The following is a 284,030-nucleotide window of genomic DNA, read 5'->3' on the forward strand; positions in this document are numbered from 1 at the left end:
ATTATTGGAAATATCTGTGACATTTTCTGCACGAACTTTGAGAGCAGTGAATGGATTGGGTTATAGAAAGCCTACTATGTTACTAATACGAATGTATTCAAAAACAAAAGATCTATAAAATAAATCATATGTGATTGATAAACTATTTCAATGATGTTGAATATTATATCATATCATTTCTATCATACATAAAGTAGCTGTAGTTCAAAGATCTTCTTTTTCTATTTAATGTGTATATACTAAAGTTTGTGATACGCTCTAAAAACCACTCTTCGTTCACGAAGGCACGATCTATTCTCTATAAGTATATCCGCAATGTCTCAAGAACTACTTCAGAATCTTTACGCTACACATCTTATTCAGATACCGTTTAAATGGGCTACCTATAAAGATATATTTAATATTTCCTCTCTATTACTTCTATTACCATCTATTCAATCGATTTTCTCGATAAAACAAAATAAATGCTCTCTATAAAAACACTATCCACACTTATCTATTAAAAAGAATTAATTTTTTATAAAAAGTTTACTCTATGAGATAAATTATATAAAGAAATACTTTAACATATACTTCCCAACACACCCTATGTAAAGTGAGACGACTCATACTATTTACAAGCTTTTCTTTAATACTCTGAACCAATACCTTCGCTAAACACGTATCGTATAAGCTACCCTCTATAATGAAGGTATACAAGGAAACATACCCAGCAAGCACTTTCCGTAAATTCTGAACATTATTTACCCACGACAAAAAAAAAAAAAGAAATACTTACAATGAGATGCCCTCCTCTGCAGAGAAATGTTGCTTATAGCTTCTATTAAAAGTTACGCTTTATTAAAAAATATCATCTTCAAAAAAATTCTTTAAGGAAAACCCCCTTAAGAAGACACCTCTCATAAAGAAAATTACCACGTAATGGAAAAAAGTCTCTAGAATGAAATTCCCTATACAAATACCATCTTTAATGAACTACCCCCTCCGAATAGCTCCTATGAAGCTAAGCCCCCTGCAAATAGCCACTCGAAAAATTAACTCTTATAAGAGTTTTCCGCAGACTATTGCACTTTATTTGCAATTCATAAATCTTGAAGCTGCCGCGCTCAAACTGTGAGCGAATTCATTCATGGAGTCAACAAATGTCTGGCTACGTATTTATCTTTGGGATAAAATGTAATTCAGAATTAAATGTGGCATGCACTCTCTTCACAAGGCCAATTAAAATTACAGCTGCGAGTGGATGGGACTTTATTTAAATTAAGAATTAAGTGAATAAATTGTGGAAATTTAGTTTGGAGCTCGTATGCTCCATTAAAAGTCGCTTTGTCGAGGCTCGTAAAGGGCCGCGCATGTAAATGCCACAATAAAATTAAGAAATGAAGTGGTCCGTCCATAAAAGTGCAGATATGCTCTCTCTCTCTCTCTCTCTCTCTCTCTCCGTCTACCCCGTAACTCCACGGCAGGGATTTTCGCGGGTGTTTTTGGTTGGCTGGGTTTGACTGCGTTGCAGCTTGTTTTCGAGTGCGATATCAAGCCAAAAACTTTTTGCACACAAAACGAACAGAAATTGTCGCCGTCTGCAGCGAAAAGACAAAACTGTGAAAATAACCAGAAAAAAATAGAATAGCACAAAAAATAAAAGTGGAAAAGTAATCATAAAACAACGGCATAAAATGTAGCTAATCAAAAAAATTAAATTAAAAAAGTACCAGAAGCACAACCAGAAGAAGACGAAGAAGCAGAAGCAGAAGCTGAAGCAGAAGAAAAAGTAAACTTCGTGAAGCTGCCGCCATAAAAGCAACACTTGATGCAGGAAGCTGGTTGGGCAGCGGAAGGAGACGGAATATTGGTTTGCCGGATAGTCAAAGCCAAGACTTTGCCCAATGCCTGGCTCCAGTTCTAATGAAAAACTAATCAAAGTTGCCACACATGATGAGCACTGAGATACCCTACGAATAGTTGTGGCGGCAGCAGAACTACTTTGGTAGTTCAAGGCTCAGAGTTTAGGAAGAACTGGAATGCCGATAGTCCGTGGATAGCTCTCGGCCTCTACCAGGGTATTTAAAGAAAAGCCATGCTCAAATAGCAACTTGGCAAAGTGCTAAAAGCGTCTTTTGAGCTTAGCGCCAGCCGAGGCACGCTGGACAGCCGGACAGCCGGACAGCCGGATGGCTACATGGAGTAGTTAAAATTATCAATGAAAGTTTACAATCACGGCACGGGGCACAAAAAGAATTGAAACTCCGAGTGCGAACCAAAACTAAGTGGCAAGTGACGACGGAAGAGGAGAGAAGAGAGCGAGAGGGAGAGAGAGTGACTGCTCAAATGATTCAGCGCCAATGAGCTGAACAAAGTTAACAAAGTTGCAAAGATGCAGTTGCTGTAGTAGTTGTAGTTTGTTAACTTTGCCCCCTATTAAAGCCAGCGCCAAACTAAAGCTAAATACACACACACACACACACACACACACACACACACACACACACACACACACGCACACACACACACATGCATTAAGAGTTTGGCGTAGAATGACATGAGCTAACGAGCAGCTGAACGAACTTGAACTTTGGGCACACAATTAAGAACTTGGACCCGGCCTTTTGTAAATATGCCTGATCTGGTGCCATGGGCCTGGCCACTATTCTCATTAAATGTCCATCAGCTGGCATCGGGCAGGTGTAGAAGGCACACGGTTAAAAATATCTTTAAAAAATAAAAAAAAAAATAAACTACAACAAGAAGAAACAACAAAACAATCTTGAATATTTTAAATTTTGCTTTTCGCTTGTATAATCAAAACGCAATAAATATTGCAAATGCGACAAAGTAGCCAAAAGTTGACCCCCAACTCGAACGTGGCCAAAGCCCATGAAAGTGAAACAGAACCCCGAAACCAAATCCACAAAAAAAAAAATTAAAATGAACGCCAGGAAATGGCTGCAAAATGTTTGCATGCTGCGGTAACACGACAGCTAAAAAAGCAAAACAAAAAAAAAAATGGAAAAATAAAGAAGAAAAAAATGTTGAAACCAGTGCCAAAGGATAAAGAATAAACAAGGCGCGCAAAAATGCGAGGCGCGTGGCACTGGGCGCTGGGTGGGTGGCTGGTCGACTGTTAGGTGTTTGACAGTGGGTGCGAATACACACATACATACAGCTAGACATACACACACACACACACACATACATCTATATATATAGAAAAAAAAATTAAATATAAAATGCAAAAATGGCTTTTAAGCAGCGAAAGCCGCGTTTACTGCTGTCTGCCCATAGCTCCACATTTTTTTATTTTATTTTTTTTTTTTGGGCAACTGGAGAGGGCTGTCTCTGGTCTCCTGTGTTTGGGGGCGTGCCCCCGCAAACGCGACAGAATGTGCTAAAAGGACATCGCTGTTGCCACTGTGACGGCATGCCTGAACCACTTTGGTTGACTCTGTGTGTGTGTGTGTGTTGGTGTGTGTTTGTGTATACACTTCATCAGCGACCGCAGCAAAAGGCAACGGCTATAAAATAAAATACCGAACGCAAAAGTATGAAAGCAAACTGAGCAGTAACCATCAAAAAAATAGCAGGGCTGCGAGCATAGACGAAAGACTTTTCAGCTCAGGCATCATATATTCTATAAATTTCCAAATGCTTTGACTTGCCAAGTAGAGGCATGTAATGTAAATATATATGGCTATATAAAACTATAAAATTATATGAAAAGTATATAACAATGATACTGGGGTTGAATATGAAATAAATTAAAAATCAAACAGTAAAGTTACAACAACAAAAATCAAATGAAAAAAAAAATAATATTATTATTAATGATTGAAAATTTAAAAGTACTCATCTAAAATTAAAAAAATAAATAAATAAATAAAAATAATAAAAAAGATTTATGAAGAGTTATAAAAATAAACAATTAGCTATTTTTAATATGAATATAATAAATAATAAATAATAAATAATAAATAATAAATAATAAATAATAAATAATAAATAATAAATAATAAATAATAAATAATAAATAATAAATAATAAATGAAAAATACATTTTAGTGCACAAAATTAGTTAAGTATGTATAATATATGATATATATGTATGTATTATATATTTTATACTTTTGTATTCCGCTTTAGGTCTTATTTATTCTCACTCTCACTCTCTCTTTTTACCGAAGGCAGTGGCATATGAGACATAGAGTCCATGCGAACTCCCACTCTCTCAACATGTTTTATGCACCTCACTCACTCACTCAGTCGCAATTCGAGTGGACTCTAGTATGTATATAATAAGATCAAACTCAGCTCTCAGAGTCTTTGCTGCTGCTGCCGATTAGCTGATTTTTTCTTTTCCACGAAATGTAAACAATAATTAAAATAATTGGGATTGCCTTTGTAAGCCACTTCCACTCAGAGCAGTCTCTGCTCCTAGCTCTGTGTTGATATTGCGCCAGCCCTGGAAAAATCAGTGTACGCTCCGCGCGAAAGCAAGGCGCGACTAACACGTGCCTCTACAATAAGAGTTGCCCGGCCGAGAGTTCCGTCAAGCCGCAGCCGCATAGGAAACGGGCCCGGCTGAGCCACAAGCTGTGCTGGCATTGCGTTAGCCCCGTTGCCCCGTCGCCCCGCCCCATTGCCCTTTTGGCCCATGCAACTGACAACTTGTAATGAAATTTGCAATCCAAAGTTGCCCTAAGTCGCAGCTAAGCTGCGCTTCCCAAAAGCGGCTCGCTGCCACAGAAACCAGCCTCCCCCCTCCCAGGCTGGCCTGGCGAGCTGCTTGACAGTTGGCAGTCCAAAGCTGAAAGCATCGGAGCTGGCGACATCTACTCCAAAAACTAAAGAGGCCAACTCCGGTCTAACTCCGGCTAACTAACAGAGTAACTCACTTTGTTTACGGAAGCGGAAATTAATTATTTTACGTGAGCTGCGCAAATTATGCAATGCATTTCCAGCATTGCTGCACATAAAGATAGTGTGAGCGAGAGAGAGAGAGGGGGGGGGAGGTGGGGCCTGCTTGGCACACACTAACAATTTAGCTAATAAATTGATAATGAACCTAATGAATAGCCAGCTTTATATAGACTCTTTAGAGTTTATTTAATTCAGCTTATGATTCAACTTCAACTTTCCGCTTAAAGAGCCATCAAAAATCACAATTTTAATTTGTAATTGAATCGAAATGACTGCATATAAATATTTTGGCACTTTAGTGAATTTCGGAGCCTGTTGGCAAATATCCTTATTTAACTAGCAGCAGCGCAGCGCTTGATTTTTATTATTCATAAGGCAATTTCTTGTTACGAGAGCTCGCCGCTTAAATAATATATAAATACATACTTGATAAGCTCCAAAAAATTCAAAGCTCACCTGCACACACACACACACCTGCTTTGATAGGTAAATGTCCATGGCTTACAGCAGCTAATTGAATCTCTGTTGCCAGTGTTTGTTAGCCATAAATGGTTCTAAAGCAGAGCCACTAAATCGCTTAAACCAAAACAAAAATAAACAAAAATTTAATATGGTTTATTGAGCAAAACAAATTTCGACTTTAAGCTGACTTTACACATTGATGGGGGCAGGCTGCCCGTGGAGCTTTTTATACCCTGAACCCATTTTCAATGGGAAATCAGGGTATAATAGTTTTGTTGAAATGTATGTAACAGGCAGAAGGAGGCGTGGCAGACCCCACAAAGTATATATATTCTTGATCAGGGCGACGAGCTGAGTTTTGATTTGGCCCTGTCCGTCTGTCTGTCTGTCCGTCTGTCCGTCTGTCCGTCCGTCCGTCTGTCCGTATGTTTGAAAGCGTCGATTTCCGAAGATATAAGAGCTAGAGACTTCAATTTTTTTTTTTTTAAATGACCGTATATACAGCGCGGACGTCGAGTTTGCTTTTAAAATTCGAAAAATCATCCCGTTATGTTTTTATCGAGTAAAGACATTCAAGTTCAAATCAGATGCCACTATAGGTAATTGTGAATGATTTTTCTTTTTTTTTTAATTTCTCAAATATTCAATATAATATGTAGATCATATGCTGAAAGTTTCATTAAATTCCGTTCAGTCAAAAATTACTAAAAAGCAGCAGTGAATCTATTTGAGTTTTGCCAGCGCCACTAGCAGAAGTGAGGTGGCGTAGTGTGTTAGCTGCATGACGCTCGATCGAGAAGTCGCGGTTCGAATCCCGATCTCCCGATCGATGCAACTGATGTTAACTTTTTTAATTGTTTCGAAATATTTGTATATTTTATTAAATGAGTTTGGTATTTTATTTATATTTTTATTTTCGGGCAATAATTAAAGCCAATTTAAACAATATTACATCGTAGGCTTCTCATTATGTGGATAACGTAGATTGGTTACGTAATATTGAGTTAGCAGTCTTATGTCAAGCACCTTCAGCTGCTGGGCAGTTATCAACTCTGGCAGCTTACGATTCTTAAATTTTACGGCAAACATAAGATCATTTTCGTAGGGAAATGCGGCTAAGATCATTTCTGGCTTGAGACCGCGTTCGAAGCCATTATTGACAGTGGGAACAAGCTTCTTGTGTTTCTTTATCGAACGCAGCATTACTTTTGTTGTGACACTCGTGTTATTGACGCTGTCTTCTCCCATAACCACCGAGTTCAACTGACTGTTGCGTGGACGTCCCTGCAATAAGAATCAATGGTAGCTGGCGCATTGACACAAAAAGGAAAACTTACCCGCCGACGCGGTAGAGTACGTTCTGGTGGTTCGGAAACTGCTCCTGCAGTAGATGGAGCCGAAGCAGCGCTAGTAGCACTGGCAGCAGAAACCGCTGTTGGAAGCCAAAATATGTAAAATGTATCCATATGTTATATAAATGTATACATATGAATTAAATATCCAAATTTAACACTTACGTTGCATATTCTTGTCGGGAGAAACCCTTCCGCCGAGTATCTAAATTAATTCACATTTAAATTAATTAATTAATTTACATTTAGTTAATATTCGAAAATGTAAAAATGTAAAAAATATAAAAAATTACCGATTGAGCTTTTAAACTTCGTTTTCCCATTTTATTGTAAGACGGTTAACTTTTACAATATATTTGAAGCTATATCAGCATATTTGAGTTGACATACAAGTGTGACATCAACCACGCAGACTACTAGATTGTTTGATGCTGAGCAAGGCACGAACATATTTCAGAGGTGCGCAAGCGAACTTTCGTTATCGGATTTTAAAAGAACTAGTTCTTTTTTTATACCCTGAACCCATTGAAAATGGGAAGTCAGGGTATAATGGTTTTGTGAAAAGTATGTAACAGGCAGAAGGAATCATCGCAGACCCCATTAAGTATATATATTCTTGATCAGGATTACGAGCGGAGTCGATATAGCCCTGTCCGTCTGTCCGTCCGTCCGTCCGTCCGTCCGTATGAGCAAAAGGATCTCAGAAGATATAAGAGCTAGAGAGCTGAAATTTGGCATGCATACTCGTGTATGCCATAGGCAGTACAAGTTTATCTTATTTTTTCGAAAACTCATCCAATAACTTTTTTATCGAGAATAATCGAAAAATCGACATTGTTTTTTCAGCCTAATTTGAACACTTTTAGACCTGGAGACTTCAAATTTGCGTTGTATATAAAGTTAATGGATACAAAGATTTTGCAATCTACAGAGTTTATATACCACGCCCCCTTCGCCACCTATTTGTAAAAAATGCATTTCAAGAGACTTGTGCTTTGGAATGTGCACACATTTTAACCATATGATTACGCTCTGAGTTTCTGAGTTTCAATAAGATTGTATGTCTATAAAAGAAATTATTCAAGAAATAAATTCTCATAATATTCCTCACATTGCAGCGCAGCCCAAGCGCAGCCGCTGCTAACTGCGCAGTCAGCAGAGCGCGTGCTTATAAGTGCATGTGTATGCATAAAAGAAGTCCAGAATGATTAGAATATTAGCTTGGAGGGTTCAGGGTATCTCCTAGTCGAGCAGTCTCGACTGGAGCTTTCTGACTTGTTTTGTTTAGAGTCCGGTAAAAAACTAGTATATGCTCGACTTCAGTTTGTCATTCATGTATTTGGCACAGCGGGTAAATAATAAATCAAAATTGCGCGAGTCTTTGGCTTTGGCTCTCTCTTTGTCAAATATTTCATATTTGGAGTGTTAGAGTTTTAGCCCCGGCTAACTTATTGTCTGTCTGATGCACTTTGACGCGCTTTTTGGTGGACAACTAATAAAAGTAAAAAAAAGCGCGAGTTAAAAGTGACGGACTAGCAGATACTCTAAATGCCATTGAAGCGAGGAAGGGAGAAGGAATCTTGAACTGGAAGTACTTGTATATATTGCCGTATATACATATATACAATATGTATATAGTTTATAAAACCTGCCAGATATGCTATAAAACTCTAACTTAATATCCATCAGCTGCGCTTGCCTTAGCAGTTCCAGATCTCAGATCTCAGAAGAAAAAACTAAAGATTTCTTAACATTAACATTTCTGCTATTGCTACACAATCCCCGCAACTTATGGCCTTATCCACGCCTCCAACTCACTGTTACATACATTCCAACAAAACCTGTATACCCTGCATGCGTTTCACGTAGCTTTGATGTTTACCAAAAGGACATCTACGTACAACTTCACCGCCTGCTGACTTCAATTGAAATATAAAACCTTGATTGATATTTTTATTAATATTTATTCATTTTCTTGTTTTGCAATATTCATATTGCTTTACAGTTTGACTTCACAGTCAATCAATATTCAACTTAAAAAAAAAAATAAAAATAAAAAATAAAAAAAATTGTAGCAAAAACTAAATTGATTTCTGGCTGAAAAGTAGAAAAACACTGAAATGGTGCTCATATGAAATCCATAAGATTTTTGGCCTTAATATATGTGAAATATTAATTTGTGGGTGAAGCATATTTTCCTAGTTTGAAGGTAAATAAAAACGGTACTAATAACAACAACTCTTGAAGGACTTTGCACTAGCAAAATCGAAGGCTTATTAAGGATTTGCTGAGTAAAAACTAGGAGAAATAAGAGTGGAGTAGAAGGCAAAGAGTGGATGGCCCAAAGAGGATGATGAAAATATCGACAAAATAATTTTATATGAGTGCAAAGTGAAATAGCTGAGACTAAATATATCAAAAGAATGCGCTGGCTAAATTGTGCTTGCATTTCCGGAGTATGTGAAGTAAATACAGGAATGAAATTATATTCTGAACAAAGATTTCGGCTATTGCTAATAAATGATAAATATGCCCAGGCTCTACTCGTATTAATTCGGAGGTTAGAAATATTATGAAAATTAAAACTAATTAAAATGTAATTTGCAGTCTTTATATGATATTTTATATACTAAACCAGCAATCAAATATATTGTGCTTTAAGCATTATAGGAATAACAAATGAGGCTAAGAAGTACATGCATAGTTAAATAGAAGAAAATTAAAATTTTCTCTTAAGCTTCAATAATTCCAAACTAGATTTTAAATATGGAGATTTACTTAATTTTAGAGATTTTAGCTTTTGCCAGAGAGAACGGATTTTGCGCCTAGAGTGCAGTTATTGCATCATGCCTAAGTGGATGACTTCATTATGTCATAACACAATCAAAATGATCATCTGAGCAGTCAGGTTTATGGCATCAGTTGACCAACTTGACAAGGAAAAATGCAGGAAATCGCCTACGAGCTTTTTAGGCCAACTGTGTTACCGCGAGAGTCTTAGCGCCTTGCCTATAACAAAACTATATCAATGTATATGTACGTAATATATGCCAGCTATACAACATCGTCGTCATCTCGTATTTTCAGTAGTGCCCTTTTTTATGGCCCTGGTAATTATCACTTTAATGAACTTTGCTATTTTAATGGCGCCCAACAAGGCCCACAATGGCAGCGGGACGAGACGACACGAGACGAGAAGAGGCGTGGCGAGACACTGGCAGCCCGTTCGATCCGAGCAGTCCGGTGTGTTGTCCCTGCGGATGCGAGTCCTGTGGCACCCCCCGCCCCCATATCGCTCACCCTTTCCCACTGCAACTACCCCACCCCCGCTGAGCTGCTACGTGCGCCAACTATTACTTCGTCGTTGCTGCTGACGGTGCCTGGGTTTTTATTAAGGAATAAAATTAGTGAGCACGTGCCGAGCACACCAAGTGGCAGGTTGCACGTTGCAAGTTGCAGCTCGAAGGCAGCAACCTGCACCTCCCTGCACCACCCTGCACCACCCTGCACCACCCTGCACCACCCTGCACCACCGCGCACCACCAAGACAGCAAGTAATGTGATACGAATGTGCACAAAACCAGCGCAAGATAAACGCGCAAATTTTCAACAACACAAAGCAAACAAAAAAAAAAAAAAACGACAGCTAAATAGCTCAAGAGCTGAATTTGGTTGCCGGAAGGAGAGAAATACAAATGAGAATCTTGTGATGGGTGATGATGATGATACCTATTAAGCTTAAATAAAACACAACTAAATTTAATTAAATATATTAAGATGCTCAAAAAATATAAATAAATCTAATATCTATAAATAATTGTATAGAGAGATCAAATAGCTCACATGTATATCTAAAATATGAATTATATATATTGGGTATTTGTTAGGGAACACTTATAAATTACCAATTTCAAAACCAATATGCCTCACTCACTCACTCACTTTTCTAGTCCGAGTATTACAACAACAAACATTACTTTACCATGAAAGTAGAGAAGGAGCAGTAAAGTGTTTCATCGTTAAGTCGAACAAAAAACCGTTTAGAAGTCCAAATCTATTATGTTTCATCGCCCAACATAATTAGCTGGGCACATTAAGCAGTTAACGAACATCTAAAGTAATAAGTTGGAAAACCACAAATAATTTCGATAATTCTATAAAATATTAATTTATTTTTTTAAGACTTCAAATTCAGTATTTATAAATGATATATCAATCTACTCACATATATTTTCTGGGAGCTAAGACTAATTTAAAGTTATAGCCAAGACCAAGACTGGCTGAGAGTCAGATTGTTTGATTGATTGACTGAGTCACTAGTTTACGCATAGACCGGCTAACTCTGCCTGATAGAATGATTGACTGACAATAATTTTGGAGTAGACTGAGTAATCAGTCAGACTTTTGCTTGACTGATTGGCTGACTTTGACAGGATCGTTTGAGTCATTGACTAACTAACTGACTACTTGACTGGCTGACCATCTGACAGATGGTTTGACTGATTGACGCTGACTGACTGACAGACTCATTGATTGATTTACTAACTGACCGAATGATTGACTGACTAACTGACAAAGAGATTGACCGGCAGTTTGGCAGATTATGTATCATGTATTGAGTGATTGACAATAATTAACTAACTGACTCTGACTGACGGATTCACATGATTGACTGACTCACTAGCTGATTGACTTATTCACTGACTGATTGATTGACTGACAAACAGCAATATTGACTCATTGATTAACTGACTGACTGACGGTTTGACTAGCTCAGTATTATTCCAACTGATTGACTGACTCACTAACTGACAGATAGATTGATACATTGTCTGACAGCTTGAATGAATTTGATTGACTAGCTCACTAGCTGATGGGTAGGTAAAACTGCCTGAATGGAAAACCGAATAGTAGATTAATTGACTGTGATTGACTGACTAGCTGATCAGCTGAATTAACAATTCTGAGTGAGTGACTTATTAAGTGACTCACTGAATGATAGATCGACTGGCTGCCAGATTGACTGATTGATTGACGTTGAGTGTATGACTGACTATTCAAGTGATTGCCAGATGAGCTGATTGACCGACTCGTTAACTAACTGACAGATTGTCGAACTGATTGACTTTGTAACTGCCTGACTAACTAAATACTTACTCACTTATTGAAAATAGTTACTGCAGTTAAGCTGACTATCGGATTTATACAGACAGCTTTTTATTGAATGATTGACTAAGTTGCTAATAAATAGCAGAATATATTCACGCCACATAGTACATACACATAGACATACATAACATTATTCAATTTGCATTTTATGCTCTGACACAACTCTCCGATAAGCATTTCGCTCGCCATTTTCACCGTGTGAGTTTTTGTGATATTTTTATACCCTGAACCCATTTTCAATGGGAAATCAGGGTGTAATGGTTTTGTTGAAATGTATGTAACAGGCAGAAGGAGGCGTGGCAGACCCCACAAAGTATATATATTCTTGATCAGGGCGACGAGCTGAGTCGATATAGCCCTGTCCGTCTGTCTGCCTGTCCGTCTGTCCGTCCGTCCGTATGTTTGAACGCGTCGATTTCCGAAGATATTAGAGCTAGAGACTTCAATTTTTTTTTTTTAAATGACCGTATATACAGCGCGGACGTCGAGTTTGCTTTTAAAATTCGATAAATCATCCCGTTATGTTTTTATCGAGTAAAAACATGCAAGTTCAAATCAGATGCCACTATAGGTAATTGTGAATGATTTTTCTTTTTTTTAATTTCTCAAATATTCAATATAATATGTAGATCATATGCTGAAAGTTTCATTAAATTCCGTTCAGTCAAAAATTAATAAAAAGCAGCAGTGAATCTATTTGAGTTTTGCCAGCGCCACTAGCAGAAGTGAGGTGGCGTAGTGTGTTAGCTGCATGACGCTCGATCGAGAGATCGAGAAGTCGCGGTTCGAATCCCGATCTCCCGATCGATGCAACTGATGTTAACTTTTTTAATTGTTTCGAAATATTTTCATATTTTATTAAATGAGTTTGGTATTTTATTTATATTTTTATTTTCGGGCAATAATTAAAGCCAATTTAAACAATATTACATGGTAGGATTCTCATTATGTGGATAACGTAGATTGTTTGCGTAATATTGAATTAGCATTCTTATGTCAAGCACCTTCAACTGCTGGGCAGTTATCAACTCTGGCAGCTTACGATTCTTAAATTTTACGGCAAACATAAGATCATTTTCGTAGGGAAATGCGGCTAAGATCATTTCTGGCTTGAGACCGCGTTCGAAGCCATTATTGACAGTGGGAACAAGCTTCTTGTGTTTCTTTATAGAACGCAGCATTACTTTTGTTGTGACATTCATGTTATCGACGCTGTCTTCTCCCATAACCACCGAGTTCAACTGACTGTTGCGTGGACGTCCCTGCAATAAGAATCAATGGTAGCTGGCGCATTGACACAAAAAGGAAAACTTACCCGCCGACGCGGTAGAGTACGTTCTGGTGGTTCTGGTGGTACTGCTCCTGCAATAGATGGAGCCGCAGCAGCGCTAGTAGCACTGGCAGCAGAAACCGCTGTTGGAAGACAAAATATGTAAAATGTATCCATATATTATATAAATGTATACATATTAATTAAATATCTAAATTTAACACTTACGTTGCATATTCTTGTCGGGAGAAACCCTTCCGCCGGGTATCTAAATTAATTCACATTTAAATTAATTAATTAATTTACATTTAGTTAATATTCGCAAATGTAAAAATATAAAAAATTACCAATTGAGCTTCTAAATTTCGTTTTTCCATTTTATTGTAAGACGGTTAATTTTTACAATATATTTGAAGCTATATCAGCATATTTGAGTTGACATACAAGTGTGACATCAACCACGCAGACTACTAGATTGTTTGATGCTGAGCAAGGCACGAACATATTTCAGAGGTGCGCAAGCGAACTTTCGTTATCGGATTTTAAAAGAACTAGTTCGATTTTTATACCCTGAACCCATTGAAAATGGGAAGTCAGAGAATAATCGAAAAATCGACATTGTTTTTTCAGCCTAATTTGAACAGTTTTAGACCTGGAGACTTCAAATTTGCGCTGTATATAAAGTTAATGAATACAAAGATTTTGCAATCTACAGAGTTTATATACCACGTCCCCTTCGCCACCTATTTGTAAAAAACGCATTTCAAGTACTAGAGACTTGTGCTTTGGAATGTGCACACATTTTAACCATATGATTACGCTCTGAAAGTTTCAATAAGATTGTATGTCTATAAAAGAAATTATTCAAGAAATAAATTCTCATAATATTCCTCACATTGCAGCGCAGCCCAAGCGCAGCCGCTGCTAACTGCGCAGTCAGCAAAGCGCGTGCTTATAAGTGCATGTGTATGCATAAAAGAAGTCCAGAATGATTAGAATATTAGCTTGGAGGGTTCAGGGTATCTCCTAGTCGAGCAGTCTCGACTGGAGCCTTCTTACTTGTTGTGTTTGTTTTTTGGAGCTGACAGCTTGAATATCCCATAAAGTGAATGAGCGTAAGGTCGGAGTCAAGCCTGATTATTTAACCTACCCCGAATGACAGTCATTCGAAATGCTCTTCAAATGAAATTTACCGGCATTTTGACAAAACAAAAGCAAAAGCAAAGTAGTGCCATCGGCATTTTATTCATTTCTCTTCCTTGTTTTTATTTTTATTTTATTTTTTTTTTTTGCGCCACGGGTCGATTAATCATAAAAACAGATTTTAACAATGGCCCCTCCCCCGAAAGGGGGCGGCTACAACATGCATGTGCCCATACATGTGCGTGCATGTGTGTACATGCATGTTGCCTGTTGTCTCTGTACACCTCGGTGCGACATTGTTCAATTTGGTTCGATTCGCCTGGGCCACGGCACATAAAATATGCAAAATATCTTGTAATGTGTTTATCACTGCGCATATGTATTTAGCATACTCAAACAAACAGCCAGTGCACACAGTTGGCCACCGCGAAACATTGGCTCGTAATGTTCAATGTGGCTTACAGACACATGTATGTATGTATGTATGTATGTGTATATGTAAATACATATGTGCATATGTATGACTGTCAAAAAGGAGCCAACTGCAAGCGGTGTCCATGTGTGTGGCTGTGTGTGTGGGGCTGGCTGTGGCTGCCGCGCTGAAATGAAATTCATTGCCCCAGCTTTATGCCGATTTTATAAAAATTTGCCTGACGCTTTGCGGATTTCATTACATGTGCCAGTACCAACGCGCCACGCCCACACACACCGCCACCGCCCCCACTGTTTGACTTAACCAGGCTGGCAAACAAACGGACATCGGCAAAGTTCGCTCCAAAATGGGCCAATGGCTGCTAAAGCTCTTAGTGGATTTACGTTAAAAATTTATAGAGAGACCCCCACAAGCACGCACACAGATAGACAGACACACACACACACACACACACACACGCACACACACACACGCACACACACACACACACGTACACTGATGTAAATTACATTTTTGCCAACATTACTTATGCTTTCATCTACATATTATATAAAAATATATATGTATATATATAAATGTATATATTTGTATTCACATATATCAACTATTTTTATGAACTGATCGCTGCGGCATTTTGTGCACGGATTAATAAATAATAAATGTACAACACATACATAAGAGTTTAAGTGTTTTCTCACTCAATGATTTCTGAATGAATATATTTAAATAAAGCGTAAAATTTTCTATGCAAGCTAAGTGGCAGAGCTTTAATAGGTCAACTCAATATGGAGTTGGCTTTGAACTAGCATAGAATATACCAAAAAGAATGAATAAACAGGAGCACTGGGATATAAAACTGCAAAAATAGTTTATCTTGAGGAATGGAGTAGATGCCAGATAGAGCTAGATCTTAGCTTTTGCTGCTAGTACATACTTAATTTGGTATAGCAATACTATCAATACATACATATATTGATACACTCATCTGTGGATATACATAGGCGCTTCATTGATATCAACAGGTGAGGGACTTGATGGATGATATCAAATCGCTGATTATTTTAATTGTATAGCCAAACCAGAGTCTTTTCTTTGCTAGTTACATTTCAGCAGCTGTTGAATTACTAATTATATTTAGCTGTTCACATATCTAATCCGATTCGCAATTTTCTAATAAATCGTAAACGAAAGCCCAGGACAGTATTTTAGAGGACAGTATTAGTTGAGCAAAATGGGAGTTGCACAAAACCCATATACTCATTTCACTGCAATAACGAGTATAATTGTATAAAATATATATACAGGGTCATTTAGGATACATATGATTTCATAGAAATCTTGACTTATTTCAGGCACTTCAGAGTTTTACTAATTTATGTCAAACAAGAATAATTTATGATACCTATAAAAAAAATATATGAAAAATCTTTATAGCTATAAATATAGACATATTTAATAATATTTTTTATGTTCCTCAATTCGAGATCTATATTAAAAGTTGATTTAAATTAATTCTATGAGCAAAAATGTTTCTCTTTAAGAAATCTTGCTCAACTTTCACATTGCCAATCAATATACTAGCATTGTTTGACAATGGATTAGATAATAGATTAGATACATATCATTTCGAGTTGATGTCGTAAAGCTTGAGGGTAATGCGCGTATGCTTAGCTTTGACGACAAATCGCATCAAAAAGCACTTTAACAAGGCCAATAGAAATATTATCTATACAATATCTGGCAAGCGAAATGCCTTAAATAATCATAATACCAGGACGAAACTTTCGATTGGTGCCAGCTGCCACAGGCTGACGAGCAAGCCAAACTTTCCGGCTCTGGCACGAGCAACAACAGGCCAGAGGACCCTAAGATTTACTTCCAGCATGGCAGCTGACGGGGGAGGGGTTGGTGGTGCAGGGTAGGTCAGAAGCCATAAACTACAATCGAAGAAGCCTGGAGTGGAATCCTTAAAAAAACAAAAAATAAGGAAATAGAGAATAGAAAATGGCAAACACAGAAACAGAAACAGAAACAAAATATAAATAAATAAATGTGTACAATACATTCATACATATGCAAAAATGGCGAAAGGATTGGCCAAAAGTGAAACACTTTGATATGCATCTAAATGGCATCATCAGCATTGACTGGGGGCGCCAAATGCGGCGACAGGGAACATCAGGAAGCCGACGAAGAAGAAGCTGGACTACAACAACAACAACAACAACCACAACAACAACAGCAGCAACAGCAGAGACAACAACAAGGATCCGAAACTAGGAAAGCAATCAAGAAGCGTGCGATTGAGAGACAAACAAAGGCGCAATCCGGAATCGTCGTAGTCCGTAGTTCGTAGTCACAAGCGTAGCTGGCAAACAACAAATAAAATAAAATAAAAATACAAACAAAAAAAAAAACACAGAAAAAAATCAACAAAGAAAAAACTTAAACAAAAACAACAACACACTGAAAGAAAAAACACCACAAAAAGTGCAAATCATTTTGCGGGCGTTACATTTTATTTGGCATCCAGGCCAAACGTTGAAGCCGGAAGTCCAAAATGGTTGCCACGCGTTGCACAGTGGCTAACGGTTGTTGATCAGAGTATAGAGTCAGAAAATAGCAAAGCAAATTATAAAGCTTATAAGAAAACACTCTACTGGAAATATTAAAAAAAAAATAGTCGACTGTGCAATAGGTATAAAACATTTTATTTACCAGCCGATTAGTAATTCTTTATTTGATTAATTATTATAGATTAGAATTGACTTAAAATTAAAACTAACTTAAGCACTAGGTCTTATATCTTCAGAGATCGACGCGTTCAAACAGACGGACAGCCAAACACATAAGAATATTATTTACATATTTAAATTTGTGAATGAAATGTTATTTTTAATTTTTGTTTGAGGACATTTTAGGAATTTTGTTTGCAATCGTGTTGATAATAGAAATAGAAATATGTAGTTTGCTGTTTTTAAGTGATCCTAATTTTAGTTGACTTAAAACCTCTACTTTACTTGACCGAAATTCGACTCTTAAAGCTTTATACATGTATTGAGTATTACAATTCATTCATACAATTCATAGTGCATAAATCTATTTTACTAACACTACGACAAAGAACTCAGAGAGCATCGGTCTTCCGACGAGTTCGTTCCTCATTGGCTAGAAACCGTTTTCTTGTTGCCTTGCTTATGCTCTAGTTGTTTCCCGATCGTTTGGTTGAGTCGAATGTATCAACAAACTGTTTGTATTGGTATGTATATGAGTGCTTTGCTTGCTACGTACAACAGTGTGTGTGCATTGCATTCAGTTATTTGCATACTTACTGAGTCTAATTGTGCGAACGCTCCCTCCCTAAAGAACGTTCGTTAAAAGAGCGTCCCACGAATAGTTCAACCGAAATCCAAGACGAAACATACCAAAAGCTTGGGCTCAGAGCGGGAGCGATTTAATATTATTTTTCGGTTCGTTGGCTTCGCGAACTAAGGGCAAAGAATAGCAAGCATGCCTTACATTAATGTCGCAAACTAACTTAATATGGAAGGGAACAAGTCGCGACTTAAACTACAAGTAATTGGTTTGCTTGAACACTTTTCATATTGAAAAAATTAGTGTTATATATTTTTTCAAATTTTGGGTAGACTTTTATTTGTGATATGCATGGAAAATGGATAAATAATGATTCGAAGGCACGATATGTAATACTTATTTGCTTGATATAACGATTACTTTAAAAATCTTGTACTTAAAGATTAAATTTGATGAAAATAATATTTCAATAAAAATTTAAAATAAATAATAAAAAATAATAAAAGGTAATACATAAATTTTCCCAAATATATAGAATCATATCATAGTTGTGATAAAATACCTTTAAATGCTTTAAATATATTTTTAATAAAGTAATTATCATTTTTTTTTTTTAAAGATCATAATTTTTTAATTTTTTTTTTTTTATTAATAATTTATAAATATATATATTTTTTTATATTGTTTCATTTACAATCATATTTTTTTAATTAAACAATTTTTTAAATCATTGAAATAGTTTAATATCTCTATGAGTAAAAAAAAAAAATTGTACTTAAAAAAAATTGTTTAGCAGCTGCGTCCCACTGTGCAACGCAATGATATCTGCACACTCTCACATATTTGGCTTAGGCTTCGGTGGTTTCGTGGCCATCTGACGCACCGTCGATTGGGGGCCTTGTTCAACTGTTGGGGCGAAGATATTGACCATGAGAATGATGATGATGATGATGAGGATAAGGATAATGACGATTTAAGTAGCAAACTAAAAACTCGACTCACTTTTGTAGATGTTGTAGCCGCGCTCATCGGCAATGTAGTAAATCGTCTGGATCTGCGGCTTCTGCCCAGCGACTGGAGTCGAGTGATAGCCCTCCTGCACATTGATCAGCCGGTCGCCAACGGTTTTCCTATAGAGCTTGATGTAGTTGGCCAGCCCATTGCTGAGCACCAATCTATGAATGCGAAAATTGAGAATTAAGGTGGGCACATGGGGAGGGGGTGGAACGACTGAGGGCTTGGCCCTGACCGGCCTTACTTGTGCTCCTCGGTGCCATTGGCGTGCTTGATGCGATAGTTTTCCAACACATAAACCTGCTGCGACGGGTCGGGTCTTGGGGTGGACTTTGCCGTTGTTGCGGATGAGGATGGAGATGGGGATGTGGATGTAGTTGGGGATGCAGCTCCTGGCTGCTGCTCATCAAAGAAATAATCAAAATTTTCCTCATCAAATTCCATTTGCGGAAATACGACCAATTGATCCTCATATAAAGGCAACATTGTAGGTGTTGATGCTGTTGTTGTTTTTGTTCCCATTGTGGTGCTTCCTGGTGCTGCCTCTGTGGTTGTTGTTGTTGTTGTGCTCTTCGTTGTTGCTGCTGTTGTTCCCATTGTTGTTGTGGCAATGTCATCAACAGCCCCAACATCAGCTGGCCAAACAACCACTTGTAATTCATAAAGGGGCTGACTGCCCGACATTGAGTGTCGCAGGACATTCGCCGACTCCGGTTCGCCATCCTGCGCCTGTTCGTGGTCGTCCTCGTGGTCGCTGCCCGCATCCGCTGGCTTATTAGTGCTGCTGCCTGTTGGCTGCAGCACGTTGCAGTCATTGTGCTGCTGCTGCTGCTGCTGCTCTAACGAGTCCATTGTCGCATCGAAAGTCAATTTGCAGTCAATGCGATGCGACGACTGCTGCTGCTGCTGCTGGACCTCAAGTGCCGTTTCAATGCTGGCGGTCGGCTCCGCTATTCCAGCAGCTACAGCTGCTCCTGCTGCAGCTTCTGCTCCTGCTGGTGCTCCTGGCAGTGGCGTTGCCCGTGCACAAATCACGACCAGCAGGAGGATTAGCGACAGCGGCCCAGTGCCACATCGCCACATACTATACGTTGTCATTTCGGGCTGAAATTGCGTTGGGGACAGGCTGCCTGGCTTCGACTGGCACGAGGAATTGGGCACAGTTCGATTCACGCTCTGTTGTTGTTCCTCGGCCCGTGCGGCTTCTTATATTTATACTCAGAGCTTCGATTCGCTGCTATTGACAATGGCAGCGACGGCCCTGACGACGCCGGCGCCGACGTCGACGTCAGCATCGACTTAATCAACGGCCAAACACTCTTTACCGTTATGCCTTAAAAGCAACAGCAACAACCAGCAATCAGTTAAATGAAAATATGATAAAGCTGGCAGAGAAAAGGCGCCGCAGCCAGCCATAAATGCAAATCTCGCAAAAGGGCGACGCCAACAAAGGCCAAAGCTGAAGATGCTAAAGAATGCGACAGGCAGCAGCAGCCGAGCCGAACCAAAGCAATTTTGTTTAACCCAATTAAAGTCAATTGAATCAGAAGCTAAAGAGACTCAGCCCAAAGGGGAATCGAACTCAAAGTGATTGCACTTAAAGATGTCAAATATTTTATTTAAATTTGATAAAGAATAATTATAATAAATAAAATTACATATACATATATGTATGTAGTATGATTCAAGTCTGAATTGGCATTTTTAAATTTTAATATATTCATTGTTTAGATATTGTAATTTACATTGTATATATTATTATTCTTATTCCATATTTAATATAATTTTTCTACTTTTTTTTTTGTTATTTACCTTGGCTTTTTTTTTTTTTTTTAAATTTATTTATTTATTTATTTTTTTTTTTTTTTTTGGGTCTTCTTTTGCAGTTGACTTCAATGTGATTCAGATTCCACCATTTCACCGGCTTAGAGAATTAAATATACCTTGTCTAATCTACTTTCTGCATCATGACATGACTTTTAAATATTTTCCATTTTACTGCTATATTTCAATTTTGCATATGATTTCTGTAAGGACACATATTTTTTTTTAATTGAAATATTTATAATCGGCTTTTAATATACATATGTATAATTACTTTTTTATTATTTAAATAAAATCTTGTACACTCTTGCCAATTTGTCTAACAACTCGTTTAAAAAACGAGCTCATAAAAGCATTCAAAAATAATCCACAATTTAAGACTGCTTACAAGTAAAAAATGTAAAAAAAAAAAAAAAAACAGCTTTGACCCTAGTCTCTTTTATATATTGTACATATATAGTTGTTTATAACGGAGACAAAAGCTGCCAAAACACAGACACAAACAAGCATTGCTCTAAGCCTTAGTAAAATATTTGTTAAGCCACTTTAATGGCTTGTAAGTCATTAATTATGCCAGGTAAACCATATTGGACTTTACACAAGAGATATACATACATACTTATATACTGAGATAGTCTCTTATATAACTAGCAAGTCATGCTGCGGCAACCCCAACACTGGCCAAGGCTAAGGCTTGGCTTTGGGGCTATGCAGCGCCAGTTGGTTTAGCTGTCATTCATTTGAGTGATCTCAATATTAAAATATAGCTCTTTCTCTCACTCTCACTCCCCCACTTTCGCCCTCTCAGTCACTCCCAGTCTTCCACTCTCTCTCGCTCTCTCTCTTTCCTCATATTTCTGTTGGCTTGCACTTGTCATTCTTGAACATTCTTTGGGTCATTTGGACAACATCATTTATAATAAGATTTTCATGCCGGACGGCCAGCTCAAAAACAGCGCTGGCAATGGCAACGGCAACGCCGACGCCAACTGCGACAGAGACTGCGGCAGTGGGAAGTGGCGTCGACCGCTTAACGAAGCGCTGCTGTCGTCGACAATGCTGGCTGCGTCGCTTAGCTTTTGTTATTGTTATTGCATTTCTTTTTGCACTTTTTTAATGAAGCTCCTGCTGCCGCCGACAATAGACCGTGGGACCAAGACATCGAAAACTCGAATGCAATGAATGATGTTCAAAGAAATTGCAACCGATACAAATTATTCAAAATTTTAATTAAATCTGGAAATAAAATTTAATTAAATACTTATTGAAACTAAATATAAAATTAAACAAAAATAATAATAATAATAAAATAAATAAAATTATATATTGAAAAAAATTAATTCGAAATAATTAAAATAGCATTAATGAAGTATTTTTATTAAATTGAACTAAATTTATTTTTCATTCAAATTAAAAAACTTATAGTAAATTAAATGAAAACAATTAAATTAAAAATAGTAATGACCTAATTTAATGCGCCTATCAATAATAATAAAATAAATAAAATAAAACTATACTATATCATTATTAAAATTAGAAAAAAAAAAAAAAAAAACAAAAATAAATAAATAATAATCCACAACGAATTTGCTACTTGTATTATTCTTTTTACGTTTGTGTACTCATTGTTTTCATTATATTTTTTTTATTATGATTACAATTATTATTTTATTTTTATTTATATATTTATTTTTTTATTATTTATTTATTTATTTATTTTATTTTTTTTAATTTTATTTATTTTTATTTTATTTTTTTTTTTTTTTTTTTTGAATACATTTACAATATATTTCCACTATCAAACAATTTCAATTGTAACTTCAACTTATTGCCAACCCTGCTCATTGCAAGCAGAGCAGTGTTTTGGTACCACTGTGCAACGTCGCTACCAGCAGACCACGTCGCTAAGCATCTTTTTTTTATTGTTATTGCATTTCTCAGTGAATGTTGTGGTTGTTGTTGTTGTTGATGTTGTTGTTGCTGCAGTATTGCCTCCGTTGTTGTCATATGCCATAAAATATATTTTATGTAGAAAATTATTTTTAAACTCAAGTTTTGTGCCAATTTAGGTAGGTGCACACATTTCTTATATGCGTGTGCATTTGTGTGTGTGTGTGTGTGTGTGAATAACGTTCTTAACTTTGCATTCATATATGCACACATATATATACACACATATATATAAATAATTGTATCTGCTTCGATTCACATAGTACACATTGAATTGGAGCCAATGTTGGGGCAGCATCTGTTACACATAATATTTGTGCATACAAATTCAATTTGCAGCACAAACAACAAAACACACAAAATGCGCCTTTAATGTGCAATTTGTCAAAACTTATTTGATTTATGAGCCGAACAACAACAGCAACAACAACAACAGTCGCCAAAACTGTCAAACAAACCAGGAACAACAACAGGAACATGCTTAACAAACTTGCGCCCAGTCCGAATTCAACGTGCCGTGGAAGGTTCCCCGTGGTGCAGCCGCTACCCGAATCATGGCCACGCCCACTGGTGCCCACAGTGCTCCCCTGCTAATCGTTCAAAGCGAACTTTAAAGCACAACAAATTGAAACCTCACACACAAAAATTGCTCATGTTTACGGCCACAACGATGGGATTTTCGATTTTTCACGATTTTTCGTCGTTTTTTTTCCTTCTTTTATTTTTTGAGGGGAACTCAAAACCGCTGACAATTTTCTCGCCGTGGCCATTTGGCTCTTTAGACTGTGTGTGTGTGTGTGTTTTTTTTTTCTATTTTTTGTTTTTGGTGCTGGGCAGTCACACGATTTTTGCTTAATCTAATTTGAAGCTTTGCAGCCGGGCACTCCCATCGTGCGACCACTGAAGACGTGCCACAGCTGCCGAACTACCCAAACATGAAAATCATTGAACACTTAATTCCATTTACATATTTCCATTTAATTGAAATTAAATTCAATTAAATTTCACCTAAAGTCTCGGCACTTGTTACAGTCTCATGGAAATGCTGTTCAATATAAGATATCTAGCGAATAGACATATAAAGATGTTGAGCTACCAATAAATCAGGTGTTTAGCTGCTTAAAAGGCTGATGCAGGATGTTAAATGGAAAACTAATTTAAATGGATATACATATATATCAGCTGTTGTTGATTTGAGTGTTGAAATAATTGTTAAGTCTTACCAATTTGCTTAGATTTAACAAATCAGATAAGCTATTTAGACATGAGATGCTATAAGCTGTATTCTATGAAAGTCTGAGAGAATTATAGAGGCAGCCCAGTTAAGTGTAAGGCTGATTTAATCATATTTAAATGTTGAAACCATATACGAATTATGTCATTTTGCTGACTTGCGCTATATAATATGAACAGCTAAGGAATCAGAAATGCAGCTCTGTTATTATACAGCATGATACATTAGGTGTGTCACCCTTTTAAATAACAAAATTTTAGTAGCTGTTTAAGATACAAATCTTATTTGACTGTAGAGTGTGCCTTTTATGTTACGTTTAAAGTATATATAAACTTTATCAAGATGCTCAATTGTCATTAAGGAACTCGAGTTCCGTCAATCGGAAGTCGTTTATAATGGCCTCATGACAGGGGTGAGTAGGAGGAAGTCTCTACATTATAGCAGATTCTCTTGTAGGAGTGATGTTGTTAATAATAAAATAAATAATTAAATAAAATAAGAAATAAATAATTAAATAAACAATTCAGAAAGAGACTGTTAGGAAAATGCTAAAATTGAGACAGTAACATTCCAGAGCTTAATGCCCAAATCATCCACGACTACTTCATAAGAATTATTAACCTTCATATTGCCCCCTCATAAAAAGCCAGAATGTAGTTTTAAAATAATCTCTTAAATGATATAATATCGAATATCGCAATAATCTTCTGTTACATTGAAATATTCTTTATTTGCCCAGCCAGTACAACATGAAATCCAGATCAGATCTGATAAATATATGTATATATTATAAATATTTTTATATAATATATCATTATACCAGATAACAACCAAAAAGCTTACCTGTTCGATTTGACACACTTTGCGCTCCATAAAAATATTATGGCAACTGGTTCCAGGCCCATAAAATGCTGAAAATAAGAATGCTTAAGGCCTGGACAGAGCCAGAAACAATTTACTGAGCATATAAAAGACCTGGCCAATTGGGCAACCAGACAGAACAGAACCGAACTGTACGAGCATCAAACATGAGAAGCTATCTGGGTTTCATACTGCTAATCAGCGCTGCGGCTGCTGCAGAAGTCACCGATAAGACGATGACAACAACAACAACAACAGCAGCAGCAGTAACTCCAACAGCAACTCCAACAATAACTCCAACAGCAACTCCAACAACAACTAAACCAGATCAAAGGAACAAACGTCAGTTGGTAAGCACCGAAACGAAGCGAATTCAAGATTACCCAACTTGACCCTCCTATATAACTACTTGAAACAGAGCATACCCGTTTATTACGACAACTTCAATGCGAATCCCACAGTGGAGCCTTCGAAGCCGTTGCCGCCGCTGCAGCCACTGCACCCACTGCAACCGCTGCAGCCGGTTGGAGTCGTCACGCCCGTTGTGGGCAATCCAGGGGGTCTGCAGACGCAGAATTGGCCCATTATGGGCGCGCTGTTGCCACTGCAAAATCTGCTAACCGGCCTCAATCTGGGCAACTTTGGTGGCTTCGGCCAGCTGGGCAATCTGCCAGGATTTGGGCCAACTGGCAAGCCACCAGCAGGTGGTGCGCCCGCACAGACCTGCTCGATCGGCCAAAAGCTCAGCTGTCGCTGTGAGCCGCTGGTCTCGCTGCGACAGCCGGAAGCCCAGAGTCTCGTGCAGATCCTCAGGCAGAACGCCCGCCACAACGAGGACGGCAGCCAGGAGCTGCGTCTGGTGCTGAGCAACGGGCAGGTGATCTACCAGCGCACCGACAAGGACTCCAGCAGCCAGCAGGGCTACTATGCGGTGCCCTTCCAGGCGGGAAACTATCTGAACATTCGCTACAGCATCAACGAAGCCAACTATACGATCAAGGCCGAGGTGGACAGCCTGGCACCCAACACAGACTTTGAGCTGTAGGAGGAGTACCTAGAGGAATCTAGGGTATCCATATGCCTACCTATTCATATATATGTATAACAATACCTAGAGGAATCTAGGCTGCCCTTACACCAATTTATATGAATTGAATGTACAACAATTTTGTAGGAGAAATACCTAGAGGAATCTGGAGTATCCATATACCTATGCATATATATAAACAACTTTTTTTTCATATTTTTAAATATTTGGAAATAAACTCACAAATATATACATACATACACACTCCACCAATTTGAAGACATTTCCAGCTGTCTCAGAGTTGGGAAACTCTAAAAGAATTCCCTACTCGAGCTAACTTGAATTTCGAGCAAGTTTCGCCGCACTGATTAGAAGTCGCTGTTGGAATCTAATTGGAAATTCTTATTGCTGCCGCGCAGCAGAGCTGACTGCAATTTAATTTCAATAATTGAACTTCCTAATTTGCTGTTTTCTCCGCAGGAAGAAGCACAAATTTTCGGATTGTGCAACAAGTTGGCTTCGGTGGCTTCGGTGGCTGCGGCGGCTGCGGCGGCTGTGGAGGCGGCGGCATGCCAAAAGTGCCACAGGAAAAACATTTTCCCAATGCGCTCAATGTGCGGATGGCAAATGGAAATCAAGCTGCAATTGCAATTGCCAACTTCGCTTCGACTCAAGCGGAAGCAACGAGGCGCCGACGAGCACGACAAGGATGACAGCTTTCGCAGCAAACAATTTGACAGGATGCCTCTCGGAATGCAAATTGCCAACCGTTGCGCAACAGTTGACTAAATGACGATTCGCTCTCGGGGCCGACTTCACAATTCCGCTTTAAAGTGTTCAGTCAAAAGATGGAGAGAAAGTGAGAAAGTGAGAAAGAGAGAGAGAGAGAGGGGGGGGGGGGGATCACAACATATGTAAAAGAAAATATGTGGCTAATCTCTTACCTCTATGATTCTCTTGCTCATATTGATTGAGCTACTAGTAGATACTCTTTTCTATATAGTTTGGACTGTTGGCAGATACTCTTTAGCATGACGCTAAACGGATACTCTTCCTATATAGTTCAAACTGTTGAGGCGAAATTTTTTCCTATTAGGTTATATATGTGTATGTATGTAGCTGACATTCCTATGCGGTGCTGTAGAGTTCATACTCTATTCTTTCCTATATCGCTCACACTCTTGGCATATGCTCTACCCTATCTAATACTAATATTCGTTTCTCTTGACATATAGTTTTTCCCATAAAAGTCTGATTATTTACTAATAGTCGATTCTTTACTTTTAGACTTGCCTCTTGTTAGATACTCTATCCTATATAAGTCTTGGCTGACACCCTTCAATATATAGTTCAGACTCTAAGGTAATAATTTTTATACCCTGAACCCATTTTCAATGGGAAATCAGGGTATAATGGTTTTGTTGAAATGTATGTAACAGGCAGAGGGAGGCGTGGCAGACCCCACAAAGTATATATATTCTTGATCAGGGCGACGAGCTGAGTCGATTTGGCCCTGTCCGTCTGTCTGTCTGTCCGTCTGTCCGTCTGTCCGTCCGTCCGTCTGTTCGTCTGTCCGTATGTTTGAACGCGTCGATTTCCGAAGATATAAGAGCTAGAGACTTTAATTTTTTTTTAAATGACCGTATATACAGCGCGGACGTCGAGTTTGCTTTTAAAATTCGATAAATCATCCCGTTATGTTTTTATCGAGTAAAAACATTCAAGTTCAAATCAGATGCCACTATAGGTAATTGTGAATGATTTTTATTTTCTTTTAATTTCTCAAATATTCAATCTAATATGTAGATCATATGCTGAAAGTTTCATTAAATTCCGTTCAGTCAAAAATTAATAAAAAGCAGCAGTGAATCTATTTGAGTTTTGCCAGCGCCACTAGCAGAAGTGAGGTGGCGTAGTGTGTTAGCTGCATGACGCTCGATCGAGAAGTCGCGGTTCGAATCCCGATCTCCCGATCGATGCAACTGATGTTAACTTTTTTAATTGTTTCGAAATATTTTTATATTTTATTAAATGAGTTTGGTATTTTATTTATATTTTTATTTTCGGGCAGTAATTAAAGCCAATTTAAACAATATTACATCGTAGGCTTCTCATTATGTGGATAACGTAGATTGTTTGCGTAATATTGAATTAGCAGTCTTATGTCAAGCAGCTTCAACTGCTGGGCAGTTATCAACTCCGGCAGCTTACGATTCTTAAATTTTACGGCAAACATAAGATCATTTTCGTAGGGAAATGCGGCTAAGATCATTTCTGGCTTGAGACCGCGTTCGAAGCCATTATTGACAGTGGGAACAAGCTTCTTGTGTTTCTTTAAAGAACGCCGCATTACTTTTGTTGTGACATTCGTGTTATTGACGCTGTCTTCTCCCATAACCACCGAGTTCAACTGGCTGTTGCGTGGACGTCCCTGCAATAAGAATCAATGGTAGCTGGCGCATTGACACAAAAAGGAAAACTTACCCGCCGACGCGGTAGAGTACGTTCTGGTGGTTCGGAGTCTGCTCCTGCAATAGATGGAGCCGCAGCAGCGCTAGTAGCACTGGCAGCAGAAACCGCTGTTGGAAGACAAAATATGTAAAATGTATCCATATATTATATATATGTATACATATTAATTAAATATCTAAATTTAACACTTACGTTGCATATTCTTGTCGGGAGAATCCCTTCCGCCGGGTATCTAAATTAATTCACATTTAAATTAATTAATTAATTTACATTTAGTTAATATTCGCAAATGTAAAAATGTAAAAAATATAAAAAATTACCAATTGAGCTTCTAAATTTCGTTTTTCCATTTTATTGTAAGACGGTTAACTTTTAGAATATATTTGAAGCTATATCAGCATATTTGAGTTGACATACAAGTGTGACATCAACCACGCAGACTACTAGATTGTTTGATGCTGAGCAAGGCACGAACATATTTCAGAAGTGCTCAAGCGAACTTTCGTTATAGGATTTTAAAAGAACTAGTTCGATTTTTATACCCTGAACCCATTGAAAATGGGAAGTCAGAGAATAATCGAAAAATCGACATTGTTTTTTCAGCCTAATTTGAACAGTTTTAGACCTGGAGACTTCAAATTTGCGCTGTATATAAAGTTAATGGATACAAAGATTATGCAATCTACAGAGTTTATATACCACGCCCCCTTCGCCTCCAATTTGTAAAAAACGCATTTCAAGTACTAGAGACTTGTGCTTTGGAATGTACACACATATTCCCCATATGATTACGCTCTGAATTTTCAATAAGATTGTCTTTTGTCTATAAAAGAAATTATTCAAGAAATAAATTCTCATAATATTCCTCACATTGCAGCGCAGCCCAAGCGCAGCCGCTGCTAACTGCGCAGTCAGCAGAGAGCGTGCTTATAAGTGCATGTGTATGCATAAAAGAAGTCCAGAATGATTAGAATATTAGCTTGGAGGGTTCAGGGTATCTCCTAGTCGAGCAGTCTCGACTGGAGCCTTCTTACTTGTTTGCTTATGAGTTTGACTCTTTGCAGGTACCTTCCCCATGTAAGTAATATGGATAGCATAGACAAACCACCTAGCTTTCCCATACTCCCAGGTGAAACTGTTTTATATATGGCTCACGCTTTGAACGAATACTCTTTTGTACATTTTCCTGACTCACACTCGACAGATGCTCTCTCCTATATAGTGCAGTGTCTTCTCTCTCTCTTGATTTTTCTTATATAGATAAATACCTTTGCCACAACTCTTTAATATAAGCTCATACTCTAGAAATATACGCTTTGTATCAATTATTAATATTCCCATACCGCTCCACCTCTAGTTTATGCTCTTCCCTATATAGTAGAGCAGGACTCTTACATTTATACTCTTACCGCATATACTCTTCCCTCAAACTCATAGCAGTCACTTATGACTCTGAGCTTATGCTGTTTCATACTCTCGTTCCTCTTAACATCATATTCCCTTCACCATGTGAAGCAAACTCAAAGCTGATACTCATCCTATATAACTACATGATATGAGGTATGTCATACTCTTACCAGAGGCCCTTAGCTAAAGCTGGCACCTCTTGTCTCATTCACTTCGCAGTGTGGGTCAAGTTCTTAGCTGTATCACTCACACACTTGCAGCTACTCTCTCCTATATTGTTCAGGTCCTTATCCAGTACTCTTCCCACTATGGCTCAGGTTCTTAGCTGCTACTATGACCTACACAACCTGTACACTCACCAGCAACCACTCTACTCAATGTAGTCTATGTATATACTCTTAGCTACTACTGTTTCACATGCAGGCGAGTTGATAACCTCTTGACATATGGATCAAACTCTAAGCTGATGCTCTTTCCTGTACGTAAACTCTAATAAAAAGGTATAATATTTCAAAGCCTCAATTAGCGTATATACATATATATACGTATTATATATACTCTTTACTAAAATGAGAACGATTGAAAGGTTGTTAAGAGCTAAAGAACTTAAACTCTTTCTATTTATGATACAGAAAATATACTTTCGATGGAAACTTTGACTCTATCTATATATGCATATACAAATACATATATTTAACAAATAGTACAAAGTAGTACATAAAACACAGGTGTCAATGAATGTAATTGTGCCGCATTAGAGAAGATGCCATCGAGTGCCAGCTGACAGCTGTTGACGTGAGTGGCGCTCAGCTGGCTGACGGATGGCTGAGCTGCATTATTCGTAAGTCGACGTAAGACGCTTAAACCAATTAGCCTGGTTATGGGAATGAGCTAGCTGAAGCCGCTTAACAATATCATTGAAAGTGCTTACATACCAGCGATGCACTTGCCGTTTGCCAGTTTGCCAGGTTGCCAAGCAATGGCATGGAATGCCCGTACTTGCAACAAATTGTGGCAGCGACAACAATTGAACTCGCATTAAAGAGAATAGCCAAGGCAGCCGAGGCAGTCCTTGGCAGTCGTGGCAGCTGGGGGCGCACTGCACACGACCATGAGGCATAATTACGCTGCAAGCGCTGACTGGCACTTAATAGGAAGCCACCCATGCCACCCAATCAGATTTTAAAGCTGCCCAACAGCGGCGTCTTTAAGTGCTGCCGATTCGCTGAACGCGTCATTAATTCGTTCGAATGCTCTTGGCTGGCTGACTGGCTGCCCGACTGCCCGACTGCCCGACTGCCTGCCAGCTGCATTTGTTTGTAGTACTGCTGGAGAAGGAGCTGCAATGCATCCATTAGCAGCTATGCCATACGGCTGGGCCAGCCACAGAGCAATGTGACTGACCCCGTAAATGGCAGTGTTGCTAGATTGACTGCGCGCTAGTCCTTGCCAACTGGAAAAACAATAGTCACTTACCACGCTTACCACCCTCACAGCCAGCAGCCCACTCACCAACACACACATATATATACATCTATAGAGCTGACCATGCCACAGGCACCGCCAAAACTGCCGCATTGTGTGGCCAAAGGGTAACCGCGGCTCGCCCCAAACAGTCGACGGATGTGAATTGGGAGCGGAAAGCGTCACAGGTAGCCCAGCTACACACACAGACACACCTCTCTCTCTCTCTCTCTCTCTCTCTCTCTGTTTGTGTGACAGTGGAATATTTTCTAAAATAAAAAACTGAATAACTGAACTCTAAGCTCAGCTAAGAAAACTTGGATTTGCTCAACAGTATTTTTCTTCTTTTCTCATCTGCTATGTGGAGATGCTAACGGTATGCACTCTCGCCTGCATCTGCTGGCCACAGTGCACACCACATGCAGATGCACAACATGTGCTCCACTGTATTGGATAGCCACCCCTGACCCAGGGGAAGCCCAAGTTGGCCCCAAATAGTAGTAAATTGTCGAAATCGCAAACAAAAACTGCGATTGTTAAAAGCAAAAAACAAATAAAGTGAATAGGAAAGACCTGAAAAGGAGAAAAATAACAAATTGAATTACTTGACTGAGTACCCTGTATACCCTGTATACACATAGTATATATATACTATGTGTATTTTTATATACTAAATTATGTACATATATAAACAAAAAATATATATATATATACATATATATGTTAAAAATTTATACATATATATAAAATATAATAAAATAAAAAAAATATACTTGATTATATGAGCATAAATTAAAAAAGTGCTCATGTACTAAAAAAAAAAAATATATATATATATATCATTACTTTTATATAACGCAAATACTATATTGCAGAAAAATTAATTAAAAATAAAATTAATTTAAAAATTAAAAAAAAGCAATATTCTCCTAGTTTATATAATTTTATACATTGATAAAAAAAAAAAAAAAAAATTATAATTATTTATAATGCAAATAATTTTTGGAAAAAAAAGCGGATCTTTGTATTTTATACAAAAAAAAATTAAATAATAAGTATAACTTTCACTTTTATTTAACACATCTAACATATCTAAATACATATAAATATAGTTAATATTTTTATAAGGCAGTCAAGCATTATGAATCTCTGCATATCATCTTCAGTAATGCCTATAAAATAAGCTCAGTTACGTATCACACATAAAAAACGAAACTCTTTTCGATTTCGATGCGTACAGGGTATCGAAAATCAATGGACTGCCAGCGCAGTCAACGCATACGCAGCGACCACTAAATAAGTGGAGCACGTGCACAGAGGATACAAGAATAAGCCCCATGGCCGAAGAGCTGCAAACAAATAAAGGATCAACATAGCTCCAAGTGTAGCCCATTCCAAATTGTAAATTGCCAAAAAAAAATATCAGGGCATATCAGACTATGTAATAGGAATGCAATATGTAGTCAAAAATAAAAAATGATTCGAACTCACTTTTTATACCCTGAACCCATTTTCAATGGGAAATCAGGGTATAATGGTTTTGTTGAAATGTATGTAACAGGCAGAAGGAGGCGTGGCAGACCCCACAAAGTATATACATATATTCTTGATCAGGGCGACGAGCTGAGTCGATTTGGCCCTGTCCGTCTGTCTGTCTGTCCGTCTGTCTGTCCGTCCGTCTGTCCGGCTGTCCGTCTGTCCGTATGTTTGAACGCGTCGATTTCCGAAGATATAAGAGCTAGAGACTTCAATTTTTTTTTTTAAATGACCGTATATACAGCGCGGACGTCGAGTTTGCTTTTAAAATTCGATAAATCATCCCGTTATTTTTTTATCGAGTAAAAACATTCAAGTTCAAATCAGATGCCACTATAGGTAATTGTGAATGATTTTTCTTATTTTTTAATTTCTCAAATATTCAATATAATATGTAGATCATATGCTGAAAGTTTCATTAAATTCCGTTCAGTCAAAAATTAATAAAAAGCAGCAGTGAATCTATTTGAGTTTTGCCAGCGCCACTAGCAGAAGTGAGGTGGCGTAGTGTGTTAGCTGCATGACGCTCGATCGAGAAGTCGCGGTTCGAATCCCGATCTCCCGATCGATGCAACTGATGTTAACTTTCTTAATTGTTTCGAAATATTTGTATATTTTATTAAATGAGTTTGGTATTTTATTTATATTTTTATTTTCGGGCAATAATTAAACAATATTACATCGTAGGCTTCTCATTATGTGGATAACGTAGATTGTTTACGTAATATTGAATTAGTAGATTTTTGTCAAGCACCTTCAACTGCTGGGCAGTTATCAACTCTGGCAGCTTACGATTCTTAAATTTTACGGCAAACATAAGATCATTTTCGTAGGGAAATGCGGCTAAGATCATTTCTGGCTTGAGACCGCGTTCGAAGCCATTATTGACAGTGGCAACAAGCTTCTTGTGTTTCTTTATCGAACGCTGCATTACTTTTGTTGTGACATTCGTGTTATCGACGCTGTCTTCTCCCATAACCACCGAGTTCAACTGGCTGTTACGTGGACGTCCCTGCAATAAGAATCAATGGTAGCTGGCGCATTGACACAAAAAGGAAAACTTACCCGCCGACGCGGTAGAGTACGTTCTGGTGGTTCGGAGTCTGCTCCTGCAATAGATGGAGCCGCAGCAGCGCTAGTAGCACTGGCAGCAGAAACCGCTGTTGGAAGACAAAATATGTAAAATGTATCCATATATTATATATATGTATACATATTAATTAAATATCTAAATTTAACACTTACGTTGCATATTCTTGTCGGGAGAAACCCTTCCGTCGAGTATCTAAATTAATTCACATTTAAATTAATTAATTAATTTACATTTAGTTAATATTCGAAAATGTAAAAATGTAAAAAATATAAAAAATTACCAATTGAGCTTCTAAATTTCGTTTTTCCATTTTATTGTAAGACGGTTAATTTTTACAATATATTTGAAGCTATATCAGCATATTTGAGTTGACATACAAGTGTGACATCAACCACGCAGACTACTAGATTGTTTGATGCTGAGCAAGGCACGAACATATTTCAGAAGTGCTCAAGCGAACTTTCGTTATCGGATTTTAAAAGAACTAGTTCGATTTTTATACCCTGAACCCATTGAAAATGGGAAGTCAGGGTATAATGGTTTTGTGAGTCAGTCAGTCAGCAGAGCGCGTGCTTATAAGTGCATGTGTATGTATGTGTGCATAAAAGAAGTCCAGAATGATTAGAATATTAGCTTGGAGGGTTCAGGGTATCTCCTAGTCGAGCAGTCTCGACTGGAGCTTTCTTACTTGTTATATATTAAATATATTGAAAAATATGTAAAATATTCTGGAAAATATGAAATATTACTTATTGTTAATAAGTTATACATATATAAGACATTTTTTTATGAAATTGTAAACTGTGTGAGCTTTTTATATCCTGATCCCATTGAAAATTGAAGATCAGGTTATAGTGAATTATTTTTTTTAATTATTATATTTAATATAATTTATTATATATAATATATATTTTATTGCCTTTAAAATAATCCCTATCTTATAATCCATATATTATAAATAAGAGCTGGCTTATAAATTTATATATGAATTAATATGCCACACGAAAATTCTGCACCAATTTTATCTTAAAAGCGAAAATTAGATTTATTTTTTTTGGCAAAATTAAAATTTTTTTTTTTTTTTTTTTTTGTAAATTAAAGGGTAATAGCAAGTCGCATATGCAAGAAAAAGTTCTTAATTTCTGCAAACTGTTACGTAAGCAGAGAAAAGAACCTACAGCTTCCGCATCTAATTTTCTAAATCATTTCACTGCAATCAAGCGAGTTTTCCTTCCTCTCTATCACTCCCACTCTCCCTCCCTCTACCACACTCTCCAAAGATATATGTTTCTATAGCAGTTTGCACTCAATTATAACATAGTCATAATACGCTTCGCCATCAAATGCTTTGCCAAGCTGGAGCCGTGCAGGGGATTCGAGTGTCTGCAAAGCCGCATCACGACATTTCCCTAGCCGCTGCAATGCTCTTAGCGTGCTTAGGCGACTTTAGCCCACTTTTCGCGTTAGGCAAAATAAACAGCAGCTTACTTTATATATTTTTTAAACGGATTGCAAAGAGCTTCAGCAGGCACTAGACCGAACTGGAGCTGATGGCGCTGGAGAAGGAGCTGCACTCGGCCTCGGAGCTGCTCGCGTCGGCCTTATCTCTGCAGTATTCCGTGATAAGAGCGCGCCCAAGTTACGGCAATTGCCTTGGCTGACTGTTCTTGGTTAGTCTTGGCTGTACGACGACAGAGCTTGCACAAAATGTCGGGTGAGTGAGTGGAAAGAGGACATCATCAGATATCAAACTGAACACAGATGGCTTCACTACAGCCAGGTCAGCGTGTCGCCAAATGCCGTTCTGGCTGGCCATTATCTCTATGGCCGGTCATGGCTTTCATGCGGGCAACCTGACCATGGACAGGGTGCTTGCTCGCTTGCACGGCTGCCTCTATATACCCTATGCTTTAAGGGAAGTAAGAATATCTTCTCTTAGGAGGGGTTCTCGCAGCCGAGGGCAATGCTGTCGGCGGTTACGACTCCAACGGTGATGTAATCTGTTTGGTAAGAGTCTTTGGCATCGCCATACGGCCGAGCACGAGGTGACCTCCGCTCCCAATGTGAAATGCTCTATGGCAGATCCAACTACTTTGAGAGTTTGACTGCCATCCGTGCATGGCTGCATCTATATACCCCTTGGCGGTGAGGCAGTCAGGCTGGAGCACTACGTGGCTCTAGTAAAAATCTCCTTGAGATATCTAAATACATACATACATATGTATGTACATAGTATGTGCATATATTATCGTCGTCTAGACACATTGCGTGACATGCATATAACCTCGGGGTGAAATATAATTTTGTTTATTGTCACCTATTTATCTGGAGTTCCACGGAAAGTATTAGCTGACTGCAGCTAATTGCCAATATTGATAAGGTCTATTGGCTGTCTGGTTTTATGAGCGTGTATGCAATTGGATATGTCTAACGATCTGGCGTAAAAACTAAGTACTGCTCTGATAATTTGAGCTCACTGACTCATATATCGGTGTATCGTATGATGCTCATAAATTGATTTTTTAAACACAAAAAAACAGAAAAGAAATTTGTTCGTCATAAATTTCTTTTGAATTTAACAGCGACATCTGCTGGCAGAATTAAGAACTGTCAATGTAGCGCCATCTATGCTATTAATGTTGCAGGGTCGCCACCATGTGGTAGTGGCAACGCTGTGCTTTCACTTTATTCGATAGTTTTCATGCTCTCAGCTGATTTCACATTTTTAGCGCGCAAGGCTTTTAAAGCCGCGAATTCAAAATAAACTGCTTATACAAAACACAGCAACTATTGGCCAAGCATATTAGCAACATATAAATTAAAAATCATTGTAAATTGCTGAGCCATAGAGCAAAGTAAATAGCAAAGTGCTGCCACCTGATGTAGCAAAAATCAGCTGTTGGTGCTAACAAGTAGTCGATAGTTGATCGACTGCCGCCAGACATTTGGCATGCTATCGATAGAGTGCGTATTTATTCAGTAGATTTTTTGCGGCTCCAAAAGTCGGACGTGTTCGTGGTTATTTATTTTATTTTTTTTTTTTGGAAATGCACACTTGCCAACATTAAATACGTGTACTGCATTTGTTTATAAGTGAGCGTGTAGTGAATGCGAATGCAACAATGTTCGCTGTAACCAAGTGTGATTGACTACCAATTGTAGGGACCGACAGTAACAAATACAAATGATCAAGCACACAAACAACAACCACAATAATAATAAAAGCTGAAATAGAAACAACAACAACAACCACAACAACAAGCAACGCTACTGCGTTAGCGCAACTGATTGAACACCTCTCTCCTCTCGCCGCCTGTGACACGACAACACAGCGCCAACCAAAACACAGCAGCGCAACGGCCTGCTCAAGAAAAGAAGATCTCCACAGCGAACGTACAATTAAAACCATCTCAAATGATTGAGAATCCCGCACGAGTAAATATTAATTTGATATCAATTTGTAGCATTTAGACAATGTTCTATTCCGCTTATCTGTAGTCCATTGGCAATAACATTAATAACAAGCGCGGCAGATGTCGCAGCGCTCTCAGCATTACCATAAATATTAACATGCAAATGAAATTTAGCTTAAAGTCGCCCAACATACGCCAATATTTCTAAACATCTCCAACGCTCTCTCTATCCTCTCTGTCTCTCTCTTTCTCTTTGGCTCTGTCACATGCAGAGCTGGACATACCACATAGACCCATAGACCGAGCAACAACCACTACTCGCGGCGTCAACGGCAACGGCGGCGTCGGCGGCTATTCGCAAGGCAAACGAATTCTAATCAAGAAGTTCTCTTTACCGCTGCCGCTGTTGCTGTTGTTGTTGTTGTTGCTGTTGCTGTTGTTATTGATGTCGTCTTCAGCTGCGGCTTTTTATACTCTTCGCCCATTAGCCATGTGTGAAGTGGGTATATTGATTATATGCACATGCCTGTAACAGTCAGAAATGCCATTTCATTGACCCCATCTGTGTATGCGAGGGTGGTTCAATATGTTATTCTTGTATATTTGCCATGCATTATATCGTTTCATATATCGTTTAACTGCAAGTTTCGACTATAAAAAATATGAAATATGAATCGATTTGATTTGAATTTATCGATATATGTATACTACTTTCATACCAATCGATAAAAATTATGATTAATTTATTTAGCTATAAACACTAGGAATACACTAGGAATATCAAATTGGATTCATTGCATTGACATACTCCTACGTACTCAAACATTTAAATATCATCCATTTGCATACCCTGTAAATTAATCAAATAGAAGCTACAATATTTATTTATGTATTTAATTAGGGTGTTTCCAGGTCAAGCACTCCCCATAAGTTCACTTTTACTCATTTTTTTCATACACAACCTGCAATGTGTGTATGTGTGGCAATTTGAAGAGTTTACTGGCGCTCCATTTGTTCCTATGCCTCCACCTCCGCCTCCGCCTCCGCCTCGCTCACCCTCTCCCCTCCCTCCGTACCGGCCGTAGCCCGCGGTAATAGTTTCGCCTTATTTTGTCAAAGTTTATTGCACTTTTAGCTGGCGCGCAATATACATACATACATAGCCAGATGGGTCGCATCAGCGCGGCTACTGCTGTTACTCAGGCGACGCAGCCTGTCAACGTCAGTGAGCTCCAGCGGAGCTCTTCAATAGCAACATAGCTGCCTCGGCCTGTCAGCGTGCAGCAACAATTAGTCGCACCGAAAACAGACAAAAGCTTTCCTTGTTGCACCGCCAGCTCTATGCGACGTGAACTTCAAGCTTTAGCGCCAACTCGCAAGTGAATTTGCCACAACATCTACATGCCGCGCCTTCATGTCCGACCGCCTGCGCCCCAGTGTTTCGTTGTGTGTGCCACTCTGTTGGCAAGCGGGGCCAAACGGGTATATCAGTCCATTACATTGCTTTTATCATTCAGCTCAAATTCTATTCTGCCCGACCCAGAAATCTTTTCCCCATACAGTTGAAGGTTCACTGCTGCCCTTCGATTACAGTTTGAGAGTCACAACAGAGTATTTCGACGGTCGGCAGAATCGAGGCAAAGCTGTTTTATTTATGTACATAATTCACTCGGCACTTGTTATATTTATACTCGGTAGCATGTGGCATGTAGCATGTGGCATGTGGCATGCGGCATATGCAACGTCACTTCATCTTCAACTTTGAATAGCCGAACGAACGAACATTCGCCATTTCCCAAATGAAATTAGACTGCAGCTCTCAGTTGACAGCTGAGAGTTGCTTCGCACTGAATAACTGAATAACTCAATAAGTTAGCTCATTGCCATGCAAATTGAATGTCCAACTGCACGACACAGTGTTACAACCACATACAGTGTGCACTGGCCCATAGTGGACACTCGACAAATCTCAGCGTGTACTATTCTCTTAGATATTGCTCAATGAGAATCATTAAAAAAAAAACTCTCTGAATGCATCAATAATAGAGTAGATTCCCATGCCATAAACTGGTTTAGTTGCCCATAATAAGCCGCTCGCAATTCCCTTAGATTTTCATGGCATGCAAGCAGTACTGTAGAAGGGGCAATCAGCATGTGGAGGCTTCACTGTTCAGCCTTGCGTGCTATGCAGCAACTGTTTAGAAATGGATTTTCATTTAAGTATGCGCTTAAATCGTAATCGTAATTACTTTTCTTTCGACTCGAGAATACGAATATTGTGAAAAACACGTTCTAAACGCCACAACTTCGAGAAATTTTCACAGGTATTACGTATAGATTATGACTCAACTTTCTGAAATGCTCTATTTAGCTTATGAATTATAAATATGTATATATAAAATTGATTATATGTATATGAATATATGGCAGGTGTATAGGTATTAATCAGCACTTTCTATGACCTCACTCCACCTCTACAACAAATTTATTTTATAGAAAGCAACTAAATGTTGCAATCAGCCTGAAGGCGTGACGGATGCCATAATGACCGTATTATAGTTATAGTATACGATCGACAGCCGGACCGAACTAATGCGTCTAATCAGTAAGCCTCGACAAGGTCGCAGATCCATTTTGGTTTTTCACTGAAAAATATACGAAAAGCTGATATCGACCTTCCGATCAAATAGATCCGGTGGAATACATGCAGATTATTTTGATTTATACATATATCATTTCCGTTTATATACATATACATTGAGAATACTATATCCTTCATAATATGTGTATATGATTAATTAATAAAATCTGATTGCCTTGGCCTCTATAATCCTTTCCAGAGATATATTCCTAATTGCTAATTCTACCTATTAAATTTATAATTATTCAAAACATAATCATGCCTTTTTGGCTTGGCTAAATTCGTAAACTTTTGCAACAAATAGTTTATCAATTTTTATTTCGAAACTTTGCTCTTTTAGAAGTTTAATTAAAAATGTGCATCCATCCTGGGTGATACAATGTATTTTCTATCGCATCGATTCAAAGTCAAATTCGCTTCGCTGAGCATTTAAAATAGTATTTGCTGCATTTTACCCTTTCTGGAATAGAGAAAGGAACATTTAGCAGGGAAGCATAACAAAGCATTTCAAATATTTACGCTTTGGCAAATGGAAAATTTAAATTAGAAATTAACAAAGTCGCGGCGAGAGCTCACAGGAAATTTTATTCTTTCTTTCCTTTCATTAAAACAAACGCAAGGCTAAGATTAATGAAATTGGGATTGCTTAACTGATTGCTAAACCAATTAAAAATGTCAAAGACTTAATGCTGTCTACCCAGCATACATATAAAGCTGACTTGACAAAGCTCTTGAATTGCATTCTTATTTCTTTTCCATTTATTTGTGTAACTTTTTTTTTATGCATATCACTCAATAAAAAAATATATATATTCATAAAAAATATAAAGTTTACATACAAAAAATATGTCATGTTGTAGGTCAGAGCGTCAAATGCATTTTTAAATTTGCTGACACAAAAAAAAAAAAAAAAAAAAGAAATAAAATAAAAAACACGAAGGCAATGGACAATAAATAAAAAATCCAATAAAAAAGTGAATAGCTGTTAACATTAATAATTGGAATATTGCCAGCACTTTCATTATATTGTTGGCAGATATATAATTATTATTGAACTTTGAATATAACAAGAACAACAACAAAAACAAAGTAAGAATCGTTGCAATCGAGCGTATTGACAGCTTAATACTCTTTCACGCGCTATTGGACTGACCATATAATTTATAGCTCTAGCTGTAGAGTAAATCAGCTTAGAGAGTTTAGCTTTTTAAATATTGACATGTCACGCCCTTCAAACGGGGCTTGGCGCAAAGACTTCATACAGATAGATATAGTTCTTGCCAATTTACCCCACCCACTGGGTATATTCAAAAACTCATAGCATGTTATCAGATGAGACACCTAATATATGCTAAATGTCAAGTCTCTGGTAATATATCAAAACGAGGTCTGTTCAACAAGTTTTTTTTATTATGAAAAGCTCTTTATGTGCTTCTGGTATTCAATTTGTTGCCTTCAACCTAATCCGCATCAGATATTTCACAAATTCACGAAGCACTTTAGAAAATCTTTCTTTATAATCGATATAATCGAATACGATTGAGTAGATAAAGGCGGATGGAAATAAAAACTGAAACAGAAGCCAGTTTTTATTTCCATCCGCCTTTATCTACTCAATCGTAGCATAGCTTCCTCCTTTCATGGGCCTCTTCATGGGGGCAGTTCCAGGGATGCGGCATGTCAAGTGGCCAAATCTGTGATCCACTTTGGAATTGGCCAACATCGAAGGCAGGGCAATGCACGTCCAGGCACAGCAGCTGTCGGACATCATCATAAGTGGAATCAACTGAATAACAACATGAACATATCAAAATAATCCATTCACGATACAATTCGAACCGCCCTCTTCTATACACCGATGCACCCTTTTTACTAGGCGAACGTGTGTTCAGTTGAAACTGGGTCAACCTACTGACAGCTGGGTAAAGACAGCTACGGAATTGATGGTGTTTTGCATTTCCATTCATTGACACTTGTCAGACATATATTCCAGATATGCTCAAATACATATGTGATATTTTTTTAATTTTTTTTTTTTTTTTTTTTTTTTTGTTTATATATATTTATATGTAGTACACCATCAGCACATTTCCATCAAGGGTCTTAAGCGTGGTTCTTCCCGCAAAAAAGTACTAATTAAGACAACTTTGCAAAAGCCATCGGCCTTAACCGTGCTTATGGCTCAATCGGCCAGCTGTAGCCTAATTTGTTGTTGCCGCTGGCCCGGCTAACTTCAATTGGGCGCCGGACAAATTGCTTCTTAGTGGAAATACGTGATACGCGGCGAGTGCGTCAAAGAACTGGCCAGCAATTTCGTTGACTACATGAGCAGCAGTGCTGTGCATCGATTTGGCCAAAATTGTTGAAATTCATTTCGACCTGGCTAGCTAGCTGGCTGGCTGGCTGGCTGGCTGGCTGGCCGGTTGATAACTTTCAGCCGCAGGTCCTGTGCCTGCCCCAAACTTTTAATGGAGCTACCATAGTGACGCGCAATTGCCATTAAAATGGGACACGTAGGCCCTCAGCATGTTGATGCCATTAAAGCTGGCTGTCAGGGCCCCAAAGCAGGCAATGATGGCAATAATAATAGCTGGCGATGGCGACGATGGCGATGATGTTTTCAATGGGTTGCTCTATGATAAGGGGGCGCGGGAGCGATTCAAACGGCGCACATACGCGAAAATTCAAATTAAATCAAAATCTAGCACGCTTATCAATTTAAGCCGCTCACTCCCCATTGACCCCTCATCCGTACGCATGCCACACTCTCTCTCTCTCTCTCTCTCTAGCTCGCTGTCTCCTTTTTTCGCGCTCCCACTCTCTCCCATCCATGCCGATGATTGCCAGCGAAAAGTTTGCTCCCAATTTGCATACAATGCAGTTTGCAGATTGGCTTCGGCATTTTGTATAGCGACACTTAAGTGATTGCGAGCATATTGGCTTGCAGGGTCCATAAGCCACTTGCCGCAGAAGAGACATGCATATACTCTTATATATATACACACATATACATACATATATATATAGTCTCTTATTCATTTCAAACAAAGCTTTAAGCAGGATGGAGCTAATCGTATAAGCATAGTTGAGTAAGCGTGAAGCGTGGCTGAGCCACGTGACAGCTCAAGGTCTATGCTTAAGATAACGCTAAAGACACGTCACAAAACTATTTCATACACCTATTTAATATGTCAAGCAAATATGGAAAAATGTGTCTGATTATTATTACAGTCAAGTTTCGATCATTTTCGATAAATCGAACAAAGAAAGAAATTCGCTCTCAATAATTCTCGATAATTTGCCATCTCGAATTATCGGGATTCTACTGTATTATATGTATATATTTTTCATTTACAGGGTATCAGCGCATGCTAGTCCACTCGCCCGCCCATAGAGTTTTGTTATACATTTTGCACTTGCGATCTATATTTACACTTTGTTGCTATCTTTTTCATTTGTTTATTTGGTTTTATTGCACAATTTGAAAGTCATGTTTTTCTGCTGTATTGTATTGTTGCGGCTCCATGCATTTATGTCCAATGAAATGGTTGGCGCTGACGTTGGCGCTGGCGTTGGCACTGACATCGACGCCGCCAATCGTTTTGATCGATACACATCCAACAGTTGTGCCATCCCGGCGGTTCTTTGTTTCTCTTGTTACTGTTGCTGTTGTTGCTGTTGTTGTTGTTGTTGCTGTTGTTGTTATAATGCCAGTCGCCGGGGTTCATTGACTTTGTACATTTGTTTTTTCATGTTATTGCCAACGCTTTGGTGCTGCCACCGTCGCTGGTGTCTCTGGCAGTTGCTACAGGCTGTGCCCGCTGCCAGAGCCAGAGTGTTAATTACTTTTTGTTTTAATTGTCAATTTATCGATGAATCGCAAACACAAACAAAAACCAACAGCAACAACAATTACAATAACTTTCTGGGCATAATGTAATATCAACTTTTAGCCGTTGGCTTTGCAAATTTTATTTGCCTTTTTAATGCCCATCGAATCCTTTCGGTGAACGCATTAAAAACTGCAAATATGTTGCATTTCTTTGTTCAGTCGGTTTGTAAGCAACGGTACTTTCTGAGTGCAGCACTGCTGCCTACCTTTCTGAGCGGGTATATTAGTTAAGCTTGATGAGTAGACCAACTTAATAGAAAAGACCAATTCGACTTATGGACTCTCTCTCTCTATCTATCTTTCTCGCTCTCTGTCTTTGTTGTATATCACTCAATAAACCACTTCGTTTCTTCACATATCTGTATCCCTCACTTTCGCTGAACATTAGGGTATCTAGCTGTCTTTCTCTATAGCTCCACATTTGAGTCCTCTCTCTCCTTCTCTGTGTCTTTCTTCATCCATATTTGTATTCTTTCGCCATCTCTTTTTCTCTATCAGTCACATTCTCTCTGGCTCGCTTACTCTTTATATTTATCTCTATCACTCAGTCTATTTCTTTAAATAAATCTCTATCTCTATATCTTTTATTTTGTTGATCTCTCTTTCGACCTAACTCCCTAACTCTATCTCTCTCTTTCTCTCACTATATCTCTATCGACCTAGTTCTATCTTCGTATAGATCTCTATACATCTCTCTTTTTCACCTCCTTTACAACTCCATATCTATTTAATTTAACCTCCTTTCTCTCTCTCTCTCTCTCTCTCTGTCTGTTTCTCTCTCTCTCTCTTACACTGTCTTTCACTCTCCCTCAAAGCCACTTCCTCCATCTCCATACCTTTCTACCTTACTGAAATCCTGTTCTCTTTTTCCGTTTTTCTAAATCTCATATATTGCTCTATATTTTCAACTGTTTCTCCCCTGCCCCTATCACTCCCCGCCTCAATCTCTATCCCATTCACAGCCGTCTCTCGCTCTTACCTGATCGAGTTCAATGCACTGTCTAATTTGATAGCTTAATCAATATGGAGCGTCGAACCCACGATGAATGAAGCCTTAATTTTAACCATGGTTGACATAACCAATTGAATTGGAGTCTAGCATTTTACTGGCAAGCTGGTATTGGTCGTGCTCTCATGTTCTTGTTGAATGCGCTGAAACGTTCAGTTTTAATTAACACATTGCTGCCTCGAACTTTCGACTCAATTACTTGAAAAACACGGCACGCTTCACTGTGCAAGCGGAGCCGTAGCTGAAGCTGAAGCTGAAGCTGGAGTTGGAGCTGGTGCTGCTGCTGCTGCTGGTGCTGGAGCTGGGGGCAGAGTGCGCTCTGCGGATTCATAGCAATGTGAGCTGGGAGCACTCTCTGCGCTCCACTGCGTATCGATGGGCGACTCCCCAGTGGCCTGGCCACACCAGATAGCACTCGGAGTCAGGCAGCAGCTGCTGCACGTCGTGCATACTGTCCAAGTAATTTATAATATGAGCGACGTGCTGATAAATGAGCTGTCGTTGCGCCAGTTGCTAAATATTAACCAGCCAGTCAGTCGCGTTTAGTTACAGTCTCCTAACTGGCAAAGCAAACAATTCGGGCTTTGGTGGGTGGTGCCCAACAACAAGATACCCTGTAGCTGTCGCCATGCGTCATAGATCCCATGAAAATGGGCGAGAGAAAGGGAGATATTGGGGGAAACCAAAAAACAAAATGAGAACAAAACTTGCCTGACTGACTTATGATGTACGGCCGTGTATTTGTCAAATTTGAAGTTTTAGCGGAGTGCGGGGCAGAGTGCGAACGGAGGGGAGCCCCATGACGACCCAGATCGTCGTCCCGATTCGCTTCGCTGCGTCGCTGGAAGCCTTCAAAGCGCTCTAACTGCAATTTAGAACAAGGTCTTTAGACTGCCATTAAGGCACTTTACGTTCCGGCTCAGCATTCCGTATTCGCCATCAAATCATCAACACTTCCCGGCTGCAGCAGCCCCCAAGCGTAGCGCAACATTATTTATGCAGAATTTTTTTTGTGAGTTTTTTTGTTGCTTTTTGTTGTTTTTGTTTTTTGAAACAAAAGCTTCCAACTTAAACTGTCGCAAACGTCCCCGTCAACGCACCGAGCGCAACAAGCGTGAGAACTAGCGCCAGCCATTGATGCCACAGTGGTGCAAGAGACGCTAGAAAACCCATTAAAGCAATCTCAACGAAATCTCTAAAGCAAATCTCGACCATTAACAGCCAAAAATCAAAAGCATAAATCTGCTTAATTGGAGCTACATTGAATGAATATTTTTTAGCTGGAATTCAACTCGGGAACAGCTGCGAACACTCTGAAGACCACAATTGTATATCTCTCAAAAAATATTTTCACATCTATTTTTATATCTCTCTATTTAACTCTATCTCTCTCTATACTTATATATCTCTCAATATCTGTATCTCTATTTTCTCTCTCTTTTTCTATCTCTCTCACTCTATCCATCTCTCTAGTTCTCTATATAACTCTCCATATCTATCCTTCCCTCTCTTATTGCTTTTTTGTCTCTCTTTCTCTCTCTCTCTATGTCACTTCATCCCGATCTCTAGAGAGATACTCTACCGCTCGTTCGATTTATCTCTGTACCTCTAGCTCTCTCCCTCTCTCTTTCAATCTCAATCTCGCTTTGTGCATCTCTCCATCCTTTTCTCTTAGTGCCTTCAGCATATATATTTCTCTCTCTCTCTCTCTCTCTCTCTGCATTTTGCAATTTTGTAGCTATATCTAAAGCTCTGCTAGCATCTAGTATTATATACTCTTAAGAGCTTATTATTTTTTACTGCGTGCGCATTTGTGGACACTGTTCAAAGAGCCAAACAAAATGCGATGCCATTAAGCTTAAGTTGGGAAAAAAATAAAATATAAAAAAATGAGAAAGGAAAACTGCTAGACGAAAAACCATCAAATAAAGCAAAAGTCTTCACATGCACAAAACTTAATGTCTGGGTGTATATATGTGTGTGTGTGTGTGTGTGTGTGTGTGTGTGTGAATGTACTATGCTGTTTGGTGGCCCATATGTGGCAGTGTGTGAGTGAGACTGGACTGCTATTTGGCAATACAATAAAATTTACACGCTTATTAATTTTTACAAGACTTTGTCCGACACTTGAGCAAACCGCCAGCAACATGAGCGATGAACAACAGCAGCGAAAAACAATAGCAACAACAACAACAACAACAGCAGCACTTGGCGGTGCGTTTTCTGAGGTTCCAGCATGTTTACCATTCACCCACAACACCAACACACACTGAATAGTAGTGGTGCTTGGCGATCATGAAAAGGCGTATGAGCAGTGGGGCGGCGGGGCGGTTGGGGTGGGTATGCGGCTGGGCACCTCTCCAAACAAAATTTCCAACTTATATTTTGTTGTTGGTTTATAATTTTTTTTCCCATTCTGTTCTTTTTTTTTGCTTTTGTTTTTGTTTTTCTTTGCGCTGGCAGCTAGAGCGGACACAAAGGCGAGCGCTGCAATGGGATGAGGAGCGAGAGGCTCGGTTGGGGCGTCATTTTACTCTAAAAAGTTTCGGGGCCTTTGGGCGCTGCTCTCAACGGCGGAATGAGCAAAGAGTGAGAAGTAGGCGGAGGTAGAGCAGGAGCCGTGGGAGGGCGAACTGTGTGCGAATAGCCTCAGCTCGGTTAGTAAAGCTATTGCAGCATTTTTGGTTTACATGTAAATATATAAGCTCAGTCAGTTTCACTATGCAAAATATGGCAAGAGCAACATTTTTCTCTATTTTCCAACGTATTTCAGGCATAGTCAGGGAAGGCCAGCGAGAAAGTATATAAACAACGGTCCTGCCTGTCATGTGTATGTGTAAGCACACACACACTCATATACGCCCACACAGTTGCTTCATAACATCAAAAAGGCGGTGCACGGCTCGCCGCATACTTGAGGTTTGTCCGGGAGTTCTTATCCGCTTCCAGTTGGCATCCTGACCGGCCGAGAGCTGCTTAGGAACTGTCCAACAAGTAGACGGAACTCGTAGCCAGTGCACATGTATGCGGAGTCGAATTTAGTGGGCGGGGAAGTAGTAGAAGAGAAGCAAAGGGGCAACAAAACGATAAGGTGAATAGAATAAAAGAAGGTGGCAGAAGAAAACTAAGCAATTTGCTTGCTTTTCAAATACGTTTAGTTTGAAAAACAGTTTTCCCAGAAAAAACCCGAAAGAGACAGAGAGAGGGAGAGGGAAAATGGCAGACTAAAGGAAACTAAAAGTGATTCGTCGACCGCAGGTGGAAGTTGTCGAAAGTGTTTATAAGATGAAAATTACGAAAGTTGCTCAGCCAAACATCCAGTGAAACACTCGAGCACTTAAATGCTAATTAAAAGATAATACGGACAAGCTGACTAAGCCTGCGGTCGCCAGATAAAAACTGCATGCCCTAAATTAAAGGCAGATGCCCAGTCAAAGCGTTAGAAAAACAACAAATTATATAATAATCAAGTAGTTAAATATAAATAATAAAAATAAACATATAATTTCAAATGCAATACAAAGAAAATAAAATACATAATATCTAACAGTATTAAAGAGAAAAAGTATTTTATAAAATATATAAAAAATATAAAAATAATAAATAATAATAAAATAAACATATGTTGAGTATAATAAATATAAACTGGAGAAATAAATATAGATTACAAAAATAATATATACCTAAAATTATATAAAAATATTTAAAAGTAATAAAAATACAGAAAACGTAAATATAAATATATAATTAAAAAATAATAAAAAGGAAATTAAATAAAACTATTAAAAATTTGTGAAAAGTTATATGAGAATACATATAGAAAGAATTTATTTAGTTCCCAACTCACATCATAAATCATAAAGCTGTGACTCTATTTGTATGGCTCTCAACGTTCCAGCGGGAAATCAATCAAAAAATTTGTCAGAATCAATTCAGAACTCATTTGCGGTTCGCATTTTGCGAAAATTGATAAGATATGGATTTAAGTGCTCTTCACTCTCTAATTCGAACTTGTTAAATAAGAGCTACTTAGGCGCTCTATAGCAGCTGAGCTGAGCTGTGCGACTTTTGCAGCTGTGAAGCCGCAGGCAATGCCAAAGGCGACTGGGTCTGGGTCTGGGTCTGAGTCTGGGTTTGGTTAGCTTGAAGTGCCAGCCATTGCCCTGGCGAATGTCGCCGGACGGGCGAGTAGATGCTGTGACGGATGTCAAGCTGGCATCATGTACTCAACTAAGTATATGACCACTATAAGGTCGACACTTGAGCACTAGAATTGCAAGCAACTGCTCGACTGCTCGACTGCCCGACTGCTCATCAGTTGGCAGCGCGCTAGCTGTGGGGATTGGAATGGGAATTGGAAGTGGATGTGGATGTGGATGTGGAATCGGGCTTGGTATCGAAGGTTGGCCGTTGTGGCAGTAAGCGGCTTAGGTGCTCCACTGCATGCATGTCACAAGTCACGCTCATGTCTGCTATATGACATATTGCATTGTATATACATATGTACGTATGTATGTGGCAGGGAATTTATAAATGTTTCTAATCAAATATACCCAGCAGATAGATAGACACAACATACATATTTATATGCATGCATACATGCGTTGCTGTTATTTACACACGTTGCTGTCTTTGCTTACGGATAGTTCTATATATGCATGTGAATATCCACATGCATGTATATGTATATAAATATGTTGTACAATATATCATTGTTGTTTGGCTTTGTTTGCAGTCCCATCGAACTGTTTGTTTGAGCCGTTTGGCTGCTTTGGTGTTGTGTATCTTGTGTGGCTGTCGTCGAAGTATCTCTTCTATTTAGTTTGTTTGTATTTTGACAATTGTTTTAATCGAGGCTCGCATACTTTTACCTTACTTTTTCTCTCTATTGACAGCTATGACGGAGGAGATAACCGGCAATTGGAGCTACTATGTGTATATATCACTAACGTTGGTTCCAGTCTATTTGGCATTTCAGCTCATTAAGTTTTTGGGCTGGCAGCTATTTGTGAACAACTGAGCAAATAGCCAACGCACAGCCAACATCCCAGCCATCAACAGCATCAACAATAACAACACCAACAACAACACTTGCCAGACAACACCAAGCAGTGAGCAGCCAACACAGCGGAGTCATAATCACAATTGAAATTGGAATTGCAGTTGAGAGTTTGGAGCTGAAGCCGAAGTTGGAAACTGCTGTTCTAAAAGGTGCGTAGTCACTTGAAGGCAGTCGCCGCTGTCAGTCGAAAGTCGTTGAGTGCGCGTAAAGGACCGAAGTGTAGAACTCTGAGCACTGCAGGCTCAGCCCAATTTTTCAGCTCCAGGCAGACAGTCAGTCAGACAGTCAGCCAGACAGCCAGACAGCTAGGCAGTCAGGCCAGGCAGTCGTTGCATCCATACACAAAGTCGGTTGCAAATAATTTGAAAACTATTTAAATATGCTTATGACTGAAGTTTTTCACTTGCAGCAACGCTCTCACTGACAAGGACCCATCCGGACGACACGCTGGGAATACAACAAAAAAAAAAAAAAAAACAAAAAATAATAATAATAATAAAAAAATAAAAAATAAAAATTGAAGCGAGAGGCAAATACAAATAAAAAGAGATAGCGATAGAGATAGGAATAGATATAGAGTTAAAAAGTGTACGAAACGAGAAGCTGAAGAGATCGTTAAGCGCATGTCCTTTGCCCAAGCCGTGCATAACGGAGTATATAAAACATAATTTGCCTAAGTAAATATGTTTAAATTCAATAAAAATAGCGCAGTTAGCGCAGAGAACAGAGTATGAAAGCAACGTAAGCGATATAAATAACAAAATTAACCGGAAAATAAGAAAAGAGAAAACGGAAGAGCGCAGAGAGAGAGAGAGAGAGAGGAAAAAACACACGCACACACACAACACAAAGCTCAGGCGGCAGCTGTTAGGAATTTTTGTAGTTGCCTGCAGAATATTGAAATCACATAGTTAGTTGATGCCACTGCTGGTCCACGCTGACCGCACGGAGCTCGTGAGACGCCGAGGACAAGTCAAGGAAATGCAAAGCAATCAACATCATAAACAGAAGCAGCAGCAGCACCAGCACCGGATAAAGGAGCCAAAACAGGAGCTGAAGCAGCAGCAGCAGCAGCAGCTGAAGCAGTTGAAGCAGAAGCAAAGCGAATGCCAAAGACGCAATCATAGCCGTGGTATCTAAAGCCAGCAGCAACAACGCTAAGCACAACAAACGGCAGTAATTTTAACCGGAACAACAACAAGAGCAACAGCAGCTGAAAGGCATCCAAGTGCAAATAGAAGCAGCAGCAGCAGCAACTGTTGAAGAAAGCAAACGAAAACTTGTAGGCAACAGCTAAAGAAACCAATTTACATATTTAAGCTCGTAGCGTCCGGCAACCAGAAGCCAACTGCTGACAATCGGGCAGACAGTGAGTCAGTCAGTTAGTGAATCAGTGAGGCAGTGAGTCAGTCATTTGAATCAATAAGGCAATACAAATAGACGGCTCAAGTGCAGTCAGTCAGCTGCCCGTTGGATTGGGATTGAAATCAAAAAGCAGTTAGTTTCACACCTCAGTTGGCCGCCGCCAGCAGCTGGAAAGGATGCGTCTGCCATATCGTAATAAGAAAATCACCCTTTGGGTGCTTTTTGGCATAATTGTCGTCACAATGTTCCTATTCAAATTCACCGAGCTGCGCCCCACCTGTCTCTTCAAGCTGGACCCCACAAACGATTTGCCATCACAAATGGTGCGTATACAGGTAAGCATATATATGTATATATTCCACAAATATATATATGTATATATAAAAATATGTATATAGGCTATACATAGACACACTCACACATACATCGAGCTCAAGTTTATTTACACTTTAGGTTATATAGATAGGGTTAGGTATTAGGGGCGAATGATAAATCAAATTGCGGCCAGCATAGTGAGAGAGCATCGATAGATATAGATGTGTCGCTCGCATCTGGGAGCCCAAAGGACTGTATAACTAATTTCATGTTGACTGCACACGCTGACCCTAACCGCAAGCGATGCAAAGTCATTGGGGGATTTGCTGCTTATCGCTTGGTCGAACACCATTTTGTAAACATTAGTTGACCGAATGGCAACAAGAGCTGCAATTTTCTTCTTCTTCTTCTTCTTTTTTTTTTTTTTTGTGTTTGTTTGTTGGCCAATCGTGCCCACTGTGGTTGATTCACTGTACACACACACACACTTCAGCTGGAAGCCGATCAGGTGGAAAGCAAGCACAGACCCATTCACAACACACGACATACCCATTCACAATATATATTCACTCGATATACTCGAGCAGTGGACTTGTCCACAATGCCGACTGCAGTTTCGACCAATTTTTCAATTTTAAACTTAGATTAGTTCACTGCAGTCGGAGCGCTTTCGAATGCCGAGAGATGTGAGACTTCCCTTTGTTGTTGCTTGTTAATTGAATTTAAGTTGCATCATTATTGAGGCAGTTAAGCCTTTTGACCCAACTTAGTGTGTGTGTGTGCGTGTGTGTTTGGCCCCAATTCAATCAAATTGCTCTGATCAATAATTCATTATTGGGGAACATTCTGTTTGCGCTTGTCGCATTCTTATCTCATCAAAGCAGTCAGCCGATAAGGACGGACGGACGAACAAATAACAGCCAGCTAGAATTTCGCCTTATCGGATCGATTAAAAGTGCTGACTAACAGCCACGGAATTGGATGGGCGGTGGGCGGAGGTGGAGTTTGAGTTGGAGAAACCACAGTGTTAACCAATTGCCGAATCTCTCAGCAAACAACAAAATATGTTGTTATACACTCTCGATAGGGGAGGAGTCTCTACATTTCTCATAAATGGTGTAACAGCTGTGATAGAATACACAGAGCCAGAATACCACAGAAAGTAAATGCGATGGTAAAGCTTCCCAGCTCTGAGTTTTATTATTTATGGCGTTGACTTATGTTAGTTGTTACATTGCTAAGTAGTGTATTCGTGCTATATAAAAGCCAAATGCGATGTGCGATGTATCGGTCAGGCTTTTATCAGACTGCTCTAACTTCCATGCGAAATATTTTTCAAATTAAATTCAATCCGATATAATTGTCGGATATTTTTCTTAAAAGGCCCCATTGAGGTCTCTGGGATACATTTGCCAGATATTTACATTAAGTTATTATCGATACCAATACGATATATTTCCGATATATTTATGCGATATATCCAAAAACTTCATATGTTTATTAACAGAGCTCCATAACTTCTATACGATAGCTTCGATATTTCCATGCGACATTCCAACCAAATTTTTCCATACTATTCCATATTCCATATTAATTTTTATGCGATATATTAGTATTAGTATATCTGGCAGTCATCCATAATTTCTATGTATAAATCAGATATTTCCATTTTCAGCCCACTATAACTTCTATGCGATATATGTATGTATTTGCCATATGATACTATGCACTCCTAACATATTCCTATAACTATTATCCGATACTTGAATCATAAGACTTTCTAATAACTCAAAAATCTCTTTGCATAGAGTAGTTAGATTTCGATAATTTTCTCAAATATATTGTCTTCTTCTTAACACAATTTCACGCATATTTTGTTCGCATTGAGTAAGTTGTTAAAGCGGCTCGTATTAGAGGCTTAGATTCTAGAGTAGAACGCCTGGGCCTAAGCATTTTTTAGCTGAGCACGAAAATCCTTTAAATTGACATTAATGCGACAGGCACGCCAAAGGTTAACGGGCTGCTGTTACCAATACCCACACACGTAGATAAACTTAGATGTATGTGTGTCTGTGTGTGTGTGTGTGTGTGTGTCTGTGTATATGTGAGTGTGGGGCCACGCAAATTCAGTTGACAGCTGCCTGGGGCACCTTGGCGACATCGTCGCTATGCTTCAGGCTCGCCGCCAGCAGCTGCTCATTCTCATAATTATCATCATTATCGTCGTGGAGACACACGTAATTTTTGCCTGCAACTTTTCTCTAATTTAATTTTTTCCTTTCCCCCCTCTTGCTGCCTTTTTTCTATTTTTTTTATTATATTTGCTCGGCTCTCCATCGTTCACCATCTAGAAATACGTCACAGATGACAATCAACGCTCCTATTCATACAACCGTGAGATGCCATTAATATTCATAGGTGGCGTGCCCAGGTCTGGCACGACATTAATGCGCGCCATGTTGGATGCTCATCCCGATGTGCGGTAAGTTTACACCCAAAAACAACCAACCAACATTGCTCCCTGGCTGCCTAGTGCCCCCCGCCTCCCCAAATTCCCCAACTCCCTAACTCCCCAGCGCCCTGCATCATCAACACACACTTGAAAGCCGGCCCACAATCGGCACTCAGCACTCAGCTCACTTGTGTCCACGCAACCCCATACGAATGGCTGAATGGCTTGCCTGGCTCACAATGTGGGGCTAACAAAGGCAACAGGTCAAGCTTTACATGACAGCCACAAGAAACTGTTTTATGTTGCATGTTCATACACTTTTCAAATATGTCCGACTGGCTAAGGCACATTATTATTAGGTTCCTCTAACTAGCAGCGATGAGTAATTCAATATTATTCTGAATATAATACAGTTATATATAGTCTTTTTTGAACCGAAGAGTTTGTAGGTTAACGTAGGAAGAAATAATATACTTTACTTATTAAAATTGGAGCAATATTACGATTATAGCGAGTACAGTTTGTTTTTAGTTAGCCCACCGAGCATAGTCTTGAGGTCTGAGAACAGAAAATAGTTCCTGGGCGTCAGGCCAAAATCAGAAAGTAAATTACAGTAAATTTTATTCAACTTTATCACCATTTTTAACTGATTTATGATACGGTGCATTTGATAGATTGTGACAATCAGCGGTTGAGTTTCTTAGTCCGAATAATGTTTATCAAACCAAGCCTTGGCATAGCCAGTTTATCGACAGTGCCTTAGATTAGTTTAAGCACGAAATTCCCTTTGTATGCATAGGTTACTATATAAGAACATAATTATTTCATACCAATATAGATTGAATACTACCAAAGCTATACTTGTGATATGCCGACAACTATTGATTGAGAGAGAGTATTCAAGTATTCCTTAGAGTGAACCTAGCTGATTAAGAGACAGTTCTTACCATAGATGGGCAAGGTTCAGAGCAGTTCGAGAGACCAGATAAATGACCTACAGCAATCTATGCTATACCTATATGAATGCACAATCATCAATAATCAAACTACGCCTTTTATTCCAAAATCTATAAACCCGCTTCTGACTACTGTCAAGTATTTTCTTATGTATGTACTCGATAGTTTTTATATATACCATATGCATGCTTAAATATTTGTCTGATATGCTGCTGGAGTCTCCTTTCATGGAAAGCAATTTCATACACTTATGCCCGAAGAACTATTTTATCAAATGACTCAGAGTCACTTGAAGAGTAATTAAAATGATTTACTACTAAGTGCTAGTCAAACAATTAACGTGAAGTTAATCCTCTTAATTGTATTGCTAAATAATTAGCTTGTAGGCAAACAGGAATTATGTAAATGATAATAGCTGCTAAAGCGCTGCACAAAATAACTGTACAGCACGTAATCATCGTAGCAGGTGTTTGTTTATTTTGCAGCTATATCAAAATGTTATCGTTTATATATGTATTACACGATAGATAGCCGGCGACGCGTCGTGGCACCGGGGACTTGTCTGAAATGATGGATGGCTAAAACCTGCTGTCCAGTTGGTGCTTTTGCTTCGCCTTTTTCAATTGAATGAGCGCAGGGGGAGGTGAGGGGAAACCAAACCAACCAAAGAGCGGGTAACTTTGGATTTATTTCCGTGGCTCTGGCGTCACAGCATGAATTAGTTTATTAAGTTTATGCTACGCATGAGTAATTAGCCACGAATTTTTGCGCTGCTGACGTCTCCTTTGTGCCGTTAGCCAGTGAAACAGCGAGCCAGGTTGAGGGCGTGCCACAGCACAGAGAGACTGCATTACGGCGATACAAAGGACATCAAAAGGCTATGGGGTCCGTTAGGTGTCGACTTTTGCTTGCTTATTTTATTAACAATTTGCATTTTACGCCACTTCTCTCTATCTCTCTCTCTCTCACTCTGTGCACTGAATTCCGACTGCTGACTCCTCGACTTCTGGGTCTGCTGGAGCTGCTGGGTCTGCTGGGCTGCCGGCTGCTGACAGCAGTCAGCGCCACTTTTTCTGATGGCTGCACAGCACAATTTCCGCTATTTAAAAACTTACTTCCGCCCCGCAAGAGCCAGGGACGCCTTTAGTTAAATTTGTGCCAGCGCAGATACAGATACGCCTGCACAGCACAGATACAGATACGAGCAGCCATGTGTGCGTGCGTGTGTCTGTGTGTGTGTGTGTCTGTAGGGATGAATCCAATGTTTTTGCGCTGGCCTCGTTAGCTTTTGTTCGTCCGATTTGCATATAAGCCACGCGCATGTAATTGCTCCAAGATTATATATATTTGTTGAGCTTTGCCGCCGGCTTTGTCTAACTCGAGTTAGAAAATTGTGGAATTTGCCAGCGACTCGTGGCATCCGAAGCCCAATGCCTGGCCAACAAATGTCCACAGTTGGCAGTTTGCTTGCGCAACACGCTCAAATGGCCCTCAGTGAATAACGAGCAAATGGATTCCGCAGAGCAATAAAGCCATTTGAAATACTAGCAGGAATGCGATAGAAGAGTCCCTGGCACGGCATGCAAGCGGCGAAAAGTGAGCATTCAACAAGCAACTTGATATGCATGAGCATGGAGCTATGATATGATAGGGAGAGAATACTATTTGGATAGATGATATAAAGTCTGTGCGAAAGTTTAGAAGGAAGCTGGAGTTTTAGGCTGACTTTGTGAACAGATCACATAGGTGGATATCAAGGAAGATAGATAGATATTGATTAGACAACAGTCAAACGATTTTTCGAACTCGTTCTTTATATGCTCGATTATAAGATGGAAATAGTAATACAGTTCATCTTAATTGGAAAAATGAAAGCAGGAGTTTTGGGCTAACTTTAAGAACAGATCTTGCAAAGCTAATGCAGAAATCACATAGGTGGAGGTGGATATGAAGGAAGACATATAGATTCTGATATAGACAAGAGCCAACAGATTCTCAGATTCTTTCTTTATAATGTCGATCATAAGATGAAAGGAGTATATTAACTCTATATAATGCAGTTCATCTTAATTGGAACAACAACATTTATTCTGTTTACTTAAAGCTTGAAATTTGTAAAATGGCAATTAAGATATGTAAATACAATATATAATAAATGTATAAATATAAAAGCCGAGTATCAAAACGTTAACTGTTTAAAATCTTAAAATTTTTTACAAATTTGAAAAATATATTTGTATAAATATTTATGTATGTATATATAAATATTTATAAACTTTATTTCAAATGCTGAATGTGCCTAGCATTCTAAGCAATAAAAATGAAATCTATAAAATTAAAATTTCAATTATTTACACATACATATGTATATGCACATATCTACATTAATTTATTGCCTAAAATATTTCTGTGAAAATCTTAAATAAATAATATGATTTTGTTTATTAAATTTCTAGCTTAGATTTGCAGCCAAAATTTGTCACTTTAAATTGGTTTTTCAGGAATTCCACTTGAAATTTTCAATCCCAATTTTTGTCTGTCAACAAAATTTGATTTTTGTATTTCACAAAAAAGAAAAAAACACATCTTGGTCAAAATAATTTTGTCGTTGCTCTACCTTGTTTGCTTGCACCCAATATTGATTTAAATGGCCTTTCGTCGGTCTCTCAGTAAAGTATGCAACATTTATTAGCCAGTCCGGCTTTTATATTAAATATCGGGCCTAATTGCTTTAACTGAAATTCAGTTCAGTTCACTCTCGCATGCACAGAGAGTTGTGCATGCCGGCACGCCTCTCACCTCTCACCTCTCGCCTCTGGCATTTCGTGCGCCACAAGAATTCATAATTATTGCATTCAGGGAATGTAATTAAAATATTTCAGCATCAACTGACCTGGACGTACGTAGCCTAATTGATTTTGCTTAAATTCTGGGGGCTGTGGCTAGACAAAGTCCTTTACAGCTCCGGCACTTGCCTTAAATTGTAGTCCAACGGCATCTGCTCAATTGCCGAGTGGATGCTGTTAATTCGCGAATTACGCAAAGAACTGCCGGCCGGGCCAAGAGTGGGTCGGGGTGGGGCGAGGGAGGGCGAGGTAGGGCGAGCTTGTTGTTTGCTCGAAATTTTCGCAATTTAACGCTTCAATGTTGAGCGTTGTTGAGTGCAACAGAGGCAAGTCGAGGCGAGTGGCGAGTGGCGAGAGGCGAGTCAAGTGAGCGCTAACCATTTAGTCGATTGCATTAGCAAAAGCCCAAAGCTGAATTGTTTTGAGGCGTGATGCGGGCATGGAGCACGCTGCGTTTCAAAACCCGGCGATATCAAACATCATTGTTGTTTCGCTGTTTTGCAACATGGTCGAATACCATGATTCCACTGCAGCCCAACCCTCACACACACACACACTCTCACACACATACACATGCACATATTTTACCTTCCATTTATCCTTCCGGTCTGCTGGTGCAGCTGCTCCTGCTGTGCTGCATTGCTGCATTGCCCGGCCTTTGCTTATTCGCTTTTGTATGTCTCATCCATTTAGCTGCGGGCAGGAGACGCGCGTCATTCCGCGCATTCTGCAGCTGCGCTCGCACTGGCTGAAGTCCGAAAAGGAATCGCTGCGCCTGCAGGAGGCGGGCATCACCAAGGAGGTCATGAACAGTGCCATCGCGCAATTCTGCTTGGAAATCATTGCGAAGCATGGTGAACCGGCGCCGCGCTTATGTAACAAGGATCCGCTGACTCTCAAAATGGGCTCCTATGTAATCGAGCTATTTCCCAATGTAAGCACATGCCACACCCCCTCACATATACACACACACAGAGAGAGAGAGAGAGCTGTAACTTGATTTACAGTATTTGTTTGTATTTCCCTCTAATTGACGTAGGCTAAATTCCTATTCATGGTGCGGGACGGACGTGCAACGGTTCATTCGATTATATCCCGCAAGGTGACAATCACCGGATTCGATTTGAGCAGCTATCGCCAGTGCATGCAGAAATGGAATCACGCCATCGAGCTAATGCACGAACAGTGCCGCGACATTGGCAAGGATCGATGCATGATGGTGAGTAGAGAAAGAGATAAGGAGAGAGGAAGAAGGAGAGCAGTAGTAGTAGTAGCCAGGTGAGGGCGGATGCTTGACAGACGACAGTTGACAGTGGACAGTTGACAGTTGTCAGCTGGACATGTGGCACACAGACACACACACAAACAGAGAGAGTAAAAGTTAGTTAATTTTTAATGGATGCTAGAATGCTAGGATGCTAGCTCATTTTATTTTTATTTAATTTATTTACAATTGAAATTATTTTAAACTGCACGAATTTCAAAGCATAAATAAATAATAATAATAGTAATATGCCAGTATAAATTATATATTAATTATATTTTGATTATATCCTTATATTTATATTTTGATAAGCTTCTTTTTATGTATTAACTTTAAGACTTAAGCTTAGACTTAGACTTAGTCTTAGCATACTCTGCTTCATCTTCATTGCCCTTGAGTTCTACTTAAGTCTCATTAGCTTAAGCACAGGCTTTAACTAGACAGCGCAAGCAATAGAGAAATAGTTAAAGGCAACAACTGCTGATAATTCTTAACTTCATTCAATATTAATATAATAAACTGACTGAATGACAAAGCTATTTGTCAAATGGCAAATCCTTTCAAATTAATTAAAACTAATTCCGTAGACGATATTAAATCATTTGAATGCATTACATAGTAATAATTAATTTTAAGTGAATTGTAAGAGCTCTCCCTGTGTTTCTCTGTCTATGCTTATGCTATGCCCTCTCTATGTTCCTTTGCCCATGTTTCTCTCCGTATGTTCCTCTATCTCTGTTCGCTGACTACATCTGAGCGAATGCAGAACTAAATCATTCTTAAATTGAAACTCATGACACTCAAACGTGTTGTGATGTTTATGAATCCTTCCTATCAAAGGGAGCAAAGCCAAGTATACTTGAATATCGGAAACGATGATGAGAAACTCCTCTGAATATCCAACAAATCTCTAGTAATTCGCTTTGTCCAACTTGAAATTTACTTAACGTGAATTTACTGCCCAAAAGTTAATTGTAAATTTCAATAATATTTTATTTTGTTTATTTTTAATATTAATGACATAATTTAATTATAATAATCATTAATCATTAGCACGATCAAAATGTTTGCAGCCCTGACGTTGAGCCTCGTATTGATTTGTGTTTGTAATTGTTGGTTATTCAAGTCATAATTGCAAATCCCATAAAGCAGAGCAATTTGAGTAATTATATTGAAATTTATGGCATTGTGTGTATTATAAAATATATTTAAATGCCATTAAAATTGAAATTTATTGCCATGGTCCATTGTTATTAAGGCAGTCAACAGATTAATGTAAAACATGTTTTTTTTTTTTAATTTTTAAAACACATTTCAGTGTCAATTAGAAATTGGCGAGGCATTAAATATAATTAAAGTGCTGAACAAAATGAAATTAATTTATTTTAGCTTGAATTATCAAAAATAAATATTATTCATTAGCAATTAGTAATTTAACTAATTTATTAATTTAGAAAATGTACAAATAATTTTGTATGTAACGCTAAAAACAATAATAAATATTAAATATAAATTATATATTTAATTTATATTTAATAATTAGTGACTACTATTTAGGAATTAAATAAAATATATATTCCGAATATTTTGTTTAATAATAAACTTATTATAATAGTGCTATAATTAGTATTATTCATTTAACCTTAGCTAATTTTATTTATTTATCAGTATATGTTGATTTATTATTATTTATTTATTTAAACACCTTTTTAAAATTATTTCCATGTTTTATTCTCATGTTATTGCAATTACTAAATGCATTTGATCCTCTTTGCCTTCTCTTAGGTCTACTATGAGCAGCTGGTGCTGCATCCGGAGGAGTGGATGCGCAAGATCTTGAAGTTCTTGGACGTGCCGTGGAACAGTGCGGTGCTGCACCACGAGGAGTTCATCAACAAGCCCAACGGTGTGCCGCTGTCCAAGTGAGTAGCAGCTGCAGCATTTGGTTGCCCCATCAGCTAATTGCGAAACTCTGCGACATTCTCAAACGTTTTCTCTTACTTTGTTGTTGATGCACCCTTTGTTAGAGTGGAGCGGTCATCGGACCAGGTCATCAAGCCGGTCAATCTTGAGGCGCTGTCCAAGTGGGTGGGCCATATACCCGGCGATGTGGTGCGCGACATGGCCGACATTGCGCCCATGCTCTCCGTGCTGGGCTACGATCCGTATGCGAATCCGCCGGACTACGGTAAGCCAGATGCATGGGTGCAGGACAATACATCTAAGGTATGTGCAACAAACAATCAGACAGGCAGACAGCGTCGCAGCGTCAGTCAGATGTGTTCAGTCAGTCAATCGGTCCGGCATGGAATGGCACACACACACACACACACACACACAGAGACACAGACACACCAACCTCTCGACCATTACCCAATTCCATTTCCATTTTCATTTCCATTTCCATTCACGCTCTCGCCTGCCACCCCGATCAGCCATGTCCGGATCCGGATATCCCCAAAGCATTCAACATGGCGGCCATCCTTTTTGTTGTCGTTCCAGTTAACATTTTGTGTTGCCATCTTCATTGTCATCCTCACTTACATTTTTTTTCGCTCTGCACGATTCTATTTTTTTTTTGTTCACTTTTTGCCGCCACAGTAGTTGTTGCCGTTGTCGTTGTTGCTGCAGTTGCTCGGCTCTTTGTCGCTCCCGTTGGCTTCTGTCATTGCCATATTTTGCACTTTTGCTTTGTGACCACGATTGTTGGCCATATTCGCAGATAACGTGCTGTTGAGCTCTCCTTATTCTTTTGCACAAAAAGCTGGAACACACAGCTAAAGCGGGCTGACTACGATGCAACCAGCTGCTGTGGCTGCTGTTGCCTGTTGGTCTATCAAGTCAACTGGCTTTGTCTCTAGTCCGATTGTACACAAAGAGAAAGAGAGAGAGAGAGAGAGAGAGGAAAAGAGAGTTGACTTTGGCAGCGCTTTAAACGGAAATGACTTCAAGTCCTTAAATTGATTAAAACATTTTAAAAACTTGACTAATTCGGCATTTGCATTGAAAACTTTTCAAAAATCTCTCCAAGAATTTCAGACAGCAACAATTTAATCTGCAAATCCTGCGCTTTATAGAGTATCTGTTGAGCTGGTCAACTCGAGCGATTGAGAGAGCTTTTCTAACTTGTTACACGCGACTTTATATATATTTTTTGTTCTGTTTTGTTTTGTGTTTGTTTGTTTGTTTCTTGCACTCGCCTTTTTTGCACTTGTTCTATTTTTATTTTTATATTTATATATATATATCTTTTATTTTTTGTTGTTTTTTTTTTTTTTTTGTATTTTTATTTATTCCAGGCACTTAAACATGCATTGCTGCTGCTATTGTCGCCATTGTTGTTGTTGCTGTGGTTTTTGAAGCTCTGCTTCCTGAGGGCACACACACACACACACACACACACAGAGACACAACACGACACATGCCTGGTGCATATGCATGTTGTGCTGCCATATCGATAGCCAGGATAATAATGACGTTTGGCCACCCATTGTTGAATCAGATACATGACTTTAGGGCACACTTAGGCTATTTATATGCATGTACATACATATACAATATATATATACACATATACGCTTTTTCATGCATATACATATATTTCATATAGACTATGCCCACATATAAATATATTCTGCATTCATTTGTGGGTTTGCATTTTTTATGCCCCGAGCCCATTGTCAATGGGCATTCAGGGTATTATGGCTTTAATAATTAAAGGAGCTCCGTCATGGCATATCTCCGTAGAGTATATACATATATTCCAAGCCCCGTCTGTCTGTCTCACCTGTCTGTCCGTGTTTTTTCCAAGGTGCTAAATGTATAAATGACGTGACAAATATTCAATTGAATATGTAGATCATATGCTAAAGAGGCCAGCTTGTTAACCACACACAGGACGGTGCTGGTAGAGGCACATGAGCTGATTGCTCGGCTCTCAGGGTATCTGTCCGCCGGATACGCTCGACTGGAGCCATCGGACTTGTTCATTAATGCAGCTAATGCTGCAAGCACTGACTTTTCCAGATTTGCATAAGCATATATAAATGTATATATACCATAAGCATATACATGTATATATATAGATATATATGTGTGTGTGTGTGTGTGCTTGCATATAAAATATATGAATATAAATTACAATATTTATGGCTCCATACGCGCAGCGCATTAAATAGCTCTTGTTGCAATTTAGTCGTCGAGCCCGGGAAGCCAAACGAATTTTCCATTATGAGGCAAATAATAAATTACATGCAACTGCTACAGTTGCTGTTGCTGCTGCTGCTGCTGTTGCTGCTGCTGCTGTTGTTGCTGCTGCTGCTGCTGTTGCTGCTGTGTGGCAACCTAGAGGCATATCCTGTTCAGTTGAGAGTCCTGCGCAGCTGCTTGCCACAGACGCGTTAAATTAGCGGCTAATTAATTAGAGCAGCTTTGTTGAGTCGCTGAGTGCCATCCCCCACGCCCCCGGCCACCCGCCAGCGAGCTGGCTGGCGATGCACTTGAAGCTTGACAACTGCAACTGGAAAGCTGAAAGCTGAAAGCTGAAAACGGTCGACATTTGCTCGAGGACTGCTCATAAATTAAAATTTGCAAGCATCTGACAGACAAGGAGCAGCAGCAGCAGCAGCAGCAGCAGCGGCTGCTGTGGCATGAATTGCCTCTTACGCTTGGCCGCTTGAATTTGCCTGCCAGCTGCAATGTGTTGCACGTGTCGCAGTTGCTGCACCTGCTGCAGTTGCAGTTGCACTTGCAGTTGCAGTTGGCGTTGCGGTTGAAAACGTTGCATTTGAAATGATTTCGACTGCAGCTTTGATTTTTACGCTGCTCCTGCTGTTGCTGCTTCTGCTGTTGCTGCTTCTGCTGTTGCTGCTCCTGCTGTTGCTGTTGTTGCTCCCGCTGTTGCTGCTGCAGCTGTCACAACACGAAATTCAGCATTTTCACAGATGAAATGTTCGGCGGTGGCTGAGTGGTTCCGATGGGGCTGGGGTGGCTCGACATAACTGCCAATTTAAGCTGCAGCCAGCTCGATACCTGTGCGGTCGACGCATTTACTAGCAATTGAAATGCCAGCAGCAGCAGAGATGCCAGCAATAAATGTTACCAGTTCAATACCCACACACACACACAAATACATATATACACACACACATACACATATATATATATGTGAAGGGCGTCAACTGCAATTATAATCAATTGAAAGGCCGCCAATTATATTTTATGTGCGTAATTTATGTTAATTGCAAAATTTTAAAATAAATTGCATTTTTATCGCCCTGCCGCCATGGCCCTGGGCTGTACATTATCAAAATTTTTGTCACAAAAAAAAAAAAAGAAATGAAATGAGTTAATAAATAAATAAAGAGAGAAATTAAATTAAAAATTAATGGAACAAGCGTGTTAAATGACAGCAGCCAACGTGCGACGTGCCGGAGCATGAAAGCATTTGCCATGCTCAATTAATTTTGCCAACTCCAATCAATGTACACTGAAATATATGTATGTATGTATGCATAAATCTAGCTGGATTGCGTAGAGAGCGTATTGATTTAATAAGTGAAATATGCTTGTGGCTCTGCTCTGATTGACGATTAATTTGCTTGTCAAGACTGAAGCACTTACCTTGGGGCTGCCTGCATAATCCTTTGAGCATAGATGGGGCCAGCTCTAGACTAAGCCCCCATTAATGTGCAATACAGTAACAACAATTACAAAAACAAAAACAATAGCAACAGCAGCAGCAGCAGCAGCAACAACAATGCATAAATAACAGACTATAAATAATCCGAGCAGCTGCAGCTCGCTCGACATTCATATGAAGCTGAAATGATGTTTAAATAAAAATATGCACATTTCCGTATATATTTGCATATGTGTGCATAAGTGTGCATGGGTGTCTAGTAGCATATATGTATGTAAGTGGGGGCAGAGGGGGACTTTGTGTGTCTATAAATCGTATTCATATTCATGTTTAATCTCATATGTCTCATGTTCTTATTCTTTCGTCTTATTCTTTTGCTGTAGCTAAAAGCCAATCGAATGCTCTGGGAAAGTAAGGCGAAACAAGTGCTGCAGATGGACACGGATGATAATAATAACAACAATAATAACAACAACAACAACAACAACAATAACAATAATAATGAGAATAATAATAATAAAATAATGACAGAGCAACAGCAGGCGGATCAGGAACTGCAACAGGAGCAGGAACAGCAGAGGCCAAAGGATGTCATCACGATAAAGCAGCTGCCGTCAAACTTCAACAGCAACAGCAACAGCCACAACAACAAGAACAGTAACAACAACAACAACAATAATAATAACAATGGCAAGCAATATGTCGGCGCACTTGAGGACACATGATATCCGCATATACCCATAAGATTACCACGCGGCAAGCATTGAGCTGACGACAACACACAGTAACAACATCAACAACAACTAAAACAACAACAACATCAACAGCGACAACATCAGCAACATCAGCAACAGCAACAATGCGCATGGCAACAGACAAGCATCAAATGTTGGCAAACCAATTTCAAATTGTATTATACCAAGTAAACGCATATGCATATGCAGATATATATACCTAAATATACATGCATACATATATGCTACATCTTTGCCACAGTTGTGCACGAGTGTGCGTGTGTGTGTAATGCGTTCAAGCGATTTAAAGACACATTTGCCGCATCGAAGACACAATTTTATACATATATACATAATATTGATGTAAACATAATTTAAACATGTTTAGCGAATACCACCAAAAAAAAACATTTAATAATAGTAATAAATAATAACAAATAAAAATAGAATTCGTTGCAGGGCGCGCTCACTGCAAAGCTCCTCTTTTAAGTACTATTCCCACAATATTGTTAAAGGAACGCGAGTAAATTGTAAATTTAAATATATAATATATATATTTAATTTTTATATGGCCCTTGGCCAATTTTTAAGAGGAATTTTATGAACGTTTTTTGCAAGAACTGTAACATTTGATTTTTATTGATTTTTTTTTTTTTTTTAATTTAATTAATTCTGTACAGTTTTCATGAATAACATTTTTTTTTTTTTAAGTTTAAATACCTTTTTTCTGAATCTCAAGCTCTCAAACAATATAAAAATATATACATATTTTTTTTATACACATTTATAATGTTGAACACTTATAATAACAAAGAACAACAACAAAAAAGCAAGAAAAAACATTTGAAAGAGCTTTTAATAACGATATTTCAAATACATTAACAACAACAACAAAATCAAGTGTGCATATATTTATACAAAATTATAGTTAAAAACAAAATCAAAGCAAATGAAATGAAGAAGCTTAAACAGTTTTTAGCATAGCATAATATAATTATATATATAAATACTTTTTTTTTTAAATAAACTTTTTTTGTTGCAATAAATTGACTGAATGTTGTAGCATCATATGCATACTACACATACACTTATACACATACACATATAAATGTCTAAAGTTAATTAAAGTTAAAGTTACAAGTGTCGTACAGTGTGTGCATGTATATGTGTGACTTTGAAACTAAATAATTAAATAAATGTATTTATAATTAAAATTGAAAAAAAAAAAATGAAAAACACAAAGAGGACTACAAATGCGCCTAGGCCTTATAACTAAGAGCTGTTGATGTTTATAGGGCTTAATTCTAATTAAAATAAACTCGGGGGAATGTTTTTTTTTCTCTTTTTGTCTTCCTTTTGTATGTTTATTTAGAGCAGCCACTGTAGCACGCACGCACGCACACACACACACACAGCTGATGCATTGCTCTCCGTCCCCACGCTCGTGTGCGTGGTGTATGCGTGTGTCGCTGTGTGTGTGTGTATATGTGCAAAAGGGATAGCAAGCTTGTACTTATCGTTAGCTTAAGTCTATGGCAATTTGATTAATTTTTAGTCAAAACTATTTAATTTTTGCACCGTGTTAAAAAAAATTTAAAAAAAAAAATAAAATTGCTGACAATAAATGGAAAAATATGAATTAAATAAAACAAACAACTTAGCACAGCAAAAAAACTATAGAAGAAATGAAAGAAAAAATCTGTCAAATATATTTGCTGTCTGCCTCACTCTCGTGGCACACGCGTTTGTGTTTGTGTGCGTAAATAAATTGTGAATCTAAATGTAAACTATTTTTGTTAGCTTCTTAAGGGGGAAACTATGTTTTAAATAATTACCCAATATCCAATATGATATATCTAAGCATTGAATAGCTACGACTACGTATGTACATACATATATAAGTGAATGTCATAACAAACAACTACAACAACAAATTGTGGGTGTGAAGGGAAGCAGCGTGCATGCAGCTGACAGACAATCAAAGCTCAAATACACTTAAAAAGGGAAAAGTTTAAAAAAAATAAATATTTAACAAAAATATAAAAAAAAAAATGAATCTTAATGAATGTTTAGCAAATTTCAATTGATGTATGTATTTATCTCAAAATTGTAACTAAGCTGTTCGCGTGCACACGCTGCCGGATCCAATGGGAATTCATGAAAAATAGTATAAATATTAATGCAATATACCGAGAACTGTCATTAAACCAATAAGAAACACATAAGCCACATAGCATATACAAAACACACGCAAAATAATAGATTAAGCTAAGCGAATTGTACAATATTTATTAAAGACAACAACAACAACAAGAACAAGAGCAGCAGGCAAAAGGAGAAGGATGAAAGCGTTAAGAAACCATAAAATAAAATAAAAATATATTAAATATATTCTAAACTGAAAAAATACAAATAATAAATAATAACAGTTAAAAATTATATTAAACATTGTGTATTTATTTTGCTTTTGTTTATTCCGGCTATTACGTTAGTTGCCTCTTTTGTTAGCCAACAATTAAGTAAATAATCCACGCTCAGCTACAAATATAAATAGAGAATTCAGTACAGTCAAGTTTTATCTATGTATATAAGGCAAATACATACTGAAATACATTAGAAGGAGTCTCACGCATTAAATGTATACCAAAGTCTTAAGAATCTTAAAAATCAAAAATCTAATATAGTCGACTCTCTTTGAATAATTAAGGTTTGAAATATTACAGAGATTCTGTAGGGGACCTGTGTTAGCTTTTAATTAATGAGAGGTTCTAAAAATCGCAGGTTTGCCATAAGGAGAGTCGACTGCACATATACTCCTTATTCCAATACTAACCTTGCGCAATAATCCATAAAACTAAACTTGATGCATTTAGCTCTTAGAGTCTTCCAGCAATGCTCAAGTACAATCAAGTCTCAAAAGTTAACGCTAAGTACAGCTACAGCATACTCTATCTATAGTAAAAAATATTGCCGCATATGACATATAAGGCTAAAGCTACTCGCATATGAACCAGAAGAAGGAGCTTGAGCTGGCATCTTATTCATGGGCTTTAGGAGTATATCAAAGCAATACCAAGCCAAAATCCCACTGACTGCTTGCCCACTCAATTGTCTCTGAAGATCATCCAACCACAGCCACAGCCCCATCATTAAATTGGAAAAAAATGGTTCATAGATATGATGGTATAACACTTTAATTTCTTCTTTTTTTTACTTTTTCTTTTAATTGGTGTTGATGATGTTTTATTTGGAAGAAATGTACATTTCTTGATCAATAAAAAAAAGTGGTATTTCTCATGTTTTGCTTGTTCTGGAGTAGTGTGAATAAGCTAATAATGAGTATTTAGTTCATTCTTTTACTTTTATTAAAATTGTTGGCATTGGTTTCTTTTCTTCTTTGGTTTTTGTTTAAATGTAGTTTTACGAAAAAATTTTATTTATTTATTTATTCCTCTTCCTCCTCTTCTTCCTCCTCCTCTTCTTCCTCCTCTTCTTCCTCTTCTTCCTCCTCCTCTTCCTCTTCATCTTCCTCGGCCTCCTCGTCCTCCTCCTCGACGACCTCCTCCTCGACCTCATCCTCATCCTCAACGATGTCCTCATCGGCCTTGGCGTCCTCCTCACCCTCGGGTGTCTCGGGCTCACCGGCCTTCTTGCCTGGTCGTTCGCCGAACCACTTTGGCAGTTTGGCTATATTGGGATAGAGGGGTGAAATATGGAAATCAGTATCAGTATCACGATATCTAAGCACATGGGCACATAGAGACATGGAAAACATGGCACGACAATGAACAAAATTGGTGAAACGATTGGAGTGTTCTCCCTGCGGTACAGTAATACCAGACTAAATAGTACCAGCTACAGTACAGTGCCAAGTGTTCTTTGGGCTGGGCAATAGAGGCAGTGTGTACATACATTTTTGACGGCCGGTGTATTGTTCCTTCTTCTCGTTCCAGATCTTCTCGTTCACATCCTTGCTGATCTCATCCCAGCCCTGTGCCGCCCCAAAGTGTGTGTTTAGCGTATGTTTGTGTTTATATAGTATGCGTGTGTGGCGAACGTGTACGAAACACACACAAGTACAGTTGACAACAATTACAGAATATAGTGAACAGAACATAGAAAGAGATAAAAGAGAGAGAGAGAGAGAGAGAGAACAGACGTTAAGTGTGATTTCGTTAACCGCATGTCGTGTGCCTGGCAACCCCATCTATATATCTGGCTACCTGTCTAGCTGACTGATTGACTGACTGATTGACTGATTGATTGATTGACTGTCTAATGATTGTATTGTGGACGCAATGGGTTCGATTTCGAATTCGATGTCAGGTCACTTTGGCGGTGCCCTTGGCAGAACATTGAACACATCATGTATGCAGGTACGAATAGTACAGAACAGTACAAAGGACAAAGACATACAAAAGTATTAATAATAATGATAAGTAAATAAAAAAATACAAATATATATAAACATTGAGATATTGAACAGACAGAGAGAGAGAGAGAGTGAGAGAGAGCGAGACAGTTCGCAACATTTTGCACTTTTGCGCTCTTACATTTTGTGCGCTGAGTGAATCTTTCCTGTTTCTCTTGCCATGACTTTTCTAAGTTTTCCGCATACACCGTATTATAGCCCTATATTGGATAATAACGCAGAGTGGGAGAGAGAGAGAAGAGTACAAAAAAAAGAGAACCCATTGTTGTGGTTGTACTAGAAGTTCTTCGTAAGAAAACCCACGGCCAACGCGAAATCTCAGCAAAGGCCAACCGAATACTTACACCCTCGAAGAGCTTCTTCTTGTCGTCATATGAGCGGGTATCCACACGTCTCTCATATTTGGAGGCGACTTGAATCTTGGGCTATATAAACAGAATGAATAGTGAAATAGTCAATAACTGATCGACCTGAAATATATGAAAGTAATGCCACTTACCGGGTATTTGCCAGTCAAAGCTTCTGGGTCGAGACCCTTCTTCAAGGCTTTGTGCCTGAGCTGTTGCTTCTGTCTTTCCTTCAGCTCTTTCAACTGCGGGCATATATGAACTTATTGTAGGCACTGTCTACAGTCATATATAGAGAGAGATTTCTAGCTACTCACATCGTAGTCCTGACGTTTCTGCCTTTCTTCCAAGTCATACTTCTCAGTTTCCAATTTGACGATGAGCTCCCACAGTTCCTGGGCCTTCTCACGCAGCTTCTGCTCGCCAAAGCCTTCGATAGCGAGGGGCTTGATGCGGAACGACAACGAGATCTTCTTCTCCTCCTCCAACTGTTCCTTAGTCTTGTTACGTTCCATGGCAGCGGACGACAGTCCCAACTATATGCGTGCAATTTTCGATTTTTGTTCCATTTTATAATTGACACATTTCGTTGTGTGTTTTAAGTGGATGTATCGAGTTTTGTTTTTGGATGTATCGGATATTTTTTTTTTTTTTTTTTTTTTTTTTTTTTTGTGACAACAACAGATTGGGGGGATTTGGTTGCAGGTTACGGTGGTACGTGTGGAACAGGTACGGTTTAGAGTGAAAGACATGGATTTCAAATGATAGATTAGCAAAATTGGGTGTGTGTGTGTGTGTGTGTGTTTGGGTTTGGTGTGCATTAGATGAGATTATATAATTTAAATATGGCAACGAACGGATACGGATACGAGTCGGAATATGACAACAAATGTACAACAATGAAAAAAAAAAAAAACAAAAACAAAAAAAAGGTACACGAAATATACAAGAGAAGGTGTGTAGAAGGTAGAAACGACAAAATACGAGAATGGTGTGGGAAGGTGTATCAGTAAGCTGTATTAATGGAATTTCATATAATTACCACGCCTGTCTCCTTCTTGGCAATGGTGAAGTTGGGGCCCTTCTTGTCCTTGTCCTTCATGGCCTGCAACATGGCTTGGCGCTTCTTTTCGGCCTCCTCGAGACGCATGCGCTTCTCTTCGATTTCGCGCTGCTTCTTCTCTTCGGCCTCGCGGACGCGACGCTCCTCCTCCTCCTTCTTGCGCTGGGCCATCTTTTGCTCCTCCTCGGCGCGCGAGATCTTGCGCTTGGCCTGCTTCTCCTTCAGTTTCTTCAGCTCATCCTCCTCCTTGGCTCTCTGTTTGCGCCATTCGCTGATGTATTCTTTCAGCTGTTCATCGAGATCGGAGCGCTTCTGATCCTGACGCTTGATGAACTCTGGATCGCCCTCACCTCTGCACGGCGCGGCACGGCACACATACATCAAACATAATTGACAATTAGTAATTGAAATCGATCAAATGCTAAATCGCATCGTTTACTAGCTAGCATAACTAACTAAGCCGGTAACTAAACTATTGTAAATATGTGTATATTGATTTAGGCCTACAATTAATATTACATTGAAGTCCAAATTTATATAATTTTTGGTTTTCATGAATATTATTTTGAAAATGTCTGCTTAAGTCGAGTATGTGCATAGTAGAAGAAGAAGATGGACTTGTTAACAAATTAGTGACTATCTCATAAAGCATTAGATCCACAAAATTGTCAGTAGTATCAGCTACAAGGCGGCCATATAGCCGTCAATAGTAATCGTATCTAAACTAGATAAAAATGAAGGCAAAACCATGCCAAAAATATTATATATATATATAAGATATTATCTAGATAATGATGTTATGTATAGATATTGCACATATTGTGTGAATGAGTTAACTATATACAGAAATTACACCAACTATAACTAGTGGGGGGGGTGGGTTGGAGTGGGGGGCATGGGTTTCTTATGCATACTGCGGCTATGGTGAGTTTTGTGAGTTGCTGTCGTTGTTTTAGCCAGGCAGAGAGTTTGAACATTTCGTTAAGATTACATAAAGTATAGAGCAAATGGCTCAGCTTAAGATATCACTAAGAATTTAGTATGGATTAGACATTTTTTTACAAAGTATTTCGTTTTTGTACACATTTCGTATGGCATCAACTTACTCGGCTGGTGTCTGAGGTGGTTTTCTATACGTGAGGCAAACATGGAGGTGGTTTTGATATAGATTTGGTGGTTTTGTGTTTCAAAAAATTGGTTGGTATTTTTTTTTTTTTTTTTTTTTTTGTATTTTTTTTACATTTATAGTTTGGCACAAATTCACGATGAAGTACACAAAAACACGTGTTGGGTTGAGAGATTTGTTTTGATTTTGTTTTGTTTTGTTTTTTTTTTTCATATATAACAAAAATATTTATAGTTTTTTTTTTTGTATTTTACAAACAAAAAAGTCGTTGAAAAGAAAGAGAAAAACATTTTTTGTTTAAAAAAAAGTTATTGGAAAAAAATTATTGTTTGTTGCAACGAAACGAAAATAATTGAAAAACAAGAAATTAAATGTAAGTACGTATTTGTTGTTTGTTTGTTTGTTGATGTTGTTGTTGTTGTTGTTGTTGTTTTCTGTTGTTTAAATTCTTAAATTCTAAAACTTAATTCCAAGCAACGAACTGTAAGCTATTTTGTACAAACTTTCAAAAACTCAAAACTCAAAAAGAACTGAAACTGGAACTGGAGCTGGAGCTGGAACTGGATCTGGAACTGGTCTTGTATGATCAAAAATAAACGAATTTTGCTTGTGCTTTGTACAAAATCAATGTGAAGAGGTTGAATATTTTTTTTTTTTTTTTTTTTTTTTTTGGAAATGAAATTCGAGCAACGAATTGAACTAAATTTTGACCAGGCAAATTTTTTGAATTTTTTAGAACATTCCCAATTTGTATTTCATATATTCTATTATATAAATTCTTTGTCGAGTCGGCACACATTTCCATCGCTATATGTATATATTTCAGATATTTTCGACATTATGCAAACACGAAATTTCCAACTGTTTCATTGTTTACTTTTTTTTTTTTGAGAGAGAAAGAACTATAAACACCGAGATGAATCTGTATCGTAGCGGCAGCCACCGAACTGCTCTAATTGCATATTGAGTGAATATATACATATATACATACATATATATACATACATACATATATATACACATATATATTTCATACTAAAAATATTTGCTTGCAATTGTTTCGTTTCGAGTACAAATGCGAATATTGATTTAATTACTTTGGTAACGCAATTACTTACTTCCTGTAATAAGAAAGAAACGGAGAGAAAGAGAGAGAGGGAGAGAGAAAACAAATGTGATTTAGAATTTTCCATGTCTTAAAGTCTTAATTGATTGAACAGAAAGAAGCCAGGCCAGCGATAGGCGAAATTTACTTTTGCGTTATTTTTGATTTTAATTTTTTTGTTGGTTTTTTTTTTTTTTTTAATTATTTTTCAGAAGTTTCAAATGGTTTTATTCATTTTTCCAAATTTTGGCGGGGTAAAAGGTAGAAAGACATGTTACGAACTACGATTACAGATACGAAAACATTTATGTATAACTATATATATACATATGCATGGATTACTATATATATAGATATATTGAATTTGAACTGGGTTGGATTACTGGAAATGGTGGTGGGCGGGGTAGGTAGGTATAGCTGGGGAAATACACATATAGCTAGCTCGATAAATAGATATATATATTTACATAACGTTTGCCAATTTTGTTGTTTGGAATTTGGAATTTACTCAGATTCGGGGTGCGGTTCGGGAAAATATGTGGGAATGTGTGTGTGTGTGTGTGTGTGTGCTTTTTTTTAACGTTTTCTAGACAAAGATGATTTCATTGCTTGTGTGTGGATGTGGATATATGTTTACAGATAGATAGATAGATGAGTTAGTACATTTTGTACAAAATTTGTGCTCGAATTGATCAGATTGTATTTCGGATATTTATGGATATATATAGGGTATAAGACATACAACAACATTGAGAAGAATAAAGAATAAGAAACAAACAAAAAATTAACAAATTTACAAAATTATAATAAAGAAATGAGAAATAAATTATATTAATTAGATGACAAAGACACAAAACAGAAAAAAAATTGCTTTGGGATAATTTCGGCGTTTGCACATTGAATTTTGTTTTTGTTTTTTGGTTTGTTTTTTTCGCATAACAAAGACAAATACAAATACAAAGGACATATACAAATACAAAACACATATAGAAAATTTTGGTTTTGTTTTGTTTTTGTTTTTTTTTTTTTCTTTTTTTAGGTATGAAAATAAAATCAAAATGTAATTTGATAAAAAAAAAAAAAGAAAAACAAAACAAAGAGAAAACACCAATCGAGTTGTTAGCTGCTCAGTTTTGGCCACAAAAACTACTTACGTCTCCTCTCTGGTCTCCTCGACAACCTCCTCCTCTTCGGAACTGCTGGCGAGTTCGTAATTAAACGAGGTGTGTTTTATGGTTTTGTGCAAAAAACAATATCACAGGTGCATTTTGGTTGGATTGTGTATGCAAAATAGTTGTTGTTGTTGTTGATGTTGTAGTAGTAGTAGTTTTTGTTGTTGTTGATGATGTTGATATTTGTTGATTTGGTTGTCAAGTTGTTTGTTATTGATTTCGAGAGAAACAACGAAACGACAACATTAGCAGTTGATTGATTAAGACGGTTTTGTTGGATGGGGGCCGTGGGGAGTGGTGGTGGTGGTGGTTGGACGTAGAGGATTTTGATTATGATGAGGTCACAAGTTGCCGGCATGTGGACAGATTGGTGGGATCCAAAATGGGGATTGTGATGAAAGTAGAAAGTGTGTAAAAGGAATACAAATCAAACATGTGCCATAAAAAAGAGGACAAAAACCCAGTGATTGAAACACACGACTGACAAAAAATACACCTTATATATAAAGGTGTCTGTGTGTGTGTGTGTACAAACTGTTAATTAATAGACGGAGTTCATTAAGAATGATAAACAAAAGACTTTAAAGACTTATATGTACATAGTAAGTAGATCTATTGTGATCTGTGTTCAAGTTAGTTAATTACGATCACCCTATGCGATATTCATCGTAAACCCATTCTCATTCATTTTCACTTACGACTGAGCTGACTCTGATTTGAACTGAACTCAAGTATGATTTCATATTGTTTAATAATAGATACGAGTCGCGGCATACTTAATATTGTTGCTGTTGCCTGCTTTGTGTGGGTCACTGTACTTACGTGTATTCCTCATCGTCGGACATGGTTACGGTTTAGGGTTGAAAAAACCTACAAGAGAAGGCAAAAACAGAAATGGGCATTATTAGTTAAGGCCATATTTGAACGCAGTTAACGTTACTCTCACAGTCACAGTCACAGTTGCAGTCACAGTCGCAGTCGCAGTCACTAGCTGGTTCACACTTCACTGTTATTGTCGCTTACTGCCAACTGTCAAATGCTGCAGCAGCAACAGTGGCGGCAACAGCAGCAGCGGCAGCCACAACAACAACAATGGCTAAAACTAAAATAGCAACAGCCTCCTCCTGCTATTGTTGTTGCTATTCTGATTGTTGCTGTTGTTGTTGTTGTCATTGTTGTCTTCGCCTTGATATCGCTCTATATTTAGACACCAAATGTTTATGCGGGCCAGTATCTGTGTCTGTATCCACATATGTATGCGTAGATATATACATACGTACATACATATATGTATATATGCACATATATAATATATCTATGTGTCTATGCTGTCATAAGACTCACACACACACACACACATGCACACATTCAGCCATCTTTATTTTTATACAGCCGGCGACAATATTATATCCGATCATAATTTCTACGCCTCTTACAAAATTGTTGGTTATTTAATTTTATATACTCGCCAAAGTCTATATATTTCTATAGTACATATGTGCCTACATAGATATTGCTCTCTCTTTCTCGCACTCTCTCGCTTTCTCTGTGTGTGTGTGTGTGTGTGTGTGAGTGTGTGTGTATGAGTGTGAAATGCTTTTAGCTAACTGTTAAAAATAGCCGCACGTATTGAATTTCTGTGCCGAAACGGCACGAAGCTCTCAAAGAGCTTTCACGAGCTGACTTTCGATCGGGAAACGTTCTGATTTTTACCTTGGCACTAAATCAAAGGCAAAAAGTAGCAAATCAAAAGAAACCCCCAAGCGAAACTCTGACTGACAATCAAATGCCAAAAAATGTAAATGCAATTGTCAAAATGCTCAGCTGAAATATGTAAAATATGCAATCTGCTGCTTGACAGAGTGTGTAATGGAGGTGTGTGTGGGGGTGTGTGTGGGGGTGTGTGTGTGGGTGTGTGTGTGTGGGTGTGTGTGTGGGGGTATGTGTGAAGTGTATGTGTGTGACTCTCCTGTCAGCGATTTCATAATTACAAAATTAGGTCGCAAAATATGAATGCATGAATGCATTCAAATATATATTTATATATATACATATATATATATATATGAATAAAAAAGAGCTTATATATTTGCATAGAAATATATATATGTAATTCTGCTTGTGTATATACATATATTTACTATACAGCTAAGCAACAGTGCGTATACTTAATGTGCAGTAGAAACCTAGTAAAATGCAATTCTCAGATTTCGCAACTATTCCAAATATATAAAAATATGCAAATTTATATGTAAATAATATGTGAAAAATATATTCATGTATTTCATTAATTAATATCTACCTATCTATCTTCCTATCCACCCAGCTATCAATCTATTTACCTATTTATCTATCTATCTTTCTATCCATCTGTCTAGCTATCTGTTTATTTATCTATTTATTTATATGTCATCTATCTGATTGTCTATCTGTCACCCATCTATATATCTATCTGTCTTCCTATCCATCTAGCTATCTATCTATTTATATGTCTATTTATCTATCATCTATCTGTCTGTCTACCTATTTGTCTATATATCATCCATCTATCTATCTATGCATCTAATCATCTTTCCATCTTTCTGTCTTACTGTCTATCTGCTTGCCCACCTATATATCTATCCATATATTCATCTATCCATCTAACCATCTATCTATATATCCATCTATCCATTTATCTATCTATCTGTTTCCATCTATCCATCTACTTATCTATCGATCCATCTATCCTATTACCTATCCATCTATCTGCATATCTATCCATCTATCTATCAACCTGTTACAACGAATTTGCTTACCTTCATCTAAAATCTTATCTAAACCTCAGTTTCATCTGCAATTCTTTGACAGCTTTAGCTTGATCTGTAAGCTTCCAAGTTTTTGCATTCATCTCTACTACATTCACACACACACGCATATATTGAAAAGATGTTGAAACTAGAGCACAGCAATTGGCTAAGTTTGAGATGAAGAAAATAAATAGAATATTACGTTGTCGTGTCCGTTGCGCACGCTAAATATAGAAATATTTTCCAGCACCGATTTGGATATGCCAGATATCAGTGCGAGAGCAGAAGTGTATATATGTGTGGGCGTCTATGTGTGCGTGTGTGTGGGTGTATGTATGCTCGTCTATTGGCGCCTGCGCCCAAGCAACGAACTCTGTCTGTGTGTGTGTGTGTGAATCTATCTCTGTTGGCCATTTTGCCAAGGTAAATAGACAAGCTACCAGGCACACGCACGCACACACACACGCACTCACTCACACACACATAAGCACGAAGCTTATTTTTAAAAATTTTTAGCAAAAAACAAAAAAAAAAAAGAAAAGAAAAGAAAAGAGAGAAGAAATCCCAATAAGAAAAAAGAATTGAATTCTTTCTGTGAGATCATATAACACTTGGCTCTCAAGGCGCTCTCAATCGTAAAATCTGTCGCATTTGTTCGTATTCCTGCTTGATGTTGTTGCTGCTTTTGTTGCTGTTGTTGCTGCTGGCTGTTGCTGGTTGCTGTTGCTGCTGCTGCTGTTAAAGTTGTCGTTGTCGTTGTTATTGTTGCTGTTGTTGTTATGCGCCCTAGGGCAATTATTTATAGTCTTTGTCAGGCATTGAACAAAAAAAAAAAAGGAAATACGAAAAAAAATTGCAGAACAGAAAAAAAATTTCGTCTGATACAATTCGAAAGTTTTTGTTGTTTTTTTCTTTAGTAGTATATTTTTTTTTTTTACTTTATTTAGTTTTTTAATTGAATTGTTTAACACACGTAAATTGTTTCTGTGCTTTTCACTTGCAAAAAAAATTATTGGAAAAAAAATTGGAAAAAAATATATAGTTTTCAGCAAATATGCGCACACAGGATTATGTAAGAGCAATCTTTATGCATTCTTATTTAATTTTTTATTCATTTCTTGGGCGTTATTATTATTTTTTTTTTTTACAAGTTCAACGCGCAAGGATTTCTGCTTAAGTTCGTTAGAGATTTTCAGAAACTTTTGTTTGCTTTCATTTTGTCTTGTTCGATAACTTTGTGAATATTTTGTATTTGATTTTTTGTTCTTTGTGGCTTTTGGTCCAAACACTTGGCCAACTTACTTAGGGAAAAAGAAACAAATTGAACTCTCAACTAAAGTCCGAGCAGCTGACGTCGTAGGAGCGAATGCTGCGGTTCGACTAAACAGACTGACGATCCAAAGCGATGCTACACGTTATGTTAAAGAATTTTTGTTCAGCTTGCGGAAAATGAAAAGCATTTCCCACCACTACAGAGATAGCGGCGCGCTCGCTATATACACACGGCGCAGCGACACGCTCGCCTATAGATATTGGGCAGCGTCGAGCCGAGCGAACGGGTGCGAAAAGGCGCGCTATATGCCGGCACGTCGGTTGGCCAACAAGTGGCGATGGGCGGTGTGCAGAGGCGCACACCAATACATGGACAGTGAGACGAACGGCGACGGCGACTACGCAATGCTTGGCAGCCAAGGCGCAGGAGCGCATAGCTCATAGCATGGATCGGGGACGTGGCGGCAGAGCGTGGGCGTGCAGCGGCAGTTGGCTCTGTGTGTGAGTGTGTGTGTGTGTGTGTGTGTGTGTGGCAGGCTGATAGCAGTAACAATTTCAGGTGGGCTGCGAGCTGCTGCTGCTGCTGCTGCTGCTGCTGCTGCTGCTGCTGCTGCTGCTGCTGCTGCTGCCAACACCCACCCGCCCACATCCCACATCGACTGAAACATAAACTTGTTGAATAAACAAATCGCACACACACATACACACAGAGAAGACAAGCGAAGCAGAAATTTCCAAAACGAATACTTCCAATTGGCTATGATCCATATACATATACATACTTATATATATACACATATATGTGTGTATGCGGATCGGGCATGTATATAGCGAATATAGACTGGCATCTAGCGCATTTATGCGTTGGCGTTCAAGTTGTTTTTGGAATCAAATATCGTTGAACATAAATTTCACACCCATTTAATTGTGTATGTATGTAAATGTATTTAGGCAACGCACACACATACACCGACATAAACTCAGGCATAACTAGCGCAGAGTCTCTTAGATCAAATCCAAATATATATGTATATATATATATGACTTTTCATATATGTACTTTATGCATATGTAAACTGATTTCAAAAGTGGCCAAGAATGAAATGAAAACAACGTTGCAACATCTTGCGAGCGCGCTATGCAGGCTGCCCTTAAAGCCCACATATCTTAACTATTTAGCAGCTATTCCTTGAGACAATCATGAAATATAGATATTTCGTTCGGATATATATAAATATAGATATGTATGTATGTATGTATGTATATGTAGTGTATATGCTGACGTTGATGCTGTCTGCCAAACAGCCGGCCTTAGTTCACAGCGACCGTTAGTCTGTCCATCCGTCCGTCCGTCCGTCCGTCTGTCTATTTATCTATACCTTCGATCTATTCGTCATTGTTCTGCTTTCGATTCTTCGTCTAAATTGCCCGCACAGCATACCCTGCTGGTATAGCTGCTTAGCTCATTTAGACTGTGAGAATCGTGAATGAGCATATAATATAACACATTCATTTATCAAATAGTATATATACATGACATAATATATTTCGTATACATATGTTTTTAATTTTAGGAAATTCCATTAGACTTAAAAAAAAAAAAATAAATAAATTATTGAATGCCCCAAGTCCTAGCGCAGCCAAACGTCCAACAAAATCTAGTATATACTTTTCCTTATTCTTATTGTAAACTAAATACCAACTGTATAATACCCGCTCAGGACTCAAAAGCACGGAAAGCGTATTCAAAACTCTATCTTCTCCAAATTTAAATTGGAAAATTTCCATCTGCAGAGATGACCTAAAGTGATCTAACTGCAAGACTTGTTGACTCCAGCTATGAAAATATCAAATATATATCATATGACTCGCACCCAAAGGTCACTTATACTCGACCGATCAGATTTAATTGATCTATAAAGAAAATAAATATTCTTGAAAATAAAAATAAAAATAACAAGCTCATTTGAGAGCACCGATAATAATTAATGACTATAAGAAAATAATAAATAAATATTGTTCAAAATTTAAATGATAAAAACAATTGATAATTATGAAAACAAAATATAATGTAAATAAAAATTTGAAAATTATAAATAAAATGTGAATAAAATATGTAAAAATAATAATAAAAATAAAAATAAAATAAACAAATTTAAATAATAAAAGAGTATTCATTTGAAAATAAATATATCAAAAATTATTTACAAAATTAAACTTATTAAAAACAGCTAAAGAAATTTAATAAAAACAAAACTATTTTGTAAATTTTTTAAAATTAGAAACTATTTAAATTTATCTATATATATATATATATATATATATATATATATATATATATATATATATATATATATATATATAAGTTACATATTTTGTAAAAAAAAAAATAATACTTAAAAAAAAGTGTTATATTTAATTATAAAACTATTAAAACAAACAAACACTAGAAACTATAATCTTCAATATTTTCAAGGAATTTTTAGCATACAAAATATATGTCATTTTCTAAATAAATAATATAATATTCAAAAAAATTATTATTTTAAAAATATGAATAAATATGTATAATATATAAAATAAAATATACAAACTTTCCAAAGCTTAAAATAACTTGAATCAAATAATTGTGAATAATTATTCTCATCATTCGCTTATTCGAATCTGTTTCAAATTTTTGTTCTTTTATTTTATTTTATTTTATTTGGGTGTGTGTTTTTTTTTTTCATTTTTGTTGTTTTGTTTCGCATTTCGTGGCACTGGGTAAAAGTATATGCTTGTTTCTTAAATATAGAACTGTTTCTATATATATGTATGGGTGGCTGTAGCTGAACGCGTATAATCTACACACACAGCCAGATATTGGTGTTGGATTTATAAATACATATGTAGCATAGTATGCAAGTCGCATAGATATATATACATATATATATACATATGCATAGACGACACACGGGACTCTGATACAATTTAGAAAGGGATTTTCATACGAAAAGTCTGTCAAATCAGAATCAAAACAGTCAAAAGGCTTAAAACAAATTCAGAATTAAAACTTTCATCGGCTTTAAATTGACCTACTAAACTGAGAGTTGCATAATCAATAATGAATCGAATATCATACAGTTGCAATTTGAGTTCTCGGTTGACCTATTTAGGTATGCCCTAGGACGTAAGCTCCATTTACCCATATGCATATATCAATTTCAAATATGTAAACGAACATTTGCCATCTGCCAATATTTCTAACTTTGAACTTAGTCAAATATTTCAACAATCTGTTTTTCATATACTATGTATGTCAGCTATAATATGTATATGGCATATATATATGTATATACGTTATATATATATTTATCTTAGTTGCCTTCAACTAAATTTCAATTCGCATCATCTTCAACATCAACAAAAATCAAGGAAAACAAATAGCAATGTTTTCGGGTATTTGGTCTATTTTTGGGTCTCTTGTGTGGGCGAAGATGTGCTTCGGCTAGCTTTCGGCTTTGCTCGTTTCTTTTCGCTCTATATATCTACACAGTTATGCCTACATATCTACATTTCGGATCATGCATATGCATATGTATGTGCGTAGCTTATATGGATTCTACGACAAACTGTTTCAATTTCTATCTTTGGTCGCCGCTTTCTACTGCAAGCCGAAACGGATGCACCAAACTCTAAGCAGAAACATTCCAATACGTACTATATATCTCATTTACATACATTTCAAATATTCAATGAATTTCAAATTACAATTGAATCACACAAAACCAGATGAAATATTTTGATTTGCATTTGCGTGGCCATGAAAAAACGTTTCATTATTTAAAGAATAGGCTGTGAAAGCTACGTTCATTAAATATAACTGATATAAAATAATAAAAACTCACAAAGGAGAATCTCAAAAAGGGATCTGCTTTGCCTATATCAAAAATATATATATTATCAATCGATACTTTCAGCAGAGCTGATATTTAGATCATTGTCTTTTCTAATGGCTATTTGTCGTGAGCTCTATACTGATCTTCAAAGCATCGGCATATCAAAGCTTTAACCTCAAAGACAAACCGCTTGAATTTGAAATACCTATAATGTTATATTAAACTTTTGTTTCTTCTAGAAATTTCAATGTTTTTAAACATCTATTTTTCATGCAGTTTAATATGCAAATGAGATGAATCCTGTATAGAAAGGAATACCGGCAAAAATATGGATATCATAACTATAAATAATGTAATATAAAATAGTAAACCAAATTTCTAAAAATAATTTCCAAAATTAATCAGTTCAATTATTAAATATTAGTAGACATAATATTGTAAATCTTTCTTTATATTTAATGACTTCACGCATTTCGAACACTATACAGTTCAATTGCTGAATTAAAAATTTTGCTAGGATTGTGGTAAATCATATGAATGAATTCAGAGTAAACAAAGAATTCTTAATTTTAAAGACGATTCGCAAATTTAAATTTCTTTTGTTGCTCAATTTATGTATAGGGATAGCTGTATAATACTTAAACGGTAGATAAAACATACAATTAAAAGAGTCTATAACTCTTATTGAACTATGTAGCTCTGATTATCTTATATTCATTATATGTAATATCCACCTATTAACACTTCATAGATATTTCATATCGAATCCATTCTGTTTCATAGATTTGAATGGGCTTTCAGAATAGCAAACATATTTTGTAACGAACAACAATCCGTTGGGTGCCAAAATTAGAATATATACGTGCGACGTTTGTTTTAAAAATAAATGAAATTCAAAAACAAAAAACAAGTAAAATGCTTGAGAATTAAATTATAGAAATCAAGCAGAAGGTGAAAAATGTTAGAAAGTACCTTTCTGTTGTTCCAATATTATAAATTTAAAATTTATTCTTAATCCTCTACAACCTAATGAAACTTGTTATTCCTAAGCTCTGTCCGTCTCATTTATTAAAAACATTGGCTAAGTCCGAAAATACTAGAAGCAAATATACTTATATCAATACTAATATATTACTTATTGTAATATTAATGGCATTAGAAAAGAGTATTAGTATTAACATAGTTTATAAAAAAAAGTAGTAAACGGTATTATGAAAAGTAGCAAACGCTTTACTTGACCCACATGTTTAACAATTACAATAAAAGTAAGCCTTAATTATATCATACATAAAATGCTTCGCTGTGTATTTAAGCATTTGTAAACATGTCTGCACATTTGTGCAATTTAATCTCGACACAAACATAACGTAAGCTGAACAGCATATAGTACAGCATTTGTAACGGCTTGCCATCATTGTTATTAGGCTTATTCGATAATTGGCACTTAAATATCGGCTAATCATTGTTTATGTAGATATCGCAGTCAATGCTTCAATTACGATTGTGTTCATCTATCGACCAGCCACCACAACCTTTTTGTCGATATCTCCGCAGTTCTATTTGCAAATTTTGAAGAACAACGAAATAAGATATCTAAATACAAGCATATTGACACATATGTACGTGTAATTTGAGGTTTTTTGTTTGGTTCAGTGTCATAATTGTGACTTTTGTTTTCTGTTATATTTTCGCAGTGACGCTGCAAGGCGTATCTTCGTTTCCCCCACCCATCAGCATCCGTTTTTGTTGTTGTTGTTCTTCCTGTCTGATTGACGCATCTGTCGCAAAAATTGTACGAAGTTTGCGTCGAGTCCACGGGTAAAGATGGCCAGCGAGCCAGAAAACAAACCGCCCATACTACACATCTTGGTTGTTGGCTTCCATCACAAGCTCGGCTGTCAGGTGGAGTTCTCGCATCCGCCGCTTGTCGCCGGCTCAAGTGGGCGCAACGAATGTCCCTCCGGCTGGAAATACTTACCCACGCTGGCCCTGCCAGATGGCTCGCACAATTTCATGGAGGACACCGTATTCTTCAATTTGCCCAGCCTATTTGAGCCAGCCGCCAGCATTTACGGTGTATCGTGCTACCGTCAAATTCCCGTAGAGAAACTCAAGATACGCACCGCAGACGTGACCCGCAGCACCGTACAAAAGTCAGTGTGCATACTGGCACGTCTGCCCATCTATGGCTACATTGAGGTCAAACTGGCGCTCATCGCCGACGCCTTCTTCGACCAGGGTGATTTTAGCTGCACTGAGCTTCTGGTCAAGGCATATCAACAGCTGAATGCCTGCCTGCTAGACGAGGAGACGCACCGTCCGCTGCGCCACTTCCATGTGGGCCTCTCGCTGCGCGAGATTGTGCTGCACTGGCGCCACAAGAGCCTGATGCTCTTCAAGCTCTTGCTGTTGCAGAGGCGTGTCGTCTGCTTCGGTTCACCCGTGCGCGGCATGTGTGTACTCATACTGGGCATGGCCTCGCTGATACCACGCTTGCTGGAGAAGGGATTCCAGGAGGTGGCCTGTGTGCGCACTTCGCGCCCGCTCTCGCCCATGCCCGACTTTACCGACTCGCTCCAGCGTGAGGCTGAAGCCGTTGCCGAAGCCGAGATTGAAGCTGATGTCGTCGCAGAGGCCGAAGATCTAACGGTGGTCTCGTCGGCAGCCTCGGCTGGCTCTCAGTGCTGCAACAGCAGCGGCAACACCTCGCCGCACACAACTCCCAACTCACAGTCCCACGACTCCAGCTGCCCGACCACAACACCAACGCACAACGAGCTGCAGCGCGTCGACTCGACGGAGAGTGGCACCAGCGCAGGCGGAGCCAGTAAACGGAGTGGACGCAGCAGCTCATTGACTCGCGAGGCAAGCGTCGACACATTGGCCTGTAAGTGCAATCGATGTGTTTCTAGAAAGCCTCCCTTAATCCAGATCTTCCTTCTTGTTAGCTAATCTTGCCGCGCTGTGCGCCATAAATCCTGACGAATATCGTGCACCTGTCAGCATCTTTGCCAGCGGCAACCTCTGCCTGCCCTACTTGTCGCTACCGTACATGGACCTGCTCAGCGATCCCATGGTGCTCTCCTATATTATTGGCACCTCCAATGTGCTGTTTCAGCAGAAGCGCCAGCTGGCCGATGTGCTCGTCGACATCGAAGCCGCTAATTTGGATGTCCATGATCCGGAGCTGCGGCGGCAGCTGGTGCTCAGCACAGAGGACCTGCGCTTCATGGACTACATACTGAAGCATGTACAAACGCCCAAAGAGGATGCCGAAGGCAGCGAGTATTGGATACGTGAACAGTTCCAGGGCTACATACTGGCACTGCTACGCGCCACGGTGGCACCTGGTGAGCATCAATAACAGTTTATGTAAAAATAAATGTTAAATTACATTGGCTAATCCTTCATGTTTGCCGTAGATATCAAGGACAATGACCACTTTAATCCGCACTTCATGAGCGCCTTCAAGCGCACACAATGCTACCAGGAGTGGTACGATGTGCGACCCGATCCCGAATTTTTTGAAGCGCTGCCCACTGGCCATCCATTTTCGGGCACGCTGTCCGTGGCGGACATGAAGCTGAAGCTGGCGCAGTAAGCAATAACCGAACTGTTTAAAGAAGCGAATTTAGAAATATAATCTTGACTCTTACTTGCGCAGAACCATGCAGAATAGCGAAAGTGGACGTAAGATTAATCAGGCTGTTAACAACACGAGCCGAGCTGTGGGCGGCGCCATCTCGCAGGCCAAGGGGGCCCTCTCCAGCTGGTGGTCCTCCATTACGACTGCGCCGGCTAATAGCACGGGCGCCATAGCCTCCGGCTCTGGCGCTGGCAGCGACAGCAATCAAAATCACAGTCCCAGTCATATGGAAGACAGCATCGATGGCGGCGCTGGACCGTCGCAGCAGCCGCAGGAGATCTCAGTTACATTCCAAAACCACAAGGACGAGGCGGAGCTAGACGTGGCTGGCGTGAGCATACACATGGCCAGCCAGCTAAGCGAGGATAGTCTGGAGGAGGCACAGGAATCGCCGCAAAAGTCCCAGGGCATTGTCGAAATTGGCAGAGAGGCCGAACTGCTGGACAAGGTCAGCCAAGGGGAGCCAGCGACGACAGCAATGCCTGCCCAGGCGCAAACTCAATCTCAGTCACTGCGATCTGGGTGTGGCAGCGACCTAGCTCTCTCGAACGTAGCATCATCCACTGTCGACCACAATAATGGTGATGTCTTTATTGTTTGAGCTGAGCCATCATCGGCATAAGCGACTCACACACACACACATACACCCCTGTATAAATTTACCTAAGCTATATACATACTTATTTATTACAAGATGATATTGATTCAGTGCGTTCTTTCCGATTCCCATTACTCAAATTGGCCAAAAATTATGTTATATTATGTATGTATGTCTATTCGCATGTATGTATGTAAGCCCCACCCTCACACCCACACACAAAAGACGACGACGAGCTCGTATATATATATATATATATTATATATATAAATGTAACACAGTACAATGTAAAGCTAAACCTAAACCTAAACCGTACCAAGTGCAATTTAAAACAATGTAATCCAAATGATGAATATGCATGGCAATAACTAGGCGAGAATCCAAAGCAAGCGAATGTAGCTCCTCACCTTATCTCTATCTCTATCTCTTGCATATTCATACACTTTGTAGAGTATTTCGCAGTCGACATTGCAATCAGCACAACTATAAATAAATGTACCTGCGTGTACTGTAAATCAAATGATAGCCGTTGAGACAAGCCTCTTGACTTGAAATTAATCTAAACAAGAATTTAAACATTCATCTATCAATAATAAATATACTCGATATGTAATTACTTCATTTGTACGTTTTCTCATGCAAATTAAAAAGTTATTGAATTGAATAAATTATGAAAAATTCCTACATGTGTCATACCATAACTATCATCAATATATTCATATATTTTTTGCTATTACTATTTGTCTATAATTATTTATTTATTACTAATTCCATGCATGAATTCTATGTACCACTGATTTTATTTATTTGTAAAATTTATTTTATCACTACGTTTACATCAATAATCAAAAAATTCATTAATAATATTATACAATCAAAAAAAGTATATATAGGCATATACTATAAATTAATTATTTATCAGATTTTTGAACACCTTGTCCAGCACGTCTTCAAACGGTGTCAGCTTGCTGTCTTGCAGTTGCTTTTCGATGCTGGCTATTCTGATGTCGTTCTGCGCAATTATTGCATCAATCTTCTTGAGGTGTTCTTCGCCATCGTCCAGCTGCTGTCTGTACTGCCTGCAGAATTCTTCGCGCTCGCTTATGATCTCGGCGTGTCGCTGCTCGGCATTGCTGAGGAGGGCTTCGTTCTCCTTGCGCATGTTATCCAATTGCTGGGTTAGGTCGTGCTGCTCCAGCTGCAGTTGCTCGAGCTTTGCGTTGAGCTCAACCTTGCGCTCATCATGCTGATGTTGATGCTGCGTCCACATGGCCTCCTTCTCCTGATGGCTGTGATGCAGTTGCTCCATTTGCTGCTCATATGACTGAATCTGGTTATTCAATTGTTTGTTGACCCCATCGATATTTCTGATTTGCTTCGTCAGCTCGGTGATGTACTGCTCCAGGCACCGCAGGCGCTCCTTGTGCTGCTCCCCACGCTGCTCGAGCATTGTGCTCAGCTTGGTGAGGCGACGGTTGCGCGCCTGGATGTCACCGAGCTGCAGCGGCAGCGACAACACCAAATCCAACTTATCCTTCTCGCTGGCACTGCATATGTCCGAGTCGAGGCCAATGTTCTGCGCATGCGTATTGAACTTCTCCACCTTGTCCAGCAGCTGTTTCTTGGCACGCGAGAATCGCACCTGCTGATCGTAGCCGCGCTCGGTGAACTCGCGCAGTTGCCGATTGTAGAACTTTTCCTTGGTCTCCAGATCACCGAGCACACCCTTCTTGGCCTGAAACTGTTCAGCGCTGCACTTCTGCTGACCCAATTCCCGGTGCAGTTGCTGTCGCTGCTTGCGCAGTGCTTTCATGGTGTCCACATTCTGGGCAGCGGTTGCTTTGAGCCGTTCGATCTTCTCGCGATACTCCTCCGTATTGGCTTGCATTGTATGCAGCTTATGCTCCAATTGCTGATGCTGGGCGGTTAGCTGCTCCAGATGTTCGTTGTTGCCGCTGCGGGGTTTTTGGAGCTGCTCCTCCAGCTGCTGTAGCTCGCTCTGCTGTCGCACAATGTCCGCGTCCAGACTCGCAGTGTCGGGCAAGTCACAAATGCTTTTCACAATTTGATCGCTGACGTTGCGTTTCAGCACCACATACTCGTCCACCTTCTGCTTGTCCCAAACGGCAAAGCACTCGGCGGATTTCGTAAACAGCAGCTGAGTGGTCTCCTCGTTGAGTATCACGCTGCCCATTTGTGTGTTAGACAGAGCCATCGAATCCTGTGTGTTCTGCACATAGCTGGCCTGCTCGCTGGTCTCCATAAAGGGAAACTCCTCGTATTGGCCGAATGCCTGTTGCTTTTGCGACGACGGCGCGAAGTCCTTAAGGAAGTCAAGCATGACAATGACATGGCCAAACGAGTGCTGTGTGGTGGGTGTCATTAGCCAGGACTTATTCACCTGATATGGATAGTTGAGCTTGTGCAATGCGTTTGTTATATCCTCAACGTGATTGCTGCCCACGGTGGTGCGATTCGGCCAAATGAAGTGCAAAAGGAAGTTCACAATGCCCACAAACTGTTTCATTGTCATTTGACGCAATGTCGCGGCGCCTCGACTAAAGAAATCGCTTGGGAAATTAGACAGCGCATAAGTTTGCACCATCTCATCCAGATATTCGGCTATCATCTGTGCCTGCTCCTGCACCCACTTTTTGTCAGTGTGAAATACAACCGGCCGCTCTGACGACGAAGCCTGCCGATGCCGCATCGGCGTCACCGCATTCCCATTGGCCAGGCTCCGTTTCATCGTGGGCGGCGGACCCGTGCGGAGGGGCGTGCCACGTTCGCGATCCTGGTTATACTGGGTAAGCCGAGACTGCGGCTGCCAATCTCTGTGGTTTGGCTTACTAATGGAGGATGATGTCGTATTTCGCAATAGCGACCTAAGGACAGCAACAAAAGAAACGGGAAAAATAACTACTCAAATTCACTTCACATTATTCCACCTTGGACTTGCCTCGTTTGGCGTTTGTTAACGACGCCACCATCATCCCGGCCGTCATCGTGAAACTCTGAGGTACGTCGTGGGCGATACATTCTATAATACCAATGTTAAATGGCATATGCAATTGATAAAATAAAAACTTGTAAAACTATAAACAAACTGGCTTCCAACAGTTTAGCGCGTTAGTTGAAATGACGCGAAAATAGCTTCCACAGAACTGCGCGTTATCGAAACATCGATATCATGTCTTCGATTGCGTTGATCTACAGGGCTGCAGTGCCGATACAAAAAGAACGCTGTACAAAATATCGATATTCTTCATTCTAGGCGCGTTTTTAAAAATTGTTTTCCTTTTTAAAAATAGAAATTACAAAACTAACAATTTTATGTTTATGAACTTCTTTCGTTTATTCCAACATATTAAATAATTGTAATTATTGTTTCATTTGTTACACAATAATCATGCTATTTTTATGAATTACATTAATTTTTAATTATTATTATTATTATATTATAATTAAATATCGATCACATTTCCTTGCAGAACGTCTCATCTTTCCCTGTTCGCTTCATATAACGCACAAACAATATAATAATTAGATACATTATAAGTTTACAATCTTGAATACATATAAACACACAAATATGCTCAACTTAAATTATTTTTTACATAAAAAAAAAAAAAAACTTTTTACATTTATTCTTTTCAACAGGGGCAATAATAAATATGGTTTATTGTTGCTATTAAGAGGTGCGCACAGCAAAAAAAAAAAATCGTTGCTTATATATTAGGGGGCAAAAAAAAAATGTTTAAAACATAAAGCCAGATTTGCAAAATCAAATCTGCGCTAATACTATAAATTGTAATATATAAAAATTAAGTAGGCCATATTTGTTAAGACTATTTTAGTGTACATTTTGTTTAAATATAGTTTATTTTTAGATGCTTAAAGAAACTTTGCGCACCATCCGAACACAAACAACAATTGTGAAAATTCTATTCTATATTGTTTGGTTTCAAGTTTTACACATTGTATGCACTTTAGCTACACTGGGAGTCTGGGAGGAGCTTATTTATATATGTATAATATTGTCCTAAAAGCCTTAAAAAATATTACGCAGCATCGTGTCCAATGCCTAACCAAGCCAAGCACTGGACACATCTTCAAAAAATTTACAATATACTCGGTACATAATATCTTGGTAGAGCAAAGGAACGCAAGCAAAAGCCATGTGAAAGCTACAAAAAAAAAAAAAAAAAAAAAAAGAAAACGAAAAACAAAAACAACAAAAAATTTAATGATGAAGGGACTCATCCACAGTTTAAACATTCGAAATATATATTTTTTTTTTTTTTTTAATATTTGCATAGGTCTTTGTCTATTTGTTTTGGTTTTTTTCTTTCTCTTTTTCTCTGATGTAGTCGTGTGATGTGCTTACATTTTCTTTTTTTGTTTTTCATGTGTGTGTGTGTGGATTTGGTGTCTATTTTTCTGTATACAACATACACACATGTATATATACGGTTTCAGTTTCTATGTTAAAATTTAGGTACATTACAGTTCTTTGTATTATGTTGCTGCAATTTCGTATCGTTTTGAATTTGCATTATCTTATTGCGTGCTAACTAAGAAACTGGGCGAGCTAATCGAAAACGATGCTACGCCCCCACAGCTAAATTATATAGGCTTTTACTTTTGTGTGTGCGTTGGGTGGTGTGTGTTGTGTTTTGTTGGGTGTGTGTGTGTGTGTGTGTGTGTGTGTGTGTGTGTGTGTGTGTGCGCCGCTAGTTGGGCGCATTCAGTGTATCCAAATTGGAGCCGTATTGTTGGTTCACAGACATCGTAAAGAGCCAAGCCACAGCCAACAAACTGCTACCCAACAGATCGCCCAGCGCCGTCAGATAGGGAATAGCCGAGTTATCCGGATCGATCTTCCACTTCCACATCGCATGCACAATGATGTGCGCAATATACAACAGCAACATTACCTAATTGTTAAGGAACGGTGTGAACTCAATGTCAACTCTTGTAGATGACTCGACCGATTCGCAGCTTACCTGAAGCAAACTGGCTACCAGATAGGAGAGCACAAATACCCACGTCACAGTCGTCGCGCTCATGTTTATATAATCGGCCGCAAAGATGAACAATATATTGCCAGGTATGGACATGGCAATGAGAATGCGAGCCGTTTTGGCATAGGGCACTGCGGGGACGAGAAAGGCGAAGAAGAAGAAGAAAGTTTAGCCTTAATGAAATGTACAAATATCAATTAGAGCTCAAACTTACCGCCCTTGAACAGCGCTCGCCAGGGCCATTCGACAATTTTCGTGTGCGGTGGTATTATGCCAATAATTGAACTTTGATGCAACATCGTTGATATTTTGCTAGCCTGCACGGACACCAGATTGCCGCCAATACCATTAATAATTGGCTGAAAGACCACAAATCCATTGAACACCTCCACAGCAGCGTCCAGCACGAGACCGCCGAGTCTGCATGAGAAAAAGAGACAAAAGTTATACAGAGATATTGAAGAGCTCGTCTCTATGTTAGATATGGTATATATATCATCTATTCATCTTGCTAACCCAGTTAAGCCCAATTTGGCCTCAAGTGACAAAAAAGATATATGAGTGGAGACAAAAGCCATATTTAAAGACGTCTAGCAGAGATGTCTGAGGCTATTATTAGAATTCATATTTATGTGAGATAGCTTTGTCTATCCACCTAATATCTGCTTGCTGACAACGCCAAATTCTCTCACAACTCTCGCCGAGTCTATTTAGCCTCAAGTAGCACAAAAGCCATTAAACCTATTGAAACTCATTAAATTATTGTTAAGCGCTATATTAATATCCATGCAGTCTATAAATATATCAAGTCGAGCCAATAACTGTGCCGCATTGACCCCCACAGTGCGAGTCAAGGACAACGAGCCACCATAGAAACCAGCAGTGGCTAAGCTGGCTATTTGTTGCCCCTGCCTCTGCCTCGCCGCCTTAAATAAATAATCGAAACAAATAATAAAAACAAAAATCGATCAATCAAATAACGTTGCCAAATTTAGCACACCTAATGCCGCCTGAACCCAACATGAATTGGCAGAAATAAAACACAAAAACAAGAAAAGGGTAAACATTAAAAACATTGTCTTGCAATAGAAACACAATTTGTGCTTATCACGTTCCCATTGAGGCGCCAGCTGCTTGAACTATAATGGGGAACTTGGAATTTTTGAATTGAAAGTTCGATCTTACCCGCTGATGCAGAGCGCTGAGAGCACTGGAACCCAACCGCTCTTTAGCACCGGCCGCGTGTACTCGTTCTTCAGCACGATGACAACCCACATGGGCAGCAGCACCAGGTAACAGGTAACCACAATGAAAGTGATCCAGAGATGGGTCTCTGCAAAGACGTCGATACTCGAGTTGAGTGGATGTGGATGGTGGGGCGGAAAGGTGAATGGAACACTCACTTATATTCTCATAGAGCAGCGAGGCAATGAACGACAGCAGACTGATGGAGACAACATCGCCGATGGAGGCGGCCAGCGGCGTAGCCAGATTGTCCGGATTCAGGTGATACTTCTGCGAGAACAGAATCACAGCGACAAGCACAAAATCTGCAATGAATATAGTTCATATATAGTACATATAGATATATGAATCTGATAGTTAGCCACAACTTACCCAGCACAAAGCACGATGAGGTGGCCGTAAACATGGCCGAGGCGGTCAGCAGCATCACATTCTCAAAGTAGAAGTTGCCCGTCATCGCCGCGCCCACACTGGTCGCAAACATGGCCACCAGAAAGGAGGCGACCGTTGCCTGGACCTGCACGAGCGCTATGTTCCCCACAATCAGGCGCACCCACTCCGACCGGGCCGTCATGTTGCCCAGATTCACCTGCGTGGAGAGACGCGAGGCGAGGCACATGTCCAGATTGCCCTTCAGGCCAAGCAGCGCCGGCACCAAGATAAACAGCTCGCTGACGTTCTTGAAGACATACCATTTCTGTGAACCCAAAGAGCACGATCGTAAAAATTAGTTAATATTGCTATATAAATAAGTATACAGTGTATAGATATTGCTCTGGTAGCGATTTATGGCGGATCATAAATCGCGATTGCAATCTGTGTGAGTTTTAATGACGTCATTGTCATATCGAACAAGGCTGGGCTGGCCTGGGCTATCTATGCTATATATTGACTATTAATTGACTTGATTTGGTTTTGTGTTCGGTTTCGGTTTCGGACTCGGACTTAGATTCGGTTTGTGACTATGGTTCGATGATTCGTCTTTTATCATTTGGCTTTCGACTTGGCTATAACAGGCAGCCGCCGCACGTAACTGGAGCAGCCTTAAATTATTACCAGAATTTTCAGACGAATTAGCGGATAAATAAATATTTATTGGCCTGTCCAAAAGTTTTGACGCTTTTAAGCCATCCATTGCTAAATTTAAATCGAACAATTTATATTATGACGTACGATATGAGCTGACTTTTTATAGCTGGACTGTCAAGATAGTGCCCAGTGACAGTGCTGTAGTTTATTAAGGGATCGACTCACAGATGCTCCTCAATTTATTGGGCTTGTAGAAAACCTGAAGAGCTCTTAATGTCTAATATATTATCATTTTTATTTATTTTTATAATGTTGTTTTTTTTAGTCCAAAATAGAGAAAAACCACTGACTACGGTCACATGGCATATGGATGGATAGCAAGATGAAAATTGCATAGAACCAATATGCCCAGTTTCACTTAATGAATGAGTATAAAACGTTCAACTTTCTAGATAGCTATGGACACATAACGAAGACAATCGCACATAATCAGCCTCATCGATTGCTCGATCGTATATATAATTAGAATGAATTGACTTAATCGTCTTCGCTTCTGACTGCAATCAACAATCATTTGTTCTAAACAAGTTTCTATAGAGCCGCTCGAAGAGACTAAAAAAACGAGCAGAAACAGAAGAAGGCGACGGCAATTAAAGACAACATTTAAAGTAGGAAAATTAATTGAATGCAACTAAATGTTAAATTGTTATTTCGTTTTGGATTTTTCCTCTTTTTTTTTTTTTTGTTTTAGTTGGCATTTACGGCAAATGGAATTGGTGTTCAGTGAGAACAGCTGCTTTCGAGTGCTATTTGACAAAGTTTCTCAGCGATCATAAAAATAGCTCATTTTGACGTTTGGCTTTGTTTGGCTTTGCATTGCATTGCTGTGTTATCTGTAATTTTAATGAGTCGCCAGACGGGACGGAAGGACGGACGCACGGAGAGACCGAGAGAGCAGTCTGTCATTAGAATTTACAATTTAATTTGCGTGTCATTTTAATTGTGCGCACCTCTTTTATCTAACGACATCTTGCCACTTGCGCAATGCCAATGGGGCAATTTATGAGATTTATCAAGCTGACTGCTAGACAGAGACAGAGACAGAGATCGAGGCAGACAGAGAGAGAGCGAATCAACGAACCGAAAAAGAGAACTGGTCGAAAATGCCCATGTGGAGTGCCCGTAACACTCCGTGCCGAACAATTTCACTAAAGTGTCAATTTAATGGATCAATTAACATTTTGTTTTGTTTTGTTTCTTTTTTTTTATAGAGCTTACCTCGACGCGTCCCAGTACAATGCCCGCTCCGATGGTGCCGATGCCGGCCAGGAAGAACGGTATGGAGACCTGCAGCAGTATCGTTGTCCATTTCTCTTGCTTGATGCCGGGCCGATTGAGGGCCAACTTCTCCTCGGAGCTGCCATTGATGCCGGCAATGCTGGATGCGTCTGCGGCTAGGACAGCGGAGCCGATGCCTCCGCCGCCGCCGCCGCCACCTCCAGCTCCACCGCCGCTGCCGCCGCCGCCCGCCGCACCTGGATCCGGTTCGGAGGATGCTATGGACGTCGTGATGATTGAGCTTAGTGAACCAGTTGTTGAATGTGGAAGGCCGGACAACTTCTCATTGTCGGGGTCTGTGCAGTGTGTGGATGACAATTGACAGTTGGTGGAAAGAAACATAGATAGGGAAAGAGAGTAGAGATGCAGTTAGTACGGGCATACAGCTACAATTTCACTGTGTGTGTGCGTGTTCGTGTGTGTGCGGGTGTGTGGGTGGCATGCAACTATAGTCAAGAGCGTTGTGCAATTAGCAAGACCATTAATTACCATTACAATAAAAGATATGTATGCTCAGCACTATTCTAGGCCCTAGCTCTATATCAAAAGAGAGTGTGTTTGTTGTCATTGCTGTTGTTGTTGTTGTTGTTGCTCATATTTTTTTGTCTGCTGGTTTAAACGGGTTTAGAACAATTATTGTTGCTGGCTTTTTTTTTGGGGGGGGTTTTCAGTTTGCTTGTGTTAATAAATTACAAATCGTTCGTCCATAAAAGGCGCAGACAACAAAACAAACAAACAGCTACAGGCTACAACAACTACAACAATAACAATAAGAAAGAACATGCAATAATTAATAAAGATTTTTATGTGGTTTATCATTCTTTATAAACATGCATGCGATCTGCGATTGTGCGATTATAAAATAAGAATAAATATAATAAAAGTAAAAAAAATGAGTCTGACATGAATTCGAGTCGCGTTATCATACAATGTTAGTTAGTGTAACACTCGCCATGTATATATTTATATATATGTGTGTGTGTATTAAATATTTCGTATGACTTTTAATCACTCTGAGAGTAATTTCAGAATTAAACTTGAATATAAAGTAGTAGCGATTGATTATAAAACAGAAGTAAGTATAGCATCGATATGACCGAAGCTTACATCAACTTTACAGGGTATTCCATAAGATTTTATTATTCATAATATATATTTTTAATATTTTATTGATTTGAATAATTACAATTTTTTATTTTATATTTATTTAATAATTCACAAGTTTTATTTTATATATTTAAAAAATAAAATGAATATTTTGGTGAATATAAAATTATTATTATTTTTTTTTATCATAAAAAGAATTTAGTAGTTTATTGATTTTTTTATATTATTTAGTAGTCAAATTTACTCAAAAGAAAAATGGCAAATTAAAAAAAAATATACTTAATTATGTATTACAATTTTTTTTTTTCATAATTGACCAATTTTGTTGTATTTATTAAAAAAAAAAACAAAAAAAATATTTTGATGAATAAAATTTTTTTAAATTTTAATTCACATCATAAACAGAATTTAATAATTTATTGATATTAATTTTTTCTTTTAATAAATTTATTTAGTAGTCAAATTTACTAAAAACAAAAAGGCAAATTCACTCCACCATCACACATACCTATTATAGAACATTATACACGGTCGTATCTGATATACAATATAAATCGTACAGACCAAATGGATAGTATGTATAATATCCTATCATATCTGATATAATCATCGGCAATCGGACAATCAATCAAACAAATACTGAATACTCTGCAAAGCCTTAATAATAATAATAATAACTATACAAGTAGAATGATAAAAGGTATAAGACAAGGAAATAGGAAATAGCAAAAGAGGTAAATAGATAAAGAGAGATCAAAAATACAAATAATGAAAGTAGAAGTTCAAAGGAAACTACAAAAAGTCGGAGTTGAAGATAGAAACGAGCACAAAGAGTACTTTAGATCGACTAGTTTGAGGCAGCAGCACAATCGTTATCGTTATCGTTTGTTTTGGGTATATAGTGATCAGATCTATGTACAATGAGGGATGCTGCTGCGAATCTTCTTCATGTTCTTCTTCCTCTTGCGCCTTCTTCACTCACCGTTTCCATTGTAGATGGTAAATAATTTATATTTATCATCGTTAACCGAATCGAGCGGCGTTGTTGTTGTCATTGTCGACAATTGCTGTTGGTATGTTGGGGGCGTGGCATATGATGAGGACGTTGTTGATGATGTGTTGTTGTTGTTGTTGTTGTTGTTATTGTAGTTGTTGTTATTGTTGGTGTTGTTGTTGTTGTTATTGCTAAGCGCATTCATATTGATGGTTGTGGATAGAGGCGGCGCCGGCGCCACGCCCTCATCGTCACCAAACTCAGCGGCCACATTGTGCGCCGCATACGAGGATAGCCGTCGCACATTCAGCGGCGAGAGCATTGGTTTCTGTCTCTGCTTCAGCTCATTGGGCACACTGGGTGATGCTGTGTGGTTGTTGTCTGTGCTAGAGTCTGTATTGCCTGTTGTTGGTGTAGTTGGTGTTGGTGTTGGTGTTGGTGTTGGTGTTGGTGTAGTTGGTGTTGGTGTTGTGTTTTGATTGTGTTGCACGTGCGTTGTCTGATGTTCGTTAGGTAGCGACATTTTTGCATTTGTATATGTGTGTGCGTGTGTGTGTATGTGTCTCTGTGTGTGTGTGTGTGTTTGTATTGCTCGGGCTTTAAGCGTGCGCAAAATTATTTATATTGCTGCTGTGAGTATTTGCAGTTGCGCAATGGAAATGCATTAAGTTTAACTACAATTGAAACTAAAACCAAACTATATATAAATATATAATTCTATATATATGTGGGCCGTTAGATATCGATTAAGGATTTGCTTTCTATTTTTTTTTTTATTTATTTATTTATTTATTTTTTTTTTTTTGCTATTTTATCTTAAGCGGCTTCAATGTCTTCTGGCTGGCATTGTGCAAAAGCTGTGTCTTTTGCCCTAAAGGTTCGCGATTGGAACTATCACTAAACAAAATCGTAATATCACAACAATTTTATTGACTTGTCTCCACACACATATATCAGAATATATGTATGAAATAAATAAATTAATAAATTATAAATGAATTGCGAGTCTATTTGATATTTATATAAATATATATATTTTTTTTTTGTGTTTTTTTGGAAAATCTCTAAGAAATATAAATTGAATAAAAAATTTTATTGAAAAAAACCAAAGCCATTTGGTTTACATTGTGTAGTGTGAGTGGTGTGTATGTGTGTGTGGTGTATGTATGTGTGTGTGCTTGTGTGTATAATGTATAACGTCCTGTGTCCAGTTCGTTGGTGTGCGTCTCCAGTTCTTCGAGGCAGGTGCGTGTGTCCGTGTTTGTGTCGGTGTGTGTGTGTGTGAGTGTGTGTGGGTGTAGGCGTGGCGGGTAATAGATCTTTCTTGGGCGGAGACAGGACAGAGCTTTAGTCACCGGACCGTTGATATGGCTGCAAGCAACAATATATAACGTTCATATATATATTGTTGTGTTCTCTTCTTGTACAATATTTACACAAAACAATAAAAACAAACAAAAATGAAAAGAAAAACAATATTTAAAAAAAAAAAATACAAAGAAAATTTCACACTGCCGGAAAACAAAGTAAAACGCAACTATAGCTAAAGTCTTCAATGAAATGCGTAAACGGCAATACTTTTATTCTCAGTTTCTTAGCTGCCCCAACTTCCTCACGCACAACAACAATTTCCTTATATTCAAGTTTCGCTATTTAACTGTTTATGTAGATCTACAATAAGTTCAAGCTGCTTCAGCACAGCCTTGTGCAGGGTCTCGTTAATTGGCTGCAAATATTTCATGAATTTTAAAGACTTTTCTGTCAAATATTAGAAAAAAAAAGAAAAAAAGTTGGGAAAGAACCTCGCTAATGGCTGTAACTGACTGTTCAATACTCGTCTCCCAGCTTAAATATATCACTTTAAGCCCTACTTCCTGCTTCAAGCGGAGTTTACGACCATCCATCGAACCATGGGAATATTTGTGTCCTATGATACAATTACACGCCATGTTAATAGACTTATGATATATATGTATATATGTATATTGTGGCTACATATGATCTATAATGTGAGTGGAGTTCTTCAACAAACCACCTGAAAACTGTTCAATTCACTATAATTATTCTTATATCATTACATTAGCTAGCTATCATTTTAGCTAGATTAATAGATTCTGATATAAGACTAGATCTGCTCAGTGAGCATTGCTATACATGAGCAAGAGATTCCGGGATGAGTTTATACAACTGAAATTTCAAGTTGTCTAACTCAAATAAATACTCAGCTTTGTTTTCATAGATATAAACTGCTACGAATTTTTGTATATGCTCGCTAGAGGCGTGAAAATACGGAAATAGTTTAATCGCTTACAACAAAAGTTGTAAAAGCCCACAAAATTGCCGTGTTTAGCCACGCCTCCAAAAGACTCGTAAACAGCAAATATTCGAGTCTTTGAATTTGAAATTCCATTTCTCTAGCTCTGGCCGGCCACGCAAGGCAGGCACAAAACCAATATGCTCGCTTTGCCATTTAATGAGCGCGTGTAAAAACTAATCGTTAATTTGTTAGTCGCCTTTGTTTTTGTTTCATGTTGCTTTTGGGCAGTCAACGACTTATTTGTTTCTTTTATGTATATACAATATAAATTTGTATATGAATATTTATATGGATACATTTGTGTGTTTCTCAAAATTTTTGTTGTTTCGCCGACTGCTGGGAAGTTAGGGACCTGTTTTCATTCGAAGCGTGTTTAACGGCCCACACATTTTGCATTTGGATTTGCATTAATGAAAACATTCAGCCGCAGACAGAAAAGCAACCAGTTTCGGCCATCCGAATGTGTGTTAAAGTGAAAAACATGCAGCTGCTTGCAGCAGCCAAGCGACAAACAAACCAAGCAACAACAAACACCAAACAGCAAACAACAAACAATGTAAACAACCGAAACAACCGAAACAACAAGCAACAAGTTGTTGCCAAGCCATGCCAAATAATCCAAGACAATCGCACTGCAGCCGCTTGGCCAGGCTTTGGGCTTAAGGGGCTTTTCAAGTTTATGGACATTTGACAGGTTATTTGATTAGATTTGGAATCGATTTTTGTCACTGTTGTTGCTGTTGCTGTTGTTGCTGTTGTTGTTGCGGCAACGACACCCAGCTAAACAGAAAACAAATACATATACATATATATTGTATATAGATGCAGCAAAGTGGATCCGTAACAGGGTCACGTGACAGAAGTCAGCTGTAAATCCATTCAAAATTGTATTCTATTTATAGAATTAACAACAAAATCCAATGATAAGGCAAATATTATCAAATCTTGTTAATCAATTCCACAAAAGCTCTCAAAATAAATTTAATGAAAGTTTATGACCAAGAAACAGATGTGCTAAAGTGAAATCTGAAATCAGTAAAGTTCTATTTGTTTTTTTTTTTTTCGTATTTTTTTTTTTATTTTATTTTATTTTTTTTTTTTTCTATCTATCGATTCTCCTCGCTCACCTGTCCCACTCACGCAGACTTCCCTCTGTATATATCTCTCTCTTTCTCTCTCTCTCACACACTCTCAATAGACAGTTTCTTTCTTAAAGAAATCAAGATTTTGCAATTCCGGAACTTAAAAACTGAAAGACGCGCATTGCACAAACGCAATATACTCATTTCACTATCGCGAATGAGTATAAAATGGTCAGTTTCGGATTCAGCACTTCAATATGTAGCATTTCGATAGCACGCACTTTGTTAGAGACTTATGAAAATACGACAGCTGTCTAGATTTTGTATCACTTGTCTAGATTTTAGATCATATTTATTACACTCTATACATCTCAATTAAGGTATACGAAAAATTAATGAAGAGGGAAAAAAAAAGCAAGGCGAGATACAATTTCTGAAAAGTAACATAATCTAATCAGTGTAAGGCTCAATGCGAATTGCTATGGGCCAAATTCACTGGAATAGTATGAGCACGTGTTTATTTACAATATTAATGCACTTCAGGTTATATAGCACACTTCCTCGCATATGGTGTAAATCAGCAATTAGGAAGTATCGAAAGGCGATAACAATGCAAAAACAAAACAACAAAAAAACAGAAATTAGAACATTGAATGGTAAACAGAAGAATAACCTAGTAGTAATTACTTTACGATACACCATTCTGCAGAATTATCGATTCATAATAGAGCTGTGATAAAATGTTTATTCGTTTTGAAATGTCGTAAGCAATGGAAGAGATTTCAAATGAGATTACATATTGTTTTTTGCACTACTATGAGAAACTATCGATTGATGATAGCACTACAAACAAACAAAAAATCTACATTAAAATATGAATACTGAAACGTAAGCTAAAGCATAACTCTGGGAAAATATAGATTAGATAGATATTCATATCTAATGAGTTTTCATGTATCCAACACTAATACATTGAGAAACTATCGATAGAAGATATAATTGTCTGACTTGCAGTTAAGGAAGAGACTAGTTTCGAGCAAACAGAGAAGATCTATCAAAGATAGCTGGAGTAGATAAATGGATACAGCCCAAATGTAGACATAATTATATTGATCAATCTGTTTATCGATTTAAAAAATCATTTTGTAAGTAAAAATAAAAATAAAAAAAAGAAACCAACCATAACAAACTAATCTAATCCGAAATCGAAAAATTTGTTGTAGATGACTTCATATATAAACATAGACCTATATATGTATCTGCGTGTGTTTGTTTGTGTAATGATTTTTAGCACTTCACAGCGATAATATTTCAATTTGTGGCTTTTTAATAGTCTATCAATGATGAAATCGATTAACTTTCTTATCGCATACCCGAGCACAAAGGGAACCAAAGAGGCCAATGATAGTATTTTTTTATGTTTTCTATTAATACCAGCCGTTAGGGTTGACAGTCAGGTAATAAGATTATGTTGATTTCAGCAATAATGGCTTCCCAAATTCGCATTGCGCATACGTTCCGTTGTACGTGAAAGACAAGTGAGACGAGCGCAATTTAGCTTAATGAACACAGCCAGAGCCAGGGCAAGAGCCACAGTCAAGTTCAAAGTCAACAGAGAGACAGCGAGACAGGGAGACCGGGAGACAGGGAGACAGACAGGCTGACGAAGCTAATTACTTGAAAAGCTGACTAGCTGCTAAATTGCACTAGAAACTACAAACTAAACCGTAAAATCAGACAAAACGCGGCAGTTGTTTTATTTATTTGCTTTCTGTTGTTGCTCTTCTATTTTCGTAGCTTTAGTTTATTGTCAAATTGATTTCTTCTTTGTGCTTGCCAGCTCAATTGAACTGGCACATCATTTCGATTCAATTCGTTTCAATTCGATTCTATTCGTTTCGATTTTAGATGCGGAACTCTTGCGATGAGTACTACGTAAATTGTATAACCATTGTCCAGGCTCCGAGCCGACCCCTCCGTTTGCTCTCAAAGTGTATTGTATCCAGATGATATATCTATATCAGCTAACTGTAAGCCGAGTACAGACATACCCTCTAACTGAGTATAGCCTCTCAATCTGCTTGTCTATCTCTTCCTCTCATCAAAGCCAGTTGATCACAGTCGTCTGACTCGAGTCGGTGGTCTCTGCTCTGCTGACATTTAGAGGGTATTTTAATGCCTCAGCTGGTTTTTGACTGCTGTCATCAACTGGGAGATAGAACAACTGGATTATATATATAGCTCAGCATGTTTTCAGCTCGATTCGCCGAATCGTCATCACATGCTCAAAGTAACTGCATTTAGATGTATCGCTTAAAAGCAGCCATTCATTTTGGTGTGATGATTTATTGATCATCATCAATTGCATTTCATATTGATGGCTAATTGAACATTAGGGAGAAATGAATAGATTTCTATCAGTTCTGGCACGTCAATCTAAAAGGCAACAAACACCTTTAACTACCAATCAAAATTCAGTTGGCATTTGTTTTATTAGCAACGCCGATCGCGGCGATATTCGCAAATGTCTAATAGGAACCACAACAGATCTGCCATGCGGACAATCTGGCTATTTGGCAATTTGGCAATCTGATTGGCAACACGATCCGATAAAACATATGGAAATGAACAAAAAATTCAAAATTTTGGCAATTTGCAAACATTTTTATTGGCTCTTTGTTTTTGGTTTTTTCCACCTTTCTGGTGTACCCTGGCATACACAAGCTGCTGCTGCTGCTGCTACATGGGTGGACACAGGAGTTGGGCCATGATATTGCACTACTAAAACATGTCTGATAAGAAATTGCTCTGCAATATGATTCGACCTTTTTTTTCGAACACCTTTTGATAGAAAAATTTCAAAGCTAAATACCGCAAATTCATGCAGCTAACAGGCATAATTGATTATCCCGCTTAATCTCAACAACCTCTTTAACTTGGCTTAATCAACTTCAACTACTGCCAATCAGAATTCACTTCACAAAAAATAGGTCTCAAAATCAATTCGAATAAAGCTTTTGAAATTATCAGAAAGAAGATCGTCTTGAAGGCTGTCCTTCAAGTGGCCTGCCAAAAAAAAAAAAAAGAAAAAAACGAAAAAGAACTCTACTCAAAGAGCATATCAAATCGCTGCCTTATCTAGACTATTCTTCAGTTTTGTCCGCCCTGTCTCTAGTTGTTCGTCTTGGGTTATGAGCAGGAAAAGAGATTGGAATCTAATGAGGAAATTTCACTTCCAATTACAAATCAAATGATTTTAACAAATCAGAATGACAATTGCTATTTATGCAAGAAAAACATTTGAAGCAGCCCTCGCTAGTTTCACGTTATGATATGTAGCATCTGTCGCCGTCGTCTAATGGCCCCGCTGCTCGGGCCGTGCGATCAACAATCCGCTTTGAAAAAAAAAGAAAAAACTACCGTAGTCACAGTGTCTGAAATTAATTTGCAAAACGTGAGCTAAATGTGAGCCGTCTGTTAATTTCTATTTATTTTCATTTATTGTGATTAAGCACTATCCACAGCCTAAAGTCGCACCATATGTATCTATATATAACTAACTATATATGTGCATAAATTCCTATATTGTATAGGCGCTAAGTTCCCAGGCTTTCATATTTGTAAGCAATGCGAATTATTTTAAATTGCCCGAATTGAAGATGCCAAAAGGGCTTTTCGAAGAGGTAGAGGAAAAGATAGATAGAGATATATATATAGTGGGGAAGGGATATACAGAGAGAAGGAGATATAGGAAGAAAAGTATATACAGAGGGTGAGAGAGAGAGAGATATCAGGGAAGGGATATACAGAAAGAAGGAGGGATAGGAAGATAGTTAGGAAAATAAGAAAGAGATGGTAAGGAAGGGATGTACAGAGACAAAGAGTGTGAGAGAGATAGAGATATTGAGAAAGAGAGAGAGAGATAGAGTGAGAGGGAGAGAGAGATAGAGAGAAAGAAAGAGAGGTAGAGTGAGAGTTGGTGAGAGATAGAGAGAGGTATATAGAAATGTAGAGAAGAAATATACAGATAGTAATAGAGAAATAGAGAACGAAGGAAACAGACGTATCAAATGAAGTGAGAAAAGACAAACCGATACGCGAATGTGATAGCTCGCTATATAATAATCTTCAAGTTAGGTGAGAAGGAAAGAGATGGGGCATAAAAGTAAAATAAGCGTTCTTTCACTTTTCAGCCAGTAGATTCTCTGCAGTCTATAAACGGCTTCGGTATGCTGCATGAGATTAACCAATTCATTAGTGTCTTAGCTTATTCAGCTTCAAAAAGAATGGACAACCAATCAAATTATTCACGCATAGATCATCCTCGTAGAAACATCCTCAATTCTACATCTGAATCGATCAGGTGTAGAGCTCACAGAATGTGAGTTGGCGAAATGCATCAAGTGCAAACAAATTGTATCGATTCAGTGCTAATGCTGAATATTTATGAACGATGCTCGGCATTAACAATGAATGATTCATTCAGCAATCGATAATGCGAGCGAAGCAATTGAAAAGGCACATAGAACAGCCGTTAGGTAGGCAATTGCTTAGCCACATAATTTGCATGTAATTATCAATGCGTAGAGCTCTACCGTTGCCGTTGCCGTTGCTCACGAGTTAAGCTATTAATAAAAAAATCAAAAACAACGTGTGGCCAACATCTCGGCTACGTAATTTGTTCATTGATTCAAACCTGCACATATGCAAATTGAAGAGGGCCCCAGCACGTGAGCTGGCAATAGCTATAAAGGTCTCTCTCGCTCGCACGCACTCTCTGCCACACTCCTCTCTCACACACACTCAACTCATTTGATTTAAGTTCGAGTTCAGTGGGCCAGTCGTATTGCATTTAGAGAGTGACGCTTGAATCACACACTTAATCAAATTTGAGATTTTGTTGGTTTTTTTTCTTTTTCTTTTTTTGATGTAAACGAACTTTTTAATGCAGTCACAACTAAATCTGATCGTAATAGTTCATAATTGATTCCCAGCCCGATAGGAGCGATGTGTTAATTGTGAATATACATATTTACATAGTAAATATATATATATATATAGATACATAGAAATATATACGTAGATATATCTCATGCTTATATTATATTTGACGCCTGGCATACAAAAAGCATTTCTATTGAAATTTCTGTGTATGTGTGTGTGTGTGACTTTTTTTTTTGGCAGCTCTGTTTGATTATTTCATTCCATATCCACTTAACTTTATTGCAATTTATTTGACAACAAGTTTTTGACAATTTGCTCATTTACTTACTATATGACACCCAAAAAACAAAGCTACAAAGAAAACTGAAGGAGTCGAGTCCAAACGACTTACTAATACTCTGTTTGCAGTTGCAATTAGCAATAGAAATCGAATCCATTTTGTTTGCCAACTATAAAACTAAATCTATTTATTGATGGAGCTGTGAAACTGTCTGCAGTATTATGATTTTTGTTATACTAGAGCTATGTCATAGAGCTAAGCAAAAGTTGAGCCAAGGTTGAAGTTGCCCAGCACTGAATTTTGCTAGCCACACAACTGTATAGAAATTCAATGAAATCTCTTTAGATATGGCATTGAAGTAATCCAAAATTCTCATATAAGTAATCTATTTTGAAATTTAATATCCTTCCATTTGATATATCAAAGAAATTATGTACTAACGCCAATGAAAAACCAATCCATATAGAAAACCAATATGCTCGTCTTTCATATATTACAGTGGAAATCCTTAAAATCTTAGTTTAGATACAGTTATCTATATATAATGTCAATACACCTATTTGCATACAGCTACGAATTAATCTATTTAGAAAGTCCGTAGACTCTCCGTAGACCCTCTTGACACAGCAAAGAAGGAAATTTTTTAACCATGACGAATGACGCAGGTGAAACCGTTGGAAATTCTCAGACATTGGCTGCTATTTATTCGACGTTTATTATATTTGTTCAATTTGATTAATTTATGGCAGATTTTTATTAATTTTAATAAATGAACCGACAAGAGGAAGCCGAATCGGTTACGAACAAAATACAATAAGCCAACAACAAATTTGTTGGCCCTAAAGTGTTTGGCATTAACGACGTCATCGGTCTGAGAAAAAGTGTTAAATGCAGCAAAATACGTGTGCCTATACAAATATGCGTAAGAATATATGTATATATATACATATATCGGTGTATATATCTGTTTCAGCAGAAATTTGATTAAAAAATAAAACCGAACTGGAACTGTAGCAAAAGTCATTCAACTTGACTAAAAAAACCGGAGAAGAAAAACAGTCGCTTTCAGGCGAAATATACATATTTTAATACATATATACATATTTTAATATATATATAGATATAGATATATATATATATATAAATACATTGTAAAGGGTCATCAATCCATCAAGGTTCATTATTTCGTCACAAATATTACGACTTCGAAAACTTGTGGCTATGAATTAAGATCTTATTTATTTACGATCAGACAGGTGCCGACGCAAATAACATACATAACAATTTATGGGAAAAACTTCGTAGATATATATTTATATAGGAAGTTAAATGGGTAAAAATCAGAAATATAGATATAGAAATATATAAGTATATATATAAAATACGAATTCTCAATTACATCACACTTTGCAGTCAGTCCAGAGCAAAACTAGTATATCTAGCCAAAACTCGACTCATTATATAAGAAAGAAAAACTGATATAATCGTTACATAGTTAATAATTACTGCTTGTCAGCTAGTATATCATATGAAAAGTATAAATTTTGCAAGCGAATATCCGATTTCCAATTAAAAACCCTAACTTTAGCGAAACTAACTTTAGCTAAAGAAATTAGGTATTTTAGCATGTAGCAGTGGTTGTGGTTGTCTGTGTATATAATTAGTATACAAAATTTATACTTGACTACTACTGCAAACGCTTAGGTCGAAGTTGGAAGTATGGAAAATTATATATATATATTATATATTATTATATAATATGAAAATGGCCTCAAAGTTATTCCAGATTTGAATCAAAAGAATAAAGAAGATGAACTGGATGCTGGAGCAACTTGTCCTTCAATTTAGATGAAGAATATATGCATATATACTCTATAGAGTCTAGAGAGAGAGAGAGAGAGAGAGAGAGAGAGAAAGCTAAGATCAATACTGCTGAGTAGATCTATGCGACAAACAGCTGAGACTTGCCTCTAAGAGGAGAGAGAGAGAAAGACAGACAGAAAAGAGCCTCCAAAACTCTGATTCGTATCTCTGCGAGTGAATCTCATTTTGATTCTGGGGATAGCCTCATTAGCCGCACGCAGCAGCTCAACAAAGAAAATAATAATGAGAAATTGCACACAAAAGCAAACAGCTGACATTAGATTCAGCCTGTTTTTAACTTTTTTTATTAATTTTTTTTTAACTTTTTTTTTTGTTTTTTTGTTTTCAGTTGGGCTGAAACAGTTCAGTTAGCGAAAAGCCAAAGGTCGACCAACTAAATACCCTAAAAGCCAGAGCAAGGATACTGAGATATTATATAGATATATTGAGATCTACATAGATATATATTTCTATTTATTTCTATTTAATTAAGCAATTGCAACTTGTGCCTGTTCATAATGGCCAACTGATTATGTTTATAGCAGCGAATTGTCTGTAGGGCAAGCGCAACAAGCAACAACAATAAACAACAACAACAACAACAGCAAACAAGCAACAGACTAACAAACACGAATGCAATTTGGCCGTGAAAACGAAATGCCAGCAACATAAATTATTATTATTTGTATATTGTATTGAATAATGTTTTTCATTTATTATTATTTATTTTTTTTTTTTTTTTGTCTGGCAAATTAATATTAACTATGCATTAATTAAATGCTTTTGTTGTGTATATTTATTTTCATTATGTTTTTTTTTTTTTTTTTCTGCCTTTCGATTCGTTTGACTTGGGCTTTGGCCAGCGCTCGAAATGATTCCGAAATCGCGTCGAACCATTAAAAAAGTTTTTAATTTTAATAATTAATAACTGTTTTGTTGTTGTGGCTGCTGTTGTTGTTAACCAACAAGCGAATTGCTTTGGAGTGCATTATGTTCAATGTTTTAATTGTTTTTTTTTTTTTTTTTTTTTGCTGCTGCTGGTTTCTTATTGTTTTTTAATTTTATTGCATGCGAATTTACATTTATTATTTATAGAATGTAGAAGAATTGTATTTATTTATTTATTTTGTTTTTTACGTTTTTTTCTTGATCATTTTTACAAGTTCAAGTTGCAGTTTGCTTAAGGCCAAGCGAAGGTAAGTGGAGCGAACGAAAAAACAATTCGAAAGGTAACAGCAGAAGGAGGGGGAAACATTTAACAATTCCCTAGTTATAAATACGATTATTCTCTAGCGTATGTAATTGTCTCTTAAAATATTCCCATTCTTTTGTGTCTTGTCGATCTAACTACGTTTACATTAGCCTATATATCAGGCCATATACTACTATACTATATATATATATATATATATATATATATATACTGTTCGACACATGTTTAATTCAGCTTAGAGCTGTCCATTGATTTCCGCCTGCCTAATGCTTTACTCTGCTGCTATCTAAAACGACGGCAATCTGTAGCAATTTTCTTTCATATTTTAATGTTTTTCAAAATTTTCTTTTCATCTTGTTGCTGTTTTTTTTATTTTGCTTTTTATATAGGGCTTACTTTTGTTTTAAAAAACTTCACAGTGACACTCAGCTTACACTTTGTTGGTTTCGGTTTTTGTTTTTTCTTTTTTCGGCACTAAATTTTGAAAAAAAAAGTTGTTTATTTATGGCGAGTGGTTTTTAGTGCACTTTTTGCAGCTTTCTTGATTTATTTAACTATTTATTTATTACTTTTTTGGTTCCTTTTTTTTTTTTTTTTTGTCACAAACAAAAACAACAAAAAACACTATGCAAGTCGTGACAAAAGGGTCTGCCGCGTTGCTTCCGTAGCTACTTAAGTTCTCTATTTTATTTTTTTCGTATATTATTTATAATTTTTTATTATTTAATTGGACTTTCTTGTTATTATTATTTTGTTTGTTTTTTTTTTTTTCTTTTTGGCGACGTCGTCTGCACCGTACGCCGGGATATTATACACTGAATGTCCAAAGACGGCAAACACTTGTTATTATAACGCGTCAAAGCGTTTCATTAAGCGTCGCAGCGACGCCAGCAGAGAGGCAGCGTCAACAACGACGGCGGCGGCGACGGCGGCGACGGCGACAGAGCGTGCGCCCAGCTGCTAAAGCAGCGCCACGATCTGGCCGAATCAATAAGCCAAACGAGCGACTAAACGCTCGACAGCCCCGCGACGCAGCTGGGCTAAACTTCGAGCCTCCCGACCAGCGACGTTGACAACGACGCCGGAGCCTGTTGATAAGCCAGCTACGACTCGCTCTTAGCGGCAGCGATAACAGCGTCGGTGTCGGTGTCGGTGTCGGTGTCGTAGTCGTTGTCGTTGTCGTTGGCATCTTCGTCTTCGTCTTCGTCATCATTATTGTTGCGAGCTGATTTTGTTATCAATTGAAATCAAGTTCAGCTGTCGATAGCCAGAGCCGAAGTCGAATCGCGCGCAAAGTAGTCCAAACGAAAACAAAAACAAAATACCAACGAAAAAAAAAAAAAAAACCCCATGCCTGTCGAAGATCAATGAATGAAAATGCTGCCAACGTTGGCAGCGCGGCTGAGGCAGCGACAGCGACGCACACACACCGTTAGAACGCACGATTTATGCCAGCTGCTTGCGGCTCGGCAGGGCTCGACTCAGCTCGGAGCAATTCGATTCGCTTCGGCTCGGCTCGGCTCGGCTCGATGCACTTCGGCTCGGCTTGGCTTAGCATAGCTTCTCAGCTGTGACAAGCGTCAGTGCTTTGACAGTTAGTTGGCTCATTACTCAATATTAACTGTCAGCTCGAATGGGCCGGCACACGGGGCGTATGCTTAATGCGAAAGAGCTACCAGGCCCCGTTATACACGACAATAACAATAAGCCAACGCTATTTTCTACTCAAATAGATTTCAAGATTTCGTGAATTTGTTTTACGATCACATTATTCAAACCCCCGATTCTGGGTCGTTGTTTTTTTTTTTTTTTTTTTTTTTTTTTTTTTTATTATTATTATTATTATTATTTTTTTAATTTGTTTTGGTCAGGATTCGCGGCACTTTTTACCCATTTGCCGTGAGGGAGTTACATGAATTTTAGCAAATTCTCTGATTTGACACGATTCATGCATTCGGAATACAATTAAAACGGTTCAAATCGAAATTCAAATTTTTTAGTAATATTTATTATTATTACTGTTTTCTAAAATATTCCACGAGCTATATTTAAAGCAAAGCAAAGCAAAGCAATTAAGAGCGCTGCAGCTGGACACTACCGACTGCAGAATACTCATTCACGACCAATACGAATTTAGATCTACGTTTCGATTTGCCACGCCTACAGTTAGTATACATATAAATAGGTTTTGAGCAAATCAATTGCGGATGTTAGGCAGTAGCTTAGCCGTTAATTTTTTTACCCAATTCATATATCCGCCATATATTTTTGAAATACCTTGCAAATTTCAAGGGAAGACAGTGCACAAACCCAATATACTCATTTCACTCTCGTGAATGAGCATAACAACAAACCAGGTCTGCCAAGCGTCTCTTAGGTATGTATATAGGTAAATCCGCAGATCAATCGCAAGTTTCGCCGATGGTAAAAAAAAAAAAAAAAAAAAAACATGGAAAGCATTTTAGCTTTTAACACAAAATGACGCACTACGACTACGACACACTCTATGTGTTTAACAATTGAACTAAGCATAATGCCATAGAGATAAATGGATATAAATACATATAATTTTTTGTATATATATATACGTAAAAACGTGTACAATCGTTGCCAAAAAAAAAAGATGTGGAGAAAAAAGAGAGAGAGAAAACCACAAATAAACAGGTTTATCCGCATCCGGATAATTGATATAAAAATGCTGACGATGATCGCCCATTTCTCTAGCCATCTCGCTTGCACACACCAAACGCCCCATGGCAATTATATATATATACAATACGAATATTTATTTATATATACATTATTTTGGTCACTTCGAAAACATCTTAAGAATGGATTGGTGCAGGATGTAGTCTGAAGAGTTTTGGCCAAATTGAATGGGAACACACTCGAGGCAAATTGTGAAGTGGCCCAAACAGCTCGTAGACCCATAAATAAATATTTATAAATAAATGTTACGATAATAAGGCAATCAACAAGATCAACAGGTAACAAATGATCAAACAATTGTTTCTAATTATGGCGAGTCTCAAGTCAAATATTGACGGAAAATCCAAAAATATGAATACCAAACAAAAATGAAATTAAAAATATATTTTCATTGATATAATATGAAATGCTTAATAACATCAAATTATTTTTAAATAATGTAATAAATATATCGTTTACCATATATATTATATACCTTTGATCTATTTCAACTTATAGACTTTATTTCAATTTTGTCTAGGGGCAATGAACTTGGTTTAAATGAGAACTTTAGACAGACATCCTTACATATACATATAATAAGATTTAACTATAGCCATTAAAAAACGCTTAACGTAGACATTAAGAGAACCTGCGTTAATTAGTAGGCAAAACATGAACATATCGTGCAGGGTTCCGGCTACGAAACTTGGCTTAAACGATATTGTCGCTCAGCTATTGGCTAAGATAACCAGAGCCGTTTGCTCGTGACTAAGTTTTATAGAAATTAAAGTTGGCAATAAAAACACACGGCCTGGACATTAAACTGCTCGAAATAGGATCTATTACAAGTACTACCGGTATTTCCGATAACTTTTCCGTAATTCAAATCGATGTAGAACATAAGATATTTGAGCATAGCTTGAGGTTAAGGCAATTCTTAAAGGTTTGCCAAAGGTTTACAGATATATCAAATAGGCTTTTCTAAATAACTTCCCCCATCAAAGTGGTTTCAGATCTCAAGGTATTTCCTAGCCGGACAAGCCCGATTCCTACTAATGCACTTAATTAAAGTATCCAATTGATAATAAACAATGTCTGGTGACAGTTTGATGATGCCATACCTGAATAGATGGAAATACGAAAAAGTTTTGTATTTGGGAAGTCCATTTAGCAGATGTTAAGAATACTATTTTCGAGTGCGGGGAACATACGGAATGAAGATGCATGAGAAGATATGTTACGCATGACTCATGACTGGCTGATCAATTGGTAAGGATAGGGTCTATATCGCGATCGCGATTGTTACTGTACTCGTGCGATGGCAATTGCGAAAAATAACCCGAGTGGGGGGAACTTTTCGATTCGTACGTTGCACAGATAATGGATACGACGGGCGCGACACTTATGTCTGTACTTTCTTAATAACCCTAGAGGAGGCGTAGAGGTCTCGCCGATTGCGGAAACAAATGGGAAATGCACAAAGGCAAGTTGCGTGCACTCATATTAGCGCTTATCAGACACAGGTAAGGGAACGGTGGGGTGGGGTGCATTTGAGAGCTGTCTCATAAGAGACAGAAGCCTCAATGGGGGCGGAGACTAACACGCGGTACGTGTGTGAATGCTATGGCATTTTTCAAAGTGTCTTACTCGAGCGACTTGTAGTTAGTCGTATTTGCTTATCGTCAGACAATTGGCAATTGCAAAGACGGGGGCGAGAGACAGACAGAGACACAGAGAGAGGGAGAGTGAGAGAGAGAGGGCGTTCAATCAAATTGTTGGATAATGGTCAGTCAACTGCCGGTATATGGCGATTGCCTTTTGATGCCGCGTCAAGTCAATGTATATAAACGATCAATTGGAAATTATTTTGTACTCAGTGAGGGAGAGAGAGAGAGAGACAGAGGGATGGGGGTACGATGAGCTCTGCCTTCAACTTGAACTTGCAACTGCTGCTTAGATTATAAGCAAATATTATTGCTGATACGATACCCATCCCTCTCGCTGGCTATACACACGCTATCGAAAATTAGCAGGTGCAATTGCTAGATGCATTATAACAACCTACACCTCACTCACCCACTCGCCCACTCGGCCCATCCAGCCGCCTCTCGCTGGCCCACGGCAATTAGACACATGTAATGGGCTTAATTGCATTTCGTAAATACGAAAATGACAAACAAAACCTTGACTATTCGAAATATGTTTATGGCATATCATATCAGAGGTTCGTATGCTCTTTAAACAACGATCGAAGGTCAAAGGCACTCACGGAGCATCGACCAAGGAATTTTTCAATGCCATTCAATGGGCCCTACCACTCCAAAATTATTAAAAAAAAAAAAAAAAAGAAAAGTCGAAGAAAACTCAAGTGGCAATCAGCGTCGCGCCTGTCACTTTCTATTGCGGCTATCTAATCGGCTTTCTATATCTTTAATTCCAACTATTGGTATTCCAATGTAGCACCACGTGTATCACAGCGAAATCTCTGATTTTCATTTTTTTTAGTTCGAATGTTGAACAGTTTATATCAATCGCTTTGTAAACAACTATAGCAATAGCTACTAAACGTTCTTATCATATCTTTTATAAAGATTTGCGTTTGTAGTTGAGCATTTATGGACTGAGTAAGTGATTATTACATTGTTCTTCCTCTCTTTTGTGTAGTTTGTTATTGTTATTAACTTTTGCCTCTATCAAAGGCACGTGAAGGATTTAATGCAATAACAAAATATTTGGCATGGCTTTAATAAATTTATAATGCATATAAGTGTTTTATTTATAAATGTGATAATATATATATATATACTACTATACTATATATATATACTGAAGAAAAAATCATTATATTTTACATCATTACTCAACTTATATCTTCCAATAATTTCATTTTTTTACCAACAAATTTTAAAACTGGCTTCAAGGGCATCATGGACACGGCATAAAATCAAAAAGAACTAATTAAATTAAAAAACAAAAAAAAAAAATGCTTTTCCTTCGTAAAGTAAATTTAAATAAGAGTTGCCGAAAAGGCTCGGAAGCTTCAAAGGAATAAGTTGTAAGAAAAAGTCGTGGAGAAACTATAAATAATTAAAAATGCAAGTCTTAGCATGTGTTAATCCGAATTCGATTATAACTCCAAAGATTATACTATATATCTTCCTATAAAAATCTTCCCATTATAATATAATTTTAATTTCTAATAAGATCTATTTGTGGTACACAAAAAAGAATTGCAATCCTGCTTATCAATTTGACTAAGATATTAAAAATTAGATGACACACTTTCCTGAAAGTTCTTAAAAATATTTCTAAAAACCTATTTTATCTAAATATAAAAAAAAAAATATTTTTAGAAGTCATACAGAATTTAGAACACTAAAACGGAGTTTAATAGAGAAAAATGTTTAGGACTCTCGAGCCTATGATATAGAAAATATTCAACATGGGCGCCCCTAATGGTATTCTGAATTCTACATAAAATCTTTCCAAAACCACACTTTGATTGAGTTATCAAAATGAAAAATGAAACCTATGAACAGTGAGACATTTTATGCGTGGTCAAAAAATGTTTAGCAGCCATAGATCAGAAGTGGCGTGAAATGGGAGTGGCAGGTTCCCAGAATAATACGCACAGGTGTCAAAAAGATTAGTCAGGCGCTGTGGCACAAGAAGCCGAACAAGAAACAGAAGTAGAGGCAGAAGCCGAAGCAGATGTATATAAACGAAAATAGATTTACGATAATGGTTATCAGCTGCGGAGGCTACTTGGCCATCAAGTCTTGTACATTTAGTGCCTTTGTGCCAAAACACGCTATTGTCAGCAGACATTAATTAAGTTGAATCAAATCAAATCGAAACGAATCGAAATGAATCGATTGCGAATTGAAAATGTGAAGTACGGGCGATGCTGACGCAAAATGAACCCAGATCCAAAAGCAGTTAACTTCATGCGAATCTGTTGTACTTAACGTGATTTTGTGTAAGTGTGTGTGTGCGTGTGTGTGCTTTTTTTTGCGTTTTCCAATCAGTGTGCCGAACTCACTTGAGATACTACGGCAGATAAATGTATTACGTACATAGATTACGAGTACCAGAAAGCCCTCAATCTGTGCGCGACACTCCAGTCCACACACCACGCCCGCTCCCAAAATTCCCAAGTCAAATATACTATACTATCTATAATTAATCTCTCTAATATTAATAGCAAGTGAAATAACTCTAAAGTAATTTGATTGCACTTAAACAAGTTCTATTTAAAACGATATATGTATATATGCCATATTTATTTGCAGATATATACAAAAGCCAATTAAAGGGTATCTCGAACTCGTTTCGACCGGTATATTGAAAAAGTGCGATCTTGATATGAAGTAGATGGTAGATATGAGCCCACTTATGTCGACACCTACTATACATGGCCAAAACCTTGAAGTGCACATTTACAGGAAAAAAAAAGTTTTAAACAAAAAATTATATAAAAAATAAATCATTTAAAAAATAACCTTATCGGGCGTTTGGACAAAAAATAAATATATATATATATATATATATATATATATATATATTTATTATATTAAAGCAATTCTTTATTGAGATCTCATACCTCTCAAGCTTAACAATTTGAACGTGATTCTTATCACGTCTGTAGGGTTTTCGGTAATACCCTATTGAAATACAATGGGTAAAAAATAGATACATTTAGAGCATGTGACTGATAGGATTGCTCAGTTAAGTATTTGCTTTGATGCCTGTATTATATTGTGCTTATATGCACATAGAAATGCATATAGACTGTCAATGCATCTATCCATTTATAATTATAATCCCTATTAGTCAGCTTATATTCAGGTGCATGTATCTAATATAAATAGATCATCCTATAGGTAGGGTATCTTGGCGCCTATCACTATCATCTTTCAGTTCATATTCATACATACCTGGGACATAGAATATATAGAATAACTCGGCTATATATATTTGTATAGTTATATCTTTGAGGTAGGATATCTATCTATCAGCCGTTTACTATTAATTCTTTCCAGACATCTGGTAGAAAATACAAGTAAAGTATATCGTGATATTGGTATAAATCTGCTGTTCATATTTGTATAGCTTTATTTATAGTATAGGGTAACTATGCATCAATCAGTTTTTACTTTAAATACTCCTAAATGATTCTATGTTTGCCCTTTCAAATTGACAGCTAGGATAGCTCAGGAATATGAGTATATGGATTTGGTAGCTATATATACTCCTAAATGAATCTATGTTTGCCCTTGAAAATTGACAGCTAGGATAGCTCAGGAATATGAGTATATGGATTTGGTAGCTATATATTTAGTACAGGGTAACTATGCACTCATCAGTTTTAGCTTTCACCTCATATAGGCCAGTTAATAAGCATATTGTATTCAGCTGTGCGTACTCGCATATTATTAAAGCTATCGACACGCGTCATTTGACTTGATTAGTACGCAAAGCAGCGAATTCCTCAGTTCCGATGTATATATGTATGTATACTTATACCTCTTACATACATATATACAACATATAGCGCCAATTGGCAGACGAGTGTTTGGTAATACATGCTTTGGATGCAATGAATTGGTAACTTATATTTTTATTTATTTATTTTTTATTTTTATTTTATTTTATTTATTTTTTTTTTGCTGGCTTAGCCTAATACGCAACGACGACCTTGCCCCTGAGCCTTCAGTTAGGGCGAGTTGTCACCCATACGCAATGGCAATTGAAATTAGCGTTAACTACGGCTCTATTAATAGGTAAAGCTCAATTTCCATATAAGACTTCCTAGACACACACACACAAATTGCTCCAGTAACAGGCAAAGTAAATCAAATTGAATCGAATCCGGAATCGAATATTATAAAGATCATTTTGAAAGCTTTTTCTAAAGAGTCTCAAATGATTCAAACCGAACCAAAGTTTAGTTATCGAGAAGCCCCATAGAAAATGCTATGATAGAGTTTTTTCCTTATTAAACCTCTAGATAATCAGTTATATGCTAGTCTGATCGACTATAAGACAAAGATTAAAAAAAAATATCGAACAAATAAATATAGTACATATAAATGGTATATACTTTCTATGTACATATATATATCTATATTTTATACCTCTATATCGTAAATATTTTTCACTCCTTTTCCGCGCTAATGGGTGAAATTCGCCAATTTCACGAGCCCCATAAGCGATAAGCTAACCAAAAATAGTAGTACTATTAAATCAAACTCGAGCACAAAACATTATCTGACCCGAACAAATTGGGTAACTGAAATTAGTTTTATGGAACACTAAAAGCCATAAACTAATGAAATCATCAAAGAGCTACGACCCAGGGCAGCCAGCCGATTTGTAGAGCCTAATCTTTACAGCGCTATAATCCAATTCAAATTTCAAACGAACAACAATGTTATGACTAATTAACGATAAATAAAGTGTTTGTGCGATTAAATTCTACTGAGATATTAAGATATAGACCATATGACCATATCATATTTGTACATATATCAAGTATGGACATTATCTTTTTCAACTGTAAGACGTCTGTCTTATTGCGCCTCAAATGAGTTCTTCCGAGGAAGTTTAGTTTGGTTTAGGACAGTTATCAAAGACGCCAAGGGCTTGAATGTGTGGGCGGGTGGGACGATCCATTGCCAATGAATTGGAATTCAAGGAAATTTTTGTTGGTTTTCTTTTTTTTTTTTTTCGTTTTGTTTTTCATATTTTTTTAGCGCTGCGAATTGCTTTACAATCCGTTTAGCACGAGCTGCCGCTAGTGATGACTAGACGTCGACGTCCACGTTGTTGTTGTTGTTGTTGTTGGTGCCATCACCTGATAACTCATAATTCCGGCGTAAATTTGGTTGGGCGGCTAACGGTCTGCTCTTTTTAGGAAAAAAAGTGAAATTTGAAGAGCGCGCAGTTGAGCACAGCCAAATTATACGAACGTTTTGTGCTCTACAGCAAAATAATGAAAATTAACCATAAATTAGTGTATTGAAATAAACATAGATTAACGCCGATAATAGCTGTTGTCACTAAAAAAAAAAAAAAAAAAAAAAACCGACGGAAATAGGCCATTAGAAGTCGATGTGGACATGCCCTTGCTTGAATATGATACCAACATTATAATATCTTTATACTATAATCACTTTATACACTGAGTGAATTTCAATCGAACTGGAGCTGGAACTTCATGAATTAGATTCATGCCGAAGTTTTAACACCCTTGCCCAAATGATTAGCCCAAAATTATTAATCAGTGTTTCGATTAAAAGCTGATAGATTCCTCAGCTTCTCTACCTCTTTTATATCGTTTTGAAGTGACTATTGAATGGAATACCTTCCTACAAGTCGAGCCCTTAGATGGCCTAACTTAGCTAATTTTGGAATACATCTTAACCATTTCTAAAATATGGTATAAATTTCGATACTATATAATCAAATACAATATATAAAGATAAATAAATCGTTTTATGTAATGAATATTTTCATGCAATACCCAAGCAACCTAAGAATCCAGCTTATAAGAAAGAAACATCGTTAAAATCTGCATAGGTAGGTTAAATTTCTTAAGGCCACTTGTACAAAAATAAGTTAAATGATTTCAAAGACAAAGAAGAACACCCTCAAATCATAGTATTTAGTTACACCTTATATAGCTCTCTTAACTAATCATCAGCATTGCTGAATTCGAAAACGCTTTTAAAAGTGCAAATATCTGCAATTCATAAGGTAGTTCCATCCAAAATTTTGGCAGCCTAATTTCAATATGCCCAAAAGTATGCTCCCCCATATTTTGCAGAAGAGCACATGAAATGCCGAGCTCTACATTTATATATAAGACAGATTATAATCAAGCATAAAACTGGATTAATCTTAATCTCTCTTATGCATTCACCTCTATCTATAAAATTCTAGATATGTTGAAAGGTCAGAGAAATGGGTTTAATTAACCGCAACAGTAGCTCTCATTGGGTTGGAGAGTGACAAAGATGACAAGCTTTATATCATATATCATAAGGTTAGTGTTAGTGTAGAGTACAGTATAGCCTGCCTAAGCCGTGCACACAAAAATCTGGGTAGTTTAAGGTCTGTAGTTGACGTATTTGGTTTATAGTAGTAGTCTTCAAATATTTGATGATAGACAATTTGTTAAACTATTCATAAAGATCATTATGAGATATTATGATATGATATGGATACCCCGCTAGTAGAACACTGTGTTAGTAGTCTTATATGTATATAGATGTATGTTTGTAAGTTGAAGCTTATACTCAAATTACCTATAATAACAATGTTAGTGATAATAACGATAACATCCATATATGCAAAAACACATGTTTCTCTTTTATATGTGTGCACGGATATATCTGTGTAGATATGTATACTATATACCTAGTTTGGACAGCTTGAAGGTGCTTCCGCTTAACATGAAATTATCTTAGATGCTGACAAATATCAGCTTTATCAGCAAGGTGTTCTCAGGTGTTTTTACTTTTTGTTTTCATGGTAAGAAAAGAGCATTGCTCCATGTGGTGCAGTAAACACACGCTAAAGCGAACTTGGTAAGCCTACAATTATCATTCCAATGAGACATTTAAGTGTAATTCCTTACAGAGCATAGATTAAGGCCTGACAAATCTCTTTGTTCACAACTTGTTCCCAATCACATTCACTAAGAACGCTGGAATGCGATTCTCTCGTCTGGATGCTGCGCGCTCGCTGCAAGCTATTGGAATGTTTTGGAATGTTTTGGAACATACCTGCATTCCGCACATCATCGCTGCTGGCATTATCATCATCGCTATTCAGCAGCGGCTCATAGCCGCATTTTGTATCTCGCCCACGATTCCGACTGCGACTGTGACGGGGGCTGCGACCCCGTCCGCCCAGCAAAAGTGCCTCGCACTGACGCAGCTTCTCCATTTTGAATAACGGTGTGACCAGGAGGCGGCACGAGTTGCTACTTATTTCGGAATAACGGCAACGACTTGAATATTAATTCGACATTTTAGTCGAAACAGCAAGCTGAAACGGCAAACGGAGCGCAGCCAACAATCGTACTCAAAGTTGATTCATCCGCTCACGCTCTGTATGTGGCGCTATCTGCGCTAATTTGATGTTGACTGCGGCTGCTGAGACCGTGGCTGATGCCTTGGCAGCAAAAAAAAATTGCTATTGTTAGACAGCTATTGTTTAATCTGCTTCTTAACTGCACACAAACACATACACACATATACAAGCAAACAACCACACACGCACACACATTCACACAAGTGAAAAGCCGCACACTTACACCGCAATCTGCGTCTCACCATATATTCGCATATATCTATGCATGTATGTATGTATGTATTTCAACTTCTATCACATATACTTATGCAAGCCGGCGAGCCACTGTCAACAGCTGAGCGTCACAAGTCAAATTGCTCTGTCAAAATGTCAGAGATGGCACAGCCAACTGGATTAACATTCACTCAAGCGACACAGCCATTTGACTTAACAGAAGCTGAAAGAAGCCTAGAATAACTGTTAAGCACACATACACATACACACACACACACACCCACACTCACGCACATGTAGAGCGAAATGTGAGCGTGTTCTATTTCCACAATGTTTCATTTTCGCTGTGCAACTGGAAAAAAATTGCGTTGCCCAATTGTGTAAAATTTCTCATATACATAAATAAAATCTAAAATTACTACCGCAGAAAAAATCAATATTGGAAAACGTTTCAAATAATTTCGTTCTAAATATTATTGTAAAATGATATATTCTAAGCTGATTAGTTGTAAACATTCTGTGAATTCTTTGAAAAGCATCTGAAGAGTCAGGCGTACTGCTAGTCGATCGAATTCAAAATATTCGCATTACAGGCCTCATATAATCATATTTCAAGCTCAATTAACGCGTCGCACGGTGAATGGATCCGGTGAGATAAGCATTTGGTACACCTGTCCTACAATTGACGTCACTAAAGGTGAGAATATGATAATGCAAAATGAAGAACAAAGACAAAACAAGTGCCCAAGCTATTTCTGAGCAATTCGTATTTATCAATTATTTTTTCTGATTTGCTTTTAAAGTTTCGCGTGCGTGCGTGCGTGCGTGCGAGAAACGCGCGCGCGTGCAGGCCCTTGAGAGAGCTGGAGCCAAAATGAATCAAACGAAGTCCGCGCTGCTTCGCTGTGCACTTAAATCAGCTAGAAATTTGTAAACACAATACAATGACGCAGGTGACAGAAGAGCACTTAAGCCAAACTCCGCTCGCTCTCTCTCTCTCTCTCTCACTCTCTTTTTCAGTCGCTAACCACTTGAACAGCTGTGCTGCTGACCGTTATGCGCCGATGCGCCGCGGCGCGCCGACAGCGGACAGCGAAGCCAATAGCCGACAATGGCAATGATTGGAGGGCCGCCAACAATGACAACAACAACAACAATAATTATAAAATAATAATAATAATAAACAAATGTTACTAGGCCAAATGGTGAGCCATTTGATAAAAACAAATACATATAATAAATAATTATAATTGCCAGCATTAGAGATAAACAATTGTAAATGTGTAAATGAGTGTAAAATGTTTTTAAATAGCATACATTAAAAATAAAACAAATAAATGGCGAAACAAAATAAATTAGATTACAACTAAATGAAATGTAATTATTTATATATTTGTTAGTTGTGCAAATGTAACTTAAAAACTATAAACTAAATATGTACATACGTGTCTATAAATAAAAGGGATAGCAAAATAATATAACTGTGGTATAAATAGCTTACGTATGGGCCTGCGGCGCATTGTGGACGCACTATTCTCGCCGCCACTGTTAATATTGCTCTTAATGGACTTCATGGTGTGCCCTCGGGTACGCTGTGGACGTTGACAACTGACAACAACAAGTGGGCGTGAATTTTGCAAAGATAGTACGTGATAAAAAGAGAACCAAAAGAAAAGAAAGAAATGTATGTATGTGTATTGTAATTCCAAAACAAAACTAAGACAAAGCCTATTTCGTAGTCGGACAGTAGAGGCTACAAATATTACGCACACTTGCACTATGAATCGGTAAAAGCGAAAGAGCTTTTGCACACAGGCGCAACAGGGTCTAATATTTTCGCCGCGTACTGTTTACTCAACAAATTGTGCATGGCAGTGCCAAAAAAAAAAAAAAAAAAAACTAAACAAACATTTAAACCGGTTAACGAAGACGCAACGCCAACTGCGACTACTCTAATATATGTATATATTTTTCGGTATATTCATTCATATTGAACAAACTTTACCTTTCCTGCTGACACAAGTTTCAATGTTGAACGGCAACTGAAAACTAAAGGCGAATTCTCATGTCGATCGGCAAAGAGCGACGAACCCAGCAGCAGCAAACACACAAGAGACTCTAATGAATGCAAAAAAAAAAAAAAAAGCTGAAGGGAAATTTATCTTAAGAGCGAGAGAGAAGAAGAGCGACAGCATAAAACCATCAAACCAAAACCAGAAACTTTAATGCGCGCCTGAACGGCAAGGCGTGCGGGGTATATAGGACGTGTTGCTAACATGAACTTATCATAGCAGCAATGGACAGATAAGAATATGTATACGTACATATATACATGCATACATACATATGTATGTATATGTATGTATATATAAATATATAAGAGTGCAGGACAAGCATGGGTTGCACAACGACGTTTGTTGATAAGGGCAAATATGATTTTGTTTAATCAATTAACTTTTGCAGTCGCAACAACTTAGACTGAATGGCAACAAAAGAGAGTGAAAAGAGATAGAGCAAGAGCGTCTTAAGCTATCTGTCGCAAATGCGCGTAGGCGTGTAAGTGTGTGTGTGGATGTGCGGGTGTAAGGCTTCGATGACTTCGGTGACTCTGGCGAAATCGCTAGAACAAGTTCATGGCATTGACATAGTCAGATGACCTTAACACCTTACGATAATCGTTGTGATAACACTTGCCATATACATACACGCACATACAAACACTGATGAAATTCCACTGAACTTGACCCATTTGACGATAGGTACTTACACCGTGTACTTTTCATACATACATACAAATGCTCACAGACAAAAGAATAATGAAAAGAAAACCAAAACAATAAGAAAGGAACATTGCTCACCAGTGACAGAGAGAGAGCGTGAGCGAGAGAGCAACCGAATTCCAATTTCATTCATTGCAGAAATAAAGCACAACGAATGCCGCTCAATTTTGTTCATACATGTGTGAGCACATGGCGCACACACATACACAGATGCACGTGAAGCTGCCGCCGTTGACGTTGACGACGAACAAAGTAAACTCCAAAAAGGGGCTGAGGATTCGTTGTGTGCCTGACTCCTCATTTGGTTAACTGTTCGTTCATTGATTTGACATTTGTCAAAAACACGCTAACACAGCCTACGACACAGCACGTGTATGTTGCAGCAGACCCTGTCAGTTATATATGTACATATATTTGCTTTGCTTTGTTTTATATTGATTTTTACCAACCAGGAGGCGAATGCAAGGTGAAACAGAACGTGGGAAAATAGCTGCACATTGCAGCTGACGGCGCGACGAAGAAGTCGGGGGGGCACACCACTGCTGTTTCTTTTTTTTTTTTTTCTCCAGAATTTCATAATCAAGTGAAATGTAACCATCTGCTCGCGCGAGATATGGAGGCGCCCGGTTAGTTTAATACATGTAAACAATTATTATTGTAGCAGTCGCACGTGTAGTAATGGCAAAACTATAGGATGATTTCTTGCAATTGACTGTTGTTGTTGTTGTTTTGATTGTTTTGATTGTTTTGATTATTTGTTTGTTGGTTATGTTGGGTTTTCGAACTTGTCTACACAAAAAACAAAGAAGCAAAAGTATTGCCGCTTAATATGTGTGCATGGAGAAATGGCAACACAGTGAGACATTGAGATAGAGAGACACTTGAACACCAAACAAAAAGTACACTTACTAGATAAAGAAATCAACGAAAATAACAACAATTAACAATTTGAAAAGAGCACTCACATCTCTTCCAGACAACTTTAGTCGCGGTAACAGCGCGAACTTGAAGTTTACTCGCTTCATTGACTTACAATTTCAAACTGAAGCAGCAACAACAACGATGAAAAGCGTAGACACTTTCCACCCCATTATGCACACAAGGGACAGCAACAAGAACAATGTGCAAAATCGAAAAAGGCGCTTTCATTGCGATACGCGACAGAACGCACGACATCCTATCGATAGGTAAATATATCGATGATATTGAAATTGCTACACAGTAAGTATTTTAAAATTAATATATTCAAATATGTGTCTGCTGCCGCAGAGAATTAATGGAATGACAAATTACAAAAAAAGTTCCTAGCAAAACTATACACTCACTGTAAATGATATTAAACAATTCTCAAAAAAGCACTATCGGAAAATTCCAACTACTCAATTGTGATCATCCGTCACTAATCTTGTACAAACATCGGCTCTGTTAACTTTCCTTAAAGATTCTGGCATCCTTGTTACTATAAAATATCGATACAACTAGATATCAAGTCGATACTCATTCGATCATAGCAACCAGAAATGCTCAGATTGTAATCTTGGTTCAAAAAGAAGACTAGAATTGTTTAAGTTCGCAACTAGTGCACAGTGTATTTAGTGCCGGGCAAGGGATAACAGCAAAAAAAAAAAAAGAAAAAGCGCTTGTCTGTCTTGTTTTTTTTTTTAATATTTTCTTCGTTTTTTAAATATTTGTGTACATATGTACATATAATTTGCTCCATCTATACTTTACGTGTGTGTTGCCCCAAGATCCCGCCGTATTTGATTTTGCTGGCTACCGAAAATTGAAAATTTTTTTGTTTCCTCAAACGTTTTCGAATTAAAAACCAATTCGCCGTAGCGATTTTGGGTAAGTAAAATTTCTTTTTTTTTTCTTTTTCGTATAATTCTTATGTAGAAAGGTTTGCCATTATATACATGGTCAGAAATATATATGTAAATTTGAAGATACTTGAACATATACATACATATGTACATACATACATGCATACAAATTTTGAGATTTTCTGCTTTGGCATTGAAAACTGCCTAGGCACAGGCATCCATGAATATACACATATGCCTATACATATGCATGTATGCATGAGTACGCAAGAAAAGGCGATGAACGCGAGCGTCAAAAAGTAACGGTGCTTTCTGTTTGCGCGTTCGTTGCACTAGCCTCACTAACACGTCTACAAATCGAGAAGAGACAAGTAAAGTGAACGACCAACAAATTTAAAAATGGCCGCTAGTTTATGAATTTGAAAGAAAAGTATAAAGCGACAGGAATAAGAAAATAAAAAAGTAAATAAGAGCAGCCACTAGAGATGAGAGCGTGCTTGGCTGACGTTTCTACATATATTTGAAAATTAAATTAACTGACAAATTCAGATTTAACAAATAGGCTATACATTTTCAGATTTAACAAATAGGCTATACATTTTTGTTCAAAATACTTGTAAAATCGACAATTTGGGTCTGAGTATATTTTTAGCTTTAATTGTTTATTGAAACTGAAATTTAGTTGGTTCTACAGGACTTATTGAAGATTGCTAAACGGCACATGGCTGTGATGTTGAGGCGTCCAATCACCTCTGGCAGCCGCCAGGCACCAGATCCGTACGACCAATTTTTGGAGAGCCGATGCATGTACCGTAAGCACACGGCCAGGGATGCATCTTGCCTGTTCCGTGTCATAGCTGAGCAGATGTATGACACCCAAATGCTGCACTACGAGGTGCGCTTGGAGTGCGTGCGCTTCATGACGCGCAAGCGTCGCATTTTCGAACAGGTAACTTTAGCAGCGATCTATGTATATTTACTAAGCTATAAATTATGATCATATCGTTAGCATGTGCGTGGCGATTTCGATAGCTATATGCTGGAGATGGCTAAGCCTAAGACTTACGGCACCATGCTGGAGCTACGTGCCCTATGCTGCATGTATCGGTGAGTAAGCCACGATAAATCAGAGTAAACGATTAGTCGATCAGTGATTTAATTGTATTGCTTTTAGCCGTAACGTCATCTTGTTTGAGCCATTCAATTTGGGCACTGCAGTCACTTATAATGATCGTTACGTGGATAATTTTCGTGTGTTCTACACAAACGAATTCCATTTTGATTCCGTCTACCAATTGGACTACATTGAAACGGCTGCGATTAGTCAGAGTTAGTTCATAGCAAGTACAAAAGAAATCCCATTTACTATATATGTATGTGTATTTTAGCAATCAGCTTTAAGCTTCTCTATAAGATGCTGTTTAAGCTGCCCGACGTGAATTTCGCCGTTGAGTCAATGCTGCACCCGCAAACATTCGAATGGGGCAACTATGAGGTGGAGATTGATCATAGGGGCTATTTTGTGCGCATTATTTGCAATGACGGACGCTTATTCACGCTTGATTTGCCTGAGAATACCAGGTGCATACTGGAGAACTACAAGTTGTGCAATTTCCACAACAATCCTAAGCATTTGAGGAGGAACGCGCTGGAGGGCAGTTCTAGACGCGAGCTGCAGATGAACTTGGATTCGCCAATGAACAATTTGGTGCCTAGCCAGAGTTCCGAGATACTGCACATGTGTCCTAATCCAATGAACTCTTGTGTGCGTCAGCTGCTCGATGATGGTGAGCAGCTTGCAGATTGATTATTGCAGATATAAAATATGATGGTATAATATATAATAATATATATTCATGCACAGGCATCACCCCATTTCCGTATAAGGTGGCCAAGTCCTTGGACCCTTATATGTATCGCAACATCGAATTCGATAGCTGGAACGATCTGCGCAAGGAGGCCAAGCGCTACAATGTGTATGCCAATGATTATAACTTCAAGGTGAGTTTCATAGGGTAACTGGTTTCTTAACTCCAATCGAAATTAACACCACACCTGAATTCCTCTAATCCCCGGGCTTGTTAATTATTTCAAAATCGAATGCATCCGTAACCTGACTGATGCTAATCATTTGCAGGTGGGCGCCAAATGCCGCGTGGAGTTGGTAACCGACACCGATAGACAACTATACACTTGCCATATTCAGAAGATTTCCGCAGACAAATCCTGCTCGGTAGTCTATATCGAGCACTTTGGGAAGAAATTCTTGGTAGGCCGTCCCTTCCTTCCCATCCCCGGCACACCCACTTACGTAACAAAAAAAAAAAACAACTTTTATTGATTTCACTAATCATCTCTTTTTTGTCGTTTCTCGTTTCTATGCTCATCTAACAGGTGCCCTATGAGTCGTTGCATCCAGTGCCACCTGACGAGTTCCGCCCATGGGCTGTGCCATATCGCTATCAACGCCAAATGCAGCGCATGCAGCTGGCCAAGCTTGCCCAGAAGACCAAGCCCAGATGGAAGAAGACCAAGCTGTACGATGTGGCCAATTACTTTGAGACAAGCAGCATGCAGTATATGCAGCTGGATTCCTGGCAGGGCTGCCCACCAATGTTGAACGAGCATGGAGCTTTGCAGCAACAACAACAACCGCAGCAACTGGAGCAACAATCGCAACAACAGATCGAGATTAATGAGACCACCGAGCTGGAGCAGCCGCAGCATTCGCGTGAGCAGCGTTTCCAGCCACGCGAGAAGTCTACGCGTCCTCCGAAGCCGAATCAGAAGCAACAGGCAGCCCCTCCCACCCCCGTAATGGGAGCCACCGCATTGCCACCACCGGCCGCGTTGCCACCGACGGCCCAGATCGTTAATTATGTGCCCATTTCTGGGCGCGCTGCTCAATTGCCGCAGCCGTGGCGCGGCGCTGCACAGCCCATGGCAGAGGAGTTTCCGACTGCCATCTTTCCAGGAGCTCCGTTGACTCCGGACGGTTGCATGTTTATGCATTTTGGTGGCTATGCACCACCGCCCATTTCGCTGCAGGCACCACCACCGCCGTTTGGAGCAGCGCCATTTATGTTTGCTCCGGCACCGCCGCCGCTGGTGTCACCGGTGGCTTCGGTGATGCTGCCATCGGTGGGCACTGTCGCCAGCAGCAGCACCAACAACTGCAACATGACCAACAACACTGCAACAACAACTAGCCAATTCGCTATGCGCAGCAACAACGGCGAGGATCAGTTGGAGCCGAGGCGCTCGCTGCATGCCAATGGTGAGGATTTGCCGGCTGATCTGGGCACCTTGCGCTACTTCTACAACATGGGCGTCGATATGCATATGCGCTGGTCTAATATGATGCCGCCCGATGAGCAGGTGCGAATGTACAGCAACACGAATGCCAATCAGAACCACAACAACACGGACCAACAAGGAAATGAACAGAACGACGAGGCAGTTGCTCTGGTGGCAAACTCTACACCGCCGCCATCGCCGGTTGCAGCAGCTACTGCCAATCCGCCGGGTGCTTTCGGCTCTGGCACAGAGACAAACGTAGAGAAGGGTCGCGGTCGCAATAAACGTGGCGGGTTCAACAAGATGCGCGGCAAGCGTCCGGAGCAACTTCCTGATGTGACCAAGGATGCCAATCTGTCGCATGCCATGCTACTACCGACGCCAACTCCGTCGCCCAACCCCAACGGGAATCAGTTCAACTTTTATCCCACTGTGCTGCCGCCGGTACCGCCTCAACCGACATTGCCGCCGCCGCAGATGCCGTCACCAATTTTTTTTGCACCCCAGAAGGTGGGACAGGTAAGCTATGCTAGGAGTATAAGAAACTGAATGGCTTTGTATTAAATCATCTTCCACATTCTCTGTGCAGCCTCCATATGCCTGGAACATGGGTGCGCCACCGATGGTAATGCCATTCGAGCGTCCTAAGAACTGTGCCGTCGAGCAACAGCCAACTCCACCAGGAGTCTACAAACCACCACGTCACTAGAGCATCGACATAATATTACTACTATATAACCCTATATACATACACTATATGCATACAGAATATTATCAATTTCTATTTAGAGCAATCAGCTTAACTTAACATTAGCACAAAAGCAACGAATTTTCGAATCGATTCAAAAACAAACAACGAACTCTATATGCCGTTTTAAATTTGTTTTAAATTTTGTCTTTTTTTTTTTTAAAGAAAATTTTGAACAAATTCATAAGAAATCAAATCAGTTATACAAAATCCGTAAAATTATAGCAGCTATAATTTTAAATATGTAATGCAATTTTATGCGATTTTAATAACTTACAACTTGCACATTTTCGAAACAATAGAGCAACACATAACCCTTTAAAAACAATCTATTTATACATTTTATTCAAACTTATTCACTAATTTAGACTATATAACTTAACCTTTAAAAAGAAATTGCTTGTTTATACATATTTTTTTTTTAAACAAATGTTAAAACTCCTAAGCAAACAAAAAAATAACAAATAACATAAAAAAACTAAAAAACAAAAAAATGTAAAAAAAGAGGTATATGTATTATATATACGGAAAAAAAACAAAAAAAATTGTAACCTTATGATAACCAATAAAAACACTAAAGACACAAAACACAAAACTGTACGGAAATGCAACTGATTGAAAGAAATTTGGGCAACGGCTCGTTCGTTTGTACGTGGTATTTCCAAAGCTCTGCTGCCACATTTTGTGTATTGATGATGGCCAAAAGCAAATGTTAGAGCGCTTAGGTAGAAATAATATTAATTCGTAAGTAAAATCTTGCAACTAGATTTACCACAAAAAAAGAAGGTAAATGTGAATTATAACTTAAGTTGTTAGTCAAGTAATCTTTAGATTGATTGATGCAGGTTGCCCATCACGCTGATGATCAGCTGGAAGAAGCTGGGAAACGCTCGACCCGCGGCCAGGCGCTGATCCCGCAACCGAATGGGCTGAGGGAAATTATAGATAGACTTGAGATTGAGGCAACTTGTGAGTTTGGATCTGAATCGGACTCACGACACTCCGAGCAATGCTCTGGCCCAGGAAGAGGAGGAGCATCAGCAGCAGCAGCCACAGCAGATGCCGATGCAGATACAAAGAGAAGAAACGCATCTTAAGTGCTCTTCTTTTCTTTCGGCTTTTGTTGTCTCTTTTGCACGCTCTGAACTTGTAACAGTTTTTTATTTTTATTTAATTATATACTATTTCTTCTTTTTTTTTTTTAGATTTTTTGGATGCGCTCGGCTGTTTTATATTTTTGTGTTCGACTATTTATGCTTACAAACTGAAAACGTTTCGCTAAAGTGTCGCATTTTTATGCTGATCTCTCAGTTCGACAAATGGGCGGGGGTACCGGCAGGCGACCTACATTCGGAGCTCGAAACTCAAATTCGATTATTGTGCTTAACACGCTGTCCCATGCATTAGCCTAATAATTGCTATGATTCGCATTAGGAGGACAAATGGAAATAGCCGAGAAAATGCCAATAGTTTCGACCTCTCCCACTGCCGCCGGAGGACAACTGATGCACGCAAAATATTAATTATATATTATACTCAATAATATATTTAATTAAGCCTTAACTGAGGCTATAAAATAATTGCTTATTTCATTAAAAACTAGAAAAAAATAGGCTAAGATGTATATCATCATGCAGTTACATGTGATATATTTAAATATTTATGTGTCTTGCTATAATAAGTAATATTATATACTCTTTAATTACATATAATTTTAACGAAGCTTACTCTAAACCGAAATATGTATATTTCTCTAGATCTCTTGTGTGATACATCCAAGTATAGCTCTTAAATTGCATTGGTCTAAACAACATTTTTTAAATGTAAAGTTTACCTGGATCTATATAAGATGTTATATATTAAAGCACTCTAAAATCGATCAAATATCAATTTGTAAGCTGAGCGAAAGATTCAGCTAGAATTCAACAGTTACATTTATCGCTGTAGACGCTGATTCATAAATGGAATTTCTTGCTTCAAAGCTTAAACTTGAAGCATTTTCACTTTATCACATGGTTTAAGTCTGTTACCTTAAAACTGAACCTTATCTAGATTAAGATAATGTAAGAAAAAGAGGAAACTTAATTATAGATTATATTAAAATATATAACAATTTGAAAAAAAAAAAAAAAAAAATACTAAAACAGTATTTTCAGCTAAAGTAACTTCAAAGTCAACTTCGCTAAATTTGAAAGCAAATGTGAGTCTTATAATGCAAATCTTATAAAGCATGTCTAATCGAAGATATTTTTAGAAGGTTGCCTTGATAAATGTATATAAGTAATATATATTATATTATATATTATACATATTAAACAAATTTAAAGTTAATTGAGTATAAAGATTAAAATATATTTTTAACTCGGGCAACTTTAAAGTCAGCTTGAGTGAATTTTAAATCGAATGTGAATCTCTTGATCTCTTGATATACCAAATGTTTACTCATGATATAACTTAAATATAATTGATCAGAGGTTTGTTTTTAGAATACTAAATAAATTTAGGTGCTATTAAGTATAAAGAAAATATCAGAGCATATTTGTAAGTCCAATTTCACTGAATCGTAACTTGAACCCTAATCTATTGCTCCACTTCAAGTACGTAAAGCTATTACTACATCAATGTTTATGGTATTATATCATATATCACATCAACAGCTATCAAAGTTTATAGAAGTTGCATATATCAGATATTAAATGATATCCTATATCAGATATCATATATATACACCTCAGTTAAAGGCACTTTTTTTAATTTTTTCAAATTTTCTTTTTTATTTGTTTGCAAAGAAACCTGCGCGCCCGCCTTGTGAGCGTCCAAGCTGTGTAAAAAACATAGTAACTAAGACCAGTGGAGACCAGTAGCTGGAAGCGGCGACAAGGACATCGTCGCTGGGCATCGTCAGCGCTGGGGGGAGGGGCGCTTAGTACGATGGGCCCGAGTAGCTGGGGCCGGACTGGCTGGGGCCGTAGCTCTGGCCGCCATAGCTGCCCTCGCGGTCGCCAGCAATGTTGGCCAGGGCGGAGAGACCATGGTTGCCGCCCTGGAGCAGCTGGTAGCCAGCACTGACGGCGGCATTATCGGCGCCGGAGGCATACGCGGGGAGGGCTTGGCCGCCGGGGCCATGCTGTTGTGGGCCGGACACAATGGGGCCGGGTCTGTTCAGGATGTGGTGGCCCTGGCCGGATCCGTGCGAGCCCTGGCCGTATCCCTGCTTGTTCTCATTGACAAAGTACTTCTCTGCTGGGGGCTTCACCACGTTGACGAACACGGGCTCGACCTTGACGCGACGTGGGTGGTGCTTGACGTAGACCTTGCGGAGCACGATTGCTGGGGGCTTGTGGAGCACAACTGGGGCGGGCTTGACAACCAATGGAGGATGGTTCACCAGCACCTTGGTGGGTGGGCGACGCACAATGATGGGTGCCGGACGATGGATCAGGATCTCGCCCTTGTTCTGTGGGTAGGTGATCGAGGAGGTGAGGGTGTTGCCCTTGGTGTTCACCGGCTTGTAGGGAATGTTCTGGTCGGAGCCGTAGCTGCCCTGACCGGCCTGGGCGACGCCAGCGGCATCGGCATTGCCAGCCAAAGCGCCAGCTGAGGCGCCATCGCCGACACCGTTGCCGTACTCACCGGCACCGCCAGCGGATGCAGCGGCTGCTGCATCGCCGTCGGAGCTGGAGCTGTAGCTCTGCTGTGAGCCCGGGCCGTATGACTCCTGGTTGCCGCCAGAGCCGTAGTTCGGTTGTACGCCGTAGCTGCTAGCGCTGGCACATGCCTACGAGAGAGAATTAGAGAAAGAGAGAGAAGCAGAAAGAGAGAGAGAGAGAGAGACAAAGAATGAGATGGCGAATCAATGAGCTGCAGCTGCGATCTCTGCTCTAAGCTGAGATGTAGAGCAAGTGGGTCATCGACCGATCGATCAATCGACTGATCGACCGATCGACTGATCCACCGATCGACTGATCAACCGATCGACTTTTCAACTGTTCGACTGGGCGTATTCGTTACGTACAATTAAGCAGGCGGCTAGCGCCCATATGATGCTCTGTCTGTTCATCGTTTCCAGTCCCAGTTGGCGGTATCGAACTCGAGTGGCTCGTTGTGCGACCGTCTGCTGTCTTCTGCTGCCTTAGCTGGCTCTGAGATTTCTTTAAATATGCTGCCAACGAATGGTCGCCCTATGGTACGTGACATTTGGCCCGGTCGACGCCGTTGCTGCTGCTGCCGGTTGCCGCTGTTCCGCTCCAGCTTGGTCGCATTGTTGTTGCTATTGCCCACGCCAGCTAGCGAACATGGCCAAATGCTGATTACGCTCGCACGCATCTCGGTGCGCATATCTCGGCGTGTTACGTCGAAAACAACAACAATTGCCACAGCCATATTATAAGCCCCATCAGCCAACAATCCGCAAACAACATCTCGTGCATCGTGCGCCGTGCCCTGACACATAAGCCATATCGAGGTTTTCCACAACAGCACAGCACAGAACAGAGCAAAACCGACTGTCTGAGCGCAGATTGTGATTGCCAAATGGCAATTCAACAGTTCCGCATTGAAAGCTCCAAGCGATTAGTGGCAACAGCGCCAAGCCCGCAGCTGATCGCCGCTGGGCGAGTGGCCCATGTCGAGTTACAAGCTCCAATTTCCCCAGCTCCCATTCCCAACTCCCTTATCGCACACTCCTAGCCAACGGATAGATCATATGAGTATGTGAATTGGCATACACTGCAACCAAATTTGCTGCAATTGGCTTTCGATATTGCAGTTAGAGCTACATACACTGCAAACAAAAGTTTGGTGTCTATTTCTAGGCAACTCTATTTATTTATGGCCAACGTGGCTCTAAAGTGTCATATCGCCTTTACTTTATACACTGCAAACAATTTTAGGTGTACTTGAATTAAACCAGATTCTTGAAGTTTGAGCAGCTATAAATTATTCTATAAATGGATTTTGGGAGTTTATTTTGGCTGACGTGGCTTTGGGCATATTTAATTGTCATTTAAATTTATTTACATGGATACACTGCAATCAATTTATGTGCCTTTTTCTGTTAAACTTTGAGAGAGCTGCCAAAATATAACTTTATTGAAAATTTTATCTTTGGGTATAATAAATTCGCATACAACTTAAATTTTATACACTGCAAACAATGATGTCAATTCGTAGTGTATTTTTTCAGATTTGTAGATCAGAGAAAAAAATATTTTGGGATTTTATTTTATTTATTTATTTAATTTTTATTTTTTTTGCAATTAGCATCAATGAAAATCAAGTTTTTGTCCAGCTCTAGGCACCTTTTTGTATTCATAGCTGATGAGGCTTTAGGCACGTTAAAATGTCAGAAAACTTCAACTTTATACACTGCAAACAATTGTTCTATGTGTTATTAATTTTTTGATTATAGTAATTCCAATATATATTGGGAGATTTTGTTCTAGAGTTAAGACTGGATGGAAATGCTTTAGCTGACGTGGCCTTAGGCTGGGTAAAAATTAGCCATAAAATGTTTGCTTTAATTCTTATACAAATAATAAATAAATAAAATATAATAATAAGAAAAAAGATATAGACTTTGTATATAAATAATAAATGTTATAAAAATAAATTTATACCTATCTTTATATATCCTTTATAAATAATCTAGGCAACTATATTTGGGATATACATCTAAACGATAAAGAAATGAAAATACTTCTCAAATTTTTTAAGCCTAAACCGAATTTTATTTCAAGCCAAGATCATATCACCCTTAAAATAATACAAAACTAGTGTCAAGTTCTCTCTTAAGTTTTAATCTTTAGAGAACATTACAGTTACGGCCATAAGAATTACCATGTCTGATACTCCATAATATCTGGGTAAAATATTATATCACATTCATGGTAGAAAAGAACGTCACATATGTATAATTATCTGCATATGTATACAGAGCTATAGATATATGTATATACAAATATTTATATACATTTATAAGTCGTATAATCGCAATTCTATAAACTGTCAACGACAGCTGAATTTCTAAAATCAAAAAAGAAAACGCTGAAAAAACAGAAAAGTGTTCAAGTATTCAGCGCTTTTTCGATCTTGGCCCATTTGTTGTCTATGTCTTCGATACGATTAAAGCGAAATATCTGAAACCGAACTAAGTGAAACGAATCGAAAAATGAACACATTGTCTATTGCATGGGAGGTTAAGAACTATCGAGATACTTGCTAAATTATGTCAAAGATCTGTTGTTTGCCTAGAATATTAAGGGTATTCCAGAAGAGCTCTGGAAAGATATAAATTGTTTTATAATACATAGATAAGGCTGTTCTTAGGATAGGAAAGTATTTCATGGAGCTTTTAGAAAATGTTAAGTCATTTCCGAGGGAACTAGGAATCAGGAGCTATGAAGATCTCCTTGCTGTACTTAGGTCAAAGACATCAGAGATCAAGTTTATCTCATGTATTTCATTATTATATATATATGTATTATTTTAATAGGAAATCAGAGTTCCTGAAGCCAAACAACTTTTTATATTCTAGGATATTTATAGTAATTTAGACTAAAAAGTTTGAATCATTAAAAAAGAATTTGTGGGGATTTTTGGTTTTTGTATTTTAGGCTTTTTTATTTGCATTAGAAAAAAAAAACAAATTTGTTAAATTAAACACCCTCCAGCAGGGCAGCGGACGGACTGCACGGCAAGTGCCCAGCGGTGCTCGCTTAGTAGTTGGATCCACCATAGGGAGCGGGGCTGGCATAGAGCGGAGAATCAGCACCGGCGGCGTAGCTGTCGGAACTGGAGCCGGAGTGGCTGGGGCCGGAGGCACCGTGGCTGCCGTAGGACGGTCCCTGGTTGTAGGATTGAGGCTGGCTGTAGGACTGAGGCTGCTGGTAGACGGGGGCAACCACTGGGGCCAGAGGTGCCTCGATCTTCTTGCCTGGCTTGTAGACCTTCACGTAGACGGGGTTGAGGCTCAGTGGCGTGGGCACCTTGTTGATGACCTCCTGCTGGTAGATGACCGAGGGCTTGATCTTGTAGATGACGGGATTGCCGCGCACCACAGTCGGTGGGCCGCTGTTCACATGGGCGGGTGGTGCGCCGGGCTGGTGCACAATGATTGGGGGCAGGGGCTGTGTGGCGATCACCTGATGGTTGTTGTGGCCCGATGGCACCAACAGGGAGCGGAACAGATGCTGATCAACGAACTGGGGTGAGACCACATTGATCTTGCCCTGACGAATGTTGCTGGCCAAGTTGTTCTCGGCCAGTGACTCGGCGATATCCTCAGAGTTCTTCAGCTTCTGGTAGGTGGGATTGTTGTTCAGCGCCTGCAGCTGAGCCTGGACGCGGCCCAGGCGGCGGGCCTCCTCGGGCGAGGGCTGGATCTCGGCCTGGGCTGTCAGCTGATTCGACGAGGCCTGTGAGCCACCGGTGGCGGCATTCACATACTCATCCAAACCGGCCGATGGACCTCCGGGCAGATACGGCAGCGGACCGCCAGAGCCACGACCATAATTAGCGCTCACCAGCTAAAAGAAAATGAAACGAGATGCGCTTGATAAGAATTGGTTGCCTTTTTTTCATATTGCTTTGCAGCATTAGAGAGCTGAAGTGGGTGTTGGTAGAGTCGGTAGAGACGGTAGAGTCGGTAGAGTCGGTAGAGTCGGGAGTATTTTGTTTTTGTGGGTTCTACATACCGGTGCGGCGGCGACGGCGAAAAGCCCAAACCAGAGACCAAGTTGCATTTTGTGTGATGTCAGACGTCTACTGTTCGTTGGTTGGCACTTGAGCTTGGTCTTTATAGCGGGCCTATGGCATCGCTGTGGCGCTTTTATATCGCGCTCACGTTGCCACAACCATCATGGCCCCGGCTACGTGATCTTTGCGATGCCATTGCGCCAACGATTTACATTTCCGATTTCAAATTTTTGTCGCACCGCCCAGCCGTTGGACGAGTCGATGCGATGCGATGCGATGCGACGCGATGCGACGCGATGCGACTTGCCGCGACGCGACTCGACTCGACTCGACTCTTGTTCTTCTTGTTGTACATCTCATTGCTGCTGCTTGGCCAATGGCCAAGATCTCAGTCGCTGTCTGCAATGCTCGTGCTCTGTCTCAGTATCTGCGTGAGTTCTTTGCGACGGCTTGGACTCGCCACACACACACACACACACACACACACACACAATAATTGACAGTTGGCATAAATTGATCTTCAAGTGATCTTCGTATACAATTTTGCCTGTTTCGAGTCTTATCGAATATATGTATGTATGTATATATCTTATCACACCCAACTGGAAGCTACAAATCTACTTCAACTATCTGTGATTAAAGTAGCAGGCGGAACCGTGCAAACCCAACGAGTGCAATTTATCTGGAACTACCAAGAATATCTAAGTTATATAAGTATATGTGCATGTGTGTGTGTGTGTGTGTGTGTGTGTGTGTGTGTGTGTGTGTGTGTGTGTGTGTGTATCACCTTCAGAAATTCCATTGCACGAAAAGTAAACAACAAGAATTTTGTTTTGCTCTAATGATGTGGCACAATTCATTGTCGCTTCAAATTCATTCTTATTTTTGGCAGTTATCTGAATGCGCTGAGCAAATGTTGCTTTAGCTATGCAAATTTCATGGTGAATTTAAGTGAAATTCAGTTAGAGTTTGATAACAACTATAATATTCCATAATCCTCCATTAGTTGTAGTTTGACAAGTCAAATTTTTCACCTATGCAACTCACGAATACAGCGACTGAGGCACGCATCGATGCACTAATACATATACACTATATAACAGCTCAGGGTATTACTTGAATGGTAAGTAAGTTTCTCAGGCATAAATTTAATGGTCTGGAATATCGTCCTCACCTTGTAGGGATTGCCCAATACTTACGTATTTTTTATTAATTTCTCATTCTCTCATTCATGACTTTACTACTTCATGACTATTACTCTATTACTCTATGATATTAAGACTCTTTATACTCATTTGTGAAGTTCCCATTTACAGTTTCTATCTTATCAAAGTTCGACAATTCTTTCACATTTTGTAGATCTTTGGACTATCCTATCTTTTCTCTCCCTCTCTCTTTATTTCTCAATTTGCTGTCGTTGCTTTCTTAATTTGTTTTTAATTCATGAAATTACAAGCCTTTATTTATTTTATAAATTGTTTATTCTCTTATTCTGGATCCGTTACGTTTATTAACATTTACTTATTCATTTTAATTTGAATCAATTTTACTTTTTATCTAACTGTTGATTTTAATGTTGTTACATATATTATTTCATTGTTATATAGTATATTAATTATACCTAGGAGTCCTCATAATTATATTTTGAATTTCCATCAACCCTATCTTATCATGGTTTAATAATATTAACTGTCAACAAAATATCCCCATATCACGTGCCAATATTATTAAAATATTTTTCTGTTCTTATTCAGCCCAGTTTAAATCTCATCTAGTCAAATAATTTGAGCTCGATCAATAGAAATAGCATATCTATACATATTATAATATAAATATAGTCTTATATGTGTGTAATTCTTATAGTATAATTCTTTATATTATTACGATTCTCACCGACAGAAAAAGTACTACCGTTTCATTTTAAATTTTTTCATTTTCTTTTTTTCTTGCGTTTATTAAATTATTAAATGCTAAACTTATTTAGTCTCCGACGCTCAGAGTCCGCGCTTATAAAGCAAATAGGTTAGATCGCGAGTGGGTCGACTGCCGAAATCGTTGAATGCCGACTTGAAGGGCAGCTGGCTATCGAAGTCTTCGGAGCGTGCGACACTCGAGCTGGGCGCGGCCTGAGACTGTTCGGCGTGCAAGGTGTCCTCGCTGGAGCTGATGTAGCTGGCAGGAGCCGAGGACTCTGATGCAGCCGGATTGGATTTGTAGCGTTGGCGCAAGCCATTGGCTGACTTGCCAGCCTGCGTGTATGAGTGATGTTTGTGTTGTGTGTGTTGTGTGTGCTGTGTGTGTTGTGTGTGTTGTGGTTGTGGTTGTGCATAGTTCTGCCTATACACAGTGTGTGTGTTGTATTGTGTGTTGGGCAGTGCATAGCCTCGTTCGTATAGTTGCCTCTGGTGCTCTGCCTGCTGCCTATGATAGTTGTTTTTGAGCGACATTGCCTCGCCATCGAGACTCAACTGGGTGACCAAATTGGGGTGACCATAGCCACCGGATTGACTGAACTGTTGCTTCTGCTGTTGCTGCTGCTGCTGTCGCTGCTGCTGTTCCTGTTGTTGCACCTCTGGCGGTCGTTCGGCACCCGGCAAATACTCATGATGCACCTCCTCATGTACGCCATTGCTGGTCTGATTGATGATGCGATTGTAGTCCTCATTGGTGCCGCCCACCTGCAGGTGTATGGCATGCTTGAAGTCATCGCCCAAGTGCTTCAGCCAGAAATCATCGTTCACATCGCCGGTGGTATAGATGCGCGTCGTCTGGCCACTCTTGGGCTTGCCGACTCCGGCGCTTGTGGCGGCCATAACATCGATCACATCGTACTGACCATCCTCTGTAACCTTCGGTGTCACCGTATTGCTATCCAGGTCTGTCTCCAGCTCTTTGTCCATCTCCTCAACGCGAGCTGCTTTATTCAGATCACCGCCAATTACCAAATCAGCATCGGAGCTGGGACGGATTGTGGTGCTGCTGCTGAGGCTGCTCGGACTGCTGCTGCTGCTGGTGTCATTCTTCTGATGGTAATTGATTTCAGAGTTTATTTGCGCTCGTTACGCTTTAGGGTCTTCCGATAACTCACCTGCCCTATTGCCAGCTGTGCCAATGCCATTACCGTTAGCATTAGCAGCGGCGGCAGCCAAACAGAGTTGGCAGGGGCGCCCATTCTGATATGTTAAGTTAGCTAGATGTGTGATCTCTGCTCGGGCTCTCCAACTGAACTCAGCGCTCCAAGTGAACTGGACTTAAATACTCGATTGCAGCTGCGTGAGCTTTTGTGCACTAGCCAAAGCGGGCAGCGTGCGCACAGACGTGATCTATGGCCAGATATCAGATGCATCATCGACTGCATCATCGCTGTCAACCTTGTTTCATCTTTGATGCGTCAGCTGGCCCAGGGTCAACAATAATGGTTAGCACTGGCCGCTCAATGGGCGCGTACGAGGCTTCAATAGCTGTGGCTAGTACGCAATGCACTTGTCATTGATGGCGGCCAGCATGGCGGCCATTTCCGGTTGCACGCGAGTGAGAGAGCGAGAGCAAATAAGACAGAGGATGGCATAAATAATGAATATTTACTTGTGCATTGAGAGCAGTTTGCAACTTCCGCAAAAGTGGAACTGAGTATACGGCCGGAATGCTACTGCCGAACGATTGAGAGCTGCTTACCTTTGTAAAGGTTAAAGTTCATGTTGTTGTTAGTGCCAAGTCGTTTGTGATTCAAACATCAGCAAGATCTATCAACATGCATACATGTGTATGTACAATATGTATGTATGTACATCACACATTAATTTATGGCAGAGAAATTTCTACTCGAATTTTCTTTTGCATTTGCATTTATTTGGCACGCAAAAATCGTGAAATACGCTTGGAATGTGTATGGTATGTGGATAATAAATGCTCGAACAGATAGTTAAAAAGCAACGAAACTGGAAAAAGTGCAAAAGAGAAAACGAGATGCAAAAGCTAATCTATCAGAGATAGCAGAAATCTAATTGCAGCTCACTATCGCATCTCCAGTCAGCCAATAATCGATAGCCAAACAATCGGCAAACTTGATGCATCGATAAGAAAACGACTTCCTGTTCAAATTTACTAGCATTTCAAGGCAACTAAAACATGAACGTGAACGACAAAAGAAGAATGTGTGAGTAGCTGTTAACCTTGATAGGAGCACGAATATACATATGTATATACATATGAGAGTATGCAGAGAACATGCATGTATTAGTATGTTTAAATTATGTATAAAATAATTGTTAATTATGGTTTAACTACGTGTAAATACATCATCAGAGTCTGTCTTCATATGGTTAGTGTAGACAATCTGAAACATTTACATGTAATAATTGTTATTTAGATAGTAAGAAATAAGCACATATTTGTAGTTAAACAAGGCAAAAGACTTTTATTGAATACTTTTTGGAGCATACTCAGAAGTTGACGTTGAATTGTGAACGTAAACAGAAAACGCTCCACACACGAACGGACGGGGGGACAGAACGATGAAAAGTGCAATATGAGAAATAAATTAAATACAATTTACAAACCATATATACAAAGATTTTTACATATATATATATATAGAGAAACTGTACAAGTGGAGCGGGCATTGTTCCACTGGCCTAAATAAATGCGCGCCCAGATTTGCGGGGCTCAGCAGAATTTTATTGGCTGGCCCATTGGGTCATCTTCTTTAGTAGCCGTAGCCGTTGCCGTTGCCGCCGTCTCCGTCTCCGTTGCCGTGGCCGTAGTAGCTGCAACGAGAATCGAATCAGAGTGTGAGAAAAAAAAAGCCGCCAATAATTTACCCATTTATTTGTGTTGTAATTTGTTTTCGTATTAAGTTTATTATAAACTAGGCAACTAGCATAGAAGTAGAACCACAGATATCCCCCTATATAAACAACCGCACTAAATATATATACATATACATATGTGTATAATACAATGATCTATCAGCCCACAGAGAGTTAGTTAAGTGCTTAGGCGAGTGGTGCCTAGAACCAGGCGCGCAGATAGTCTGTGATGGGCGGCACATTGTACGTATCCAAGCTGTAGCCGTCGTGATTGTGGCTATTGTAGCCATAGGTTGTCGACGGCGTCGTCGAGTAATCAGCTCTGAGCGCCGATTCTGGTTCGGTGGACGTGTCGAAGCCCCAGCCGCCGAGACGGCCATCGAAGAGCTTCTTGAGAAAGTCGGTCGTTTGCTTTCTTTGTTCGGGCTCGGGGTCGACCAAGACGCCGCCATATTGTGAATCGGTATCAACATATTCCGGATGCTTGTAAACAATGCCCGATATGATGCTATCCAGCTGATTATTAGCCACGTGCTCCACCGGATAGCCATCGGCGATGCCCAGCACTGGCGGTGCATAGGTGCGCGGATTGATCGACTGCAGATCGCCAGCGAATTGCAGCGGCGTTGAGCTCTGCTCGAGTGGATCTGGCACCGAGGTGGTCGACAGCAGCGTTCGCAGCTGCGAGTCATCCACAAATCTGTACTCATTGTAGTTGCCCGACAGCGGCGAAGGTATCTGCTGTGGGAAATAGCTGAGCGCCGAGCGCTTGGCCGGTATCGTGTTGACCAGCGAAGGTGGTGGCGGTGGCGGTGGCGGCATTTCCGATTGTTCCGATATATCTGGCTGCTCGGTATTTCGTTCCGATATCTCGGGCTGTTCGGTGCTGCCTGTGCTGCTGAACTGTGGCGCCTCCTCGGCGGCATCGCCTGGCCCGCTGGCTGTGATGGCGCCGCAGCCCATGTGGCACTGGCCGCGCTTGAAACTGGGATTCAGTGTCTCCGGCATGTATTGTATGATCTCTGGCGCCGTCAAATCAATATTGGCACGGTCCCGCTCCAGCAGATCATACTCACCCTTGATGTCGCGCTTGACCAAGTGGCGACCCAGGCCTAGCCAGCGCTTGCCATGCCCCACGCCCTGGGCCGATGTCTTTTTAGTCTTACGCTTGATCTTGGCGGGCGCGTGCTCCTGTGGGGGCACCAGCCCAAATATACGCATCTTCTGCTGCTGCTGTGGCGTCAGATCCTTGTGATAGAGCTTAACATAACGCACCGGACGCTCCTGCAACTGCTGCTGGCGCATTATGCGTTTGCGCAGCAGCGACCCATGCGAACGTAGGTCGCGACGACGACGTATGGCATTGCCATTGGCAATGGCCATGGACTGCTGCTGCTGGGCTACGTACCTTGGCTTGGCAGCGGAGCAGCTGCTGCAGCTGCAGCTCGACTTGTCCCGGGCGCGGCAATCTGCAATGATGACGGGAGAGAGAGAGAGAGAGAGATGAGGTTAATGTGTATTGTCTTATTAGGCTCGGGTGTTCCCACCTGATTTGTTGACCGTAACACGGTCCACCTTGGCGTACAGTTTGGCCGGTTTGACTGTGGGCGGCGCAGCTGTGCGCGGCTCCTCGACGGTAAAGTCGAAGCTGTAGCTGATCTTGGCCTTGGCCTGCACGGGCTTGTCCACGCGATAGCCATACTGGCCGCCCTCGTACTTCTTGGGCTTGCTCGGATTGGGCACATTCAGCTGGTAGCCCAGCTGGGTGGGGCATGCGCAGCCATCCTCTCCCGTATAGACAACCTGAACGGGTGTGGGGGCTGTTGCAACATGGCCAAGCAGCGCCAATACAACAATTGGCAGTAGCGCCATCGCGATCGACATGGTTGTATAGCTATATAAATGTATCAGTATATATATATTTAGTTATATATAGATTTGTATATCAAATGGTATCAAACGGCGTCTGTTTAGGTATCTGGCGCTCTGGCAACTAGCCCAAGCTTGGCTCGTCGCATTCTTTATATCGGCTTCGACTCCATGCAGTGCAATCTCTCACGCAGCACCAGCGACCACGTCTGGAGTGCTGTCTGTTCTGGCCAGCGGCGGCGGCGGCGACGACTGCGGCTGAACTTGAACTTGAACAATGTTTTTTTCACTCCAATTGTTGTTGCTTTCCACTGCTGTTGCAACTTGTTCGCGTTGCTGTTGCTGTTGTTGCTGTTGTTGTTGCTCGCGCTGACCTTTTCCAATAATTTGCGCTTGCGATATTTTCTGTCAAAAGTCATGTTTCCAGCGTTCGTTGATTTCAGTGCCGAATCAAGTGTTGCACTTGGGTTTGGGGGCAGAAAAATTATATAAACATTTGTGTTTGACTTGCAACTGCTTCGCACTGCTTACAGTTAAGTGCAGCGATTGTAGTGGAGTTGATGTATCGATTAATCGATATACTGGCAAAAGTCAGCCATCGAAAATCTAAAGACCTCTAAACTTACGGCCGTTAAAGGGCATTTTCTGTGGTGTGTCTCAAAAAATTAATTTATTCTTTTATTAGCGACCCACAGCCAACATAATGTATGGTATACTTTTAGGACAGCAAAAAAATTGAAAAACTGCTGATACAAATGTTTATTTAATCGTGTGTTCTTTGCTTATCGAACATTTTTACGTGGAATTCACTTTTTATTTATGTATTGTTTATCTGATTGTCTTGACATTCGAATTGAAAGAAAAATAAGCATGATGAGCGTGCTCTTCAGATTAATGCATTACAGGCCCGTTTCATGTGATATTTTCACTTCAATGCTATCAAGAGTTTTTATAAGCAGCAATGCCATCTCCTTCACCTCAATAAAAGAAAAATGTATATACATACATACATGTGTACTTCAAAATGCAGCTAACTGTTAAAAAGGATCGTGTATTTTAAATAAATTGTAAACGCTAACTAAAACATACATACATCATACATCATCATTGCATCCATCCCTATTCATATACAATTATTTACAGACTCTGATCTTACTACCTAATAGTAGCTGCCACTATCCAGCTCCTGGCGACGGGCACTGCGATAGGGGGCGACCCGACCGGGCTTGAAGCCGCAGTCGACCGAAACTTTGCCACCCACCTTGCCGTAGCCTTCACTGGCCGAGCTGGAGCTGTAGCTGGATTTGGATGAGATGATTTTCTTGAATTTGGGATTCTTGAATTGTTCGGTTATGTAGCCAAGCTGCTTGTATGTCAATTGCGGCGCCGCTTCGTCACTCTCGGCGGCTTGCTCCTCCTCTTCCTCTACGTACTCCTCCTCTTCCTCCTCCTTGGCCACATAGTTGCGCTTCTTCAGTGTGATGACATCGCTCTTCAGCTTAAACAGATTCTCCTCGGGCACATTGGAGAAGAAGATTTTCTGTTGTCCATCCACGGGCTTCTGTGCGAATCCATAGGACAGCTTGGCCTCGGGCACATTGATAGCCTTGCCCGCCTGGACGGCCAGGCTGACGCTTATGGGATCAGCCGGTGGGCTATCATCCCTCGACTTCTCGGCCGCATAGCCAATGCTAAAATAGATTTCATTGATAGCAACTGTGGATCGTAGGCCGAGCATTCAAATACTCACTTATCGTATGTGGAGCTGCTGCTGCTGCTGCTGCTGGAGCTGGCGTAGCTGCTATCTTGGCACTTCTGACAGCCGCAGGTGGGTTTGCATGGTGGCTTCTGTGGAAATGACGAGAGTTTTGGGTATCGGTATCGTATTGACTAAGTTCTATCATTGCAAGCAGGTTGTTGTTGTCGATGTTGCTGTTGTTAATGCTTGGCGCACGTACGGGATGATAATGACGACAGAGCGACCGATGATGCCTAAGTCCATTACGATGATGATGATGATGATGATGTTATTGTGGTGGGACTGCTGCTGCTGCTACTGCTGATGATGATGATGATGATAATTATGTTGATGCAAGCACAACGTTGTTATGGTTGGCCTATTGCGGCGCACATTCTGTCGCTGATAGCGCTTGCATGCGGAAACGTTGATCGTGGCATTGACAGCTTCTACAGAGGATGTGGTCATGTGTGTGTATGTATGTATGTGCGTGTAAGCTTATTGTGCTGGGGCGAAAACTGGGCATGCGTGTATACTACTGTATAGTCTGGGTTGGGGTTGATCTACAATTCTTATGATTAAGTTTGTTAGCCACTTCAGTGGGTTAGTCACAGGCCGTAGCCATAGCTCGCTGGCACCATGTGCACGGCACGCCTCTTGTGGCAGTCGGCTTGCTCCAAGCGCTGCAGCCGCTCGGCCAGACGCTGTGCCGCCAATGTCTTGGCCTCGATGGCGCCCTCAAGCATGCGGCGGCTCAACAGATTGTTAAATGCGTGCACATATTGAAAGAGCTCACGTACTTTGCCGCAGGTCTTCGGTAGCTGGGCGGGCTCGATCAGCTGCTTGCTGCACCAGCAATTGTCGCCGATGGGCGACAAGTTCACCTCGCTGGGCTCATAGTAGCGGGGCCGCGGTCGCACTATCGTCGGTCCCTGGCAGCTCTGACAGAAATCGGTGCCCTTCTCCGAGCAGACACAAGCTGCCAACAGCTGAAAATGACGGAAATCGCAGTTAGACAATTGGGCCAATCTCAGTAGAAAGTTCCAGTTACTTACGCCCTGACAGCACAGCAGCGTCAACACCAGAGACAACATTAATTTGCTGGCGTGCATTGTTAAATGCTTGATTACAATATACTTATATACAATGTATGATGTTACTGGGGGGCTCGTCTTATCGGTCGCGTGCTGCTCTGAGCTCGTTAAACGTTTGAATTGACATCGCAGCGACCCACACGTTTTATACCCAAGATCTAAAGCTCAGCTCAGGTTGTTGTTGTTGTTGTTAGTGCTGCTGCTGTTGTTGTGCATTATGTTATTCTTATTTGCATTATTACTGATATTCTTACTGCATATGCACGATGTCTGCGATTCGCTTTAAATGAAACTCAGTGTCGCCAGCTCCATTGGGCAGGGACACTTTCTCATTTCTACGCGCCAGGGTCGCAGTTCAGGCTCTTGGGGCGAGTTCAGCTGCGCATCGCTGCTTTCGCTCGGCGGCAGCACGTGCCCAATGACCCAACGCCCAGTGTGCAGCGACAAGTGGATGTTGTGGGATGTGGTGATAAACGCTAAGCCGCGCGAAACTTTGCAAATTCCATGAAATTCATATCGCTAATGTTATACTCTCGTTGTCTCTCTCTTGCTGTCTCTGCCTCTATCTTGTTTCTGTCTCAGTCGCTGCTGACAGCAACGCCAACGCCGGCGCCGACGCTGCCAAAAAATTAACAATGAAAGTTGTGCAAAATCAAGAGCATTTGCGAACGATTTGCCCGATTAGCGCCGCGTCCCAATTCCCCGGTCAACGTCAGGGTCCGCCATTTCCATTGGTCCGTTGGTAGCGAAAATAGGCCACTGACCTAATTTCTGTTTTAGTAAATAACATGGCAGACATGTTTGCAAATTTGCGATGTTTATTTGTCTATGAATGTGACGCATATACATATGTACATGCATACATACATACATTTGCACATATTGAATGCACAGTTACGTGCATTTGCTTGCAGCTTCACATTTATCGATATTGAATATTATCGATATTAGTAAATATGCGCAGCGTTAATTCCATTTCAAATTGAAACGGTCGGGGCAATAATTTTTTTGTATATTTTTGTCGACGTTTTGTAAAAAGTTTTTGCAAATTGTTTTCAATTGTAATCTGCGCACATAACAGTCTGTCTATTAATTAAAAATACTCATTATAATATACATATGTATATATAATTATTATATGCAATTAAAAAAAATAATCGCTTGCTAACGGTTCAGAGAGCATTTTAAATAATTAACACACGACAGTTATTAGATTCTATAACAAGCTGTAACACAAAAAGCTAATCTGGAGGTTAATACTTAAGAAATCAATTTTATTTTACATACATATATACATATTCAAGCTAGCTGGGATAATTAGGTAACTACAGTGAAGTCTAAATAAGGTGAATGATAGGAATATTTGTTTAATAACGTATACATTGATCTATAAGCGATGAAGTTAGCTAGGAAAATCAAGCTATTAATGACGTTTCAATCAGGCGCCACTGACTGCATGATACTCGTTCAGTTTAGACATTGATTAAAAAATTTATGTTTAATGATTTATTATTCTTGAATGGGCGGACCAAATAAATGTCTATATTGAATCAGAATGAGTGATTTAATTTTAGTTTAACATTCAAGTTTTTAGATCAGCGAAACTAGCGAAAACCCAATATACTCTATCCCCATCGTGAACGAGTATACAAAGTGATTCATAAAACGAAGTTGAAGGGGTATATAGGTTATCGGCCTTGCCATATGGCAAGTATGGGCAGTTCAACTATGGGAATGTTCACTCTTTATAGTAGTCCCAATATATATATATATATGTATATATGTATAAATATATTTTTTTGATTCCACAAGATATACTACGGAAGCAGCAGCTTCAGCTGCGTCGCTGATCATGCGACAGACGCGTGCTCCATTGTGACTTTCAGCCATTTGGTTAATTACAAATGGTCATGGTGACACCCGCCGTGGATGCGCACGGCAACAGAATGAACAGAATGCGAAACAGAAGGCAGGGGAGGCAGAGTTCGATCACCTTATCGCCAAGCGGACGAAGTATAAAAGCGCAAAGCGCGCGGAACGCTGAGCTCAGAGAAGCAAACCCGGAGACAGATAGATAGACACAGAGGCATAGACAGCCAACGAGCGAGTCAGTCAGTCAGTGAGATTAGGACAGTTGACTTGACGCAATATCAGCTTAAGTCTCATCAATTCAATTGAGATTCCCCCCACATATAAGCCACACGTGGTACACAGGCCGCTTATCAGCCGCAACCGAGTCTAGCACTTCGCTTGGAGCACATCGGTTGGATCAGTACAGTTGTACAGTCAAAAGTGTTCGGAACAGCAGTCAGTCTACAGCGGGCATCCTGTTGCAGGTCGTCATGGCAGCAAAGAGAATGGATCTAAGTGTGCGCACGTTTCTGGTGCTGAGCGGCTGCTCGAATCCGCTTGGCCAGACGCTTGCCCAGGAGCTGTGCGGCCGCCTGGCACCTGGCTCGATGGCACTTATCCTGGACGAAAATCCCGAGAAATTGGAGGATTTGAGACAGCAGCTGACATCGGAAGCGGTCCTCATCGTCCCTGGCGTTTGGGATGCCCAGCACAGCAATGGCGTGCAGCTGCTGGAGCAGAGCCTGCTGCTGGCCGGAGATGTGCCCTTCCAGCGCACCATCATGGTGCACAACGAGGGCGAGACTGCAACGCATATGCTGCTGGAGCCACAGACGGAGCAGACCTGGCTCCAGTATGTGCAGCATCAACTGTACGCGCCGGTGGCATTGAATCAACGCTGGCTGAACGCCTTCCAATTGAGGGGCATCGAGAAGCTGGCCATCAATGTGACCTCATCGCTGCAGGTGCGCCCGTTGGTCTACAGCACGCTGCTCTGCTCGTGCAAGCGGGCGCGTGACATGTACTTCCGGGCCATGGCCTCGGAGGAGGCGCGCGCCAATGTGCATGTGCTCAGCTATGCGCCCGGCTTGCTCGAGACGCATCGCGCCCATTGCGATGAGAACGGCAACATTCTGAGGCCCGAGGAGCTGATCGAGATGCCGCCAGAGCGAAAATTGCCGCGAGTCGAGCCGCTGCAATCCACGCTCAAGCTGATCAACATCCTGGAGAAGACCGCCTTTGTGTCCGGTCATGACGTGGACTACTACGACACCTTCTTCTTATGAGTAGTAATGCAGTCGTGGTCTGTGCATCCAATTGCAATCTCTTATCGCAATTGGCTCGCACGGGCACGAACTGCCACTGACATGCTTTTTAACATGGCGAACGGTGTCGACCTAGATTTTGTCCAACTGAATACGGATTTGAATAAAATATGGCTGCTGATCCTCGTGCTACTAACGGTACAATTTGCGTGCTTCGCAAACGAGACACACGAAGACGAAACACAAAACAAAGCTATTTTTATTTTTAAATGGGATTCTGATAAGGGTATTGATGTGTGCAGCATGTCGTTGGGCTTGATCTTTGGCCGATCTTATAGAGATAATGAATCAAACAGCCAGAATATGATTAGTGATTAGTTTGATGCCAATTTGTCCTTTTTTCGGATCTGTCCAGTTCTTAAGGGCTTCGTTCGGAAAAATATCAAACATCCTCTATCCGGAAATGTGTCCTTTTTTTTCTGAATGCGAATCGTGTTCATACTCTTCCTAAATATGCTTCCTACTAAATATGCTAAATTGTGTACAGATATTTGGGAAAGAACCGTGCCAAAAATTGAATTGTGCAGGTGCTTTGTATGTATTATAGATATTGTTTGTAATTGTATTCAATGCGAATAGAGTGATAAAATGCCCAAGGCTACAGCAGCCAGATTTCAAGTCGTGGATAGCTCGAGATGAAGACGACAACAATAAGGCGTAATGCAGAATTTGCAAATGTAGTATAAATTGCTAGTATATATAAAAAAATGGTTTATCCTGTTTTCTGTCCTTTTTTCCGAAAAAAAAAAATTGACATCACTGACTAAAATCTCTATAATTGTCAAGGGTTTCATATGCAGTAGGCGTGGCAATTTCGTAAAAGTTTTTTCGAGCAAAATAAGGCATTTCCTAAAATCAGCTAATTTCTAGTACATTCACATCGTGTACAAATTCAATTTATATAAAACTGTAGCGCAGCAAGTTTCCAATTTGTCTGAAATCGAAAAAGCACACATAAATTACCAAATGCCGTGGCCAGTGGCCACCCTGTTGCTAGGTATGGCATCCAATTATTTTGTTATCGATACTTTTTGCGTGAAATTCAAGCAAAATCAAGTTTACACGCACACCTACAAAACGTGAATATAAATTCTGTTCAGCAGCCGTCTGATTATTGGAATGTCCCTCCCTCTCTATCTATCCCAGCTCTGCTATACCGGGGGCATGACTCAAATGTTATCTCTGCGCTCGATTAACCATTCACTAAAAAGCGCAAGTCTTCCGAGAGCAACGCAACATTATCGCTGATAAGACCCAATCACAATCGCCGGCTCAGCAACAATGTTGCCATAATGAGCGAGGCAACTGAGCCATGCCGAAATAATTACACTGTCTACGCACACACATACGTATATTTGTACATTCATGCGTTTAAGTAAAGCAATAATTGCAAACATTTTATGTTTGGCAAGCACGAAATCATTAGTAATTGGCTGATATTTAAGTGCATCAATCGTTTATTAGCTTAACTTATATTTTAAGCTTAAAACATTATACCCATTTAATGTAAAACCGAGGAAGAAAACACTCAATACTAAATAATTAAAATTTGTTTTTCAATTATAAAATATGATAATAAAAATAATATAAAATTATAAATTAACTGAATAAAATTAAGAACTAAAAATAAAAAATAAAAAACATTGTAAGCCTATTATTTTTATCAGTGTATTATTATTTTCTAAATCCGTACGATAAGTCCTAAAACTAGCTCAATTTTCTTTTATTACTTTTTTCATTAATTTGTTCAGTGTACTTTCCTTTTCTAATATACATATGTATGTATATGAATGTAGGTATGTATATGTTTGGAGCTTTGAAAAAAACAGTGCTCTACAGACTCTAAATATTCAATTAAAAAAAAAGACAAGCTTTTTATAATCTCTTATTCATTTTTACTCAACATTTCGCAAGATCATTAAGTATGTATTTTAGTTATTTCGACCTTGACAATAATTACACTAGCATTCCGCACTGTACGAGCAGAGAGCTATTGATAAGCGGCTGCTGTTTAAATTCATTTGCAGGTTTATTATGCGATCTTAAGTGCGACAATTAATAAGCAATTATCATTTGAATGCGAGCAGCATGTAGAGCCGATAACCTTTTTATGCCGATGCCAGGCCAAGCGAATCTTAAAGCGGTTAAGCAACTATGCATAGCTATGTCTAAATTGGACAGCGTAAAACTCGTAAACGTAAATATGTACACACATACTTATGTACATGCCGGCATACATATGCCTATACGCAAACATGTGTGTGTAAGCAAGCAAAAGCTCATCAAACTTCCCAAATGCGAAAGTTGGGAACAAAGCACGACAGAAAGAGGCTCTATTTATTATCGATATAGTTATGACACTTGATACACTAGTGTGGCTTAGGCACGAGCATTAAACCAATTAAACTTACAAGTGTCATAACCTATAGAAGACTCAACAGCTGCAGTACACACATACAGCCACACGCACACACATATGGTATATTTTGTTGCTGGTATAAACTGATACAGATACATACACTTTTCAAAGCTTTCGAGGAAGCTGCTTGAAAGCTGCCTTTGGTCGACAGTCACAATAAACCTGCAACCAACTGTTGACGCAGCAGCTCGTGGGTACGGAATAAAACTTGCCTTTCGCCATGAATTTGGAGCAGCGCACATATTTGCTGGTGACTGGCGCCTCGCGTGGCATTGGTCGCGAGATGGCCCAACAGCTGGCGCGCCAATTGAAGGCAGCGGGATCGTTGGTCGTATTGATGGGCCGCAGCGAGTCTCTGCTGCAGGAGGCCAAGTCAACCATACTAGCAGATCGTCCCGAGCTGGCAGTGCACACGTATTTACTGGAGCTGGCCACAGCCGATAGCTCGGATTTTGCGCGCATTCTTGACGAGACGCTGGAGGGCAAAGATTGCAAGGAGTTCGAGCGTGCAATTGTGGTGCACAATGCGGGCACATTGGGAGACACATCGAAGCATGCCCGCGAGATAGGCGACACCAAGGTGCTGGAGCAGTATTATCACATCAATCTATTCTCGGCGCTGGCATTGAATGCTGAATTCATGCGCACCTTTGCGGGTATTCCCAAGCTGGTGGTGAATCTTAGCACATTGGCCGCTCTGGAGCCATTCCCCTCGATGGCATATTATTGCACGGTGAAGGCGGCACGTGAGATGTACTTCCGTGTGCTGGCCCTGGAGGAGTCGGCGGGCAAGACTTTGGTGCTCAACTATGCGCCTGGTGTCATCGACACACAAATGACGCTTCAGGTGCAGACAGAGTCACACGATCCGGGCTTGGCGGCCGCATTCAAGGAACAGCGTGAATCGAAGACGATGCTCACGCCACAGCAAACGGTGCTCAAATTCGTGCAGGTGCTACAGGCAAAGAAATTCAAGTCGGGGGATCATGTGGACTACCGGGACTAGAAATACAAATATCTGATCTAAATATACATACATATATATCTATATTATATACAATAAATATAAATGAATGTTTAATCTGGTTCTATGAAATTATATTACGCTATGTTAACTAAATACAAATAAAAAGCTCGTTAAAAGAAAATTTGAAACAAACTTGAAGCAATTCAAAAGAAGTCGGCTGCAGCGCTGCGTCTTTTCGCTGGAATTTTGAGTAGATCGTCTGTCAGAGTGGAGCCCGTGTCGATGGGCGTGACAGCACCGGTGGGCGTGCTCTTGGCCGGAGTCTGTTTGCTATTGACCGTCGATGGCATCGTTCGAACCACACTCGGAGCCTTGCGCTTGCGCGTCACGGGCGAAGGCGTCAGCAGTGGAGTGTGAGTGCTGCGTAGTCCCAGTTTGCCTGTGGCCAAGCGTCGGGCGGCTGGTGACATGCTCGCCAAGCGCTCCATGCTGGACCGCACAAACGGCGAGCCGATGTTACGACGTGCTGTGTTGAGAGCCTGTTGCTTCTGGTTGCGCATCTTTTCGCTAACCTTCTCGGCCAGCGCAATGGCAATGTTCTCCCGACGTGAGTTCTCATTGATGTGAAACGAGGGTCCGGGCATGTGGCGTAGCGGTGTATCCCCGCCGTCCAGACGAAAGGGCGTGCCATCGATCTCGCCCCAGGTCATGATTGGCGAGAAGGCTTTGCCGGGTCGCGGCGACGGCGAGCGCAACAGATCAAAGCCTCGAATTCTGGGCGTGTTTGTGCTTGACTCCTCGCTAGTTGGATTTTGATTGGCATTGGCATCCGGAGGGTTCGTTTCTGCTTCCACCTGGATCGTTGTCGGCAGTCTTGTGGCATCGTGTCGTATAGTTGGTTTGCGATCCTGGTGCTTCACATTTTCTTGTTCGGACATTTCGACGCCATCCGGCACATACATGACAGAGTTCTTGTTGGTGTACTTCCAGGTCTCGATTTTGCGCAATGGATCGGGTGTATCGAACTGCTCCTCAATGCCGGGCAGCAGCAGGGCTCGCTGTAGCTGATCCGTGGACAGCTGCTCATGATTGTAAAGAACTGCGTACTTCTGTCGCAGTTTCCTCTCAGCTGTTTCGATGATTTCCTGAAAGCTCTGATTATCCTCGCTGGTGTAGTTGTGCAGAAAGCTGTCCAGCGACATTTTACGCGAAATGGCATCCTGGCAACCACCTTCGGCCGTGCTCTGACTAACACTGCTCTTCTGGCTGCTGGTGGTGGAGTTCGGAGTGTTTGGAAGCGGAGTTGCACCTGCGTTAGCTGTGCTTAACGGCGTCTCAAATGTTGCTGGCGACATTGCTGTTATACAATAAAGTAATTTGTTAAGGATCATCGTCACACAAGCCCGTAGGAGCTTACCATTGTTGCGACTGTTGCGTTTGCTATTTGCGCCGGAGCCACGACCCAAGCTATAACGCGCCCGTATTTCAGCCATTTGCAGGAAGTCACGACGCGACTCTGCATCGAGGTAGTCGTTCTGTGCACGCAGCCGTTCCAGATCGGGGAAAAAGTCACGCTGTATGATCTTGGACATCTCCTCGATGTAGCGCTCCTCCGTTAGGATCTTTGGCTTATGCTTACGTCCGTCCGTACTGCTAGGCAAAGGCATCTTAAATTGCGCTAGTTCACGGTCCTGCACTTTGGCAACTTCCATGGCCCGGCTGCCAGGAGTGCTTGGCGTCTTCGGTGTGTCAGTCATTGTGTGGAACGCCGCCTAAAATATTATTATTAAACGGCGTTAATTAAAAATATAAACACGACTAAATCTGTAAAAAGAAAGGGATGGTATCATAAAATATATCGATTGTTTTTAATGTTGCCAGCAAGCAATACATCGATTGGACACTCTGTCAGGTTTATAATATATATGCATTCAAAATATAGCATAAAATGTAACTTAATAAATTAAATATTTTTTAAATTCAGACCTTTATTTCTTTCATAATTTTTCTTTCTCAATTGAATCATTTCATAATTTGCGACGGAAACTTTCACTTATCGATGTTTTGTTAGCAGAAAACATATGTTTGATGAGCGAGAGCTGCCATACTGCTGCAAAACTATCGCAGTAGCTAATTATATATCGATTGCACTTTAAAATTATATTATGGGCACTCCCTTGTTTGTTCCCTAATTTTCGAAAAAATACGTTATAGTTAACGGTTTCGTAGCTTTCAAAATGTTTGAATTAACTGGAAATATATAACGATCATAGCAACCCAGAAATTATTGCTCAGTATACTCCATACAGTTGAGAGTATGTAACTTGTCAGAGCCTCAAAAATTTTTACTGATTTGGTGAAATAAGTTTTCTTTCTAAAATTTATATTTTTATTTTCTGCTCGTGGACATTTTTATATACATAATCAAGATTTGAAGATATTATCGGCATAGCGACACAATGATCTGCTTTGATGATTTTTTAATAATGTGTTTCTTAATTTCAATTTTCCTTCCGGCTATTTTGATTGTCATCTCGTCACTGTGCCACTTCAAAGGATATATCACACACAAGTGGCTGAAGTATCAATATGATCGTCTAGCAGACAATGCTGCATGCACCATTTGCTTGGAGAACACTAAGGAAGGTGGTTTGAGCGGCGCCTATCGTCTACCATGCAACCACTGGTTCCACAAGGCTTGCCTCCACAGATGGCTGCAGCACAACAATAACTGCCCAAATTGTCGTCAAGTCGTTAACTATTGGAATGGAGAAAGGATTTATCCGGCCTCTCGCATGCGTATCGAATTCGATGACATAGAAGACGACGATCAAGTAGTACTGCGCCCCACAGTCAACCCAAATTTCAATCCACGCACGTGGACACGTATGCGTACCTCTAGAGTGCAGATTTTGTTTTAGAATTATTTTGATGTAAACACAATGTAGACACAACTGCAGCAAGCATAGACATACAGTTTTACACGCGGCCAAAGATTGTGATGTATATTTTTGTTAAATTATAATTTTATTCTAGTATTCAAAATAAACAATTGTTAAACGGTTCGCAAGGCCATAAAAAAAAAAATTGTTTAAAATAATAATGGAAGATTGGTTTTAACAGAACACTTAATATACTCAAATATATTTTGCAATGCAAAGCATTTTGCTGCTATTCAAAGCTAAAGATGGGAAATCGGAATATATACTTTGCTCACTGCAGGCGTGATAAATCGGGAATTATAGCAACATTTACGATATAAACGTTTTTAGTTATATAATTATATATGCTTGTTTGTGCCAGAACTTGCAAAGGAATGAAGACTTACAAATCATTATCTGCCAAGAATGTGGAATTAAGTTGCTGGCACAGCAAGTTGTTCTTTAAGTTTTTTTTAATATAATTTTTTTTTTTTGCTAAAGCCAAAACTTAACCAAAGAGAATAGTGTATTCATTAAAGGTTTCATATGCTTCCTGAACTTACTAAGCTAATAATAATACCATCTCAAAAGCCAATTAAAATAGATTCTTTCTCTTTTTTTTTCTTCTAGCTAAATACACTTAATGGAAAAGTTGATCCTCCACTAAATAAATAAAAAATAAATTTTACAAATTTTAATACTAATTTCGACTTCATTAAGCTGATTTCATGTCAACTGATTTGAGCGAAATTTTTGGACATTTGATGTGCTTATACATCCGGAATATGGTATGAACGTCTAGTAGAAGAAGGTAAAGGCTTATATATTTTCCAATTAGTTTAGCAAATATTGATTACTTCGGTTAATAAGCTAATTAAGTTCAATACAATCATAAAATATTTTCCATATAGAATACGATTAGCGATGGCTTGAAGTTAGTCCATATAGTTTATACCTCTTGATCTCTACCGACTCGCTCTATGTTCATATCTTACCGTAGCTGTAGCTTTAGCTCATCTATATCGTATATCCAATCTGCAGCATCGCCATCTCATCTGCAGCTCATTTGCGTTTCTCTTGGTATCTGCATTATAATTTATATAATGCTTAACTTGTGTTTTCGCTTTTCCCGATCTTTTCACAATAAGAATGGCAATAATTCCATTGAAAATGACTCAATTTTCCAATGGAAAGTGCCATCGACATCAACATGCCATTATCATTATCAAACAAATGCTGCAGCAGACATCGAAGAAGATGCTGTTGCTGCTGTTGTTGCTGCTCCCCTTTTGCAGTTTGCCGGCTTGGCCAACAAATCTGTTAACAGTTGGCAATAATTGTGCAGCAGAAGAAAACATCGTGTCATAATTTCAGTGGCTGCTTTGTCCCTTTTCGGCGGGCAGCATAATGCTATAGATGCTATAGTGTGTAGATGTATAGATGTATGTATGTTTGTATGTATGCCAGCTATTTTTGGGCCTTTGCCTTTTATTGTTGCAGCAGCAGCAGCAGCAGCAGCAGCAGCATCGGCAACGTTGTCATCGATCGCATTAATTTTGGTAAGTGCGTGCGCCGGAGCCGCGCAGGATGGCTGTGCCCGGGGCCGGAGTCGGTACGGGTTGGGGCATTGGGCCCAAGATGCTGGGGAGACAACTTTCAACACGCTGTGGCAAACCGATTTTTATGGCACGACATTTCCGAGCAACAGTTTCTTGAATTACTCGCTCAATTTCCGTTGAATCAACGAGCGACGCTCAAAGCAACTGATAAGTGCAACTGCAACGGCGACTGCAGCGGCGACTGCGACATGCCACGTTAATTGATGGCCTGTTGCAATATTGTGTAATATTAATTAGCCCCCAGCGACAGCCATCAAAGCATCATTTGTTCATACATATTTGCGCACAAGCATTTTGCACTCAATGCACTCCTTTTATTTCATCATTTTCACGGCTCATAAACCCAACGACTACTTTGTTGCCAGTCAGCTTTGTTCTACTCCTCCCATATCCATCTCCATCTCCATCTCCAACTGGCTGCACTTTCCTTTCCCCTACCCATCCTATCCTTTTGCATTTTTTTATTACCGTCGAATTGTCGTCGTCGTCGTCGTCGTCGTCGTCGTCGTCTGTTGGCGGGCACGTGCGTCTGGCATGGCTGTCTGACTGCCTGACTGCCTGCTGTAGGGGCTTCTCATGTGGGCATGCTGCTGCACAGATTTGTTTGTGGGCGTGCCAGCAATATGTCAATATCCACTCGAGAGTCGCGCATGCGTGCGCCCCAAATGCCCGGAAAAGGTGGCCACAAAAAGTGAAGAAGAAAAGGATTGCAGCACTTCACAACTGCTTCAAACTTAAACTAAGCAAAGGCATATGTAAATTTAGATATATGCATAATGCTTAGTTTAAGGGACTAAAACATACCCTGCACAATAGAGCTGATAATCTAATTAAATGATCATTGGCTGCCATCTCAAGTCTGCTTAAAGATTTTGATTTTTTATTTTCAATGATGATTAATGGATTTATTGTGAGCAGGAAACAAATTTCAATTTCATAATATATATCCTTTAAGGTTAATTCAGGTATACAAACCCAAATATTTGGATTTTTAGTCCACAATTTAATAATAATGAAAAACTATAAGTTTTGAGCATATCTAACTGATATGCTCCAGAAAAAATGGATGCTTTCTATAATTTCCGCCCTCAGCTATACCATCATAAGATTTGTATATCAAATCTTAGATATTCTCAGATGAAAATATAGTTTTATGCAAACTTTGACAAAAAACACTTTTCATTATGTGACAAACTCTATCAAAAATTGATATATCTAAAATTTGTATCTAATAATTTTGTATCTCCAAAAAGTGCGTTTCAAGTTTTCCCTTGAATAAATTCAAGTTTATCATTCTTAAAATTAAAAGCATATACAACTTATTTTCAATTAGCATAGTAAATCAATAGTTTTATAACACTAATTTAGTTAATTTCAGTAGAATCAGACTTTTCAGACTTTTCTAAGCTTTGAACTGATTTAGCTGAAAGGCTCCGTATATCTAGTACCGAGCTTGGAATGTCTACATTAGTATATATGTATTTTCTTGAATTTCAAAGTCTAGCACCTTCAAAAATAGGGCTTCGGCTATACCAGATAGAGAATTTTTCGATTTGTCATGCTCCAAGTGGGGCTACCATGAAAGATCAGCAAACTATAGGCGAGCATATATGCACATATGTATACGTTCAGATGGAATGATGGACAGCCAGAGGGACAGACAGTAAGATGGACATTGTATGAAACCAATATACTCTATTCTCTTCTTGAAGGAGTATATTCAGAAGGTATGTCCAAATATTAAAGCTATAAGAATTAAAATATATATAAGTATATTAAAATTAGCACTCACTAAATGAAAACAAGTTTCAATTTCCAGCCAAACCATGAACAACTTGTACTACGATTAGCTACATGTCAAAGTCAAGTCCTGTCGAAGTCAAGTCCCTGCACATCTGCTACAGGGTATTGGGGATCGGAAAGGCGAAGAGACGTGCACTGATGTAGAATACCAAACAGACGCGGGGCACGCATAAACAAAGGTTCAAGTGTCAAGGGCAAAGCGGGAAAAAGAATTAAAGCAAAATATAAACACGGTTTCACTTTCAAAGCGATTAGCTATGGACGCGCTTTGAATATTGTGCGGAAAATGTAGCAATAACAACAACAACAACAACAACAACAGCAACAGCAACAGCAACGTTTGCCCATAGTAACAGAGTGAAATTGATAAGAATAACAGACGCAGGCAAAGGCAAAGGCAAAGCCAAAAACAAAGACACAGTCGCAGTCACAGTTGCAGTTGTTGTTGTTGTTGTTGTTGCTTGCCACTTGAAAACCTTGAAGTCATTTGACACCAACAGACGGCGGCTAAGGAACGCAAATATCGCTCGACCAGGCGACACACCGCACACCTACAACAGTGACACACACAAACACACACACACACACGGGCACACACATGCATGTGTAGCTGTGTGACCTACCGCAGTGCATGTCGGCCATAAATATTCAAATATTGAATGCCGATATTCATTTTACAGTGGCAGCCCGAAATCAACTTTCAAAGGGTCGCACGATCCAATGGCCAGAGCCCAGCTTAAGTGCCTGGCGTCTGTCCACTCCATTATCACCATCATCATCATCATCATCATCATCATCATCATCATCGTCGTCATCATATCGGAGTTGGCCTTGCAATCCTAGGCCAATAAATACATATATGTGCGTACCACAAGCTGACTTCATTGATAAGGCTTATCAAACATACATACATGATACATAAGCATATACCATATACTGTATTATGTATAGTACGTCTTATCTGTACTCTCACATTCACTTCAGTTCAGTTCGGTTCTTCGTTGCGTCACATTTGCCAATGCACGAGTGAATCACATTCCATGGACTTAACTACTCATCCGGTGATGCGTAGATGGGCGGGCAGGTGCTCATTACAGAGAAGTCTACTCATACTATATAATTTACCAGCAACACAAAGAGGAAGTCCATAAAACAAGCAAATTATTTTGCTTACAAATTGAGATTCGAGCTAAGTGCAGAACTTCAAATTTCATGACTTGTCTTAAGCGCTTTGAATCAGACTACATTTCCCTCACCTATATACATACATACATATAAGTATGTATTCATTATACCAAGCTTAAGGCCAAGTCTTCATTTTAAGTTAATTCGAATCTTTAATAAATAAATAAATATTTAATCTGTTTATTTATATCTAACCATAAAAACTGTTCTATTCATATCCGTATCTTTGTATTGCTCTATATATATGTTTATCTATTCAGCTTACACTTATGTATATCTATATATATATATTTATCTTTCTTTTTGCATTATTATATACATGTTTATCTATGCTGTTTTTTTTTCCCCCAAATATTTAGAATTATAGTTTTTAGCTTTTTTTTTGCCATAGGTAAACAATATATTTTAATTAGCTATAATATAATATATAATAACGTTTTGCCAAATCAAATAATCTACCCATAATTTATGAAAATAAAACATTTTTACTTTCCATATTATATAATAATATTACGGAATTTTTGATAATCTCAACTGCATTTGCCGTACATCATTGAAATTTAATTGAAATAAATTAGTAAACTCTTGAAACTAAGGAGAGTAAATAAAGTTTTCAACAAATGATTTCCTTATAACGAATATAGCTTTAATATACGCTCAGTTCTGTGATTGTTCTGATACTCTGCTAGAAATGAAAATTGCCTTAGATGTATGTATATACATATATATGTATATTGTATATATAATATATAATACTTGAAAGCAAAAGCAACGTGTCGACTAGAGACTGAGAGTATTACGTAGTACAACAATTGCAAAGACTCTGTTCCGTTGCAGTTGCAGTTGCAGTTGTTGTCTACGTAATACCCTCAGCTCCTCTATTGCCTGCCTGCCTTCCTCCTCCCCCCTTCAAGCGACACATCTGCTTTAATCAGTTTATTTTTCTTCTCGTTGTTGTTGTTGGCTTTTGGTGTTATTGTTTTTGTTTTTATGAATTTTTATGCAAGTGTTGAGAAATTAATGTGCTCCCAGTTCGAGATGCCCAAATGCATGCCAATTTGCTTTTATTTATGGAGCCAACAACAACAACATCAACAACAACAACAACAACAGCAACAACAACATTGAATGGCGGTATTAAATTTTAGACGCTGCGAAAAACTTGGATAAACGGGATCCCCGTGCGAGCATGACGTATGTGTGACAGCTCTTTGATGATCATCATCCATTAGAAATTGCCCGGAACATTTGGGATGTGCGACACGGCCAAAGTTCAATAGCGCTATATAATCAATCTCTTGATACCAGACCAGGTTGCTACCCCATAGCTATACGTCACTTTTTAGCTATTTATAAGTACATATGTATGTATAGATTTTGTATTGAATTTTTGGTGTTGTTTTTTTTTTTTTTATGGATTTGTATTGTGACTAATGAATGTCGCGTTTTGACATCTTGTCACTTGGTTGATTTTTTTTTTTTTTTTTCGTTTGCTTCCTAGACGCAGCTCTGACAACGTGTGAAATCGCATAGATGAACGAGCCATAGCTCCAATCCTAGGTATATAGGTAAAAGATCTACATCGATATACACATGTATGTGCATATGTATTTGTAGCCTAAAATATAAACGCCATAAAGTGTGCCGTTACTAATGATAACGGCAACACATGGCGCATGCTTCAACTCGCCGAGCGGTCCCACGCCTTAATACATATACATATATATGTATGTATATAATACGTAGTATGTGTACATATGTATAGTGTGAATTCATATATACACATAGTACGTGCACTCGTATATATGTATGTAGTCCCCTACCATATCTGGGATTCAAAAAAAGTAAATGTTGGAGTTTAATAATCGAGCAAACAATTCATTGATTAGATTAGTTCGTATGACTGTACCTTTTTTTAGCCATATACATACATATATATGTATTTTATTTACAGGCGTGGTCAGTATTGCGATTGGCATTTTAAACATTCTTTAGTAATATTCTTGAAAAACCTATTAATCATTCTCAGATAATATTACGAGTGGGGATAACGGGAATCGAACCAAAATATATATGTATGTATAAATAGGCAAAATTAAAGATTTATCGAATGTAAGCCAATTTGCTTTTCTATTTGCAGATCATTCTATTTTCTTGCTTTATTAAATAAATGTGATGCGTGTTATCTTAAAAAATTAAAAATCTGTATATAATCGAGATTATAGTAGGCATATGTATGTATGTCTGTTTATTTATATAGCAAAAAATAAAGTCTAATCAAATGTGCAACAATTTACATATATGTTTGGAGCTATTTCCTTCATTTGCTAATTTTATATGTATTATATATGTATGTACGTACTATCATATTTGATATACACATATTTGTTACCAAAATTGAGTTTTATATAGAAAGTGAGAGAAATGATGAAGCTAAAGTCAAACTGACTTAAACTCTCCAGTCAAACTCTAAAGGAAATTTTGTGCATATCAAAATTATCTGAAAATAAATATTTAAAGCATTGATTACTTTGGTAAAAAAAATATGCAGGTGCTCAGCTTAGATACCTGTTTGCAAAATAATTTGCCATGACAGATTGTTGACTTTTATTTGTCAACATTTACAGCTTATCGAATTGGAGGAACTCGTGCGTGAGTGTGAGTGTGGGCGCCCGTCTGTGTAAACGGTGCGATAGCAACTCAACAACAACAAATTGACTCCATGCAGGCAGCGCAGCAACAGCCAGTCCAAGGCCCGCTGCATAAATAAGGTGTGCCTGTGTGGAAGTGTGTACACACTCTTTCGTTGGTTAACTGTAATTAAAACAATGGCACTTTTTGTTTACACAGCGAGCGAAACAGCTAGCGGGCTAGCGGATCATGAGCGTGGGAGTGAGAGGGCGAGAGCGCGTGAGATGTCGAGAGAGCGAACGACGTAAACAAAGGATAGAGGCACCAATTGCTGCCTATTGGCGGCCATTTTGTTGGCCCGCTCATTTCATCGTTAGCTAAGAAAATATCCATTTTTGCTTTCTTGTTAATTTAGATTTGGCTTTTTTATTGTTGTTGAAACTGTTTGCAGCATTTAAATGTTTATATATGTACATAGAGCAAAAAGGAAATGAGAATGAAAGGGGCAGAGATACAGATAGAGGGAGGGAGAGAGAGAGAGAGAGAGAGAGTGATACGAATAAAATAGAACACTTAGCAAACTTACACAATATTACAGTTTAATAACAATTCAAAGGCAATGCGAGCGCATTTGGTATGAAAGACTTGTAAAAAAAAAAAAAAAATTGTTGTTACATACTAGAATTTGTTTACAATTACGATACATTTTTGGCATACTTTTGAACTAGACACAAAACTGTCGCTTAATACTAGCAAAAAAAATATATATATATTTATATATGTGAGACAATTATAATAATAATAGTAAATAATAGTAATTTGAGTTGAGTTTGAGTTTTGGATTAGTTGAAAATACTTGTAATACTTGAGTGCAGGCCCAAGGCTGACTATATATAGTATAATACTTGGCATAGCTCGACCCTCCCCCAGCGCTTATCAACGCGGCCCCAAGTCGATGTAGCTGTTGGGCCGCATCATTTGATGGGCGGCCGCGGCGCTGCCGTAGAAGCTCTGATAGCTGCTCATCCCGTACGCTGCGGCTGCCGCCTGTCGCATGTGACCCGGCGAGACCTTGAGCTTGTCGTAGGGACTGCCATAGCCATGGCTGTGATAGTGCGCCGCATTGTGATGATAAATGGCACCAAAGTTACTCTGCTCTCCCGCATATGGCTGCCCAATGGTCGAGTAAATGTTGGCCGCTGCCATCACCTGAGTGGCTGCAGCAGCGGCAGCAGCCGCGCCCGGCGCTGGCGGCGATGCCGAGCTGGCCGACAGCGGCGTCAATGGCGTTGCCGCATGCTGATGCTGATGATGCTGATAGGGATGATGATAGCTGCCGCCATAGCTGCTGGACATTTGATGAAGGCTTTGCTGTTGTTGCTGCTGCTGGTGCTGGTGTTGCTGTTGTTGGTGTTGCTGCTGATGGTGTTGGTGTTGCTGGTGCTGCTGCTGCAATTGCTGTGGCGTTGGCTGCAACTGTTGCTGATGCAAAAGCTGCTGCTGCTGTTGCTGTTGTTGCTGCTGCTGCAGCGGTGTTGCCTCCAACTGAAAGGCCAACAGATCGGGTGAATTGCCTGATGTTGAGCTGCTCGAGGGCGTGGCTGGCAGCTGCATGCCCAATTGAGCTGTACTTGCTGCTGCTGCGGCTGCTGCTGCTGCTGCCGATGCTGCTGCCGCCGCTGCTGCTGTTTGCTGCTCCACAAGCTCTGTGCAGGACAAGCTGAAGCTGTTTGGCGGCGTTCGGTCCTTTGCCTTTAAATGCTGCTGCTGCTGCAGCTGATGTTGCTGCTGTTGCTGTTGCTGCTGCTGCTGTTGCTGTTGCTGCTGCTGCTGTTGCTGCTGCTGCTTCATGCGGGCTTGACTCTCATGGCTCATGCTGGACATGCCCAGGCTGCCGCTGGTGCTGCAATTAAAATTTCAAATTCAAAATTTCAAATTTTTGATAAACATTCAGAAACGCTTCAACTTTTTTTTTTTTGTTTACAATCGACCCTCTGCCGAAATATGAAAAAAGGCGAAAGAAAAAAAAAATTGTTTATAGCTGGCTGGCTGGCTGGCATGTCTGTCAGCTGGCCCATCATAGCCAGCCGGAGATGCTTATGCTCCACATTCTAAGTTGAAGTTCTCGCACCCATTTTGAGTTATTGTTTCATGTGCGTGTTTTATTTTTGTAGATGCGACGCGTCGGCAATTCCCGGAATGACTTGAACCAGCGGCAACGGCAACGGCAACGGCAACGGCAGCCAGTCGACGGACTGTCTGCCGGACCACTTGGATTTGAATTGTGTTCGACAATAAATATGGGCATTGCCTCTAAGTGGGTCAATTTCATAACAAATTGTATTACAAACATCTATTAAGGTTTCTATTTGATAAATAAAACAACTAAGAGTGCTATAGTTGAGACTGCTCGACTGGGAGATCCCCTGAACCCTGCAAAAGAGCTGATTTTCCAATTATATGTTTCCCTCATGCATATACTAATTGTCTCCAGCTCCAGCTCGATATCCTCATCAAGAGTATGTAAACTTTATTTGATATGTGTCTCTTACAGATCCTCAATACCCATTAGAGGGTATTCATGCGTCGTCTCGCTTCACTTTGCTGTTTCTTTGATATTTCTATAATTTATACAAATACTGTTTAAGGCTTTGGTTCTTGTCATATTTTGCTGAGGCTTAAACAAGATTTGTTGGTGCGCCTGAATCATTTATACTATAATATATACATATACATTTTAGTTAAGCTCTCGCGGACTTATAGACTATGTAGTTGCTTAGAGATATGATATACCATATTGGCCTACTTACACATCGTTGGTGCCATCATCTCGAAATCCTTTGGCGAATGGGTTGCTCGATATTTTTAGTTGTGTCACCTGCACACAGAAGAATATTTATTTTTAATTTAAATTTATAAATACAAATAATATATGGGAATTGTTATAAATTCTTTGGAAATTGTTTTGGCCCCAATGTTGTGTTAATAATATTCATTGTGCTGCTGTTTTTATTACAATATAAATGCAACAAATTAGAAAATGTTTACAAAGCATTAAAGCCAACAAACAGCAAACTACATAAGCAACTATAGCAACAACAACAACAGCAACAACAACAACAACACACACACCAAATTTATTTGCAATAAATTGTGGAACGAAAAGTGTTAACACCCACGTCGAGCGCATAAATAATTTAAATACTTTCGTTCAAATGGCGCTAAAAATAAAATGCCACAAATACTTATGCACAGATATACATATACATATTTATATAAAACATACATACATCTTTACATATGTATTTTTTCCTTATTTTAATTCTTGGAGAATTATGAATACAAATATGATTTTCTTTTCTCTATATGGATAGAGTTCTTTAACTATAGTAAGCAGTTAAGAAATGGTACATATAACTCTATTTTTTTTATTATTTTGCATTAAACTTTTTTTTTTTTTTTTTTTTTTTTTTTAATAAAAAAAATATAATTTAAGAAATTAAATGTATGTTTAAGTAAGCTACATATTTGTAAATATGTTCATTAAATTATTTATTTGATATTTTTTGAATGAATAAAAAATAGTAAAAATAAATAATAAAAAAATAAATAAAATAACAAAATTTTATACAATTAATGTACAAATTCTATTAAAATAAAATAAATATGTATGTATGTATACATTCCATAAAAAGTTTATTTTTATTTCAAATTCTGATAATTATAATATTTCTCAAAATAGATATACAATTAAATTTTTCTTTAAAATATTAATATATTGTTAATACAATTTAAATATAAATTTTTTATTGTTATTAAAATTGCTATACAAAAACTTAATTTATTATGAACACGCGCTATAAATAATATTGTTTAGATATTAAGCAAAAGGCAATTGGTTAAGGTGCTCATTTATAGATAAATATATTTTGTTTATGTAGCTCTCTAAAATTTATTTATAGTGTATCTGCCGGTCGTTAATCATGCAAAATGCAAAATTTTTAATTTTAATAAATATCACAAAGAGAAGAAATTAATAAAAACAATGGGCACAAATTTCTGAAACGGGAGGAGCTGGGCGTGGCTGGGTGATGGGCAGGAGGCCCAAAAATCTTGTCGACCACAAATGTTACACAAATGTTAATTTGACTAAAAACTGAAAAGCGTTGGCGCTTGTCATTTACAAGTGGGTCCGACGACAAGTGGGTCAAGTGGGGCCCGCACCCCGCCTAAATACCCTGTTCCCATGGCCCTACACATGCCTCTACCCATGCCCCTACCGATGCCCCATTGCTTTATACTCACGCGCTGGTTCTGATATGCTGTTACGGCCGTAAAGCTGGTCTCCGGGAATATGAATGTGCGAAAGTGACTCGAATGCTCATTCTCATCCAGCGAGGCATTCTTTGGCGGCAAATAGACCAAGTGGAAGCGCGGCTGGTAGCGATGCATCGAGTTCAGTATGATCTGTGGAATGGAATGGTAATTGTGGACAGCGTGAGCGAGGGCTGAGAGAGAGAGAGAGAGCATCATGACATGTGTTCTATGAATGCCGAGTGCTATCGGATGGCGGCTGCCGGTTTTTGTTTAGAGCTTTCCAAACACAACCACAACAACAATCCCGAATAATAACCATTTGTTGTTGTTGTTGTTGTTGTTGTCGTTTGGCGCAGTGGCAGCAACCAAATGTTTTATGCCCCGCATAAACAAAGCCAAGCATAAATTTATGACCCAATTAAATGCCCATACTCACATGCCCATTCTCATCCAGCTGATTGTTGGTCAGCTTGAGCTTGTCGAAGGACACAATTTGCTTCATCCAATTGGCGCCGGCCGCCGGCGAATCGGGATGGACATGTATTCGCGGCGGCGATATGGCATCTGCTTTGCCAGCGACCACCCAGCAGGAGCTGCAGAAGACACAGACGGAGTTGAAGATGTGACGAGATGACCTGAGATTGATTGAGACCGGCTGCACTCGGTGCACATTATAATTACTTGTGGAACGCGTAGCGATAACGCTTATCATCCATGGGCACAAAGTCCATCATGCAGATGTAGGTGGCGTGCGGATCGAGGCCACCGATGCGCACCTGAAAGGTGGGAAACATGCGACGGCCCGTCTTTGTGATAATCATCTCGGTGCCCTGTGCATGAAACTGATCCCACAACGCCTTCGTTTCCAGCACTACAATCGCCTGCGCCAGCGATGGATGCACGGGCTCTGGCTCCTAGAGAAAGTGGGTGTGGTTCAAAATAATGGATATGAGGTTTAAATGGAGAAACAGCAAGGAAGATAGGAGACTAAATCGTGAGATATATTATATAATATATATTATATGTGTATATATGTTCTAACTAAATCTAAATCGTGAGATATATTATATGAGTATATATGAGTATATATCCTAACTAGATTAAGTGATATTCTCAGCGGGCTCTACTAAACACCGTAACAAACATTATTATAGTTCGGAAAACAGAGTAAGATTTGATTAGAATATAAGAATAATGTTCTAATTGGGGGTGTCTAAGCAAGAGATATTCGGATCCATGTATGGTATATATCCATCATCTATCACCTAAGAGTCGAATCTACACAGTCAAACTCTTATCGATTTTATGTTATGCTTGATAAATCAATTATTATCAATATAGGAAATGGAATAAGTTATCGAGAAAAACAAATGATAAAAGATAAAAGATAAGATATATAAAATAATAGGTATCGATAAATAATAGGTTTTAGAGGTATATTCAAACATGTGAACAGACGTACAGATAGACCTACTCAGCTATCAAATATTGCAGCTATTGCTGCATCTGCATGTTAAATTTGACAAGACAGTTACTTGAATTTTTACTTTACTTTTCAACTTTAGCTAAAAATAGTCGACGAATGCTAGTAAATATTATAATTTTATAGGGTTTTGTTTGAAATGACAAACAGACCAAATTTCAGCACATTGGCGAGCAGGAATATTCATGGCAATTGCAGTTGTCAACTAACATGAACTTTGACATGAGCAAGTTACTTTGGCATTTTGCTGCGCTTCGTTAAGAATAGTAGAAGAGTGAAACACTTACACCTTTATTGTTGTTGTTTTTGCTGCTGTTGCTGTTGCTGTTGCTGCTGCTGTTGTTTGACGTGTTGCTGCTGCTTGTTGTGTTGTTGTCTTTTTTGTGGCTGTTTTTATACTTTTTGCTGGCCGTTGATGTTGCTGCTGACGCTGCTGCTGCTGTTGCCGTTGCTGCTACGCCAGTTGCCGTTTCATTGCTGCTGCTGCTGCTGCTGCAATTGTTGTTGTTGTTGCTGCTGCTGTTGCCAGCAGCATAGTCCGCTACACTCTGCTCCTGGCAATTGGCGGCGCCATTTGAGTGGTTGCTGCTGCTGCTGCCGTTGCTGCTGCTGTTGGTGCTATTGCTGCCTGTGCTCTGCGCATCGATGTCCGCCAGCTTCGCATCGATCTGTTCCAGCGGCTTGTACGAGGTGCGATCCTTCCCAGCCGTCTGTATGCAAGCTGTGAATGAGGCAATGCAAGTAAGTTTATAGAATTTGAATTGATGTTTAAATACCAAAATAATTTTAGCTGAGATTTTCTTAGATTAGATATATACAAACTGCATGCTTTGAGTACTTCTTTTGCTTAAAATCTAATATTTGATGATCTTTAGTTAGTTGTACTTATATAAACATATTTTGTTATACAGCTTACATGTGCAACACGAAGTAACTAGAGTTCTATTCAAAAACTATCCCACAAAAACTATCGCACTACTTTGGCACCCGTATACTCATCTAAGCCGAAAAGTTCAGCTATTATGAGTGCTCAGTTTATTCTTAACAAATATTTAGCTTGGACTGGTTTTGGGTCCTCTTTGGATTTTGTCTATTCCAAAAGCTGGCGAAATAAATCTGTATAATGTATTTGGCCGAAAACAAGACAGTCTTAATGTACCAGTCTCCGTATAACCGAGAGCTGGTCCATCTGAGACTTTTCCTTGTATTGGATAGCATCTCCCTTTGATGTGCGTCTTCAGTATATCATCTAGGCTCAAGATGATAAAAGGTGTCAAAACTTTTGACTCAAAAGACATCAGTGGCTCCCAAAAAATGCTGTGCTTTAAAAGCAAACTGTTTAACACTTCAACAAAAATTGATAAATAATTAGATTACTATATTTAAATTATATATAAAACTTTATATTTTTAAATAAACCAATTTTTTTCATATAATACATAAATGCTTTAAATGTTTTAAATTTTTTTGTTTTTTAATTTTTAAAAACTTATTTAAAAATCACAATTTTAAATAATAAAATAATAATTATTTTGTAAATTATATATATTATTTATTCTCTTTTTATATATAATATAATAATAATAATATTTTTATATAATTTAAAAACAGAATAAATAATATATATAATTTACAAAATAATTATTTTGGATATATTTTAAATATTGAATAAATATTGAATTTTTTTAATTTAATGAATAACTTTTTAAATCAAAATTTATAAATATTATTATAAATAATTATAGTATTATTTTATATACATATATTTTGAGCAGCTTTTCAAAATCAAAGAAAACCCGAGAAAAAAAAAAAACAAACAAACAAAACACTAAAACAAAATAAATAAATATATGTATATTCAAAATTGACGCTACGAAACTAAAAAAAAAATATAGAATTTATATATAAATCATATCAAACGCAATTTCTGATACTCAAGGTATTTTTGATCGGCTTGCTGCAGGTGCGATGCGATGCAAAAACAAATGAGCGAAAACGTTGCGCACATAAATCAAATGAGATTTATATATATTTATTTGAGTGGGGACTGGAAATATAAGTCAACAACTCTGATATGGGCTAGCAAATATCATAATCAGATGTACATATAGATGTATAAAATATGATTTATATGATTTTAAAGTGCGACATCAAACAGATCTGACGCTGGCGCTGGCGCTGGAGAAGGTCGCGCAGGCGCAAGCTAAAGGAAGCCTAAGGAAACACTAGGGAGCACTGATATATATATATACGTATATATGCACGACAAATTGGATCGGGCGAGTATAATGAACGGCAAGAATAGCGGCAATCCAATTATAAAAGTCGTCAGAGCCAGCGACTGTTGATTGAGTTGCCAGCTAAATTTAACGCAATGCGTCGGCCCTTTGCAGAGAGAGAGCGAGAGAGAGAGAGAGAGGGACAGAGAGAGAGGAAGGAAGAGAGCGAGTTGGCCAAGGGGGGTGGTGGGTGTAGGGTTGTAGGACAAGGCAACAGGCGCCTCACAGTAAATTTTGCAATTAATTGCCGCATGTTGCAAGTGTTGCAAGTGCAACCAGCCAGCGCAGCCCAGCTCGTTGCAATGGAATTCCGTCGCCGTCGCCGTCGCTGTCGCCGTCGCCGTCGCCGTCGCTGTTGCTGTTGCTGTTGGAGTCGCCGCCAATGACCCATGACAGGTCGCCAACGGCGTCGCACGCTCCACAGCATCAATTGTCGCTTAATGAGAGATTTTTTTTGTTTTTGTTTGTTTTTTTTTTTTTTTTTTTTTTTTGGGTTTTTTCCCTCTCTCTCTCTCTCCTTCTCTGTTGGCTTCACGAATGAATTCTAAAATCAATTAGCGTTTGGCACAAATAATCGTTTTTCTGTCACGCCAACCCAAACATCAAAAAGACAACAACAACAAACACTATATAAATAAAAACCAAAACAAAAGCAAATAGTGTCAATCGCAATTTTATTTTATTGCTTGCGACTCGAGGCATTTAAAGAAGTTTCACGCTAATTGCCCGCCTTTGTTTATATGTACATATATGTATGTATGCAGTTATTCGGGCTCGAAGTACTTTCAGTAATTCAACTTTTCGACTGTGCCAGGTCAGAGAAAAACTCTTTGGATGGAGAGCTGCTTGGGATATAACTAGGGCTAGAGCTAGAGCTGGATCTGTGAATTGGTGTTTGTTTTGTTGCTCTTTCTATCTTGACTTTAAGAATAACGGTTTATACCGTAACAGCATAAAATAGACTTACAGCAATTTACTTAAATTTTAATATAATTAAAATTTCATTAATTCTAATATAATTTATGTAATATAATTAAAATATTTATAGAATATATTTTCATTTATTATTAATTTTAATAATTATTATTATTATTAATTATTATTATTAAGTTTTCATCCAAGTCCTAGGCAATTTTTATATCTTATATATATATAATGATATACTATACATATTTGTATAAATATGTTACATACTTAATGTTTATTATTTAGGTTCAGTTAAACATTGATATATATAGGCATATAAACTATATTTATACTTGTATTAGCAGCTAAACCTTAAATGGTTTTTAATTTGCTATAAAATATTAGAACACATACATATATTGAAAATAGTTAAAATTTAATATTTTTCTATTATTTTATATCAATAAAAAATGTGTGAATATTTAAATAAAAACAAAATTTTTGTCTTGATTTTTTCTTTTGAATTAAAAAATATGGTAAAAAAAATAAATAAATAAATAAATAAAATAATAAATAAAAATAAATAAATACTTTAAAACTTTTTCATTTTTGTTATGTATACCAAATATATATTAAATATATTAAATATTAAAATGAATTATAAATGCTTATTTCTGTCTGTGTTTAACATATTCTTCGGTTTAAATATGTCAAAGAAATGTTGAAAAAAAAAAAAAAAAAAAAAACAGTCACCAAATTTGGAATAATAAATTCTTCTACGATTCCTTAAATGATATCCTATTACTCTATAAAGAAATGTTTAATTTGTAGTATTAGACTATATCCAAAATCCGCCTCATATTTTCAAATCAGTTTTCTATTTACCCAGTTTCGACTCACCTTCAATCTGTTTCATGGGACTCAGCCCGCCCGTTGTGTATGGCGAGGTCCAGTAGTCGTTCGCATAGAAGCCGTAGTCCGCCAGATTGCTATTGAGGCCATTGTCCAGGAATCCAGGCATGCTGGCCACCATGGTGCTGGCACATTCCGTGGGGCCCATCATGTGTGTCATGTTGCCAATTTGAGTACGAATACTTTTGAAATGATATCTGCTCTCTCTCTCTCTCTCTCTCTTTCTTTTTGAGTCTATTGTGTATTTGCTATATGTCAGAGTCCAATTAACCCATATAAATGATATTCGAATATTCGAAAAATAAATTTCAAAAATCCGAAATCCAAAATCGAGTTGAATAAAAAAAAAAAATAATAATAATAAACACGAAAATTTTGAAAAACTAGTGAATAATTGATATTGTTTTGGCTTCAGGTCATTCAGTTCTTTGGTTTTGTTTTGATTTCAAAAGTTTTTCGCGCAGTTGTCAAATTTGATTATTACACACACCACACATACACACACACACACACCGGCACACTCTCAGTGTGTTCGTGTATGTGTTGATCAAATGTAGGTAGCCGCCGTTCAAGTTGTCAGCGTGTCAATCAGAACAACAACAACAACAACAATAAGCACCACACGACCTCACAGAAAAAAAAAGAAACTGAAGAAAATATATAAAGAAACGATTCTGTGGGGAAAAAATTGCAATCGCTTCAACACCTCGACGCAATTTTCAAATATTTTCACCGATTTTCCCAAGAATTTGTTCGATTTCCCGTTCGAATCGTTTTTTTTTTTTGTTTGTTTCTTGTCTTGTTTTTTGTTGTTTTTTTTAGAGTTTGACGTTTTATGGTCCGAACGCGTTGACTGCCAATTTCTCTAGCCGTCGATTATAGCGAACGATTGATTAATTGAATGAATGATATATACTCGGCCGATCGTTTGATTCCTTTTCTTGGTCGGACTCCCTTTTCGCTCGCTGTTCTTTTGTTATTGTTGTTGTATTGCGAATTTAAAGCGCTGAAAGGTGTCTCAATTGCCACCTTCCGGCCAAGTGCGAACTGATTTGCTGTCGCACCGTTAACCGTTAACCGTGCTCCGTGAACCGTTGAACCGCAATGCCGCACTGCCCGCTGTCTGCGCACACTTGACTCGAACTCAATGATATGAAAATTTCCCGTTGCTGCTGCCGATGCTGCTTCTGCTGCTGCACACGCGCTCGCATCCGTATTGTCAAGAGTTTGGCCGCGGAATGAGCCAGACGCATCGATTGCCCGTCCAATGGATGCTGGGATCGTTCAGGCTGCTGGCGGCACTGCTCACCAATCGCTGCGCCACTCGAGATGCTCAATAGTCGGCATCAGCATCCAAATTTAGCATTGCCCATTGTGTATGTGTGTGCTAGTGGCTCTCTGCCCGCATGTGTGTGTGTGCGCCCAAGCGTAGCTGAGCAGCGATTGGCCAATGGCAGCAGAGCTTCGAGCTGATCGCAGACGAACCAGTTGGATAAACATTGACGAACGGTAGAGGCGCTACAATAGAGAACTAATATCAAATTGACGACTGTGGGAGACTCTTGGTATTATACTCTATATGACGAACGGTAGAGGCGCTACTATAGAGAACTAATATCAAATTGACGACTGTGGGAGACTCTTGGTATTATACTCTATTTGACGAACGGTAGAGCCGCTACAATAGAGAACTAATATCAAATTGACGACTGTGGGAGACTGTTTGTGGAATACTCTATATGAGGAGTCTTATCAAATGGGTAAAGCACATGATATACCCTATACGAAGTACCCTACATGAAATACCCTTAGTTATATATGTAATATACCCTGTACGAAATGGCTTTTACACTTATACCCTATATGATATATCCTTTGTGCATGTGTAGCACACCCTATATATGTATATCATGTTCCCAATTGAATACGAATATAGAATATCTTATTTGAAATACACTTTGTGTATACTCATGTGTAGATGGTAGGTTTTATGTAAATGAATTATCTATACAGAGCAAATGGTATACCCATAGCCAATATGTGGTACACTCTAATGTTATACCCCATATGGATTACCTTTTAAGTACATAGTATACCCTATATGACACATATTTCGTCATATTTTATATGGAATATTTTTATATGTAATACTTGGGTAATCTTATACTAAATATCCTATATACATATGGTTGTTTGTAAGTAAAACCCGACATATGATATACCCTACATGAAAAACCTAATGAATTTTATGAAAAACCCTCATATATGAAATACCTTAAGTTGCATATTTGATCAAATCTATAAGAGCTAGCTTTGTAATATATGTAGCATATAAATAAAATTTTATAAAGTTCAGCAAAAAATTGTCGAATAAGAGATTATGCAAGCTAAGCATATCATCTTCTATTTAATGTAGGCTTTTCAATTACAACGAGAGTCTGTAAAATCTTTTAACTTTTGGTTTGGGTAAAACTCACTGAATGCATATGCTCAACATATATGATGTAGCGTATCGTGGATATGTAAGGCAACAGCTACAGTGAATACTGTGAAACAGCTACTAGACACAATTTGTTGGCTGCTAAAACTAAAATAAAACCAAAAACAAACCCAATATACTAATTCACTTTCGTGAATGCGTATAATGAACAAAGAAATTAAGAGATAATTGAATAAAGGAGTGAAAAAAAAAAAAAAATTAAAACAATAATATATACATATAAGAAAATTTAAGTTTATGTATATTTATTTATTTATATTTAAATACTAAAAAAATTGCAAGTACATATATGCAAATAGCTCAAATTATAATATAGCCAGATAGATCTAGCTCGATTATCGACCAATGCCGTCCAGCTTTCTGTTCAGCCTAATTTTTGGTGTACTTCTCGGTTCGTTCGTTACAGCCGGTGCACACTGTACACTCCCCACATACGATATATGTGTGCTGCCTCTCTTTAGTTTCACTCTAGCCCAATGCGCACGTTCCGTGATCTTTCACGGCGCGAGAGACCACGCCTCCGGCGTCTCTTAACTGGTCGAGCACGATGCTCCAAACGTCTCACGGGCTGCGAGTGGGCGTGCTGACTCACTGCATGGCAACTGGCTTCCCAGGGCCCTCATTTGGCAAATGCTTTTAATTGGACTGCTACCACATGGTGGCGGTGCTGATGGTGGTGGTGGTGGTGCTGCTGCTGTGGCTATAGTCGAAGCCATAAATACAAATTGCGCCATAACCTCGACACTAAATAAACCGTAAAGAGCGGCCCTAGATGATCCGTATTCGACGCACACCGGCGGCTACAGCGGGGCATTCACATTTTGGTTTATAAAAGAACAAGAAAACGAAAAAGAAGGAGAACAAGCAGAGCTCGAACAAAATGGCGTCTGTTAGCCATTAGCATTAGCGAGTTGGCCAGCTACGGGCGCTGCGCCCAGCGGCTGAGCCGATCAAAGCGATTGCCGGAGGCAGAGGCAAATGCTTGTTTTTTTTTTTTTTTTTGTATTTAAATTTTTTGTTGTTGGTGTCTGCTTTTCATCACCCACACTCATTCAATTAACGGTAAATGCAGGCCGCCATCGCTGCTGCAAAACGCTTAAATTTCCATTAGAATTGGCCCCACTCAGCATCTGGCTGTATTACCTGTACCTGTAAAACACCCTCCCCCGACCCAAATCCTCCGATTACGTTTGTTTACCTTTGCATTTTTGTTGCACACACACACACACACATATATAAATATACATACACATATATGTATATAGAGAGGGAAGGCTTACCTTTGTCTATATTTATATGGCATTGTTATTTTCAAACGATTCCATTATAAATCATAACATCCAGTTATTCACAGGATTCACATTGCCCGCACGGGCTACACCCAGGTGCTCTGTTGTTTCTCCGTGGGCTGTTTACAATTATTTTCGATTAAGTGGTTTGCATTTTGTTTGCCTCAGTCCCAGCCAAACAAGCAGCGAACCAGACTCCCAATCCGCGTCGATCTAAACATTCCTCTAGCATAAATACCAGACGACGACGATTATATAGTAAGGCATTCATTTGATTTGAGTTATGGCATGTTGGTATTACCTACTAATTGCCATAATTTATTCATCGTTTCTGCCAAGATCTCAAAGTGTAAACATTTAAAGCCAATTTGCGCATTGTGAGAAGCGCATAGGAAGGCACGCGCACAGCAGTTGAATATGAAAAGTTGATGTTAAGTTAATCTGTGTGCAGCTATAATGTATACATTTATCATATGTATTATGTATACACTTACCATTCTGTATATTATATATTTATACTAGATTTAGTAAGTTTATTTTATATGAATTTTTCTATACCCTTAATCCATTGCTATTTGGCAAGTGAAGGTGTGATTCACGCTCTCAAGTATATATACTTTTGATCCATATGATAAACTGTCTTGATCTGACTATCTTCAATTGTCTTTCCATAAAAATTCATTGAAAAATCAATTGATTTATTGGTTAGAAATCTACTTCACATTGTATTCCGCAATTATAAATAACATCATATTATATTATATTATTAAACACTCAGTCTTCCTTGATCTTAGCGCTCTTATTATCCATAAATATTGATTTTTATTTTTTTAAGCACAAGTTCCAAGACGTTAATAGAATTTAGAGAATAGAATAGAATTTATTGGTACAAGTGTTGTAATTTTTTTTTTACAGAACATGAGAATCTAGATCTAGCTAGAAAGGTATAAAAAATCTTAACCTGAGCACATTATTATATGCTTAATGTAAATGGGAATTTGTGAATTTGTTGACCTTTATTTTGCTTAATATTCTTTAATTATATAATAATATTCTTGAATTTTGTGAGTAATTTAGTAATTTTGCACACTTCGCGCTTTTTTCGAACTCCTCCCGCAATCGCACCTAAAAAATGACAGATCTGGCGTGAAAAGGCTGAAATCAGTGTTGAGTACAAGGATTTCAGGAAAATCTTTTATTTGACGGTTTTTCCTATTCTTGCTGAAATTTAGAAGCTGACTTCAAATATTAAGAACTTGGTTTTTGTGTCATAATATAATATTAAGAATTGACATTTATGTACGAGCAAAACGTTTAAGTAATTCCCTAATAGGAAGACATTACGAGAGGGCATTAGTGTGAGTGTGTGACGACTAGATTGATAAAAACAGCAAATATATGCGTAATTCAGGACATTTACTGCAGGCTATAGCAATATGAGCTGGATAACTCATAATCCAATTGGAGTCTAATTGCAATCGCGCAAAAGCCTGTCCGAGCATGCGCATATCTATTCGATATCTATTATATCTATTAGCCATTATCTATAACTATATATAATAAGCGCACTATAATTACTTTCATATAGAACCAAGCTAACCCACTTCTGCATATTATTGTTCTCTGATATATAAACAGATTTAGATATCAAATCTGATTTCTTAATCAGATTCTATTGTTCCAAGGAATATATAAACAAACTAATTACTTAGCTGAATCAATTTGGGCATTTCCTATTTAAATGATAGAAGCTATTTTTAATCGTGGCAATAAATATTTGGCTTCCCCTTTTCAAGGCACACGTCCATAATAAATATTTGGCTTTCCCTTCTCAAGTCCCTCGTCCAATAGCTAATCAAAGTAAATTTAGACTCGATTAAAATGAAGTTTAAATAATTTTAATCACAATATTGGCCATGTTAGTTGTAACTGTATATATGGATGGATTTGCATATTTATTTTTATATGTGTGTGCACATTGCAATATGTATGTGTGTATGTGAGGAGTGTAAGTATATCCACTCCTTTGTGATATGAGTTGACGTTAATTTGGAATTGGCTGATGTATGGAAATTGGGATTTATCGATCGGCTGCTGCTGCTGGCAGGCCAAAAAAGAGGTTTATATATATATATATATATATATATATATATATATATATATATATATATATATATATATATATATATATATATATGTATATATATATATCGGATAACTAATAATAGTAAAAGTAAACAAGTCGTTCCAATTCCTGATTCAAACTGTGGACCAGAGTCTGTCAGCCACTTGGCTTTCCTTATTTCTTGCTAGTCTTCTGATTCTTCCTGATATTGGTGATGATGCTGCGAGACATGCGGCCAGCGGCCAGACGTAGTCCGCTGCGGAACGGCTGATGCTTGTAGTTCAAGCAGGGCTCATCCATTAGCTCTTCGAGATCATCGTCATCTGTGGTGGTTGTGTCCGATGGTGGAAAGTCAGCTCCAGCTGCAGTTCCAGTGCCAATACCAGTACCAGTTCCAGAGCCGATGCCAGTGCCAGAGCCGATGCCAGTGGCAGTGCCAGTTCCAGTGGCTATGCCAGATGCCTTCATCTTCAATTCATTGCCAGCATCCAGTTTGAGTGCCCCGCCATTATGATTAGCCTTAGGCTTAGCATTAGCTTTAGCATCGGCAACGACATCAGCATCAGCATCGATGGGGACATCGACATAATTAAGCCCAGTGGCGTCCAATGATTTGCGTGTCTTCTTCGTGGTGTTCTTCGTGCAGCACCAATAGGAGGCGAGAAAGTCTAGCTCCTCGGATGACGATGAGCTCTTCAGCTCCTCCTCCGGCACGCATTCGTCAATTTTGTGCTCCGACTGGCGGACGAAGCTGTTTGTGGACATCTTCATATCGTCGGCGCTCAACGAACGCTTCACCCGCAAATGGTCACGTGTGCGGCGCAGTCCGCTCGGAGTTCTCTCGTGTCCGCCCTTCTTAACGGTCTGCTCATAGTTCTCAGCGATGCGCGACACGTGACGCTGCTTCTGGTCGAGCTTGTCCAGTTCCAGTTCCTTTTCGCGATACTGCTTGGGTGTCAGCACCAATGGCTGCCAGTATAGCTCCAGCGTAGACATGCGCTTCACGCCCTCATCCTCCAGAATGCTATCGTTGGTCAGCAGGCGACCCTTATAAGTCAGCCGGCTAAATGCCATCGGCACGTTCATGGTGCGTCCAATGCGCTTCTTCAAATCGGCCACGTTGCGAGAGCGATCGGTCTCATAGATGTTCTTGCGACCGTCGCGGGTCAGAATTTGGATCTGCAACTTACGCATCTTACAAACGGCAAGTGGAATGTGCATCTAAAATGGATAGAGATTGTCGGACAGTCCACGTAGAAATGATTTGTGCAGCTGCGTTTTCTATTTAATGTAATTTTTAAATGAAAATTGTGTATTTGACTTTAGTCTGGCTTTTTAGCTAAGCGAAATATAACTCAAAGCCTATGCTGCTATATTTATTTTTATGAAATGAAATAACTCGGACTGAGACTCAATTGTCAAATTTTGTAATCTCGTAGTGCCCCCCTCAGCCTCTGAACATATGACGATCTAATATATATATATTTAATATAATAGGTTTTTTTTAATTAAAAATTTAACTTGAAGCAAATATTTATTTGGATGCTCTGTCTCTATCTTTCTTCCTGTCTCTTTCACTCTCTATCTCTCTGTATCACTACCGCTCTCCCTTACTTTCTCTATAGCTAAGTCTCACTATCCCGCATTCTCTCTCTCAATTTCTTTCTATATCATTATCACTCTCTCTATAGCTCTAGTCCAGTATTGCGCCTTCTCTCTCTCACTCCCCCTATATCAATCACGATAGCTCTCTCTCTTCTCCATTTCTCTGTCTCTCTCTCTCTCTGTCTCTCTCTCTCTCTCCCTCTCTCTCTCTCTCTCTCTCTAATTCTCTGTCTCTCTTGCTTCCGCTCAGCTTTTCTCCCGTTCACTCCATCTCCCGCGCCCTTTTTCTCTCTCTCCGCCTCTTCTGCTCTCTTACGAACTGCATCCTTGCTTATAAGAAATCTACAGTCTAATTAAAATTAATTGAAAATAAAATATTACGAAAATTGGGATATGACAAGATTTATATACAGCAGAATCCGGCTATAACGACACGTCAAGGGACCGTAGTTATACCCGGATAGCGCTATAACCGTAAAAGTTTGCTCATCAAAGTTTGTCTGGGGACCAGAATTTTCGTCGCTATTGCCGTACAGACGCTATAAGCGGAGTCGTTATAACCGGATTCTACTGTATTCGCCTCTGAGGAAGTGAACACGCTTTCTTTCTTTCTGTTCCTCTCTCTCCCGCTTTCTCTCCCTTCATTTCCTCTCTTACCTCTTACTCTCTCTCTCTCTCACTCGCTTAGAAACCGCTTCCGCATATTGTCCCATAGTGAGTCAATCGAAAGACTGCGTTTGTGTGAAGGTGTTGATAAATTTATGCATTGGCATTGCTTCCGGTTCTAATGTGCGTGTGCGTGTGCGTGCGCGCGTGGGTATGTGAGCGAGTGTGCGTGTGTCAACCATCGAAGCACTGCAAATGAATGTGGCAGCCAGTCCTTAGACAAGCTACCAAATCAATGGCACCCCATAAAAATAACAAAATACACACATTTATCTGATGCTGGAGCTCGCAGAGGAAATCTTTGTTGATGCAGTTCACAGAGTTCAAGAGATTTTCAAGATTCCGATTCGATCGTTTGTATTAAATTTCTTCTTTATTAACGAAGGTGAAAAGAAGCACGTACAATAATTATTTTTGCAAAAATGTGAAATGGAAATGGAAATACAATTGTAAAATGTCAACTCCAAAGTGTCACTTAGAGCAGCACATGGAAGAGAGAGCAGGCCAGCATCAGAGCCAGGGACAGCATGACGGTGATGGCACCATCGCGTGCTATCGGTATGAGGGTATCGTTGGCCAGCAGGGCATTGCAGCCGTGTCCCTCGCAGGTGTAGCAATTGCCATCGATGACGCACTGCTTATTGGCCTGGGCCGAGCTGAGGCAGCCGCGCTTGAACGCCCCCTCGCCTGTGCGTCCGTTGTAGCGAATGTAGCACTTGTCACCGAGCTTATAGGTTGGACAGACCTTGCTGTAAGCATGATTCTCGATGGCGCAGCTCGAATTGATCGAATCACCGGAGCATTGCAGGCACTTGGGGCGATATTGTGGGAAAATCAGACGGTTGCAGCCCTCATTCGCTGAGCAGACGAGACACTCCAACTCATTGTTGCACGAGTTCAATGTGTTGTTGTCCAGTTCGCTGGAGCAGCCACGAATCGTATATCCATCTAGCCCAAGACGTTCAATTGTTATTGTTAATCAGTTGTGCACTTTAGCAATTAATTATTCAATTCAACTGCACTGACTACATACTTAAGACGCGTGTATAGCAGAGGCTATTATTGGTAGGGCAATCCTTGGCCAAAATGCTCAATGGCTGTGTGGCGCAGCGCTCTTCAGTCTTCGAATGGCATTGCACGCAGGCATCTGTACAGAAAGACAAGTTTAGACACATCAACCAACATACATATGTACATATAAATTAATTCGAATTTCATAAAACATTTCATACTCGAATAGTATTTTATCGAAATGCTTGCCACTCGCCCATATGGCGGGCTTGACGACAATATAACTGTAATTCAATTGCAAGTCTCAGTTGCCAGATCCTTTTATTTTTCGTCGCCCCTGCCAGACATGCGCAATTCGAATACAGGCAAGTAAACAGTGATCTGATTAACGGGCACAATTGATAATTATGACACAATTCTCTTATCATAGGTAAATGCCAACGTCTATTCATAAGTCTACATATGTGTGTGTTTACCGTCATATATGTATAAGCGATTGAGATATTGAGTTCTTTACCGTAAATTCAGAAAGGCGTCGTATGACTAACCGTGTAAATCGATTATAAAAGGGTTCCGTTTGAGCTTATCTAAAAACACCCACATACATATATGATGTATACATACATTTTATTTATTCGTATATAAATATATATATTTTTTTAATCCCAAAAAACAAAAAAAACAAAAAAAAAAAAAACAAAATCGAACTCATGTACACATATTATAACCTTTACTCTGTTTCCATGGAAGATAAAGAGAGCTACAGATAAGCTTCGCGTATGTATGTATGTATGTGCATATGTCTGCATCGTTAGTAACAATTGGTGACCATGTATATTTTTGTGTATTACACAAAATCTAACAACAGGTGTGCAAGCATACAACCCATGCGATACATTTATACCAATATACATCTATCTTAAATCGGCTTAATTTATATACATATCTGTGTATATTACATAGATGTATATCTCCTGAAGTGTTTGCCGGCTATTACATTCTCTATATTAACTGAACTCACACATGCATACATACATATATGTATATGCATACTATTGAGACGCAAACTTGTGATCGATAAGCAATAAGCTTACGTACGTACTATATATAAATGGATAAGATAGAATATAATAAGAAAAAAATAACTTCGACTACCAATCTTACATAAGACACATATTCCACACATTAATATATACATGTACATATATTAGGGCACAAAGAAAAAAAAAAAAAAAAAAAAAAAAAAAAAAAAAAAAACTGAAAAATAGTTTAAACAGTTTTTACCACTGTGGACGTAAGCCAAAAATGCGCATGCAGCAATGATCAGCAAATAGAACTTCATTTCGAGTATATTTAAGACTAGGACACAATTATTTGCTATAAATACTAATTTGTTATTAATGTGTATACGATCGAGTCGATATTGGCGACACTGCACTTGACACGTACGCTTTGAAGTCTAGAAATAAACTAAAAGCTAGAGTAACGGACGCAAATATACATAGTAAAATTCCACAGAACAGTTACATATCGGAATGTTAATAACAGTAGAAGATTTACTGAGCGATACCGTAGCTCTCATCGATCATTTGATAGTAGTCCATTAGCGATTAAATGTTAATTTTAAAAATATAATTACTCAATATTGAATTAATTAATACAAGGGCTGCTAAGTATTGATTGCATACACCTAAAATAGCGCAAAACTCGACTTGTATTTTTTAAAAATTTGTTTCAAATTCAAATGGCAGACAAAAGCGGTTTGTTGTATCGATAACCTGTGTAAAACAAATCCATTATATATTGTATTAAAAAAGTAATTTCTAGTCACAATTTCTTTAAAAATTAGCAATCTAAGCCAAGAAAGCTGATTTAGTTCTGGGCTGGTTATTAACTGAATAAATATGCACATATGAAATATGAATGGTATCCCGCAAACATTCTTATGTAGATTTTCTAACTATCGATATATCGCACTGGAAGTGCTATAGTGCTGCCACACAATCTAAAGAAACATATGTAATCAGATGGCAATTGGACCCATGCATATTGGAATATAAGGATTGCATTTGCGCAAACGCTTAACTGGGTTTAATGATTTCAACAGAAGCTGTATTAGTTGAAAGTGCATCGAGGACACCAGTCACAGCATGACATTGATAGTGTGCATCTGCGATTATTGGCAACGCCGTCATTACTACAATCGACAGTCCATACAGGCAGCAGGCGGCACTGACGCTGACAAGAGCCAGAAAAAATCTGTTCGCCGGCTACAATTACAGCTAGATGCCATCACTGGCAACTATTGGCTGCGCGAACTGCTTCAGCAGAGGGCGTTGCGCGAGCGACTGCAGACAGAGCACAATGTGCAGCTACTATGGCTATCCTTCCATCCGCCAGAGCGCGACACCATCGACTATAAGTGGGCAGACATGCTAGCGCATACAATATGGGAACATATCGAGATGGAGCATCTAATGTCCTGGCTCTCCACGCTAGGCGGCGGTTTCTCAGCCCTGGGCGAACAATTCGAGCGCTGTGTAAGTGCAAAAATGTTCGAAGTGCAACAGAATGCAGAAGATTAACCAAAAACATAAAAAAAACAAAACAAAACTATGCAAATTATAGGCCCAGACAGCGGGAAAGATATCACTGCAGCAGCTAACGATTGGTCTGCGAGTCGGCGATCCATTTCTGCAGGCGCGCTGCAAGCTCTACTACAGCATTTCCTTAATCCAGCGAGGCCAGCTGCGCAAGGCCAAGCAAATGATTCGCGCCCAATATCAGTTCGCGAAGCAGCACGAGGAGCACGATCACCGATTGGTGCGCATGTGCTTGGGCATTTGGCTGCGATTGCGCTACGAGTACGAGGAGCGGAGGAAGCGGAGACTAGCTATAAAGGATCAGTCGTAATTCTCTCGAAGAGATTCATTAGAAGACTAAGCATAAAATGAAAGCATGGTTTACTGTTAGTTGTTAAGATACAAAATATACTATTTACATATTCTATAATAATATATATATATATGAATACATATATATATATCTGTTTGGATTTTTGTATAGGTATATATATTTATATACATATGTATGTATATAATTCTTTATTTGTATGTATGTATATGTATATGTACGTATAAAATGCGATTTAACATTCCAACAGCGCGTGGCCGGCACCAATTCACGCTAAACTCTTCTCTTCCTCTCTGTTTTTCGTCCCCATTTGAAAAAACATTTCCATTTTTTACTTACAACTACACAGTTTTCTTTTCTATGCGTGTGCTAGGATTATATATGTAGAATAAAATATGCTACCGAAAACAATTGACGTCACATGTGTGTGTGTGTGTGTAAGTGTGTGTGTTTGTGTATATGTCTCTCTATATAAGTTTTATCTAATGTGAGCCACTTGATGAATATCAGCTGAGAGAAGCCTATACGCATGCGCTACAAACATGCATATATATAAATAATAAAAAAAAAATGTATATATATATGAAATATATATATATAGAAATCTGGCTAAAGTTTTAAGTTAGATTATCGCCGTAACTGAACATAGAATTTAAAGTTTTTGTGTGGATATTGCTTGCAGTGCCAAATGGTTGTTATTGTTATTATTTCCATGCTTGTCCCCCTCTAAAGCTTCATTCCATGCGACTTATTGCGCCAATGTGCCCATGGGATCCCAGGCGGGCAGCACAATGGGATCCATGTCGAATACGCGCATCACATCTTCGGGCACATATTTCTTATCGACGACCACCTCGAAGCCGAACTCCCTAAACCAATCGGCGCACATGACCAGATAGCCCTTCTCGCCACGATCCTCGCCCCAGGAGTTCTCCACGCGCAACTTTTGAGCAACGCCATTTTTCTGCAACATAAACAGAATGATGCTTACAATCATATCATATCATATACATGGAAATAAATGGCGCTTACATCCACAGAGACGGCTGTGAATACCATGGCGTGGGTCATGGCCGATTCACCATAGATGAGACGATCCGCCTTCGAAAATGTTGTTTGTATGTCAATGTCGAAGACCAGCTTGAAATCGTGGCTGCATCCATCGAAACGAACGAGACGGCAAGTGCAGAGCACATGGGTAAGAGAGAGAAGGATATAGTTGCTGGCAATACATATTTACACACACACTTACACATCAACATCCTCGATACCTTGCTTGGAGGCGAAACGCTTGCTAACCTCGCAACCAAACCAGACGGCTTCTCCAGCCTTCAGCGATTTGGTTACCATGGCCAATAGGAGATCGACATTTTGATTGTTGTAGAGCACCGGACGACCGCCGACAACATTGCCCAGACAATCGACCGTATAGACCTGGTCGTAGCTGCTCGTTGGACGTGGATCAGTGACCAGGCACACCTTGTCCTCGACATTGAAATGCGGCTTCACATAGCGCTCATAAAACTCCAGCGAACTGATGGGTCCAATGGACTGATAGTTCTTCGACTTATCATAGTACTCCCAGGTGAACGTCTCGGAGGGAATGCCCAGGCAAATGCCAACCACCTTGTAGATCTCCGACATTTGCTCTTGAATCTTGCAGGTGATCTCCTCATCACTGGGCTGCTTCTCCAACAGAACACGCAAGTGCCTCGCATATTCGCGCAGCTGTAAGGGATCAAGATCAGGGAATGAATTTTAGTTTGTTTTTCTTCTTTTATTGTGATTCACGAATCGGTAGTCAGCCGACTTACCTTGCTCTTCAGTATGGCATTCATTCGTATGCTGGACTCGCAGCTAAAGCTCTCCGGAAAGCATTTCTTTGGCATGAGACCATGTTTGGTTATCAGATTGACCAGCATGTGCCACTGGCCTCCATCAGAGGTTGGGTCGAGCAACAGGAACGACACCAAACGGCCGTCGACTTTTTCGCCGCGCTTTGCCGTCTTCACGATGTTGTTGAGGAAATAGTTGCAACGCTCGATTTTGTCCCAGTAGAAGAGGAACGCCTGCGAGAACTCGAACTCATCCAGATTGTAGCTCTTCATGAAGGGCAGGCGTATACAATTAAGGGCGGCAAACAGCCAGCAGCGACCGGAGCTGCGCTGATTGGTAACCGGTTTGCCCTCCGTTTCCACCTTATAGTTGAACACATGATTGGTCGTCTCCAGCGTCTTGCGGGACAGGCACACATCGAACGGATCGACACGGGAGCAAACGTTCTGGGCAAGCAGATTCTTGGGTTCGCTGTAGAAATTCTCGCGCCACTTGCTCAACAGGTCCGGCGTAATGGCACTCTGGTTCCCATCATCCTTTGACCCGAACATCTTGCCGTCGCTGGCGTTGTTGTTGCTGCCATTGCCGCCACCTTGGATAATATCGTTAGCTGCAAGTATATTGGTACTACTCGTAGTGCTTGTGGAAAACAATCCAGCTGTTTCTATAGTCTGCGTTGCACCTGCACACGTAGCTACAGTTGCAGGCGCAGGTACATTTGCCATCTGCGAGAGCTTCATTGCGCGTGCAAGCCGGTACACCACAAATTTGTTATACTCTGATACAATTAAAAAACTTCTGTCACATATTTAACAATTACTATGAAGCTGTCGAATACATACGCTTGTACATAGTTCTAGGATCTGTGGGCGTAATCTATCACAGCTAGCTATTATTGAAAACAAAATACATATATAAAAGCCACACAGATATACAAAATACTTGTATATGTTAAAAGACTATCGGTGTAAGCATAATAGTTCGATAACCTTCGTTTTTTTTTTTTTTTTTTTTTTTGTGGCTTACGTTCATCGATGCTATTCCCGCAATTTTGAAGATGAATGGAAATTATTTAAAATTATTATTAAATTTAATATAATAAATATTTAACTGACACTATGTTTTGTTTCAATTTCAGCAGCGTATTTATTTCTTTTATATATATTAAATACAAAATGCAAATAATTTACAAGCAGTTAATTATTTTTTGTTTGTCTTGAATGCAAAATAAAGCAATCCATGCGCCCCATCTTTTCTGAAGACCCTCAAGGAAAGTGCTTTTTTCTCTTGGTATTTTCTGCTCATATTAAACATTAAACTTGATCATTCCATGCAGTTGCTTTTTAAATTTGAAATATTCAATCTATAATTTTTGCAAGAGAAGAAGTTTAAATTTACTATCATATCAAACAGAAAATTCATGCCAAAATTATTATTATTTTTTTTTTTAATATATCGCAAATATTCGCATACGAAAATATCGTGCCGTTATTAAAGTACCAATATTCGATTCATCGATATGTTACCAATATTGCATATATTATTCTTTTTTGTAGATCATTCACGCACGTACTTATGCAACGCATCTATACACATACGCACTCACATGCATATGTAAAGTATTTGTGTATATCCATATATACGAATGTGTGTAAATTAGAAAATCTGATCGACAACTGTGATGCATTCTTTTGTGCACAGTGGGAACGGGTCTGGTGGGCGTGGTCGTCTAAACAAAGCAGTTGTGTGCTGCGCATAACTCAAAATTTAATTGCGCGCACTGCCAGCTGCTGGAGCTTATTAACTGTGACTTTATTACTGTGTACACATGTATGCGTGCGTGTGTGTTTAAGTGCATATGCATTTGTGTTCGAAAGAATGAATGTACTTTGTTGTAAGAAAAGCTGCGCAAAATATTTCTCCCCCATCCCGTAGCTAATTTCATATACTTTCATCTAAGTACCGTTGCGGGTGCATATGTGTATGTGTGTGTGCGATTAAAAAGCAGACTTTGGAAATACTGTAAAACAAATAAAGTAAATAGTGTGGAACGCAAATCTGTTGCGACTTTTGATAAGAACAGCAGACATATGTATACATATACGTGCACATATATGCATACACATGGATTGTATATGGGTGTCTGAGCAATAATCGTATAAGACTTAATGCAGAAATCTTCGAAAAACTGTTTTTATCTCGACTGAGATGACTTGAGCAACAGCGCTAACCGCAGTTACGGATGAAGCGATGATGCAGAGTGCAATTAAACCAGTTTAACGGCACATACACAAACACAAGCACACACATAGATCCACACATACACACACGTACAGCTGTTAGGGAACTGAAGGCAGCCGAAGGAGGGCAAAATGCCGTTTTAAACTTTCGCGCAAGCCGGCATGCTGCTCAATGTTGCCTGGCATAAATCTAAACAAACCAACAAAAAAGGGTTAAAAAAACTAAAATAACAAAAAATGTATATGTATATAAGCAGCAGCAGCAGCAAACGGAAAACTTGTTTTTGCTCAGCTTTTGTAAGAGTGCGTCAAGTGGTGTGCCACTGTTTGTATGTGTGGGGGTACAAAGGCAAAGAGCAAACCAGCAAAAACAAACAAATTTGGGTGAAATTTTACTTTCGTTGTCGTTGCTGCCGTATTGGGGCGTCAGCAAGCTGTTTCGTGCTCGCTTCCGCACAAAGCGGAACGGGGGGAACGGAATTGATGAGCGATGCCGTTGCCTGCACCAGAACCAAAAGCAACTACAACGACAGCAACATTTTTCTTGGTCTCTCGCTATCTCTTGCACTGCTGCTGCTGCTACTGCTGTTGCTGTAGGCAATTATTTTATTTTTTTTTTTTTACAAATTATTGTAGTTCTCATAGGTCATTCATTTCACTTACACATTGTGGGAGATTTTTTTTTTTTCTTTTTAACGTTGATAATTGGTTGGCGCTTGACTCGGCTGCAATCTTAACTGCACTTTACACTTTTTATTTTAATTTATTTCACGTTTTGGTAATGTGTACAGTGCAAGCAACTATTATGTACTGTTAATTTTGCTCTATTTAGTTGCTATTTTTATTTATTGATGAGGAAAATGAAAATGATAATGTTTGGCTTTGGCCCGAAACACGAAACAGAATCCAAGAGACAAGCGAAAGTATCGATGCCACGATAACGACGACAATGCTGCCAGATCACAGTTTCCAAGTGTGAAATGTATCGATACATCGATATATGAAATCGCAATTAATTGGTATATTTTGCAGCTTCCTGCTGCCTGTTGTTGCTTTGTCGCGTTGTTGTTGCTGCCTGCGCTGACTGAATTGTGAGCAGGTCGCGAATTTTGAAATCGCTCCATTCACGCTGCTCGCAAACGGGGGGAAAAAAGCAGCGAAAAAAAAAAAAATAATAATAATAATAAAATAAAACCATAACACATACATATCTACTCATATGTATATTCCTAACGTGCATGCCAAATAACGAATCTCGATCAAGTGTTGGTCCGAGGCTCTGCCAAGATGAGCGCCAATAGCAACGACAACTTATGCGAGGACATCTCATTGTTAAAGTCCTACATAGAATATTTTGATGTGCTGCCGTTGGAGCTTAGGAACGACATCATCTACTGCCAACGAGCATTGCGCGACTTTCTCAAAGTGCACGGGGTGAGTAACAGCAAAAATCTGAAAATCAAGCAAGCAAAAAAAACGAGAGTAGAAGAAATGAAGACCATGAATATGTAAAGCAACCTGTGTGACGACCGTTGGTTAACTTCCACTTCTATTCTGTTCCGTTCCGATATCTTCTCAATTCCCACTCCATGCTGGATGGATTGCAGCTGGTGTCCGATGTGTTCAAGGAGCAGGCCGATGCGGTGAGTAGACCAATTCCATAACTGTCCTGCATTACGCATACCATCTATTATTTATATATCTATATGTGTATGTATGTATTGTCTGTATGTATGCGATTATGTATATGTGTGTATGTATATTTTCTTTGTTTGGAGTAACATAATAAATAATGTGCAATGAAAGCCAATAAATGATATCGCATATATAGAGAGACAGTGTTGCCACCTTTAATTAGTCCACACATCGCACTTGTCCAAGTAGCTCCCGTAACCCAAATGCTTCTGCTACTGTTGCTGGTGCTGCTGGCCTATGCTGATTTCTTAAATTATTTACGATTTGGCAATGCACCGTTTCACTCCATTAGAGATGGGTGCGTGTCAAGAGCACTGAAATAATTATTGCTTAGATATGTTCATTGCGTGCACACATACATAGATATGTGACATGTATGTATGTATGTATTTAGTGGGAGTTGTTTATTTGTATTCCCTATATTATGTATGTATACATATACATATATACATATATATCTGTTGCATGCAAAAATGTAGAATGTGTATATCCCCGATATTTGCTGATCGTTAAATAAACAAAAACGTTCTATGAAAATTTATGCACAAAGCGGAGCAGGAAGAAGCAGCAGAATCTGCTGTCGCTTAAAGTGCGCAACGGAATGTCAGTACATACATATGTACCATATATATATATGTATGTGCATATGTGCGTGTGTCGCTATGCGTGTGTATGTATATACATATGTATGTATATACATATAATGAAGTAAGATTATATACACATATTTATGTACCTATGCATACATACATATGTACATATGTATGTAAATATGTCAAGGCTGATACCCTGTATAAAACCTTTTATTTAAAGCTCCTTTTTTATTTGCATACAATTATTTTTCATACGACATTTGCGTAATTCGCATCGTTTCTCTACTAATTTGTTTGTCGTGAAAGAAGAATTTGAGGCACGTGCGACGACACGACACACGACATTCAACTCTGTTTTTTTCCCCCTTCGTTGTTGTTGTTGTTGTTGTTTTATGTCACTTAGTCATAACCATGATGATGATGATGATTGTCCAATAATTTGTTGTATTAAATAACCGCATTTTGCAGGATCCGGTGCAGATGCGGCGCATCCTCGACGAGCTGGAGTCGGAAGTATACGAGATAAACGCTGAGCAACAATGGCTGATGATGCGCCTGGAAAAGCAGCTAGAGTCGCTATACAAAAAGCTGGCGGCGAACAATATACGAATTTTACCTGACCTAGGCAACGAGTACATCTCCAGCCTGATTGTGCCTTTCGTTGGCGATACCAACTACAAAATCTATCCGAAATCTGTGCTGTGTCGCGACACCGAAGAGATGCTTATACGAAAGCATTTCCTCATCTCGCACGACGACGACGGTGGCATTGAGCCGCTCAAGCTTAGCGAACTGGACGACAATGTGCCGCTGTTGCTGGTGAATGCACTGACTGCCACGCCTACTGCCAAGCCCACTGCCACCATCACTGCCCCAGACATCGTCCAGGCCTCGACCAGCAGCGGAGCGCAGATGCTGGTTGAGAAGAACGATTTGGGCGATAACATGATGAGGGCAACGTCATCGCTGTCGCCAGCGCCAGCGGAGCTCCAGCCTGAGTTGTCGCCTGCGCTGACCAAAAAGGACGAATCGCGTTCGCTGCTGATACCGCGTACCGTCCAAACATCCGATGATCAGCCTGAGAAGTTCGCAGGGTCAGCGTCGTCATTGACGCCGCCACCGCCACCTCCGCCCCCACCCCCGCCGCTGGTGGCCGCCAAGCAGCGGGCGTCCCGAGCAGATGCCAAGCAGGCGAACAAAACGACCTCACCGCCGCCCCTGGCGCCCATCACCAAGCCACCAATCGGCACTGACTTCGAGGTTGTGGCTCAGAGTAGAATGAATTTGCGCCAGGCGCTGCGCCGCGCTCGCAAGACCAAACAACAACCGCGACAGATCGACGAGGAGGATGTCGTTGTGCTGCCCGTAGACAAGGTGACGACGGAGAGCACCCCGGCAGCCAGCGTCGCGGCGTCCAAAGCGAAGGTGGGCAAAGCGATAGAAATAACTGCTACCCCAGTTGTCCTGGCCACAGTACACGCAACGACGAATAAGAAGTCAGCGCCATCGGCGTCCAGTAAACAGTATAAGACGCGCAATGCGCACGGGGTTGGACGTAAGCCGACGTCGAATCCACCAGCAGCGCAAGTGGCCGCACAGCAGGCGGCAGCTGCAGCAGCAGCAGCAGCGGCAGCAACAACGGCAACAACAGCAGCAGCAACAGCAGCCGCTGCAGCGGCAGCAACTGCGGGCTCGTCCGGCTCTTCTGATGACTCGCATCACGAACTGGAGCTGGAGCAACAGCGTCTGTGCGCCTCGGCGGCACAGTGGCGCGATGAGCCGCGTGAGACCCGGGTCCTGCCCTCAGAATACGGGCGGGAGCATTTCCTTGGCCTCTTCGGGCTCTACACACACGAGATGGTCAAGAAGCTGTGCCAGCGCCACTCGAAGCGCAAACGTCGAACCGTTCAGAATGCCAGCGGCGTTGTCTTTCACTATGGCCAGCAGCTGGCCGCCTTCGATACGGTGCGTCAGAAGAAACTAAAGGATAAGCCGGAGTTTCTGCTGTCGCCCAAGGATAAGCGACTTCAGGCCAAAAAGGCCCACAAGGCCAACGCGGCAGCCGCGGCGGCTACCAATCGGAAGAGCAAGAGTAAAACGCCCGAAAAGCTGGAAGACGTGGGCAGCAGTCAGCCGGACGTCGGCAAACAGAAATGCAAGGAATGCAAGAAACGAGGTGGTAAGTCCAAATCTCAAAGTATGGACGTCCTCTATGCTCGTAAGCTGTTCATGATGCATTACCATATAGAACTTGCATGGGATTAATCTATTCTTCTAATATACTTTTGTGTAGAAAATCTGCAGAGCTGTCAGAGCTGCCATGGGGTTTATCATATGGATTGTCACGAGGATGCCAAAGGAAAGCCGCAGTCGAGCAATCGCTGTCCGCAGTGCTTGCGTGACTGGAACTTGACGGGCAGGATAAAGGTAGCGGCTTCGTCCTAGTGCTAAGATTTGTTGCTTTTGCTCCACTGTGAGCATTCTGGCCTTTTGTTGTACAATGTAACCTGACCGTTGAATCCTAAAATATGTCTGTACATATATATATATATATATATATAAGATATATATATATATCTTTTTTTTTTTTTTTTGCTTTTATCTTGTTTATTTTCATCTCTTACTTTTTTTTGTATTCAAAATTACATATAAGCTTAAACATAGAATATAAGTATATTCAATTTTGAAATGAATAGAGTAAATGTTTATGTTCAAACCTTTTTTCTTGGTATGCACAGAAATTGAGAATGGGATTTATGTACATACATACTTACATGCATACATGTATCTACAAACTATGTTGTCTTATTTAATAAACAAACAAAAAAAATATGCATTTCTGTGTTTACTTTTGATTGGATAACTATTAACCGTTAAATAATTGGAGTGCATTGAGTCAAGGATGGCACAGCAGGTTCCTTTTTAGGAACTTAACGAAACTCGTTTTTAAACGATATTATTCCATATTTAAATATTGAGATTAGGATTGATTTGTTAAATTAAAAGAACACATACTGAATTACAATTATTTAAACTGTAAATTAACTTTTACAATGCCTACACGAGTATTTATTGCTCTTTCACTTGGAATTGTACTTGGCACAGAATTATTTGACAGCTATTGACAGTTGTAGTAGTTGACATTAATAGGCGGTTTAATTCAAAACCATACATTCAAAATGTATCATTTAACGTTTTTTTATTTAACGTATAGCCGTAATTGCCATTACTGTGTTTTTTTTTGTTTTTAATTATATTTTAAGCGCTGTCGGCAGCATGAATTTATATCGGCATGAATATCAACGGCCGTCCCTAATAAGCGCCAATGCCTATGCCCATGCGTTTTTTTTACAGCCTGGCAACTCTGGTAAATGATACCGCTAAAATTTCAATGTTCCGTTGAGTCAGACGAATGAGTTTGACTTTGTCAAATTTAATCGAATCTGGTATGTTTTTTTCACGACGAAGCTTGCCAATCAGTGATAGTCGAGCAGCCCTATTTAGTGTCAAAAGAACTCTTTCGGAATCATACTGTCATGAGCCAATATTCGAACAAGAGCTTTATAATGGAGACGGAGGGAGAAGAGCAGCTAGAGATATTGCACAATTTTGAGGACTTTGAAGATATGATGCAGGACCTCACAATGCCAATGGCTAAAGAGCTTTTCATGGCCCATCTTGGCCTGAGTAAACTTACTAGCACATCGGATGCGCAAAGCTGCAGCAGCAGCTACTACCTCGTAAGTTCCCAAGAGTCCGAACGCATTTCGAGCGAGGAAAAGACCAATCCGTGTGGAAAAGACCAATGTCACGTAAGTGAATTGTTTGACTTGGGTAATTTGTGAAATACAATTTTTTAATTGTCGGCCTGTTTCTGTAGCATATTGAGGAAGTGCAACATCAAGTGGAGCAAGCAGCCAGAGAGCGTGAGATACTACTGCAGATGCCGCGCGAGGAGCCGCTGCACAAGATGATTCGCTGGCTACTGGATTTGCCGCAGCGCTGTGATCTCACGCGCTTGTCCTTATCAGCGCTGCGTTGCAACGAATGCCATATGTGCGAGGGCGTCGAGTATCCGTGCACCCATTGCGGCCAGCAGTTCCATCAGGAGTGCCATTACGATCAAGGCAAACTCAAGCCCCATCGCCTATGTCCAACCTGTACACGCAATAATATCGAGTTCGTGGACCGATAAATATAACATCCGTGCAACCGTTGTGGCCAGCAGCTCCAGCGGGAGTGCCATGTCGATCAAGACAGACTAAGCCCCATAGGCTGTGTGCCCGTCCTGTACACGGAACCTTATCGAGTTCTTGGACTGATCAATTTAATATTCAATATTTATTAACATTTAATGTTGAAATAATACAATTACACAAATATTTTATTAATAATCATGTTGAACACTATGGAGGTCGGGGTCAGAAGCAGCAGCAGATGATGCTGACGCCAACGGCTATCGGTGCCATTGCACAAATCGCCCTGACAGAAGCACATATAAACCTTCTTATAGTTGTAGATGGTATCTGCACAGCGATCCATATTGTCATCTGGTCCGCGCTGCACGCACATGCGCTGTATGGCCAGATCGTAGTCTGGAGATAAGAAATTCAAATTATTATTGTATTAAGATTATAGGATATAGTTTATAGATAACTATATCTAGAGGTCTTACCATCTAAAGCATAGGGTCCGCCACCCTCAATCACCTTGCCGCACCAGCCGCTGGCACAGGGTATGGCCGAGAGGCCGGGCTCGTTGTCCACGTCTGTTGCATTGAATGTAAACGGATCCTTGCAGCTGCCTAGCTCACCACGGGAGCGACACTGATAGCACCGACGCAGAAGAGCTGTCATTGAGTAGCAGTCAAAGAGAGATAGACAAAGAGCGAGCGAATAAGACACACAAAGAGACAGTTACGAGGTTTTTCCATTTCTTGTAGTGCATTACGCACCCGCACATACACATGCGCAGTAAGAGTTACTATTACAGTTACGTTGCGCGCATATATGTATGCAAGTGCGTGCGTATGTTTAACAAAAGACTTTAATAGCAAACTTTCTTGTTAATTAGACCTACCGTCGATTTGTGGAGCATTGCTGGCGATTATAGCAAATATCACAGCTAGTATGAACACAGACGATTGCATGTTAGAAAAATAACTTAAACTTAATGAGTATTCGAATTGCGTTCAAGTCGTTCAAAATAGTGAGAGTAAGTTACTGTTGTATATTTGTTGTTGTTGTTGTTGTTTCTGAACGAAAATCAGAGGCCTGCCACTGCGCACACAAAATAAGTCGGTTGAGAAAATGCAACAGTGCTTTCAGAGCTGCCAGACCTCAATTACGTTTTCGTTTGACAACACTAAACACAATTTTTCCTATTATAGCACTGTGTGTACACACTGTGTCTAGTTTCGTTGTATTATTTCAGCGAAAAATTCATCATCTTAATATCGGGCGTATATTTTTGTTGTTATTTTTTATTCAATAAAAACTCAAAACAAAGTAACGAACGTCAGATGCAGCAATTCAGACGCTAAACAACAAATTTAGTGCCACGGATCACATTTACTAGCGGAGTGCACAAAAATAACTCGAGTAAAAGCTGCAGTACGTACGAAAAAAGAGTACAAAAAATAAAAGAAACAACAGAGCAACGTAAAGAAATTTTGCAAATTGTTCATAGAGACAAAACGACGGCCAGTCAGTCAGTCAGCCAAGCAGAGAGGCGGCACCAGAAGCAGCAGCAAACGCAGCAGCAGCAGAACAGCGTAATAAAACAATCTGCAACAATAAAATATTTAAATAGACATAATCTGCGCGTTTGTCATTCAGTCAAATCGCGAAGTCGGCGTCGACGTCGCAGCAGCTGGCGCTGCTGTTGCTGCTGCTCTGCTCTGCTCTGCTGCTGCCCTGCTGTAAAGCAACCATAAACGCAAACAAAACGGAGTAGCGGAAGCGTCGCTGCTGGCGTAGGCAGACACCTTGCAACTGCAGTCACTGTCCGCTGTCCGCACTCCGTTGTCTTTCAAGTTCAATGCGATTCGGTTGCAGCTTTTTTTTTTTATTGTTTGTGTTGTCATTACTGTTGTGTGCGTGTGTGTGCGCTGGTCTAACGCTTTCCGTGCATCCTGCAGCGGCTGCCCCCACTGACTGATTGACCCAAGGAACAGGCAACAACAGCAACAGCAACCGAGAGGCCAAGAGGTCGCCAGGAGCGCTATGGCATTGGACAGCGTCACGCAAACGATGACGGGCAGCAATGCGCTGACATCATCCTTTACGACGAAGAAGAAGGATGCCGCCGCCGCCGACAAGGAAAACCTCTGGTGAGTTGAGCTGAGTAAGAATCTATAAATCTATGTGTGCGTATGTGTGTGTGTGTGAGTGTGAGTGTGTGGGGACTCAGACATATGACGAGCAAATTGCGCTTGGCCTAAACAGCTGCTATTGGCTAAGAATTTTATTTATTAATTTTTTTTTTATATAATATATTTGTTATTTATTTTTGTTCTTAAATTTAGTTTTTCTATTTATTTTCATTTTTTAGTTATTTATTTTTGTTTAAATTTGTTGCATTTATTTATTTATTATTTTACTTTCTTTAGCTGACGTTTGCAATATATTTTTTTTGGCAACTGCTATCTTGCTTTTACTCCCTATCTGTATCGTCTATGTGTGTGGGCTTGTGTGTATGAGCAGCCGGCTGCAATTGCCACCTGCCACACCCACAACACTTGGTGTGGGGGCTGGCGAGGCAAAAAAGCAGCTGATTTTATGCCGCTCTTAAATTTAGTGCATGTTGTCATTTTGTGCCATGATTCGCCTAACCTCAAACCACGTTTGGCTCACACACACACACACCTGCACGCACATGCGCATTATATATGTGTATGTGTTTGTATTTTGGCAAATTTTCTCTTGTGCCAAATTTGTAATAGATTTGTGGCAAAAACACAGACTAAATGCTTAAAACAACAATACTGATATACAATATATGTATGTATGTGTGTGTGTGAAAGAGTGCGTGAGCGAGAGAGGGTGAGCGTGAACTAGCGTATGATTCATAAAACAGCTAAATCGAGGGCAGCGTCGCCGGCTGCGCAGTCGACAGCGCGCACCTTTTGCTTTATCAATTTTTGTTATGCCTAATAGGCAAGGTACACACACTGAAACAAACATACACACACGCACACATGCAAAGCCATAAGCCGAGCTATCGATAGTTCGACTCCATTAAGACTGTTGACAATCCAATTGGAATTTGCATTGCCCAATGAACGAAGACTAGCTTTAACTCAGCTCTATGCGTGTGAGTGTTTGTGTGTGCGAGCGCGTGTGCGTCTGCATGTGTGTACATGTGTCTCTTTGTGTGTATGTGTGCGATTTGGTGATGTTGTCATCGTTTAAATATGTACATGTTGCTCACCGTCAGCCGTTAGGGGGCGCGCATGTGCAAAACACCTTTTGACGCAGATCGATTTAGAATGCTTCGGAAAGCATGTGTAAGACTCCAATTAGATTAGCGGGAAACGATCAAACCATCTGTAATTTATTTCTAGAAATAAGAATCAATGGCTCGTTAATGTGTGGTTTGCACAAAACATATTGCACTTATCCAAATAGGTATATTTTCATAAAAAGCCCGTATTTTGTTTCCCATTCAAGCTTAACATCTAGAATTTCAAATGCTTAATTGAAAGAAATTTAATTCTCAATTGAAATGTTATTGCGAATTTGTTCGCGTTGGTTAATAGTCGTTACTGCAACATCGATAGTAATCAATCAATGTTAATTAACTAAGGATTAACTAATTTTCGCATATCAAAATTTGGGTTACATTTATATTTGCTTAAGCATATAGTTTATAATTGTATTTAGTTGTCGATAAATCTTTGAGTATCCATAGTCAATTGGTCTTTGCTATATTCCAGCAGTTATCAATCGATTTACGAGTCTTGTTTATAGGTATTAACAGTTTCAAATACTTGACCTAGTTTTCTTTTCGATATGTACTTATTGACTTATATTTACTAGCGTTATTTATCGATATTTCTATATTGATCTTATAGTTTTCATTTCAGTTATCAGTAATTCCAAATCGATATTTATCGATATCCGTATATATTTGTATATTAGTTAATATGAGTAAATGTTTTACATTTTATCGATGAAGACATCGTCGTTATCGTTGTCGTTGTCATCGTTATCGGTGTGCGTGGCCTGCCGTTGCTGCTTATCGAAATTGTTCTGAATTCGCTCCAACAAATCGGTAGCAACAAGTGCAAAATCCTCCCACAAAGCATCTGGAGCCGCATCTGTCTCCAATTCCGTATCCGGCTCCGGCTGACGCTCTTTTCTCGATTCCTGTTCCTCCTCCGGCTCATCGTCGTTGGCCTCGTCGCCATTCGTCAAGCGCTCCTCATCCAAATAGTCGGCCAACAGATCGCTGACCTCGTCGAGAATGCTGCCGCTACGGCACAGGGCTGTCGCGCATTGGCCATCGATCAGCAGATTCCACATGGCTTGGCACACAATGTTCGCGAGAAACCAATCCTCCTGCTCCAGAGCGCCGCGTAGCAGCAGCGCCAGCAGCTCGGCGCCACGTAACTGCAAAAACGGAGCCCGCTGCTCGCCGTCGCCCAGCAGATTGACGAGCACTCCAATGGCGCAGGTGCGCAGCTCGTAGTCCCGGCCGTTCGCCTGCCGCGTCAGCTGCTGCACGATCAGGGGCAAGCCACCGGCGGCACAGAAGCAGCGGCGCGCCAGCTCGTTGCGCGTCAGGTTGCCCAGGACACGGGCCAGCTCCACCTTGGTGGCCACGTACTGCGACTGGCAGCGCTTGAGCGTTTGAGCCAATGCAGTGGACAGCTCGGCAATGAGACTCTGCAGCGAACCGGGCGCCGGAGCGACATCTGGAGCTGGAGTAGTCGTGGTCGTGGCTGCTGGCGATGTTGCCTGGTTGTCCTGATAGAAACACAGATTGTGCAAGGCGCCCAGCGTGGCATGCAACAGCTCCAGCAGCTCGGCCGGCTGAGCGGATTCCGTTGCTGTGGTGCCCAGTGCGGCGGTTGCATTCTGCAGCAGCCGGAATAGGACAGCGCCCAGCGCATGAGCATTGCCCAGGCCGGCGCCCACATCCGCATTGACGCTCATATTGGCCACCACACGGATCAGCTTGATCTGGGCATCCAGCAGCGGCTCGCTGGCCAGCGGACGATCGCTGAGCTGCTGCAGCACATTCAGCAGATACTCCATGGCCACGTCGTTCTGATAGTACTGCATAAGCAAAGAGAAATATGATTATTTAAATGTATTATATATTATATCTATGTTGTAGAGATGTGGACACAGACCTGGACGCGCGCCGTTTCGTGCTTGGCCAAAATGTTGCCCAGCATATAGCCCAGGCGACTGAGCACGGCCAGCATGCGCTCGGTGCACTGGCCGCCCTTGGAGTAGGGGCCCAGCAGCAGGCCAATGCGAGCGGCATAGTTGTGCAGCGTATCGCAGCACTCCACATCCTCGGACAAGACGCTGCCAGGGAGAGAGCGGCATATTAGAAATCCAAATGGGAAAAGCCAATCGAAGTCTTTGCTTACCTCAGCGTGCGCACCACATTCGCTTGCACCTCCAGCTCGCCCATGGAGACCTCGGCGGCGCGTATTAGATGCGGACAGGCCAGCTGCAGCTGCAGCTGGAGCCGCTGCTGCTGTTGGGCCACGTCGGCGAGAGCGCGCATCGCCGCCGACAGCTGGTAGAGCGTGTGCAGCGGCGGACCGCTGAGACGACGTGTGGCGCCCGCCTCGTTGAGCATCTGGAGATGCAAAATCATCAGCTCGACGGCGCCGTGGCGTGCCAGGCGCGACACCAGCGTCTGTTGGCCATTCAGCTTGCGTGTGTCGGACGCACTTGGGCTGATCAGGGCTGTGGCAGCTGCTATCGCTGCGTGCGTCGGCGGCGACGATAGCTCCTCCAGGCCAGCGGCCCAATTGCGATTGAGCGCATCGTCGCGCTCCTGCGCATTGCTGGCGGTGAGAAATCGTATGCAGCCATAGGCATAAATGCAGGCCTCGGGATCGTCCAGCGGCGAAGCGTGACCCAGGCCATCGATCAGCAGCTCCAGCACATCGTTCTCGTGGAACAAGCCGTCGTGCTGCTCGTGGCGAGCCACCTTGAAGATGAGCTTGCAGGCGCCGGTCAAGTTGCTGCCCGTCACGCGTAGCTATACGAAAAGAGGAAGGCTTTAGACTCTCAGGAATTCCAATCAAATAATAAGCATATGGTTATTGCGTCTGAACTTATCGTCTATCGATATTGAAACACTATGCAAGAAGCGAAGAGGTTCTACATACGGAAAGTGTGGATAGAGGATATTGACGAGACTCTAAGGAATTCGAATCCATCAATTGCATATGGATAAAGACTATGACAGATGAAATGGATGAAGAGCATGGATTATTTTTGATAAGTTATCGCATATATATATATAGAGTTTGAAGAGACTCTAAGGAATTCTAATCCATCAATAGCATATGGATAAAGACTAATGATTCCTTGCGATAAGTTATCGCGCCTTATCGTTTATCGATATACGCTTATATTGTGAAACACTTACCGCCAGCACAACACGCGCCACAGCCAGCAGGATTCGTGGCGACGTGCACTCGACCAGGCCATAGAGTCCACCCAGGATGAAGGCGCGCTTGAAGTTCCTCTCCTGCTTGTGCACGCGCGTATACAGCTCCAGCAAAATCTGCAATCAGCAGCAGCGAGAAAGAGAGAGAGAGAGAGTGAGAGAGAGAGAGAGAGAGAGAGAGATGAATTTATAATCATGAATACGCTTGCCACACTTACCGCATTGATGTGCTGCACTGTCTCGGCGCTGCAATCCTTGAGGCCGGCATGCTGCTTCAGCATCTCGATGAGCATCTCGGAGCTGCACTGGCCCAGCAGGGCGCCATTGCGCGTGGCCGGCCGAGCGCTGTCTGCCGCTGTGCCCGGCAAGGCGGGCAATTGCCGTGGCTTGGCATCAACACTGCGACGATTCAACAGAGCGAGATCCGTGCCGCCGGCTGGCGTTGGCGGCGTCAATGGCTTATGGTGCTCATTCTGCAGATATCGCATGCTGTGTGTAGGTGTGTGTGTGTGTGTGTGTGTGTGTGAAATGGGAAGAGACTTGTCTGAAAATTGAGAGAGCTATTGAGAGAGTGGGCGGTACTCACGAGAAAGCGCTAGGCGGACGGCCGGCCAGCGCCACCTTGCCGTAGAGCACACGTCCGGGCTCGCGTGGCGTTATGGGACGCCGTGTGCTGACCAAGCGGGCGCCGCCAGCTGCGGTCATTGTGGCCGCCGCCGTTGTCGTTGCCGTGGACAGGTCGCCCAGGTAGAGCTTTGCCTCGCTGATGAGCTCAGCGGAGGTCTTGCGTCTGCCCATGCCGGTGCCCAGACCCAGGTGTTGTATGCTATGTTCGTTGTCCTTTTGCGGTTGTTGTTGTTGCTGTTGTTGTTGCTTTTTTGTTGTCTCTTGTTTTGGTGGCGCTGCCGCTGCTGTTGCCGCTGCCGCTGCCGCTGCTGTTGCTGTTGGCTGAGCACGGGTCTCGCTGCGCGACCGTCGTTTTAGCAGCAAACTCATTCTGACAGTGGGGAACAACTTCGACTGCTGCACTGAAATTGAGAGCTGGAATCTTGGGATTGGCGGACTCTGGTCCGGCTCGATGTATATTTGTGGTCCAGTTTAGACGCGTGGCGCGGCCAAAGTGCGCAAAGGTAATGCCAAACGTCTTGCCTCCTGCCTGGCCAATTGGCCTGCCTTTGAGCCAGCCAGTCGGGCGAACTTTGAAAGCTTGGAAAATATTTTTCGTTTGGGCCTTTCGTGCACCATGCCAACCGGCCTGGAACTAGCCCGGGTGACGACTGGTAGGAGGGGGGTGGGCACTGCTGCCGGGTTGTTTGCATGTCGAGCGAGTGAGCTAGCCAACCCCCTTTCAACTAACCGTCGCCCCCTTTAGCCAAATGCTAGCCAAGGCACAGTGAGGCGAAAACTCCTCAGAGTTCAAATAGTTGTAGCAATAGAAAATGTAAAATTGCTTATAGTTTTTATATAAAGTATATTTATATATATATTATCAAATTTACAAAATTATATATATATATAAATTTTTTTTCATAAATGTAAAAAAAAAAAAAAATATATTTTTATAATATATATATTTTTTTGCTATATATTTTAAAATATTAAATTTTTTTGTTTGAAATTAAACGTATTAAAATTTGAGATTAGTTTAGCTTAAAATATTTTGAAATATAAATATAACATGAAATGTTTTATTTTTTTTTAATCAGTCAACATTTCAAAAGCCAAGAATAGTTTAGTCTATTATATCTTCAACTATAAATATTACATTAGATCTAGTATTTGATTTTTTAATTTGCCAATTACTTAATTCTATAAAATAATTAAAAATCATAATTTATTAAAAAAAAAAAAAAAAAAAAAAAAAAATGCAGTAAAAGTTACTCATATTTAGGCTAATATATTTTTGTCTCATCAGTATTTTGTTGATTTGCAACCACTGTGCACGACGCAACACCTTTGAAAACTCAATAGAAAAGAATAGTTATGAAGCTAAAAGTGAGAAATCGGGCAATCGATATTCGTAGTACGCAATTTTTGGCACGAACGGGCTCTGAGCTCCAACGTCCAGCTTAGCATGTCTAGCGCTTAGTCAATCAGTTAGTTAGTTGGCCAGCAAAAACGCCCACCGTTTGGTGAGTCAGCTGGCTGAGAGAGTTGGCCAGAGGACAATTTTCAATTGAAATATTTAATTCAATTTAATTGAATTGCAGAAATGGCCCGTTGAAAACTAGAGTTCTTCTGTGTGTGTGCGAATACATATACATATATATGTATATGTATATGTATATGTATATGTATGTGTAGGTGTGCATATATAAAGTAACAATGTCGACCTCATAAATAGCAAAGGTATGCAATTAACTTGATTGCGTGGCATGCCACAGTATTGAGAATTGTGGTTTATAGCTGGTCTCGGGATACGGACGGCTAAGGGTTACGGGTTACGGGTGACGGGTTACGGGTTACGGGTTACGGACTACGGTCGAAGGGTATGGGTCTTATGGGCATGGACTATGGACAATGGGTCTATGGGATTGACCCTAGCCGTTTGGCTGTCGTTCGCCACGGTGACACGAATTTGGGCCGGCTTTAATGTAGATTGCAAAAATTTGATAGCCAACGGAATAGTGACCTAAATTCAATTTTCTCATTACAGGTCAGCGATATTGAATGAAGTACAAACACAAGGCAGCACAAAACTACCATCAAATAAATCTGTACTAGTATTAGGCGATAATGCCACTGGTAAGACGACGCTCATTGCGAAGCTGCAGGGCGTCGAGGATCCGAAGAAGGGTTCTGGCCTGGAGTATGCTTACATTGATGTCAAGGATGAGTACAGAGACGGTTGGTGTTCGGAATCAGAGTTCTATATGGTTAACTATAATAATTGAATATTGTTGCCTTGCTTTTCAGATATGACGCGCCTCAGCGTTTGGGTACTGGATGGCGATCCAGGACACACAAATCTGCTGCATTATGCGCTCAACGAAACGAACTATGCACACACCCTCGTCATATTAACAGTCTCGATGACACAGCCGTGGGGCTGGCTCGAGCAGCTCAATCAGTGGATCAAGGTGCTCGCCCAGCACATTGAGAGCCTGCAATTAGATCCCAAAGAGAAGGAGGCGGCACGCCAGCGCTTAGCAACGACGTGGCAGAGCTACTGTGAGGTGGGCGATGATCTCGATCCCGGCTCACCAGTTAAACGCACCATGCACAACAATTCGATCGATGAGGATGATCTGTTGCCGCTGACAGAGGACGCACTAATTACAAATCTGGGCCTGGACATTGTTGTTGTGGTCACAAAGGTGTGTATTTCCACACACACACACACACAGAGACTTGATTGATTTCATTTACTATATCCTCATTCCCTCCCCGATCCACAGACGGACTACATGTCAACACTGGAGAAGGAGTACGAGTACCGTGACGAGCATTTCGATTTCATACAGCAGTGGATACGAAACTTTTGTCTGCGGCACGGCGCTTCGCTCTTTTACACGAGCGTGAAAGAGGACAAAAACTGTGATCTCCTTTATAAATATCTAACGCATCGAATTTATGGTCTACCATTCCGTACGCCAGCGCTAGTCGTTGAAAAGGATGCGGTGCTCATGTAAGAGGATTTCAATCACATTCGCCATATCCTTGATCACTGATCATTTGATTTTGCCTTTGCAGTCCGGCGGGTTGGGATAGCCTGAAGAAAATAAGTATTCTGTATGAGAACATGCATGCGGTCAAGGCCGAGAATCATTACACAGATATCATCAAGGCGCCGCCCACACGAAAGGTGATTCCTAGTCGAGACTTGCTCCTGTCCAAGTGTTCATTTACATTTTTTGTTGTTGCAGGCCGTTTCCAATCGCGAAACGGAGGTGCAGACCGAGGACGAGCAGGCCTTCCTGGCACGCCAGCAGGAGATACTCAAGCAAGGCGGCCAGGTGCGTGGCGAGTCGCCGTTGCGATCACAGGGCGCCAATGCTAGCGCCAACAAAAGTGGACCACGCACACCCGGCAGCGCCGGTCAAAGTTCGCCCAAAAAGGTGAGTGTTTAGCCGTCGATCACACACACCTTTCGCTTTACAACTATTGAATCGATATTCCAGATTGATCCCAAGCTAACGCCTGCCACGCCCGGCGGCGAAGGTGTGCTGGCCAACTTCTTTAATTCGCTGCTGCATAAAAAGTCGGGCGGGCCAGCCGGTGGACCGGCGGGCGCAGCCAGTCCTGGCGGCGGCGTGGGCACGCCACGTACCTCCAATGGCACCGATTCTCTCTTGACGGCCGAGAAGATATCTGTGCGATCCGATGCGGCCGCTGAGCTGGATCGCTTGGCGCGCAGCGTCAAAAAGGATATTGATCTATCCCAAAGTGAGTGTTGAAGGCGTAGTTAACGTGCAGGCAGCATCAGTAGAAGCTACAGCAGCAGCAACTATAAAAAAAAACAACAACTACAACAGTAACAACAACACCATCAACAACTTTAAAAGAAACATCAACAGCAGCAGCAACAACAACTGCATCGACAACAACAACAACAACAACAACAGCAGCGCAGCAACAGAGTAGTATCAGCAACACATACACAACTACATATATAAATCGAAAGAGGGAACTCATGTGCACCGACTCGAACCTACAACTAGAGGACTTTCATCATGCTCTGCAGATCAGAACTCTCTTCTCTTCCATGGCAACTAAGATAGCTAAACAGCTGGACAAAACACGGCAGCACATACAATGGGCTCAACGTTGTTAGCCAGCTGTTTGGGCCATGAGAAACTAGAAATAGAAAAACAATATTTCGCTTGAATTCCACAGACATCAAATGTTAAAAAATGATTTGTTATTAAGTTGCGTTTGGCATTGTGAATGTGTATCGTTCGCTGAGTGTTGGTATTTTTTACGAGAGCTGGGTAATATGTAGAATACGCATTACATACGAAACGTTATAAAAACAAAACAAAACAAAACAAAACATAAAAAAAGAAAAATAAAACTAAGACAAAAGAGAAAGAAAAACAAAAAACCAATTGAAATAATGAGAGTTTAGTTTAGCTAAGCGAGTAAACATTTGGAGAGGGGACGGCGCTTCCTCCACATGCTTCTCCACTTCGGCATGTATGTGCTTATTCTATAAATTGATATACGCATACACATATGTATATACATACATATATGTATATACAAATATATATGTATTGATATTTTTTTTCATCTGTGTTTAAGCATAGTCTGGGGCCACACGTGTGTATATTTAAATTATTTAAATTATGTAATTTTGAAAATGTATTTAAGAATGCGACAATTGTAAAATTCTGTTGCGCGCTGAGAGATTCAAAAAGTCCAAAGCCCAAAGCGCCCAAAATGGCTTGGCAACTGCTTATACACACTTAAAACCCACACACTCACACACACACACAACTAACTGTAGTTGATAGCTTGTATGTACTTTTTAATTATATTAATTAATTACACACACACACACTGGCTTTATGTAGTATTTGTTACAGAGATTTTTGTTGTGCGTCCTGCAGCAGCAGCAAAAAAAAAAAAAAAAAAAGGCAAAGAACAACCAGAGAAACCGCAACATAAAAAACAAGCATAAGCAAATTTAAATAAGTATTTAAATGAACATGAATTAATCCCCAATTGTTGCGCATTGTGTTTTTCTTTGTAATTATAAAAAAAAAAAACTTGATTTTAATAGTCTGATTATTTTTTTTTTTTCGCTCAAAGCCACACGCGTTTAATTAATATTGAGTAAAGAGAATAAATAACAGTAAATAAAAAAATGAAACTAAAATAAACACAAAAACAAAAACTAAATGAGATGATTTATAATATTGTGAATGAGTTTTTCTAAGAAGATTTTAACAAACAAGTAAAGCGAAACGATGTACTCAAGAGCCTTCGCTGCAATATGACCGACCCCAAAACTGTATAAAAATATGCAAATATATGTAGTAGCTATATGTATATATAGTTGCATATTGTAAAGACAGGCGATATACATTCATTCATTGATCAATCAATACTACTTAGCGAAATTGGTTTTCGATTGTATTTTAATGTTTAACCGCAAGTATCGAAATGTATAAAAAACGAAAAGAAAGATAAGAAAAAGTATAAACAATATCAAATTGTAACAGTTAACAGAGAGCGAGTTGGGTTTGACGTTTGTACTTTTGTAAATTAGGCCAGAATAAAAGCTTGAAAGCCTCGCTAACAACAACAACAATCTGAACCAAATTGTTTCCAATTCAATCAATCGACTCTTTGCCATATGCCTTGACTCGGCCACTGCCGCCCCGCCCCCCTTCCACGCCCCTCTTTGATAACACTATTCACTTTTACACACAGCTCGCTGTTTGCCTCTCGCTCTATGCTGTGCGCGTCTCAATTGAAACAACAAAAATCATAATTGTTAAGCATAAACACTATATATATATGCATATAAATATGTATATATATATATACATATATATAGAAGGCACATAAATTAATGCTACAGAATCTATTTTTTATGTATAAACAAAATGATTGCATATGAAACTATTGTATTACGGATTACTGTGAAGCATACACACACACACACATACATTTCAATTGAGAACCAAGTGAATATAGTATATATATATAGTATATACATGCAGACATATACATATACATCTATTGTATTTATTCCGCAATAATTTCAGAAGTACACTGACTACAACAACAACAACAATAGCATCTAGAGCGTTGACTATTTCTGTGAATCCCGAACGAAACTTAATGTTAATTTATACAATTAAATATATACAAAAAAAAAAAAAAAAAAAAAAAAGAAAACGATATCAAATGCAATACAACAGCCGCATTGAAAATATTTCAAATTTAAAAATTTACAAAAAAAAAAAAAAAAATAAATAAATAAATAAAAAAAATTAAAAACAAATAAAAACATCAAATATAAAAGATTATATATTAAAAATATATGCAGATTTGTTTGCTTATGCTTAAAATTTCATGAGGCTCGAACAAAATTGCTTTATTCTGCCGACACACATACATACATGTTTACATGCTTACACACACATACATAGATATTTTTTTGATTTTTGATTTATTCATGTATATTCTAAACATTCACTAAGCCATTATTTTATTTGCAGCTCGCAAGCCATCCCTAGCGGTTCCATAATTATCCACACATATGTATATCTAGTTGTTTTAATCCTTGCCAAGGATATAGTTCGGGAAGCAAGTTCTATTTCACTGAAGTCAATTCAAGAAACAGTCTGAAGACAGTCAAGAAAATGTAATTAAATTGTTCGCAAACAGAATTTTGTTTGCTCGGTATTTGAGCTAAATTTTTGGAAATATTCATGCTTGATCATTTTGGAATGGAATTAAATGATCAAAAGAAAACAAAATCTAGATAAATATGTGTTTTTTTTTTTTTACTGATTAAAGTGTAATTGAGTGGCCCTTTTTTTATTATTTATTAAATTTTGAAGTGACCTCGTATTTCTATTGTGATTAGAATTATTTAATTATATCTCCTTTTTATTTGTACTCACCAGGTAAAAGTAAATTGATAAGCGTGCATTTGACTATGGCCTAGACTACAATGAGGTTGGCCGGAATGAATTAACCGGAAATGGAAATACAAGAATCGAAATTTGCTCTCGTCGCGTCGCTAAGTGGGGAGCGAAGAGCTGTTGGCTATGGCTGACGTTGGCTTTGATGTGGAGGCTTTTATTAATGATGTTCCAGTTGCTGTCAGCGCGACTGACGCTGCCGATGATTATCAAGTTTCAAAGGCAGAGGCAGGCCATAACATTTTCACATCATTGATATTTTCATTTCGATAATGATTTTCACAAAACGTCAAGCGGCATATGAGTGTGTGTATGTGTCAGTGTGTGTGCGTGTGTCAGTGTGTGTGTGTGTCCAAGGCCTGGCTTGGCAGGCTGACTGGAAATATGAAAGGAAAGAAAACGCCTGGCGTCAAAGGAACAGCTGCCAGATGTTTAGCTGGGCCATGTTTGCCTTGATAGCTACAAGGATAACACTTTACTTGACCTTTGTGTGTGTGCGCGCACTTGATAAATGATGACGGCGTTGTTGCCACCGCCACCGCCACCGCCACTCCCGCTTCCTGCCGCCTCCTGCCGCCTCTGTTACTGCCTCTTCCGTAGCTCTCCTACTCGTCTGCGTCTGCTACTTAGTTGTGGTACTCTTATTGTTTCAGCTCACAGCCTTGCGCTTTTCGAATGCTGTGAAATTGTTTGTGTGTGTGTGTGTGTGTGTGTGTCTGCTGCTGCGCTCGCTTCCTGCTGCAGTGTCCTGTGCTTAATCCTGAAAGATGGCAGCCGCTTGCTACGTGCTCATCTTGTTTATTGCCAGCTATGCCGAACTTTGGACTTGGCTCAATATTGACATTGATTTTGATTTGATGGTCTGCTGCAAGCACACACACACACACGCACAGCGAGAGAGCTCTGTTATGTTTCTATGCAATTGGTTGGCCCACTGCATATCGTTATATTGCCTATAGATATATTCTTCATATTGAACTATTGCTTTAAAATATATTCAATTTGTTTATCAATGCATTATCAATCAGTTGGCTGTAGTCTTCATGAGAATTGCATAAAACGGCAGTAATGAATGTTGTCTAGCCTGAGGTCAGTCTGAAGCCAAACAGAATAATTTCTACTTGAAATTTCTATATGCCAAGAGCTTGTTGAGCATACCTGGCTGACTTCCGTGTCCAGGTAATACCCAATATTTAAATACATCACATGTATAAATATCTATCTGTCAATGCTTGTAATTGAATTGAATTTATTTGTGGACAGCTAATTATTATTTAAAGTTTCATACAGACTCACACGCTCAATACTTGGATCTTTTAATTGGGCAATTAATAATGAATAGTAATTTCCTTCTTTTTTTTTTTTTTTTTGATAATAAAGTAATTTGCTGCAATTAATTCGATTTATAAAAAAACAATCTATTTTTCATATGCTCCAAAGCCGATATCCAAACAGACAGACAAATTGTGCTGCCATTTATTTGATATTTATTTACAGCTGTGCACACTTCTTGATAATACAGACAAAAAAAAAAAACACACACACGCACACACAGACGACCGCATACACATACATACGACCACATATACCGCACAACAATGCTGTTAATGCGAAAATAATTAATGCATATAAAAATTCAAATAAATATATTGCGGTTAATTTCGACCACAAATATATTTGACCGATATATAAATATTTATATTTATATATAATATATACAACATTAATTGGTCACACCAGCAACAATATGATTCATGGATATTAATGGATCTAATTAAATTTGCATAAAGTTTGCGTCGCAAAAAATTCGTTCTTAACAAAATGCTGCAGACAGTCGGGGAGCGTATGTGTCACACGATACCCTACATATGCTAGGCCTATCAATTAACAGAACTCACATGTTAAGTATTGCAAGAGAATAGATGTAGATTCCAATTAGCTGCAACTTATATAAAAATTCTAGACTTTGTCAAAACATGAATTATATATACATACATATATTTTTTATTATTTATTCGAAAAGTTTGAAGAAGTGGATCGAGTCGAGGTATTTTTTTTCTGCATTTATTTTTAAGACATTCTTCAATTTAGTTGAAAATTAAATTTTCTTTTGAATAGTAGCAAAGTGAAATTAGGAATTGTCATGGCAAATATAGAAGTGGCACCTTGTCGACTCTGATCACGATGAGGCATAAGCATGATGCTCTGTGCCAACACATTTCCTCAACAAATTGCGCTTCCGGTCAGGCCACACACCCGAATATATACATATATTCACTTACTTAATACGTACATAAAATGTGGCACTTGTAATATGTGAGATGCACTCGGCTTTGGTCAGAAACAGACATTCGCATTGGCCATAGAAAGTAATTGCCAACCGTTTTCTTTAACGTCTTAGTGTCCCGTCCCATGGCCTAAGGACACTTTTCGACCATTGCAATTTTATTTCCAGCTGCCTTTTCTGTGTTGGTTTTCAATTGTTTTGCTCTTGGTTTTATTGTTGTCGGATCCGGTCATTTGCAGTTGTGCCTTTGACATTTCCGTTGGCAACACAGAAAAAAAATGGTCAATTAAAGCCATTAGAGACAGAATTATTTAAGCCATTTGTGGAATGCAATGCGGTCACGACACTAGCTCTAAAATGCCAGTTCTATTAAAATACCCAATAATCAGAGGATATGAGGAAATGAGTCTTTACAATGTGTTTCCTAATGCCAATTTCATAATTGATGAGTATGTTAAAGAGGATTGTCATTGTCATTGTCATTGTCATTGTCATTGTCATTGTCATTGTCATTGTCATTGTCATTGTCATTGTCATTGTCATTGTCATTGTCATTGTCATTGTCATTGTCATTGTCATTGTCATTGTCATTGTCATTGTCATTGTCATTGTCATTGTCATTGTCATTGTCATTGTCATTGTCATTGTCATTGCATTGTCATTGTTATTGTCATTGTCATTGTCATTGTCATTGTCATTGTCATTGTCATTGTCATTGTCATTGTCATTGTCATTGCATTGTCATTGTCATTGTCATTGCATTGTCATTGTTATTGTCATTGTCATTGTCATTGTCATTGTCATTGTCATTGTCATTGTCATTGTCATTGTCATTGCATTGTCATTGTTATTGTCATTGTCATTGTCATTGTCAAAGTTTTCCTTGTATTATAATATGCCGCTTTTGCATGCTTCACAGAAAAATCATTTATTCAAACACGCCGCTTTGTCAGAACTCTCCCTTTTGTAGTCTTTCTTATCGTATTTGTTCGGTATTGATACAAAAATGGGTTCGCTTTAGGGCATCTCGCACTGAATGGAGCTTTCTTGTCTGGGGTTTTGTCCACTCGTTTCGGCCTATCTATCAATGTTTATCTATGCTTATATCGGTCTGTCTATCTCATGTTTACCCCACTCCAGCTGTGCTCTGAGTGCCATCAAAGTTGTTTTGACGGCCCATCTTTTGCCGAGGGCAAACTTTTTCTACACTCCACACTCGTCCTCAATCACAATCCATTTTCTTGGCTGTCGCAAACAGCAATTAGGCTGTCATTATATTTAGAAATTCAATTATTGCATAACATAAATGAGTATTTGGGGAATAGTTTTGACACGAGTTTTGCAATAAGTCCATATTTAGACCACAAGAGCTTGCTTCTAATTATGTTAAGCTGCTGCCGACAGAATGCTTTAAGTACTTGGTAAACAGTTCTTTGTATAACATTTTAAAACAAGTAAGAAGGCTCCAGTCGAGACTGCTCGACTAGGAGATACCCTGAACCCTCCAAGCTAATATTCTAATCATTCTGGACTTCTTTTATGCATACACATGCACTTATAAGCACGCGCTCTGCTGACTGCGCAGTTAGCAGCGGCTGCGCTTGGGCTGCGCTGCAATGTGAGGAACATTATGAGAATTTATTTCTTGAATAATTTCTTTTATAGACATACAATCTTATTGAAACTTTCAGAGCGTAATCATATGGTTAAAATGTGTGCACATTCCAAAGCACAAGTCTCTAGTACTTGAAACGCGTTTTTTACAAATTGGTGGCGAAGGGGGCGTGGTATATAAACTCTGTAGATTGCAAAATCTTTGTATCCATTAACTTTATATACAACGCAAATTTGAAATCTCCAGGTCTAAAAGTGTTCAAATTAGGCTGAAAAACAATGTCGATTTTTCGATTATTCTCGATAAAAAAGTTATTGGACGAGTTATCGAAAAAATAAGATAAACTTGTTCTGCCTATGGTATACACGAGTATGCATGCCAAATTTCAGCTCTCTAGCTCTTATATCTTCTGAGATCCTTTTGCTCATACGGACGGACGGACGGACGGACAGGGCTATATCGACTCAGCTCGTCATCCTGATCAAGAATATATATACTTTATGGGGTCTGCGATGATTCCTTCTGCCTGTTACATACTTTTCACAAAACCATTATACCCTGACTTCCCATTTTCAATGGGTTCAGGGTATAAAAATCGAACTAGTTCTTTTAAAATCCGATAACGAAAGTTCGCTTGCGCACCTCTGAAATATGTTCGTGCCTTGCTCAGCATCAAACAACCTAGTAGTCTGCGTGGTTGATGTCACACTTGTATGTCAACTAAAATATGCTGATATAGCTTCAAATATATTGTAAAAGTTAACCGTCTTACAATAAAATGGGAAGACGAAATTTAAAAGCTCAATTGGTAATTTTTTATATTTTTTACATTTTTACATTTTCGAATATTAGCTAAATGTAAATTAATTAATTAATTTAAATGTGAATTAATTTAGATACTCGACGGAAGGGATTCTCCCGCCCAGAATATGCAACGTAAGTGTTAAATTTAGATATTTAATTAATATGTATACATTTATATAATATATGGATACATTTTACATATTTTGTCTTCCAACAGCGGTTTCTGCTGCCAGTGCTGCTAGCGCTGCTGCGGCTCCATCTATTGCAGGAGCAGTACCACCAGAACCACCAGAACGTACTCTACCGCGTCGGCGGGTAAGTTTTCCTTTTTGTGTCAATGCGCCAGCTACCATTGATTCTTATTGCAGGGACGTCCACGTAACAGCCAGTTGAACACGGTGGTTATGGGAGAAGACAGCGTCAATAACACGGATGTCACAAAAAAGGTAATGCTGCGTTCTTTAAAGAAACACAAGAAGCTTGTTGCCACTGTCAATAATGGCTTCGAACGCGGTCTCAAGCCAGAAATGATCTTAGCCGCATTTCCCTACGAAAATGATCTTATGTTTGCCGTAAAATTTAAGAATCGTAAGCTGCCAGAGTTGATAACTGCCCAGCAGTTGAAGGTGCTTGACATAAGACTGCTAATTCAATATTACGCAAACAATCTACGTTATCCACATAATGAGAAGCCTACGATGTAATATTGTTTAAATTGGCTTTAATTATTGCCCGAAAATAAAAATATAAATAAAATACCACTCTTTTAATAAAATATAAAAATATTTCGAAACAATTAAAAAACATCAGTTGCATCGATCGGGAGATCGGGATTCGAACCGCGACTTCTCGATCGAGCGTCATGCAGCTAACACACTACGCCACCTCACTTCTGCTAGTGGCGCTGGCAAAACTCAAATAGATTCACTGCTGCTTTTTATTAATTTTTGACTGAACGGAATTTAATGAAACTTTCAGCATATGATCTACATATTATATTGAATATTTGAGAAATTAAAAAAAAAAAGATTCACAATTACCTATAGTGGCATCTGATTTGAACTTGAATGTTTTTACTCGATAAAAACATAACGGGATGATTTATCGAATTTTAAAAGCAAACTCGACGTCCGCGCTGTATATACGGTCATTTAAAAAAAAAATTGAACTCTCTAGCTCTTATATTTTCGGAAATCGACGCGTTCAAACATACGGACAGACGGACGGACAGACGGACAGACAGACAGACGGACAGGGCCAAATCGACTCAGCTCGTCGCCCTGATCAAGAACATATATACTTTGTGGGGTCTGCCACGCCTCCTTCTGCCTGTTACATACATTTCAATAAAACCATTATACCCTGATTTCCCATTGAAAATGGGTTCAGGGTATAATGAATAAATAACCCAATATTTGCGCTGTAAATAGAATTCTTATCTTTATCATATTTGAAAAATTCTGTTACTCGGTCCTATAAAAACCCCGATGAGCTGGAAATCGCAATGCAGTCTACCCAAAATGCAAAGATATTCAGTACGTCTATTTCTCCTTTCGGGATTGTTATTTGTATGCTCCTGGGCATATACTATAACACCAATCGTCCAGAATGGTAAGCAGTTGGAATTGTAATGAAATGGGATTGATTATCGAATTGTGTTTGTTAGGCTTGCCCACCAACACTGATGTAACGACTGCTCCGTTCGTGAAAATCGGCAAAGGATTTTACTATTTTGAGAATACGACGACAAAGAACTGGTTCGATGCCTTTACCAGTTGCCGCCAGATGAATGCCGATCTGATTAGCTTCGAGACCCAAAGCGAATGGTCTCTGATCATGGACTATCGAAGGGCTGTAAAGGACACCAATAGATATTGGACCTCGGGAACTGATCTGGGCGCGGAAGGATCACATGTGTGGTTCGCAACTGGCAAGCCAATAAATTTAAATCTGTGGACCATCAATAATCCGGACAATTACAAGAACAATGAACACTGCGATGAGCTGGGCTGGCGTCCATCTAAGACCGCAGAAGACGGAATGAACGACTGTAGTTGTTCGGCCAAGTTGCGATATATATGCGAGGCACCTGAACCACAAACAGCTTCGTTCATAATTTGGTAGAAAGAGACAGAGTGTGAAAATTAAAGGGAGTAGAAGAGAAGAAGGCAGAGAGAAAGATAGAGTGAGAGATAGAGAGATAGAAAGAGAGAGACAGAGAAAGAGAGAGAGAGAGAGACAGAGAAAGAGAGAGAGAGAGAGAGAGAGGGGAAAATGGGGGTGATCAGACGAAAGGGAGAAGTGTAAGAAAGACTAAAGAAATGACAGACATTTTTATGATAAAATTGACAAAAACGGAGAGAAAAGCTAAAAAGAATAGAAGAAAAAGTGTGACAAATGTGATAGGAATCACAAAAATGGTATATTTGAAAAATTCTATTATATATTAAGATGTTTAGCTAACAGATTACTGCTAAAATACAACGGCTTATTCTTCGCATATTCGTATATAAAAAATTCTATGAACGCCTGTCAATAGATATTTGACATATTTTTAAAAACTTGGTATGTCTGCTATTTAATAAGCTATTGATCATTCTATTCAAAAAATTTTTAATAAATTGTTTTCATATATTGTATGAAGGAAAATATGTTTTTTTTTTCCTGTTCCTCAGAAATCAACTCTTTTTTATAGTTGATTGGCACAGATAAAAAAAAAAAATATTTACAAAAAAAAATATGCCCCTTATGACAGCATATTTAAAGGGTAGGCCAATGGATAGTCCTATCTAAACTTGTTGCTAAGCCAAGACAAAAAGTATGAATGAAATATAAGTCGCTTGATTGACGTGCTACAAAATCCAATTTATTGCAAAGTGTTCAAACAAAAATATGAAAAGAAAAGATTTATCCCTAGATAAGCATAATGGAGATGACTTTCGGATATAAAGAGAATATTTATAAAATCTCGCCCACTGGCTTGATGATCATCTCATGGACCTGCATATGCGGAGGCGTGGCAAGTGTAAACATCACAGCCGACGAAATATCCTTAGCGTTTAGCATTGTTTTGTTGCTCACTTTACGAATGCAGTCCGGCAAAATTTCCGTATCCGTTACGCCGGGACTAATGCTCTGTGAATGCATGAAATGAAGATATAGCAATGAGAGCTCATATGTAGGGTATATAGTATGAAAGCAAAAAATATGATATGTAGGGCATGTAGTAGTCGAGTATACCGTTATCTTAATACGCGTGCCCATGCCCATCAGCTCCTGGCGATACATTTCGGCGAGAGCGGTGACCGCATGCTTGGTGGGCGGATAGACATTGATTTCCGGCGCACCAGCTGCCGGCGGAGCGAACAGCTTGTGGCCCAAAATGCTATTGATCAGGATGATGTGGCCATCGAAGTTGCGCTGCTGCATCGAGCGGAAGGCGCGCTGCGTGCAATTGATGATGCCCATGATGTTCGTCTGCACCGTCTGCTGGGCCAGGGCAATGGGCATGTCCACTAGCCGGCCATTTTGGAGCGTGCCCGCATTGTTCACCAATATGTCGATGGTGCCCAGCTTGCTTTCGATCGCATCGAATGCCTCCTTCACCGAACTCTCGCTGCCCACGTCACAGTGCATGGGTATCAGCCTGTCGCGTCGGGCGGCCGGCAATGATTTCTGCAAGTCCTTCACCCGTTCCACGCGACGCGCCAGCCCCACGACAATGACGCCAGCTTCGATCAGATCCAAGGCAATGGCCGAGCCAATGCCGGAGCTGGTGCCCGTCACGACAGCGACCCGATTCTGCCAACGTTCCATGCTGCTGCTGCCTGTGCCCGGGGGAAAAGCTCAACTTGCTCTGAGCTCATCGAATTCGCTGCCAAGGCCTTATATAGTTGTTCGATCACAGATCGCCGTCAGTCACCCCTTTGCGTGCGGCGGCTGGGCGTGGGGTTGCGTGTGTGCGTCCGCTTATCAAATTCAATCAGAAACTGAGTCGGGCTTATTGATTAACAGCGAGCATTCGTTGGCTTACCTTAGTTGAGTCGTTGTCATGTCTTGGCTCATTCGCTTGTCACTCATCGTTAACCGCTGGGTCAGCTCAACTCTTGACTGGCTTGATGAGCCGGCTCAGTAATAGTCAAAGGTATTGTAGGGGCTACAAGTGTGCCTATTGTCGCCTGCCATTCGCATGTAGGAAATAATAAAATCATCTGATTGAGGCTCATTATATTATAAGTAAAAAATCTCTCTCTCTCTCTCTCCCTCTGAATATGCGAATAAGTTAATGAATGCTCGTTTTCTCATTATATACAATATATAATGAGATATATTTTTAATATATATACATATATTTGCATATTTATATTTAATTGAGACAAACTCAATTAGCATATCGAATGCGATTCTAGTCAAAGATTATATACCTTAATATTTTTGATGATTTAGTTTTGATCGATCTTTGAGTGAATGAAGTGATCATATACACGCTAGAGATATATGTATATAGACAATTGATATTGATAAAGAATATTTATATATTTCTATTTCTATTATTATTATTTTAATTTTATATTATATATATTATATTTTATTTTATTATTTTATATTTTATTATATTTCATTGTATTAAAATATATTAAATATGTTTTTCTCTATATTTTCTACTTTGTACATATTTTTTCTCTTAAAGGTAAGTGAATACTTCAAAATCAAAGTCCTTAGGTCTAGCATTGTACAAAACTAAATTGTTCTTTTTATTTTTACTTAATGAGCGAGTAAGTAGATATGTTCTCATCTGTATATGTTTCTATAACATTGTATATGCATATAAAAAATAACTATAATACAATGTAAACTACAATTGAATAAAATGTGCATACGACGTGACTTGATTAATTTCTACTCTTTCTCAACTCATTTCACAGCCCCAAAGTTCAACTGTGCAAATTCTATATGCGATATATAATTATTCATTTATACTACATAGAATTGTAATAGGAAATTGTTATGATCTGCTAAGCGTTAGATGAAGTGTAACAACTTGTCATACAGCTTGACTTACAAGTGGGAAGCGATTGGAAAAATGCTCGAATGAAGTCGTCTTATAAACGTCATGAATGTACCTACTCAGATAAACTTAACTATATGTTGTTTTATCATTATCAAATAACTATAGTGCTCGAAACTTTTAGCTCTTAGCTATGATTATAGTTATGAAGCCATCAAGAAAGGCTGTCATAAAGCTAGTGACTTAATCATTTCTAGTTTGCAAAGTAGTTTGCTTCATAGATAATAATATATGGTACTCATAGTTTGCCAGCAATATCAATAGTATTTGTCTCTTCTTTGTATAGCCTCTCTCTCAATAGACAAGCTGGTCTATAGATTTCGATCTATCCATCTTCGGTACTTTGGCTTTGTATAACCTTTCTATGCAGTTCTCACTAGCTATTGATAGTTTATCATCTGTCTCAATAACCTCTCTTCCAGAAATATCAAATATTCTTTTATTTGAATAACTGCTTTATGCAGTTGTCTTAGCTTCCAGCAATGGCAAATAATCTTAGCTTTGTATAACCTCTCTATGCAATTCTCATTGCTTCCAGCTTCACTTTGACTAACCTATCCATGCAATTCTCATAGCTGTCACAGATGGCTAACCATTTGTCTCTTGCTTTGTTACTTTCACTTTGAATCATTTCTCTATGCATTTCTCATGGCTTCCAGCGTTTCTTTGAATAGCCCCTCCATGCGATTCTTATAGCTGTCACTGATGGCTTACCATCTGTCTTTATCTTTTACTTTATTCAATTCGCATAGCGATGCTTAATTATTTATCTTACTGCTCTCTAACAAGATATTCAAAGCAGAGCTACGTCAAGTGCGATTTCAAGGCTGCATTGAAGCACTTTTGCGGCTGAGCATGTTAACAATAGCATATGCTTTAGTTGACTAGGCAATATTTGCAATTGCCATTGTCAAGAGGCTGATGTATTTGCTGCAGCTGACCCAGCCAAAGGGATTACCCAGCGAGCTCCTTCAGCCAATGCAGGAGTCTCTCTCTCTCTCTCTCTCTGTCTCTGTCTCTCTCCGTGTGTGCTCATTGAGTGTATTGTCGGGGCGTAAGTTCAAATATTTGTCAAGCGAGAAGCGGATGCCGTACGTAAGTTCATATTGACTGAGGCTTCTGACTCTTGCGCCAAAGCAGGCTCAGCAGCAGCTGCAGCCAGTTCCAATTGTGGACATTGGACTGTGCAGTCCGGGCAGAGAGCAGCTCATGTAAGATATGTTCAATTGGGATGTGTGCTTTACAATTGCCAAATACCCTAAGTGTTGGGGTGCAGGCATACTTGGCATGGTGTCAAATACGGTCACACTGATACACAATTCCATTGTCGTGGATATAAAAACGTAATGAGCATAAAGTTCTCGGGGCTGCCGTGAAAAGTTTTTACTTACTCTTAATTCGGGTCATTCCGCGTTAAGTATTTAGCACACAACTTTTATATGGCTATAAATGCCAGGCTGTGATACCCTGTAGTAATACAAATGTAAGAATGGGTGTATTGAAATAATGTATATGTTTGTAAAAGGTAAAAAGAGTGATTTCAAATAGTTGGCTAAATAATACAGATTATAGACTTGTGTAATATACCCTGTAATCGGGGATATTGGTAACTATGTTTTTGTATTATATTTTAGATATTGAAGTAAAAATTAAAGGGGGCTTACTCAAGACTTATTGTATTATAGAATATATAATAAAGTTCTGTATACCCTGTAATTAGGTAATTTGCAAATTATGATGCAAAATGATATTTTAGAAAGTGAAAGTGTCATTAAAACTAAAAATTACATTGGTCTTACTCAAGTTATATGATATTTTATAGAGTTAAAGCTCAATTAAAGCTAAGAATCAAATTGGACTTCTTTGAGTATTATTATATTTACGGACTATCTAATGGAAGTAATAGATATCCTGTAATCTGTTCAATTGTTAGCCATGATGCTATATGATATTTTGTAAGATCAAAGTTTAATTAGAGCTAAAAAGTCAATTGGACTTACTCAAGTCTTGCTAAATCATAGGATATCTATAGCTCAGTCCTCTTGTTTACTTTTGCCACTCAATGTTGGCTTCTGTTGTTGTTGTTGGCGGGCTGGCTACTGTGTTAATTTTTTAAAAGGACGCCAACTGTCATGATGCAGCGCAGATGATAATGACGAAGACGAAGGCAACACTGACAACAACTGAAGGAGGAGGTGTAGAAAGAGGAGAAGGAAAAAGTTGTCTTTTATCTTGTGAAAAGCATGAAATGCAAAACACTTGAACTGAGTGGAAATGAAGGCGAAAGTAAAATAAGTAACAAAACAAGACAAGAAGCGAATGTACACACACATACACACACCCACACATACATACACGCAGCAGCAGTGGCAGAAGAAGAAGACGAAGAAGCAGAGGCAGTGAAAAACGTTGGCAGTGTTGATAAAGACAGCAAAGACAAAAGCTATGCACACGCCTAATGGGGCGCCTGAGTCTGAGTCTAGAGAGACGGATGACTGTCAGACGCAGCTTCCCTGTCCATATCCATGTCCGCGTCCATGTTCATGTCCATGTTCATGTTCATGTTCATGTTGTGGATGCTGTTGATGTCCTTGGCGCTGCGGCTGCGGCTGCAGCCAGCCTGTTCTAGTTAAATTGCCTGTCCTCGACGCTGTCGCTCTTAGTAAATCAGACCCCCAACAAACCATAAAAAATTATTATCATCAAAATACAAAATAAAATACAAAAACAAAAAAAAAAAAAAAACATAAAAAGTGGGACAAGAATTCGCTGAATTGCAAAGATTAAATGATATCGCGTTAACTAGCGATGCTTATAAATAAACAGCACGAGCTGAGAGTTAATTTCTCATTGTGTATTGTCCTACTTAATACCCTGTAAATATACTAATCAGATGTGTGCTGAGTGCCTGCAATTGCAGCATAATATTTATAGAATATAATTTGTAATCTTATATGGACAGTCTTATATTGCGGGCTTATATCAGCAGTCTCATATTTAATGTCTTTTATTTATAATCTTATACTCTGCGCATACTTTTTGATTCTTATATTTGCAGAGTTATATTTACAGGAATGTGTTGAAAGTCTCATATTTTAGTCATATTGTCTCTTATATCAGAAATATGATACACTCCTTTTTTTAAATCTTGTAGACTTCAATAGAATGCATTCTATATGCACATTGAATTCTTATACATGTATAGCCTTTTCACTCATTCATATTTCAAGTCTTATATTTGCTGTCTTATATTTTGGTAACCTTATATTTAAAGTCTTATACACTTAAAGTCTTATATTTCCTGTCTTATGTATTTGCAATTTTATATTTGAGATCTTATACACTCAAAGTCTTATATTTGCAAGCTTACGTTTTCACTCTTATATTTGCAAATTTATATCATTAGTCATTGTATGTAAATCTTTCATTTGCAGACTTCAATTTGTAATCTTAAATGAATAGTCTTATATTTGCAGTCTTCTATAAGAAGCTTTATATATTCATAGTGTTTGAAATCTTAGAAATTTGTAGTCTAAAATTTACAGTCTTATACAGCTATTGTCTTATAATTACAGTCTAAAATATACTGTCTTATATACGTATGTATATTCTTATATTTACCGTCATATATACAGTCTTATGAGTATAGTCTTATATTTTCAGTCTTATATGTACTTCTGCCTACGATTTTATAACGTTCGCCTGTATAGACACCAATTGTATTTTGGGTTGAAGTACTATAGATTTTTAAAAATGTTAATCTCTATAATAATGTAACTGCTTATAAGTGGGCCGCATGGCATACCCATGTTGGCTGCCACAGAAAGCTGCTTTGATTAATGTTTCTCACTTTTTCTCGCCTATTATTCTCACTTTCAAAACACAAAAGATTGAATACTTATACACTTGTCGAGAGTTTTATAGCATTTTTTTGTGATACCAAGAGATGAAGACTCCACAGAGTATATATATATGTATATACTTGTTCGGTATGAGCTGTAGAGTTGACACAGCCAGCTGGCAGACAGAATATAATATAGTCTATAAAATCTATATCATATGATAAGTTCAACCACATATCAAATATATTATTTATAACACATAAAAGTTTCATCTTAGATATCTGTAAGAGTATTTAATCTTCGACTAGCTGCGGTAGGGGCATTGTTCATTCTCTTGTTTATTAATATATTGTACTATATTAGGTTTTTTACAGAATCTGCACATATTTCATAAAATGAGTAGGGTGTCCAATTTGCGTGGACTCGTCGGCTCTATATAGTCAGCTAGTTACATGGGTCGTAACGACCCAATCAGAACACAATGCTTTTACATTATTCTGATTTGAGGCGCTCAGGGGCCAAGGTGGATGCAAGTTGAAGAGCTCCTCCTCCTTTCCTCTCCCTCTCTCTCTCCCCCTCTCTGTGTGTGTGTGTGTGTGTGTGTGTGTGAACAAATGCTTTAATTTTTTATGATCTGACCCAGGGCCACTTCAGCAGTGCAGTACGTGGATATATTTCCTTGTATATATATATATATATATATATGTATGTATACATACGTATTTTTATAGAAAATGTTTGTGCTCATTGCTGAGTGCTGGTAGCTGAACTATGCCAAAGCCAGCCGAGCGGCAGCTAAGAAGAGGAAAATCAGCATGGAGCATCCAGCACATAGTTCATCAAGTTGGCAAACAAACGCATGCCATAGCCAAAAGAACGGGATTTTCAGCTGGAGGGCTGGCGGGGCTTTGAAATATGTTAGCCGTTGCATTTGCTGATGACGGGACGGGCCGGATAGGGCAGGGCAGGGCAGGGCGAGACGGGTGGTACGGGACGGTGCGGGGCGGTGTGGTGCGAGTCCAAAACGTGGCAATCGCATTATGTTGCCCCAGGGCGTTGCAGCTCCCTGGCTTCATGACCCCCCACCCCTCCCACGTTCTCGTCTTGGCCTGGCCGCCAAATACATTTGGCCAGAGTCCGTGGAGAGTCGACGCTGCCGATAGTTGGCCGAAAGTGTTGAGAACACTTGAACTAGTGGCAAAATAATTACCGAAAGCTCCAGCGCCAGCAGCACCTCTCCCAGTGTCATAGTTAACAATTGCGATTTGCTATACCCTGTAAAGCAAGCTGCGAGCTGGCTCTGCCCGACCTGAGCATAGAAGTTGTATATATTGATGTTGAATAAATGATGATAATAATGAAATAATATTATTTATATAATTGGATAAATCTTTAACTTAGCTTGCCATTGCATGCTGGGTATCTGTTGGTCCATCATTTGCGTGCTGCCATTGGGCGCAGCAACTTACATAAATTCAATTGTGTTGGTGCTAGATTGGATTCAAGTCGCTTTAGCATCCGATTTTTTTGTTTCGTGTTTCTAGTGCTTTGCTTTGTTGGGCTGTTATTTCAGCTGGCCTAAACCGATTTGGCCACAATGCTCTCTCCACTATTTGTAACTGCTCATCTCTGTATGTATGTATGTGTGTGTGTGTGTGTGTGTGTGTGTGTGTGTGTGTGTGTATGTGTGTGTTCCGGCATTGTCGTCTGAGCTGGCAGTTGACTTTGGGCGCTTTGTGTCAATTGGTAGCACTTAGGCCAAAACGTCAAACGGCTAAAAGCCAAGCCGAGCCCTAACTGACTTTGTCAATATGCATGGGTAGTACATACATATATCTATTACACATATGTATGTACTTAGCCGCACATATACATGTACAATACTTTTCTAGATCTTAGCTAAGAGCATGGCTCTTGAGAGTGCTTGCTTGAGCTCTATTATCTACTATCTGCTGGGGTCATTGAACTGCTGCAATTTTTGGGTATATTTTGTGTTCATATATTACTTTTTGTAGGTGGTTAAAGATGAACTTATCAATTAGGGAGTACTATTTTTTTTTTTTTTTTTTTTTTTTTTTTGCACAATTACCGACTTGAGTCTGCGTTGATCTGTCTAGACTCTAGAGGCTTGGAGTTTGAGCCTCACGAGGTTCGCTCAACAAGTTTTGCGAATTTGTATTTTTAGGTCTATGAAAGGACGATGTTGCAATCGTAAAAATAAAATAATAATATTTCTTAAAAAATACAAATTAAAATGAAGAAAACAAAAATTTCGCAAGATTTTTTGAGCAACCCATAAGCATTCGCGTTTATATCTGCCTGACGGCCTTTGATGCTCTGGCTTTAAACTAAATTGTTATTTAGAATTAATTCTCTGTAACAATTAAATAAATAAATAAACAATAGTGTTATGGCACATCGGAAAAAATACGTATATAATAAAGCTTCGGTTTCATATACATATTTGTAGATAGGATTAAATATGATCATTTTTAATCAGCTGAACCGAGAGAAAATAGACCAAATTCATGTTAGATATTTATGGATGTATTGAATATTCAATATTTCATTGAAAATTCTTGTAATAAACTCTTAATTATTAATAACAATTCAAGCTATTATATTACTTTTATTTTTGTTTTTTTCATTGCAATTTATGTTTGCTTTTTGAACATCCAATGTTGAAACTACTTTTTCGAGTCAATTAAGCCTTTTTTAAAGCACGCGTTAAGGAGCTGCGTTAGTTCGTTCCGTTTGTGCCATACCGCAACGCTTTGGCAATGCCAATTTATTTGATATGACCTACGTGAGCTTCCGTCCATCGCTCTCTCTCTCTCTCTCTCGCACTGTTTCTGATGCTGGTGCTGGTTCAGCTGTCGCAAGGATGAAGCTTTGCCCTTACACATGGCTTATAGGCTTACTCATGACATGCATGGCAACATATGTAGATAGCTAGGTGCATGCTGCATATATTTTAGCTAGGCGAAGAATATTATATTAAATTATAAAATATGGAAAAATAATTTATAATTTCTATAATAATATTATAAATTATATATATTTTTTATTATTATTAGAATTTATTTTTAATTCAAATACATTATAAGTTAAAAATAAAATAGAAAATGTTTTACTTAGCTAATTAAATTAAAAAAAAAAAAAATTCAATTCTTTTTTCATATGTAAGTTATTTATTTTTAAATACTGAAAATTATTTTTATAATATTAAATAATTTTCATACTTTGAACTTGATACTTATTTAGTATTTGAAATATTTTTTTGTTATGCTCAACGTATTCAATATTTTTAATATTTCGGATAATTTTAATATGTTTTGTGATCTTAGCATATACATATGTTATATTTGAAATATTTTTATGCTATCCCAACTATGCATAAGCCTAGCTGAAAGAGTATTTAATTTTCGTTTAAAACTATGTATTGTATAATACATATATATTATTTTTTCCTCCTTCCGCATTTGGTTTTATTTCACTGACCGTTCAGAAATTCTTCACTTGAGTGAGTTTGGGCAGCAGGTTTAACTTCTTTAACGAGGAGTGAGTGAATGCGTGCATCAGGTGAGAAGAGTATATTGGTTTGGTATATATGAATATATATGTAGATTTCATAGTTATGCTTATACCTATAAAGTGTGTATATTTTTTAACGACTTCATCTTCTAACAATTTCCAGTACCTTAAATATTTATTGTGTAAGCATGTATATAGCAGATAAGAGCTGTGAGCGAGCATTACACAGTCGGCAGCACTCGACCCGACGCGCCAAGTATAAACTTGCGCTACTTTTAGATTGCCGCCCAAGCCATTTGTAATAAGCATAGCCAAGCGGGTCGCATGTGAAGCTGACCCGTACTCATATTTGGACACGGACTTGGACTGGGCGTTGGGCGGTGGGTGTTGGGGGCTGGGGGTCGAGAATCGAGTTGCGAAAAAAATGAAGAAGTAGCAGGAAACTAGACTACATACATATGTATGTATGTGTGTAGTATTGTGCTTCTTAAATATTCGCTTTTTGACTGCAGTAACTCGGCGAGGTGTGAGCTATGTGCACACATATATATATATGTGTGTGTGTGTGTGTGTGTGTGTGCGTGTGTGTTCAGTATATAAAGCACGAGTTGTATAAACAGCTGGTCTAGGACTAACTGACCGACTAGCCGTCCATCTGTCTACTCAGCCAGCTTAGCATTAAAGAGGATTCCGTCAAGGATAACCCAGGCGAATTATGTTCAAGTTTACGAGCAGAGCCTCTGTGCATGTCCTAACTGGGTCTGGGTCTCTCATATGCGAATCTTTGTGTTTGCGCATTCAAGTGGCAGCTGCCACTGCCTCTGCCTCTGCCTCTGCCGCTGGCGCTGCCACTGCCGCTGCAGTTGCAACTGTGGCAACGCGTCACAGCGCAACATGTTCTCTCGTTGCCCGCACTCACACTCGTCCAGCTGCTGCTGTTAACTGGGCTTACTTACTACTACGCTACGGATTGTTTCTTTTTTATTTGTATGACCTTTGAAGGGGCATTTTAAGTCTGTTTATGAGATAGATGAAAGTAAGTTTCATAATAATAATTGAGGTATATCTGGGACAAATGCATATGTGATATATCAATGCATCCTATATAGATAGTGATATTTTTGCAGTAGAATTTCCATATAGTCTATATTTGTCAGAAATTTCAGAGAGTGAGATCTATCTATCTAATCCCTCACTCTGAGACGTGAATTGATCTCATTTCCGACTAATTTGTTACTCTCCTTCCCTTCGCTTATTTTACTCTTGCAATCCCATCATTTAGGGACTTTATCTAATAAAGAGAAAGATATCTCTAGAGTGCAAGATCTATCTAGCTATCCTATGATTTAGTCATCCTCTCATAGCCTCTGCCCTATTGTAATCCTGTTAGGGCATTCCATTTTCGTTGTTTCTCGCAGAATTTTCTCATTTTCCATTTGTTTTTTTTTTTTTTTTTTTTTTTTTTTTTTTTTTTTTACTTTTCTTTTAGCTGCAAAGAGAGTTTTCTCATATTTATGGCTGCTGCAAAAGCTTTTAACTGTCCTACTTGGTGGCAGAGTTCGTCGTAAGCCAAACTAATTTTCAAATTAATTGGAATGAAGAAGTTTTTTTTTGGGTTTTTAATTTTTAACAGCCAAACTTGCCTGTCATTGGAGTATTTCGCACTTTTAAACACTACACTGCTTGGATAGAGTCTGAAGCTAGTAGAGTTCATATTATAAATTCTAATTGGCTTGCGTGATTTCTTAATTAATACAAAATAATTATTATTAAAATTTATCGATATATTTTTACTTTTATTATAATAAGCTCAAGCAAGCTATTATTATGTACTAGAATTCTATTAAAGTTTGTGGGCATATAATAAATATATAATATATAGAAAACGACCGCACAATACTCTGTTTACAGACAGCTTGATGAATTGTTGTGGAATTTTAGTTAGCTTGAGGCGATTGTTTTATTAATGTAATTTTTTTTTTTTGAAATCGTAATCCATATTACTGTTTAAATTATGGGTCAACACTTTAAGAACAGAGTGGAGAAGATTTTATATAATCTACAGAGCTCATATGATAGTTAGTGATTTAAGCAAACCAATATACCCTTCTAGCAACCGTATATTAATTTGTTATTAATTTGTTGATTAATTCTTTGCTTAAGATATTTCTTATTTATAAAAAATTCCATTAAAATCTGTCAGTTATGTACGCCTCAAGTTGGCAGGCAAAATTTGGAGGCTGAGTGAAGTCGAATAAATCTTTTGCCGAAACACAAAGACCACACATATGTATACCCTATATAACGGAGCAGACATGCGTATAGGTTGCGTTTTACTTTCTTTTTTTTTTATGTGTGTCGATGGGACATTGGGCTGAGGTTTATGACTTTTGCGAGCTGTTTTCATTTGTGCACTGACCTTCACAAGTTGACTGAATGTTTTAAATTCGTTGATTTCTGTTCACTTTTTTTTTTTGTTTTTTTTTTTTTTTTTTTTTTTTGATAAGGTTTTTATAAGGTTCAAAGGTTCAATAACGCGGTATGGCGAAATTTATTGTCACTACGTGTTCAAAGCGCACATAACTGGACTTCGAACCATACACCACACACACACACAGACACACAGTGGAATATTGATGACAGAACTTCATGAAGCATAAAAATTTTTGCAATGCGTAAATGTCAGATAAACCACACATACAGACAGAGAAAGAGAGAGAGAGAGAGAGAGAGAGAAAGTGAGAGATTCATAAATGGATTTAATTTTTTTTTTAATGTTTGTTGGTTTTTTTTTACCCTGAACCCATTTTCAATGGGAAATCAGGGTATAATGGTTTTGTTGAAATGTATGTAACAGGCAGAAGGAGGCGTGGCAGACCCCACAAAGTATATATATTCTTGATCAGGGCGACGAGCTGAGTCGACTTGGCCCTGTCCGTCTGTCTGTCTGTCCGTCCGTTTAAATTTCTCAAATATTCAATATAATATGTAGATCATATGCTGAAAGTTTCATTAAATTCCGTTCAGTCAAAAATTAATAAAAAATAATCAAATATTTGGCCAATTAACAAACGCACGTGCAGCAGCTTCAACAGCATCGTATGCGTGTGCACACATACATTCAAACTTCTTCTAGAAACATTCGTTGAATCACATCAGCTGTTAGTTTCGTTTAGTTTTGGTAGATGGCGCAGCAGCAGTGAATCTATTTGAGTTTTGCCAGCGCCACTAGCAGAAGTGAGGTGGCGTAGTGTGTTAGCTGCATGACGCTCGATCGAGAAGTCGCGGTTCGAATCCCGATCTCCCGATCGATGCAACTGATGTTAACTTTTTTAATTGTTTCGAAATATTTTTATATTTTATTAAATGAGTTTGGTATTTTATTTATATTTTTATTTTCGGGCAATAATTAAAGCCAATTTAAACAATATTACATCGTAGGCTTCTCATTATGTGGATAACGTAGATTGTTTACGTAATATTGAATTAGCAGATTTTTGTCAAGCACCTTCAACTGCTGGGCAGTTATCAACTCTGGCAGCTTACGATTCTTAAATTTTATGGCAAACATAAGATCATTTTCGTAGGGAAATGCGGCTAAGATCATTTCTGGCTTGAGACCGCGTTCGAAGCCATTATTGACAGTGGCAACAAGCTTCTTGTGTTTCTTTATAGAGCGCAGCATTACCTTTTTTGTGACATTCGTGTTATTAACGCTGTCTTCTCCCATAACCACCGAGTTCAACTGACTGTTACGTGGACGTCCCTGCAATAAGAATCAATGGTAGCTGGCGCATTGACACAAAAAGGAAAACTTACCCGCCGACGCGGTAGAGTACGTTCTGGTGGTTCGGAAACTGCTCCTGCAGTAGATGGAGCCGCAGCAGCGCTAGTAGCACTGGCAGCAGAAACCGCTGTTGGAAGACAAAATATGTAAAATGTATCCATATATTATATAAATGTATACATATTAATTAAATATCTAAATTTAACACTTACGTTGCATATTCTGGGCGGGAGAATCCCTTCCGTCGAGTATCTAAATTAATTCTCATTTAAATTAATTAATTAATTTACATTTAGTTAATATTCGAAAATGTAAAAATGTAAAAAATATAAAAAATTACCAATTGAGCTTTTAAATTTCGTTTTCCCATTTTATTGTAAGACGGTTAATTTTTACAATATATTAGAAGCTATATTAGCATATTTGAGTTGACATACAAGTGTGACATCAACCACGCAGACTACTAGATTGTTTGATGCTGAGCAAGGCACGAACATATTTCAGAGGTGCGCAAGCGAACTTTCGTTATCGGATTTTAAAAGAACTAGTTCGATTTTTATACCCTGAGCCCATTGAAAATGGGAAGTCAGGGTATAATGGTTTTGTGAGTCAGTCAGTCAGCAGAGCGCGTGCTTATAAGTGCATGTGTATGCATAAAAGAAGTCCAGAATGATTAGAATATTAGCTTGGAGGGTTCAGGGTATCTCCTAGTCGAGCAGTCTCGACTGGAGCCTTCTTACTTGTTTTTTTATCATTTTTTATTTTTGTTTAGTTCTGGCTGATGTGGCCTCAGTTGCGCTGCTCTTATTGATGCGTGCAATTTAGTTTGTTTGTTGTTGTTGTATTTTTTTCGTGTGTCTTGTGCTTCGCGCTGGAAGGGGACTAACGAATGCCAAACTAAACGCAGCGAACAATTTGTGGGACAAAAGTCGGAAAGTCGAGAAATTTTGAGCCACTGATGGCAGCGAGCGAATCGCTTGACTATGCATGAGCCTGGCTAGAGCTGAGCGGGAGAATTTACGCAACGATTGGTCGGTCGGTCTGCCACATGAACGGAGTCATTGACGAGGTCCTCCTCGTTTCGATTGCCAAGTGAGTTTTGCCAGCCAGCGAAGGCTGAAATTGGCTTTTGCCTTTTTTGGCGAACGTATTTTGAATTTTAATGGGGAGTACGGCAGAGACAGAGACAGAGACAGAGCAGCGCAACAGTCGTAAGTAACCCTTTTATCCTTTCTTACCGACCCACCTCTCTTTCTTTCTGTCTCTCTCTCGCACTCTTTCTGTTTGTCATTTCACACAAACAGACAGACACACACACACTTGTATTATATTTTTTGGGCAACTATTTCATTAGCAACACAGCCGTAAATATATACGAATTTGCGCAAAGGTTGCCCAGGGGGGCGTAGCTGATTTTAGTTTTTATGCCGTCTAACCTTAACATCAGCTCATTTTCCGACATTTTCAGGAAAAAGCCAAAAACAAAAACGAAAATGAAAACGAAAAATCAACACACATGTGCTCAACTAGCGGCATTGAAATCGTCGACGCACTACAAAAAGACCGCAATGCGATTGGATTAACATTTTCCTGAATATGTATAGCATACTTTTTTGATGTATGCACGCACACGCACACGCACATCTGTGTGTGCGTGCGTATGTGCGTACGCTTCTGTCCCTAGGCTGTCATTCAGTCAGTCTGTCAGGACTTGAGCGCGAGTGCGTCTTAGTTTGCGGTTGAAAACATGGCTGAATGATTGGCAAGAAGCATATTTGAATATTTGATTGTATTTCTCTTTCTCACACATATACATGTGCGTATGTGTGTGTGTTTTTGTTTGTGGCTGTGTACCCTTCACTGTCTTTACTGTACTCTATAGTCATTACCAAGATGAGTGATTAGACTCGAGCTATTCAAATTTACAAAATGTAGTCAAAATAATTATTTGGAATAATTTGAGTTTAATTTGAAACTTGGGTTAAGTCTTAAAGAGCTACAATGCCTACTTAAAGCCTTTTCTGGCATTATTTTACTTAACTTTCTTTGAATTTATTCTGCATTTATTTTGTATATACATATGTATCATTTATTTCCATTGTACTCCTTTGATCTTATGGCTTAGATAAAATTCATCAACAACTGCTAGTTGCTTACAGCAAACTAACATAATGCTTAACATTTAATGTATTCTATATAAATATGCTATTGTCCCACTAAATATATATAAATTATTTTCAGAATTCTAGAATTAGACTCAAACTTGATCAAGCATATGATATACATATATTGCGTATATATATAAATATATATATATATATATATATATATATATATATATATATATATATATATATATATATATATATATATATATATATATATATACATATATATATAAATACATTTCCGTATTTAGCCTAAGTGCGTCATTTAGAGAACTTGTTTGGGGATAGCCTCCATCTGCGTGGTTTTAGTGTTGGTCATGTGTGTGCGTAAGGTCGTGACACACATTTGACAAAAAAGAGCTGTCCCATGGACGGTAGGTAGCCAGCAGTGTGTCCTATGAGGTCCTTGCCGTGGCCTTCACTGCCCTTTGTGGCTTTGCTTTACGACAAGCGTCAGCTCCAACGCCCGCCCGCCCCGCTGTTACATTAGCGAGCTTTAGGCTTTATTAGGCACTCGCTAAAGCGACTGTAGCTGTAGGTGTGCCTGGGCACTGGTGCTGGCATTTTTCTCTGTTATTTTGACCTTTCCTTTTGACCAGCCAAATGCGAGCCAGTGCTCGGCAATAAAAGTGATTCGGAATTCCCAAAATAACCCTTAAATGTAAAACAGGAAATGCGATTTATTGGGCCAATTAAAAGCTCTGATACTTAAGCAATTAAAATTAAATAAATAAATAGTAAGAATAATTGCGATTGCGATGAAGATGATGTAGATAATCATGAAGTTGATGTTGACGATCAGTGTCTTTTCCTGGCAATGCCAATGCCAATGCCAATGACAATGCCAGTGACAATGCCAATGACAATGACAATGACAATGACAATGACAATGACAATGACAATGACACTGACAATGACAATGACAATGACAATGACAATGACAATGACAATGACAATGACAATGACAATGACAATGACAATGACAATGACAATGACAATGACAATGACAATGACAATGACAATGACAATGACAATGACAATGACAATGACAATGACAATGACAATGACAATGACAATGACAATGACAATGACAATGACAATGACAATGACAATGACAATGACAATGACAATGACAATGACAATGACAATGACAATGACAATGACAATGACAATGACAATGACAATGACAATGACAATGACTATGCCAATGACAATGATTTTAATGACTATAGGTAATGATTTTGATGACAGTAATAATAATAACGACGATCATTAAGGCCAATCATGACTGAGCGACATGAAATCTTCAGCTTGAATAAATAATTAATTACAGCAGCTTCTTAATCCTCGATTTATGTAAGTATTTCATTTCTGTAAAGTTTCATTTAACGACAATTACAATGAGAGGGAATTCTTTAGAGTAATGCTGTTAAGTCAAAGCTAGTTTTATGTGTTTCTCGCTCTCCATTTCAGTCTCTCTCTCTTTCTTTTTCTCTTTCTCATATTCTCTCTGTGTGTACAATTTTTGGGTGTTGGTAGCTTTTCAGTTTCTGGGAAACTTTGTGGCGTCGCAAAGCCGAAATGCTTTTGCGTGTGGCAAATACGGAAATGGATACGCGATTGGTGCGGCCGAAAGGGCTGGCAACTGGCGTCAGGACTGTGGGCAAGCAGACGGCCAAAGGATCCACGTGCGCCTCGTTGACTGAGAGAAAGAGATTTACAGCAACATCAACAGCAATAGCAACAGCAACAAGAGCAATTAAAACAGCGGCAGTAAGAAATAAGAATGTGATAAAAATAAAACAAAAGTGAGAAGCCGTCATCGCCAACGCGGTGGCACTCGCTTCCACATGCCAAAAACCACCCATCCACCCAGCCGAGCCACTGAGACAGTGGCAGCAGCGGCAGCCACCCGCTGCTCAGTGCCACACAGCACTCGTTCCATACGAGAAATGAAAATAAATGGCGACGGGCGCTTTTAATGACGCAGCTGTAAACACTTTGAAGGCGTTGGCCCACTTGGCAACGGGGCTGGCTGACTGACTGGCTGGTTGGCTGGCTGTGGCAAGGGCTGGGAGGTGGGGAATAGAGCTAACAGCATCTGAGCCATGTTTGCTTAAGCCCCGTGCGTTTCACTTGAAATGTATTAATAATTGCCTAATGCCTAATTAGCCATGCAATCTACACACACACACAAGCACGCACTCACACGCACACAAACAGACATCTAAGCGAGCATAAATGAATCGTGCTTGTGTGTGCGTGAGTGAGTGACAGTTCTATAGTTTAGCCAAAAAGCCAAATCCAAAGCCAAGCAGACTGACTGACTGCCCCCCCCTAGTCCAGCAATATTTGATAACGAACTTTTTACCGGCGCCAAAATAAGATAAAAAAAAAGGGAAACGAAAACAAAAATGCGTATTAAGAACAGAATACCCGGGAAGTCTGCATCCTCCTCCATTGGACCTATTAGCGGTTCTCTCACGCTCTCCATCTGTGTGCTTTCCTTGCCTTCCTCCGTCGCCCACTCTATGTGCGTATTTTTCTCGCCTCCTTTATGGCCATATGCTCAAGACGGCAAACATTTCGTGCCCGGTACTTTTTTGCTGCTGCGAACAGCAGAGAAAATATCCCAAAGGGTAATTTATTTATCGCATGCTAGAACTCTTTGCTGTGCCTGATATATTTTGTTTAGGTATGTTGACATACGAGCAGATCTTAGGTTGTGTGATCCTTAAATAAGTGAGTTTATAAAATACGGGATGAATTTTTGAAATAAAAAAAAAATTAAATAAAATAAAATTAAATTAAAAAAAAAAAGTATATATGAAGATACATATATAGTTTATAGCATATTTTCGAAGAGAAAATGGTTTATAAATTTTGTAAATTTAAAAAATTTGTTAAACTACGTATATATTTAGTTAATTAGCTGAATACTATTTCTAGGTGAAATATTTTCTGAAACAATTGCCATTAGCAGTAATTGCTGGTTAAGAAGCTGCAAGAATTTCTGATTTTATTTATTCTAGATCTTTTTAATATTATATACTTATGTATATGTCTCTGTCTGAATATTTTTTTATATTCAATACAAATATTTCATATATTCCATGTGCTCTATAAATTCTATAACTTATACATTTCCATATGTTCTATATATTTAATATATTCCATCTGTATATTTTATTTTATATATGATATATGTATATTCCATATGCTATACTATATCATTTATATATTCTATCCCATACTTTCGTAAAGGGGTAACACGAAAACTGTAAAAATTCTGTTTAAGCCTTAATTTTTTACACTACTTTCTATCTACATTGAAAGAGCATCTGACAGTCGACTATTGCGTATTGCTGCACACACATCCTCCCTCACTATCGTTTAATTTAACAACTATCTTTGCCATTTAGTTAGCCAAATGGTTCATGCTGAAGTTAATAAAGCAATTGAAGCGTTTTCGTAATTAGAAAAGGGGAAAAATATGCTTAAATAGTATATTTAAATTGTCATGACTATACGAGTGTGTGTGTAAGTGTGCGTGCGTGTGGCTGTTGGCTTTGTGCTACATTTCATGGCATTTAAACAGCATTCAAATCAAATTAAATATTCATACAGTGTTTAACTGCAAAAAGCAACAAAGGCGAATAACAACAAAAACTGACAAACTGACGCATTGCTGTTAAATGACAGATAAAAAATGGCTGGCAAAACAAAATGGCGGGCGGAAGCTACAATGGCCCTTGCGTTGCGTGGCCGGGGGCGAGGCAGGTGTTGGTGTGGGCTATATGGCAGCGAGTGATGAATAATCCAATTAAAATATAAATATGAAAACGTTAAGATGCCAAAATCGCTTTAACTTTAAATAGCATTGACTCAGTCCTCAAACGTTCATTCGATTCACTTACACTGGCTAACAGAGTTGAGTAAACAAGACTGAGATAATCATATGTGTGTGATCTGTAGAAGTTCTTCTAAGAATAAAAAGAGATTGAGCTGTAAGAAGGGAGAGAAGCGCGAAGGAGAGCGAGAGGGAAAAAAAAGAAGGAAAAATATATCTAAAGAAATATTAATATAAATATATATGTATGAAGGAGAAAAAAAAGGCAGATAGAAAGCAAATTAAGATGTAAAATAACAGGGAGAGTGAGAGAGATAGAAAAGAGGGAGGTAGAGATAGTGAAGAGAGACAGAGAAGGGAGAAGGAAAAATATGTATAGAAAAAAAATTATGTATAGAGAGACAGAAAGGTTAAGTAATAGAAAGAGAACAGTGAGAGATTGAGGGGGATGGTAGGTAGAGAGATGCAAATAATAGAAGGATAAGAGTCGAGAGAGAGAGAGAGAGAGACATGGTAAAAAAGAAGGAAAAAAAAAAACTAGTAGTTGTTAAAAAAAAATTTAAGGTACATTTTGACTACGGAAAGGGATATAAATTATGTTGAAAAATATCAGATGTATCTGGATATTTTTAGTCACATTGTAGGTAGTAAATTTGATCTAAAATATATGTATGTAATCAAATCCTTTACTACAACCTGTTAGCCTGTGTTATTGTTGTTGCCCCTGATTTAAGTTGACGTTACGTCCAACGTGGAACGTTGATAGTAGAGTGGATGGGCCAGCCTCCATTGGGCCGCCTTTTGGGCCATGTTTCAATATGTTGGCCGTGGGCAGCGTAATCTGATTTTAATGCCGAGCATCGGAGCGCGTCAGGCTGTAAAGTGCATAATAAAATTGTAGAAATTTAATTATGCGCAATTAATGCGCATTAAATGCAGCAGCAACAGGATATCCAGCGAGTGAGTCGCCAGCCAAATGCCAGCGACACAGATGGACGCCATTGATGCCAGCTAATTGGCAACAGAAAAACAATGAATAAAAAAAAAAAACACAAAAAAAAATTACATAGATAATTAATGTTGCTATCGACCGACTTTTGGCCATTGAACAATATCAAGTTTGAAGCAACACTTAAGCGATATCGCGCACAGCAATTAATTTTGAATCGACACTAAAGTTAAGTGAACATTTTAATTGTGTTTGTGGACAGCTTCAGAGACACAAATCATTTGCAACAATCGACGATGTTTCAAATTATTCACTGAGTAAAATATATTCCTATATATTCCATTCTTCTTATCTACTCATTCTCAAGAATTTATTATGCTCATTCGCGAAAGTGAAGCGAGCATATTAGTTTTGGGCAATGTCTGTCTTCGAATTGTAAAGTGTCAAGATATTCTCGATCCACTCACAGGGGGCGTGCCTAATAGGCAAATGCATTTTCCGTTATTTTAGAACTATATATTGGATATATATTCACGTTTACAACACAAGTTTCCAAAGCTATGGCGGATATATCAATGCCCATTGGGGCGTGGCAGCGTTTGGGCCGTGAATGAGTATACCGCAGTCGGTAATGCTCGAGTGTAATCTACTTATTTGTTAAATTGTAATATAATTACAATAATAATAGTATCAATTTCCCAGAGATTTCTATCGACTCTGTTTTACCATGAGCATGAAGTATAAATAGATGGATATTAAAGAGATATTTAATAAATCTAGGAGCTACCTGAATATGGATGCATAAAAGTCAACGGGAGTGGAAAATGGCAAATTGAAAATGGAAAATGGGAAATGCATAAAGTGCAGCTTATGAGGCAGGGCCAGAGTGCAGCACTATAAACATTTGCATTTGATTGCATTTGCCATGACCAAAAGAGAAGCGCAGAGGAAAAAACAGAGAAGAAGAAGTGCAGGAAAGTAATATAATAAAATGAAAAGTCCCAATCATAAATTCTATGTGTGCAATATAATAGGTAAAATCAAATAGAAAAAAATACACACACACACACACATACGCAAAACAGGGTATAAAAACAGGAAAGTTTTTTTATGACTCCAGTCACATATCATTGGCGTCAGCTGCGCGTAATTGCAGTCAGGTGCGACTTGTTTCTAACTAGACTGTGGCCCAGTACGACGGGAGGTCTGCTGTGTGGGAATACGTGGACAGAGTGCTCGCAGATGAGTTATGGAATATACTTAGAGCTATGGCACAGTGGGAAAATGATTATTCTTAATATATTTTATAAGCTAATATTTAGGGTAAACAAATATTTATATAAAATAATATTTAAAAAAAAAATATATATAAAATAATATTTAAGAAGAAAACTATAAATATTTATAAAGTTTATTTGCGTGCTGAATCTCATTAAAAATAAAAAAAAAAAAAAAAAATTAAAATAAAAATAATAAAGAAGAATAGGAGTGTATTAAAAAATGTATATACACAGAGGTTTCATTAATTTATATATAAAAAATGAATTAAAATATTATTTTATTTGGTATTATGTATAAATCTGTATATTTATGAAATAATATTATTAATATAATTTTTTTTCATATACATATGTATGTATAAAATAATTATTTTTGTATGTCATATGTATAAATGCCTAATTTCCATAAATTTGCTTATTGTTTATTTATTCAAATAATTGGCAATTAATACACTCTTTATTTATTTTATTTTAATCTTTTTGTATATTATATATATATATATATATATATATATATATATATATATATATATATATATATATATATATATATATATATATATATATGAAAAGTTTCTAGAAAAAAATAGTAAATAAAAATTAAAAATACATAAATAATATACTCATATTTATATATGAAGTCAAAAATGTTCTTAACATATAACTCACACAACGCCGTTCTTTGCGATTCTCATGCCGGCGTTTAAAAAGCTTAAATACAGCTGTTGATCTATAGATTTACTGATTCTGAATGTAGGTATATCTGACTATATATCTTTAACTATAAATATGTATATGTACATATCTATCTATCTGTATCATTCACCATATATCATATATATTCATACTATATATCATATAGTGTCATAGAAATTGAAAACTGATTTCAGATTCAGTTTAAAGCAATTTTAGCTTTAATCCCAGCTTAAGGTCGTTTGTCTGGCCAACGCAGCGACACTCGCATAGTCGATGGGCGAAGGCTGTGCTCGAGCCAGCCCTGCCAGCGGACACCCTGCCCCCACATGAGTGCCGATTTATGGGCAGTGTGCGGCGGGTCGTCCTGTTGGCCATGTAAAACGCTGCCTTGCTGGTCGAACAAGTGAATGGCGTACCATAACAATAGCATAAGTCAATTTTAATTGACTTTTATCGAGCGCACGGAATTTTCGTGGTAATTGGGAAAATTTGTTATAAAAGGCGGCGACGGCGACGGCGACGGCTTAGACTTATTAGTGTCATTTGTTGCATGATGAAGCAAACAAAAGTAAAATAAAATTCAAATGGGGCAAAAAAAACAAAAATGAGAGCAGATGGCTGTAAAAATGACAAGCGCGATCGACAGACAGCAGGACGAACGGACCGGACCCTTCGCTCATTAGCGTACGCCCATAACAAGTAGCCGACCGGTGGGCCGAGTGCTGAGTGCTGCTGGCAGCAGCAACGGTAACTTATGCAAGTTACTTACCTGCGTGTCACAGATTTATGTGGAGCCATTAATCAAATCGGAGGCAACGAACAGCCACCACGAATTTGATTGCGCCGTGGCGACTCTGGGCAGCCCCGAAAATGAGAAGAAACGTAGAATTTATGTTAACAGCCTGCCCGAGCTGGCATTCAATTTGAAATTGGCTGCGAAAAGTTGAGATTGCCTTGGCTGAAATATGATCCGGTCGATAGATGCTTACATTGATGGCTGCTCGGTTGGTTAGTGGCCTCTTACTGGGATGCCCTCTCATCTGATGTGCCGCATTTGATTTGCCATTTTTCACAGATGCTCGTTAAAAACTGGCTGTGGCTATCTGTCGAGTCCTCACACCGTCTGTTCGTACCCTCGACAATCTGGTTGCCTGTGCCTCTGGCCTGCCATTAACGATAATGCTGACAATTATGCAGAGGCTGTCTGTAAGTTTTTGAAGCAGCTGCGACTACTTCAATTCTGCATTGTCAAAGTTTCAGCTGGCAAATGACTTGCAAAAGTTGCCAAAAAACTGAAAGAGAACTTCCTGCTCTACACCTGTGCAAATAGTAGCAATCGGCAAACATTTTAAGCTTAGCATAATCGAAGGCCTACGTGGCGCCACTACAATGACAGAGACATGTATTATTTGTATGCTGCATCTCATTGAAAATGTTAATGCCGATAGACGAAAGGCTGGCATGGGACGTGCTGATGCGATGAGGCTCATTGTGCCCCAGTTATGTCATTGCCAAGCTAATATGCTCATTAAAGGCGACGGCGGTGGCATCAACGAAGATGTCGCTGCAGAGCAGGCTACGTATGTACATATATATATATATACATATATATACACATCTTTTTTTTCGCTTATTTTCAATTTGATGCGGCTTGACAAATTGACGAGCGAGCATGTTTGGTTAGCACATTTGCATATGCTGCACTTGTGCAAACAAAAAACCGAAGAGCGTGAGAGAGAGAGAGAGAGAGAGAGTGGGAGGGGGGGAGGGGGGGTGGAGTGCGAGGTGACTGCAGATTGAGGCGAAAAGTGCAGCGTGTTTGTCGTGTGGGGCAGCATATGTTGTCTATGTGGCAGGCAACTTCGGCCAAGACATATGTGACACATCAATCACTCACACACTCAACACACACACACACACACACACACGCACACACAGACTAACTGGCAGCAAGTAAAATATCTTGTAGACATATTAAAAGTGAATTTCTAGTCACGACTTGAAGCCAACATTTCGGCCACAGGCAAAAACAGCATTTTAAAATTGCCTGAACAAGGACAATGGGACAATGCGAGTGCACAGAAAACAATTAGTTCGTGTAATTACGAGCTGCTCAGTGTTTTTGGGCGCAACAAAAATGAGAGAGAGAGAGAGAGAGGGAGAAAGCCAAACCAAAAACTGTTCGAAATATACAAAACAAGAAAACAGCACTAATATTGTATGAAAAAGAAAATGCAGTGTGTTGCCAAAACATGTGCATTGCATTTGCATTTAAATGAGCGCAAATGGAGAGGGACAGAGAAAGAGCGAGAGAGAGAGAGAGAGAGAGACAGAGGGAGAGCGTGAAACATGAAATGTATTTTGGCATATGTATATGCCACACAGTGTGCCCCTTCAGCTGTGTGTGCATGTGTGTGTGTGTGCGTGTGTGCGTGTGTGTGTGTCTACGTGATTGCAGACAACAGGCCCCAATTGGTAGCTCAAACGCCAGGTTCTGGCCATTGCGCCACGCTGCACAAAATGCCCAAAATTGGTCAGCGTCAGTTGGGGCGTGCTATAACGGAGTGCAGAAGGCAACCTCCAGTCGACCCACTGGACCCACTCGACCCACCATCTGTCCAAGTGTCGCCCACAATGCACGCATTTGCAATTGCAACTGAATGCGCATAAATTAGTGGTATTGCCGAACTTAGCAGCAACGACAACCAGAACGACAACGACTCGTACGACAACAACATCAACATCAACAAGCGACTACAATGACAGTTCTGATGACAGTGGTCACAGCAGAGCGAGAGACAGACAGATGCAGACAGAGAGAGAGAGAGAGAGGGAGCGACAGAGAACGGGGGACCCTGAACAAGGTCCCGAAGTGTTCAAAACCAGACAACAAAAGCACTTCCAGCTAATAGACCCAAACTCATTTTAGAGCTCACTTCATGACCAAAGCTGACAAACAAAAATGTCAAAAAAAAAAAAAAAAAAAGAAAAAAAAAAAGAAAAATGGGAAAAAAAAGAATATAAATTTTTACAATGCTGGGATGGAAATTTGTGATAGATAAAGTTAAAGTCCATTGCTGTTGTTGTGTTTAGCTATGAAAGATATGTAGCTAATTTGGATATTATGTCACAATCCTCATTTATTATTGGTTGTTACTTTTATTATGGTCATTGTTAGTATTATTATTCATAAAATTTCTATTCTCATTAATCATCATAATTGTCGGAGAAGCAAAGCCCCGCATATCTCTATTGCTCTCTTCTTGGAATGTAGAATGGAAGTCTGAGAGAAGAGTTATATGGAGAAACATGAAAGGACAGCGACTTGTCCAGATCTGCACAGGCAGAGGCAAGCTGAACACAGAGAGAACCTGGAACCAACTGGAAGCTATTAAATGCTACACTTCTTACGGCGGTAGAGTTGGAATTCCAGACTGGAATCTTTTGAGAAAGAGTCAGAGCGAAGCGAAGAACGAAACTGTTCATTGGTTTCCCTAAAGCCGCATTATACTATCTTAATCAGCATTATCATTGGCACTACCATCAGCGTCATCATTATCTTCATCATTAGCATAGTTATGTCCATCATAATTAACATAATCTGTTTTAGAATAACAATTCATTAGCATCATTAATATATACAATCATTATCATCCCAAATGCATCATCTTCATTAGCATCTCTATACATATTATCATCAGCATTACGATTGCATCCATTCGTCATTATTATTCGAATCTTCAATACAATATTAGTCATAATTATTAATAATTATTAGAATTAATATATTACAACTAATATTATATTTTATTACTACCATCAATATAATCATTACCTTCATTATGGGCAAAATAATTAGTTATTGCAATTCATTCAATATATACAATCATTATCATTACAAATCCATCACCTTCATTAATATAAGAATTCATTATCATCATCAATATATACAATCATTATCATTACAAATCCATCATCTTCATTAGAATAATAATTAATTATCATCATCAATATATACAATCAATTTTAGTTATAATTATTAAAATTACTATTATTACTTATTATACTTTATTACTACCATCAACAGCATTATTATCATCACATTAGCTAATTTATTAGTCATTGTCATTCATATTCATTCATTCGTTACTATTAACATCAGAATTATCATCATGTCTGCAGACGTCACATTTAAATCCAAAACTGGATGGTTTAGTGTCCATGAAAAGAAATCAAAGCTTATTATGAGTGCGGATACATACAAAACAGACTGTTCGTATAGATAAGTGAATATACTTGAGTGTGTGTGTGTGTGTATCTAGAAAGTGTGAAAGCTCAATATAAATCACATGGGAGCAATTAATATAATAGAATAACAAGGATATTTAACCTACTGCACGCCGAAGATAGCCTCACATTATTATTTTAATTGATTCCATTTATTATTACTACCATCTTCAGCAATTGCCTTGTTGTCTTCCACAAATTGGGTTCTTACTTTAATTTGCTGGCAGCGAAAATATTTTGTAATAATTAAAGAAGAGGAAACTGGTGGACAAAAGATGAGAAAGATTGAGATGGAAGGAGGGAAGGGGAGAAGGCAAGGCAGAGAGCCGAGAGCAGAGAGCAGGGCAAGAGAGATAGAGGAGAGGCAGAGAGCAGAGAGCAGAGAGCAGAGAGCAGAGAGCAGAGAGCAGAGAGCAGAGAGCAGAGAGCAGAGAGCAGAGAGCAGAGAGCAGAGAGCAGAGCAGAAGCAGAGAGCAGATAGAGAGGGCAGGCGAAGAGAGAGCAGAGAGCAGAGAGCAGAGAGCAGAGAGCAGAGGCAGAGAGCAGAGAGAAGCAGAGAAGAGAGAGAGAGCAGAGAGCAGTATGCAGAGAGCAGAGAGCAGAGAGCAGAGGCAGAGGCAGAGAGCAGAGATATGCAGAGAGCAGAGAGCAGATATGCATAGAGCAGAGAGCAGAGATCAGAGAGCATATAGCAGATGAGCAGAGAGCAGTAGTCATATATCAGATAGATAGATCAGAATCATATAGAGATATATCATATACAGATATCAGATATCAGAGATCAATATCATATTATATATATATCATATATCATATATCATATATTCTATATCATATATCATATATCATATATCATATAGATATATCATACTTCTCCTCATGCCTGACTCAGTTATCTCTAGTACTTTGGAGTCATATCAACTGGAAATATTTCGGTATTATTATCCATTCCTTATTCAGAAGGGCATTCGCTATTCGCTTGGTCGGCAATTGCCTTCTTTATTGTTTTTAATTTGTTTTAAAATTGCATTGAGAAGCTGGAATCGATGCGGAAATTAATTGGTTTGGCCCGTGGCACGGGCCAGTGCGAAGGGAAGGCGAAATATTTCCATGCTTTACACCTGAGTGGACAGATGCGCCTTATTGTTGGCTCGACAGTTATGAGGCCATAATGCAATTCATGCAAGCAAATTGCTTGCGGCAGCTGCAAATTGGGTTTGGAGTGGGCCAGAATGTTGATTAATGTGAGCTATTCAATTTATGCGCTTGGCTCATTTTTTTCACTTTTTATCGGCTTGGCAATTAAGAATGGGATGGGAATGGGAATGGGAATGGGAAAGGGGATGGGAATGGGAAAGGGAAAGGGAAAGGGAATGGAGATGGGGATGGATGCTCAACGACTTGTGGCATTTGCACGTCAATGCGAAACTGTGGTCTAGGCAAAAGCGCGCTCATGCTGAAATATATACTGAAGTCCGGATGTGGCCCGGGGCACTGCTGAGCTGGCCGAAAAATTCTTGCTGCGAAGTGTTTGGCATCACAGAACCGAACTGAACTGACAGCCCAGGCAGACACTAAACGCGGCTGCCAGCGACATGCAGACAACAACATTTCTGGCTCACGAAATATGGCAACGGGATTTTCGCTTCATAAATCCATGGACTGAGTGCCATGCCCCAAGCCCCAAACCCCAAACTCCCAAACCCCCGCCGCTTCACTCCACCCGCTCGCCAATCAGTAAAATGTTTGTAGCTACAGATTTATGAGTGAAACAAAACTCGTTATTTTATTTCGTCTAAATGCTACAAATACAGTTATGCTCGCCTATATACATATATATTCGTGAGTATATATATATATAGACTTTTCGCTTTCCATTATCATTTCCATTTGAATTGTGCTTTCGGTTTATATACTCAGCGTCAGCATTTTGATTTGCCCAGCCAAACTTTTTGTTATTGCCAAATTGTTGAATTCTTGCAATTCATTTCGAAAGCCCTCCCGAAATTGTTTCATTACCCTGTACACAGCAATCTGTAGATAATGAGGCTATGATTGACTATGGGGAAATTTAACTGAGCTTTACATATATGGAAGGGTTTTAAGCTATGAAAACTGAAGTCTATAAATATGAAATGTATTAATTTTTGCGTAATTTCCTAGAAAAATATTTGTTGTTGTTGCTTGTATTTTATGTTAAATTTTTAATAAACTATGTAAGTATTAAGTTTATATATTTATATCAATTAATTGTATATATTATTTTATTTATTTTATTTAAATAAAATTTACATTTATATATTTATATCAATTCTTTATATATATTAGAATTAACTTGAAAATACAAAAAAAAAAAAAAAAAAGAAAAAAAAAACAAAACAAAAAACAAAAAAAAAAAAAACAAACAAAAACATATTTAACTGAGGTCAATTATTTCAGTTCAAAATGTTTTTCAAATTTTTTATTTGTTACATGAATAATATTCTCTCAATTCAAAATGAAATAAAACACGAAAACTATATAATAATAAATTTTAATTAACAAATGTACTAAAAAAAAAAATTTCGCATTTTAAATGGCTTCAGGGTATGAAAGGTTAAAGCTTAAGGCTTAAACATTAAAAATAATTTAAAAAATATTTCTAAAATTAATTTTTTAAATTAATCATTTAAAAAATATTCAATTTAATTATTTATAAAATTTTGAAAGTTTATTTAATATTATTTTTATTTTCCACCAATTTAATTTCATAAAACTCATTGAAATTTTCATAGGATATCTATTAGTCGTTCACTGTCAACTGCAGCTGTGCTCGTTTATTGTGAGAAATTTGTATTATTTCCTTTGTAATTAGCTTGAAAGCGCAAAATGATCATAAAATGGCCCATTAAAGTCGGGCAACATTTGTCTTTTATGTTGCGAAATTCAATAACAAATTTATAATCTATATTTGGTCAAAATGAAAGAATGTTAAATATTTACATATACAAGAAATTTATAAATACACACGAAATTGGAATCTATCTAAAATTCAATTTAGTATGTTACAGTCAGGCATTACCAGCTGCCGTATACTCATTCATAACCCAAACGCTGTCTGATTAATTTTGCAATGCCCTTAATATATATATATACACAAATATATATATATAACAAAAACATATTTAACTGAGGTCAATTATTTCAGTTTAAAATGTTTTTCAAATTTTTTATTTGTTACATAAATAATATTCTCTATTTATATATTTATTTTATTTTATTTTTTTTTTTTTTACAAGTCAACAAAGGATAACAGGATATTGTGCAATTCTCTAGAGAAAGCCAATATACTTGCTTCACTTTCGTAAATGATATAATAATAATAACTTTTGGCTTATGTGGCTCAAGTGCGAGGTATCTCAGAGTCCGATTCGGTTCAGCTTTGCTTTTGTTGTTGGCTCCACGCTGTTGTTGTTGGCATCAGAGAACGGCTCAACTCGTACGCATTTAACGTTTAAATTGTTTCCCTAGGTGATTTGGTCATATGGAAAATGGTTTAATTAATTTTCGGCAGTTGGCGCTGCCTAATTTCGATTGGCTTTAACGCCTTTTAAAGTTGGCTTCGGTCTCCTCTTGGCCAGCCGACTGTCTGTCCGGCTGTCTGGCTGTCGTCGCTGTCGCCTTCAGCTCTTTTGCAATTTCACTGATTAATTGCCGGGGTGTTGTTTAATGTGCTTTTTCGGCTGTATTTTTATTTTATTTATTTATTTTCATTTTGTTTCTGGTTTTTTTTTGGGCCTGAGCTTGGCGTCTGGCCTTGCGGTCGCTCGAAGCTGCCAACTTCCAGCGGCTCTGGGCTCGGCTCATCTGTTTTTATTTATGTATTTCATTTATTTAATTCAAATGTCTGCCTCGGTCTGAGCGTTTAGTTCGTGTCGCATTTGCATTTTTGCGCGTCTCCCATCTCCCATCTCCCGTCTCCTGTCTCCCGTCTCCTGTCTCCTGTCTCATGTCACTTGTCTGTCCCTTGGTTTGTTTGCTATCGTTCGCTGGCGTTTTTCTTCATTAAATGCGTTTGAATTAATTTATAATTTGCTGACGCTTATGTATTTATGCCGCCCAGCCAAGAGCATGACGTCGTCTTGTTGTTGACTCAGTTTTCTCTGCTGGCTGTTGCTGTTTTCCTAGCCATTTTCACGCCTCGCGCCTAACTGTGATTAATTGTCATCGAATTTTCATTGAGTCAGCCAGTTTGGTTTGCCCGCCCACGCACTTGACTCTGCGTAATTGTAATGGCCTCTTCATCTGCTTCTTCTTCTTCTTTTGGCCTCATTTTTTTTTTTTTTTTTTTTTTTTTTTTTTCATTTTTTGCTTGCAATTGTTGTTTAACGCTTCTTAGGCTTGATATATGAGCTGGACAGAACGGCTCGCTGGCTTTATGTCGACTTTGCTCAATTTCACAAATATTTCACACAAAATCTAATTAAATCCGTTTTCCACTTTCAAATGATTTAAATGCTCTGCCCAACAATTTGTATATTATATTCAGCTTTGCTTTGAATAAATATGCGAAACAATTATTGATGAATAATTATTTAATTGCCTCAATGCCTACTCAATGCCTATTTCTCGTTTGGTATGCAAATTAAAATCCTTTTGCTAGCACAACTTGTTAAAGTCAGAGATTCAATCAAATCGAATCGTAGAGCTTCCTACATGAATTCATTTCAGTTGTAGTGAAACTAGTTTCAAATATATACAAATATATTTATATATGATGTATGTATGTATAGTTATTTAATATCTGTTCTAGTAAACTTCAAATGAAAGCGCAAATTCCTTTGATTGCAAATTATTTAATTGAGCTTTGCCAATAATTATATTAAATTAATTTTGGTCGGCTTTTAATCAAAAGACAATTTGCATGTATATAAGTACATATATACATATGTATATAAACTCAGTTACTTGAAACGTTGCTGCTTTTAATATATACTAATTATTACACTAGCCTGCAAGGGCTGGGAATCTTAAGTAATCGAGAAATATTGGAAACATTTTTTGAGCTAGTGTAAATAATTAAAAAAGAAAAAATGAATGAGTTAAGATAAATATTGGAAAAAAAATTTTTGAATAGATATCACTAAAAATTTAAAAAAATCGTTTTCCTGGCAAGTTTTGCTAATGGGGCAAAAGCTATTCAAATATCACAGTAGAACCGTTATACAATATATACATATATCGCTTATACAAATATATATATTTATTGTTATACAATATATATATCGTTGCAAATCGAAACAGTAAAATTGAGTAAAATGTATGTATTCAAATTTAAATAAATTCCCAACGAAATATTGCTTTCTTTTTTGCCACGCCTCTCTATACCTATACCTTGGTTACTTAACCCCGTTGATTAGTGTTCATCTTGAATGGTATCATGTTAAATGCAACTTATATATAAATATTAGATTTTAGTACCTGATATATTTGATAAATCAAAATGATAATGTCTAGAGGCAAATTATTGGCATTGAGCGGTTGTCCAGGCAGCGTTGAGTAATTAAAGGCGGTTAAATCGAACGTATCTCGAATGATTAGCAGTTATTTATTATTTTTGGGTATTCGTAATCGAAGGTAATTGATTTTGAGTTATTATGTAGTTGAGTTGTTGTACGTCAATATTTGATGAAGATAAGTGGAGGGTATGAGCGAGTGGGTGATTCATTGCCTGGCTGGATGGTTGCTGGTGGTGCGGTTGATTTAGTGGTGTATGTGTGTGTGTGTGTGTGTGTACTTTGGAGGGACTTTGTGAGTGTGGCGCTTAATGCACTAAACACAATTTCACGTATGATTGAAGGCAAATAAATGACTTTGCGTTTGCGCTCAAATCATGCGAGGCAAACGCAGCCCACTTGAGGCTCTTGTTCTTCTTGTTCAACAAATTAGTGGGCAGCCGACCGTAAAGTACGTATACGCACCGAGGGCCGGCAGCAAGGCAGCAAAGCCAGCCTTAAATCTGGCATTGAGCCCTTTGGCAACTGCACTCAGAACTTGGCCATCTGTGAATTGAAGAACGTATCAAATATGCATTTGGCCAGGAACAAAAGTAAGAAAAAAAAAAAAAAAAAAAAAAAATACGAAATGGAATTTAAATAACTTTTTTACTTTTTCAAGCGCGGGCTATTCTCAAATGCAAACGAGCTTATATATGTATATATGCATGTGTAAGTATGTATATGTATATGTATATATGTAACTTGTATAGTATAGTATATAGTATAGTATACTGTTTGATCCCATCTTAAGCGGCTGATCTTAGGACGATGCTTATTCAAATGCTCTTGTAGTCTGCAGTGAACGACTAGCGTACACCCTGACCTCTGCAAAGAGTTGAGACTCTAATCAATTTATACTTGGGGTTCGCTTATTCTTCCTACAGCCCCACTGTGGCCCTTTACTTATATGTCTATAGTATTTATATAAAAGTAAAGTCAAGCCATTGCCAACTATTACATAATATAGATATAAAGGAATTTTAGCATTACTAATCATTTGGGTATTAGAAGTACATTAGGTTTTCTTTAGAAATACCTCCAGAGAACTACATTAAGAGAACTTAAACATATGCATTTCAGATGTACACATTATTTGATTCCAGCTCCAAGCCCCATTTCACAATAAAATCAGAGATCTATCTAATCTTTCCTGTATTTTGCAAATCCAATTCAATTCCTGGTTACTTGACACAATGTTGACGTGGCCTTCTTTTCGCAAATGCCTCTCAGTTTTGTATTTTGCTCGTTGTCTTTGGCACGGACAGGCGGTCGAGATGGGTCGGGTCGGCTGGTGGGCGGGGTCGGGCTCGGGGTCGGTTCAAGTTGGCGCGCGTGGCAAGTGGCAATCAGCAATTGACATTCGGCCCTAATTGCAACAATTGAGCGCCTTTGTCAGCCAATATGGACTTGGCTTGTGATTGAGTGCCTCTGGCTTGACTGGCTGCAGCAGCCATAGAAGAAGTAGAAGAGGGACTATTTGTTTTTCCTCTCACTCTCTCTCTCTCGCTTTCTCTCTCTCTGTCTCCCTTCAGCTCGTGCCTTTTTCGAAACGTAGCACTACTTAAAATTCCATGACAGCGCAAAGTGCAGCAAATCAGATGGCTCGCTTAAAATATCTGAAAGGTGAGCATCTCAGCAGCTGTTGACCACATCAGACTTTGTCAATTGTGTGGGTGTTGGATTGGGTTGAGGGATTGCATAAAGATGTTCGTATTGTTGCTGGATCTAATGTTCACGTAACATTGAGTCTGCGGCTAGGCACTGTGGCTTAAAATGAACAAATTGTTTAGATGTCCTTGAAGATCTAGTCAAGGTAATCTATCCTCCAGGTAAATTAGGATAAATATTAAGAAGTTATAATAAATTATAATCGTATAAGCCTGAGTTTATTACGATGTTTTACAGCAGTTATGTGAAATTGGTTAGGTGTATGTACCAAGAAAATTCACCAAATTGCTTTTATTTGTTATACCCTGAACCCATTAAAATGAAAACCATATAATCACGCTCTCAATGTTTCATAAAGATGGTCCTACTATAAGAGACATTATTCAACTAATAAATTCTCATAATATTGCCCACACCGCGTGTCCATACGTGTGTATGCATGTGTGCTTAAAAGAAGTGCAGAATGATTAGAATATCAGTTTAGAGGGTTCAGGGTATCTCCTAGTCGAGCAGTCTCGACTGGAGCCTTCTTACTTGTTTATTTCTTTTTTTTTTTTTTTTTTTTTATACCCTGAACCCATTGAAAATGGGAAATCAGGGTATAATGGTTTTGTTGAAATGTATGTAACAGGCAGAAGGAGGCGTGGCAGACCCCACAAAGTATATATATTCTTGATCAGGGTGACGAGCTGAGTTGATTTGGCCCTGTCCGTCTGTCTGTCTGTCCGTCTGTCCGTCTGTCCGTCTGTCCGTCTGTCCGTATGTTTGAACGCGTCGATTTCCGAAGATATAAGAGCTAGAGACTTCAAATTTTTTGTAAAATGTTCGTAATTACAGCGCGGATATCGAGTTTATCATTAAAATTCGATAACTCATCCCGATCTTTTTTTATCGATGAAAAACCTTATCGAAAACCAGTTATAAAATTATATCTTCTACACCTTTATTGCTAGAGTCTCCAAATTTTGAATGTATGCTTATATGCAATTTATACAATTTCGGTTTTTGTTAAAATTTACCCCCCACCTCTAAATTCACCCCCTCACCCTCACTTTTGTAAAACGCGTATTTCAAATACTAGAGACTTGTGCTTTGGCAATTACATGCATATTCATGTTATTATCATAATCTGAAAGTTTCATGAAGATCGTACGTCCACAAAAAAAGTTATTAAACAATTAAGTTCTCATAGTAAGCGCACACTGCAGCCCGTGCGTGTTTATGCGTGGGTGCTTGTATGTGTATGTGTTTGTGTATGTGTGTGTGTTTCTTGTGTAAGCTGAAAGACGCGAAAAATTATTGAAATAGCTAGCACTCCAAGGGTTCAGGGGATCTCGTAGTCGAGCAGTCTCGACTAGAGCTTTCTTACTTGTTTTATTTACATCTTTATTTTTATACCCTGAACCCATTTTCAATGGGAAATCAGGGTATAATGGTTTTGTTGAAATGTATGTAACAGGCAGAGGGAGGCGTGGCAGACCCCACAAAGTATATATATTCTTGATCAGGGCGACGAGCTGAGTCGATTTGGCCCTGTCCGTCTGTCCGTATGTTTGAACGCGTCGATTTCCGAAGATATAAGAGCTAGAGACTTTAATTTTTTTTTTTTTAATGACCGTATATACAGCGCGGACGTCGAGTTTGCTTTTAAAATTCGATAAATCATCCCGTTATGGTTTTATCGAGTAAAAACATTCAAGTTCAAATCAGATGCCACTATAGGTAATTGTGAATGATTTTTCTTTTTTTTTTTTAATTTCTCAAATATTCAATATAATATGTAGATCATATGCTGAAAGTTTCATTAAATTCCGTTCAGTCAAAAATTAATAAAAAATAATCAAATATTTGGCCAATTAACAAACGCACGTGCAGCAGCTTCAACAGCATCGTATGCGTGTGCACACATACATTCAAACTTCTTCTAGAAACATTCGTTGAATCACATCAGCTGTTAGTTTCGTTTAGTTTTGGTAGATGGCGCAGCAGCAGTGAATCTATTTGAGTTTTGCCAGCGCCACTAGCAGAAGTGAGGTGGCGTAGTGTGTTAGCTGCATGACGCTCGATCGAGAAGTCGCGGTTCGAATCCCGATCTCCCGATCGATGCAACTGATGTTAACTTTTTTAATTAATATTTTATTAAATGAGTTTGGTATTTTATTTATATTTTTATTTTCGGGCAATAATTAAAGCCAATTTAAACAATATTACATCGTAGGATTCTCATTATGTGGATAACGTAGATTGTTTACGTAATATTGAATTAGCAGATTTTTGTCAAGCACCTTCAACTGCTGGGCCGTTATCAATTCTGGCAGCTTACGATTCTTAAATTTTACGGCAAACATAAGATCATTTTCGTAGGGAAATGCGGCTAAGATCATTTCTGGCTTGAGACCGCGTTCGAAGCCATTATTGACAGTGGCAACAAGCTTCTTGTGTTTCTTTATCGAACGCAGCATTACTTTTTTTGTGACATCCGTGTTATTGACGCTGTCTTCTCCCATAACCACCGAGTTCAACTGGCTGTTACGTGGACGTCCCTGCAATAAGAATCAATGGTAGCTGGCGCATTGACACAAAATGGAAAACTTACCCGCCGACGCGGTAGAGTACGTTCTGGTGGTTCGGAAACTGCTCCTGCAGTAGATGGAGCCGCAGCAGCGCTAGTAGCACTGGCAGCAGAAACCGCTGTTGGAAGGCAAAATATGTAAAATGTATCCATATATTATATAAATGTATACATATTAATTAAATATCTAAATTTAACACTTACGTTGCATATTCTGGGCGGGAGAATCCCTTCCGTCGAGTATCTAAATTAATTCACATTTAAATTAATTAATTAATTTACATTTAGTTAATACTCGAAAATGTAAAAATGTAAAAATGTAAAAAATATAAAAAATTACCAATTGAGCTTCTAAATTTCGTTTTCCCATTTTATTGTAAGACGGTTAACTTTTACAATATATTTGAAGCTATATCAGCATATTTGAGTTGACATACAAGTGTGACATCAACCACGCAGACTACTAGATTGTTTGATGCTGAGCAAGGCACGAACATATTTCAGAGGTGCTCAAGCGAACTTTCGTTATCGGATTTTAAAAGAACTAGTTCGAATTTTATACCCTGAACCCAGTGAAAATGGGAAATCAGGGTATAATGGTTTTGTGAAAAGTATGTAACAGGCAGAAGGAATCATCGCAGACCCCATAAAGTATATATATTCTTGATCAGGATGACGAGCTGAGTCGATATAGCCCTGTCCGTCTGTCCGTCCGTCCGTCCGTCCGTCCGTATGAGCAAAAGGATCTCAGAAGATATAAGAGCTAGAGAGCTGAAATTTGGCATGCATACTCGTGTATACCATAGGCAGTACAAGTTTATCTTATTTTTTCGATAACTCGCCCAATAACTTTTTTATCGAGAATAATCGAAAAATCGACATTGCTTTTTTCAGCCTAATTTGCACACTTTTAGACCTGGAGACTTCAAATTGCGTTGTATATAAAGTTAATGGATACAAAGATTTTGCAATCTACAGAGTTTATATACCACGCCCCCTTCGCCATCAATTTGTAAAAAAGTACTAGAGACTTGTGCTTTGGAATGTGCACACATTTTAACCATATGATTACGCTCTGAAAGTTTCAATAAGATTGTATGTCTATAAAAGAAATTATTCAAGAATTAAATTCTCATAATATTCCTCACATTGCAGCGCAGCCCAAGCGCATCCGCTGCTAACTGCGCAGTCAGCAGAGCGCGTGCTTATAAGTGCATGTGTATGCATAAAAGAAGTCCAGAATGATTAGAATATTAGCTTGGAGAGTTCAGGGTATCTCCTAGTCGAGCAGTCTCGACTGGAGCCTTCTTACTTGTTTATTTTATTTTATTTCATATTTTATTTTAATATTAGGGTTATATTTTTTAATATTTTAATATTAGAGTTATATGTATAAATACAATAAATAATATGATATGATGTCACAATATTGTCCCACAATAATATTTATATTGTTAATTTATTTTCATTGTTTATTTAATATTAATAATTTTTCTGTTATCTAACCACCATGTCTGGGGGCTGGTTGATTGTCATTGACAAATGTTTAAGCTGTCTGCAGTGTCCGCCAATGCAACACCCATGCCTCAAAGCACACAAGCCCAAATTCCGTTACTCACACAAGCCCATTAGTATTTACCATACGACTGTCTCTACACCATCTTCATCTCCATCTCGCTTTCACGTCTCTGTCCCTCTTGATGGGTACAGTCTGTGGCAAAATGTAGCAGTTGAGGAATTTGAAAATGTGCCATGTTATTTCTTTATAGCTGCTGCTGCTTCTGCTGCCAGTTTTTCAATTTTGGTCTAAAATACTTTGAGGTACATGGCTTTGCGAGAGTAGCCCAGTAGAGGAGCCGTCGTCCAGTTGCCTCTGCTATTGCCATTGCGCTTTGGCCTGCTGCACATTGGGTAAAAATCAACATTATTCCATACGTGACATTGCGCCAGCTGCTGCTGTAGGCGTTGTTGGTCGGTGGGTCGACGGGGTCGATGGGGGGTCGGTTGACTGTATGCCATAGTATACAATGCCGAGCACTTGTCATCTGACCTGGAAAGACGTTTAAAGAATGTTCGTGGCTGTGTACTGGGGACATTTGGAGCAGTTGGCCGTTGCCTCTGTTACTTTATGCTGTCAATTGGCAGGAATTGCATTTTGAAATCTACTCGAAGCGTTTAATTGCTATCAAATGACACGTACTCGATGTACAGTGGAGCCTCTGAAATAACTGCAATTTGATGTTGGAAAAATAAGTGATATTTGAATAGCTGCTCTTATGTACATACATACGTTTGTATATACATATGTGCATAATATTTATGTATTATCTAAAATATGTAAGTAAGGGCTACATGTTATTCACTTACTTTTATACCCATATTCGCCTAGCCAATGTCAGTTCTAGAGATTTTACTGTTAAAATATGTAATAGTATCTGTACACATTTAATTTTCGTAAAAATATATATACATATATACATACATATGTATGTATATACATACATATAAAGACTCGCTTGCTCGTGAAATATAAAGTGGAATTCATTACGCTGCAGGCAGACGCACACAGACGTACACACACAGCCAGATACCATCTCTAACATACGCACACACACGCGAGCGTAGAGAGAGCAGGCAAACGCCTGAATAAATACACCACAATTTTAATTGTATGCACGGCATGGCGCATAATTTCGCGCATACAAGCAGATAGCCGCACAGACACACACACACACATATGTATATATAGAGGCTCACTCACATACAATTATATATAAATTTAGTCACTTGTATTCACATGGCAGAGGTGGGACAATACTTTGCGAAATTACGCAAATATAATTTACATAGGCAAATTGCATAAAATAAACTAGAGAAATGCCAAATCATGAAAATAAACAGCTCTCACACACAGACACAGAGGCCCACCATCCACTTTTGAAGTTAATTCATCAATATTTAATTAGTGCCGTTAATTGCGTGCATTTATGAATATAAGCTATGCTTTGGTTACTTTAAAGTATGCCAATTTTGAGCACTTACTTTCAAATTGCAGGATTTTGCTATACACATAGATATATGCTAGTATTTACGCAATTGAATGAGCATAAGTGTGCGTGCTTGGCCATTCTGATAGTTAATTTTCAAGTGCATTAACGAGTCGATGCCCTTTCCCAAAAGAGATCATGCAAAAACTAAAAATATGGTGTGAGCGTGACAAATAATCCCTTTTCTCTCAAAAGGGCAAAGAGCAAACTGCACTGATGCTGGAGCATACGCATACATGCATACATTTGAGAGAGCAATGAGAGTGAGCATGAGAAGCAGCTGTATTGTGTGAACCGATCAGAGCATCCAACCTCTCGCTCGATCACATTAGGATTTAAGGCTGTTAGATTCCGTTGCTTCGCTGAGAGAAAGAGCAAAGCAATACAAAGTTGAGTGGAAGCCTGAAGCAGAAATTTAGTATGTTGTGAGGACAGTTTGTTTTTGACTTCGCATTTGTGTGGGCGCTTGGTGATCCAGTGATGCGGAAGAAATAACTTAAATGTGCATCAAACACATTTTAAATTTAACCGCTATTCACAAATTGAGTTGAATTGAAAGAAAAGGACAAATCAACAAAGACGAAGGCGTTAATAAATAAAGACGGACGAAGCGAACAAGTGAAATAAAATTTATTAAGCGTAACGAAAAACAAATCAGTGGGGAATGGCATCAAATGCAAATGGCATGGCAATGGGAGAGAATGACAAGTGCCCTAAATGAGTTGTTGTCCCAAAAAAGATAGAAGTACAACAAAATAACAAAAAACACACAGAATTTGAATAATGAACAAATGAATATATATATAACCGAAGGGGAGTGACTGATGGATACCGTAGATTGGCCATTTGCCAAGGGGACGGCACGGGTCGGTTGGACGGGTAACTAAATTGCTGGTAACGGCCCCGCAAGAATTGTTTTTCGACTTCAACCAGAATTGACCAGCTGGCGCTTTTAAACGCTCTCAACTCTAGTTGGGGAATTGCCTTGTACCCCCATAGGCAAGGCTAAAAGTTCGCCGCGCTCAACACCCACACAAGCACACCAACGCACCTACACAAGTACTTATATACACAGACGTACAGACGGACATACAGAAGTACATATTTACAACTACAATTCCCTGTTGACGAATGGAGGAAGCATAGAAATGAACAAACCGTTTGTCCGCGAGTGGTTGACTCGCACATATCCCGTGTGCGCACGAAAAAGTATTTTTTTTTTGTTGTTGTTCTTGCTAATCTGTTATTAACAGTTATTGCTTTCATGCATTGCGTGTTTGCAGTTTTATTGTTGTTGCAGGTACGAATGAAGAGTATTTTGATTTTTTGTTTGTTTTCAGGTTTCCTCTTGTCTGGTGTCTAATATCAATCGTTCGCATTGTTAATCTATAAATAGACACACACATGTCCTAGGATATTTTTTTCTGAAAACTTTTTCTTTTATAGAGGCTAAACTGTATTAAAATTAAAATTTACATTTGTTTGCCAATTATTAATTATTATATTGATATTTTTTTATCTCTTTTTTTTTTTGTTTTTGTTTTAGAAGACTAACTATCTAATCCGATAGTTGAATGCTAATTACTGGGTATGTAATAGTCGAATATTCGCATCTATAGCACTCTTGCCATGCTGTAATTCATTTGGTCAGCAAACTATGATAAAGAGTATAACTTTAATGTTTGTAAATGCTTTTGATTAAGATGTCAGGTCAAAGGTCTTAAAGTGTAATTGTCGAGGAAGTCCGTTACAACAGGAACGGTTACACACAGGAGCCCAGAAACATACAAATGGTCAAAATGGTTGAGACAATTTTCGTACATTTTTTATTTGTTTCCATTTGTGGCTAGAAATATTTGTAGCTCGGGCTCGAGCACGATTACACAAATACACAAGCGTTCATATACACGCATGTATATGGACATGTATGTATGTACGTGTGTATATGGCAAATTATACTATTAAAACTTTATCCACACGGCAGCAGACAAATGCAGACAACTTTACCAAACATTTAGATCAGCGGTAAGCGCATTGAGGCAACAGCACGCGCCAAAGGCAAAGGACACGGACATACCAAGACAAGTGCACAGTTGCTGTGTGTATTTCACAGGATAAATATAAATGTGTATGTGTGAGTGTGTGTTTGTGTGTGCCCAGTGGAAATTGCGTTAAGCGACAAAACTTTTGAAAATTTTTGGAACAGCAGCACAAACAACACGAACTTGAAGCTACTCAAGCGTCAGTCCCAAGTTCAAACCGTACGGAAAAGCACAGATACAAAACAGAAAAACACATACACACATACACACAGATATACACATATACACATCCAGATATAGTGATAAATCGTTACATTTGCATTTGGGGTCAGGGACATTCCAGATGGCGTCAAGTGGACACAGCTGATAGCAACGCTAGAAATCAACTCCATCCATTAGCCAAACTCGTCGAACAAACTCATATATTCGATGTCAAAGAAGCACTGGGAAAATCATTTAAAGTAACCTTCAGTAATGCCAGAACAGCACTGGATCTACTTTAGTGTCACAAATATGTAACAGAAATGTAGCAAAAATTCCTGGCGACGAATACTTTGCAAATATTCGCTCATCTAATTTAAGGGAAAATACTTGGAACAGCTGATAAACTAGCTACATAAATCATTTGTTTAATGCAGTCTTTCTTCATTTTGCTGTTAATAAATAAGTAAAAATCCCCAACTAGGGAGACCCTGAATTCGGCATTGATGATTATATGGTTATATTATATGGTTGTATTATTTTATTTATTTATTTATGTACAATTAACTTAAAATGTAAAATTATATAGCTAACTTAATTATAGAGTGCTGGCTGCTGGGCCTTCGACTCTCTTGTTGAGATTATATTTGGTTGACAATTTATTTTTGGGTGAGGAACTTAAGGATAATATTTACATTATTTGGTGTTGATGGTTGTATTATATTTTATCTCTAGATGTAGAGTCCCAATGCTATTTTTCGAGCGTAATTATGGATTTAAAATGTGATTATATATCATACTATTTATTTGAAAACTTAGTTCTATGGGTAAGATAATTAAAAATCGAAATAAATTACTAATCTCAAAATTAATTTATATGCTAAAAATATACTTATGTGAAATTTTGGAATTTTGGAAATGGGTAAAAATTTAATAAATCTGTACAACCATCGGCAGCTGAAGTTGTAGCATCAGGATTTAAAAATCAAGTTGTATATAAGAAAAATGTACATTATGAAGGAAAATATATGGAAAGCTTTTATAGAATAGCAGCAAAGCACGACTACATCGACTTATCTTACTCATGTTCTTCAAAAACCAATATCCTTTATATATGCTCTTCTGCCGCCCTCTGTCGACTACAGACCTTAACGGAAATTCATTATACCCTGCGCATTCATTTCTAATGGGTATACTAAAATCGTTATACATCTATCTAAATAGACTCAACTAAACGAAAAGTCTACTCTATAATATTAAATTGTTACAGACTCGCACCTACACACACACACACACGCGCACATTAGTAAATGCATATCCGTTTTGGCCAATTCGGCGTGGGCCTCTAACAATTCGTTTTTATTGTAACTGTAAATGGCAAAGCGCCGCACTTCAGTCAAGTGCCACCAGGGAGATCAGTCGTCATCGCCTGCGGTTCTAGCTGTGGTGCTGACTGTGACTGCGGCTGTGGTTGCGGCTCTGAATTTTGGTCACATATGCGTAGAGGTGGGAGGGGGGTATGGCAGCTTTGTGACACAGTCACCTGTCTACTCGAGCTCCCCTTTCACTCTCACTCCACTCATCTCTCTGTTGCCACTCTATATATATTTGTCTAACAGCTCAGTCCTTGTCACATCCCTTTTTTTTTGCCATTCAGCTCAGCTCAACTCTGAATTATCAATATTTTGCAATCAGCATAAATTGCGTAAGACATTAATTAACATTTTTGATTGACTTTGACCCAATCATTCGATATACATACATTCGCTATATATGTATGTATGTACAATATGTACATACCTACATACATAGCTTGCCTTGCTGCTCTTTGGAGATTTGGGTCCACGATTATTTATCAATGGATTGAAGGCGCCCAAATGAGTTCGGACATGCGGGTCGCTCGGTCGTTCGGCACGGTTCGCACGTGCTTTGTTTTCGTGGCACTTGACCAGAAAATTATAGCGGCTCGCTTTGGCCATTTGCTGATTGGGACCGCACTATTTTGTTTGGGTCTGGCATATAAATTGGCAATGGAGCCTAGAGGCCCAGAAACCGTAGCCGTACCCGTAACTAAAACCCAGACAGAGAACACGGAGACAGAGACAGGAACCGAAACCTAACCAGCTTAACCTATAGTTGCGACTCTTAAGTTACCTCCATGCGACCAGATTTCGATTTCAATTCAATTGCATTGAGTGGCTGAGTGGCGTGTGCTTATAATCCTGTCCAGCCTAAGCTACAGCTTAGTCAAAAGCTGTGCGTGTGTGCGTGCGCGTGTGTGTGTGTGGATCTGCTTGGGTGCGGTGTGCCAATATTGTCCCATTGACCATTTGCCAGTCGATGACTTTTTACTGTCTACATGTGCGCACCGCACTTAATTGATGCAATGCATTTGAGTTGAGCCTGACATAACTTTGCTTTTAAGCCTCACACAGGCGTCAACCAACTTGGCCCAGCCCCTGCGGTCTGCAAGCTCGGTAAAAAAACGGAAAAAATACAAAAAAAAAAAAAGGAAAGAAAATATAAAAGAAAAAACAGCATACAAAACAAGAAAAAGGAAAGTCTATAGAAGTCGATTATTATGTGCACCAAAGTTCCAATACTCTTTTGATGGAGCCAAGTAGCGCAAGTATATGAGAGTTATATATTTAAAAAACAAATTATTGATATGGAAGTTTTATATAATATTAAATCATATATCAAATATCTGATTTATATTTATTTTCGTTCTTCTCTACTCTACTCTATTTATTCATACTGAAGTCATGTTATAGTATCAAAACCATTATTTATACAGAACGTACAAATATAATATAATCCGATTTGTCATTTGATTAGTGAAGCTTGAATCTTTAGAAATATTCTAAATACGTTCTCATTTTACTCACATTGAGCGATTTTACTATAGAATTCTATAGAACATATATACAGAATTTCAGTTTGGTAACATCTATATATTATGTAGGTATGATAGAAAGCGCGTGAGAGAAATAGAAAGAGATAGATAGAGAGAGAGACAGAGAGAAAGAGTGAAAGAGCGAGAGAGACAGAGATTGATACGATTATCTCCCATCTAAACGCCTATCGGCACATTATAGTCATATCTATCGCCAGTTCTATATTTAGACGACTAGTCCTATATTTAGACAACTATCGGCCCCTTTTCGTATTAATATTATGTAATACTGCTAATATCTTGACTATCGACTATCGTCACATTATGGGAGATTATCATAAAATATTGCTCAGTTTCTCTCATACATACACTCTCTCCGTGATAGTCACATTTATCAATGAAACTAATACGCCCCTTCGAAGGGTACAAACAAAAAAAAAAAAAACAAGTAAGAACGTTGCAGTCGGGCGTTACCGACTGCGGAATACTCATTCACATCCCATCAACAATTTAGTAGTTAAGTTTCGTTCTAATACTGTAGAATATACAGATTTTTCCGATTTGCCACGCCCCAACTGGGCGTAGACACCTCATTTTTTGTCAGTTTTTAGAAAGAGATAACGTTACCCTAACTGCAAAGTTTGAATGCTTACCCTAAAAAAATGTGAAAATTACAGGGTATTTTTCGATATGCCACGCCCCTAAAGAGGCGTAAAAATTATTTTTGGGGAATCGATAGAGGAGGCTACCAGTAACTCAACTATCCAAATTTGAAGCTTCTAGCTATTATACTTTAGGAGATATAAACTTTTGCGGTTTGCCACGCCCCCTGTGGGCGGACATATATCCGACAAAACTTTTTGGTCTTGGGTGATCAGTCCGAGTATATATACAAAATTTGAGGTCTCTGCCATCAATAGTGTCCAAAATATAGGAGAATTTAAAAAATCACTATATCTTCAGGTCCGATTTGCCACGCCCCCAACGGGCGTAGACTTATAATTTATCTTCAGACTTTATAGAATCATACCATTAGCTGACGTGCAAAATTTCAGCATTCTAGGTTTACAACTTTAGGAGATACAGTTTTATCCGATTTGCCACGCCCCCAATGGGCGTAGATATATCCGCCATAGCTCGTGATCTTGGGTGGTCAACGCGGACCTACATACCAAGTTTCAGCTTTCTAGCTCTTCAACAAACATGATTTCTGGTATATCGGAAAATGCATTTTCCGATTTGCCACGCCCCTAGTGGGCGGATCGGGAAAATTTTAACACTTTATAAATCGGAGATATACACGAGTATGTGTTCCAAATTTCAAGTCTCTAGCTTCAATAGCGCCGAAATAGATTGCGTTCATACGGACAGACGGACAGACGGACAGACGGACGGACGGACAGACGGACAGACGGACAGACGGACGGACAGCAAGACGGACATTGCACAAAACCAATATACTGATTCACTTTCGTGAATGAGTATAATGATTCACTTTCGTGAATGAGTATAAAAAAAAAAAAAACAGAAAGGAAATTGTAGAAAGCATGACAGCAAAAATTGTCGGAGCGTTAAAAATGTGTGTCAAGCATTAGCTTTCAAAAGAAAATAGCATCAGCTGCTGCTGTTGGGGCCGGATATGCCTGACCAGCTGGAGCTGAAGCTGACCGGCGTTGCGTATACGCCTCGTGTACTATGCCTGACATGTGCATAAATCCTGCTTGTTTGGCGCACAATAAAAGATATTTATATATATACGTTTACCACATGAATGCTATATATATATACATATGTGTGTAGTTAAAGTAGACATACATACTTAAGGCTCTTTTGCTAATTATCCTAAGTACACGGGGCAAGCATATAATTAGGTAATCAATCGATCTTATTAGTCGGCTAGTTAGTCGAATGCTTTAAGAGATAAGTATAGCTAACGCTATTGTTATATTGTCAATGCAAAATGCAGCTGTAAATTATAAATAGAAAGCCTAAATTTACTGGAAATACATAAAGCGAGATAGTTAGCTGAAATGTCTAGGGGAGAGCTATGAAGCTATACTTGGAATTCAAATTAAATTTATAATCTGTATATTTGATTTTGATTTATAAGACTTAGAGAGTCTAACCCCGAAAATTTGCACATTTTTAGGGGGTGATAACTAAAGTGGATTAGCAAAATTTGAAATGGGTACCGAATTAAATAGATCTATGAATCAGATTTAAGATACCCAATTATAGTTATATGGCTGGGTATTGTTATTAGGCGATAATTTAATTGGATTCACAAAAAATGAATTATAATCAAATGAGAAACCAGTAAGGGGCAATTTGGAGCGTTCGTTGAGGGCTCATAATAACAACAGCACCGTCATCAGGCAATCAGGTATTCCACTTGTGGCCGACAACCGACACCCGATGCCCCCCGCGCTGGCCGGCCAGCGGAGCCTAACCTAAGCCAACGGGTCGGTGTCAGAGCCTGTGGCTGCACATCCTGTTGGCTGCGCTGACGGGCGACGGCATGTTCGCATTGTTCTGAGACGGTTGCCCGGAGACTTTGGCTCAACTTGCGCCCCATGGCCACAGTGTGGACATATTTCTCTCTCTCACTCTCTCTCTCTCTCTGTGGCTCTCTCTGTTATTTTTTTTATACCCTGAACCCATTGAAAATGGGAAATCAGGGTATAATGGTTTTGTGAAAAAGTATGTAACGGGCAGAAGGAGGCGTGGCAGACCCCACAAAGTATATATATTCTTGATCAGCGTGACGAGCTGAGTCGATATAGTCCTGTCCGTCTGTCCGTCCGTCCGTCCGTCCGTCCGTCCGTCCGTCCGTCCGTCCGTCCGTCCGTATGAGTGCGTCGATCTCAGAAGTTATAAGAGCTAGAGAGCTGAAATTTGGCATGCATACTCGTGTGTACCATACGCAGTACGAGTTTGCTTTATTTTTTCGATAAATCGTCCGATAACTTTTTTATCGAGAATAATCGAAAAATTTATTTTGTTTTTTTAGCCTAATTTGAACATTTTTAGACCTGGAGTCTTCAAATTTGTGTTGTATATAAAGTTAATGGATACAAAGATTTTGTAATTTACAGATTTTGGATACCACGCCCCCTTCTCCCCCAATTTGTAAAAAATCGCATTTCAAGTACTAGAGACTTGTGCTTTGGAATGTACACACATATTTACCATATGATTATACTCTGAAAGTTTCATTAAGATCATATGTTTACAAAAGAAATTATTCGACAAATAAATTCTCATAATATTGCCCACACTGCAGCGCAGCCCAAGCGCAGTCGCTGCTTACTGCGCAGTTAGCAGAGCGCAGGCTTATGCGTGCGTGTGGATGCATGTGTATGTATGTGTGCATAAAAGAAGTTCAGAATGATTAGAATATCAGCTTGGAGGGTTCAGGGTATCTCCTAGTCGAGCAGTCTCGACTGGAGCCTTCTTACTTGTTTTTTTATGGCGCTACAAGGTGGTAACATAAAACCGGAAACGTTGCGGCAACTGTGGCAACTGTGGCAAGAGCGACGGGCCGAGGCCTCTGCCGTCCAGACGTTAAACTGAAATGTAAATGAAACTGTTTCAATGTGTTTCACGTTGGCTCCTAAGACCGTAAGAGTTAAATGGGTGCGGATGTTACGCTCTGCGCCTGTCTCCGACTGTGTCAGCGTTAACAAAGAAAATGTCACGGAAATAACTGAGGATTAGATTGATGAGTTTGCCAGCTAAGCCAGCCAGCCAGTCAGCCAGCCAACTCAGTGCCCAGCCCAAGCCCGAGCTTGGGCCATGTCATAAACTAGTCGCAGTCACACAGCAAACAGCACGTGCACCAACACTAGTTGGAGTTTAACTATAAGACCAGTCCCCTCCCACCGTCGCCCTCGCGCCCACGTCCATGCGCACAGCCTTCGGTCGGCTTCAGTTTTTGATTATATGCCAACATCAGTTTATTGCGCGCTCGTTTGGCCCGTTTTTACATGTGTTATCTTCCACTACGGCAAGTGTAATTAATTAAATTAGAGTCGAGTCGAGTTGAGTTAAGTTGAGTAGAGCCATAAAAAAATCTTCGAACAAAATAAACTCTATTTGCAACTAGATGTAAGTATATATATTATTTATAAGTAGTATATTTATTTATTATAATAGTATATATATTATTTATTTACATTGCTATATAACAGACAGATCAATTTCTTCTTAAAACTCCTATACGTTTCCTATACAATCAAAAATCTCTGATCAGTTGGGAAAGAAAATTTAATAAATAATTTTAATATTAGAAAATTAAATCTTTTCTTTCTCTTATTTATTATTTTTAGTGTACATTAATATATGCATATTATTTTCACACAAACACACACACACACACCAGTGAGTCTATGCTTTTATGTATGCACACACACACACACATACATAATGTCCAACATTATCGTTGACATTTATTAGCCCTAGCTAAGTGAATTTTTTGCTTTGCTGCCTTACAATAATATTGTTATTTTTCCATTGTTGTTGTTGTTGTTGCTCACATATTCTATATACATATGTACCCTTCACTGCGCGTATCTGTATTCAAATATGCACATGTGTGTGTGTGTGTGCGTGTGCGTGTGTGCTCGAGGTCCTTTCGTAGGTGTGCCGTATTTTGTCACGTTTAGCCAGGCGAGTTTTTGTTTCCTTGAGCAGCAGCATTTGGCTGGCCCATGGGCTTTGGGGCTCTGTGACATTCCAAACCTTACGTGTTGTGTTATTGAAACATATTATTAATATTCACACATTCACACACGCACACACATGCACACACGCCCATGTTAGTAATGCAAAACTATGAATTGTTTGCTTTGTCAGCTGCACATCAATTTGAATACAATTCGATGATATAAAACTGGAATGGATTTTCACATCGAAGTGATGGCTCAGTTGTTTATACACATGTGCATATATAGTTATACAGTTGTGTTCATAAAAATAGTAGTACCCAAAATATAAAGCAAATGAATAATAAAGAAACAAATAAATTAGTTAATAAATAATAAAGAATAATAATTTTGTTTTTATTAATTTTTTTTTCTTAGACAAAAAAAAAAAAATAAATAAAAAGAAAAATTTCACTTTCAATCTGAATTTATGTTCTCAATCAATTTCATTGATCATAGTACTAGTAATTTGAATTTTTATTCACATCGATATTTAAATTAATTTTTCACTACATCTAATCCGAGTTCCCTAAAAGGAAAAGATATCACATAATATAGCTTAACTAGCAGCTCAGTATTATCTCATAGTCGGGCACTCCCCGTCTCGTCTGGATTGCTAATGTGTTATTCACATTTGTGGACGACATTTGTTTGTTGACTAATAAATGAAAAACTTAAATGGAACATGGCGATGGTTCGGCTCGGGCTCGGGCTCCCCAAAGAGATAATTTTCGTAAGGCAATGCGGAAATTGCGTTAGTATTCAAAGTACAGTTATCCTTTGGGCCAGCCAGCAGGCCCATGAATCAACCTGGCCCGCACTGTGCACTGTGCACTGGGTCCGAGCCCGAGCCCATGTGGCACGTCTATTAAGCTGCTTTAATGTATTTTGATTGCATATTTTTGTAAGTTATGAGTTGTGAGTTATGCTTAACATATGCGCATAAATTTCAACCATATACAATCACAGAGAGAGAGAGAGAGAGAGAGAGAGAGAGAGAGAGAGAGAGAGAGAGAGGGTGTGGTAGTGACAGAGATATTGTGTCCGGCGTGTTTTTGTCACACAAATTATTTAGCTCTCATGTGTCCACTGGCCGCTTGGATAATGTGGCATAATTATACATTTGGCTGCCAAATGAATGGCTCTTGACGTCTATTAAGCACACGCTGATAGCACTAAGCAACAAATCTAAGGATTAGTTTTCCCTTTTTTTTTTTAATTTATGGTTTCAAAAGATGTTGTCATAGTTTCAAATAATATGGAGCGAAACTAAATAATCTAAATTGAAATTTTGTAATTTTAAAAAATTGTTTCAATATGTTGAAAAATAAATATACATTGAGAGTTGATATTTAGAATAGTTAATGTTGTCTACAATGGCTACAACTCGATACATTAATGGCTTTCCAAGGTATTTTTAGTATGCTTGAAAGTCTTCAGAAGGATATTTATTTATGTTTGAAATTTTTAGTCTATAATACTCATTCACGAAGTTAACTGGGTATATTGGGGCTGTGCAATGCTCGCCCGTCTCTTGTGAATGCGAACCACTTTGCTGCTATGGATTTTCGCTATATGTAACGTTTGTGTATACTCTCCTCTCAGTGCTCTCTGACTCCTATACCGAAAAAGTTTCAACTCTTTTTAGGCGCAAGCAGGGAGCATTGTGTAGTCAGTAGCACCCGACTGTAATACTGATAATAAAATATTTGCATGCATATATGTTGGAGTTTGCTCATCAGGAGCAAGTTTACTATCCCTATTTGTAAACCTACACAGCCCTGCTCTATAACGAGTTTCCAGTGTATTGCTGTATCCCTGTGTGTCTGCATATACATGCACATTCATTCACACACATGTTGTTTGTATGTGTGCATAGAGTGACACAGCAGCTTACTGCACGCTACAGAGTATCTGCTAGTCGAGCAGTCTAGCCTGGTGCACTCGCTCTCACTAGTTTAATATGTATTGATTTTAGTGGTTATTTCACCTTTGTCGGTTTACTTACCAAAACTCCGACTAAAGATGAAATAACCAGGAAATCAATGCCATTAAACAGCCCGAGAATGAGTGGCACAGCAGCTCACTGCACGCTACAGAGTATCTGCTAGTCGAGCACTCTCTCACTAGTTTATTATTAATTTGATTTAAGTGGTTATTTCACCTTTATCGGTTTACTTACCAGAACTCCGACTAAAGATGAAATAACCAAAAACCTATGCCCTACTGGAAATGTGGATGTAATTATTATTTGTTCAAAATTGATGAAGAAGTCGCTCTGTGAGCAACTTCAACTCCGACAACTGATTCGTTCTCGATGCCTTGACACTCTGTGAAAGCTAGAACAACTTGGGAATTACAAGTCTGTTCTAAGTAGTAAATGTTTCAAGTTTGCGTAGCCTACTTTGATGATGATGAAGGGACTTTGATGAACACACAAAACAATTCACAATTTGTGCCTTGGCAAAGTCCCACTGCTCCGAAATGTGCGCTGTTTATGGTATCTCCTCCTCGGGCTGATCTCAACTATAGTTAATTTATACATAATTAAAATTAAATTGTTTCATTGATATGTCTAACACTCTATAGCTTTAATACACTTCAACTGGAACTAGATTGAATTAAGCTTAAACTACATTCATTAGAGCTGTCCTACATATATTCTATATATATTCTCCAACAAGGGAAACAATCGACTCGATCGAGCCAGTGTTTTCTGTCTGAACTGTTCGTGCTCGCTTCTGTCTGTTCGCATATAGCTTTAGTATATCTATGTATGTATACATATACCCTATATAGATATTATAATAATGTATAATGGCATCAACTGTGCTCCTGTTGCTTATTACATATATTTGAATAAAACCAAACCCCAACTTACCCGACGTCATGCTTCATGAGAGCATCATTATTCAGCGCCCTCTTCCCTTGTTTTGTTGTGCAGTGTACTTTGTGATACAAAAGCGCTGCTAACGAGATCAATCTGCATTGAGTGCGGCACGGCGCATTTAATACCAAATTGTTCAGTTAAATCAGTTGCAACATTTTTGTGTCCTTGTGTGCCCGTTCGGCCATTGTGAATGCGAATGAGAACGGTGCTGATAATACCCGTCGGTGGGGCTTTGGCACAACTAGGCGATAGGCGTGGCTCGTGATTATGACAACGGTTGCGAATCCGTTGACTGCTCGCCGAGCCTAACTTCCGTCCCATTGTGCGCGGTTGCCGTAGTTGTAGCTATTATGGCGCTGTGTTTCCTGTGCGCCGGGCCGTCCAGGTGAAGAGTCGAAGGGTCGTTAGTCATTACCTGCCTGCCAAAGCCAAAGCCAAAGCCAACACCGTTAACGACACTCTGCCACGGACGGCACGGGCGGACAGACAATGCAATTGGAATGGTAGCTGCAATCCTCAGCCAGCCAGCCAGTCGGCCAGCCATCCAGCCAGTCGGCCTATGGGTGGGCCATATTCTTTGTTGTAGCCCAAGGCTGTGATTCGATGCTGTGTTCCCTTTTGGCCTCTTGTTAGCCCAACGGCTGGTCACGTACCGCTCATTATCATCATCTGGTCTGGTTATTAAACATAATTATTGGCTGCAATTTGACATTTTGCTATTTCAATTTGCTGCTGCAGCTGCCGTTGTGCTTCCTCCTACTTGACTCGTTTACCCTTTTGCGAAAAATCCTTAAATCATAAGCAATATAAAGTGGACGAAGTGCTTACAAAAGAGTTACATTCTATTCTATTCATTCCATTTTGTTCGCAGCGGATGTAATATTTCATTCAACATTGTTGAGCTGCTCAATTTTGCTAAATCCCAAGTCTAGGACTGAATACTCTTTTGGGCGAGTTCAAGAAAGAGATTAAGAAATTTAAGTTTCAATGTAATATGACAGTATATTTGATATTAATAATAAATAATAATTTATAATTTAAAAATAAATAATAAAATATTTAAAGATTAAAGAGTATTATTAATAAATAATAAATTGTATAATAATTTAAAAATAAAATAAAAGAGTTGACATGTTATCGAATGTAAGCTAAAAAATCCACAAAATTAATATCTAAAATTTAAGAGAATCGGTAAAATATGATATGCATTGAAAACAACAAAAAAAAAATTTTTTTTTTAAATAAAATAAATAATTTAAATATAAACTATGATCTTTCTTAAGAACATGATATTATATATTACAATATCATTCAAATATTATAAAGCTAACTCAGCCGATGTTATCCCTTTTATTTTTATTTACTTTTTAATTAACTTTTTGTTTGTTTGTGAAATTTATTAACTTAATCAATCCTTTATGAATGCTTTCGCATTCCTCACAAATATTTTCTCTAAGAGTTTTGGGAGCCTGAGGCTTAAGCAAATTCCATAAAAATAAGTCTGGTATGGGTAAGTGGATTGATCTAGCCGCCTAGAAATGAGAGATTAGGCGACCGGGAAGTGCTTCCGTCATTATTTTTTTAGAGTTCTTGAGACGTAAGCCGATTTGTGGCTTGTCGATTTATTTTTAGCTTTCAGTTACATTACAAATGTAAAACTCGAACTGACATTTGCTCAACACTGTAAAAAAAATAAATAATAAAATATAAAAGCAGTTTTTTTAAGACGAAAATCTGCAAATATTTATTTTATATATTATTTATACATATTGTCTTCTTCGTTTTTTTTTTCTTGTTTAAATAAAATATTAAAATATTTTACTTAATTATTTATTTCTTTTAATAAATATTAATTTTAGGCATATTTGCTTATTTTATTTTGTTGATTTATAAGATATTAAAATTATTTATTAATTTATTTATATTTTTAGGCGCATTTGTTTATTTTATTATTAGGCATTTTCGTCTTCTTCTTTTTTAAAAATAAAATACTATTATTTTTAAGACACTTTTTTTATTGTTTGATATTTTATTTTATTTTATTTATTTATTTTTTTTTTATTTTATTATTTTAATTTTTAATTAATCTTTTTTTTTAATAAATAATTTTTTTAGGCACATTTGTTTACTTGCTTGTTGCAGCTTTTATTATTATAATTTGTTGTATTACCTTTTATATTGAAATAACAATATGAACAGCATCAGCTAAGCAGAGCACCATATCTTCTACTGATGTGATTAAGATTATAGATTAGGAGTCGATTGGCTTCGCAAGCATCAGCTGCAAAGAAGGAGAACTCTATAACTCGCAAGGGTATAATAAGAAATGCATGCGAGTTGCACACACACACACACACGCAGCCACACATGCACATGTACACCCACACACCCTCCCCGATACGCACACACACACCCAACAGAACTGACAAATTTAATAATCATAAAAAGCAGAAGCAGACAAAACCCGAAACAAAGGCAAAAGCGCAGCGTGTATAAAGCGTAGCCGCGCAACCAAGTGAAAGGCAAAAAGACGTGGGGCAACTGCAAGCGAACGTAAGGATAATGCATAAACAGGACATGGCCCAAAGGCAGGGTGGGCGGGGGCGTGAGGTTGGCTGAGGGCATGGGCGTTGCCAAATTACGCTAGACAAAGTTTAAATGCAATTGAAAAGTTTCGCCAGAGCAGCAACTATATATATATATATATATATATATATATATATATATATATATATATATATGTGCATGTATTGTATACATATGTATGTGTAAATGTGTGTGTTGGGTGTGTGAATTCATAAGAAATGTCATAAATGTTGACTCAGTGCTCTGGGCGCATGTTGGGCAAAATTCGCTAAATTCATATGGACAACTTTATTGAGGGCAACCATTTGTGGGCTGCGGAGAGGATGGGGAGGGGGGTTGGGGCGTGGTTCCGCCACAGTTGGCTGCTGTGTGGCAAATGAAATGCAACTGCAGCGCGGATCCACAAATTACCTCCCAGCTCTCTAATAGTGCTGCTCCCCACTACAATTCCAGTGTCAGCTGCGCTCTGCATGATAAAGCCATTTAGTGACGGGAAGATAGGGAGAGTGAGAGTGAGACAGTGAGTGTGTGTGTGTGGAAGAGAGGACGGGGTATATAACTTTTGCAACCGGACAAGTTGAACAAAAGTCTTAACATATTTTCGTAATCCAAAAGTTTTGCACAAATGCGACTTAATTGTTGCTACGCGTTGCTTGAGCCCTCAGTGCAATTGTTTTTGTTGTTGTTGTTGTTGTTGATGTTGTCGCTGGCATAAACAAAAGCCTCAGCTAGCTGAAAACCCCAAATGAATTTGCTGTTGATGATGTTGCCGCGTTTTATTAAGTGATTAAAAAGAATAGCAAAAGTTGCTCAGCTGCAACAGCAGCAGCAGCAGCAGTAGGAGGAGCAGGAGGAGTGGCAATGGCAGGAGCAGCAGCAACAGCAACAGCTACAGCAATCCTCGTCGGCATTCGCAGTAAGTCGCGCTTCAAGGGTGGCCACACCGCTAAATGGCAGGATGTGGGCGTACACCGCCCACGGCGCTAGAATGCTCAGCCACCCAACATTATGCAGATTTGAGCAAACACAGCACAGATCACAGAGCAACTTGGCTTATTTGCTGTCTTTAATGCGCTTACTGGTAAAAGCGCTGCTGGCATTATGGGGAGCATGGCCATGGCCAAGACCGAAGTTGCTCAACTTTAAAAATGTGTGTGTGTGTGTGTGTGTGGCTTATGCATCAACGGCTAAATAATCTCTCATTATTATTTTGATTGCTCGCTCAAGAGTGCTGAGCAAAATAATTACAAAGGCAAAAACTGACAAAAAGAGAAAAATTTAATTGATTTTAATATGCAAGAGTAAAACTAATTTAGTGAGAGCTCTGGTTGCTTTTGTCAACCCACCCCCCCCTTGGCAGCAAAGTTTTCAATGCAAAAGCCTGAATATCTAATGTTAAGTGTTTCGCTTAAGCCAAATGCTTAGCTTACAGCTTTCCAACTTGGGCGCGGCATAGTTTTTCAAGTCAGCTGAATGGAAGGAAGCGAAACGAAACTATTTCGGAATGCTTGGCTGGAATTTCATTTCACTTAAAGTATATACAACACATATATGTATGTATGTATGTATGTATGTGTATATGTGCACTATAAGAAATATTCAAGTTCTTGCATAGTTTTGCCCACTTACAGCTGCTGCGATGTCAACCTATTTGGCATTTCTTTGGCTTTTTTTTTTTTTTTTTCATTCCACTTCTTGTGCTGCTCACATTTCAGTGTCTGGCGGACGATGACTGCCATTTGTGTGTGTGTGTGCGTGTGTGTGTTCAATGGACGTCTAACAGCAACAACAACCGAGCCAAACTGATGATGGTCGCTTGTTGCTGATTTCATAAGTTTTTATGTCTTCATTTCTGGCAGTCGTCGCAAATCAAAGTGAATGGCAAAAATGTCTGTATCTATTTAACACAAATGCCCTTTTAGACATGAGCAATGTTACGTATACGTAATAAATACACACATTATGACAACAACAGCTACAACAACAGCTGAGTTGAAGCCCCGACATAAGCCATAAACTGAACGCATTAACGCCACAAATTTCGACACAAATGTGACACAAGTGTCACACAGACTTATTGATTTCGCCGAATCGAATTTGGATGATGGCAAATGAAAGCAACTAATACACACACGCACACGCATAGAATATATGTGTGTGTATGTCAGCTGTTAGCCCAGCCAAGCGTATCTCGATTGCTGACTGGTCACACGCACTGTGGAGTCCGTTTAAGTCGCAGCAGCAACCAAAATTGAATTCTTTTTGCTGGAATTGAACAATTTTATTTTTTTTATCTCTTTTTCTCTTCGGTCAGGTCATATGACCACACACACACACACACGCATACACATACCGAGAGCTAGAGAGAGAGAGGCACAGACAATTTCAGCTTTGAATCTGAATATTGATGCGCACATGGAAATGCAATTATGTTGGCACTGAGTCCGCTCTGGTCAAAGCTGCATTGCATCTCATTTTAGCCAAGATTTTTAATTCCAGCTACGGCGCTCAGGCTTTATCGAGCGCTTTGAAAACTAATATTAAGGCAAAGGCACTAAGGTAGAGGTATCTAATACGATCTATATGATCTATATGCTGCCAGTACTTAGTCTTTAAGTAGAGTTAATTTTATATTAATTGTAACTTTTTAATAAATAAATAAAAAATAAGAAGTTCTTCACAAGGATAATCAATTTAGCTAACGATGCATCTAATCTATATTTTTATAGATTGCACGCAAGACAAGCTTATCATTATTATAGATACTCATACTATATGTAATAATAATATGTACTTATATAAAGATCATAAGAGCTAAAATCACAGAACTTGATGTGTTGAGTCTTATTATAAATACGCTCTGTTTTGATTGGTATAATTCTGTTCTTTTTTTTTTCTTTTTTTTTTTTTTAATGTATATATGTTTATTTTTTAGAAAGAAGCCGAAATTCTATTTGCTCTACCATCTCTCTTGAGTTTTATTTTATTTTTATTCCCATTTCATCTCTGGCTTATCATAGATTATCTGTTAATTACATCTGGAGTTAAATGTACATCTGGAGCAGGATTATTCAAAGCTCAGAATATCTAATTTATAATTTGCGGCATCACTAAAAACCAAGTACAGCTTGGTATCAAGTACCAAGTCGAGTACTTTAGTTTTAATTTATTAATGGATTTATTCTTGTTTTGTTCAACTGCTGTAAGCGCACAGGAATACGAGCATAGGGAGAGCGACAAGTGTTAACTTACTGAAGAGCAACACATGGGAAGATAGACATTGCCTTACCATTAGACTCGGTTGGTTATCAATAATTATTCAATAGTTATAAAGTTTTTTTTGTTTTTTGTTTGTTTGTTTTTTTTTTTTTTTTTTTTAATATATATATATATTTTTTTATATGTATATTAAAGGAAAACATAAGCCAGAGTAGCAAAATATTTATTTAAAATTAGCTTTAATTTTGTATTCCTAGGTCTAACAAATAAATAAAATAAATGGACCTGTTCTAAAACATGACGCATAAAGCCTCTTATAAAAATAAAATAAATTAAAATCAAAATCGTGTAAAAAAGTAAGTACGTAAATAATATTGGTATGTAATTTATAATCAGAAAAAAGTACAATGTATATAAATGATCATATAAAAATATTGTATAAGAGAATATATTGAAGTTAAAATCATATAAAAATGTTTATATGTAAATAGTATTACTAAGTAATTTATGAAAGGCAAAAAAATTAATAAAAACTGTACAAAAATTATAACTAAAAGGAATAAATTATTTAAAAAATCATGTAGAAATAAAAATAATGAAATAATATTGTTATGTAAATCTACTACAGTAAGCCAACTATCATATTAAAAAACAAAAATCCTGTGAAACAATAAATAAAAATTAAATTTACATAAAAATAAATATATACAAATATAAATAAATAATATTGTTATCTAAAAGCAATGTACAAAATTTATAATTAATAAAAAAAAAACTCTACTACACTACCGAGCCGAAGATCTTGTTAGCCATTTACTTTAAGTTAGTTAGTCCTTTTTTGAAGTTAGTTTTAATTTGATATCAATTCCAACCTCTAAATAAATAAATTTATAATGTATTATAGACCTGAGGTTGACTCTAATGCAGACTCAATTTTATTTGTATATTTTATTTGTATAATATAATCGCCAGACTCGAGGATCGAAGCGACTCTTTCCTTGTCAAATTGTTCGTTGCATGATCTTCACAGCACTAAAAGACTATTGGACTATTGACAATTGGTTCGTGTTTCTGAATCTCTGCTCTATTATTATCTTTCATATTAAAATCCCACTCAAGAGCTCTTTAAACTTATATTCTTATTATTATTAAAAGTAAATAAAATAAATCTACGACATTTACAAAATGAATAATATTCCATATTTCTCTAAATTCAAGTGAAATAAGTCAACTATTTCCCTCATATATGTGTATCATGCAGCTGCAGCTGTGCCCCGTTCGCCGCCTTAAATGGCGTTTGTAGCTCATGGACTGCTATGGATAACAAATTGATTCAGGTCCGCAAAGCAAAACAATCTACTTTAATCGCCTAAATATTTGCGCCAACAGTTAGTTAAGCCCTATAAATATTTATGCACATTTGACCAACAGCATTTGGTGGGCATTGGCCCGGGGGCGGCTGCTGGCAAATGCAGCTGATGACAATCTGAATGCCAACCCAAAGGATGTTCGGCACTATTAAGGGCTGCAAACAGATTAAGTCCGCTCCATTGGCATGCAGATGAAATGAACTGTGCGCCGCAAAGTCCGAGCGGATCAACTTGCTCCTTCTTTTTTTTACACATTTTCACTGATTGCAATCGGAACGAAAGGAAAATATACTATACTATATATGTATACATATGCATATGTGTGGTGTGTACGTACTAAATATATGAATAACCGTGTAATTGCTACTTCACTTTGTCCCTTTGTTCGATTCCTTGCAGCCTGCAGCGTGGCCAGTGAGTGTAATAAAAACGAAAGCATGTTAAGTTGCATTAAGACATTTTTGAAGAGATATTCATTTCGGTGAGAAGTTCCTTTTTGGGATATACGTACGTATGCCTTTAATGGAGTCAACCTATAAGACGAAAAACCTATTAACTAAAGCGTTTGAAATCGATTAAAATAAATATTATGAAGCAAGTCCTTGCTGTGAAAGTTGAATTAAAGCAGATAAAGAGAGGAGTGGCCAAGCCCATAAAGTTAGTTTACTCTTGCTTAAGATCAACAGTCGAATCGATATGTATATATGTATATATATGTCTGCATAGTATCTGTATGTTCTGAGTGAATGTTTGCTTATTTCTGTTTGTATGTCTGTCTGTATATCTCTCTGTATGATTTTTGTCTGCAGTATAGAGTTTTAACAGTTTTATAATGCCGTTGCTCCTTCTATAGCAATTAATTCATTTATTTCTATAATATCGATTATAATCCTATTGATTTGAATCAGTTTAGCATATCTCCCATATTTTAGAGAGCTAGTTTGGTAACCCAAATGTTAAATATCCTTCTCCACTTCACAGAATGCTACTGTGCTTCTTCTTTTTCAATACTATATAAAGTAGCTTGCAATAAAGAAGTACAGTTACATTCTTATTTGGGTGTATTTAGCCTTCAATTGTTGTGCATGTTAGTGTAAATAATAGTTTGACAAGAAGTTTCAGTTATTTTCCAGTCGGATACTCCCGATAATCTAATTTGTTTTTTTTAGAAATCATTACAAACGTTGAGAAACTTTTATTGCAGTAGAGTACTTAAACTTCTCTATATGTATGGTATATACGGTACCTTCTTGTTTCAGAGGCTTCTGCTATCTTCCGGTCGACTATACCCGACTGGCACTCCCTGATGTTCATTGTAGAAAGCAGAAAGATAGGTTAATATTCTAAGAATTCTTTGTATGTACTGTCTAAGTCGTATCTAGTGGTTGGGTATACCCGTCTAGAAATTTCTGAGTTGATTTCTTGTCAAAGCCATTCAAATTCTAAAGAAAAATTCGGCTTCAATAAGACGAAAGTAGAGAGCAAACGCATATATGCACATCCAACAGAGAGTAAAGAGGGGTATATTAGTTTCATTTGAATTTATTTGAGTTCTTTGCATGACTCACTCTCAAAATGTGGTTGCCTGCGAATAGTGAGCGAGTATTCAGCAGTCGATGCCACCCAATTGCCACATTCTTGCTCAACTGTGACCGCATTGGCCACTGTCACGTTTCTGTTTCTGGTTAAATCCTTTGGCAACCTTTGTCTGTCTGCTCGTCTGCCCGTCTGCGCCCGTTCGCCCTCAGGCGGAGGCTGCACTGCGGTTTTTCGCATCGCTGGCGTTGTTGTCGCCATTCGGTTGTCCTCTGCTGTGCTTGTCCCTCATGTGGCACTCTGTGTCTCGCTGTGTTGTGCCCTAGATGGGCCAAGCAACTTTCAACACACACACACTCACACACGCACACACACAGAGCCTCACAATTAGCCACGTTTCACATTAAAAGTGTCGATGGGGTTGGTGAGCTGGACTGTGGTGTCACGGTCTAATAGGGTGCAGAGGGGGGCGGGGGCGGCACTTATACTGTCAATAACTTCATTTTTACCACACAACGTGATTTAATTAACGATTATCGTAAGCAGACTTAAGCAGGCCGTTCAGCTCGTCCAGTTTTCGGGCTTCTCACGAACCAATTAAGTGAGTTTCCCTGTCGTTGCTTGGCTAACAGGCAACTTGTTATCGAATTGCCAATTCTTACAAAACTTTTTCTTTATCCTGGCACTGCCTCTCTCTCTCTCTCACACTCTCTCGAGCATTCTCTATCTCTGTGGTACGTGTTGGCACGTGTGTGTGTTTTGCGTGCCAGCCAGCCAGCCAGCTAAATAGAAACGGAAATAGAAATGGAAATCTCTAGCCTGGCATGTATTTAACCGCATTAAATTGGATGCATGCGAAACGTGTTCGGTCACTGGGCCCCACTCTGCTCCCGGCTCCACATGCCACACAGCAGATCAGCTGACACGCACCCACTGTGGCTGCGGCGGCAACTGTGGCCAGTTGTGCCACAAATGTGAACATAATCAAAATACATCAGCATAAATTGCGGCAAGTGTAACACGTTTGTCGCCGAGGGAGACCAATTGCTATATTGACATAGATATGTATGTATGAAATATGTATATGAATACATATACATGTACATGTATGTATATATATAAAATATTAAATTAATTTCTATACATATATCACGCAAAATAGAAAGACTTTCCCCAGCGCAAAAGCAAGACAAAGCTCTTACAGTGGGTGCTTGAGTGTATAGACTTATTTCCTTTGTTGTAGCATATAATATTGATGTATGTGATACATAAAAATATAATATAATAAAAAATAATATAATACAAAAAAATAAAAATATAAAGTTTTTTTTAAGCTAATCAATTTTGTTTTTTGTTTTCTTTGAATAAAAAAAAAAAAAACAAAAAATGTATATACATATACATATATATAGGACTCTCCATACTCCACAAAGCCGTGTTTTGTTTTTTTTTTTATTCAAAGAAAAAAAAAAACTTTTTTATGTTAATGGTAATTATTTTATTATTATTATTATTATATTTATTTACTTTTATTTAATTATTATTTATTATTTTATCACGTTTTGGATATAATATCTCTCATAATATCTCTCAGGCTTGAGCCTGTACGGCGTATTGTGCCCATCTCTGTCAAAAGATATAGGGTTATCAGATGGGTCCGCTAAATATGGACAGCCCTGAATATATATATATATATATTCAGGGCTGTCCATATTTAGCGGACCCATCTGATAACCCTATATCTTTTGACAGAGATGGGCACAATACGCCGTACAGTATATATATATATATATATATATATATATATATATTAGCATATAATACCGTATTAGGGTAAACACTTTATGTTCTACGTGAAAGTTGAAAAATTAATATATTGTATATCATGCGAGTTATATACCTACAATATTTTTCCATTATACTCAGTTTTCCTCTCTTTATATTGGACTCCATTCCATTTGAACTAAAATCTAAAAGATAATTTAAATAAAAACTTATAGCGACGGCTTAAGGAAAAGGTTCCGAAAAATGGGTGATCTGAACCCAATGATCCATTTTAAGAACATGTACATATTTATTATTTTTAAAATTATTATGAATTCTGATGGAAAAACCCTTCATCTTCTTCAATAAATTTACACAGTGAAACATCAATGTCCTTAGATTACGCTGAGCAGCTCAAGAGCTCAAGGACAATATTCGAGATGCTATAAAAATTGATACTTTCCTTGATATTTTCTTCGATTCATGTATCAGCAGTAAAAGCAGCAAATGAGCTTCAGCTTTTTATTTTACTTGGTTTTACATTGTAGTACATATATATGTATATATATGCAAGTATATATGTATGTCTTTACATTTGCATTGCAGCTGCAGCTCATTTGGTTTTGGGCATTGTTTCAGCCTGGAGCTTCTGGCCCATTTGCTGCGCTGTTTGCATTTGGCTTGTTTACGTGCTCTTTAAAGTGCGGGCCAACTTTGTGTCCCTTTTAGCCATTTGAAAGTGCACAATGTGACGTTAACGGGGCAAACAACATTTGCATTCGCACGAAAGCCCCTCGCGACCCTGGATATTCTCTGAAGTCTCGCGCTTTCTCTCTTTGTCTCTCTCTGTCTCATTCTCTCCTTCTCTGTCGGTGTCTCTCTTCCACTAATAGGCACATTTAAGCGCATTACGCTGAAATTATTGTAGCCGGCAAACGCTTTGGAAAATGCAATCAGCTTTTCCGCAACAATTGCAGCAATCAGAGCTGTCTGCATGTTGGATTTTTCAATACGATGCGAGCACGGATTACAGACACTGTCGTGCTTCCGCTGACTATTTGACCAGAAAACTGATATTGTTTGTGCGGACAGTTTTTTATTTTTATTTTTATTTTTTTCAATGACAACAACAACAATAAAAAAAAAGATAAAAACAACTAAATGTGTTTCCACGTGCAGCTACACTGAATAGCAAAATTTAAGATATTTGTCAGCTGGAACTTGTATTCGAGGATCTATTTAGCAACGCTCTATAAAGGATTCCCAGTGTTTTGCTGTACTCTTAGAATTTACTTGCTCTCTTTGCTTATAGACTAGCAGCTTCTTCTATTTTCGACAAGAGGCCTACGAGCTATTATGCGCTCTCTCAGCAAACCTGGGATGACGTTCTCTCGCTCTCCTTCTCTCTCCACTTTGAATATCCTGAGAAGCATGTTGCCGATTTGAGTAATACCTCGAACACTACCCTAAAAAAAAAAAAAAAATAAAAATAAGACGCTCTCTAGTCACGTGATATTTTTTTTTCTTGATCCGGTGATGTATTTATATATACAGTAGAATCCCTATAATTCGAAATGGCAAGGGAATCAGTTTTTTTTTTTTTTCGATTTACACAAAAATTCAAATTATCGAAAATTATTTATTATTTAATTTTTTAATTTACAGCGATTTTTGATCTAGAGGGGTGCGAATTATCGAGACTCGACTGTACATACATACGTATATACCAAACTATATATCGACATTAGGGTACTCTTTAGAAGCAGAAAAGAAAACTCGCATTAAATTCATAATTTTATTACGCATTTATTTTTCGTACACTCTTTTTATATATGCATATTTTTAACTTTACAAAAAAAAATTGTGTTTTTCTTTTTTCTGTGTGTTTTTTGTTTGTTTTATTTTTTCTTTTCTTCATTATTATGCTTTAATTAAATATTTGTTTACTTTCCTTTTTCCACGTTTTTTTTTTTTTAATGATTTTTGATTTGCATTTGTTGTCATGCTGCTGGATTTAAACAATTTGGTTATTAGTTTGAAAAGAGTTTTCGTCGTTTCTCTGGAAAGTTTTTGTTTCCATTTAAAAATACACCAAAAAAAGATCAGCTATGCAATTACAACTAGAATATATTCGTAATTATCGACTTGCATTTGCAGCTCTTGGTTTTCAGATCATCTCTCTGTCATGAAGAAGAAAGTTACATTTGATATACATTCATAATACTTTTTTAGTTTTTCTCTTTGCTCTTAGCTCTTTTTTTTTTAATATTATTATTATGAGCTTTCTCGTTCTCGATAATCTCAAATTGAATCGTTTTTGATAAATGACTACATCATTTTGCAATATGTTGGGTGTGTTTGTATAGTAGTGTGTGTGTGTTTGTGTTTTCCCGTTCCTTTGGGTCTGATAACAATTACTTTTTTGATATATCATATTTCATACTTTAACAGAGAGCCATGCACTTCCGCATATCATATATTTAATATAAATCAATGAGTTTTTCGCTCATTTCTTACCATTTCTTTAATTTTTTTAAATTTTTTTTTATTTGTTTTTCTTTTTTTTTTTTTTAAGTCACACTGAAATATCGAATACAATTAATTGTACTTAATCTAATGCTATGACATGTATGTATATTTGTTTCGCACTCTATAATTAATTATTCTTCAGTAATTCACAAAGCCAAAAAAATATACATTTATTAAAATTTTTTACTTCAATTTTTTTTTTATACATTTTGGTACCATGTTTGTTTCCAGTTCTATTTGAATTTTTTGTTTTTTTTTTTTTTTTTTTTTTTTTTTTTTTTTGTAAACAGCAGGAAAAATTAAAATCTTAACGAAAATTCTCTAAAACGAGATTTGTTAGTTCACATCATTTTTTCTAAAATCCATCGGCTTATTGAGAGACCAATTTTGTGTGTTTTGTGTAAAATTTGATTTTAACAGCTTTTTGAAAACTTTAGAGATTTAAAAAGAAGTATATTGAATACATACATATACATACACATATATAGAGACTATATACATTAATGTGTAACACTTGGTATTCGATTTGATTAAGGCTTAGGCCTGGCAAATAAATGTAGCAACACATCAGCTGCAGTCGAACAAGTGTCCAAAATTTCTTCGCATTAATATTTATTTAAATTTGACACTTTTCAATTGATTCCAATGCCAATTTAATTCTGGTTAAGGGGTTTTGCAAGTTTTTTTTAACTATATTAAATTATTTTTGCTGCCATTTCT

At 38.7% G+C, this 284,030-nt stretch overlaps 31 protein-coding genes across 74 annotated transcripts; 12 read left to right on the top strand and 19 right to left on the bottom strand.

Annotated features, from left to right (window-relative positions):
- Nucleotides 1-18,627: 18,627 nt before the first annotated feature.
- LOC108620440 (uncharacterized) lies at nt 18,628-20,273 on the bottom strand. Its single transcript, XM_018017345.2, has 3 exons — nt 19,317-20,273; nt 19,061-19,233; nt 18,628-18,964 (listed from the first exon to the last, which is right to left on the bottom strand). The coding sequence occupies exons 1-3, from the start codon at nt 20,168-20,170 to the stop codon at nt 18,894-18,896; spliced, it is 1,098 nt and encodes a 365-aa protein (XP_017872834.1). The 5' UTR covers nt 20,171-20,273; the 3' UTR covers nt 18,628-18,893.
- A 4,777-nt stretch (nt 20,274-25,050) lies between these two features.
- On the top strand, nt 25,051-26,224 carry LOC108620403 (uncharacterized). The gene is made up of 2 exons (XM_018017308.2): nt 25,051-25,291; nt 25,360-26,224. Exons 1-2 carry the CDS (start codon nt 25,109-25,111, stop codon nt 25,984-25,986), a joined length of 810 nt encoding a protein of 269 aa, XP_017872797.2. The 5' UTR covers nt 25,051-25,108; the 3' UTR covers nt 25,987-26,224.
- A 7,258-nt stretch (nt 26,225-33,482) lies between these two features.
- On the bottom strand, nt 33,483-36,734 carry LOC149267942 (uncharacterized). Its single transcript, XM_089474670.1, has 4 exons — nt 36,258-36,734; nt 34,093-34,668; nt 33,913-34,007; nt 33,483-33,859 (listed from the first exon to the last, which is right to left on the bottom strand). The coding sequence occupies exons 2-4, from the start codon at nt 34,097-34,099 to the stop codon at nt 33,524-33,526; spliced, it is 438 nt and encodes a 145-aa protein (XP_089330796.1). The 5' UTR covers nt 34,100-34,668; nt 36,258-36,734; the 3' UTR covers nt 33,483-33,523.
- A 13,058-nt stretch (nt 36,735-49,792) lies between these two features.
- Nucleotides 49,793-50,444, top strand: LOC108619525 (uncharacterized). The gene is made up of 2 exons (XM_089474671.1): nt 49,793-50,106; nt 50,367-50,444. The coding sequence occupies exon 1, from the start codon at nt 49,793-49,795 to the stop codon at nt 49,913-49,915; it is 123 nt and encodes a 40-aa protein (XP_089330797.1). The 3' UTR covers nt 49,916-50,106; nt 50,367-50,444.
- A 199-nt stretch (nt 50,445-50,643) lies between these two features.
- Tpst (tyrosylprotein sulfotransferase) lies at nt 50,644-68,969 on the top strand. Of its 2 annotated transcripts, none has more exons than XM_018016148.2 (7): nt 50,644-51,657; nt 53,989-54,119; nt 58,586-58,826; nt 58,932-59,111; nt 60,942-61,078; nt 61,184-61,382; nt 65,181-68,969. In XM_018016148.2, the coding sequence occupies exons 1-7, from the start codon at nt 51,499-51,501 to the stop codon at nt 65,520-65,522; spliced, it is 1,389 nt and encodes a 462-aa protein (XP_017871637.1). In that variant the 5' UTR covers nt 50,644-51,498; the 3' UTR covers nt 65,523-68,969. The 2 variants fall into 2 exon arrangements, with proteins under 2 accessions (XP_017871637.1, XP_017871638.1); XM_018016149.2 differs by having other exon boundaries at nt 61,184-61,344; nt 65,181-65,352.
- On the bottom strand, nt 68,708-79,023 carry up (Troponin T, skeletal muscle). Of its 19 annotated transcripts, none has more exons than XM_089474669.1 (10): nt 78,868-79,023; nt 75,599-75,646; nt 74,759-74,800; nt 72,480-72,503; nt 71,353-71,725; nt 70,628-70,846; nt 70,463-70,555; nt 70,308-70,388; nt 70,085-70,163; nt 68,708-69,218 (listed from the first exon to the last, which is right to left on the bottom strand). In XM_089474669.1, exons 2-10 carry the CDS (start codon nt 75,619-75,621, stop codon nt 68,977-68,979), a joined length of 1,176 nt encoding a protein of 391 aa, XP_089330795.1. In that variant the 5' UTR covers nt 75,622-75,646; nt 78,868-79,023; the 3' UTR covers nt 68,708-68,976. The 19 variants fall into 19 exon arrangements, with proteins under 19 accessions (XP_089330795.1, XP_017871640.1, XP_017871655.1 ...); XM_018016151.2 differs by having other exon boundaries at nt 74,759-74,803; XM_018016166.2 differs by lacking the exon at nt 70,085-70,163 and adding an exon at nt 69,444-69,522 and having other exon boundaries at nt 71,356-71,725; nt 78,868-79,022.
- Nucleotides 79,024-84,184: 5,161 nt separating this feature from the next.
- On the top strand, nt 84,185-87,643 carry LOC108619519 (late secretory pathway protein AVL9 homolog). The gene is made up of 5 exons (XM_018016143.2): nt 84,185-84,334; nt 84,410-85,602; nt 85,664-86,065; nt 86,138-86,312; nt 86,380-87,643. The coding sequence occupies exons 2-5, from the start codon at nt 84,540-84,542 to the stop codon at nt 86,960-86,962; spliced, it is 2,223 nt and encodes a 740-aa protein (XP_017871632.1). The 5' UTR covers nt 84,185-84,334; nt 84,410-84,539; the 3' UTR covers nt 86,963-87,643.
- A 97-nt stretch (nt 87,644-87,740) lies between these two features.
- On the bottom strand, nt 87,741-90,155 carry Ndc80 (kinetochore protein Ndc80). The gene is made up of 2 exons (XM_018014286.2): nt 89,919-90,155; nt 87,741-89,844 (listed from the first exon to the last, which is right to left on the bottom strand). The coding sequence occupies exons 1-2, from the start codon at nt 89,996-89,998 to the stop codon at nt 87,867-87,869; spliced, it is 2,058 nt and encodes a 685-aa protein (XP_017869775.1). The 5' UTR covers nt 89,999-90,155; the 3' UTR covers nt 87,741-87,866.
- Nucleotides 90,156-91,663: 1,508 nt separating this feature from the next.
- Nucleotides 91,664-125,332, bottom strand: LOC108619520 (solute carrier family 41 member 2). Of its 11 annotated transcripts, XM_089474658.1 has the most exons (10): nt 125,212-125,326; nt 122,900-123,006; nt 97,685-99,067; nt 95,536-95,891; nt 93,601-93,925; nt 93,387-93,533; nt 93,169-93,316; nt 92,198-92,403; nt 91,966-92,114; nt 91,664-91,896 (listed from the first exon to the last, which is right to left on the bottom strand). In XM_089474658.1, the coding sequence occupies exons 3-10, from the start codon at nt 98,217-98,219 to the stop codon at nt 91,693-91,695; spliced, it is 2,070 nt and encodes a 689-aa protein (XP_089330784.1). In that variant the 5' UTR covers nt 98,220-99,067; nt 122,900-123,006; nt 125,212-125,326; the 3' UTR covers nt 91,664-91,692. The 11 variants fall into 11 exon arrangements, with proteins under 11 accessions (XP_089330784.1, XP_089330789.1, XP_089330785.1 ...); XM_089474663.1 differs by lacking the exon at nt 97,685-99,067 and having other exon boundaries at nt 125,212-125,332; XM_089474659.1 differs by lacking the exon at nt 122,900-123,006 and having other exon boundaries at nt 125,212-125,328.
- otu (ovarian tumor) lies at nt 125,236-130,154 on the top strand. Of its 5 annotated transcripts, none has more exons than XM_089474654.1 (9): nt 125,236-125,365; nt 126,696-126,950; nt 127,011-127,108; nt 127,176-127,330; nt 127,390-127,788; nt 127,866-128,002; nt 128,139-128,270; nt 128,396-129,817; nt 129,888-130,154. In XM_089474654.1, exons 2-9 carry the CDS (start codon nt 126,723-126,725, stop codon nt 130,005-130,007), a joined length of 2,691 nt encoding a protein of 896 aa, XP_089330780.1. In that variant the 5' UTR covers nt 125,236-125,365; nt 126,696-126,722; the 3' UTR covers nt 130,008-130,154. The 5 variants fall into 5 exon arrangements, with proteins under 5 accessions (XP_089330780.1, XP_017871629.1, XP_017871630.1 ...); XM_018016140.2 differs by lacking the exon at nt 125,236-125,365 and adding an exon at nt 125,671-126,026 and having other exon boundaries at nt 126,684-126,950; XM_018016141.2 differs by lacking the exon at nt 125,236-125,365 and adding an exon at nt 125,671-126,026.
- Nucleotides 130,155-132,791: 2,637 nt separating this feature from the next.
- On the bottom strand, nt 132,792-134,221 carry Cp38 (Chorion protein 38). The gene is made up of 2 exons (XM_018016167.2): nt 134,062-134,221; nt 132,792-133,824 (listed from the first exon to the last, which is right to left on the bottom strand). The coding sequence occupies exons 1-2, from the start codon at nt 134,104-134,106 to the stop codon at nt 132,970-132,972; spliced, it is 900 nt and encodes a 299-aa protein (XP_017871656.1). The 5' UTR covers nt 134,107-134,221; the 3' UTR covers nt 132,792-132,969.
- Nucleotides 134,222-136,639: 2,418 nt separating this feature from the next.
- On the bottom strand, nt 136,640-137,898 carry Cp36 (Chorion protein 36). Its single transcript, XM_018014503.2, has 2 exons — nt 137,741-137,898; nt 136,640-137,572 (listed from the first exon to the last, which is right to left on the bottom strand). The coding sequence occupies exons 1-2, from the start codon at nt 137,786-137,788 to the stop codon at nt 136,763-136,765; spliced, it is 858 nt and encodes a 285-aa protein (XP_017869992.1). The 5' UTR covers nt 137,789-137,898; the 3' UTR covers nt 136,640-136,762.
- Nucleotides 137,899-139,654: 1,756 nt separating this feature from the next.
- On the bottom strand, nt 139,655-141,725 carry Cp7Fc (Chorion protein c at 7F). 2 transcript variants are annotated; one of them, XM_018014514.2, is made up of 2 exons: nt 140,830-141,725; nt 139,655-140,761 (listed from the first exon to the last, which is right to left on the bottom strand). In XM_018014514.2, the coding sequence occupies exons 1-2, from the start codon at nt 140,911-140,913 to the stop codon at nt 139,736-139,738; spliced, it is 1,110 nt and encodes a 369-aa protein (XP_017870003.1). In that variant the 5' UTR covers nt 140,914-141,725; the 3' UTR covers nt 139,655-139,735. The 2 variants fall into 2 exon arrangements, with proteins under 2 accessions (XP_017870003.1, XP_017870002.1); XM_018014513.2 differs by having other exon boundaries at nt 139,655-140,764; nt 140,830-141,724.
- An 826-nt stretch (nt 141,726-142,551) lies between these two features.
- Cp7Fb (Chorion protein b at 7F) lies at nt 142,552-144,990 on the bottom strand. The gene is made up of 2 exons (XM_018017164.2): nt 144,097-144,990; nt 142,552-144,018 (listed from the first exon to the last, which is right to left on the bottom strand). Exons 1-2 carry the CDS (start codon nt 144,431-144,433, stop codon nt 142,751-142,753), a joined length of 1,605 nt encoding a protein of 534 aa, XP_017872653.1. The 5' UTR covers nt 144,434-144,990; the 3' UTR covers nt 142,552-142,750.
- Nucleotides 144,991-145,449: 459 nt separating this feature from the next.
- On the bottom strand, nt 145,450-148,082 carry Cp7Fa (Chorion protein a at 7F). Its single transcript, XM_018017122.2, has 4 exons — nt 147,212-148,082; nt 146,957-147,145; nt 146,169-146,266; nt 145,450-146,109 (listed from the first exon to the last, which is right to left on the bottom strand). Exons 1-4 carry the CDS (start codon nt 147,266-147,268, stop codon nt 145,578-145,580), a joined length of 876 nt encoding a protein of 291 aa, XP_017872611.2. The 5' UTR covers nt 147,269-148,082; the 3' UTR covers nt 145,450-145,577.
- Nucleotides 148,083-149,281: 1,199 nt separating this feature from the next.
- LOC108620013 (sepiapterin reductase) lies at nt 149,282-150,618 on the top strand. The gene has a single exon (XM_018016866.2). The coding sequence runs from the start codon at nt 149,593-149,595 to the stop codon at nt 150,385-150,387; it is 795 nt and encodes a 264-aa protein (XP_017872355.1). The 5' UTR covers nt 149,282-149,592; the 3' UTR covers nt 150,388-150,618.
- Nucleotides 150,619-152,710: 2,092 nt separating this feature from the next.
- Sptr (Sepiapterin reductase) lies at nt 152,711-153,926 on the top strand. The gene has a single exon (XM_018016867.2). The coding sequence runs from the start codon at nt 153,066-153,068 to the stop codon at nt 153,849-153,851; it is 786 nt and encodes a 261-aa protein (XP_017872356.1). The 5' UTR covers nt 152,711-153,065; the 3' UTR covers nt 153,852-153,926.
- On the bottom strand, nt 153,870-155,681 carry Es2 (ess-2 splicing factor homolog). Its single transcript, XM_018016864.2, has 2 exons — nt 155,230-155,681; nt 153,870-155,169 (listed from the first exon to the last, which is right to left on the bottom strand). Exons 1-2 carry the CDS (start codon nt 155,567-155,569, stop codon nt 154,016-154,018), a joined length of 1,494 nt encoding a protein of 497 aa, XP_017872353.1. The 5' UTR covers nt 155,570-155,681; the 3' UTR covers nt 153,870-154,015.
- An 8,682-nt stretch (nt 155,682-164,363) lies between these two features.
- org-1 (T-box transcription factor 1) lies at nt 164,364-175,170 on the bottom strand. 3 transcript variants are annotated; one of them, XM_089476022.1, is made up of 8 exons: nt 174,933-175,170; nt 173,857-174,116; nt 170,059-170,492; nt 168,970-169,202; nt 168,725-168,881; nt 168,277-168,438; nt 166,782-166,849; nt 164,364-165,874 (listed from the first exon to the last, which is right to left on the bottom strand). In XM_089476022.1, the coding sequence occupies exons 2-8, from the start codon at nt 174,026-174,028 to the stop codon at nt 164,908-164,910; spliced, it is 2,193 nt and encodes a 730-aa protein (XP_089332148.1). In that variant the 5' UTR covers nt 174,029-174,116; nt 174,933-175,170; the 3' UTR covers nt 164,364-164,907. The 3 variants fall into 3 exon arrangements, with proteins under 3 accessions (XP_089332148.1, XP_089332149.1, XP_089332150.1); XM_089476023.1 differs by lacking the exon at nt 174,933-175,170 and adding an exon at nt 174,785-174,919; XM_089476024.1 differs by lacking the exon at nt 174,933-175,170 and having other exon boundaries at nt 173,857-174,169.
- A 4,369-nt stretch (nt 175,171-179,539) lies between these two features.
- On the bottom strand, nt 179,540-182,459 carry LOC108618311 (uncharacterized). The gene is made up of 2 exons (XM_018014283.2): nt 182,321-182,459; nt 179,540-181,003 (listed from the first exon to the last, which is right to left on the bottom strand). The coding sequence occupies exon 2, from the start codon at nt 181,001-181,003 to the stop codon at nt 179,957-179,959; it is 1,047 nt and encodes a 348-aa protein (XP_017869772.1). The 5' UTR covers nt 182,321-182,459; the 3' UTR covers nt 179,540-179,956.
- LOC108619648 (uncharacterized) lies at nt 182,405-184,548 on the bottom strand. The gene is made up of 3 exons (XM_018016336.2): nt 184,349-184,548; nt 183,087-183,200; nt 182,405-183,001 (listed from the first exon to the last, which is right to left on the bottom strand). The coding sequence occupies exons 1-3, from the start codon at nt 184,404-184,406 to the stop codon at nt 182,529-182,531; spliced, it is 645 nt and encodes a 214-aa protein (XP_017871825.1). The 5' UTR covers nt 184,407-184,548; the 3' UTR covers nt 182,405-182,528.
- Nucleotides 184,549-185,060: 512 nt separating this feature from the next.
- On the top strand, nt 185,061-186,101 carry LOC108619647 (uncharacterized protein F58A4.6). Its single transcript, XM_018016335.2, has 2 exons — nt 185,061-185,604; nt 185,693-186,101. The coding sequence occupies exons 1-2, from the start codon at nt 185,215-185,217 to the stop codon at nt 185,975-185,977; spliced, it is 675 nt and encodes a 224-aa protein (XP_017871824.1). The 5' UTR covers nt 185,061-185,214; the 3' UTR covers nt 185,978-186,101.
- An 18-nt stretch (nt 186,102-186,119) lies between these two features.
- LOC108619644 (bleomycin hydrolase) lies at nt 186,120-190,970 on the bottom strand. Of its 2 annotated transcripts, XM_089475743.1 has the most exons (6): nt 190,717-190,970; nt 188,656-189,176; nt 187,792-188,591; nt 187,230-187,705; nt 187,010-187,130; nt 186,120-186,941 (listed from the first exon to the last, which is right to left on the bottom strand). In XM_089475743.1, the coding sequence occupies exons 2-6, from the start codon at nt 188,663-188,665 to the stop codon at nt 186,726-186,728; spliced, it is 1,623 nt and encodes a 540-aa protein (XP_089331869.1). In that variant the 5' UTR covers nt 188,666-189,176; nt 190,717-190,970; the 3' UTR covers nt 186,120-186,725. The 2 variants fall into 2 exon arrangements, with proteins under 2 accessions (XP_089331869.1, XP_017871822.1); XM_018016333.2 differs by lacking the exon at nt 188,656-189,176 and having other exon boundaries at nt 187,792-188,423; nt 190,717-190,966.
- A 128-nt stretch (nt 190,971-191,098) lies between these two features.
- Lint-1 (l(3)mbt interacting protein 1) lies at nt 191,099-195,173 on the top strand. 2 transcript variants are annotated; one of them, XM_018016340.2, is made up of 4 exons: nt 191,099-191,487; nt 191,661-191,696; nt 192,810-194,559; nt 194,635-195,173. In XM_018016340.2, the coding sequence occupies exons 1-4, from the start codon at nt 191,341-191,343 to the stop codon at nt 194,784-194,786; spliced, it is 2,085 nt and encodes a 694-aa protein (XP_017871829.1). In that variant the 5' UTR covers nt 191,099-191,340; the 3' UTR covers nt 194,787-195,173. The 2 variants fall into 2 exon arrangements, with proteins under 2 accessions (XP_017871829.1, XP_089331868.1); XM_089475742.1 differs by having other exon boundaries at nt 191,101-191,487; nt 192,810-194,520.
- A 368-nt stretch (nt 195,174-195,541) lies between these two features.
- Nucleotides 195,542-196,712, top strand: LOC149267943 (uncharacterized). 3 transcript variants are annotated; one of them, XM_089475748.1, is made up of 3 exons: nt 195,542-195,787; nt 195,836-196,153; nt 196,222-196,712. In XM_089475748.1, exons 2-3 carry the CDS (start codon nt 195,878-195,880, stop codon nt 196,534-196,536), a joined length of 591 nt encoding a protein of 196 aa, XP_089331874.1. In that variant the 5' UTR covers nt 195,542-195,787; nt 195,836-195,877; the 3' UTR covers nt 196,537-196,712. The 3 variants fall into 3 exon arrangements, with proteins under 3 accessions (XP_089331874.1, XP_089331872.1, XP_089331873.1); XM_089475746.1 differs by having other exon boundaries at nt 195,846-196,153; XM_089475747.1 differs by having other exon boundaries at nt 195,542-196,153.
- rtv (QVR superfamily protein rtv) lies at nt 196,668-197,655 on the bottom strand. The gene is made up of 3 exons (XM_018016339.2): nt 197,421-197,655; nt 197,017-197,190; nt 196,668-196,936 (listed from the first exon to the last, which is right to left on the bottom strand). The coding sequence occupies exons 1-3, from the start codon at nt 197,488-197,490 to the stop codon at nt 196,713-196,715; spliced, it is 468 nt and encodes a 155-aa protein (XP_017871828.1). The 5' UTR covers nt 197,491-197,655; the 3' UTR covers nt 196,668-196,712.
- A 94-nt stretch (nt 197,656-197,749) lies between these two features.
- Dlic (dynein light intermediate chain) lies at nt 197,750-210,425 on the top strand. 3 transcript variants are annotated; one of them, XM_089475745.1, is made up of 9 exons: nt 197,750-198,001; nt 198,481-198,672; nt 205,639-205,829; nt 205,899-206,299; nt 206,381-206,610; nt 206,676-206,787; nt 206,849-207,040; nt 207,104-207,368; nt 210,155-210,425. In XM_089475745.1, exons 2-9 carry the CDS (start codon nt 198,566-198,568, stop codon nt 210,181-210,183), a joined length of 1,527 nt encoding a protein of 508 aa, XP_089331871.1. In that variant the 5' UTR covers nt 197,750-198,001; nt 198,481-198,565; the 3' UTR covers nt 210,184-210,425. The 3 variants fall into 3 exon arrangements, with proteins under 3 accessions (XP_089331871.1, XP_089331870.1, XP_017871821.1); XM_089475744.1 differs by having other exon boundaries at nt 197,751-197,953; XM_018016332.2 differs by lacking the exon at nt 210,155-210,425 and having other exon boundaries at nt 197,751-197,953; nt 207,104-209,831.
- LOC108619642 (armadillo repeat-containing protein 2) lies at nt 199,813-204,501 on the bottom strand. Its single transcript, XM_089475741.1, has 6 exons — nt 203,569-204,501; nt 203,201-203,471; nt 202,962-203,099; nt 201,946-202,568; nt 201,700-201,880; nt 199,813-201,622 (listed from the first exon to the last, which is right to left on the bottom strand). Exons 1-6 carry the CDS (start codon nt 203,976-203,978, stop codon nt 200,501-200,503), a joined length of 2,745 nt encoding a protein of 914 aa, XP_089331867.1. The 5' UTR covers nt 203,979-204,501; the 3' UTR covers nt 199,813-200,500.
- Nucleotides 210,426-213,710: 3,285 nt separating the features above from the next.
- Nucleotides 213,711-217,938, top strand: LOC108619649 (C-type lectin 37Da-like). 2 transcript variants are annotated; one of them, XM_089474150.1, is made up of 5 exons: nt 213,711-215,293; nt 215,382-215,421; nt 215,507-215,604; nt 215,658-216,900; nt 216,956-217,096. In XM_089474150.1, the coding sequence occupies exons 1-4, from the start codon at nt 215,264-215,266 to the stop codon at nt 215,991-215,993; spliced, it is 504 nt and encodes a 167-aa protein (XP_089330276.1). In that variant the 5' UTR covers nt 213,711-215,263; the 3' UTR covers nt 215,994-216,900; nt 216,956-217,096. The 2 variants fall into 2 exon arrangements, with proteins under 2 accessions (XP_089330276.1, XP_089330275.1); XM_089474149.1 differs by lacking the exons at nt 213,711-215,293; nt 215,382-215,421; nt 215,507-215,604 and having other exon boundaries at nt 216,741-216,900; nt 216,956-217,938.
- Nucleotides 217,939-218,133: 195 nt separating this feature from the next.
- Antdh (Antennal dehydrogenase) lies at nt 218,134-219,163 on the bottom strand. The gene is made up of 2 exons (XM_018016334.2): nt 218,530-219,163; nt 218,134-218,424 (listed from the first exon to the last, which is right to left on the bottom strand). Exons 1-2 carry the CDS (start codon nt 219,103-219,105, stop codon nt 218,248-218,250), a joined length of 753 nt encoding a protein of 250 aa, XP_017871823.1. The 5' UTR covers nt 219,106-219,163; the 3' UTR covers nt 218,134-218,247.
- Nucleotides 219,164-243,968: 24,805 nt separating this feature from the next.
- LOC149267944 (uncharacterized) lies at nt 243,969-254,738 on the bottom strand. The gene is made up of 4 exons (XM_089473301.1): nt 254,732-254,738; nt 254,552-254,646; nt 254,208-254,498; nt 243,969-244,064 (listed from the first exon to the last, which is right to left on the bottom strand). The coding sequence occupies exons 1-4, from the start codon at nt 254,736-254,738 to the stop codon at nt 243,969-243,971; spliced, it is 489 nt and encodes a 162-aa protein (XP_089329427.1).
- Between the last annotated feature and the right edge of the window lie 29,292 nt (nt 254,739-284,030).

This window comes from Drosophila arizonae, chromosome X, assembly GCF_054131065.1.
Source record: "Drosophila arizonae isolate 15081-1271.41 chromosome X, UAZ_ARI_1.0, whole genome shotgun sequence".
Taxonomy (NCBI): domain Eukaryota; kingdom Metazoa; phylum Arthropoda; class Insecta; order Diptera; family Drosophilidae; genus Drosophila; species Drosophila arizonae.

Bases quoted from the DNA above. Each gene is read 5' to 3' on its own strand.
- LOC108620440 (XM_018017345.2), bottom strand. From the start codon at position 20,170: ATGACAACGTATAGTATGTGGCGATGTGGCACTGGGCCGCTGTCGCTA. The intron at 19,234-19,316 runs GTAAGGCCGGTC...TCGCATTCATAG, and splicing joins AATGGCACCGAGGAGCACAA to ATTGGTGCTCAGCAATGGGC. The intron at 18,965-19,060 runs GTGAGTCGAGTT...TCGCCCCAACAG, and splicing joins CGGCTACAACATCTACAAAA to TTGAACAAGGCCCCCAATCG.
- LOC108620403 (XM_018017308.2), top strand. From the start codon at position 25,109: ATGAGAAGCTATCTGGGTTTCATACTGCTAATCAGCGCTGCGGCTGCT. The intron at 25,292-25,359 runs GTAAGCACCGAA...TACTTGAAACAG, and splicing joins AAAGGAACAAACGTCAGTTG to AGCATACCCGTTTATTACGA.
- LOC149267942 (XM_089474670.1), bottom strand. The intron at 33,860-33,912 runs GTAAGTTTTCCT...TTCTTATTGCAG, and splicing joins GTACTCTACCGCGTCGGCGG to GGACGTCCACGTAACAGCCA.
- LOC108619525 (XM_089474671.1), top strand. From the start codon at position 49,793: ATGACGGAGGAGATAACCGGCAATTGGAGCTACTATGTGTATATATCA.
- Tpst (XM_018016148.2), top strand. From the start codon at position 51,499: ATGCGTCTGCCATATCGTAATAAGAAAATCACCCTTTGGGTGCTTTTT. The intron at 51,658-53,988 runs GTAAGCATATAT...TTCACCATCTAG, and splicing joins CACAAATGGTGCGTATACAG to AAATACGTCACAGATGACAA. The intron at 61,079-61,183 runs GTGAGTAGCAGC...ACCCTTTGTTAG, and splicing joins AACGGTGTGCCGCTGTCCAA to AGTGGAGCGGTCATCGGACC.
- up (XM_018016151.2), bottom strand. From the start codon at position 75,621: ATGTCCGACGATGAGGAATACAC. The intron at 70,389-70,462 runs GTAAGTGGCATT...CTGTTTATATAG, and splicing joins CTTTGACTGGCAAATACCCG to CCCAAGATTCAAGTCGCCTC. The intron at 69,219-70,084 runs GTAAGAGCGCAA...ATCCCAATATAG, and splicing joins ATTCACTCAGCGCACAAAAT to CCAAACTGCCAAAGTGGTTC.
- LOC108619519 (XM_018016143.2), top strand. From the start codon at position 84,540: ATGGCCAGCGAGCCAGAAAACAAACCGCCCATACTACACATCTTGGTT. The intron at 85,603-85,663 runs GTAAGTGCAATC...CCTTCTTGTTAG, and splicing joins AAGCGTCGACACATTGGCCT to CTAATCTTGCCGCGCTGTGC. The intron at 86,066-86,137 runs GTGAGCATCAAT...TGTTTGCCGTAG, and splicing joins ACGCGCCACGGTGGCACCTG to ATATCAAGGACAATGACCAC.
- Ndc80 (XM_018014286.2), bottom strand. From the start codon at position 89,998: ATGTATCGCCCACGACGTACCTCAGAGTTTCACGATGACGGCCGGGAT. The intron at 89,845-89,918 runs GCAAGTCCAAGG...TGCTGTCCTTAG, and splicing joins GTTAACAAACGCCAAACGAG to GTCGCTATTGCGAAATACGA.
- LOC108619520 (XM_089474659.1), bottom strand. From the start codon at position 98,219: ATGTCGCTACCTAACGAACATCAGACAACGCACGTGCAACACAATCAA. The intron at 93,317-93,386 runs GTGAGTGTTCCA...ACGTCTTTGCAG, and splicing joins GCTGCTCTATGAGAATATAA to AGACCCATCTCTGGATCACT. The intron at 92,115-92,197 runs GTAAGTTTGAGC...TCGTCCCCGCAG, and splicing joins GCGAGCGCTGTTCAAGGGCG to TGCCCTATGCCAAAACGGCT.
- otu (XM_089474654.1), top strand. From the start codon at position 126,723: ATGGCTGTGATGTTGAGGCGTCCAATCACCTCTGGCAGCCGCCAGGCA. The intron at 127,331-127,389 runs GTTAGTTCATAG...TGTGTATTTTAG, and splicing joins AACGGCTGCGATTAGTCAGA to CAATCAGCTTTAAGCTTCTC. The intron at 128,271-128,395 runs GTAGGCCGTCCC...CTCATCTAACAG, and splicing joins ACTTTGGGAAGAAATTCTTG to GTGCCCTATGAGTCGTTGCA.
- Cp38 (XM_018016167.2), bottom strand. From the start codon at position 134,106: ATGAACAGACAGAGCATCATATGGGCGCTAGCCGCCTGCTTAATT. The intron at 133,825-134,061 runs GTACGTAACGAA...TCTCTCTCGTAG, and splicing joins CGCTAGCCGCCTGCTTAATT to GCATGTGCCAGCGCTAGCAG.
- Cp36 (XM_018014503.2), bottom strand. From the start codon at position 137,788: ATGCAACTTGGTCTCTGGTTTGGGCTTTTCGCCGTCGCCGCCGCACCG. The intron at 137,573-137,740 runs GTATGTAGAACC...ATTTTCTTTTAG, and splicing joins TCGCCGTCGCCGCCGCACCG to CTGGTGAGCGCTAATTATGG.
- Cp7Fc (XM_018014513.2), bottom strand. From the start codon at position 140,913: ATGGGCGCCCCTGCCAACTCTGTTTGGCTGCCGCCGCTGCTAATGCTA. The intron at 140,765-140,829 runs GTGAGTTATCGG...AATTACCATCAG, and splicing joins CACAGCTGGCAATAGGGCAG to AAGAATGACACCAGCAGCAG.
- Cp7Fb (XM_018017164.2), bottom strand. From the start codon at position 144,433: ATGTCGATCGCGATGGCGCTACTGCCAATTGTTGTATTGGCGCTGCTT. The intron at 144,019-144,096 runs GTGGGAACACCC...TCATCATTGCAG, and splicing joins TGTTACGGTCAACAAATCAG to ATTGCCGCGCCCGGGACAAG.
- Cp7Fa (XM_018017122.2), bottom strand. From the start codon at position 147,268: ATGCACGCCAGCAAATTAATGTTGTCTCTGGTGTTGACGCTGCTGTGC. The intron at 146,267-146,956 runs GTACGTGAGCTC...TCATTTCCACAG, and splicing joins TACCGAAGACCTGCGGCAAA to AAGCCACCATGCAAACCCAC. The intron at 146,110-146,168 runs GTGAGTATTTGA...AATCTATTTTAG, and splicing joins AGCAGCTCCACATACGATAA to CATTGGCTATGCGGCCGAGA.
- LOC108620013 (XM_018016866.2), top strand. From the start codon at position 149,593: ATGGCAGCAAAGAGAATGGATCTAAGTGTGCGCACGTTTCTGGTGCTG.
- Sptr (XM_018016867.2), top strand. From the start codon at position 153,066: ATGAATTTGGAGCAGCGCACATATTTGCTGGTGACTGGCGCCTCGCGT.
- Es2 (XM_018016864.2), bottom strand. From the start codon at position 155,569: ATGACTGACACACCGAAGACGCCAAGCACTCCTGGCAGCCGGGCCATG. The intron at 155,170-155,229 runs GTAAGCTCCTAC...ATTGTATAACAG, and splicing joins ACGCAACAGTCGCAACAATG to CAATGTCGCCAGCAACATTT.
- org-1 (XM_089476022.1), bottom strand. From the start codon at position 174,028: ATGACACACATGATGGGCCCCACGGAATGTGCCAGCACCATGGTGGCC. The intron at 169,203-170,058 runs GTAAGTGTTTCA...CACTTTCTCTAG, and splicing joins AAAACAACAACAATAAAGGT to GAGCCAGAGCCCGTGCATCC. The intron at 168,439-168,724 runs GTGAGTATGGGC...TCCATTCCACAG, and splicing joins AGCTGGATGAGAATGGGCAT to ATCATACTGAACTCGATGCA.
- LOC108618311 (XM_018014283.2), bottom strand. From the start codon at position 181,003: ATGCACATTCCACTTGCCGTTTGTAAGATGCGTAAGTTGCAGATCCAA.
- LOC108619648 (XM_018016336.2), bottom strand. From the start codon at position 184,406: ATGAAGTTCTATTTGCTGATCATTGCTGCATGCGCATTTTTGGCTTAC. The intron at 183,201-184,348 runs GTAAAAACTGTT...CTTTCTGTACAG, and splicing joins TTTGGCTTACGTCCACAGTG to ATGCCTGCGTGCAATGCCAT. The intron at 183,002-183,086 runs GTATGTAGTCAG...GTCTTGGGCTAG, and splicing joins CTGCTATACACGCGTCTTAA to ATGGATATACGATTCGTGGC.
- LOC108619647 (XM_018016335.2), top strand. From the start codon at position 185,215: ATGACATTGATAGTGTGCATCTGCGATTATTGGCAACGCCGTCATTAC. The intron at 185,605-185,692 runs GTAAGTGCAAAA...TGCAAATTATAG, and splicing joins GCGAACAATTCGAGCGCTGT to GCCCAGACAGCGGGAAAGAT.
- LOC108619644 (XM_089475743.1), bottom strand. The intron at 187,706-187,791 runs GTAAGTCGGCTG...GATCCCTTACAG, and splicing joins ATGCCATACTGAAGAGCAAG to CTGCGCGAATATGCGAGGCA. The intron at 186,942-187,009 runs GTAAGCGCCATT...TTTATGTTGCAG, and splicing joins TCACAGCCGTCTCTGTGGAT to AAAAATGGCGTTGCTCAAAA.
- Lint-1 (XM_018016340.2), top strand. From the start codon at position 191,341: ATGAGCGCCAATAGCAACGACAACTTATGCGAGGACATCTCATTGTTA. The intron at 191,488-191,660 runs GTGAGTAACAGC...GATGGATTGCAG, and splicing joins ACTTTCTCAAAGTGCACGGG to CTGGTGTCCGATGTGTTCAA. The intron at 194,560-194,634 runs GTAAGCTGTTCA...ACTTTTGTGTAG, and splicing joins TATGGACGTCCTCTATGCTC to AAAATCTGCAGAGCTGTCAG.
- LOC149267943 (XM_089475746.1), top strand. From the start codon at position 195,754: ATGAGTTTGACTTTGTCAAATTTAATCGAATCTG. The intron at 195,788-195,845 runs GTATGTTTTTTT...AGCCCTATTTAG, and splicing joins GTCAAATTTAATCGAATCTG to TGTCAAAAGAACTCTTTCGG. The intron at 196,154-196,221 runs GTAAGTGAATTG...CTGTTTCTGTAG, and splicing joins GTGGAAAAGACCAATGTCAC to CATATTGAGGAAGTGCAACA.
- rtv (XM_018016339.2), bottom strand. From the start codon at position 197,490: ATGCAATCGTCTGTGTTCATACTAGCTGTGATATTTGCTATAATCGCC. The intron at 197,191-197,420 runs GTAGGTCTAATT...ACTCAATGACAG, and splicing joins CAATGCTCCACAAATCGACG to CTCTTCTGCGTCGGTGCTAT. The intron at 196,937-197,016 runs GTAAGACCTCTA...TCTTATCTCCAG, and splicing joins CGGACCCTATGCTTTAGATG to ACTACGATCTGGCCATACAG.
- Dlic (XM_089475745.1), top strand. From the start codon at position 198,566: ATGGCATTGGACAGCGTCACGCAAACGATGACGGGCAGCAATGCGCTG. The intron at 205,830-205,898 runs GTTGGTGTTCGG...CTTGCTTTTCAG, and splicing joins CAAGGATGAGTACAGAGACG to ATATGACGCGCCTCAGCGTT. The intron at 207,041-207,103 runs GTGAGTGTTTAG...TCGATATTCCAG, and splicing joins GTCAAAGTTCGCCCAAAAAG to ATTGATCCCAAGCTAACGCC.
- LOC108619642 (XM_089475741.1), bottom strand. From the start codon at position 203,978: ATGAGTTTGCTGCTAAAACGACGGTCGCGCAGCGAGACCCGTGCTCAG. The intron at 203,472-203,568 runs GTGAGTACCGCC...ACCTACACACAG, and splicing joins CGTCCGCCTAGCGCTTTCTC to CATGCGATATCTGCAGAATG. The intron at 202,569-202,961 runs GTAAGTGTTTCA...CTTTTCGTATAG, and splicing joins TGGCGCGTGTTGTGCTGGCG to CTACGCGTGACGGGCAGCAA.
- LOC108619649 (XM_089474149.1), top strand. From the start codon at position 216,777: ATGAGCTGGAAATCGCAATGCAGTCTACCCAAAATGCAAAGATATTCA. The intron at 216,901-216,955 runs GTAAGCAGTTGG...TGTGTTTGTTAG, and splicing joins AACACCAATCGTCCAGAATG to GCTTGCCCACCAACACTGAT.
- Antdh (XM_018016334.2), bottom strand. From the start codon at position 219,105: ATGGAACGTTGGCAGAATCGGGTCGCTGTCGTGACGGGCACCAGCTCC. The intron at 218,425-218,529 runs GTATACTCGACT...ATGCATTCACAG, and splicing joins GCACGCGTATTAAGATAACG to AGCATTAGTCCCGGCGTAAC.
- LOC149267944 (XM_089473301.1), bottom strand. The intron at 254,499-254,551 runs GTAAGTTTTCCA...TTCTTATTGCAG, and splicing joins GTACTCTACCGCGTCGGCGG to GGACGTCCACGTAACAGCCA. The intron at 244,065-254,207 runs GTAAACAATCTA...ATTCTAAAACAG, and splicing joins ATCTGCTAATTCAATATTAC to ATTATGTTAATTATGATGGA.